Source organism: Cherax quadricarinatus, chromosome 95 (assembly GCF_038502225.1).
Source record: "Cherax quadricarinatus isolate ZL_2023a chromosome 95, ASM3850222v1, whole genome shotgun sequence".
In the NCBI taxonomy this organism is placed as follows: domain Eukaryota; kingdom Metazoa; phylum Arthropoda; class Malacostraca; order Decapoda; family Parastacidae; genus Cherax; species Cherax quadricarinatus.
Window position 1 is genome coordinate 3,562,881 of NC_091386.1, and position 288,358 is coordinate 3,851,238.

At 41.5% G+C, this 288,358-nt stretch overlaps 1 protein-coding gene across 1 annotated transcript; it reads right to left on the bottom strand.

Moving 5' to 3' along the window:
• Nucleotides 1-3,312: 3,312 nt before the first annotated feature.
• Nucleotides 3,313-240,458, bottom strand: LOC128703904 (protein jim lovell). Its single transcript, XM_070104890.1, has 8 exons — nucleotides 240,321-240,458; nucleotides 203,141-203,331; nucleotides 200,277-200,417; nucleotides 199,206-199,310; nucleotides 190,113-190,281; nucleotides 183,765-183,877; nucleotides 170,240-170,357; nucleotides 3,313-4,965 (listed from the first exon to the last, which is right to left on the bottom strand). The coding sequence occupies exons 2-8, from the start codon at nucleotides 203,303-203,305 to the stop codon at nucleotides 3,764-3,766; spliced, it is 2,013 nt and encodes a 670-aa protein (XP_069960991.1). The 5' UTR covers nucleotides 203,306-203,331; nucleotides 240,321-240,458; the 3' UTR covers nucleotides 3,313-3,763.
• Nucleotides 240,459-288,358: the final 47,900 nt, after the last annotated feature.

A 288,358-nucleotide genomic window follows, 5' to 3' on the forward strand; every position in this document is an offset into this window, starting at 1 on the left:
TAAAATAAAGTCATTACAAAAATGTTTTGTTGATATTCAGTAGTAAGGTTCGACTTACGTCCTTCTTCGCTGTATAGCCCTTGTGGCTTAGCACTTCTTTTTGACAATAATAATAATTACGTCCATCTTGACTTATGACCGGTTGGTCAGAACCAAGCTCAGTCATAAGTCGGATGGTACCTGTAATGGTTTACGAGAAGCACAGACAGGGCAGGTAGAGCAAACAAGTGGTTGGTTTGTTGGCTGACCAGTCAAGCAGCTGGCCAATCAATCAGTCAGCCAATTAGCCAGCCAGCTAGCCATCCAGCTAAGCAACCAGCTAGCCAGTCAGTCTGCCAGCCAGGGAGAGAAAGAGCAGGAGAGGGAGGAAGAAGGAGAGAAATATCAAAGAAATGCTACATTAGTTTCTTATTTGTATATCTAGTCATATTATCAATTCAGCAGACTAAGTCTGTTTTACTGAATGCTTGTCCACGTTCAGTAGTCGGCTGATTAAGCAGACTACATCCAATAAAATGTACTAATGGCTGCTTAATTGAAATGGTCAATATAACGGAATTTTCAGTAAACTGGACACTCCCTCCCCCATTAGTACACATTATTGGACTTTTACTGTACCTGTGACTCATCTGTATTTTTAATTTCCAGCTGTGTCCCTGAGTACAGTAAGTTTCTCACCTCTCAAACAGCCTGTCCCTGTCTGCCTTAGGAATTCTTCTGGGTAGTATCTTTTATGTTGTCATGTCTGCCCAGGTCCTGTCCTCCAGGGTCATTAAATCCATTCCTTTAGCCTTTCTTCGTAGCTCATACCCCTTAGCTATAGAACTAATCTCGATGCATACTTCTGCACTTTCTCTGATTTTTTGACATGCTTCCTCAGGTGTGGGTTCCATACTGGTGCTGTGTACTCCAAGAATGGGTTTGACATATATTGTACGAAGTGTAAAGAATGGCTGTTGAGATGCCTGAAGGCCACTCTCAGATTTGCCAGGTGAGTACTGGCTGTAGAAGTTATTGAGTTGATGTGAGCCACTGGTGATATGCTAGGCACTATGCATACTCCCAGGTCCTTCTTTCTGAATGAAATCTATAGCCACTGTTCCCTGGATCTATACTCTGACTCTGGTCTTCTGGCCCCACACTTCATAGCCTTGCATGTACTGGGGTTGAATTCAAGCAGCCACTCCCCTGACCAACCCTGCAGCCTTTCCCTGTCATCACTTGTTTGTGTTCCCGTCATTAGTTTTACATCAGCAGAAATACATCCAACTCATTACCATCTGGTAGGCTGTTTACATGAACCAGAACGGTGCTGGCCCTAATAACCCTCTGACTGCAAGAGAAATTATCCACACGAGCCACAGAACACTGGTAGAACAGGCAATAATCAGGTTTGAGCCATGGAAGATGAGTGCAGCTTAGTTTGACCAAAATCCTTTGCATACCAAGTTGGTTTCTTTCAAATATACAATTGTAACTGCATCGAACTGTATTGGTATCAAAAACTGTAAATAAACAAACTGCAAACTTATCTACTGCAGTTTCTATGTGTATATGAAAGGAAATAAAGATTTTTAATTCCAATTCTTCAGCTGAGGATCCCTTCAGGGATCTTAAATAATACAAGGTGTTTCAAAATGATGGATCCAATTTCAAAGCAAACTGCTTTGAACTGGGTCCATCTCTCTGAAACACCCTGTATAGGTCTAGTAATTTTTAAGCATTAGTATTAGTCTACACAAGATGCACAACATGATAATGGCTTTCTTATATGCCTGACAATATTTTACAAGTAAACTACATGACCTGTATACTGTAGAAAAAAAATTATTTGTACTGGTATTCAGTAGCGTCAAGGAAGATTTTCTCCCTTAACAAGTAGACTTGAGAAAACTGGCGCCAAAATATTGCTTGTTAGTGCAACTCAATGTCGTTCATAGTGTCTCAGTTGTATGTGTGGTACAGTAGAAATAAGTCACTTTATTTCACTTTGTAGATGAATGGTTCAGAGAACCGACATGTTGATAAATTAGACACATGTGCAACTCTTGGGTATCTTTATTGAGGGAACGTTTCGCCACACAGTGACTTCATCAGTCCATACGTAGGAGAAACTTGAAGAACAGGAGGAGAATGAGGTAATCAGTCCCTCAACCTTGAGTCGATGTGGTCAGTCCATCAATCTTGAGTAGAATACGGCATATGAGCGGAGAAGCAGCTTATAAACCGTATGGCAGGAGAGGTGCAGCAGTCATAGGTGGTGTCACATTTGTTCAATGTGGAAGTAGGTCGTGCCCAAGAATTAGGCAAGCGAAGAATTCCTAAGTATTAAGATCACTTTACTGAGTTATCCCAGGTTCACTTTACATAATTTATTATATAAAACCACTGTAAAAAGATTTAAATTATATATGAGGCCTAAAGAAGAACTTATAACTTGCAATAAACCATCAGTTTAATAGATTCAAGTAATACAGAACAGTATCTGCTGGATCAGTTGATTCAGAAACAACAGACTAAGTTTGATGGCTACAGAACTGTTATTGTTACCATGACAGCAAAACAAGTTGATCTTTACCACCATTACCAGCCGCCCGCTACCCACTCTTACTTCACTAAATCGAGAGTTTGCTGTTAGATCTACAGTGGACCCCCGGTTTACGATCACCTCCCAATGCGACCAATTATGTAAGTGTATTTATGCAAGTGAGTTTGTACGTGTATGTTTTGGGGTTTGAAATGGACTAATCTAATTCACAATATTCCTTATGGGAACAAATTCGTTCAGTACTGGCACCTGAACATACTTCTGGAATGAAATAATATCGTAAACCGGGGGTCCACTGTACTTACTGATTTATAATGTGTATTCTTTGAGTGTAATACTCAGCGATAATTTAATCAGAGATAAATCTCATCTTGAATTGAAATAATCATCATTTTACTATACCATTATTCTCTTCAAAGATGAGTACCTTGACACTGGTAAGGGCTTTTGATCTAAGGAATCAGAGCCACCCTTACCTTTCCCCGATCAATCTTGATTACCTCCCATTTCCCAGGTATTGTACAATTATACAAATTTACACTATGATACATGGTGCGACCAGCACTGTGTATCAGTCTTGGAGTCAATTCCACCCTCGACCTGGATAAATGGTTAGATCTTGGTTTAGATTTTGTTTTAGGTTTAAGAAAAGATCTTGGTTTAGATTTTGTTTTAGGTTTAAGAAAAGATCTTGGTTTAGATTTTGTTTTAGGTTTAAGAAAAGATCTTGGTTTAGATTTTGTTTTAGGTTTAAGAAAAGATAGTTTTGCAAGACATTTACTTTACCATAAAATAATTAACACAAACGTTCCAGCAGAGCATCATTAAATATCTTTTATAATACATAACTAAATATACATGTTTACCCATGGGAATAAAATTCTTTAGTCACTGGTGTTAAGTCAGATAAATCACAATATATATTTTGAAGATATTACAGTCAAAATTGGTAAAGAGACTTTTGTCTGACAGGTACAGTACTAATTTGCAGTTATTAGTGAAAGCACTAGACACCACAGTTTAATGTGTAAATCAAGTGACCTAGTGTTCCAAACTACTGTACATCAATAGGTGAGCACATAGATCGCTGCATGAAGCAGAAGTTGACACTGGTATCTACCACATTTCTTGGTCTAATTTACTACTCCGGCAATACACTTTTTTAAAAATCTTTTCTGCCATTTAGAGTTTCCTCAGTCCACTTTAATATTTAACCTACATAGATCCAGTTTTTGTAAGGATTTTGGTTATCTGTTTATCAGTGTCTTGTGCTCTCTCTATCTGTTTGTGGTACTCGTGAAAGCACGGTACAATACACAGGTTTGTTCGGCATTCTGGACAGTGATATTTTGTCTTGCGACGGAGTACTCTGCCTTGGGGGTCAGTAGAGTTCCAACAGAAGTTGCAGCCCAGAGCTGGGCCGCCACGAAGGACGGGACAGTGACCAGGAGAAGATGCCGATCTGTCTGGTGCAGGAGCTGTCACTGATAATGAAGGAGCACTTAACATTCGACTTCCCATACCAACATCCAAACCCGAATCTTGCGATACACTCTGCACTAGAACAGACGGCCCAGGCGAAAGTAGCTCAGGAGTGTGTGTCATTGACGGTCGTGTCATAGCTGGTTCCTCGCTTACTGCACGAGGGGGTAGTCGTGGGGGACCAGTGATGCCACAGCCGCTCATGCTATAACCACTACTGCTACTAAGATTAACACCGCCATCTTCCGAGGGTGTCAGACGGATTATAGGTACTTCTTTCTTAGGGGTGGAATCTGAAGTCGTTTGACCTTCACCGGTGGAGGGTTTAGGTTGGATCGGTCGAAGCTGTGATGGCTGTGATGTTATAGCAGTAGGTGAAGGTCGCTGTTTCATAAAGACTTGCATTGGAATTACCTGTAAATGCTGTTGAGCTCCTGTGGTGGTGGTAGTGGTGGTGAAGTTGGTGGTGCTTGCAATACGCTCTAAACTAGAATGTGGCGGAGTGTGTGTTAAAACGCTTGGGTGTGATCGTTGCTTTATTATGGGTTGAGGCCCTTGATGAGTGGAAGGACCCCGGCCCTCTGGATGAGACAGTTGCTTACTGATTGGCGTTGGTGCCAACAAAGGTGTAGGGTGTGAATGCTGCTTAGGCAATGGTCCTGGGCCCAGTGTATCTCTGGGCACCACCACCATAGTTGGCACTTGAAGAAGTGTTGGCTGGGTGTTAGTTAGTGTGACTGACCCACCACCCAACACCATCGTATCTGGCACAATCAGTTCGGTAATTTTTTCTCCGTCTCCGTCGAGGTGTATTTTGTGTTGAGACTGTATTTGTTGTTGGTGTGATGAGTCTCGGTTATCTTCTCTCCTCTCTTCTCCACCTGCATCACGAGTGATGCCATGCTGTCGCTGTAGCACTCCTCGCCTATTTCGACCTGAATAAGTAAATAAGATGTGATTTGCAATTAAAGAATGAAGTACATATCAGAGATAATGTTAATAAAAAAATTCCAGCAACCTTGTACCCCAGTATATGATGAAATTTAGGCATAAAAGAAAACTCCCAGAAGAGTATGTACGCCTGCTTACTTTTCTGGAAAATAATCCCCTTCTTTCCTACACACCCTAATTGGAGCCTCACTATCACCATAAAAACTCTTTACTCCATTCAGAAGTCCAGTGTTTACAACGTCTTTCATGTTCCTTGCATATCCATCCTATCAAATGCCTTATGTAAAACAATAAAAGCAGCAAAAATTCCTTACCTATACAGTGGACCCCCGGTTAACGATGTTTTTTCAGTAAAAGGACACAAGTGCAACTAATGTGACATTTATTGTGGCAACGTTTCGCTCTCCAGGAGCTTTATCAAGCCATTCGTAATGGCTTGATAAAGCTCCTGGAGAGCGAAACGTTGCCACAATAAATGTCACATTAGTTGCACTTGTGTCCTTTTACTTTACATATTGTCGGTAATTCTACCAACTTTATTATGATATTTTTTCACTCCAGAAGTATGTTCAGGTGCCAGTACTGACCGAATTTGTTCCCATAAGAAATATTGTGAAGTAGAATAGTCCATTTCAGACCCCCAAACATACATGTACAAATGCACTTACATAAATACACTTACATAATTGGTCGCATTCGGAGGTAATCGTTATGCGGGGGTCCACTGTATTTAAGTGAGAGAACAGAGACATCTGCTTCTGTTTTCTTACCCCTAAATCATGTTGATGCAGTTATGAGGGTTGCCCAAAATGCACCAAATGCTAGTTGCCTTTTTAATGCTTAACAATATTTTATTGCAGGTACATCGATTTTCCAGAACCTTTGGTTCCAAAGCCTTTCCGGATTACTGTTTTTCCACCATTAGAGAGTGCAGTATTCCTTAGTCTTGGGGTTGGATAAGTGACATACAATTTGGCGGTAAATACACTGCTGCGGGAATTTCAAGTTCCTGCTCATAAATTTGTGTGGATCTGGACCATCAGTTTCCAGAAAATCAATGTTGTATCTGTACATGTAAACTACATTTAGTATACTGCAGAAAAAAATAAAGGTGTTTTTGTTTTTAATACAGTACACGTGCGCCTTGGAGGCCATAACACTGACAAGGCGTACGTTTTTTCACGCATTTTTTTCATTTTACTCTAGGTAGAGCCTGTCAATGAAAATTAAACAGACTGGAGTAAAACTTGTCCACATATATCAAGAGTTCTTAACTGTATTTTGGGTCAAAGATTTCTTTGAGAGTCTGATGGAAGCTTTGGATTCTATCCCTAGAAAATGCAGATAAATAAGTATATAAATCTAATGCAATAAGTTCACAGTAAACAAGTGATATCACAATATGCAGAAACAACCACTGTGAAAAAATAGTGAATTCCACGCACTTTCATGAGAAATCACAAAAGCAATTGGTTGTTCTGTATATAAATATAAACAAACACAAAAACACACACACACACACAAATCAAAATACATGGAAGGAACTCGAAGAAAAGAGCAATTTTTCCGCAAGGTTCGTAAAGCCTTATTCTGAAGGATAAATGAGGGTGTGAAGCCTTGTTCTGAAGGTTAACTGAAGGTGTGAAGCCTTGTTCTGAAGGTTAACTGAAGGTGTGAAGCCTTGTTCTGAAGGTTAACTGAAGGTGTGAAGCCTTGTTCTGAAGGTTAACTGAAGGTGTGAAGCCTTGTTCTGAAGGTTAACTGAAGGTGTGAAGCCTTGTTCTGAAGGTTAACTGAAGGTGTGAAGCCTTGTTCTGAAGGTTAACTGAAGGTGTGAAGCCTTGTTCTGAAGGTTAACTGAAGGTGTGAAGCCTTGTTCTGAAGGTTAACTGAAGGTGTGAAGCCTTGTTCTGAAGGTTAACTGAAGGTGTGAAGCCTTGTTCTGAAGGTTAACTGAAGGTGTGAAGCCTTGTTCTGAAGGTTAACTGAAGGTGTGAAGCCTTTCCGTGGATCCCTTACCAGTCCACGAACTACTGGTTAAGAACTCACGATATAAAGGCTTATTCTTTATACTGTGTCTTTGTCCACAATACATGTGCTCAATAATTCATACACAATATATGTAATACTGAAAAAGTTCCCACCTTAAGAAATACACAGATAAAGGGAAAATGTCCAAATATATGCAACAAAACTGATACCAGAGCCATGAAAATGAAAGACTGACTGTACTGAATACATCCTCACTGGAGGTAGGGCCAGATAAAGGCATGGGTTTTAGAGGCTGCAGCCAAGGGTCCTCTACCAGCTGGAGGGCCTCCAGGGGCTGTAGCCCAGGGGAATCCAGGGGCTGTAACCCAGAGGCCTCTACCAGCTGGTGGGCCTCCAGGGGTTGTAGTCCAGGGGCCTCTGCCAGCTGGTGGGCCACCAGGGGCTGTAACCCAGAGGCCTCTACCAGCTGGAGGGCCTCCAGGGGCTGTAGTCCAGGGGCCTCTGCCAGCTGGTGGGCCACCAGGGGCTGTAACCAAGAAGCCTCTACCAGCTGGAGGGCCTCCAGGGGCTGTAGTCCAGGGGCCTCTGCCAGCTGGTGGGCCTCCAGGGGTTGTAGTCCAGGGGGCGTCCAGAGATTAAGTGACAAGTGTTCGCAGTTACTGCTGTAAGTTTATAATTATGTTATTACATCACACATGATGAACTGTTGACAACTGTGATTAATTTTTTCCTCTTGAAAATATCACTGGGGGGCCTCACAGTACCTGTAGCCCAGGGGCCTCACAGTACCTGTAGCCCAGGGGCCTCACAGTACCTGTAGCCCAGGGGCCTCACAGTACCTGTAGCCCAGGGGCCTCACAGTACCTGTAGCCCAGGGGCCTCACAGTACCTGTAGCCCAGGGGCCTCACAGTACCTGTAGCCCAGGGGCCTCACAGTACCTGTAGCACAGGGGCCTCACAGTACCTGTAGCCCAGGGGCCTCACAGTACCTGTAGCCCAGGGGCCTCACAGTACCTATAGCCCAGGGGCCTCACAGTACCTGTAGCCCAGGGGCCTCACAGTACCTGTAGCCCAGGGGCCTCACAGTACCTGTAGCCCAGGGGCCTCACAGTGCCTGTAGCCCAGGAGCCTCACAGTACCTGTAGCCCAGGGGCCTCACAGTACCTGTAGCCCAGGGGCCTCACAGTACCTGTAACCCAGGGACCACACAGTACCTGTAGCCCAGGGGCCTCACAGTACCTGTAGCCCAGGGACCACACAGTACCTGTAGCCAAGGGGCTTCACAGTACCTGTAGCCCAGGGATCACACAGTACCTGTAGCCCAGGGGCCTCACAGTACCTGTAGCCCAGGGGCCTCACAGTACCTGCAGCCCAGGGGCCTCACAGTACCTGTAGCCCAGGGACCACACAGTACCTGTAGCCCAGGGGCCTCACAGTACCTGTAGCCCAGGGGCCACACAGTACCTGTAGCCCAGGGACAACACAGTACCTGTAGTCCAGGGGCCTCACAGTACCTGTAGCCCAGGGACCACACAGTACCTGTAGCCCAGGGGCCTCACAGTACCTGTAGCCCAGGGACCACACAGTACCTGTAGCCCAGGGGCCTCACAGTACCTGTAGCCCAGGGGCCTCACAGTACCTGCAGCCCAGGGGCCTCACAGTAACTGTAGCCCAGGGGCCTCACAGTACCTGTAGTCCAGGGGCCTCACAGTACCTGTAGCCCAGGGGCCTCACAGTACCTGCAGCCCAGGGGCCTCACAGTAACTGTAGCCCAGGGGCCTCACAGTACATGTAGTCCAGGGGCCTCACAGTAACTGTAGCCCAGGGGCCTCACAGTACCTGTAGCCCAGGGGCCTCACAGTACCTGCAGCCCAGGGGCCTCACAGTACCTGTAGCCCAGGGGCCTCACAGTACCTGCAGCCCAGGGGCCTCACAGTAACTGTAGCCCAGGGGCCTCACAGTACCTGCAGGCCAGGGGCCTCACAGTACCTGTAGCCCAGGGACCACACAGTACCTGTAGCCCAGGGGACTCACAGTACCTGTAGCCCAGGGACCACACAGTACCTGTAGCCCAGGGGCCTCACAGTACCTGTAGCCCAGGGGCCTCACAGTACCTGCAGCCCAGGGGCCTCACAGTAACTGTAGCCCAGGGGCCTCACAGTACCTGTAGTCCAGGGGCCTCACAGCACCTGCAGCCCAGGGGCCTCACAGTACCTGTAGCCCAGGGGCCTCACAGTACCTGTAGCCCAGGGGCCTCACAGTACCTGCAGCCCAGGAGCCTCACAGTACCTGCAGCCCAGGGGCCACAGAGTACCTGTAGCCCAGGGGCCTCACAGTACCTGCAGCCCAGGAGCCTCACAGTACCTGCAGCCCAGAGGCCTCAGAGTACCTGCAGCCCAGGGGCCTCACAGTACCCGCAGCCGAAGAACCTCACAGTACCTGCAGCCCAGGAGCCTCACAGTACCTGCACCCCAGGGGTCTCACAGTACCTGCAGCCCAGGAGCCTCACAGTACCTGTAGCCCAGGGGCCTTACAGTACCTGTAGCCCAGGAGCCTTACAGTACCAGTAGCCTAGAGGCTTTACAGTACCTGTAGCCCAGGACGTGTACAGTACCTGTAGCCCAGGGGCCTCACAGTACCTGCAGCCCAGGGGCCTCACAGCACCTGTAGCCCAGGGGCCTCACAGTACCTGTAGCCCAGGAGCCTCACAGTACCTGTAGCCCAGGAGCCTTACAGTACCTGTAGCCCAGGAGCCTTACAGTACCTGTAGCCCAGGAGCCTTACAGTACCTTTAGCCCAGAAGCCTCACAGTACCTGTAGCCCAGGAGCCTTAAAGTACCTGTAGCCTAGAGGCCTTATAGTACCTGTAGCCCAGGAGCCTTACAGTACGTGTAGCCTAGAAACCTCACAGTACCTGTAGCCCAGGAGCCTTACAGCACCTGTAGCCCAGGAGCTTCACAGTACCTGTAGCCCAGGAGCCTTACAGCACCTGTAGCCCAGGAGCCTCACAGTACCTGTAGCCCAGGAGCCTTACAGTACCTGTAGCCTAGAGGCCTTACAGTACCTGTAGCCCAGGAGCCTTACAGTACCTGTAGCCTAGAGGCCTCACAGTAGCTGTAGCCCAGGAGCCTCACAGTACCTGTAGCCTAGAGGCCTTACAGTACCTGTAGCCTAGAGGTCTTAGAGTACCTGTAGCCCAGGAGCCTCACAGTACCTGTAGCCCAGGAGCCTTACAGTACCTGTAGCCTAGAGGTCTTAGAGTACCTGTAGCCCAGGAGCCTTACAGTACCTGTATCCCAGGAGCCTTACAGTACCTGTAGCCTAGAGGCCTCGCAGTACCTGTAGCCCAGGAGCCTTACAGTACCTGAAGCCTAGAGGCCTTACAGTACCTGTAGCCCAGGAGCCTTACAGTACCTGTAGCCTAGAGGTCTTAGAGTACCTGTAGCCCAGGAGCCTTACAGTACCTGTAGCCCAGGAGCCTTACAGTACCTGTAGCCTAGAGGCCTCGCAGTACCTGTAGCCCAGGAGCCTTACAGTACCTGTAGCCTAGAGGCCTCACAGTACCTGTAGCCCAGGAGCCTTACAGTACCTGTAGCCTAGAGGCCTCGCAGTACCTGTAGCCCAGGAGCCTTATAGTACCTGTAGCCTAGAGGCCTCACAGTACCTGTAGCCCAGGAGCCTTACAGTACCTGTAGCCTAGAGGCCTTACAGTACCTGTAGCCCAGGGGCCTTACAGTACCTGTAGCCTAGAGGCCTTACAGTACCTGTAGCCCAGGAGCCTTACAGTACCTGTAGCCTAGAGGCCTTACAGTACCTGTAGCCCAGAGGCCTCACAGTGCCTGTAGCCCCGGAGCCTCACAGTACCTGTAGCCCAGGGGCCTTACAGTACCTGTAGCCCAGGGGCCTCACAGTACCTGTAGCCCAGGAGCCTTATAGTACCTGTAGCCCAGGGGCCTCACAGTACCTGTAGCCCAGGAGCCTTATAGTACCTGTAGCCCAGGGGCCTCACAGTACCTGTAGCCCAGGAGCCTTATAGTACCTGTAGCCCAGGGGCCTCACAGTACCTGTAGCCCATGGACCTCACAGTACCTGTAGCCCAGGGGCCTCACAGTGCCTGTAGCCCAGGAGCCTTATAGTACCTGTAGCCCAGGAGCCTTATAGTACCTGTAGCCCAGGTGCCTCACAGTGCCTGTAGCCCAGGGGCCTCACAGTACCTGTAGCCCAGGAGCCTTATAGTACCTGTAGCCCAGGGGCCTCACAGTACCTGTAGCCCAGGGACCTCACAGTACCTGTAGCCCAGGGACCTCACAGTACCTGTAGCCAAGGAGCCTTACAGTACCTGTAGTGCAGGAGCCTAACAGTACCTGTAGCCCAGGGGCCTTACAGTGCCTGTAGCCCAGGAACCTCACAGTACCTGTAGCCCAGGAGCCTTACAGTATCTGTAGCCCAGGGGCCTCACAGTGCCTGTAGCCCAGGAGCCTTATAGTACCTGTAGCCCAGGGGCCTCACAGTACGTGTAGCCCAAGGACCTCACAGTACCTGTAGCCCAGGGGCCTCACAGTGCCTGTAGCCCAGGAGCCTTACAGTACCTGTAGCCCAGGGGCCTCACAGTGCCTGTAGCCCAGGAGCCTTACAGTACCTGTAGCCCAGGGGCCTCACAGTACCTGTAGCCCAGGGGCCTCACAGTGCCTGTAGCCCAGGGGCCTCACAGTGCCTGTAGCCCAGGAGCCTTACAGTACCTGTAGCCCAGGGGCCTCACAGTGCATGTAGCCCAGGGGCCTTACAGTACCTGTAGCCCAGGGGCCTCACAGAACCTGTAGCCCAGGGGCCTTACAGTACCTGTAGCCCAGGGGCCTCACAGTGCCTGTAGCCCAGGAGCCTTACAGTACCTGTAGCCCATTAGCCTCACAGTGCCTGTAGCCCAGGGGCCTCACAGTGCCTGTAGCCCAGGGGCCTCACAGTGCCTGTAACCCAGGGGCCTCACAGTGCCTGTAGCCCAGGAGCCTTACAGTACCTGTAGCCCAGGGGCCTCACAGTGCATGTAGCCCAGGGGCCTTACAGTACCTGTAGCATAGAGGCCTCACAGTACCTGTAGCCCAGGGGCCTTACAGTACCTGTAGCCCAGGGGCCTCACAGTGCCTTTAGCCCAGGAGCCTTACAGTACCTGTAGCCCATTAGCCTCACAGTGCCTGTAGCCCAGGGGCCTCACAGTGCCTGTAGCCCAGGGGCCTCACAGTGCCTGTAACCCAGGGGCCTCACAGTGCCTGTAGCACAGGGGCGTCACAGTGCCTGTAGCCCAGGGGCCTCACAGTACCTGTAGCCCAGGGGCGTCACAGTACCTGTAGCCCAGGAGCCTCACAGTACCTGTAGCCCAGGAGCCTTACAGTACCTGTAGCCCAGGGGCCTCACAGTACCTGTAGCCCAGGGGCCTCACAGTGCCTGAAGCCCAGGGGCCTCACAGTGCCTGTAGCCCAGGGGCCTCACAGTACCTGTAGCCCAGGGGCCTCACAGTACCTGTAGCCCAGGGGCCTCACAGTACCTGTAGCCCAGGGTCCTCACAGTGCCTGTAGCCCAGGGGCCTCACAGTACCTGTAGCCCAGGGGCCTCACAGTACCTGTAGCCCAGGGGCCTCACAGTACCTGTAGCCCAGGGGCCTCACAGTATCTGTAGCCCACCTCACAGTGCCTGTAGCCCAGGGGCCTCACAGTGCCTGTAGCCCAAGGGCCTCACAGTGCCTGTAGCCCAGGGGCCTCACAGTGCCTGTAGCCCAGGGGCCTCACAGTGCCTGTAGCCCAGGGGCCTCACAGTGCCTGTAGCCCAGGGGCCTCACAGTGCCTGTAGCCCAGGGGCCTCACAGTGCCTGTAGCCCAGGGGCCTCACAGTGCCTGTACCCCAGGAGCCTCACAGTACCTGTAGCCCAGGAGCCTCACAGTACCTGTAGCCCAGGAGCCTTACAGTACCTGTAGCCCAGGGGCCTCACAGTGCCTGTAGCCCAGGAGCCTTACAGTACCTGTAGCCCAGGAGCCTCACAGTACCTGTAGCCCAGGGGCCTCACAGTGCCTGTAGCCCAGGAGCCTTACAGCACCTGTAGCCCAGGAGCCTTACAGTACCTGTTGCCCAGGAGCCTTACAGTACCTGTAGCCCAGGGGCCTTACAGTATACCTGTAACCCAGAGGCTTCACAGTACCTGTAGCCCAGGGGCCTTACAGTATACCTGTAGCCCAGGGGCCTTACAGTACCTGTAGCCCAGGAGCCTTACAGTACCTGTAGCCCAGGGGCCTTACAGTATACCTGTAACCCAGAGGCTTCACAGTACCTGTAGCCCAGGGGCCTTACAGTATACCTGTAACCCAGAGGCTTCACAGTACCTGTAGCCCAGGAGCCTTACAGTATACCTGTAGCCCAGGGGCCTTACAGTACCTGTAGCCCAGGAGCCTTACAGTACCTGTAGCCCAGGGGCCTTACAGTATACCTGTAACCCAGAGGCTTCACAGTACCTGTAGCCCAGGGGCCTTACAGTACCTGTAGCCCATGGGCCTTACAGTACCTGTAGCCCAGGGGCCTTACAGTACCTGTAACCCAGGGGCCTTACAGTACCTGTAGCCCAGGAGCTTCACAGTACCTGTAGCCCAGGGGTCTTACAGTACTTGTAGCCCAGGGGCCTTACAGTACCTGTAGCCCAGGGGCCTTACAGTACCTGTAGCCCAGGGGCCTCACAGTACCTGTAGCCAAGGGGCCTTACAGTACCTGTAGCCCAGGGGCCTCACAGTACCTGTAGCTCAGGGGCCTTACAGTACCTGTAGCCCAGGAGCTTCACAGTACCTGTAGCCCAGGGGCCTTACAGTACTTGTAGCCCAGGGGCCTTACAGTACCTGTAGCCCAGGAGCTTCACAGTACCTGTAGCCCAGGGGCCTTACAGTACTTGTAGCCCAGGGGCCTTACAGTACCTGTAGCCCAGGGGCCTTACAGTACCTGTAGCCCAGGGGCCTCACATTACCTGTAGCCAAGGGGCCTTACAGTACTTGTAGCCCAGGGGCCTTACAGTACTTGTAGCCCAGGGGCCTCACAGTACCTGTAGCCCAGGGGCCTTACAGTACCTGTAGCCCAGGGGCCTCACAGTACCTGTAGCCCAGGGGCCTTACAGTACCTGTAGCCCAGGGGCCTCACAGTGCCTGTAGCCCAGGAGCCTTACAGTACCTGTAGCCCAGGGGCCTCACAGTGCATGTAGCCCAGGGGCCTTACAGTACCTGTAGCCCAGGGGCCTCACAGAACCTGTAGCCCAGGGGCCTTACAGTACCTGTAGCCCAGGGGCCTCACAGTGCCTGTAGCCCAGGAGCCTTACAGTACCTGTAGCCCATTAGCCTCACAGTGCCTGTAGCCCAGGGGCCTCACAGTGCCTGTAGCCCAGGGGCCTCACAGTGCCTGTAACCCAGGGGCCTCACAGTGCCTGTAGCCCAGGAGCCTTACAGTACCTGTAGCCCAGGGGCCTCACAGTGCATGTAGCCCAGGGGCCTTACAGTACCTGTAGCATAGAGGCCTCACAGTACCTGTAGCCCAGGGGCCTTACAGTACCTGTAGCCCAGGGGCCTCACAGTGCCTGTAGCCCAGGAGCCTTACAGTACCTGTAGCCCATTAGCCTCACAGTGCCTGTAGCCCAGGGGCCTCACAGTGCCTGTAGCCCAGGGGCCTCACAGTGCCTGTAGCACAGGGGCGTCACAGTGCCTGTAGCCCAGGGGCCTCACAGTACCTGTAGCCCAGGGGCGTCACAGTACCTGTAGCCCAGGAGCCTGACAGTACCTGTAGCCCAGGAGCCTTACAGTACCTGTAGCCCAGGGGCCTCACAGTACCTGTAGCCCAGGGGCCTCACAGTGCCTGAAGCCCAGGGGCCTCACAGTGCCTGTAGCCCAGGGGCCTCACAGTACCTGTAGCCCAGGGGCCTCACAGTACCTGTAGCCCAGGGGCCTCACAGTACCTGTAGCCCAGGGTCCTCACAGTGCCTGTAGCCCAGGGGCCTCACAGTACCTGTAGCCCAGGGGCCTCACAGTACCTGTAGCCCAGGGGCCTCACAGTACCTGTAGCCCAGGGGCCTCACAGTATCTGTAGCCCACCTCACAGTGCCTGTAGCCCAGGGGCCTCACAGTGCCTGTAGCCCAAGGGCCTCACAGTGCCTGTAGCCCAGGGGCCTCACAGTGCCTGTAGCCCAGGGGCCTCACAGTGCCTGTAGCCCAGGAGCCTCACAGTGCCTGTAGCCCAGGGGCCTCACAGTGCCTGTAGCCCAGGGGCCTCACAGTGCCTGTAGCCCAGGGGCCTCACAGTGCCTGTACCCCAGGAGCCTCACAGTACCTGTAGCCCAGGAGCCTCACAGTACCTGTAGCCCAGGAGCCTTACAGTACCTGTAGCCCAGGGGCCTCACAGTGCCTGTAGCCCAGGAGCCTTACAGTACCTGTAGCCCAGGAGCCTCACAGTACCTGTAGCCCAGGGGCCTCACAGTGCCTGTAGCCCAGGAGCCTTACAGCACCTGTAGCCCAGGAGCCTTACAGTACCTGTTGCCCAGGAGCCTTACAGTACCTGTAGCCCAGGGGCCTTACAGTATACCTGTAACCCAGAGGCTTCACAGTACCTGTAGCCCAGGGGCCTTACAGTATACCTGTAGCCCAGGGGCCTTACAGTACCTGTAGCCCAGGAGCCTTACAGTACCTGTAGCCCAGGGGCCTTACAGTATACCTGTAACCCAGAGGCTTCACAGTACCTGTAGCCCAGGGGCCTTACAGTATACCTGTAACCCAGAGGCTTCACAGTACCTGTAGCCCAGGAGCCTTACAGTATACCTGTAGCCCAGGGGCCTTACAGTACCTGTAGCCCAGGAGCCTTACAGTACCTGTAGCCCAGGGGCCTTACAGTATACTTGTAACCCAGAGGCTTCACAGTACCTGTAGCCCAGGGGCCTTACAGTACCTGTAGCCCATGGGCCTTACAGTACCTGTAGCCCAGGGGCCTTACAGTACCTGTAACCCAGGGGCCTTACAGTACCTGTAGCCCAGGGGCTTCACAGTACCTGTAGCCCAGGGGCCTTACAGTACTTGTAGCCCAGGGGCCTTACAGTACCTGTAGCCCAGGGGCCTTACAGTACCTGTAGCCCAGGGGCCTCACAGTACCTGTAGCCAAGGGGCCTTACAGTACCTGTAGCCCAGGGGCCTCACAGTACCTGTAGCTCAGGGGCCTTACAGTACCTGTAGCCCAGGAGCTTCACAGTACCTGTAGCCCAGGGGCCTTACAGTACTTGTAGCCCAGGGGCCTTACAGTACCTGTAGCCCAGGAGCTTCACAGTACCTGTAGCCCAGGGGCCTTACAGTACTTGTAGCCCAGGGGCCTTACAGTACCTGTAGCCCAGGGGCCTTACAGTACCTGTAGCCCAGGGGCCTCACATTACCTGTAGCCAAGGGGCCTTACAGTACTTGTAGCCCAGGGGCCTTACAGTACTTGTAGCCCAGGGGCCTCACAGTACCTGTAGCCCAGGGGCCTTACAGTACCTGTAGCCCAGGGGCCTCACAGTACCTGTAGCCCAGGGGCCTTACAGTACTTGTAGCCCAGGGGCCTCACAGTACCTGTAGCCCAGGGGCCTTACAGTACCTGTAGCCCAGGGGCCTCACAGTACCTGTAGCCCAGGGGCCTTACAGTACTTGTAGCCCAGGGGCTTCACAGTACCTGTAGCCCAGGGGCCTTACAGTACTTGTAGCCCAGGGGCTTCACAGTACCTGTAGCCCAGAGGCCTTACAGTACTTGTAGCCCAGGGGCTTCACAGTACCTGTAGCCCAGAGGCCTTACAGTACCTGTAGCCCAGAGGCCTTACAGTACTTGTAGCCCAGGGGCTTCACAGTACCTGTAGCCCAGAGGCCTTACAGTACCTGTAGCCCAGAGGCTTTACAGTACTTGTAGCCCAGGGGCTTCACAGTAACTGTAGCCCAGAGGCCTTACAGTGCTTGTAGCCCAGGGTCCTCACAGTAACTGTAGCCCAGGGGCCTCACAGTAACTGTAGCCCAGGGGCTTCACAATACCTGTAGCCCAGAGGCCTTACAGTGCTTGTAGCCCAGGGGCTTCACAGTAACTGTAGCCCAGAGGCCTTACAGTACTTGTAGCCCAGGGCTTCACAATACCTGTAGCCCAGAGGCCTTACAGTACTTGTAGCCCAGGGGCTTCACAATACCTGTAGCCTAGAGGCCTTACAGTACTTGTAGCCCAGGGGCTTCACAATACCTGTAGCCCAGAGGCCTTACAGTACTTGTAGCCCAGGGGCTTCACAATACCTGTAGCCCAGAGGCCTTACAGTGCTTGTAGCCCAGGGGCTTCACAATACCTGTAGCCCAGAGGCCTTACAGTACTTGTAGCCCAGGGGCTTCACAATACCTGTAGCCCAGAGGCCTTACAGTACTCGTAGCCCAGGGGCTTCACAATACCTGTAGCCCAGAGGCCTTACAGTGCTTGTAGCCCAGGGGCTTCACAGTACCTGTAGCCCAGAGGCCTTACAGTGCTTGTAGCCCAGGGGCTTCACAATACCTGTAGCCTAGAGGCCTTACAGTACTTGTAGCCCAGGGGCTTCACAATACCTGTAGCCCAGAGGCCTTACAGTACTTGTAGCCCAGGGGCTTCACAATACCTGTAGCCCAGAGGCCTTACAGTACTTGTAGCCCAGGGGCTTCACAATACCTGTAGCCCAGGGGCCTACAAAATCTTAATCTGGCTCTGATTGGAGAAATGTAAAAAAAAAAAAAAAAAAAAAAAAAAAAAAAAAAAAAAAAAAAACCATACATATGAGGTGTTGAACTAGCGAACAAATAGCACTCCCGGTGTTTCAACTTGCAAACAGGTTGCTAGTATAGATAAAAATGCATAGTTGTTTCACACAAGTTTCTAATTAGGTTTATAAGACGTCGACTTTCTGTATGTATTGGCTCATAAAGAATGTGTAAAACAAATATGGAAATTTCTTGGAACTGGCCTTTAAGAGAGGACGTGAGGCCAAATTTTCAAACTTTGAAAAAAAGTAATACAGAAAGGAAAATGCATTAGTCATTTGTTCATCGAGAAGCGTTAAATCCGCGAGTCGTACACTGAAAGGAATGGTGGACTTTCTATCCTCCATCCACTGCTATTTACAAAATAGACACACTATACTACCTTAAATAATGAGATTTTACTAGAACCCCAATGGAAATAAGTCACGTTGTCTGATTTCTTTTGTATCCTAGGCAATTTACACTATGTAACCTAACTGTACTTATGTGTACCTGTACCTAAATAAACTTACTGGATTGTATTCCTAACTCATCAACAATACACAGAAAAGACAATAGGAATCACTGTACTTTAATTCCTAACAAGTACAAGCAAGACCTACTTCACGGCGCTTCGCTTTACTGCGTCTTCATAATCAAGTATTTTTCAATTATAGCCATTCTTCACTTATTCTTCACTTATTCAGTCTTCCTACAACAAATACAGTGGACCCCCGCATAACGATCACCTCCGAATGCGACCAATTATGTAAGTGTATTTATGTAAGTGCGTTTGTACGTGTATGTTTGGGGGTCTGAAATGGACTAATCTACTTCACAATATTTCTTATGGGAACAAATTCGGTCAGTACTGGCACCTGAACATACTTCTGGAGTGAAAAAATATCGTTAACCGGGGGTCCACTGTATATTCATTGCTCACTATAAGAAATTTTTTTTTAAAGGTAAGTAATGTGTGTACTGCATATACATTTTTTAGGCCTAGCTCTATTGCTCACTTAATACAGTGGATCCCCGACTTACGAGCAGCTCCCAACTCAAACAATTATGTAAGTGTATTTTTGTTAGTGCTTCTGTAAGTGTAATTTTGGGGGTCTGAAATGGACTAATCTAATTCACAGTATTCCTTATGGGAGCAAATTCGTTCGGTAACGGCACCCGAACAGCCTTCTGGAACGAATTAATATTGTAAGTCGGGGGTCCACTGTATATGATAGTGTAAGCACGTTATTGCTTTTATATGCAGTTGAAGGTGAAAAAAAGCCCAGAACCCAACCTGATGTATAAGCAGGGCCCTCCTGTACAGCAGTAGTCCAGAACCCAACATGATGTATAAGCAGGGCCCTCCTGTACAGCAGTAGCCCAGAACCCAACCTGATGTATAAGCAGGGCCCTCCTGTACAGCAGTAGCCCAGAACCCAACCTAATGTATAAGCAGGGCCCTCCTGTACAGCAGTAGCCCAGAACCCAACCTGATGTATAAGCAGGGCCCTCCTGTACAGCAGTAGCCCAGAACCCAACCTGATGTATAAGCAGGACCCTCCTGTACAGCAGTAGCCCAGAACCCAACCTGATGTATAAGCAGGGCCCTCCTGTACAGCAGTAGCCCAGAACCCAACCTGATGTATAAGCAGGGCCCTCCTGTACAGCAGTAGCCCAGAACCCAACCTGATGTATAAGCAGGGCCCTCCTGTACAGCAGTAGCCCAGAACCCAACCTGATGTATAAGCAGGGCCCTCCTGTACAGCAGTAGCCCAGAACCCAAAATGATGTATAAGCAGGGCCCTCCTGTACAGCAGTAGCCCAGAACCCAACCTGATGTATAAGCAGGGCCCTCCTGTACAGCAGTAGCCCAGAACCCAAAATGATGCATAAGCAGGGCCCTCCTGTACAGCAGTAGCCCAGAACCCAAAATGATGCATAAGCAGGGCCCTCCTGTACAGCAGTAGCCCAGAACCCAAAATGATGTATAAGCAGGGCCCTCCTGTACAGCAGTAGCCCAGAACCCAAAATGATGCATAAGCAGGGCCCTCCTGTACAGCAGTAGCCCAGAACCCAAAATGATGCATAAGCAGGGCCCTCCTGTACAGCAGTAGCCCAGAACCCAAAATGATGTATAAGCAGGGCCCTCCTGTACAGCAGTAGCCCAGAACCCAAAATGATGTATAAGCAGGGCCCTCCTGTACAGCAGTAGCCCAGAACCCAAAATGATGTATAAGCAGGGCCCTCCTGTACAGCAGTAGCCCAGAACCCAAAATGATGCATAAGCAGGGCCCTCCTGTACAGCAGTAGCCCAGAACCCAAAATGATGCATAAGCAGGGCCCTCCTGTACAGCAGTAGCCCAGAACCCAAAATGATGTATAAGCAGGGCCCTCCTGTACAGCAGTAGCCCAGAACCCAAAATGATGCATAAGCAGGGCCCTCCTGTACAGCAGTAGCCCAGAACCCAAAATGATGCATAAGCAGGGCCCTCCTGTACAGCAGTAGCCCAGAACCCAACATGATGCATAAGCAGGGCCCTCCTGTACAGCAGTAGCCCAGAACCCAACATGATGTATAAGCAGGGCCCTCCTGTACAGCTGTAGCCCAGAACCCAACATGATGTATAAGCAGGGCCCTCCTGTACAGCAGTAGCCCAGAACCCAACCTGATGTATAAGCAGGGCCCTCCTGTACAGCAGTAGCCCAGAACCCAACATGATGTATAAGCAGTGCCCTCCTGTACAGCAGTAGCCCAGAACCCAACATGATGTATAAGCAGTGCCCTCCTGTACAGCAGTAGCCCAGAACCCAACATGATGTATAAGCAGTGCCCTCCTGTACAGCAGTAGCCCAGAACCCAACCTGATGTATAAGCAGGGCCCTCCTGTACAGCAGTAGCCCAGAACCCAACCTGATATATAAGCAGGGCCCTCCTGTACAGCAGTAGCCCACAACCCAACCTGATGTATAAGCAGGGCCCTCCTGTACAGCAGTAGCCCACAACCCAACCTGATGTATAAGCAGGGCCCTCCTGTACAGCAGTAGCCCACAACCCAACCTGATGTATAAGCAGGGCCCTCCTGCACAGCAGTAGCCAACAACCCAACCTGATGTATAAGCAGGGCCCTCCTGCACAGCAGTAGCCAACAACCCAACCTGATGTATAAGCAGGGCCCTCCTGTACAGCAGTAGCCCACAACCCAACCTGATGTATAAGCAGGGCCCTCCTGTACAGCAGTAGCCCACAACCCAACCTGATGTATAAGCAGGGCCCTCCTGTACAGCAGTAGCCCAGAACCCAACATGATGTATAAGCAGTGCCCTCCTGTACAGCAGTAGCCCAGAACCCAACCTGATATATAAGCAGGGCCCTCCTGTACAGCAGTAGCCCACAACCCAACCTGATGTATAAGCAGGGCCCTCCTGTACAGCAGTAGCCCACAACCCAACCTGATGTATAAGCAGGGCCCTCCTGTACAGCAGTAGCCCACAACCCAACCTGATGTATAAGCAGGGCCCTCCTGCACAGCAGTAGCCAACAACCCAACCTGATGTATAAGCAGGGCCCTCCTGCACAGCAGTAGCCAACAACCCAACCTGATGTATAAGCAGGGCCCTCCTATACAGCAGTAGCCCACAACCCAACCTGATGTATAAGCAGGGCCCTCCTGTACAGCAGTAGCCCACAACCCAACCTGATGTATAAGCAGGGCCCTCCTATACAGCAGTAGCCCACAACCCAACCTGATGTATAAGCAGGGCCCTCCTGTACAGCAGTAGCCCACAACCCAACCTGATGTATAAGCAGGGCCCTCCTGTACAGCAGTAGCCCACAACCCAACCTGATATATAAGCAGGGCCCTCCTGTACAGCAGTAGCCCACAACCCAACCTGATGCATAAGCAGGGCCCTCCTGTACAGCAGTAGCCCACAACCCAACCTGATGTATAAGCAGGGCTCTTCTGTACAGCAGTAGCCCACAACCCAACCTGATGTATAAGCAGGGCCCTCCTGTACAGCAGTAGCCCACAACCCAACCTGATGTGCAAGCAGGGCCCTCCTGTACAGCAGTAGCCCAGAACCCAACCTGATGTATAAGCAGGGCTCTTCTGTACAGCAGTAGCCCACAACCCAACCTGATGTATAAGCAGGGCCCTCCTGTACAGCAGTAGCCCACAACCCAACCTGATGTATAAGCAGGGCTCTTCTGTACAGCAGTAGCCCACAACCCAACCTGATGTATAAGCAGGGCCCTCCTGTACAGCAGTAGCCCAGAACCCAACCCGATGTATAAGCAGGGCCCTCCTGTACAGCAGTAGTCCAGAACCCAACCTGATGTATAAGCAGGGCCCTCCTGTACAGCAGTAGCCCAGAACCCAACCTGATGTATAAGCAGGGCCCTCCTGTACAGCAGTAGTCCAGAACCCAACCTGATGTATAAGCAGGGCCCTCCTGTACAGCAGTAGTCCAGAACCCAACCTGATGTATAAGCAGGGCCCTCCTGTACAGCAGTAGTCCAGAACCCAACCTGATGTATAAGCAGGGCCCTCCTGTACAGCAGTAGCCCAGAACCCAACATGATGTATAAGCAGGGCCCTCCTGTACAGCAGTAGCCCAGAACCCAAAATGATGTATAAGCAGGGCCCTCCTGTACAGCAGTAGCCCAGAACCCAACATGATGTATAAGCAGGGCCCTCCTGTACAGCAGTAGTCCAGAACCCAACCTGATGTATAAGCAGGGCCCTCCTGTACAGCAGTAGTCCAGAACCCAACCTGATGTATAAGCAGGGCCCTCCTGTACAGCAGTAGTCCAGAACCCAACCTGATGTATAAGCAGGGCCCTCCTGTACAGCAGTAGTCCAGAACACAACCTGATGTATAAGCAGGGCCCTCCTGTACAGCAGTAGTCAAGAACCCAACCTGATGCACAAGCATGGCCCTCCTGTACAGCAGTAGCCCGGAACCCAACCTGATGCATAAGCAGGGCCCTCCTGTACAGCAGTAACCTGGAACCTAACCTGATGCATAAGCAGGGCCCTCCTGTACAGCAGTAGCCCAGAACCCAACCTGATGCACAAGCATAGCCCTCCTGTACAGCAGTAGCCCGGAACCCAACCTGATACATAAGCAGGGCCCTCCTGTACAGCAGTAGCCCGGAACCCAACCTGATGCACAAGCATGGCCCTCCTGTACAGCAGTAACCTGGAACCTAACCTGATGCATAAGCAGGGCCCTCCTGTACAGTAGTAGCCTGGACCCCAACCTGATGCATAAGAAGGGCCCTCCTATACAGCAGTAGCCTGGAACCTAACCTGATGCATAAGAAGGGCCCTCCAGCAGTAGCCTGGAACCTAAGCTGATGTATAACCAGGCCCCATGTACTTATAGATAGCTGAAATAAGAGGGTCATTTTAATCGTGATATCTGAACACGTCTGACAAGACGTCCCTAGAAGAAATTTTGGTAGGCATTTCCTTCACTGGGTCACCCTGCTTGGAAAACGTGCAACATTTTCACATTTTGTGAGTTTTATGTAGCATTTTTATGAAATTTCAATTGTAAATTAATTAAAATTTGGATATAAACATTAATGTAAGAGTGAAACTGCCTATTATTTAAAAATGGTTGTGATATAAAATGAGAATAAGCCCGAAAGGAAAGTCTGTGTCACAACCACTGTTTACTTATAAAATACATAAGACTAGTTATATTCCATTACATCTTTGCCCAAAATGCTCTGCATAACCAGGGGCAATAACAAAATAAGGCACAATATCGTGACTGGAGCGATACACAAATAACCCACACATAGAAGAGAGGAGCTTACGACGACGTAAATGGTCCAAGTCGGACCGAAACGTCGTCGTAAGCTCCTCTCTTCTATGTGCGGGTTATTTGTGTAACCAGGGGCTTCCACATGTGCAGATTAGATGTCATTCAATTTTGTAAAGACTCTGTATCAAATGGAAATTGATTTATGAGCTTATCTCTACTCCTGCAACTACAAATAGTTGATTACACACCGGGTGCTGAGCAAGCTGGAGGTGTCAAGAACGAGGGGCAGCAAGAGGACAGCAGCATTTATGGCCTATCTTGATGGTAACAGGTGGTAGAGCATGTGTGAGTCATGTCCAGTGCCTAAAAGGAAAAGCTAGAAGGAATATCTCGAGAAAAAAGAAAATGCTGGAAGTCCTTAAATTACAAACGACTTGTGTTTTTTGTGCTTCAGCTTACAAACTACACTGCTGGTATTGCAACTTAAAAATGAGTAATTTGCAATTCTTAGCCCACTATCTTACAGGAAGTAATACAAAAGATAATATCATGCATTTCTGTAGCTGTATGACCATAGGGGGTTACACAACAGCTGGAAATGCAAGGTAATTAGGTTTAATGCGAGAAAAGGGAGGATGAGTCAAAGCCCTTGACCTATGAGTCCTTCACCAACATTTTCTTTAGAGCAGAATGGCATTCAAAAAAATACTTATTTTCTCAATATTATATCTTTGTACCCTAGACACTGTTCGTAAGTGTGAATCATCGTAACTCTGCCAGTCACCTATCAGAAACCTTTGCTACAGTTCCTCCAGTTTTCATAAATGAGTGTGACCTGTTTCTGGGGTTAATACAACAAGTTTTGCACATCTACAAAGAGTCATTTATGAACTAAATAAATGTTAGAGAACAGGCAGCATTTATGATCTGACTTGTTGATGGAGTGTGAGCAAGGTAATATCTGTGTAGGGATTCAGGGAAACCAGTTAGATAGGTTTGAGTCCTGGAGGTGGGAAGTAGAGTGCCTGCACTCTGAAGGATGGGTGGGGATGTTACAGTACTGGAGGTGGGCAGTACTGTATCTGCACTATGAAGGATGGGTGGGGATGTTACAGTCTTGGAAGTGGGCAGTACAGTGCTTGCATTATGAAGGATGGGTGGGGATGTTACAGTCCTGGAGGTGGGAAGTACAGTGCTTGCATTATGAAGGGTGGGTGAGGATGTTACAGTCTTGGAGGTGGGCAGTACTGTACCTGCACTATGAAGGATGGGTGGGGATGTTACAGTCTTGGAAGTGGGCAGTACAGTGCTTGCATTATGAAGGATGGGTGAGGATGTTACAGTACTGGAGGTGGGCAGTACTGTGCTTGCATTATGAAGGGTGGGTGAGGATGTTACAGTACTGGAGGTGGGAAGTACAGTGCTTGCATTATGAAGGATGGGTGAGGATGTTACAGTCCTGGAGGTGGGAAGTACAGTGCTTGCATTATGAAGGGTGGGTGAGGATGTTACAGTCCTGGAGGTGGGCAGTACAGTGCTTGCATTATGAAGGATGGGTGGGGATGTTACAGTCCTGGAGGTGGGAAGTACAGTGCTTGCATTATGAAGGATGGGTGAGGATGTTACAGTACTGGAGGTGGGCAGTACTGTGCTTGCATTATGAAGGATGGGTGGGGATGTTACAGTTCTGGAGGTGGGAAGTACAGTACTTGCATTATGAAGGGTGGGTGAGGATGTTACAGTCCTGGAGGTGGGAAGTACAGTACTTGCATTATGAAGGGTGGGTGAGGATGTTACAGTCCTGGAGGTGGGAAGTACAGTACTTGCATTATGAAGGGTGGGTGAGGATGTTACAGTCCTGGAGGTGGGAAGTACAGTACTTGCATTATGAAGGATGGGTGAGGATGTTACAGTTCTGGAGGTGGGCAGTACAGTACTTGCATTATGAAGGATGGGTGAGGATGTTACAGTTCTGGAGGTGGGAAGTACAGTACTTGCATTATGAAGGATGGGTGGGGATGTTACAGTTCTGGAGGTGGGAAGTACAGTACTTGCATTATGAAGGATGGGTGAGGATGTTACAGTTCTGGAGGTGGGAAGTACAGTACTTGCATTATGAAGGATGGGTGGGGATGTTACAGTTCTGGAGGTGGGAAGTACAGTACTTGCATTATGAAGGATGGGTGGGGATGTTACAGTTCTGGAGGTGGGAAGTACAGTACTTGCATTATGAAGGATGGGTGGGGATGTTACAGTTCTGGAGGTGGGAAGTACAGTACTTGCATTATGAAGGATGGGTGGGGATGTTACAGTTCTGGAGGTGGGAAGTACAGTACTTGCATTATGAAGGATGGGTGGGGATGTTACAGTTCTGGAGGTGGGAAGTACAGTACTTGCATTATGAAGGATGGGTGGGGATGTTACAGTTCTGGAGGTGGGAAGTACAGTACTTGCATTATGAAGGATGGGTGGGGATGTTACAGTTCTGGAGGTGGGAAGTACAGTACTTGCATTATGAAGGATGGGTGGGGATGTTACAGTTCTGGAGGTGGGAAGTACAGTACTTGCATTATGAAGGGTGGGTGAGGATGTTACAGTCCTGGAGGTGGGAAGTACAGTACTTGCATTATGAAGGATGGGTGAGGATGTTACAGTCCTGGAGGTGGGAAGTACAGTGCTTGCATTATAAAGGATGGGTGAGGATGTTACAGTCCTGGAGGTGGGCAGTACTGTACCTGCACTATGAAGGATGGGTGGGGATACGGCAATTCAAAGGATCATCTGAACTGTGATGTTAGCATGTTTTTGACCTGATAGCAATTGAGTGAATAATGGTGAATGTGTTCCCTCTGTTATTTTTTTTTTTTTGGGGGGGGGGGGAGGGTGCAGGGGCACCCTACCTCAGTGGTAAAGTTAGGCAAGATTTGTCAGGAAACAGGACAAGTGTTTCGTGATGCAGGTCTTAGTCATATGATGACCCACATCTGGTCACTTGACCGAGACCTTCCCCTAGCTTACCACTCCAACCCTTTAAAAATCAGTTCTGATTATAACCATTTCATACAGTGGGCAAGAGTCAGTGCTCTCACTACTGGTCCATACATCCACACAACATTTATACGATTCCTTCAACTAGGTACGGTACATTTCCATACGCTAGAGAGGTTAGCATAGGACGCAATGTGAACTCTTCTTTAAGTTTTTATGGAGCAATCTAACACCCACATGGCCATATTTTTTGCAAACTGAACAGTCTAACAACTACCAAGCAGTAGAACAAATGTGAAGCATAACTATCCTTAGTACTGCTGTTTGCCCTACACACTCGTTTGTAAGTTGAAACACCAGGAGCGTAACACATTCGTATGCTATGGACATCCTATAAAATACAGTAGTACCCCCATATCATGAATATCTGAAATCATGAATAGTAGCAAACTCTATACATATATGTTTCTTTTCATTTACATACAAACTTATGATAAAGTTTAACTCATAAATTACGCACAGTAAGTGGAGACTTAGCGTTTTTTCACTGATAAGCAGCCCTTTATGGCTTTTCTTAGGCGTTGAGAAACTACTACCACCACTTTTGTAGTGCCATTATTTAGCACTATTAAGGGTTATTTATGAACCACGGTAAACCATGGATAACTGTGGAAACCAGATCCGTAGATATGGGGGTTCTACTGTATTGACCATGATAAATAGTGTTTCAAGTAACTAATGCATCAGATGAGAGTGAGTACCAGGATCACACAGGGTGAGAGAGAGGTTGAAATTTCCCAGGTTTCTGGCGATGATGGTAATATGGACGATGAACAGTGAAAATGACAAAGCTGCAGTTACATCATGTGACAGATAAACATTACATGTATTTATGTTAAAAAACTTACAAGAGAACCAGGGCAAGTTACATCAAACAAAAAAAAAAAAAGCGATTCTATAGAGTGGCTCTTTAGAGTGATTATGGAGTAATTCTAGTGGTTACAGTGTGATTCTGTAGAATGGTTACAGAGTGATTCTATGAAGTGCACAAACTTCTAAGGACGGAGGCCACTTTGATACTTGTAACAAACTACAGATCCAAGACCTGGTACAGTGACCTGTGACCTGGTAGACAACGCTCTCCCCTCACATACACTGTGTCTATGGTTTAACCCTGGCAAGAGTGGAAACAATGGGTGTGTTCCCTTACACCTGTTGTCCCATTCACCTACCAAGTAGGTACCTGGGTGTTAGTGGACTGGTGTGGGTGGCATCCTGGGTGTTAGTGGACTGGTGTGGGTGGCATCCTGGGTGTTAGTGGACTGGTGTGGGTGGCATCCTGGGTGTTAGTGGACTGGTGTGGGTGGCATCCTGGGTGTTAGTGGACTGATGTGGGTGGCATCCTGGGGGACAAGATTGAAGGACTACAATGGAAATAAAACAGAAAGTCCCTCACTGATGCACTGACTTTCTTGAGTTATTCTGGGTGGCTAACCCTTCGAGGTTAAATTATTATTATAATCAAAAAGAAGCGCTAAGCCACAAGGGCTATACAGCTTCCAGGTTAAAAATTCCAACAAAATCTTATGGGTAAAAACTCAAGAGACTTTATTAAGAAAATGTTACAGTCCTGGGACCTGGTTATTATAGGCTAGTCCTAGTTATTATGGAGTGGCCCTAGTTATTATGGAGTTGTCCTAGTTATTATGGAGGTGTCCTAGTTATTATGGAGTTGTCCTAGTTATTATGGAGTTGTCCTAGTTATTATGGAGTTGTCCTAGTTATTATGGACTGGTCCTAGTTATTATGGAGTGGCCCTAGTTATTATGGAGTTGTCCTAGTTATTATGGAGGTGTCCTAGTTATTATGGAGTTGTCCTAGTTATTATGGAGTGGCCCTAGTTATTATGGAGTGGCCCTAGTTATGGAGTGGTCCTAGTTATTATGGAGTGGCCCTAGTTATTATGGAGTGGCCCTAGTTATTATGGAGTTGTCCTAGTTATTATGGAGTTGTCCTAGTTATTATGGAGTGGTCCTAGTTATTATGGGGTTGTCCTAGTTATTATGGAGTTGTCCTAGTTATTATGGAGTTGTCCTAGTTATTATGGAGTTGTCCTAGTTATGGAGTGGCCCTAGTTATTATGGAGTTGTCCTAGTTATTATGGAGTTGTCCTAGTTATGGAGTGGCCCTAGTTATTATGGAGTTGTCCTAGTTATTATGGAGTTGTCCTAGTTATTATGGAGTTGTCCTAGTTATTATGGAGTTGTCCTAGTTATGGAGTGGCCCTAGTTATTATGGAGTTGTCCTAGTTATTATGGAGTGGCCCTAGTTATTATGGAGTTGTCCTAGTTATTATGGAGTTGTCCTAGTTATTATGGAGTGGTCCTAGTTATTATGGAGTGGTCCTAGTTATTATGGAGTTGTCCTAGTTATTATGGAGTGGCCCTAGTTATTATGGAGTTGTCCTAGTTATTATGGAGTGGTCCTAGTTATTATGGACTAGTCCTAATTATGGAGTGGTCCTAGTTATTATGGAGTGGTAATAGTTATTATGGAGTTGTCCTAGTTATTATGGAGTGGCCTTAGTTATGGAGTGGCCCTAGTTATTATGGAGTGGTCCTAATCATTATGAAGTTGTTCTAGTTATTATGGAGTTGTCCTAGTTATTATGGAGTTGTCCTGGTTATTATGGATTTCTCCTAGTTATTATGGAGTTGTCCTAGTTATGGAGTGGTCCTAGTTATTATGGAGTGGCCCTAGTTATTATGGAGTTGTCCTAGTTATTATGGAGTGACCCTAGTTATTATGGAGTTGTCCTAGTTATTATGGAGTGACCCTAGTTATTATGGAGTTGTCCTAGTTGTTATGGAGTGGCCCTAGTTATTATGGAGTTGTCCTAGTTATTATGGAGTGACCCTAGTTATTATGGAGTTGTCCTAGTTATTATGGAGTGACCCTAGTTATTATGGAGTTGTCCTAGTTATTATGGAGTGACCCTAGTTATTATGGAGTTGTCCTAGTTATTATGGAGTTGTCCTAGTTATTATGGAGTGGTCCTAGTTATTATGGAGTGGCCCTAGTTATTATGGAGTTGTCCTAGTTATTATGGAGTTGTCCAAGTTATTATGGAGTTGTCCTAGTTATGGAGTGGCCCTATTATTATGGAGTGGCCCAAGTTATTATGGAGTTGTCCTAGTTGTTATGGAATGGTCCTAGTTATTATGGAGTTGTCCAAGTTATTATGGAGTTGTCCTAGTTATGGAGTTGCCCTAGTTATTATGGAATTGCTCTAGTTATTATGGAGTGGTCATAGTTATTATGGAGTGGTCCTAGTTATTATGGAGTGACCCTAGTTATTATGGAGTGGTCCTAGATATTATGGAGTGGCCCTAGTTATTATGGAGTAGCCCTAGTTATTATGGAGTTGTCCTAGATATTATGGAGTGGCCCTAGTTATTATGGAGTAGCACTAGTTATTATGGAGTTGCCCTAGTTATTATGCCATAGTTATCATGGAGTTGTCCTAGTTGTTATGGAGTGGTCCTAGTTGTTATGGAGTGGTCCTAGTTGTTATGGAGTGGTCCTAGTTGTTATGGAGTGGTCCTAGTTGTTATGGAGTGGTCCTAGTTGTTATGGAGTGGTCCTAGTTGTTATGGAGTGGTCCTAGTTGTTATGGAGTGGTCCTAGTTGTTATGGAGTGGTCCTAGTTGTTATGGAGTGGTCCTAGTTGTTATGGAGTGGTCCTAGTTGTTATGGAGTGGTCCTAGTTGTTATGGAGTGGTCCTAGTTGTTATGGAGTGGTTCTAGTTATTATGGAGTGGTCCTAGTTATGGAAGTGTCCTAGTTATTATGGAGTGGTCCTAGTTATTATGGAGTGGTTCTAGTTATTATGGAGTGGTCCTAGTTATTATGGAGTGGTCCTAGTTGTTATGGAGTTGTCCTAGTTATTATGGAGTGGTCCTAGTTATTATGGAGTGGTCCTAGTTATTATGGAGTGGTCCTAGTTATTATGGAGGTGTCCTAGTTGTTATGGAGTTGTCCTAGTTGTTATGGAGTTGTCCTAGTTATTATGGAGGTGTCCTAGTTATTATGGAGTTGTCCTAGTTGTTATGGAGTTGTCCTAGTTATTATGGAGTTGTCCTAGTTATTATGGAGGTGTCCTAGTTATTATGGAGTTGTCCTAGTTATTATGGAGTTGTCCTAGTTATTATGGAGTTGTCCTAGTTATGGAGTTGTCCTAGTTATTATGGAGTTGTCCTAGTTGTTATGGAGTTGTCCTAGTTATTATGGAGTGGTCCTAGTTGTTATGGAGTTGTCCTAGTTGTTATGGAGTTGTCCTAGTTATTATGGAGGTGTCCTAGTTATTATGGAGTTGTCCTAGTTATTATGGAGTTGTCCTAGTTATTATGGAGGTGTCCTAGTTATTATGGAGTTGTCCTAGTTATTATGGAGTGGTCCTAGTTATTATGGAGTTGTCCTAGTTATTATGGAGGTGTCCTAGTCCTAGTTATTATGGAGTCTAGTTATTATGTCCTAGTTATTATGGAGTTGTCCTAGTTATTATGGAGTGGCCCTAGTTATTATGGAGTAGCCCTAGTTATTATGGAGTTGTCCTAGTTATTATGGAGTGGCCCTAGTTATTATGGAGTTGTCCTAGTTATTATGGAGTGGCCCTAGTTATTATGGAGTAGCCCTAGTTATTATGGAGGTGTCCTAGTTATTATGGAGTTGTCCTAGTTATTATGGACTGGTCCTAGTTATTATGGAGTGGCCCTAGTTATTATGGAGTTGTCCTAGTTATTATGGAGTGGTCCTAGTTATTATGGAGTTGTCCTAGTTATTATGGAGTTGTCCTAGTTATTATGGAGTTGTCCTAGTTATTATGGAGTTGTCCTAGTTATTATGGAGTTGTCCTAGTTATTATGGAGTGGTCCTAGTTATTATGGAGTGGTCCTAGTTATTATGGAGGTGTCCTAGTTATTATGGAGGTGTCCTAGTTATTATGGAGTTTTCCTAGTTGTTATGGAGTAGTCCTAGTTGTTATGGAGTTGTCCTAGTTATTATGGAGTTGTCCTAGTTGTTATGGAGTTGTCCTAGTTATTATGGAGTTGTCCTAGTTATTATGGAGTTGTCCTAGTTGTTATGGAGGTGTCCTAGTTATTATGGAGTTGTCCTAGTTGTTATGGAGGTGTCCTAGTTATTATGGAGTTGTCCTAGTTATTATGGAGTTGTCCTAGTTGTTATGGAGTTGTCCTAGTTGTTATGGAGGTGTCCTAGTTATTATGGAGTTGTCCTAGTTGTTATGGAGTTGTCCTAGTTATTATGGAGGTGTCCTAGTTATTATGGAGTTGTCCTAGTTATTATGGAGTTGTCCTAGTTATTATGGAGTTGTCCTAGTTATTATGGAGTTGTCCTAGTTATTATGGAGTTGTCCTAGTTATTATGGAGTTGTCCTAGTTATTATGGAGTTGTCCTAGTTATGGAGTAGTCCTAGTTATTATGGAGTTGTCCTAGTTATTATGGAGTTATCCTAGTTATGGAGTAGTCCTAGTTATTATGGAGTTGTCCTAGTTATGGAGTGGCCCTAGTTATTATGGAATTGCCCTAGTTATTATGGAGTTGTCCTAGTTATGGAGTAGTCCTAGTTATTATGGAGTTGTCCTAGTTATTATGGAGTTGTCCTAGTTATTATGGAGTTGTCCTAGTTATTATGGAGGTGTCCTAGTTATTATGGAGTTTTCCTAGTTGTTATGGAGTTGTCCTAGTTATTATGGAGTTGTCCTAGTTATGGAGTTGTCCTAGTTATTATGGAGTTGTCCTAGTTGTTATGGAGTTGTCCTAGTTATTATGGAGTTGTCCTAGTTGTTATGGAGTTGTCCTAGTTATTATGGAGTGGTCCTAGTTGTTATGGAGTTGTCCTAGTTATTATGGAGTTGTCCTAGTTATGGAGTTGTCCTAGTTATTATGGAGTTGTCCTAGTTGTTATGGAGTTGTCCTAGTTATTATGGAGTTTTCCTAGTTGTTATGGAGTTGTCCTAGTTATTATGGAGTTGTCCTAGTTATGGAGTTGTCCTAGTTATTATGGAGTTGTCCTAGTTGTTATGGAGTTGTCCTAGTTATTATGGAGTTGTCCTAGTTGTTATGGAGTTGTCCTAGTTATTATGGAGTGGTCCTAGTTGTTATGGAGTTGTCCTAGTTATTATGGAGTTGTCCTAGTTATTATGGAGTTGTCCTAGTTGTTATGGAGTTGTCCTAGTTATTATGGAGGTGTCCTAGTTATTATGGAGTTGTCCTAGTTATTATGGAGTTGTCCTAGTTGTTATGGAGTTGTCCTAGTTATTATGGAGGTGTCCTAGTTATTATGGAGGTGTCCTAGTTATTATGGAGGTGTCCTAGTTATTATGGAGTTTTCCTAGTTGTTATGAAGTTGTCCTAGTTATTATGGAGTTGTCCTAGTTATGGAGTTGTCCTAGTTATTATGGAGTTGTCCTAGTTGTTATGGAGTTGTCCTAGTTATTATGGAGTTGTCCTAGTTATTATGGAGTTGTCCTAGTTATTATGGAGTTGTCCTAGTTATTATGGAGTTGTCCTAGTTGTTATGGAGTTGTCCTAGTTATTATGGAGTTGTCCTAGTTATTATGGAGTTGTCCTAGTTGTTATGGAGTTGTCCTAGTTATTATGGAGTTGTCCTAGTTGTTATGGAGTTGTCCTAGTTATTATGGAGTTGTCCTAGTTATTATGGAGTTGTCCTAGTTGTTATGGAGTTGTCCTAGTTATTATGGAGTTGTCCTAGTTATTATGGAGTTGTCCTAGTTGTTATGGAGTGGTCCTAGTTGTTATGGAGTTGTCCTAGTTGTTATGGAGTGGTCCTAGTTATTATGGAGTTGTCCTAGTTGTTATGGAGTGGTCCTAGTTATTATGGAGTTGTCCTAGTTGTTATGGAGTGGTCCTAGTTGTTATGGAGTTTTCCTAGTTATTATGGAGTTGTCCTAGTTATTATGGAGTTGTCCTAGTTATTATGGAGTTGTCCTAGTTATTATGGAGTTGTCCTAGTTGTTATGGAGTGGTCCTAGTTATGGAGTGGTCCTAGTTGTTATGGAGTGGTCCTAGTTGTTATGGAGTGGTCCTAGTTGTTATGGAGTGGTCCTAGTTATTATGGAGTTGTCCTAGTTGTTATGGAGTGGTCCTAGTTATTATGGAGTTGTCCTAGTTGTTATGGAGTGATCCTAGTTATTATGGAGTTGTCCTAGTTGTTATGGAGTGGTCCTAGTTATGGAGTGGTCCTAGTTGTTATGGAGTGGTCCTAGTTATGGAGTGGTCCTAGTTGTTATGGAGTGGTCCTAGTTATGGAGTGGTCCTAGTTGTTATGGAGTGGTCCTAGTTGTTATGGAGTGGTCCTAGTTGTTATGGAGTGGTCCTAGTTGTTATGGAGTGGTCCTAGTTGCTATGGAGTGGTCCTAGTTATGGAGTTGTCCTAGTTATGGATTGGTCCTAGTTATGGAGTGGTCCTAGTTATGGAGTGGTCCTAGTTGTTATGGAGTGGTCCTAGTTGTTATGGAGTGGTCCTAGTTGTTATGGAGTGGTCCTAGTTGTTATGGAGTGGTCCTAGTTGTTATGGAGTTGTCCTAGTTGTTATGGAGTGGTCCTAGTTATGGAGTTGTCCTAGTTGTTATGGATTGGTCCTAGTTATGGAGTGGTCCTAGTTATGGAGTGGTCCTAGTTATGGAGTGGTCCTAGTTGTTATGGAGTGGTCCTAGTTGTTATGGAGTGGTCCTAGTTGTTATGGAGTGGTCCTAGTTGTTATGGAGTGGTCCTAGTTGTTATGGAGTGGTCCTAGTTGTTATGGAGTGGTCCTAGTTGTTATGGAGTGGTCCTAGTTATGGAGTGGTCCTAGTTGTTATGGAGTTGTCCTAGTTGTTATGGAGTGGTCCTAGTTGTTATGGAGTGGTCCTAGTTGTTATGGAGTGGTCCTAGTTGTTATGGAGTGGTCCTAGTTGTTATGGAGTGGTCCTAGTTGTTATGGAGTGGTCCTAGTTGTTATGGAGTGGTCCTAGTTGTTATGGAGTGGTCCTAGTTATGGAGTGGTCCTAGTTATGGAGTGGTCCTAATTGTTATGGAGTGGTCCTAGTTGTTATGGAGTGGTCCTAGTTGTTATGGAGTGGTCCTAGTTGTTATGGAGTGGTCTTAGTTGTTATGGAGTGGTCCTAGTTATGGAGTGGTCCTAGTTGTTATGGAGTGGTCCTAGTTATTATGGAGTGGTCCTAGTTGTTATGGAGTGGTCCTAGTTATTATGGAGTGGTCCTAGTTATGGAGTGGTCCTAGTTATGGAGTGGTCCTAGTTATGGAGTGGTCCTAGTTATTAAGGAACGAACATGGTCCCAGGACCTAAACGTTTCCACGGTCTTTGTTTATGTATATTTAACCACAATTTGTCATTATTATACGTATACCAGTTATTCACCAACAGCAGCTACCCTTCCCTTCCTTGGATCATGCCCAATTACTTCCCATTCCTTTGGTGTTATATGACCCCTATGGGTTTAGTGCCTCTTTATCAATACATTAATACATGATATAATACAGAACTCAAGTATAAAGAGGGATAAGAAACTCCAAACAATATCAAATTTTATTTTCAAAATGTACAAAATTTTTACAAAATTATGCAACATTTATTTTAGACATTCTGGAAAGTCCATGGTTATGCAGAGTATTTTGGAAAGATGAAAAAAAAAAATTCAAAACTACAGTGGACCCCCGGTTTACAATATTATTTCATTCCAGAAGTATGTTCAGGTGCCAGTACTGACCGAATTTGTTCCCATAAGGAATATTGTGAAGTAGATTAGTCCATTTCAGACCCCCAAACATACATGTACAAACGCACTTACATAAATACACTTACATAATTGGTCGCATTGGGAGCTGATCGTAAACCGGGGGTCCACTGTACAGTGGACCCCCGCATAACGATTACCTCCGAATGCGACCAATTATGTAAGTGTATTTATGTAAGTGCGTTTGTACGTGTATGTTTGGGGGTCTGAAATGGACTAATCTACTTCACAATATTTCTTATGGGAATAAATTCGGTCAGCACTGGCACCTGAACATACTTATGAAGTGAAAAAATATCGTTAACCGGGGGTCCACTGTACTTCAAATAATTATATTATTTGAATTATAAGCCGAATTTAAAATTTTTTCAACATACCAGCTGTTGCCCACTGAGGCAGGTGACCCAAAAAAGAAAACTATATACAGCCTCTCCTCACTTAACGATGGAGTTGCGTTCCTAAGACCACGTCATTAAACGAATTCGTCGCTCAGTGAGGAGCATACTATATTGGTTGTGGGTTTGTGTCGACCATTTTTAATATTGTTTTAATCTCACCTTTACACCATTTACAGTGGACCCACGACTTATGATGGCCTCAACCTACGATAAAACTGACTTACGACGCTTGTCAGCATAAAAATTTGACCCCGACCTAAGTTGAAAAATTCAACTTACATCACTCGTCCCGAACGTGGCTGTCTGGCCTGAGCGCCTCAGCTGAGCTAGTGTGACATTGTTTACAAGCCAGGGCAGACGGTTGCACACATACATTCGATAAATTTTGTATTATTCCAGTGTTTTTAGTGCTTGTAACTGCTAAATAAGCCACAATGGGCTTATCAAGAATACTGAGAAACAATTAACCCCAGAGGGTTAGCCACCCAGGATAACCCAAGAAAGTCGGTGTGTCATCGAGGACTAACTTATTTCCATTGTGGTCCTTAATCTCATCTCCCAGGATGCGACCCACACCAGTCGACTAATACCCAGGTGAACAGGAAAAAATGCCTGGAACTAGTGCTCATATTGGTGAATTTAAGGCCAGCAAAGGTTGATTTAAGAGATTTAAGAATTGTAGTGGCATATACAGTGTGATAAGGCCTGTTCTGGAAGAAAATGCCAAACAATACCTACAGTACTCGGGAGGAAAAGGCACTCCCAGGACACAAACAGTGTCTCATCACTCATCACCACATCCTCAATAAAGGTGCCATTTATTCATCATTTAGTACACTAGTACATGCACAATATATATTATGCATGTATCCTTCTTTTTGTGTGTAGGAAATGTTCATTTCATGTAGCAAAATTTTTTTTTCATACTTCTGGGTGTCTTGAACGGATTAATTTGATTTCCATTATTTCTTATAGGGAAAATTAATTCGACTTACGATAATTTCGTCTTACGATGTGTTCTCTGGAACGGATTAATATCCTAAGTCAGGGGTCCACTACATAACATTTCTGGTATATTTTTAAATGTTTATACAGTAGTGTACTGTATACTGAAATAAACATAATAGAGGAAATCTGATCTAATGCTCATTATTTAGGTATAAATACTGGTCAGAGCCTGTTGTAAGTCAGAGGCGTCGGTAAATGACTACGTCGCTAAGTGAGGAGCGGCTGTACAATTTTTCTTTTTTACATTTAGTAATTTAATTATACAAATTTATTATCATTAAATGTGACAATTATTTTAATCCTAGTGAGGTCTTCCCGAGTGTGAGTTGTAAAACAGAATTGTGACAAGTCTTGCATCACTGCGATGATTATTGCTTTATACAGTGCGGCCCCAGTAGCCATGAGCGCCTTATATGCAGTTTGCCGTGGCTCAAAAAAACTTTAATTTTACTTAATAATGGTCTAAAAATGCAAAAATAGAGGTGCTGGAAGTTATTCCGAGCCTAAGAGAAGCTGTGAAGTGCTTCCCATCAGTGAAAAAGTGATAATTTTCCACTTATTGTGCATAATTTATCAATTAAACTTTATAATAGGTATGTTTGTAGATGTAAAATGACTTATATATAAGGTTCGCTACTATCCGTGGTTTCGGTATCCACAGCAGGTCCTTGGAACATATCCCGATGATACGGGGGTCCTACTGTATATTCCTCAGTATCAACAATAAATTCTAATTGGAAGAATTCTCTTCTTTGTCTTTCAATGACCCAGCTGTATCCCACCAAGGCAGGGTGACCCAAAAAAAAAAAAAATAAAAAATGCAAGTTTCTCTTTTTAACATTTGTAATGTATACAGGAGAAGAGGTTACTAGCCCCTTGCTCCCAGCATTTTAGTCACCTCTTACAACATGCATGGCTTATGGAGGAAGAATTCTGTTTCACTTTTCCATGGAGATGAGGAAATAAACAAGAACAAGAATGAGTAAGAAAATAGAAGAAACCCAAGAGGGGTGTGTACACCTACAATCCGACTTATGACCTGCTCGACATACGACCACTCGGCTTATGACCTTGTTTTCTATGCCAGATTTCTGGGAAATAAACAACTGTTTGTGTTGTACACAGTGTTTATCCTAAACCTTACAGTATAAAATACAGTACTAACAGCATAAAAAGTAAAGTAAAACATGAAATACCAAAATAAAACAATAAAATAAAGTCATTACAAAAATGTGATGTTGATATTCAGTAGTAAAATTCGACTTACATCCATTTCGGGTTACGACCGGTTTCTCGGAACCGAACTCGGTCGTAAGTCGGATGGTACCTGTATATATATGCTTATACATGCATGTGTAGTGTGACCTAAGTATAAGTAGAAGTAGCAAAATGTATTTGTAATCTTGCAGGTTTATGAGACAGAAAAAAGACACCAGCAATCCTACCATCATGTAAAACAATTAAAGCCTCTCCTCACTTAACGACAGAGTTCTGTTCTCAAGACCGCATCAGTAAACAAATTCGTTGCTAAGCAAGGAGCTTCGTATAATGGTAGTGGGTTTGTGTCAACCATCTTCAATATTGTTTTAATGTCACCTTTGCACCTTTTATAACATTTTTAGAATATGTAAAGTAAAAGGACACAAGTGCAACTAATGTGACATTTATTGTGGCAACGTTTCGCTCTCCAGTAGTATACAGTAGTGTACTGTACAGCCTCTCCTCACTTAGTGACATATTCGTTTACCGTTGCCTCGGACTTACAACGGGCTCTCTGACCAGTATGCATACCTAAATAATGTATGTTAGAGTTATTTCCTCTATTCTTTTTATTACAATATATAGTACACTACTACTATATAAACATTTAAGAATATACCAGAAATGTTATAAATGGTGCAAAGGTGACATTAAAACAATATCAAAGATGGCTGACACAAATCCACCACCATTATAGTACGCTCCTCACATAGCGACAAATTCGTTTACCGACATTTTCTTAGGAATGGAACTCCGTCATTAAGTGAGGAGAGGCTGTATACTGTAATAAAGATAATAGAGGAAATCAGCTCTAATATACATTATTCGGGTATGCATACTGGTCAGAGAGCCTGTCATACGTCCAAGTCATTGGTAAACGAGGAGAGGAGAGGCTGTACAGGCTTCTGTTTCACACTCACTTGGCAAGATGGTAGTACCTCCCTGGGCAGTTGCTGTCTACCAAGCTACTACCTAGGATTGGAAGAATTTTGTTTCAATATTTGTCCTATTGGGCACAGCATACCCAGGTATAACGGACAAACAGAAGTGTGCTTCTCTAGGGTACACAAACAAAATTCCGTACTGTATATTTAAACAACACAGTTAATATGAGGAGTAATGCAAAACTGTAATGACAATATTATAATTTCTAGGGGCACAAATACTATACTAGTGACAATGAGTGCGTGAAAATGAACCTAGATAGGCAGACAACATTTCTCCCAATGTGTGGGCAAAACGTCATCAGTAAAGGATTAGATTACATTGTGTTTATCTCTTTTAAACTGTTGGTATTTTATACTACGTCTCTCAACAAGCAGATTAAGTAGACATACCTGACACATTCAATCTATGTTAATTTATGTACATGACATTCAGGCATTTTAAGCAATATTTTTGAAGCAGAGTTCATGTAGGAAACCTTTAGAAGCTTCTGATAGAGAATTCCATTTATCTGTGCCTTTATTTACCTGGAGGTTATTCCGGGGATCAACGCCCCCGCGGCCCGGTCCACGACCAGGCCTCCCGATGGATCAGGGCCTGATCAACTAGGCTGTTACTGCTGGCCGCACGCAGTCCGACGTACGAGCCACAGCCCGGCTGATCCGGCACTGACTTTAGGTATCTGTCCAGCTCTCTCTTGAAGGCAGCCAGGGGTTTATTGGCAATTCCCCTAATGCTTGATGGGAGGCTGTTGAACAGTTTTGGGCCCCGGACACTTATGGTGTTTTCTCTTAGTGTACCAATGGCGCCCCTACTTTTTATTGGCGGCATTTTGCATCGCCTGCCCAGTCTTTTACTTTCGTAGGGAGTGATTTCTGTGTGCAGATTTGGGACCATTCCTTCCAAGATTTTCCAAGTGTAGATTATGATATATCTCTCCCTCCTGCGTTCCAACGAGTACAAGTCAAGTGCTTTCAAGCGTTCCCAGTAGTTAAGGTGCTTGACAGAACTTATACGTGCAGTAAAGGATCTCTGTACACTCTCTAGATCTGCGATTTCACCTGCTTTGTATGGAGATGTTAATGTACAGCAGTATTCCAGCCTAGAGAGAACAAGTGATTTGAAAAGGATCATCATGGGCTTGGCATCTCTCGTTTTGAAAGTTCTCATTATCCATCCTATCATTTTCTTTGCACGTGCGATCGTGGCACTGTTGTGATCCTTGAAAGTGAGATCCTCAGACATTACTACTCCCAGGTCCCTTACATTATTTTTCCGCTCTATTGTATGGCCGGAGTCCGTAGTATACTCTGTTCTAGTTATTATCTCCTCCAGTTTTCCGTAACGGAGTAGTTGGAATTTGTCCTCATTGAACATCATATTGTTTACCGTTGCCCACTGGAAAACTTTGTTTATATCTTCTTGGAGGTTAACCGCGTCCTCAGCAGATGACAGCCTCATGCAGATCCTAGTATCATCCGCAAAGGATGATACGGTGCTGTGGTGTATATCTCTGTTTATGTCTGATATGAGGATAAGGAATAAGATGGGGGCGAGTACTGTGCCTTGTGGAACAGAGCTCTTCACTATGGCAGCCTCCGATTTAACTCTGTTGACCACTACTCTTTGTGTTCGATTTGTTAGGAAGTTGAAAATCCATCTCCCCACTTTCCCAGTTATTCCTTTAGCACGTATTTTATGGGCTATTACGCCATGATCGCATTTGTCAAATGCTTTTGCAAAGTCTGTGTATATTACATCTGCATTCTGATTTTCTTCCAGTGCATCCAAGGCCATGTCATAGTGATCCAGTAGTTGTGAGAGGCAGGAGCGACCTGCCCTGAACCCATGTTGCCCTGGATTGTGCAGATTTTGGGAATCCAGGTGATTTGCAATCCTGCTTCTTAGCACTCTTTCAAAGATTTTTATGATGTGGGACGTCAGAGCACGGAGTTTTCATTTAGGTTCAGTCAAACGAAATGGTTATAACTATGGCCATAATTTTTAAAGAGGTGGACCAGTAAGCCAGTGGAAGGCCTCAGTCAGATGACCACAAGCTCCAACGGCGGGTCATCATCTGACTAAGACCCGCGTCAGGAGACACTTGTCCTGTTTCTTGACGAACTTTACCTAACTTAACCAGTCAAACCTGTGAGATATCAGAGATACTGTACAGCCTCTCTTCACTTAATGGCAGAGTTCCGCTCCTAAGACCATGTCATTAACCCTTAAACTGTCCAAACATAGATTTACGTCCACGTGCGGGGGGCTCCGAACGTAGATCTACGTTTTTCTTACATGCTTTCATATGGGGAAAATCAAGGTTGGAGTGCTACGCACATGAACGTAGATCTATGTTTGGACAGTTTACGGGTTAAACGAGTTTGTCGTTAAGTGAGGAGTATACTATAATGGTAGAAAATTTGTGTCAACCATCTTTGATATTGTTTTAATGTCACCTTTGCACCATTCATAACATTTCTGGTATACTATTTTTAAATGTTTATACAGTATTTATTTATTTATTAACACATCAGCCATTTCCCACCAAGGCAGGGTGGCCTGAAAAAGAAAAACTTTCATCATCATTCACTCCATCACTGTCTGGCCAGAGGCATGCCTACACTACAGTTATAAAACTGCAACATTAACACCCCTCCTTCAGAGTGCAGGCAGTGTACTTCCCATCTCCAGGACTCAAGTCCGGCCTGCCGGTTTCCCTGAACCCCTTCATAAATGTTACCTTGCTTACACTCCAACAGCACGTAAAGTCCTAAAAACCATTTCTCTCCATTTGCTCCTATCTAACACGCTCACGCACGCTTGCTTGAAGTCCAAGCCCCTCGCACACAAAACCTCCTTTACCCCTTCCCCCCAACCTTTCCTAGGCCGACCACTACCCTGCCTTCCCTCTACTACAGAATTGTATACTCTCAAAGTCATTCTATTTCGTTCCATCCTCTCTACATGTCCAATAACCCCTCCTCAGCCCTCTGGATAATAGTTTTGGTAATCCCACACCTCCTCCTAATCTCCAAACTATGGATTCTCTGCATCATATTTACACCACACACTGCCCTCAGACATGACATCTCCACTGCCTCCAGCCTTCTCCTTGTAACATTCACAACTCATGCCTCACACCCATACAAGAATGTTGGTATAACTATACTCTCATACATTCCCCTCTTTGCTTTCATAGAGTTCTTTGTCTCCACAGATTCCTCAGTGCACCACTCACCTTTTTCCCCTCGTCAATTCTATGATTCGCCTCATTTTTCATAGACCCATCTGCTGACACGTCCACTCCTAAATATCTGAATACTTTCACCTCCATACTCTCTCTCTCCAATCTGATATCCAATCTTCCATTACTTAATTTTTTTTATCCTCATCACCTTACTCTTTCCTATATTCACTCTTAATTTTCTTCTTTTACATACCCTACCAAACTCATCAACCAACCTCTGCAACTTCTCTTCAGAATCTCCCAAAAGCACAGTGTCTTCAGCAAAGAGCAACTGTGACAACTCCCATTTTGTGTTAGATTCTTTATCTTATAACTCCACACCTCTAGTCAACACCCGAGCATTCACTTCTCTTACTACTCCATCTATAAATATATTGAACAACCATGGAGACATCACACATCCCTGTCTAAGGCCTACTTTTACTGGGAAATAATTCCCCTCTCACCTACATACTCTAACCTGAGCCTCACTATCCTCGTAAAAACTTTTCACCGCTTTCAATAACCTACCTCCTATTCCATACATCTGCAACATCTGCCACATTGCCCTCCTATCCACCCTGTCATATGCCTTTTCCAAATCCATAAATGCCACAAAAACCTCTTTACCCTTGTATAAATGCTGTTCACCTATGTGTTTCACTGCAAACATTTGGTCTACACACTCCCTACTCTTCCTAAAGCCTCCTTGTTCATCTGCTATCCTGCTCTCTGTCTTACTCACAATTCTATCAGTAATTACTATACACTTTACCAGGTATACTCAACAGACTTATGGGGAATATAAGTCTGTTGAGTATACCTGGTAAGTTTTATATTCTCTTTTGTCCCCTTTGCCTTTATACAAAGGAACTGTGCATGCTCTCTGCCAATCCCTAGGTACCTTTCCCTCCTCCATACATTTATTAAATAAAAACACTAACCACTCCAAAACTATATCCCCACCTGCTTTTAACATTTCTATCTCTATCCCATCAATCCCAGCTCCCTTACCCCCTTTCATTCTACTCAATGCTCCATGCACTTCCCCCCACACTCACAACTGGTTCTTCCTCACTATTGTAAGATGTTATTTCTCCTTGTCCTATACACGAAATCACAGCTTCCCTATCTTCATCAACATTTAACGATTCCTCAAAATATTCCCTGCATCTTCCCAATACCTCTAACTCCCCATTTAGCAACTCCCTCTCCTATTTTATACAGTAGTGTACTGTATACTGAAAAGAGAACAGAGGAAATCAGCTCTAACATGCATTATTTAGGCACAAATACTGGTCAGAGAGCCCGCTGTAAGTCCAAGGCATCTGTAAACGAGTACATCGCTAAGTGAGGAAAGGCTGTATCTGTTTCTTGTACTGTGCATATGCATTCTTTTGTAACTCTCCAAGAAAAGTTTTAGGACCTGGTTAACGTATATTGAGTGTCCTGTATATAGAGTATGCATAGTAGTATGTGCAACTGCTTTGTAGGTGAGTGAACTCAAATTTTTGACTAGCATGGGTGTGTGTTGCTTGGAATCAGATTTAGTCAGCATTCTAATGGCAGGTATTTGTGGAGCTACAATGGGCTTTAAGCAACCTGCTGTTGTAGATCCCCATGCACATATACCATGAATGAGGTAAAGATACATTATTATTAATCAAAACCAAGCACTAAACCCACTAGGGTCAAGGTAAAGATACAGCTAGGTCTCGATTAATGCGAATAATGAATCCCGTTAAGTGGTCACATTATTAAAATTTGCACTAATCAATTTGTGTGTAACTTTTGCAAATAATTTGAAGAAACTGGGAAAATAAACTAGCATTAATTAATTTCACACTAAATCAAAATTTGCACTAATTGAACTTACACTAATCAAGACCTGTCTGTACATTCGAAAATAATACAGGTGCAGTACAAAGCTTCCCTTCACAGTGCATTTTGTTTTTTTGTAAATACATATGATGTTCATCAAAAATTCAATAGTATGTACATGAAAAGGCCTTTATAGTAGGTGCTATTCAATTCTGAAAAAATCTCACTGTATAGAATAGATTCATAGGAGAGCTTACTATACATAGTACAAACTCTCCTCACTTAATGGCAGAGTTGCATTCCTAAGACCACATCGGTAAACAAATCCATCGCTAAGTGAGGAGATTACTATACTGGTCGTGGGTTTGTGTCAACCATCTTTGATATTTTTTTAATGTCATCTTTATACCATTTATAACATTTTAGTATATTTTTTAAATGTTTATACAGTAGTTTACTGTATATTGTAATAAACAGAATACAGGAAATCAACTCTAATATACATTATTTAAGCATGCATACTGATCAGAGAACCCTTCGTAAATCAGTCATCGGTAAACGAGTATGTCGCTAAGTAAGGAGGCTGTAATGCCTTTTATAAATTTTCTTAGCTATGTAAGCAAATAACCTGTGCGACTAGTTAATGGTCCAAGTCAGATCAAACGGTAGTCATAAGTTTCATTCTCCTGTGTGAGGGTTATTTATGTATTTTTCCAGCTATGGCAGTGTGCTCTTTCGTTCTTAGCTATGTACTAGATATGAGTATTGACTTTTAGTTTGCTGTCACTGTGTGCAATTCACCTTTATATTTGAGCATATATTTTTAGCATTATTCCCAAACACTGTGTAGGTCTTACTAACAAGTGTGAAAAATAACACGGGGTTGGCATCCATGGCCAGCGGGCCATAAAATTTACAGACCCAGGACTCACTTGCCAAGAATTCAAACCCCACTCATTCCGTGGTCTGTCTGCAATTGTGTTATTATAATTTTGTGAGTAAGTGAGAGTTTGTTGCGAGTCACATACAGTAGGTATCTTTACGAGCTTATCACTGACAGTATTGTTGAAAATGATATACACCTACCATCTGACTTACGACCGAGTTCGGTTCCGAGAAACCGGTCGTAAGTCTAAATGGTCGTAAGTCGAACTTTACTACTGAATATCAACAAAACATTTTTGTAATGACTTTATTTTATTGTTTTATTTTGGTATTTCATGCTTTACTTTTTATGTTTTTAGTACTGTATTTTATACTGTAAGGTTTAGGATAAACACTGTACAACACAAATAGTTGTTTATTTCCCAGAAATTTGGCATAAAAAACACGGTCGTAAGTCGAGTGGTCGTAAGTCGGATGGTAGGTGTACTTAAATATACCAGAATTTGTGTAGTATGAAAATTGCACAGGAAATTCAATTAAAAAATACGAAAAAAGTAAAGAATGATTCAAACAACAGTCGGTGGAACTTCAAAGTAAAGGAAGAAAAACTTGGACTGGGTACAGAGTCGAGATGTATGGACGAGTCTGGTTATAACAGCTGCACCTAACAGTAAACAACTACCTGCATGTTAAACCATGGAATGGGTGGGTTTTGAACCCATGGCAAGCGAGTCATAAAACTCTCAGCCCATCGTGTTATTATGGTTTCACGAGACCTGCATGTTTGTTAGTCAACTACAGTGGACCCCCGCATAACGATTACCTCCGAATGTGACCAATTATGTAAGTGTATTTATGTAAGTGCGTTTGTATGTGTATGTTTGGGGGTCTGAAATAGACTAATCTACTTCACAATATTTCTTATGGGAACAAATTCGGTCAGTACTGGCACCTGAACATACTTCTGGAGTGAAAAAATATCGTTAACCGGGGGTCCACTGTATTGTAGATAGAACCCTGGGGAGTGGCTATGCTTTTATATGAACTAACGTAGGGTAACCATCTTAGTCTGTAAATTCAGTCACATAAAAAATAGATCCAACCCAACGAAAGTTTCGCCTTTTTAAATTTAGTAATGTATACAGGAAAAGGGGTTACTAGCCCCTTGCTCCTGGCATTTTAGTCGCCTCTTACAACACGCATGGCTTAAGGAGGAAGAATTTTGTTCCACTTCCCCATGGAGATAACAGGAAATAAACAAGAACAAGAACTAGAAAGAAAATAGAAGAAAACCCAGAGGGGTGTGTATATATATGCTTGTACATGTATGTGTAGTGTGGCCTAAGTGTAAGTAGAAGTAGCAAGACGTACCTGAAATCTTGCATGTTTATGAGACAGAAAAAAGGACACCAGCAATCCTACCATCATGTAAAACAATTACAGGCTTTTGTTTTACACTCACTTGGCAGGATGGTAGTACCTCTCTGGACGGGACGGTAGTACCTCCCTGGGCAGGATGGTAGTACCTCCCTGGACAGGATGGTAGTACCTCCCTGGGCAGGACGGTAGTACCTCCCTGGGCAGGACGGTAGTACCTCTCTGGGCAGGACGGTAGTACCTCCCTGGGCAGGACGGTAGTACCTCCCTGGACAGGACGGTAGTACCTCCCTGGGCAGGATGGTAGTACCTCCCTGGGCAGGACGGTAGTACCTCCCTGGGCAGGACAGTAGTACCTCCCTGGGCAGGACGGTAGTACCTCCCTGGGCAGGACGGTAGTACCTCCCTGGGCAGGACGGTAGTACCTCCCTAGGCAGGACGGTAGTACCTCCCTGGGCAGGACGGTAGTACCTCCCTGGGCAGGACGGTAGTACCTCCCTGGGCAGGATGGTAGTACCTCCCTGGGCAGGACGGTAGTACCTCCCTAGGCAGGACAGTAGTACCTCCCTGAGCAGGATGGTAGTACCTCCCTGGGCAGGACGGTAGTACCTCCCTGGGCAGGACGGTAGTACCTCCCTGGGCGGTTGCTGTCTACCAACCTACTACCTAGAATTTACTTAATATATGTACATAAAATTCAATCATACTATTGTGCATACTACATATACAGGACATTCAATTTTAATACCAATCCTGCCCTTAAACTCGTTTTTGAAAGTTGCACCAGAACTCATAGACATTATACTAGGCACAAAAATCTCTACGATATGCCTAGTGTCCAACTCAAACAGTGTAAAAACTCTAAGTCTCTCCCTGAAGATTGCAGTCTCTCTCTTTCTCTCTCCCTGAAGATTGCAGTCTCTCTCTCTCTCTCTCCCTGAAGATTGCAGTCTCTCTCTTTCTCTCTCCCTGAAGATTGCAGTCTCTCTCTTTCTCTCTCCCTGAAGATTGCAGTCTCTATCTTTCTCTCTCCCTGAAGATTGCAGTCTCTCTCTTTCTCTCTCCCTGAAGATTGCAGTCTCTCTCTCTCTCTCTCTCCCTGAAGATTGCAGTCTCTCTCTTTCTCTCTCCCTGAAGATTGCAGTCTCTCTCTCTCCCTGAAGATTGCAGTCTCTCTCTCTCTCTCCCTGAAGATTGCAGTCTCTCTCTTTCTCTCTCCACCTGCCACCTACTTCATGTAATCCTAACAATTTATCATCCTGACAACAATCATGCTGAACAACGCCTGAGACCCTGAAATCTGTCTTTCATCCAGTAATGTCACTGTTCTTGTTCCATCAACCTTCAACTCATATACCCAGTTAGCTTCAGCCTTAATTATCACTAAATATAATTTTTCATCAATTACTGATTTTTTTCTTCAACACCGGCTGTCTCCCACCTAGGCAGGGTCACTTAAAAAAGAAAAAATTAAGTTTTTCTTTTTATATTTAGTAATGTATACATGACAAGGGGTTACTAGCTCCTTGCTCCCAGCATTTTAGTCGCCTCTTACAACATGGATGACTTATGGAGGAAGGATTCTTTTCCACTTCACCATAGATATGAATTACTAAATCCTTCCAATATATCATAAACTAAATACGCATTCTTATTCTCATATACTAGTAGTCATATTATTATTATTATTATTATAATAAAAAAAAAAACGCTAAGCCACAAGGGCTAACTAGTAATCATAATTTAGTTTAAAGGCTGCCCAAAATATCTTGCATAATAAGGGGCTTTCTAGAGTAATTTATATATGTTAATTACCCTAATTGTATAATATACTGTACTCGGCTTTATAAAAATAAAGTTTCTTTTGTTTTCTTTGTTTATTACATGTATGGTCGGAGGCACTTTATTACATGTATGGTCGGAGGCACTTTATTACATGTATGGTCAGAGGCACTTTATTACATGTATGGTCAGAGGCACTTTATTACATGTATGGTCGGAGTCACTTTATTACATGTATGGTCGGAGGCACTTTATTACATGTATGGTCGGAGTCACTTTATTACATGTATGGTCGGAGTCACTTTATTACATGTATGGTCGGAGGCACTTTATTACATGTATGGTCAGAGTCACTTTATTACATGTATGGTCGGAGGCACTTTATTACATGTATGGTCAGAGGCACTTTATTACATGTATGGTCGGAGGCACTTTATTACATGTATGGTCGGAGTCACTTTATTACATGTATGGTCAGAGTCACTTTATTACATGTATGGTCAGAGTCACTTTATTACATGTATGGTCAGAGTCACTTTATTACATGTATGGTCAGAGTCACTTTATTACATGTATGGTCGGAGGCACTTTATTACATGTATGGTCGGAGGCACTTTATTACATGTATGGTCAGAATCACTTTATTACATGTATGGTCAGAGTCACTTTATTACATGTATGGTCAGAGTCACTTTATTACATGTATGGTCGGAGGCACTTTATTACATGTATGGTCAGAGGCACTTTATTACATGTATGGTCAGAGTCACTTTATTACATGTATGGTCAGAGTCACTTTATTACATGTATGGTCGGAGGCACTTTATTACATGTATGGTCGGAGTCACTTTATTACATGTATGGTCGGAGGCACTTTATTACATGTATGGTCGGAGGCACTTTATTACATGTATGGTCGGAGTCACTTTATTACATGTATGGTCGGAGGCACTTTATTACATGTATGGTCGGAGTCACTTTATTACATGTATGGTCAGAGGCACTTTATTACATGTATGGTCGGAGACACTTTATTACATGTATGGTCAGAGTCACTTTATTACATGTATGGTCAGAGTCACTTCATTACATGTATGGTCGGAGGCACTTTATTACATGTATGGCCGGAGGCACTTTATTACATGTATGGTTGGAGGCACTTTATTACATGTATGGTCAGAGTCACTTTATTACATGTATGGTCCGAGTCACTTTATTACATGTATGGTCGGAGGCACTTTATTACATGTATGGTCGGAGGCACTTTATTACATGTATGGTCAGAGTCACTTTATTACATGTATGGTCGGAGGCACTTTATTACATGTATGGTCGGAGGCACTTTATTACATGTATGGTCGGAGGCACTTTATTACATGTATGGTCGGAGTCACTTTATTACATGTATGGTCGGAGGCACTTTATTACATGTATGGTCGGAGGCACTTTATTACATGTATGGTCAGAGTCACTTTATTACATGTATGGTTGGAGGCACTTTCAATATTTTATTTTGGGTCCACATCTTATTCTATCAGCCAGTCTTTTCATAGTCTAGCTTCCAACAGCCAGCTTAAGGAAAGAGGTGCCTTGATGCTAATGAAAAGCTCTTGATCCAAGGAATTAGAACTACCCTCTTATTCCATTGATCAAATCTAACTGCCTCCTATTCCAAAGATTTACAGGACACTTCCCCATTTGCTGTTTCCCCATGAATAATAATAATAATAATAATAATAATAATAGCAATTATAATACACTTAGTTATAGGTTAGGTTAGCTACTTACGTCTTGCAAATTATATAGGAGTGAGTAGGGGCAAGTGGTTTTTATGATTTAACATGCTGTTGGAGTGTAAGATGACATTTATGAAGGGATTCAGGGAAGGTGGTTAGCCAGACTCAAGTTCTGGAAATGCAAAGTACAGTATCTGCGCTCTGAAGGAGGGGCGGGCATGTTGCAGTTTGTAGGGTTATCTGAACTCTCATATATGTATACCCAGAGAGGGTTTCGGGGGTCAATACCCCCGCAGCCCGGTCTGAGACCAGGCCTTGTGATGGATCAGGATGTGATCAACCAGGCTGTTACTGCTGGGCAAGAGACAGCCAGAATATAATTTTTTTTATAAGGATGTATAGTACCTGGAGAACAGAAGACAATCAGGTTTGATCCAAGGAATAAGAGGATAGCTCCAACTCCTTAGCTCAAGAACTCTTCACCAGTTACATGGAAGTCATGGGTGCTTGCAAAACCACATCTAAATGCATAAATTTTTTACAGAGGCTTTAACTAAGTTTAGATAGGCAAGTGATATAACTATTGTATATTATTACAGACAAGTGCTATAACTGCATAATAGCTAAAGCTCAAAAAGCTCATGGGCTGCAACTACCCAAGAAGAGAAGCCTTGACTGGTGTCGAAGGATCAATTCAAGAGTCTCCATTGCTCAAATCTTAGTGGAAAGTGCTAAACCCATAGGAACCATACAGCACCTGGAGAATGAGGCGCAATCAGGTTTGAATCAAGGAGCTTGAATCAAGGAGCTTGAATCAAGAGCTTGAATCAAGAGCTCTTCATTACCAAGGCCCCTCTTTTGAATGGTACACTGATTAAATGAGCTAAAAATTGACTAGATTATCATCATAGAGGAGCACTAAACCTACAGGAGTAATACAGCAGCTGAGACATGTGAGATAATCTGGATTAATCTGAGGTAGAGGGCAGCTCTAATTCCTTGCATCAAGAGCCCTTCACCAGCATCAAGAGGAGTCCTTTAAGGGTTAACAGACAAAGTAAGCACAAGGACACAAACCCACAGAACACTTCCGAAATGTTGTAAGCCAATTTTTTTTTATTTTGTTGAAGTTTGGACACAAAAAGGTCAAATCAACATCTATCAAATATTTATTTGTAAAAAGAAAAAAAAAGAAAACAAAAAAAAGAAAGAAAAAAAAAGAGGTATTGGACAGTATGGGCATAATGTGTATAACATATTAGGAAAGTTCGTATTATTATTGGTACACTTATAAAGCTCTCCGTTGTGTGAGCTTTAGCAACTGCAATTGAAACAAGGCATTTAAAAATTGAACTGCATGTTCCATGAAGGCCTTTACATGTGCTATTCAATAATGAACTTGCATTTTCACTGACAAAAAAAAAAAAAAAAAAAAAAAAAAAAAAAAAAAAAAAAAAAAAAAAAAAAAAAAAAAAAAAAAAAAAAAAAAAAAAAACAGCCTCTCCTTAGCAATGTGCTCATTTACCAAAGCCTCGGACTTACGACAAGCTCTCTGACCAGTATTCATATCTAAATAATGTAGTATATTAAGAGCTGATTTCCTCTATTCTCTTTATTACATTATACAGTACACTACTGTATAAATAATTAAAAATATACCAGAAATATTATAAATGGTGCAAAGGTGACATTAAAACAATATCAAAGATGGTTGACACAAACCCACTACCATTATGGTATGCTCCTTGTTTAGCGACGAATTTGTTTACCGATGTGGTCTTAGGAATGGAACTCCGTAGTTAAGTGAGGAGATGCTGTATACTAGCAACAGGCCTGGTCACGGCCCAGGCTGCAGGGGCGTTGACCCCAAAACTCTTTCCAGGTACAAGAGCGCTGACTGTATTAAATATATAGGAGAAGATGGAGAAGAATACTAGGAAGATACAGTGGAACCTCAAAAATCGAAATGCTCCCAACTCAACCAATTATGTAAGTGTATTTTTGTAAGTGCTTTTATAAGTGTATTTTTGAGGGTCTGAAATGGACTAATCTAATTTACATTATTCCTGATGAGAATAAATTCGTTTGGTAGCGGCACTTGAACAGCCTTCTGGACCGAAGAAAGTTCGATATTTGAGGTTCCACTGTACATAAATCTGAAGGGAAAACTGGCTGGAGTCATCCCAGGAAGGCTAGGTAAGGTTTGTCAAGAAACAGAATGAGCGTTTCCTGACGTGGGTCTCAGTCATATGATGACCTACAGCTGGAGCTTTAGGTCATCTGATCAAGGCTTTCCACTGTTATGAGTGCAGTTAGTGCACAGGGAGAGTGGTTAGCCAGACTTGAATCCTCGAGTTGGGAAGTACAGAACCTGCATTTTAACCCTTTGAGGGTTTCGGACGTACTAGTACAGCATACGACCCAGGGTTTTTGACGTACTAGTATGCCTAAATTCTAACGCCCTCAAATCTAGTGGGAGAAAGCTGGTAGGCCTCCATATGAAAGAATGGGTCTATGTGGTCAGTGTGCATGGTATAAAAAAAATCCTGCAGCACACAGTGCATAATGAGAAAAAAAAAACTTTAACCGTTTTTTTGGAATAAAACAGCGACTTTGCACTGTATTTTCATATGGTATTTATTGTTGTATTCTAGTTTTCTTGGTCTCATTTTATAGAATGGAAGGCATATCATAGAAATTGAGATGATTTTGACTGGTTTTACAATGAAAAGTACCTTGAAATTGAGCTCAAAGTAGCAGAAATGTTCGATTTTTACCAAAGTTCAAAAGTAAACAAATCATGCCAAGCGTCCAATACACGTCAACTGGTGAGTCTAATATTCTTTCACAAATGCGCTGATATTATTTATACCATTTTTTACACTAATACAGTAGTCTGCATAACAGTAAATCTTCTATTTTTTGTGAGAATAAAAATTCAAAGTGGAAAGCAAAAGAATGTAAGTGGGGCCCTGAGACGTGACTAATGGAAATGTCATTTTAGTGCCAGGAATGCATTTCTTGTTTGTTCTGGACCCTATTCGGAAATTGGCATCTTTTGAAATTTGTGTGAAATTGGCAAAATTGCTAAATTCTGACCACTGTACTGGATAGTTGAAATTGGTAAATGGGTGGTTTCTTGCACTTATTCAATAGAAAAAATGGAGTTCTAGCGAAATATTTATGTTTTTTGTCGACTAGTACAGTGGAACTGGCCGAAAATAAGGCTCAAAGTGGGCAAAATCGCCGATCCGTACACATCGCCGAGACCGCTAACTTCGCGAGAGCATAATTCCGTAAGTTTTCCATCAAATTTCATATTTTTGGTGTCATTATGATCGGGAAAAGATTCTCTATCTTTTCATAAGAAAAAATTATTATTTTTTTTTTAAATTTGGCCGACCCTGAGAACGAGTCTCGGAGAGGGCCTGTCGACCCTCAAAGGGTTAAAAGACGGGTGATGTTAGTGTTTAGAGGTTTATGTGAACTGTGATATCAGCACACTTCTGACAACACAGTGATTGAATGAATGACAGTGAATGTGTTTCCTTTTTTGTTTTTTTTTGGCTAACCATACATCAACGCAGCAACTAAATTACTAGTGAATATTTCAACTTTTTTGGGTCACCCTACATCAATGGGAAATGGCTGGTACATTAAAAAAAAAATTACCTGGTGAAGTAGATGAGAGAAGAATTTGAAAAAATAAATAAACATACCTAAATAAATTTGTTTAAAGTCTAGTTCAGTATTCTCAAGTTAAAAAATAGTCAAAATAACTTTAAATTTGTGTGAGAGTATTAGTATCTTAAATATGGAAAAGCACTGGAAAGCACTAAACTCATAAGGGTCATACAACACCTAATCAGAAGAACAATAGGGTAGCTCTGATTCCATGAATCAAGAGCCCATCATCATTAAGGTACTTCAAAGGTCATTAAAATTGCACTGATATATATTTTATCACAAAACTGTTACTATTATACTTAGTGGGAAGTGCTAAACCTGAAGGGGTCATATGCCAGAGGGGTATGTGAGGCAGTCAGGTTCAACCCAAAGAAGAGAAGGTCAGGTATAATTCCTTGGATCAAGAGCCCTTCACCTACATCAAGGGTACAGTGAAGACAACAATGAAATATGAATTTTGAAATAAAGTAGGCCTAACAGTAATAAAATAGGCCTAACAGTAATAATATAGACCTAATAAAATAGGCCAAACAGTAATAATATAGACCTAATAAAATAGGCCTAACAGTAATAATATAGACCTAATAAAATAGGCCTAACAGTAATAAAATAGCCCTAACAGTAATAATACAGACCTAATAAAATAGGCCTAACAATAATAAAATAGGCCTAACAGTAATAAAATAGGCCTAACAGTAATAAAATAGGCCTAACAGTAATAAAATAGGCCTAACAGTAATAAAATAGGCCTAACAGTAATAAAATAGGCCTAACAGTAATAAAATAGGCCTAACAGTAATAAAGCCGACTTTAAACTTCATTATTTTTACTTATTTGAAATATTCACCTTTTTGTTCTGAATTTTAATTTAATGTTCAGTTTTTGTAACTACTGGAAAAATATTCCAATTATAGTCTTTTACTTGCAAAGTTTTTATATAAACCGACCAACACCAGGAATACAGTCAACCTTCCATAAATCGCACTTTTAAAATTAGGGAGAGAAAAAAAAAAAAAATCTAGCCAAATTGTACCTTTAATTCCTTTATGTTTATTCCAGTATACGTGTAAACTGTGTGTACACTCTTAGGTTTACAGTCGATTACTATTTTTACCATTATTCTAATTTGTTCGTTACATAATCGATACAGTAAACATTCAATATATGCACGTATGTACCGTATTTTGTGGCATATAAGACTTGTTTTAGTTTCAATAGCTTGGCATCAGACGTAACTGGGAGAGCTACAGCCCACCCCACACCCCAAACTTATAGCTCCCGTCACTGACCTTCAGTTTATAGGACGCAGGGTGGTTTTTGTATACATTTTATGGAAAAAAAAAGTGTCTAAAAAGTTGCGGAATACGGTACGTATATTCACTTTAACTCCTAAATTTATATTTACAACCAGCTAACAGACTGTATATAAAAACACTAAATTAGTCAATGCCTTATTAATCTTAAGTTATTCTTAAGTTTGCCCAAAATGCTCTGCATATTAACCCTTAAACTGTCCAAACATAGATCTACGCTCACATGCGAAGTGGCCCGACCTTTATTTTCCCTATTTGAAAGCATGTAAAAAAAAAAAAAAAAACGTAGATCTACGTTCGGAGCCCCTCGCACGTGAAAGCAGATCTACGTTTGGACAGTTTAAGAGTTAAGGGGTTTTCTGAATGTATATCTAAATGTCACTCACCCTTGTACAAACATCGTATCATGCTGAAATAAAGTATCTAATCTAATCTAATATATACATGTGTGTGTGTGTGTGTGTGTGTGTGTGTGTGTGTGTGTGTGTGTGTGTGTGTGTGTGATTGTGTGTGTTTGTATGTGTGTGTGTTTGAATGAATGTATGTATGTATGTATGTGTGTGCGTGTGTATATGTGTATGTGTGTTTGTATGTGTGCATGTGTGTGTGTGTGTGCACATGTGCTTCCTTGAGCATGCATGAGTACTTGTTCTGTTACAGCTCTCAGGGAAGTGTCAGGCAAAGCACTACCCTGCCTGAAATATTTTCCATAACAATGGACTTTTCTTAGAATCCTCAGTACAATATTTTCCTGAAACTGCGGACATACAAATTATAAAAACCATCCTGTGTAACCTCAATGTTTTCCAGTGAAACAAACATCTTCATCCTCTAGGTCAGCATCAGCATTAGAGTTAAGATGTAGTGAACAGCAGAATGTGTGAATGGCATTTATATTTAACCCTATCAGTAGAAGTCATACAGAACTGTCACTGAGGTCGGGATCCCTCGTGTGTAAATAACAGTCACAATACCATGACTGGAACAATATACAAATAACCCGCACATAGGAGAGAGGAGCTTATGACAACGTTTCAGTCCAAATTGGACCATTTACAAAGCCACTTTGTAAATGGCCCAAGTCGGACCGAAACCTCGTTGTAAGCTCCTTTCTCCTATGTGTATGTTATTTGTGTATTATCCCTCATGTGAGTCGTCAAGAGTCTTGCTCACTCAAATAAATTACAAGTGATAAATTTTAGCACAGATATGAGAGTGGGTCTGCTCAGTGAGTGTGCACAGTATAAAAACAAAATCCTGCCCTACACGGTAAACGATTATAAAAGTAAAACCAACAATGCGTTTGGTTTCAAATATCAACTTTGAGTTTTTTTTATGATGGGTTTTATGGTTTTATTGGTGTTTCTTGGTATTAATTGATAGAATGGAGGTCATACTGCTGTAACAGATAATTTTCATTAATTTCAGGACCAGAAGAAGCTTGAAATTGGGCTCAAAGTAGCGGAACTATTCGGTTTTTGCCAATTTTGCTGAGGATGGTAAGGTTTCCCCATACCCATCCAGTCTGTTTTATGGGTATGATTCAATTAGTGGGATGTTGTCAACCATGACCAATCATTCCTGGTTATTATTATCCTGGAAACAGGAGAGGCTTGGGGACATTATAAATGAATGGAAGAAATGCTTTAGTGTCAGGAATGTCTTAAAAATTTCGTTTTGCATTATTTTTAAACTGGAATTTTTTTTTACCAAATTACTGACTTCTGTACATTTTATTGCATATTTATAATAGTTGAATGGGCAGTTTCTCGTGCTCAGCTGATAGAATGGAAGGCATACTAGCAAAATAGTTAAGAATTTGGTCGAGTGGAGCAATGAAATTTACTTAACCTTTTCACTGTCGGTGCCGTAACATTACGGCTTGCAAGCCAGTGTTGGTGCTGTAATATTATGCCAAAATTCTAGCGGCTTCAAATCTAACAGGAGAAAGGTAGTTAGAGAATGGGTCTGTGTGCTTAGTGCGTGCAGCATAAAAAAAAATCTGGGAAGCCACAGTGCATTGTGGGAGTGCCAATTCAGTACGTCTTGTTCACCATGCCTAGAGGTAGGGAATACAAATTGGAATTGGAACTCTTCTCTTCCCAAGTGATAATTCTAACACAGATGGCAGCATGGGTGGTGGGGAAGACAGCGTGGATGGTGGGGATGATGATGTGGGTGGTGGGGGAAGATGGTGTGGGTGGTGGGGAAGACAGTGTGGGTGGTGGAGAGACAGCATGGGTGGTGCATAAGACGGCGTAGATGGTGGAGAAAATGGCGCGGGTGGTGGGGAAGACAGTGTGGGTGGTGGGGAAGATGGAGTAGGTGGTGGGGAAGATGGCATGGGTGGTAGGGAAGACAGAGTAGGTGGTGGGGAAGATGGCATGGGTGAAGACAGCATGGGGGAAGATGTGGGTGGTGGAGAAGACGGCGTGGGTGATGGGGAAGACGGCGTGGGTGATGAGGAAGACAGTGTGGGTGGTGGGGAAGATGGCGTGGGTGGTGGGGAAGATGACGTGGGTGTTGAAAATGGCGTGGGTGGTGGGGAAGATGGAGTAGGTGGTGGGGAAGATGGCATGGGTGGTAGGGAAGATGGTGTGGGTGGTAGGGAAGACGGCGTGGGTGGTGGGGACGATGGTGTGGGTCGTGGGGAAGATGGTGTGGGTGGTAGGGAAGATGGTGTGGGTGGTGGGGAAGACAGCATGGGTGGTGGTGAAGACAGCATGGGTGGTGCAAAAGACGGCATAGATGGTGGGGAAGATGGCATGGGTGGTGGGGAAGACGGTGTGGGTGGTGGGGAAGACAGCGTGGGTGGTGGAGAAGACAGCATGGGTGGTGCAAAAGACGGCATAGATGGTGGGGAAGATGGTGCTGGTGGTGGGGAAGATGGTGTGGGTGGTGGGGAAGATGGAGTAGGTGGTAGGGAAGATGGCGTGGGTGGTGGGGAAGACGGCGTGGGTGGTGAGGAAGACAGCATGGGTGGTGGGGAAGACAGTGTGGGTGGTGGGGAAGATGGCGTGGGTGATGGGGAAGATGGTGTGGGTGGTGGGGAAGATGGGGCGGGTAGTGGGGACGATGGTGTGGGTGGTAGGGAAGATAGTGTGGGTGGTGGGGAAGATAATATGGGTGGTGGGGAAGATGGTGTGGGTGGTGGGGAGGACAGCGTGGATGGTGGGGAAGATGGCATGGATGGTGGGGAAGATGGCATGGGTGGTGGGGAAGACTCAGAAAAATATTCTTAAGATTTTGGTAGGAAAAAAATCATTTTTTTTTTTTAATATTTTTCAACACTGAGAGCAAGTTTGTGATCATGGGTCTTGACAGTGAAAGAATTAACCCTTAAACTGTCCAAACATCGATCTATGTTTTTTTAACATAAGAAAGCATGTAAAATTGAACGTAGACCTACGTTCGGAGTGCTACGCATGAGAACACAGGTCTACGTTTGGACAGTTTAAGGGTTAAAATAGGACTCAAAGGCAGTGAAATAGCCGATGCATAAATTGCGCCCAGACCGCTAACTTTGTGCTTGAATAATTCCATAAATTCTGTACTTTTGGTGCTATTGCCTTCAGAAAAATATTCTCTACGATTTCAGAAAAAAATAATTAAAAAAAAAAAAAATCAGCTTACAGTGAGAGCAATATTAACTTTGGGGATCTGGACAATGAAGGGGGTTAATAATAATAACTTATTTTGTTATTCTTGAGTACCTGTTCTTTCAAGAAATTCACAGACCTGAATGAGGGCACTGAGTTTTCCCTATACGTATTTTTTTTAAGCACACCAGCCGTCTCGCACCAAGGCAGGACGATCTGAAATAAAAAGAGGAATCACATTCACTGTGTTAGGTAAAAGAACACAAGCGGAACTAATGTGACATTTTGGCAACGTTTCACTCTCTAGGAACTTTATCAAGCCATTAACAGCTTGACACAGCTCCTGGAGAGTGAAACGTTACCAAAATAAAATGTCGCATTAGTTGCACTCATGTCCTTTTACCTAACATATTGTCAGTAATTCTACTAACATTATTCCGCATTCACTGTCATTCATGCAATTGCTGTCCTGCCAGAAGCATGCTGACATCACAGTTAAGATGAGCCTCCACACTGCAACATCCTCAGCCATCCTTCAGAGTACAGGCACTGTACTTCCCACCTCCACCCATCCTCCAGAGTGCAGGTACTGTACTTCCCACATCCACCCATCCTCCAGAGTGCAGGTACTGTACTTCCCACCTCCACCCATCATTCAGAGTGCAGGTACTGTACTTCCCACCTCCACCCATCATTCAGAGTGCAGGTACTGTACTTCCCACCTCCACCCATCATTCAGAGTGCAGGTACTGTACTTCCCACCTCCACCCATCCTCCAGAGTACAGGTACTGTACTCCCCACCTCCACCCATCGTTCAGAGTGCTGGCACTGTACCTCCCACCACCCCCACCCCTCCTTCAGAGAGCAGGTACTGTACTTCCCATCTCCACTCTAAAGTGGCCTGAGTTCCATGGAGCAGTAATGCCTAAGTGCTATGCCCGAAGCAGAGGTGTACACCTACAAGAAGACCTGGATAGAGCAAACAGAATAAGAGATGGATGCTGGAATGTAATGTGAATAAATGCCATGTAATAGAGATTGAAATAATTGAAATCTGGCCACAGAGTACGTATAATAAAAAAACATGTACCTAACAGTATGGGTCATACAGACTGAGGAAAATAACTTGTCTAATAAATCACTAAAGGCACTGGTTCATTTTTATTTCGTGGGTAGCACTGATCTTACTGGGGTCACTGATTAGAAATAATGTATTACATTCATGAGGGAGCTCTGAACCCGGAGGGGTCATACAGCACCTTGGGAAAAGGGAGGCATTCAAGTTTCACTCACAGGAAAGAGAGTGAAGCTCTAAATTGTCAAAATCAAGAGCCCTCGATCAGCATCAAGGCACCTGCCTCGATACCTTGATGTCACAATAATATGTAAATAATATAATCTTATTCTTGATATCCACATATCCATCTCAATGTCACTAAAATATGTATACATTATAACCTAATTCTTAATATCTGTAATCTTCTCAACCTTTATTAAAACACTGTATATTTACAATCACCTAAGAGATTGTATATGTAAAAACCGCTAGTCACTGCCTTATTAATCTTAAGTTAGGCGTAAGTTTGCCCAAAATGCTCAGCATATTAAGGGTCTTTCTACATGCACACCTAAATGTTATTCACGTTTGCACAAACATCGTATCATGCTGAAATAAAGTACAGCCTCTTCTCACTTAGCGATGTACGTACTTGTTTACCATCGACTCGGACTTACGACAGGCTGTATATCAGAGCTGATTTCCTCTATTCTGTTTATTACAATATACAGTACACTACTGTATAAACATTTAAAAAAACATAACAGAAATGTTATAAATGGTGCAAAGGTGACATGAAAACAATATCAAAGATCGTTGCCACAAACCCACTACCATTATAGTATGCTCCTCACTTAGCGACGAATTTGTTTCCCAACGTGGTCTTAGGAACGGAACTCTGTCAATAAGTGGGGAGAGGTTGTGTTTATCTTGATCTTAAGAATACAGAACTATTACTGTATTGTAAACAGCTTAAAATACAGTGGACCCCCGCATAACGATCACCTCTGAATGCGACCAATTATGTAAGTGCGTTTGTACGTGTATGTTTGGGGGTCTGAAATGGACTAATCTACTTCACAATATTCCTTATGGGAACAAATTCGGTCAGTACTGGCACCTGAACATACTTCTGGAGAGAAAAAATATCGTTAACCGGGGGTCCACTGTATTGTCCTGCCACTTTCAACATGTCAATGTATTAAAAAAGAGTCAACTGATTGAAACAATTTAGTGTTTCTTTCTCCTCCTGTCTCAAATGTCATTCAATTTCTTTGTAATTAAAATTTATTAGAATTATTTTTTCTTGATACCATGAATGTATAATCAACTATTGAAGCAACTCCCCCAAATACAGTGGAACCTCGTTTTTCAGCTGCTGCGTTTATCGGCTGATTCATATTTAGGCTGTTTTTTTGCCAGAAACATTGCTCTGTATTTTGGCCGTTGCCTCGTATATCGGCTGTATTAGACACGTCAGCCCATAGGTGAGTCAGTCTCCCTTTGTCTGTCGGTGAGTGAGCATATACATGTACTCAACGCATTCATCCAAACATTTCCTTAAAATCCATTGTTTTTGGTGTTTTTTTATTAAGTGCGACTGTGAAATAAGTCACCATAGGCCTCAAGAAAGTTCCTACTAAAGTTTCTTTGATAAAGAAAGTGAGAAACACAATGGAATTTAAGAAGGACGTAATAGAAAAACATGAGAGTGGTGTTCGGGTGCTGGAACTTGCCAGGATGTACGGCAAAAACAAATCAACAATCACTTCTATCCTGGCAAAGAAAGAACAAATCAAGGAAGCTGATGTGGCTTGTTTATTAAGTGTGACTGTGAAATAAGCCACCATGGGCAGGGAGTGTAGCAGGCATGCAGAGAGTGTAGCATGGAGGGAGGGAGTGTAGCAGGCATGCAGAGAATGTAGCATGGAGGGAGGGAGTGTAGCAGACATGCAGAGAGTGTAGCATGGAGGGAGGGAGTGTAGCAGGCATGCAGAGAATGTAGCATGGAGGGAGGGAGTGTAGCAGACATGCAGAGAATGTAGCATGGAGGGAAGGAGTGTAACAGGCATGCAGAGAGTGTAGCATGGAGGGAGGGAGTGTAGCAGACATGCAGAGAGTGTAGCATGGAGGGAGGGAGTGTAGCAGGCATGCAGAGAGTGTAGCATGGAGGGAGGGAGTGTAGCAGGCATGCAGAGAGTGTAGCATGGAGGGAGGGAGTGTAGCAGGCATGCAGAGAGTGTAGCATGGAGGGAGGGAGTGTAGCAGACATGCAGAGTGTAGCAGACATGCAGAGAGTGTAATATGGAGGGAGGGAGTGTAGCAGACATGCAGAGAGTGTAGCATGGAGGGAGTGTAGCAGACATGCAGAGAGTGTAGCAGACATGCAGAGAGTGTAGCAGGCATGCAGGGAGTGTAGCATAGAGGGAGAGAGTATAGCAGGCATGCAGGGAGTGTAGCATGGAGGGAGGGAGTGTAGCAGACATGCAGAGTGTAGCAGACATGCAGGGAGTGTAGCATGGAGGGAGGGAGTGTAGCAGGCATGCAGAGAGTGTAGCATGGAGGGAGTGTAGCAGACATGCAGAGAGTGTAGCAGACATGCAGAGAGTGTAGCAGGCATGCAGGGAGTGTAGCATAGAGGGAGAGAGTATAGCAGGCATGCAGGGAGTGTAGCATGGAGGAAGGGAGTGTAGCATGGAGGGAGGGAGTGTAGCAGGCATGCAGGGAGTGTAGCATGGAGGGAAGGAGTGTAGCAGGCATGCAGGGAGTGTAGCATGGAGAGAGGGAGTGTAGCATGGAGGGAGGGAGTGTAGCATGGAGGGAAGGAGTGTAGCATGGAGGGAGGGAGTGTAGCAGGCATGCAGGGAGTGTAGCATGGAGGGAGGGAGAGTAGCATGGAGGGAGGGAGTGTAGCAGGGAAACAGGAAGTGTGGGAGGGAGGCAGGGAGTGTAGGAGGAAGGCAGGGAGTGTAGGAGGAAGGCAGGGAGCGTAGGAGAAAGGCAGGGAGTGTAGGAGGAAGGCAGGGAGTGTAGGAAGAAGGCAGGGAGTGTAGCAGGCATGGAGGGAGTGTAGCATGGAGGGTGTGTAGCTGGGAGTGTAGTAGGGAGGCAGGGTGTAGCAGGGAGTGTAGGAGGAAGGCAGGGAGTGTAGCAGGCAGGGAGTGTAGCAGGCAGGGAGTGTAGCAGGCAGGGAGGGAGTGTAGCAGGCATGGAGGGAGTGTAGCATGGAGGGTGTGTAGCTGGGAGGCAGGGAGTGTAGCTGGGAGTATAGTAGGGAGGCAGGGTGTAGCAGGGAGTGTTAGGAGGAATGCAGGGAGTGTTAGGAGGAATGCAGGGAGTGTAGCAGGCATGCACAGAGTGTAGCATGGAGAGAGTGTAGCTGGGAGGCAGGGAGTGTAGCTGGGAGTGTAGTAGGGAGGCAGGGTGTAGCAGGGAGTGTAGGAGGAAGGCAGGGAGTGTAGCAGGCAGGGAGAGAAGTAACCCCAGAGAGGACTTTGATACCTGAAGTCCTTATGGAGGGGGATTTCCCTTCCAGACAATAATCAGTCCTCCCTCTCTCCTTACTGTCTTCCATAAGCCAATAAATCTTCAATAAAGGTATTTAATAGTGATTTAAATGTTCATTTATTTATTTTATTTAATTCTCATTGTTTTGTGTATGGCTGGCTGGCCGGCGGCTGACTGGCCAGTTGGCTGGTTGATTGGCTGTCTCTATCTCTGCCTGTCTGTCTGTATCTGTCTCTATCTCACAGGTACACATAAATGCAATTATACATAGTGTAAATTACCTAGGATAACCCAAAAAATCCAGACAAAGTGCTATACTGTGCTTGTAGATATAATGCATAATAAGCATAACTGGTAAGTAATATACATATTCACTTGTTCAGGAATCAGACGTGACGACTCTGCATCTCTGCAGACAGAAAGACACACAAGCAGAGACAGAAAGACAGATAAGCAAAGACAGAGATAAACAGAGAACTAGACAGACAGACAGATAGATAGAAAGACAGACAGACATGTTTATGTGTAACAGTGAAAACAAACAAAGCCAAGGCAGTGCACGATCATCAAGTGTCGCTTCACTGCTGCACTGTCAGCAGTGGAGTGACACTCGTCGTACACCATGCTTCAAGGAGTTTCATATATACCCCTGTGTGTCCAAAACATTGCTGGGACCTATAAATACTATGTATATATTTCTAGACAATACAGACCCCCGGTTAACGATATTTTTTCACTCCAGAAGTATGTTCAGGTGCCAGTACTGACCGAATTTGTTCCCATAAGGAATATTGTGAAGTAGATTAGTCCATTTCAGACCCCCAAACATACACGTACAAACGCACTTACATAAATACACTTACATAATTGGTCGCATTCGGAGGTAATCGTTATGCGGGGGTCCACTGTAGTATGTGGCCGAGGCAGGTGAAAATGTTCACCTGTTACTGTGTTTGTGACTACTTGAGTGCTGCTTCAGCACCTAATATTAGTGTCAGAACAAAGATTGGCTATGAAATCACAAGAACTACAACAAATTGTAATTATCAGAACACAAAAATTATATAAATCGAAAAAGAAAAATTAAAAAAAGGTATAGCGACGACACTTCTGCAAACGTCAGCGCTTCGTGTTGCCATCAGGTGAGCGACAAGCGCAGACTTTGCGGCCTTATATCTTCGTAAGTACTGACTAAAATATTTTTTTATTATTACATGTAAAAAAATGTCCTCTTTATTAAAAAAAAAAAATAAAAATATTCGGAGTGCTGGGCGAGAGAATGTAGATCTACATTTGGACAGTTAAGGGGTTAAGTACATATGGTAAAGCTTTGATATAATGTGCAAATAAGGGGTATTGTCTAAATGTCTGTTATATCAATGTTAAAAATAAAAAAAAGCACTAGGTACTCTACTGTATACCTAATGTGACATTGTACACACAATTTACAGGCACACTGCAACACTATATATGAGTTCAAAGTACAATTTACTTAGTATATTGTGCCCATTATTTTAAATGGGCATTATATCAAGGGTTTACTGTATTTTAAAATTTAATAATCGTAAACGATTACAGTGGACCCCCGCATACCGTACGCATCGCATACCGTTCAATCCGCATACCGCTCGCTTTTATCGCAAAAATTTTGCCTCGCATACCGCCCAAAAACCCGCTCACCGCTCTTCGTCCGAGACGCGTCCAATGTGCGCCCTTAGCCAGCCTCACATGTGCCGCTGGTGGCATTGTTTACCAGCCAGCCTCCGCGGTAACATCCAAGCATACAATCGGAACATTTCGTATTATTACAGTGTTTTTGGTGATTTTATCTGCAAAATAAGTGACCATGGGCCCCAAGAAAGCTTCTAGTGCCAACCCTACAGCAATAAGGGTGAGAATTACTATAGAGATGAAGAAAAAGATCATTGATAAGTATGAAAGTGGAGTGCGTGTCTCCGAGCTGGCCAGGTTGTATAATAAACCCCAATCAACCATCGCTACTACTGCTGCTGCTGCTGCACTGTCAGCTGCTGCTGCTGCTGTAGCACTGTCAGCTGCTGCTGCTGCTGTACCACCGTCAGCTGCTGCTGCTGCTGTAGTACCATCTGCTGCTGCTGTAGCATCGTCTGCTGCTGCTGTAGCACTGTCAGCTGCTGCTGCTGTTGTACCACCGTCAGCTGCTGCTGCTGCTGTAGTACCGTCTGCTGCTGCTGTAGCATCGTCTGCTGCTGCTGTAGCATCGTCTGCTGCTGCTGTAGCACTGTCAGCTGCTGCTGCTGTTGTACCACCGTCAGCTGCTGCTGCTGTAGTACCGTCTGCTGCTGCTGTAGTACCGTCTGCTGCTGCTGTAGCATCGTCTGCTGCTGCTGTAGCACTGTCAGCTGCTGCTGCTGCTGCTGCTGTAGCACCGTTGTTGGTGTGGCTTATTGAGAATACCAAGAAACAATTAACCCCAGAAGATTTGCCACCCAGGATAACCCAAAAAAAGTCAGTGTCATCGAAGACTGTCTAACTTATTTCCATTGGGGTCCTTAATCTTGTCTCCCAGGATGCAACCCACACCAGTCGACTAACACCCAGGTGAACAGGGAAAAATGCCTGGAACTAGTACTCATATTGGTGAATTTAAAGCCAGCAAAGGTTGGTTTGAGAGATTTAAGAATTGTAGTGGCATACACAGTGTGATAAGGCCTGTTCTGGAAGAAAATGCCAAACAGGACCTACAGTACTCAGGAGGAAAAGGCACTCCCAGGACACAGTGTCTCATCAGTCATTGCTGCATCTTCAATAAAGGTAAGTGTCATTTATTCTTCATTTAGTAGAGTAGTACATGCACAATATATATTGTGCATGTACTACTCTACTATTGTGCATGTATCCTTCTCTTTGTGTGTAGGAAAATGTATATTTCATGTGGTAAAATTTTTTTTTTCATACTTTTGGGTGTCTTGCACGGATTAATTTGATTTCCATTATTTCTTATGGGGAAAATTCATTCGCATACCGATCATTTCGCATCATTTTGCACGGATTAAAGTCGCTATGTGGGGGTCCACTGTACTATGTCAATCATCTCTTGTACCACTTAAGTTTTTATTTAAATTTTGTATACATAACACACAAATATTTATAACAATGGTATTAGAAGCACACAGTACACAGAATTATCCTAGGATAACCCAGTTAAGTCAAACAAGGTTGCATTTAGTCTGCCCGAAATGCCTAGGCCTGCTAAAGGCCTTCATTGTAATCAATATTTTATAATATGTGAACCACACATTGTAAGCATTACAAGGAAATAAACATTTACATTTTCATTTCAAGTAGATGTCTCTAAGTTAACGACTATCCCTCCATTGTAATCAAAACAACTAACCGGTAATCATACACGATACAAAACAATTATTTCTTCTATTTATTAAGTAGTTTCTTAACCCTTTCAGGGTCCAGAGGCCAAATTTCAAAGTGTGCACCAGGGTCCAAGAATTTAAAAAAAAAAAAAAAAAAAATCTTATGAATCTTTTTCTGAAGGTAATAAAACAAAGAGTACGAAATTTGATGGAAAATTGACGAAATTATGCTCTCACGAATTTTGATGTGTCAGCGATATTTATGCATCAGTGATTTTACCGACTTTGACTCCCATTTTAGGCAGATTACATTATTCCAGTCGACCAAATTCTTAGCTATTTCACTAGTATTACTTCTATTCTATTGATTGAGCACAAGAAATCGCCAAGTCAACTGTTTCAACTACAAAATAAAGTGATCGGAAATTGGTAATTTGGTCAATTTAACGAAAAGTTCAAAATATTCCAATTTCAAAATAGGGTCCAGAATAAACAATGCAGACATTCCTGGCACTAAACTAACATTTCCTCTGTTCATTAGTTATGTTTTGAGGCTTTACAAATGAATTTCATTTTGATTTTTAATTCACATAATGAATTTTTATTCAAACCAAAAAATAGAAGATTTACTGTTATGCAATATTGTAATAATTGTATAAATAATATCACCACGTTTGTGAATGTATATCAGACCCACCAGCTGGCGTATATTAGACGTGTGAGGTCATTTGTTTACTTTTGAACATCAGCAAAAATTTAACATTTCTGCTACTTTGAGCTCAGTTTCAAGCCAGTTTTAGTACAAAAACCAATCAAAATCATCTCTGTTTCTGTAATATATCTTCCATTCTATCAAATGAGTGAATATTAAAATGGTATAAAATACCGACAGGTTGTTAGGTAAGACACATATGCAACAGTTAGGTATCTTTATTTCGAAACGTTTCGCCTACACAGTAGGCTTCTTCAGTGGAGTACAGAAAAGTTGATAGAAGCAGAAGATATTTAAAGACGATGTAATCAGTCCATCACCCTTGAAGTTTTGAGGTGGTCAGTTCCTCAGTCTGGAGAAGAGTATTGTTCCATAGTTTGAAACAATATGGAGTTGAAGTGACAGGATGGAGCCTTATATACCACCAGGAGGCTAGATGTAGGCCACAGGTAGAGGTAAGAATGTAGTCGTTGGGAGGTCACAGGTAGTCTTCACGTCTCTTCTATCAACTTTTCTGTACTCGACTGAAGAAGCCTACTTTGTAGGCGAAACATTTCAAAATAAAGATACCTAACTGTTGCATGTGTGTCTTACCTAACAACTATCAAATGAGACCAAGAAATCGCAGGATTTCTTTTATGTGGTGCACACATACCACATGGATATATTCTCTCATATCTAGGCCCAAATTTACCGCTCACAGCTTATCAGAGTGAGCTGAGCTTATGGTGTAGATCTACGGTTTGGACCTTCAACTCAAAGCCGTAGAACTATGGCACAGACCCTGAAAGGGCTAAATACCAGCCTCAGTCTGCCTGAAAAGTTTGCATAGCAGGAGCAGCTTGCTGAAGGAATTACAAAGTAATATAACTAGATATTACTGACTCACGAAATCATAACGATATGATTACAAACAAACCATACCATGGGCAGGGTTAGAACTTGCAATCAATCATAAAACTCCAGGATAATGCATCGATTTGGAGTTTTATGACTCTCTGATTGCGAGTTCTAACCCCACCCGTGGTATGGTTTATTACTATTACATTCAAGGGGAGGGGAGAGAGTGGCAAACCCACAGGGGTCATATTTTTTTCTTTTTCAACACATCAGCAGTCTCCCACCGACACACGGTGGCCCAAAAAAGAAACGCTTTCACCATCATTCACACAATTTTATTTTATGAGTTGTAACTTATCTATTTGCAAGTTTCTATTAATACAATGAATGAGACCCTTAACCCTATCAGGGTCGAGAGGCCCTCTCCTAAACTTGTTCTCAGGGTCGAAAATTTTTCGGAAAAAAAAAAAATTATTTTTTTCTAATGATATCAGAGAATCTTTTCCCGATCATAATGACACCGAAAGAATGAAATTTGATGGAAAACTTATGGAGTTATGTTCTTGCGAAGTTAGCAGTCTCGATGATGTTTACGCATTGGCAATTTCGCCCACTTTGAGCCTTATTTTCGGCTAATTCCAGTGTGCTAGTCGACAAAAATCATAACTATTTCGCAAGAATGCCATTTTTTATATCGAATGAGTACAGGAAACCACCCATTTACCAATTTCAATTATCCAATAAAGTGGTCAGAAATTGGCAATTTTGCCAATTTCACACAAATTTCAAAAGATGCCAGTTTCCAAATACGATCCAGAACAAACAAGACAGACATTCCTGGCACTAAAATACCATTTCCTCTGTTCATTAGTCACGTCTCAAGGCCCCTCTTACATTTCTTTTGCTTTCCACTTTGAATTTTTATTCTCACAAAAAAAGAATAGAAGATTTACTGTTATGCAGACTACTGCATTAGTGTAGAAATGGTATAAATAATATCAGCGCACCTGTGAAAGAATATTAGACTCACCAGTTGACATGTATTGGACGCGTGGCATGATTTGTTTACTTTTGAACTTTGGTAAAAATCAAACATTTCTGCTACTTTGAGCTCAATTTCAAGGTACTTTTCATTGTGAAACCAATCAAAATCATCTCAATTTCTGTAATATGTCTTCCATTCTATAAAATGAGACCAGGAAAACTAGAATACAACCATAAATACCATACAAAAATACGGTGAAAAGTTGCTGTTTTAAACCAAAAACACAGACAAAGTTTTTTTTCTCGTTACGCACTGTGTGCTGCAGGATATGTTTATACTGTGTACACTGACCACATAGAACCATTCTTTCATATGTAGGCCTACCAGCTTTCTCTCGCTAGATTTGAAGGCACTAGAATTTACGCGTACTAGTACGTCAATAACCCTGGTGCATAAGACGTACTAGTACGTCGGAAACCCTGAAAGGGTTAAAAACAAAAAATAAAACTGCAAATTTTATGTAGTACTTCATAGTTTAACTTGTCCCAGCATGCTATACATCCTCAGGACCTTCGGATTATTGTATGCTTTATACAGTAATTTTGAAACTAAGATCTGTACAAACAGGTCTCAATTAGTGTGAGTTTGAACAGTGCAAATTTTGATTTAATGCAAAATTAATTAATGCTAGTTTTCCCCTAAACTCTTCAAATCATGTGCAAAAATTGAATAGTGCAAATTTGAATAATGTGACCACTCCAAAGGAATCATTATTTGCACTAATCGAAACCTAGCTGTACACGATTTGTATCCCTCGTGTCAGTCTCACACTATGCTTTTAAAAATGCAATACATATAAAGGGCCCAAAGATCTGGAATTTTTTTTTTTAATACACTACCTGAACTGGTAAAGGATCCCCTGACTACTTATAAGTTTAGAACTTTGCTTAAAAATCATCTCAGCTCTCAATACTAAGAAATAAAATCTTTATTCTTTATTTTTTATATAGCACATAAAGGAATAGGAGGTAGTGAAGCTCCATGCAAGGAAGGATAGGCTCAATTCCTTGTATTTGGAGTTCCTCACCAAGCATCAAAACACTTGCCTTGAGGGTAATCACTTGTACGTTATAAAAGTTCCACTGTCTGTAGTACTTGCTACCTTTTCTTGTTAAACCATTCCATTGATCTGCTATTCTCTGAAAACTTTCTACCATCTATTCAATAGCTCTTCTACTTTACCGTAATTACAGTAAATCCAAAATTTAACGGCCAGTAACGGCAACTGTGGTTTATAGAAAAAATTATTTTGCCGTGACTAACAATCACTGTAGCCAGCTAGCTGAGTGGTTTATGCACTGGCCTAGAGTTTTAGGACTAGTTTACCATGGGTTTAAACCCCACCTGTTCAGTGGTTTATTTTTTTTTATTAACACATTGGCCATCTCCCACCAAGGCAGGGTGGCCCAAAAAAGAAAAACTTTCATCATCATTCACTCCATCACTGTCTTGCCAGAAGTGCACTTACACTAGTTATAAAACTGCAACATTAACACCCCTCCTTCAGAGTGCAGACATTGTACTTCCCATCTACAGGACTCAAGTCCGGCCTCCAGGTTTCCCTGAATCTCTTCATAAATGTTACCTTGCTTACACTCCGTGGTTTAATCACGAACAATTATGGACTTTGTCCACTACTTCCAAATCTATTGACCCAGCGGATTCTGTCCCATATTTTGGAAGTACATTAATCCTTCACTGTCCAGATCCCTGAAGTTAATATTGCTCTGGGTCAAATTACAAAAAAAATCTGAAAGGGCAAGAGAATTTTTTTTTTTTTTTTGAAGGTAACACCACCAAAAGCACGAAATCTGATGGAAAATTCATGGAATTATGCAGGTGTAAAGTTAGCAGTTTCTGTACAATTTATGCATCGGCAATTTTGCGTACTTTGAGTCATCTAAGTCAGTTCCATTGCTCCATTCAACCAGATTCATATATGTTGCTAGTAGTCCATTCATTCTATTGACTGAGCACAAGACACTGCCTTATAAAGTGCATAGAAGTTGGTAATTTGGTCAAATTTACACAAAATTAAAATAGGGTAAAAATGAACAACGTAGGTATTCATGGCACTGAAACAACATTTCCTTCATTCATTAACCCTTTGACTGTTTTCAACGTATAAATACGTCTTACGAGCCAATGTTTCTGACGTATATATACTCATTAATTCTAGCGGCTTCAAATCAAGCGGGAGAAAGCTGGTAGGCCCACATGTGAGAGAATGGGTCTGTGTGGTCACTGTGCACCACATAAAAAAAATCCTGCAGCACACATTGCATAATGATTATTATTATTATTATAATCAAAAAGACATTGCGTAATGAGACAAAAAAAAACAAAACTGATCGTTTTTTTGGAATAAACGCCGACTTTGAGGTGTATTTTCGTATAGTATTTATCGTTGTATTCGCGTTTTCATGGTCTTAAGTGATAAAATGGAAAGCATATTACAGAAATAGAGATGATTTTCATTACTTTGATTTTGAAAATGACCTTGAAACTGAGCTCAAAGTAGCGGAAATGTTCGATTTTTACCAATGTTCAGGAGTAAATAAATCACACCACACGTCCAATACACGTCAACTGGGGAGTCTAATATTCTTTCACTAGTGCACTGATATTATTTATACCATTTTTACAATAATGCAATAGTCTGCATAACAGTAACTTTTGTATTTTTTTGTATGAATAAAAAATCAAAACAGAAAGCAATAATAATATAAGAGGGGCCTAGAGATGTGACTAATGAACAGAGCATATGTTATTTTAGTGCCACGAATGTCTACCTTGTTTATTCTGGACCCTATTTTGAAATTGGCATCTTTTTTAGTTTACGTGAAATTGGCCAAATAGCCAATTTCTGACCACCATATTGGGTAGTCCGAATTAGTAAATGGGAGGTTTCTTGTACTCAGCTGATAGATAAAATGGAGTTCTAAAGAAATAGCTATGAGCTTGATCAACTGGAACAATGGAATTGGCTGAAAATAGGGCTCAAAGTCGGCGAAATCGTGGAGGCGCATATGTCGCCGAGACCGCTAACTTCGCGGGAGCATAATTCCATGAGTTTTCGACCAAATTTCGAACTTTTGGTGTCATTACCATCGGGAAAAGATTCTCTATCATTTCATAAGAAAAAATAATTTTTTTTTTTCAAAAATTGAGCGACATAGAATGACAGTTTCAGAAAGGGGCCTGAAACAGTCAAAGGGTTAATGACATTCCCAGGCCTCTCATACATTACACTTGCCTTCCATTTTGAATTATTAATCACACAAAAATAAAAGATTTCCTCTATTCTAGGATAATAAAATAGTATAACTAGTAATGATTGGTCATGGTTTATGGTGTCCCAATAACTGAATCAGACCTATTAAAAATCCTAGTGTGAGAGAGCTGAGGATGCAACAAACAAGCTATTAGCTCTGAGCCCATGGATGTGATACCAAATGAGTTTTGTAAGTCATATAGCACCTGGGGAATGGGGGGTTAATCATGCCTGACCAGACCAACAGAAGGGCTGCTCCAATTCTTTGGATAAATAATAATAATAATAATCTTTCTCCATGGGGAAGTGGAACAGAATTCTTCCTCTAAGCCATGCGTGTTGTAAGAGGCGACTAAAATGCCGGGAGCAAGGGGCTAGTAACCCCTTCTCCTGTATATATTACTAAATTTGAAAGGAGAAACTTTCCTTTTTCCTTTTGGGCCACCCCACCTCGGTGGGATACGGCTGGTACGTTGAAAGAAAGAAGAAGAATAATAATCTTTATTTCTGCAAGTACATGAAACAACATATACAGTCCTAGTTGACATGGATGACATACCACACAGAAAACCCCTTGTTATACAAAGCATTTTGGCCAAATTAGGTAAATTCTGTCCCCAGGATGCAACCCACACCAGTCGACTAACACCCAGGTACCTACTTACTGCTAGGTGAACATGGACAGCAAGTGTCTTAAGGAAACACACCTTAATATTTCCACCTGTAATGGGGACTGAACCATGTACTTCAGTGTGTGAGCTGAGTGCATTACCAACTGAGCTACAGGACACCAAAGGTGAAACGAAGGTGAAATAGACTCTGTCTTCTGGTTCCCCACAAAAAACAAGACAATTTAGTGACAATTCAATCTGCTAAATGCTGCTTTGTGAGTAGCAGCAGCTGTATCATTGACGGAGCACTCTGACTGAGGTCACTCAGAGCTCGCAGCCATAAAAAATGTAGAAATATACAAATAAAATTAACATATAACAGAAGCAGCACACAAACCTCAAACACAAATAAAACTATCACATCAATTAAAATAACCCTGCTAAATTATTAATGTCAAGAGAGGCTCATAAATTCAATTCCCCAAGGTCCTTTCAGCTCAATTTAAGAGACTTGCAAGTGTTATACTGCCATGCGAAACAGAAACTGACGAGAAGTCACAGTAATTTCTCTTTGCAACGTAACTTTGTGGATCTGTGTAGATATTGTCCTTATGCAAATGAATTAGATCTGCAAGGTTTATACAAAGATGCTATAGACACAACAAAGGCAAAGAAAACTTTTAATCCCAGTAGGAACAGACATTGTAAATTATTGTTATGATCTAGTATTATGCAACAGATCTATGTTCCTGAAAGAAAAGGCACACAAGAACTATAAAAGTTCAAGTTATTGTAATTATTATAGAATTATTTAGTTCTATGTCTAGTCTAGGTTTGCCCAAAATGTTGTGCTCATTATGGGCTTTTCATTTCTTTATACACAAACATTCCGCACAAAAGAGAGAAATTCACAATGACAGTACAGTCCGACCTGGACCACTGACTAGTCACACACTAACACACGAAGGTAAGGGAGCCAGTAAACATATACGAAAGGAGGGCAGGGATGGGAGAAATATAGGTAGAAAAAAGGAAGCAGAAGAGGTACTGGTTTCAAACACACAATTGCTGATATATAACCCAGAATTGGATTCAGAAAGAAAAAAATTACAATGGATAAACAAGATTTCAAAAATTCGTTTGAGGTCAAATTCTACAATCTGGTAAAAATGCAATGTCAGAATTCAGAAGCGCAGTCCACAACACAGAATTAAAAAGTTCGTTCAAGGCCAAAACCCAGAAAGTGGTCAAAAAAGAATAAGTCGTAATACCTTGGCTATGTAAGCAATCGCAGAGATTTAGGGGTACAGTAATAGGGGTAAAGCACAGCCCAGCCTACAATCCAAAATATATACAGTGGAACCTCAAATACTGAACTGCTCCCAACTCAACCAATTATGTAAGTGTATTTTTGTAAGTGCTTTTATAAGTGTATTTTTGAGGGTCTGAAATAACTAATCAAATTTACATTATTCCTGATGGGAATAAATTCGTTCGGTAACGGCACTCGAACAGCCATCTGGAATGAAGAAAGTTCGATATGTGAGGTTCCACTGTATGTCAAAAGTCTACAAAGCAGCAAAAATTACATACAGTGGACCCCCGGTTAACGATGTTTTTTCATTCCAGAAGTACGTTCAGGTGCGAGTACTGACCAAATTTGTTCCCATAAGGAATATTGTGAAGTAGATTAGTCCATTTCAGACTCCCAAACATACACGTACAAATGCACTTAAATAAATACACTTACATAATTGGTCACATTGGGAGGTGATCGTTAAGCGGGGGTCCACCGTATAGGAATAAAAACAATGAAACCCCACAAGGCACCATCTAGAACAGAGTTCAAAATTCTCTCTACATCAAAAGCCACAAGAACCACAGATCAGCTAAACTTGTCAGGGTAAAAGGCAGAACAAGGACCAAAAAAACGAAGTCCCTACAAATGGGTGAAGGCATTTGGGTTTGATGTGAGGAACAGGAAAGGCATGGATGGTAATGAGATTCAACAAAGAAAGAGATTGTATCTAATTCCTTGGATCAATGACTCTTCCCCAAAATTCAGTGTTTCGAATTATGTTCGTAATTTTCATGTTACTGAACATAAGGCAAAACGAAATTTATTACTGATTTCTTTTACAGCTTTTCTAACTTTTTCTTAATAGAATTATTACCAATTCTTAAAAATATCACATTTTTTTTTTAATCCTGCATGTTCTTATATTAAATGTGAATGATAAATCATGACATGAGGAGGCAATGTGTTCAAGGAAATGTACCGATACCTCTTACTTTCCAGGTACAGTGGACCCCCGGTTAACGAACTTTTTTCACTCCAGAAGTATGTTCAGGTGCCAGTACTGACCGAATTTGTTCCCATAAGGAATATTGTGAAGTAGATTAGTCCATTTCAGACCCCCAAACATACACGTACAAACGCACTTACATAAATACACTTACATAATTGGTCGCATTGGGAGGTGATCGTTAAGCGGGGGTCCACCGTACTATGAATGCCCTGCATATGTTTAACACTCCAAAAATGTAATAATCATCAATAATCCCGGGTTCGGGGAAGCCAGTTAGCCGGGCTTGTGTCCTGGAGATGGGAAGGACAGTGTCTGCAGCACTGTTTTATGGGGAGCAGTTCTGCGCAAGGTGACAGTAGATATAGTGGTGATGAATACTTGCCAACGGATGCACAATGCAGAGATGTCGATGATGAGGAAGAAAGGGAAGAAAGGCCAGCCAAAAAGCAGAAAGTTGAGGAAAAAGAAAACTTTTATTGAGGAATACTTTGAGAATGCTCTTCAGTGAGTGGACCGTAGATGACATTGATGATCAGTGAAAAGCCTTTGCACTCCATATGAGTATATGTTCGTTAAGCCATGATAGATAACATAGCATATCGTATACAATTAGTACTTTTTCAACAGATTCTGATCATGAGGTCATAGGTATTTTGTTGTTCATGGGTATTAATTCACTAATCCCTCGAATATTGCTTAAATGCAGAGAGCATGGCGTACTTAGAAGTCATATTCATTTCAATGAGATAATTACAAAGAAGGCAGAACTAACTAATGCTAAAATTCCAGTACACCCAAGCAATCTATTGATGAAGTCATGTTGGTTTCAAGGGTGTTAAGATACATCAAAACAAAACCAGATAAGTAGTCGTGCAAGTCAAGATGGACTCATACATGATGATGACAACAACTTTTGAGAACGATTGTTCTGGTACTTGCACAAACTATGAACAAGACAAACACATCAGCAATCTATGCTGACAATTTCTTTTCAAGTATGCCTTTGGTCAAGCTACTAAGAGATAAGTATAACTGCAGATACACTGGAACAGTGTGACAATAGATGTGGTAAGCCACATCTGGTGCCTATCAAACAAATGGAAAAAAACAGTGTGGCCAGGGGCAATTTTTGCTTCAACAACAATGATGGTGTCCTTGTTGTACGATGGAAGGACACCAAAGTTGTGACTCTGAGGATGTTACAGTCGGAGGGTCATCTGAAGTACGTAAAATGTCAGCAGTGGAAGTCTTCTACTTTCATGAGGTATTTATTTTGAGCTGCGCAGATGGAGAGAGAGAAAGAGAGAGAAAGAAGTACCGCTCCTGTCACACATTAGATAAATCAGTGTAGCCTTCATACACAAAAGGTTGGACTCGCTGCTGTACAACGTATGGGTGGTGGTGAGGAGGGTTTTATGTTAACTATGAATTAGCAACCTGTAACTGGTGAGCTGCATGCCACTAGGAGTAACTCTACTGAGTGAATGCTGCATAATACAGTGGACTCCCGGTTTACGATATTATTTCATTCCAGAAGTATGTTCAGGTGCCATTACTGAACGAATTTGTTCCCATAAGGAATATTGTGAATTAGATTAGTCCATTTCGGACCCCCAAACATACACGTACAAACGCACTTACATAAATACACTTACATAATTGGTCGCATTGGAAGCTGATCGTAAAGCGGGGGTCCACTGTACAGTGGACCCCCGGTTAACGATATTTTTTCACTCCATAAGTATGTTCAGGTGCCAGTACTGACCGAATTTATTCCCATAAGGAATATTGTGAAGTAGATTATTCCTTTCAGACCCCCAAACATACACGAACAAACGCACTTACATAAATACACTTACATAATTGGACGCATTTGGAGGTAATCGTTATGCGGGGGTCCACTGTATATGTAAAAACACAAATAATGATCTGTAAACACTGTGTTGACGTACTGTGCACCGTCTGACTTTTTTTTAACACACTGGCCGTTTCCCACTGAGGCAGAATGGCCCAGAAATGAGGAAACACTTTCACCATTGATGACTCCGTCACTGTCTTGCCAGAGGGGTGACAATAATCTAGTTCAAAATTGCAAATATCCCCATCCCTCCCTCAGAGTGCAGGCACTGTACTACCACCTCCAGGACTCTAGTCCGGCTAACCACAGAGTGAGGGGAAGAGAGGGGACAGAAGAAAAGACTTAACTAGTAGAGACAATCCAGTGACTAGGGAATGGGGGATCTAAAGAAAAAATCAAATGCATTTGTTTTAGATATAATACATTGCAGCACATGATACTGTGGTGCATTTGTGGTACTTGTAATGTTTGGATAAATATCAGTTGAGAATTTTTTTACATGGGCAATGAGAAGCAATTGTGTTCTTAACCCTTTCAGGGTCCGTCCCGTAGATCTACGGCTTTACTTTCAGGGTCCAAACCGTAGATCTACGCCATGAGCTCAGCTCACTCTGATAAACTGTGAGTGGTACATTTGGGCCTAGATATGAGAGAATACATCTATGTGGTATGTGTGCACCACATAAAACAGATCTTGCAGCACACTGTGTATAATGAGAGAAAAAAAATTAAATCATGATTTTTCGATTAAAACAGCAACTTTGCAGTGTTTTTTCGTATGTTTTTTATAGTTGTATTTGCAATTTCTTGGTCTCATTTGATAGAATGGAAGACATATTACAGAAATAGAGATGATTTTGATTGGTTTTAGCACTGGAAATGGCTTGAAACTGAGCTCAAAGTAGCGGAAATGTTAAATTTTTGCCGATAATCAAGAGTAAACAAACGACCTCACATGTCTAATACACGTCAGCTGGTGGGTCTAATATACATTCACAAATATGGTGATGATATTTATACAATTATTACAGTATTGCATAACAGTAAATCTTCTATTTTTTGGTGTGAATAAAAAATCAAAATGGAATTTATTTGTAAAGCCTCAAAACATAACTAATGAACAGAGGAAACGTTAGTTTAGTGCCAGGAATGCCTACATTGTTTATTCTGGACCCTATTTTGAAATTGGAATATTTTGAACTTTGTGTTAAATTGGCCAAATTAACAATTTCCGATCAATTTATTTTGTTGTTGAAACAGTTGACTTGGCGATTTCTTGTGCTCAATCGATAGAATAGAAGTAATACTAGTGAAATAGCTAAGAATTTGGTTGATTGGAATAATGTAATTGGCCTAAAATGGGAGTCAAAGTCGGCAAAATCGCCGATTCGTAAATGTCACGGACACATCAAAATTCGCGAGAGCATAATTTCGTCAATTTTCCACCAAATTTCGTACTTTTTGTATTATTACCTTCACAAAAAGATTCTCTACGATTTCATAAGAAAAAATAACAAATTTTTTTTTTGAAAATTCTTGGACACTGGTGCGTGACTCCAGATTTGGGCCTTGGACCCTGAAAGGGTTAAGAGAGGTAGTCTGTTAGGGAAAAATTGTGTTAATGGACTGGTGTGGGTGGCACCCTGGGGACAAGCTTAACCTAGGTTGCCTGGAATGCTCTACATAACCAGGGACTTTTTATATAGTATGTCAATGATGTCAGCTATGTGCTTAACCCTTTGAGGGTTTCGGCCGTACTAGTACGCCTAAATTCTAGCGCCCTCAAATCTAGTGGGAGAAAGCTGGTAGGCATACATATGAAAGAATGGGTCTATGTGGTCAGTGTGTGCAGTATAAAAAAAAAATCCTGCAGCACACAGTGCATAATGAGAAAAAAAAACTTTGACCGTGTTTTTGGAATAAAACAGCGACTTTGCACTGTATTTTTGTATGGTATTTATTGTTGTATTCTAGTTTTCTTGGTCTCACTTTATAGAATGGAAGACATATTACAAAAATTGAGATGATTTTGACTGGTTTTACAATGAAAAGTACCTTGAAATTGAGCTCAAAATAGCAGAAATGTTCGATTTTTACCAAAGTTCAAAAAGTAAACAAATCATGCCACGCGTCCAATACATGTCAACTGGCGAGTCTAATATTCTTTCACAAGTGCGCTGATAGTATTTATACCATTTCTACACTAATGCAGCAGTCTGCGTAACAGTAGATCTTCTGTTTTTTCTATGAATAAAAATTGAAAGTGGAAAGCCAAAGAAATATAAAAGAGGCCTGGGGATGTGACTATCGAACAGAGGAAATGTTATTTTAGTGCCAGGAATGTCTTTCTTGTTTATTCTGGATCCTATTTGGAAATTGGCATCTTTTGAAATTTGTGTGAAATTGGCAAAGTTGCTAAATTCTGACCACTGTATTGGATAGTTGAAATCAGTAAATGGGTGGTTTCTTGTACTCATTCAATAGAAAAAATGTAGTTCTAGAGAAATAGTCATGATTTTTGTCGACTAGTACACTGGAATTGGCCGAAAATAGGGCTCAAAGTGGGCAAAATCGCCGATGCGTAAACATCGTTGAGACCGCTAACTTCACGAGAGCATAATTCCTTAAGTTTTCCATCAAATTTCATACTTTTGGTGTCATTATGATTGGGAAAAGATTCTCTATCTTTTCATAAGAAAAAATTATTTTTTTTTTTAAATTTGGAGGACCCTGAGAACAAGTCTCGGAGAGGGCCTAAGTCATTTTGATTTCTTAATCCTTAAACTGTCCAAAAGTAGATCTACGTTCACGTGCATAGCACTCCGACCTTTATTTTCTCCATTTGAAAGCATGTAAAAAAAAAAAAGTAAATCTACGTCTGGAGCACTATGCACATGAACGTAGATCTACGTTTGGACAGTTTAAGGGTTAATTTGCACAACTACACACACACAAAATTATTGCACTGGCTGCTTCCAATTAAGATTGAATGACCCAAAAAAGAAAACTCATTCACCATCACTCATTCAATAGCTATACATGTGTATTGCCAAAACTGCAGACAAAACACTTCAGCAGCCAAGAAATTCATATCCCTTCAAATCTGAGGGCTTCCTTATTTGTGGTTTTTGATTATTTGAAGTTTAAAATGAGTGCAGCAGCTCACAAAGTGTTTGAAACAATTATCCAACAGTTTTCTCCCGGTACCCATTTTTGTATGTCTGAAGCACAACTTCTAACTTAAAACCTAATTGAAAGCTCTCACTTAAGTGTTGTATTTGGAGTCTTCTAGCAATTTGTGACAACTGAAATTCTCTATCATTCAGTTTACACAAATTATAAACATTAGGAGGGTAGGTACTGCTTCGTGGGAGACCCCATGGTAAATTTTTCCACGAGGACATAACATATTACCTCTGGCATTATGATGCTTATGGGGAAGCAATTAGCTCTTAGGGGTAATATAGTACCTAGTAGAAAATGTGGCAATCAGTTTTGATCTGGGAAAGGAGAGCGCCAATGCCTTGGATTAAAAACCATTCACCAGTTACATGCCCTTACATTTCTTGAAGGTTTGTACAGCAGTTAAAGTTGTGCTCGTAGTATCCAGCTCACCTAAAACCCGAAATCAAGACAGCAACTTTATGATGATGTTTTGGCCCATCCTGGACCAGTGTCAAGTAAGGACTTGACTTGTCAATTGCCCAGGGCGAACCAAAAGGTCATCACAAAGTTCCTCTCCTAAGTGTGGGATTTTGTTCCATCTATGGTATATCAACTTTTTGTTCTTTATGGCATCCAGTTTGTATGTATGTATGTACGTATGTATGTATGTATGTACAGAGGAAGCACGGTTATAGGCAGTCGCGGAAATCGGCCAATTCGGAAATCAAGCATTTTCATCAGCAAAATTTTGCTCCAGATATCAGCCATGCTCTCGGATATAGTACACCGTATGAGACGTGTCACCACCGACCGGCGATGCTCTTCCTCATGTGTATCACACTCAGCCTGCACGTCTCTCTTGTTGGATTAGGAATACTTCCCGGCTTCATCCATTGTTTCTGAAGTTTTTTGTAGATTACAACTGCGAAATAAGCACCCGTTGGGCCCAAAGAAAGTTCCTAGTAAAGTTCCTTTGGTAAAGAAAGTGAGAAACACGATGGAATTTAAGAAAGAAGTTGTTGAAAAGTATGAGAGTGGTGCTCGAGTGCTAAAACTTGCCAGGATGTACGGGAAATCCAAATCAACAATCACTTCCATCCTGGGAAAGGCAGTAGAAATCAAGGAAGCTAATGTTGCAAAACGGAGTTTAGCAGGGAGGCAGGGAGTGTAATATGGAGGGAGGGAGTGTAGCAGGCAGGGAGGGAGTGTAAAATGGAGGGAGTGTAGCAGGCAGGCAGGGAGTGTAATATCGAGGGAGGGAGTGTAGCAGGCAGGCAGGGAGTGTAGCTGGAAGGCAAGGAGTGTAATAGGAAGGCAGGGTGTAGCAGGGAGTGTAGAAAGGAGGCAGGGTGTAGAAGGGAGTGTAGTAAGGAGGCAGGGTGTAGCAGGGAGTGTAGTAAGGAGGCAGGGTGTAGCAGGGAGTGTAGTAAGGAGGCAGGGTGTAGCAGGGTGTAGGAGGAAGGCTGAGAGTGTAGGAGGAAGGCAGGGAGTGTAGGAGGAAGGCAGGGAGTGTAGCAGGCATGCAGGGAGTGTAGCAGGCATGCAGGGAGTGCAGGATGGAGGGAAGGAGTGTAGCAGGGAGTGTAGCAGGCAGGCAGGGAGTGTAGTAGAGAGGCAGGGTGAAGCAGGGAGTGTTAGGAGGAAGGCAGTGAGTGTAGCAGGCATGGAGGGAGTGTAGAAGGGAGGCAGGGTGTAGCAGGGAGTGTAGGAGGAAGGCAGGGAGTGTAGCAGGCATGGAGGGAGTGTGGCATGGAGGGAGTGTGGCATGGAGGGAGTGTGGCATGGAGGGAGTGTAGCATGGAGGGAGTGTAGCTGGGAGTGTAGTAAGGAGGCAGGGTATAGCAGGGAGTGTAGGAGGAAGGCAGGGAGTGTAGCAGGCATGGAGGGTATGTAGCTGGAAGTATAGTAGGGAGGCAGGGAGTGTAGCTGGGAGTATAGTAGGGAGGCAGGGAGTGTAGCTAAGATAAGATAAGATTTCATTCGGATTTTTAACCCCGGAGGGTTAGCCACCCAGGATAACCCAAGAAAGTCAGTGCGTCATCGAGGACTATCTAACTTATTTCCATTGGGGTCCTCAATCTTGTCCCCCAGGATGCGACCCACACCAGTCGGCTAACACCCAGGTACCTATTTGCTGCTAGGTGAACAGGACAACAGGTGTAAGGAAACGTGTCGAAATGTTTCCACCCGCCGGGAATCGAACCCGGGGCCCTCCGTGTGTGAAGCGGGAGCTTTAGCCACCAGGCCACCGGACCACCAGTGGGAGTATAGTAGGGAGGCAGGGTGTAGCAGGGAGTGTTAGGAGGAATGCAGGGAGTGTAGCATGGAGGGAGTGTAGCTGGGAGGCAGGGAGTGTAGTAGGGAGGCAGGGTGTAGCAGGGAGTGTAGGAGGAAGGCAGGGAGAGAAGTAACCCCAGAGAGGACTTTGATACCTGAAGTCCTTATGGAGGGGGATTCCCCTTCCAAACAATAATCAGTCCTCCCTCTCTCCTTACTGTCTTCCATAAGCCAATAAATCTTCAATAAAGGTATTTAATAGTGATTTAAATGTTCATTTATTTATTTTATTTAGTTCTCACTGTTGTGTATGTAAAACTATGGTATATCGACTATTTATTCTTTATGGCATCCAGTTTGTATGTATGTATGTATATACAGTGGAACCCTGGTTATAGGCTGTCGCGGAAATCAGCCAATTCGGAAATCGAGCATTTTTATCGGCAAAATTTTGCTCCAGATATCGGCCATTTAGTTCTCACTGTTTTGTGTATGTAAAACTATAGCTAATCTTTAACCCTTAACCCTTTGACTGTTTTCGACGTATAAATACGTCTTACGAGCCAATGTTTCTGACGTATATATACTCAATAATTCTAGCGGCTTCAAATCAAGTGGGAGAAAGCTGGTAGGCCCACATGTGAGAGAATGGGTCTGTGTGGTCACTGTGCACCACATAAAAAAAATCCTGCAGCACACATTGCGTAATTGAGAAAAAAAAAACTGATCGTTTTTTTGGAATAAAACGCCGACTTTGAGGTGTATTTTCGTATAGTATTTATCGTTGTATTCGCGTTTTCATGGTCTTAGGTGATAAAATGGAAAACATATTACAGAAATAGAGATGATTTTCATTACTTTTACGATGAAAACGACCTTGAAACTGAGCTCAAAGTAGCGGAAATGTTCGATTTTTACCAATGTTCAAGAGTAAATAAATCACACCACACGTCCAATACACGTCAACTGGGGAGTCTAATATTCTTTCACTAGTGCACTGATATTATTTATACAATTTTTACAATAATGCAGTCGTCTGCATAACAGTAAATTTTGTATTTTTTTGTATGAATAAAAAATCAAAATAGAAAGCAATAATAATATAAGAGGGGCCTAGAGATGTGACTAATGAACAGAGCATATGTTATTTTAGTGCCACGAATGTCTACCTTGTTTATTCTGGACCCTATTTTGAAATTGGCATCTTTTTTATTTTGCGTGAAATTGGCCAAATTGCCAATTTCTGACCACCATATTGGGTAGTCCAAATTAGTAAATGGGAGGTTTCTTGTACTCAGCTGATAGATAAAATGGAGTTCTAAAGAAATAGCTATGAGTTTGGTCAACTGGAACAATTGAATTGGCTGAAAATAGGGCTCAAAGTCGGCGAAATCGCCGATTCGCATATGTCGCCGAGACCGCTAACTTCGCGGGAGCATAATTCCACGAGTTTTCGACCAAATTTCGAACTTTTGGTGTCATTACCATCGGGAAAAGATTCTCTATCATTTCATAAGAAAAAATAATTTTTTTTTTTTTCAAAAATTGAGCGACATAGAATGACAGTTTCAGAGAGGGGCCTGAAACAGTCAAAGGGTTAAACTGTCCAAACGTAGATCTATGTTTGCGTGCGTAGTGCTCTGACCTTGATTTTCTCCATAAGAAACAATGTAAAAAAAAACGTAGATCTACGTTCGGAGAACTACGCGTGCAAATGTAGACCTACATTTAGACAGCTTAAGGGTTAAAAAATGTAATTTTTGTTAATATTTTTGGGTGCCTGGAATGGATTAATTGCATTTACATGTACATGATTTCTTATGGGAAATATTGATTCAGTTTTAGGCTATTTTAGATTTAAGTCGACCTTCTGGAACGGATTATGACCTATAACCAGGGTTCCACTGTACAGTGGTCCCTCTATAATTGTCGGGCTCGATAGTTGTCCTTTTCGGAAATCGTTACGTTATTTTCGTCCAAACATTTGCTCGCAAATGGTCGGTTGACTCGCTAATCGTCGTTCGTCCTGGACGCGTACTCACAGCTCTGAGCCGCCTCGGCCCCCCTTCCCAGCCAGTGTGCCATTCTTTACCAGTGAGCGACGGTCCCCTCACTTGTTCATTCAAAATATTTCATAATATTCCATTTATTTTAGTGCTTGCAAGTGCTAAATAAGCTACCATGGCTCCAAAGAAAGCTCCTAGTGCTAAGCCTTTGGTAAAGAAGGTGAGAAATACGATTGAATTTAAGAAAAACATCATTGAACAATATGAAAGTGGCGTACGTGTGGCTGAACTGGCCAGGATGTATAACAAACCCCATACAACCATATCTTCCATCGTGGCAAAGAAAAAGGAAGTCAAGGAAGCTGTTGTTGCTTGGAGAAAATTGTGGCCAGATTGTGTCCACAAGAGGGATTTTGAAGGGTTTGTGGCTGACCCTGATGAGCCTATGTCAGTTGTGAAATCTATTGTGGCATTGGGGAGTTCCATGGGGTTGGATGTGTTTGGAGGATGTGGAAGAGTTGGTGGAGGACCACAACGAAGAGCTAACCACTGAGGAGCTGCAAGAGCTTCAGCAGGAACAGCAACAGATCGCAGCTCAGAATCTTGCTGCAGAAGAGGAGGAAGAGAGATGGAAGAAGGTGCCTTCTTCAGAAATTAAGGAGACTTTTGAAATGTGGGGTAGGATGGAAAGATTTATGGAGAAACATCACCCTGAGAAGGATGTTGCAAGCCATATCGGCAACTTGTACAGCGACGGTCTTGGCCCATTTTAGGGAAGTTTTAAAGAGATGCCAGAAACAGAGCTCTCTGGACACTTTTTTTGCGAGACAGAACTCCAGTGACTCTCAAGCTGGTCCTAGTGGCATTAAGAAACAGAGAAGAGAAGTAACCCCAGAAAAGGACTTGGTACCTGAGGTGTTGATGGAAGGGGATTCCCCTTTCAAACAGTAACTAATCCAATCTCTCTCCTCCTCCAGTCTCCCATACACTAAGAAGAATCTCCAATAAAGGTAAGTGTTATGCTGTTAATGTTTCATTCATCATGTGCCATTGTATTGTTTATGTACTACATCTATATTTCATATAAAAAATTTTTTTGTTTTAATACTTCTGGGTGTCAGGAACGGATTAATTGTATTTACATTATTTCTTATGGGGAAAATTGATTCGAAAATCGTCTATTTCGATAATCGTCGCACTTCCAGGAACGGATTAATGACAATAAATGAGGGACCACTGTATATTATTTGTATACATGTTAAAATAAATTTCTAAATAGACATGTGTATACAACTAATATACAGTGGTCCCTCGTTTATCGTTGTTACTCCGTTCCTGGAAGTGCGACGATTATCGAATCAATTTTCCCCATAAGAAATAATGTAAATACAATTAATCCGTTCCTGACACCCAGAAGTATTAAAACAAAAATTTTTTTTCATTTATTCTTTATGGCATCCAGTTTGTATGTATATATATTATTTGTATACACATGTCCATTCAGAAATATATTTTAATATCAACATTTTATTCAGTGACATCTTGCTGACAAAAGGTAATAATTTACAATCAGGAGACAATCATTACATTCTTTAATTCAACTCACAGAATACAAAAGAAATATTCTTACCATTACCCTACCATGGAGGGTAATATACCTAACTTATTTGGCTTACAAAATGCAAGTGCTCAATTTCCCAGCTACATATTCATGTTTGTAATGTACAGTACTGGTATACTACTAGGATATATATATGAAGATATATGTTTATCTCATCATGTATATGCTGAGTTACAATCCCATTTTTAGGGATTAAAATTTCTTTTAAGAGTGTTGTTGTACAGGTGACAGTCTTAATGACCCTTGTGTAGTAGATAGACTTTAAATCAAACCAGTCGAAACAACTAGTACATTATACTTATATTAGCATATTACAAAGTACATTCAATCAGATCAGTAGAGGAATTATATCCTGTCCTTACAGGTGCTACTGTAATAATATCAAACACAAGGGATCTCAAAGAGTTACATCCCTGGTATTCCAACCTACACACATTATTCATTACTTAGAAAGTTAATCAGAATGATTTTCTTATAGAAAAAACAGTACAAAGGAAAGGTATGTGTCATACATGTTTGTAATCGAAGTTGGACAGCAGGAAAATTATACAGTATTTGTAAATCTCGTTACTTACGACCTTGTTTGTACCTGCAGATGATTGTAACTCCAGCATCTGTAAGCTTGGGACTCGCTATATATTCTGTGGACTCCATAGTCTCAATGACCAATATACACCACAATCAGCTCAGCAGGTTCCTGAACAACTTGCTTCTTAATAATAATAAATATGGCATCCCTACATATGCTATACATATACATGGCTTAGTGGACACACAACTGTACACAACTTAACCTAGTATGTTGTCAATCTAGAGGCACTAGACACACTTTAGGTGGCAGAAGATCTCTTGAAATGATACATTTCACTCAATGTATACACAGAAACTGCATATCATAAAACAATCATCTAACTTTCATTGTAGAAATGAAAAGATGTGTTGATCCAGCTATTTAACAAAAATATTAATGCTGTTTTTAAAACTAATTCTTTGCAAAAATGTCAACTTGAATGTATAAATAAAAAAAAATTACATATACACTAACGCTTCGTTTAAAAGTGTTTCTCGTCATTCAGTTAAATCTGTTTAAGAACGTACATTCCCAATAAATCAAGATTCATTCCTCAATAGGGTATTTGTGTTTATTTTTGCAGTTGGCAGATTCGACCTTCTTTGTGCATGATGTGATTTACCGAGGACATTATTACTGGCATTCATGGAGAGAGCTAAAACCACATGGGTGTCACAGCCCTGAACAGCATGGGGGGCAGGGGGAAGGGAAGAGACAGAGGTATTTGAGAGAATGACATCAACTGAGAGGATGTCACCAAGATGAATTATAGGAAAGACCTAAAACCACAGGGGGTCATACAGCACATGGGGAATGGGAGGCAATCTGGTTCAATCCAAGGAAGTGGAAGATATATCCACCTCTTTGGATCAAGAGCCCTTCATCAGAATCAAGGCACATTCCTTGAGGGGTTCGAAATACTGGCAAGAACAAATCACAAGTAACCCACAATACCATGGCTGGAACAATTCACAATTAACCCACAACACCGTGCTGGAATAATTCACAAGCAACCTACAACATATTGGCTGGAACAATTCACAAGCAACTATGTTGTGGTGGAACAATTCACAAGCAACCCACAATACTGCACTGGAACAATTCACAAATGACTTAATACCATAACTGGAACAACTCACAAGCAACCCACAATACTGTTTTGAAACAACAAACGAGCCACCCACAATTTTGGATTGGAAATTGTTAGACCAAATTTCAGTCAGGTCTAGGCACCAGTCAAGAGTGACCTTAAAAATGTCCCAAGACGATCTTAGTCTACATTTTCCACCCTAAATTGTGTAAGCTGACCCAAGGTGCATCAAGAATGCTCACTGTACAACTTGAATAATAATAATAATAATAATAATAATAATAATAATAATAATAATAATAAAAACAACTTGGAGATATGTAATTCTTCAGTGCTCTTTCTATTTCAGAATTTCTCAATTATTAGTCACAAAAAAGCACTAAACTCATATGGGTTATTCAATGCTTCTCTTATTAATGTTACCGTATGCAGTACCACTGGTAACCTTGAACTATAGAATGGGGAAGTGCTAAACTCTCAGGGGTCAGAGAGAACCTGTGAATAGGGTAAACCTTTGATGAGTTTTGAGAGTCCTCCTACTCCCAGAGTCCAGCCAGTTTTGAGAGTCCTTCTACTCCCAGAGTCCAGCCAGTTTTGAGAGTCCTACTCCCAGAGTCCAGCCAGTTTTGAGAGTCCTACTCCCAGAGTCCAGCCAGTTTGATCAAAGAACAATTTGAACCCCTGAAGAACCTTACAATAACATTAATGGCTCGGTTAAGAATTTAACAAAATAATTGAAAACGGCTTTAGATATTTTTTAACTTTTCATCTTTGTGGGGAGCCGTCAAACCTGTAGGGGTCAACCAGGCCATGCTGGACGTGTGGGCAGCGAGCCACCAGCAACAACAGCCTGGATGATCACTTTTCATCTTTGTGGGCAGTCATCATACCTGTAGTGGTCAACCAGGCTGTGCTGGATGTGTGGGCAGCGAGCAACCAGCAACAAACTCCTGGGTGACCAGGCTAGCATTAAGACAAGCCTGGCCTAAGCTCCAGGAGAAGGAAAAGTCTCGAGACTCATCGAAGGTATAACAAGACTGGTCCAGGAAAAGTGTATGCCAAGTCTCTGGCCTAAAACCTCTTCACCAGCATCAAGGCACCACCTTGAAGGGTCACATATCAAGGCACCACCTTGAAGGGTCACATATCAAGGCACCACCTTGAAGGGTTACATATCAAGGCACCACCTTGAAGGGTCACATATCAAGACACCACCTTGAAGGGTCACATCAAGGCACCACCTTGAAGGGTCACATATCAAGGCACCACCTTGAAGGGTCACATATCAAGGCACCACCTTGAAGGGTCATATCTCTGTACACTGAGTCAGTCTTCACCATCTAAGGCAACATTTCCCAATAGTTTATCACATTTAAATTTAACAATCCTTTAAATAGATATGTAAATTAAAAATAAATCGTCAATCTGATGGACTAAGATACTAAGTGATCCCAGGCACCTCTGACCAGAGGCGCCTGGGATCACTTATGCACTAGCCTGAAGTTTTACGACTCACTTGCCATGGGTTCTAACCCCACCCGTACCGTGGTTTATTTGGAATTATCATGATTTCATGAGTCACTAACCCTTAACTGTCCAAACGTAGATCTATGCCAACGTGTGTGTGTGTGTGTGGGGGGGGGGGGGGGGGGGTTCCAAACATAGATCTTTTTTTTTTTACATGCTTTCAAACGGGGAAGATAAAGGTCGGAGCGCTACGCACATGAACGTAGATCTATGTTTGGACAGTTTAAGGGTTAAAAAAATTTAGTGGAAAACAAATTACATCCAGGTTTCGATTAGTGTGATTATTTAGTGCAAAATTAGTGTTAGTTTTCTCCCCAAACTTTTCAATTCATGCACAATAATTGCATTGAAATGTGAATTTGAATAATGTGACCACTTTACAGGGATTCATCATTCTCACTAATCAAGACCTAGATGTATTATTATTAATATGGGCGAGCAGAAGGCTGGTAATAGCAACTGTGGTGGACACAGATCATGTTAATTGGCCATCATTGTAAACATTCTCCAACCAAAGGATTTTATTTCTGAATCAACTGAACTAGCTTCAAATGTCTGCCAAACCAATGATGTTAAACTACTGAAGAACAAAAAATCAATATAGAAGACACAGAGTACAACATTTGTACTTACAGCAGTAGCCCGGAACCTAACCTGCTGTATAAGTGAGGCCCTCCTGTACAGCAGTAGCCCGGAACCTAACCTGCTGTATAAGTGAGGCCCTCCTGTACAGCAGTAGCCCGGAACCTAACCTGCTGTATAAGTGAGGCCCTCCTGTACAGCAGTAGCCCAGAACCTAACCTGCTGTATAAGTAAGGCCCTCCTGTACAGCAGTAGCCCGGAGCCTAACCTGCTGTATAAGTGGGGCCCTCCTGTACAGCAGTAGCCCGGAACCTAACCTGCTGTATAAGTGGGGCCCTCCTGTACAGTAGTAGCCCAGAACCTAACCTGCTGTATAAGTGGGGCCCTCCTGTACAGCAGTAGCCCAGAACCTAACCTGCTGTATAAGTGGGGCCCTCCTGTACAGTAGTAGCCCAGAACCTAGCCTGCTGTATAAGTGGGGGCCTCCTATACAGCAGTAGCCCAAAACCTAACCTACTGTGTAAGTGGGGACCTCCAGTACAGCAGCAGCCCGGAACCTAACCAGCAGTATAAGTGGGGACCTCCAGTACAGCAGTAGCCCAAAACCTAACCTACTGTATAAGTGGGGACCTCCAGTACAGCAGTAGCCCGGAACCTAACCAGCCGTATAAGTGGGGACCTCCTATACAGCAGTAGCCCAAAACCTAACCTACTGTATAAGTGGGGACCTCCAGTACAGCAGTAGCCCGGAACCTAACCAGCCGTATAAGTGGGGACCTCCAGTACAGCAGTAGCCCAGAGCCTAACCAGCCGTATAAGTGGGGACCTCCAGTACAGCAATAGCCCGGAGCCTAACCAGCCGTATAAGTGGGGACCTCCAGTACAGCAGTAGCCTGGAACCTAACCTGCCGTATAAGTGGGGACCTCCAGTACAGCAGTAGCCCGGAACCAAACCAGCCGTATAAGTGGGGACCTCCAGTACAGCAGTAGCCCGGAGCCTAACCAGCCGTATAAGTGGGGACCTCCAGTACAGCAGTAGCCCGGAGTCTAACCAGCCGTATAAGTGGGGACCTCCAGTACAGCAGTAGCCTGGAACCTAACCTGCCGTATAAGTGGGGACCTCCAGTACAGCAGTAGCCTGGAACCTAACCTGCCGTATAAGTGGGGACCTCCAGTACAGCAGTAGCCTGGAACCTAACCTGCCGTATAAGTGGGGACCTCCAGTACAGCAGTAGCCTGGAACCTAACCTGCCGTATAAGTGGGGACCTCCAGTACAGCAGTAGCCCGGAACCTAACTTGCCGTATAAGTGGGAACCTCCAGTACAGCAGTAGCCCAGAACCTAACCTGCCGCATAAGTGGGAACCTCCAGTACAGCAGTAGCCCAGAACCTAACCTGCTGTGTAAGTGGGGACCTCCTGTACAGCAGTAGCCCAAAACCTAACCTGCTGTATAAGTGGGAACCTCCAGTACAGCAGTAGCCCGGAACCTAACTTGCCGTATAAGTGGGGACCTCCAGTACAGCAGTAGCCCGGAACCTAACCTGCCGTATAAGTGGGAACCTCCAGTACAGCAGTAGCCCAGAACCTAACCTGCTGTATAAGTGGGGACCTGTACAGCAGGTTAGGTTCTGGGCTATTACTGTAAAGTGAATCAGTCTTTTTCACTTTCAAATGCATATAAAAGCCTGGTAACACATTTACACTGTCATATATTAAGTGAACAATAGAGCTAGGCTTAAAAAATGTGTATACAGTACACACATTACTTAAGATATTTTCATCCTTAGCTTAGAGTGGTAAATATATTTATTGTAGGAAGTCTGAATAAATAAATGGGTATACAGTGGACCTCCGGTTAACGATATTTTTTCACTCCATAATTATGTTCAGGTGCCAGTACTGACCGAATTTATTCCCATAAGGAATATTGTGAAGTAGATTAGTCCATTTCAGACCCCCAAACATACACGTACAAACGCACTTACATAAATACACTTACATAATTGGTCGCATTCGGAGGTAATCGTTATGCGGGGGTCCACTGTAACTGAAAAACCCTTTTAGTGAAGTACTGTAAAGCGAGGCGCGCCTGTATACCTCTGTTTACTAAATAACTAAATTCGTTATGGCTGCCACTGGGCAGGTATATTTCACATGTTTGTACTGTGGTTCAGTGAGTGTCAACAATCTGTGTCTAGTTCTTAAGTAGTCCTGAAGCATTAAGATTAGTTTGCTCAAAATACACTGCATACTAGTGGCTTTCTTTTGCACCTAACAATATTTTATTAAACTATGTGTACTGCATAAAACAAATAAAAATCTGAATCTGAATAATCAAGGTAAGTGCTAAACATGAAAGGGCCACACAGTAGTGGTTGTAAAACATTAACTGAAGTGAGGTATTCACGAGTGTGGATGCTGAAACAGAATTGTGATAAGCCTCACATTCACCTCCTCGACTGTTACTTACAACAATAAATTCTGGTAATAATGATTATATTTTTATATCTATCCTCGCTGGGCACAATACAACATTCTCAGGTATAGCAGATGATAGCTATTTCTAAAAGTATACCTCTCTGGCTCACAAGTATACCTTCTAAAAGTATACCTTTCTTTTTCACAAATATACCTTCTAAAAGTACAGCGATACCTCACATAACCGGCCTGCCATTATCTGAACCTCGCCAACATCTGACCAGGCCCTGGAAAAGGGCAAAATACTAAAATTATTGCCGAAACATCTGAACAGCCGTTCGGATATGGCAGAAGGCTGAATCAAACTTGGCATGCACTTTAGTGTACTGGGTGGCCACTAAGAGTCATGCTCTTAGCCACCCTCTGTGATATCAAGAAGGCTCGTGATAAGATTATAACCTACACAAGTGAGTTTTCTGCCGCCTCAAAAACAGGAAAAAGTGCTGAAACAAAAGTGATGGCAAAGCCACAGAGCTTGGAACTCTATCACTGTGTGATGAAGTGGTACCTACAACAACGTGGTAGTGGTATGATGGTTCGTGGTGCTGATGTGCAGAATTGGCTAGTGAGTGACGAAAATGATCCTGGTGTGCAATACGATGGATGCAGAGATTGTAAAATCAGCGTTTCACCTGAAACATTCCAAAAGTGACAACGGCGAAGACGACCCAATGTCTCCAAGATCAAAAACTTCAGCAGCAAGGGCAGGTGTCAAAACACTTTTGGAGTATTTGGAGCATCCACTGTCCACAGCCCATTTGAAAAGTTATGGTCATGTGCTCCATGAAATCCAGTGTCTGGGACTACCACCAGATGACACTGGACTCCTTTTTTAAACTTACAATGCCATTGCTGATGGCGATATAACAGGGTATGGATGGCGATATGATGGAATGGATGTGCATTTTTCCCCCCTCACGTATCTGGAAACTTCGAGTTTCCAAACCGGTCTCGGCACATATAATTCGGATATGAGAGCTATCACTGTATACCTCTCTGGTTCACAAGTGCCCTGCTTATAAATGCAGATGTTTGGATGTTTGTAAGCTGGAGACAGCATAAAAAATGAATAGTACAACTGGCCATTACCCAATGTTTCTCAAAACTTAATACAGTGGACCCCCGGTTAACGATTTTAATCCGTGCAAGAGGGATAATCGTTATGCGAAATAATCGTTATGCGAATGAATTTTCCCCATAAGAAATAATGGAAATAAAATTAATCCGTGCAAGACGCCCAAAAGTATGAAAAAAATTTTTTTTTACCACATGAAATGTTAATTTTAATACACACAAACTGAAAAAGGCATGCACAATTAAATGACACTTACTTTTATTGAAGATCTGGTGATGATTGATGGGATGGGAGGAGGGGAGAGCATTATCTTCTTACTGTTTAGAAGGGGAATCCCCTTCCATTAGGACTTGAGGTAGTAAGTCCTTTTCTGGGGTTACTTCCCTTCTTTTTTTAATGCCACTAGGGCCAGCTTCAGAGTCACTGGACTTCTTTCGCACAAGATATCTGTCCATAGTGGCCTGTACCTCTCGTTCCTTTATGACTTGCCTAAAGTGTTTCACAACATTGTCAGTGTAATAGTCACCAGCACGGCTTGCAATAGCTGTGTGAGGGTGATTTTCATCCATGAAGGTTTGCACTTCAAGCCACTTAGCACAGATTTCCTTTATCTTTGTAGTAGGCAACTTCTTCAATTTCTCTCTCCCCTCCTCTGAACCAGTTTCCCCAGGTCTGGCCTCTTGCTCTTGAAGTTGATCTATCAGCTCATCAGTGGTTAGTTCTTCATTGTCCTCCTCCACCAACTCTTCCACATCCTCCCCACTAACCTCCAACCCCAAGGACTTTCCCAATGCCACAATGGATTCCTCAACTGGCACAGGATTCTCAGGGTTAGCCTCAAACCCTTCAAAATCCCTTTTGTCTACACATTCTGGCCACAGTTTCTTCCAAGCAGAGTTCAAGGTCCTCTTAGTCACTTCCTCCCAAGCCTTACCTATAAGGTTTACACAATTGAGGATATTAAAGTGATCTCTCCAAAACTCTCTTAGAGTCAGTTGAGTTTCTGAGGTCATTACAAAGCACCTTTCAAACAGAGCTTTTGTGTACAGTTTCTTGAAGTTTGCAATAACCTGCTGGTCCATGGGCTGCAGGAGAGGAGTGGTATTAGGAGGCAAAAACTTCACCTTAATGAAGCTCATGTCCCCATAAAGTCGCTCTGCCACGTCTGTAGGATGACCAGGGGCATTGTCTAACACCAGGAGGCACTTAAGTTCTAATTTCTTTTCAGTTAGGTAATTTTTCACATTGGGGGCAAATGCATGGTGTAACCAGTTATAGAAAAATTCCCTAGTGACCCATGCCTTACTGTTTGCCCTCCACAGCACACACAAATTATCCTTGAGGACATTCTTTTGCCTGAACGCTCTGGGAGTTTCAGAGTGATACACTAATAAAGGCTTCACTTTGCAATCACCAGTAGCATTGGCACACATCAACAAAGTAAGCCTGTCTTTCATAGGCTTATGTCCTGGGAGTGCCTTTTCCTCCTGAGTAATGTAGGTCCTGCTTGGCATTTTCTTCCAGAACAGGCCTGTTTCATCACAATTAAACACTTGTTCAGGTTTCAGTCCTTCAGTTTCTATGTACTCCTTGAATTCCTGCACATATTTTTCAGCCGCTTTGTGGTCCGAACTGGCAGCCTCACCATGCCTTATCACACTATGGATGCCACTACGCTTCTTAAATCTCTCAAACCAACCTTTGCTGGCCTTAAATTCACTCACATCATCACTAGTTGCAGGCATTTTTTTAATTAAATCCTCATGCAACTTCCTAGCCTTTTCACATATGATCGCTTGAGAGATGCTATCTCCTGCTAGCTGTTTTTCATTTATCCACACCAATAAGAGTCTCTCAACATCTTCCATCACTTGCGATCTTTGTTTCGAAAACACAGTTGAACCTTTGGCAAGAACAGCTTCCTTGATTGTCTTTCTGGTGCCCACAATAGTAGCGATGGTTGATTGGGGTTTCTTGTACAGCTTGACTAGGTCGGCTATACGCACTCCACTTTCATACTTATCAATTATCTCTTTCTTCATTTCTATAGTAATTCTTACCCTTTGAGGTGTAGGGTTGGCACTAGAAGCTTTCTTGGGGCCCATGGTCACTTATTTTCCAGAAACAGCACCGAAAATACTGTAATAATACGAAATATTCCGAGTGTATGCTTGGATGTTACCGCGGAGGCTGGCTGGTAAACAATGGGACGGCCGGCACATGTGAGGCTGGCTGAGGGCACATTGGACGCGTCTCGGACGAAAATCGGTAAGCGGGTTTTTAATCGGTATGCGCGGCAAAAATTTTGCGATAAAAGTAATCGGTATGCGGAAAAATCGCTATGTGATGCCATCGTTATGCGGGGGTCCACTGTATTTCAAAAATTTCACTTGACACCAAAAAATTTAAGATTCCATGATGATGCATCAACTGACAACTTTATCGATTTGACTCATGAAATCGTAATGGCACGATTGTAAACAAACCATACCACGGGCGGGGATAGAACCCGCAATCAAAGAGTCTCAAAACTCCAGACCGTCGCGTTAGTATCAACTATATTTGGTGACTAGTCTACCACTGTGCATCTTGCAGACATACAAATGGTAAAGAAATCACTGAATGGGTGGGGTTTGACCCAATGGTAAATGGCGAGTCTTAAACTTGCAGGCAAGGGAGTTTTACAACTCAATTGCCATGGATTCAACCCTTCCCCCCACCCAATTTGTCTGCAATTGTGTTATTATGATTTTGTGGGTAAAAATGGCTAAGAATTAAAAAAAATCACAATACTGTGGCTGGAACAATTTACCAAAAAGCATCACTTAGAAGAGGCACCTTACGATGATGTTACAGTCCGTCCTGGACTGGACAATGGTCTCGGACAGACTGAAACATTGTCATAAGGTTCCTAAGTGTGGGGGGTTTGGGAACAAACAGTTAGTTTTTGTTGACACACTAGATGAATATTTTCACAAAACGTAAGCTATGCAAAGCACTTAAACCCCCCCCCCCCAAAAAAAATGCACAAATTGACATTTCAGAGTATGTTTATGTCGAGTACAGATGATGTGAATGTATGAGGTTGTTAAGGCTAATGTGAAATTATTACTTTAATTAAGGTGTTGCCGTGTAAAAGGATGGTAGACAGCAACCAAACTTTAAGTTTCACACAAAAACGTCCTTATTGCATACAACTTTTCACGTAAGTGCTTCATCAATGTTTGACCCACTCTGCAGGTGAAACTTTGCACCAGTAATGGCTCTCTTCCATTTACGTATTATCTTCTTAATAGTGTGTCTGCAAAATACATGCCTCACTAGTCATCAGCTTTTGCTGTTTCTGTATTTCACCACAATTAAAATCTCCATGTCAATGACTGCATGTATTAAATTCAATACTGTGTGTTGGTACGACATGCATGAAGAACAGTGGCCCCTTGGTTATTGGCCGTTCTGCTTATCGGCGAACTCGGTTATAGGTTGGTTTTTCGGCTTCCGGTTATCGGCTGTTATTTCGCTCATCGGCCGTATGGGATGCGTCAACCTGCCTGCCCGCCAGCTGCTCGCGCATTCTTGAGTCAGTCTGGCTGTCTCTCTGAGCGAGTGAGGACACTTCTGCTCATTCATCCAAACATCAAGGAAGCTAATGTTGCAAAAGGGAGTGTAGCAGGCAGGCAGGGAGTGTAGCATGGACAGAGGGAGTGTAGCAGAGAAACAGGGAGTCTGGAAGAGAGGCAGGGAATTTAGATCGACCTTCTGGAACAGATTACGGCCGATAACCGAGGGTCCACTGTATGATAACTTCTGATGTGTATGAACACAATGGCCATCTTCAACAAAGGCAGGGTGACCCCCCCAAAGAAAAACACTTTCACCATCATTTATACAATCAATGTCTTGCCAGAGTCATGCAGATAGGACAGTTCAGATGATTCTCCAAATAGCAAATATCTCCACCCCTCCTGTAGAGTTCAGGCACTGTACTTCTCACAAAGCTAGTGACTGAAGAGTCCCAGATGTTATCCAAGAGTAACGCATACTTCAGTAAATATACACCTAGTGAAAATCACAATACTAGATGCAAAGTAAACTAGTTAATCCTTGGTCCACTAAGTACAGTGGACCCCCACTTAACGATCACCTCCCAATGCGGCCAATTATGTAAGTGTATTTATGTAAGTGCGTTTGTACGTGTATGTTTGGGGGTCTGAAATGGACTAATCTACGTCACAATATTCCTTATGGGAACAAATTCGGTCAGTACTGGCACCTGAACATACTTCTGGAATGAAAAAATATCGTTAACCGGGGGTCCACTGTATGATGGTTAGAAGCATAGCAGAAAATTTGGGCCTTAAGAAATGTACTTAAAATTTAACATAATTACAGATGTCCCTTGTTTTTCATGGATTCATTTTATTCTAATTCACTATTATGTGTTGCTCCATTTCTTTCGGTGATTCTGTATTTACAGTCACCTCACATGATCAGCACTGTTCGTAAAGTGCACTAAGCTTCTTAAAATACCCAAGTGTTCATGGCCTGACTGTACTTAGTACAAATGCCAGACACATGAAACACATCAACAACATGAGACATCTGTACTAATTTATATTCCACTCTGGGTAGACAGTTGCTTACACACTCTACTACTCTTTGCTAATACTTTTTGTCCCTTTATTTTTCTAGGTATTTGACCGTCAGAAAATATTTGACGGGATACCCTTATCATAAGATTAAATCTGAAAGTATTTCTGCCAAGATGTTTGTACCTAAGAACATAATTTATCTGACTGGAATTAAACTCAATCAAGTTATCTTAGTATAATGATCGTTCAATACTTTTAATATATGTACTTTGATGCATGTATGCTTGTTATAATTAAAAGGATTACTTTTATTTTATCCATCTTTAATGTCTTTGTATACATGTATGGTTATGCTCTGCATAATCATACATACATATGGTTATACTCTGCATAACCAGAACTTTCCATGTGTACTATTAAAAGTTATCCAATGTTGTGAAAGCCATGTATATATTATGTAGAAATAAAGCTTTACGTATTTATAAAACACTTGAATGTTGGAAAATGTCCCACTATAGTACCTTGGCTGGAACACTTAACAAATGTCCCACTAGAGTACCTTGGCTGGAACACTTAACAAATGTCCCACTACAGTACCTTGGCTGGAACACTTAACTAATGTCCCACTACAGTACCTTGGCTGGAACACTTAACAAATGTCCCACTAGAGTACCTTGGCTGGAACACTTAACTAATGTCCCACTATAGTACCTTGGCTGGAACACTTAACTAATGTCCCACTACAGTACCTTGGCTGGAACACTTAACTAATGTCCCACTAGAGTACCTTGGCTGGAACACTTAACTAATGTCCCACTACAGTACCTTGGCTGGAACACTTTACAAATGTCCCACTAGAGTACCTTGGCTGGAACACTTTACAAATGTCCCACTACAGTACCTTCGCTGGAACACTTAAAGTATCAGACTGAGGAAAAACACACGTTGTTTCAATACAAATTTGTGGGCAAGTGATGACAAGTAGCTTCCCACAAAGTGACTTGACCGAAAAATAATAAAGAACAGATAAAATGTGTGAAAAATTCTCTTGTAGTGTGAATACATTTACTTAATGTACCATACCACAGGCGGGATTGAACCAGTGGTCAGAGAGTCTCAATCCCGCCCGTGGTATGGTTTGTTTGCAATCGTGTCATTACGATTTCGTGAGTCATACTTAATGTACCTTTAGTACTGTATTACATATTCTATATTATATAATACAGTGGACCCCCGGTTAACGATATTTTTTCACTCCATAAGTATGTTCAGGTGCCAGTACTGACCGAATTTATCCCCATAAGGAATATTGTGAAGTAGATTAGTCCATTTCAGACCCCCAAACATACAGGTACAAACGCACTTACATAAATACACTTACATAATTGGTCGCATTCGGAGGTAATCGTTATGCGGGGGTCCACTGTAATTATTGCCATTATAGTCTAAAGTTAGGCTTAAGCTTGCCTGAAATGCTTTCCATAAATATGGGTTTTGTGCACATACAACTATTACCCATCACTGTACAAATATTGAATCTTGTGGAAATAAATCTTTGATCCTGACTTGACTATGTATCCCTTGTACTGAATCACTCTTTCCATGTGCCCCACATATTGTATTATGCACCCTTCAAGTTGTATCATACAGTACTTTCTGTATACATCATACTGTATCTTATTTAACAATGAGAACATGGAACATTTTGCAATTAAGTGCAGTATTTACATTTCATAAAGTAAGTTTTATGTATACGACTCTTGTCATCTGCTCATTGTCGATATTCATGTTATTTTTTTTCTCAAAGTCCCGTGAAAAATCTTTATAGTTCATCACTCACATCTGCAGCACCATAAAGCAAAATATACATATTATGGATTTTTCTTCATTTAATGTATGTTAATGATAAAAATAAAAAAAAAAAAAATCACAAATACTGAATATCAAAACACCCTCCACATGAATATTGTAATGAAGATAGTTTGGAAATGGAACCGATTGCTGGAGCTCAACCCAACAAATTCCTAAGACAATTACAAATAAATAATTACAGTATATGACTTACTTCTAGCAAAAAAAAAAAAAGGCTTTTCTATGTGAGGACTTAACAAACCTCCCAGAACACATTTGGCTGCCTGATCACACACAAAGCCCTAACAACTACAAGACCTATTTTCCACTCAATAACCAGGGTTAATTCTGCCAGCCGAGCTCAATGCATGCGACAGTCACCAGCCTACGTCACTGCATGCGAGTCACCAGCCTACATCACTGCACGTGAGTCACCAGCCTAGGTCACTGCATGTGACAGTCACCAACGAGGCAGCCTCAACGACCTCACCCACACAACACACACACACACGTACCCACTAGTTTAGTCTTACGTGCATGGTGTAATACTGTTTTACATAATTTATGTAGCCCTCATACTGTATCATGCATCTCTCAAGCCATATTACCATACATGCTCTCTGTATCCATCTTGCTGTATTTTGCTTAATAACAACAAATATCTTGTGGAAAAAGACATTTATGAATGGTTTAAGCCATTAACCCTTAAACTGTCCAAACGTAGATCTACATTTGCGTGCGTAGTGCTCCGACCTTGATTTTCTCCATAAGAAAGAATGTAAAAAAACGTAAATCTACATTCGGAGCACTACGCGAACAAACACAGATTTATGTTTGGACAGTTTAAGGGTTAATTAAAAGAAACACATCACCAAGTGTGGGTTGTCCAGTCCTTCAGGACTGAAGAAGCCACTCAATGACAAAACATTTTCTCTATGCATCTTTTTCTACATTTTGCTAGTATCACCATACTATTTTTCAAGAAATATCTCGTTGTTAAATACGTACCGTATTTACATTTCTCCACTTACGAATCTTGTGATGTAAATGTCCGAATGTAGATCTACGTTTTATTTTACATGCTTTCAAATGAAAAAAAAAAAAAAAAAAAAGAAAAGTAAATCTATGTCCGGAGCGCTACGCACGTGAACTTAAATCGACGTTTGGACAATTTAAGGGTTAATGGTTTTTGGTATGCAAGCTGACAAGTGAGTAATCTGTCATGGCTCCAGATGAAAGAAAGCTACTTAACATGCTCTTGCTTACCCAATACAGTGGACCCCCGCATAACGATCACCTCCGAATGCGACCAATTATGTAAGTGTATTTATGTAAGTGCGTTTGTACATGTATGTTTGGGGGTCTGAAATGGACTAATCTACTTCACAATATTCCTTATGGGAACAAATTCGGTCAGTACTGGCACCTGAACATACTTCTGGAGTGAAAAAATATCGTTAACCGGGGGTCCACTGTATTATACTAACCATCTTTACACTGAACCACCACCATCACACTATGCCACCTATCAGTCAATATGGTTATATAAAAATAATGAACCCTGGCAGAGGATGAATGGTGAATTTTATCACAGGAATAGAATTGATATGAATGAAAATAAGACTTCTTGTACTTTAAGAAACAGTAATTGTTGGATACGAAATGCACTACTAGCCTACAATTCTTTTTGTGGCAAAAAGTCACTAATCGAACATGGTTTGTGGGAGATAAACCTCAGGTCGAGAGAATGAAACTGGACATGGTTTGTGGGAGATAAACCTCAGGTAGAGAATGAAACTGGACATGGTTTGTGGGAGATAAACCTCAGGTAGAGAGAATGAAACTGAATATGGTTTGTGGGAGATACACCTCAGGTAGAAAGAATGAAACTGAATATGGTTTGTGGGAGATAAACCTCAGGTAGAGAGAATGAAACTGGACATGGTTTGTGGGAGATACACCTCAGGTAGAGAATGAAACTGGACATGGTTTGTGGGAGATAAACCTCAGGTAGAGAGAATGAAACTGGACATGGTTTGTGGGAGATACACCTCAGGTAGAGAATGAAACTGGACATGGTTTGTGGGAGATACACCTCAGGTAGAGAATGAAACTGGACATGGTTTGTGGGAGATACACCTCAGGTAGAGAATGAAACTGGACATGGTTTGTGAGAGATACACCCCAAGTAGAGAATGAAACTGAATACAGAAACTAATGATTATGGTGAGGAGTAGGTCAAGAAGTATTATATGCAACAGTGTTCTTGATTGCCGTAGTCAGGGTGCTGAGGAATCTTTAATAATGCTCAGAAATCAATAATAATTAAAACATCAGATCCCCATTTATCCCAACCTCCTTGGGGGCTAATAGAGAGGTATACACGAGTACTCTCTGATGCTCGCTGAGCCCTAGCCTGATAAACCATACCCCGGCCGGGATTGAACCCGCGGTCAGAGAGTCTCAAAGCTCCAGCCCGTCGCTGGACTGCCTGATACACTGCCCCTCTAGACTGTGGAGTTGATGCAAGACCAGCCAAGTGATTCAGTGGGTCAGTAGTGAACCTTCTGCTTGACCTCTATTTTCCACCTTAGGCTTGAGCTCCACAGACGAACTCCACTTTCAGGAAAGTGAAAACAATTTGCATGCAAGTCACCATGCATGATAAATTCACAGGGCAGTGCTGAATTTATCCTTCACAAGTCATGGCAAAGTAACATTTATGAAGGGACTCAGTGAAACTGGTTAGCCAGACTTGAGTCCTGGAGGTGGAAAGCACAGTGCCTGCACTCTGAAGGAGGGGTGGGGATATGTTGCAGTTTTTAAACTGTAGTATCAGCACACCTCTAGCAAGACACTGATGGAGTCAGTAATGATGAAAGTGTTTCTTCTTTTTATGGGTCACCCCGCCTCGGTGGGAAACAGCCGGTGTTAAAAACATACAAACCCCCCCCAACGCAACCCCCCCAAAAGCCATGGTAACTCTGGAAGAGGTGAAGCTCACCCAGCACAGCCACAATAACAAATACCATTACCCCCCACAAACTACATAATGCAACTGCTAACTGGGGGTTTCACTGAAATACCATTTTGCTCTCTGTCAATAAGAGTTGCAATGGTAAATGTTATGGGAATATTGACACATGATAAAGACATATAAGCAGCAGTTTGAGTTTTCTTCTTTGAGTCACACTGCCTAGGCAAAAGATGCCTGATTAAAAAAAAAAAATAGTAGTTGGAAATTCAGGACAATATTTCAGCTGCACAACACAGCAGGAAGCCATTTTAAACATGAAAACATTTGCTGAGAAACATTATCTTAATAAAGTTTCCAAGTACTGCCTGTGCGTGTATTAATTTCAATAACAGCTTGTTTAGTGTCTTGTATCTTTTTGTTCATAATTGTCAGCATTGTTCCATATCTTCCATCTCAATTGTGGCTTCATAATAGTTCACGATGGACCAAAATGTCATCTAAGTTACTTTCTCCAAAGTGAAAGTTACTGGTGAATTTTTTGAGTCACATCATTGACTTTTTATTTAATTCAATCAAAATGCTTGGGAAACTTTAAAAATAAGTTAGAATATACAAGTGAGAAGGGTTGGATTCAAGTAGGACCTGCACAGCATGGGTTATAAGGGCTACCGAAGGTAATTCTTGGGTAGGCTTAAGAATGAGTTAGATCTGAGAAAGTCCTGACAAGTGAAGGCCAGCAAGCCTTCATTCTTATAATTACACTGTTATGCGAGTATGTTAAGGCTTGTACTTATTTTTTCCTGTTTAAAAATAATAAACACAGAAAAGCTTCAACCGTTGTAACATCAAGTGATCAGTTATACCTGTAGCAATAAAACACACGCCTCGCCTGCCATTTTCTGCAGTCGTTTAACTTAGAGGATAAACAATACTTGTGCAACATTTGGGTATCTATTCTGGAAATGTTTCAGCAGCCATTGGCTTCTTCAGGCCAATACACAGAAAGGTGGACAACGAGAAGTTTCAGGTAATCAGCCCCTCAGTCTGGAGTTCAGTCCATCAAGACTGACTTATGGACTGAACACACTGACTCCAGGCTGAGGGACTGATTATCTCAAACTCCTCCCCATCATCCACCTTTCTTTCTCTGCACTGAACTGAAGCCACTGGCTGATGAAACACTAAGATCTGGAGTTCGAATCTCCGGTACGGCTGGAAAACATTAGGGACATGTTTCCATAAGATACCTGCTGTCCCTGTTTACCCATCAGTAATAATGGGTACCTGAGGGTTAGTGGACTGGTGTGGGTCACATCCTGGAACAAAACTGACCTAATTTGCAGGAAATGCTGTACATAACCAGAGACTTTCTATATAGTAGTATGTCATTGATGTCAGCTATGGTCTGTATACCTTGTACATGTACTGGTAGAAATAAAGATATTACAAATGTTGCACAAATGTCTCACTGATCAACTTGTGGGTTCTCTAAACCACTTATCTGAACTAAGAGAAATGACAAGAACTACGACATACGAGAAGCCAGAACACAACCACCATCACTCACACTTCTTCTCATTAATAAACATCTCTGCACTATATGCACCAGAAATACTAATGATTTAATGTTCTGTTGGAAATAGTATAAAATGCCGACAAGTTGAAGATTAAGACACATGTACAACAGCTGGGTGTCTTTATTGATGAAATGTTTCACCTACATGTATTCCTTGATGTTAGTGAGGGGCTCTTGATTTAGGGAATTGGATCTGTGCTCCAGTTCCCCGAATTAAGCCTGAATGCCTTCCACATCCCCCCCCCAGGCGCTGTATAATCCTCCGGGTTTAGCGCTTCCCCTTTGAATATTATAATAATAATAATTCACCTACATGGTCAACTTCTTCAGTCAGATACAGCAGGCAGCAGGTATGGTAGTGAAATAATGATGATGTAATCAGTCCATCAACCTTGGAGAAAGTATTTGTGGTGGTCAGTCCCTCAATCTCATGCTTCAGCTTCATATCATTCCAGACCATGGAAATGAACTCTTCTCAGGCTGAGGGACTGATCACCTCAAATACTTTTTCTCCAAGGTTGGTGGACTGATTACATCATCTTCATTTCACTACTACACCTGCTGCCTCTGTATCTGACTGAGGAAGCCAACTGTGTAGGTAAAACATTTCATCAATAAAGACACCCAGCTGTTGTACGTGAGTCATAATCTTCTAATAGTCATTATAATAAGGATAATAAAGGTGGAGCACTTGGGGAATGGAGAATAATCAAGTATGATCCAAGGAAGGGGAGGGTAGCCCCAATTGCTGAGATCAAGAGCATTTCATGCAGCATCAATCACCCTCCCTGAAGGGTCAAGTTTTTTTTTTTTAATATGCTGGCCGTCTCCCACCGAGGCAGGGTGACCCAAACAAGAAAACACTTTCACCATCATTCACGCTATCACTGTCTTTGCAGACGTGCACATATACAACAGTTTATATCTCTCTCTCAACAGCCAATATCCCAAACCTTCTCCTTTAAAGTGCAGGCATTCTACCTCTCACCTCCAGGACTCAAGTCCGGCTACCTGGTTTCCCTGAATCCCCTCACAAAATATTACCCTAAGAGTTCCAGGACATCAAAATTTAATTTATAAAAAATGCTTGTATAATGATACACACATTAAACTGGTTAGCTGGACTTGAGTCCTGGAGGTTGGAAGTATGGTACCTGCACTCTAAAAGAAGAAATTTGGGATATTTGCTGTTTAGAGACATCTGAACTGTCGTATCAGCAACCTCTGGCAAGACAGCGATAGTGTGAATAATGGTGGAAGTGTTTCTTTTTTTGGGGTCACCCTGTCTCGGTGGGAGAGGGTCAAAAGATTAAAAAAAAAAAAAAAAAAGCCTGTATAAATGTTACATACACGTTAAACCTAAGTGTTCAGAGACCTTTTTAAAATTAGAATTTGCTCATAATTCACCACACGCAAAATATCTAAGTACACAGTAAACTCTTGTAAAGCTCTGCTATAGTGCAATTTTTTTTTTTTGTAGATACGACTGAGAAAGGACATCCAACACAGAATAATGTGCAAAAGCCTTCATATTCCTTAACAAAAAAAAAAAAAAAATCTACATAGAGGAACTTGTTAAAAAAGCTTACTGCATCATTCATTTATATATAAAATAAAGTTAGGTTTGTGAAGCCAGAGTTGAACTCTGGTGAGCTTCAAGTGTCACTCTGAACCAGCACAAGACAATGTATACAGATTTCCCAAAGTCTCCTTCTTTCAATATGAAAGACCATCCTTCAGAGTATCTTTGCCTTTCAAATTATAGTGGATAATTGTCTTCTGTGAAACCATAATCTACAGACATGCGTAAAAATTCACTTGTATAAAAATTATGCACTGCACATTATTAATTTTAATAATTTAGGATTTTCCTTTCAAATTGAGGTTAATACGCCACGTACGTACTCCCAAAATATACTCAGCAGACGGGTAAAAACTAATGTGTATATTTATGTTATAATACACACTGAGTAAACCATACGCTAACTTTACGTATAATAAATATGGATAACATATTCAACACTACAGAAAAAAGTGAATATTTCTGGTCTACATAAGACTGTCTTCTGGCACTAAAGGGGTCAAGAGCAGACTAAAACATTGACATTTTTCTATACTGCTGAATGTTGGCTACTTGTATTATTTACAATATATTAGTAACTTTCATAGTTCAGGAATGCAAAAATGTTAAATATATGAAAGTTCATTTAATACATACATTCCACGTATGTGGCCATGAATAAAAAAATGAGACCACTGCATAAAAAAGTCAAATGAACTGTGAACTAGGAACAAGTTCCGTGATATACTAAAAATCTCAAAATATTCTCGTAGAGAGATATGTTACACATTTTATTTTTTAATGTGAAAGCTTTTGTATTTAATATTACTCATCCTACCTATATCACTACACTTAACCCTTAAACTGTCCAAACGTAGAACAATGTTCACTCACGTAGCACTCCGAACGTAGATCTATGTTTGGACAGTTTAAGGGTTAAAGAAACACAAAGAGAAGTTACAGCCTTGGTAATAAGATGAGTAACTTTAAGACGAGACCACGAGCATCGAGGGCCAAACAAGTCACAAAAAGTTCCTTAATAGGTCAGAGAAATAAGTCCTCGACTTACAAACACATCAGGAATCATCGACATTGTGTATAATATTATTATATACAGTACAGAAGGTCTCCAACGTGTTCGTAAGTTGAAGACTTCTGTATTACGAATATTATACACAGTACAGAAGGCCCCCAACATGTTCGTAAGTTGAAGACTTCTGTATTATGAATATTATACACAGTACAGAAGGTCCCCAACATGTTCGTAAGTTGAAGACTTCTGTATTACGAATATTATACACAGTACAGAAGGCCCCCAACATGTTCGTAAGTTGAAGACTTCTGTATTATGAATATTATACACAGTACAGAAGGTCATCAACGTGTTCATGAGTTGAAGACTTCTGTATTATGAATATTATACACAGTTCAGGAGATCCCCAGCGTGTAAGTCGAGGACTTACTGTACTGGGTGTAGCACAAGTCACTTCACAGTGAATAATAAAATCATTCTTCCTCACAAGATGATTTCATTACTGGCAGCACAGTGACTTCTGCTGCATCCTGTACAACGACATCATAAATACCAAATGTTCATAGCTTGTTTGTGGTTTTTGGTACACAACGGCTCAAAACAGTGTGTAGTCTTTGTCCATCTTATTTATCGTCTCCTTCAACATCAAAGCAATTTCTTAGATAATAAATATCAAAGGGGACTATGCTTTAAATCTATAGATTATAAAATGCATGAAGTGCAGGGGAAATATGATGCACAAAACACAATGACAATTAAGTACAGTGGACCTCCGGTTAACGATATTTTTTCACTCCAGAAGTATGTTCAGGTGCCAGTACTGACCGAATTTGTTCCCATAAGGAATATTGTGGAGTAGATTAGTCCATTTCAGACCCCCAAACATACACGTACAAACGCACTTACATAAATACACTTACATAATTGGTCGCATTGGGAGCTGATCGTTAAGCGGGGGTCCACTGTATACACAAATTCATGTGACCTTCGTGGAGAAAAGTAAAACGCACATTGTCTGAGATACAAAATATTTTAAGGAACTGAAATAATTTTATGAAAATATAAATGTATAAAATCTTGATAAATAAATATTACTGATTACCTGATTAGTAAAAATCATATATAAATATACAATAAATACATATAAATTACCAATTGTGAATACTGTTATTTGGCAATGGTGTAAAATTATATTTCAAATATTCTTACAGGAAGAAGAGCATTACAAAAAAAAGTGATTCACAAATGCAATATGCATTCAAAATTTCCACATGCTGAATATTAAATAAGTTGGTTCAGACACAAAGATTCCAATCTGAGGAAATAAATATGCTCTAAATAACAACAACTTATAAACACTTTTGTGTTATCTTAATTTACAAAATTGAGAAATGACAACTAAGTTTACAGATCGCCTTATAAACTTGTCGTTTCTCTTGTCATAATCTATCATTATTCTTTTACCTAACAAACCAAAACAATGTTTTTACATGGAGCAAACTATATATACAGGTGTATATATATATATATATATGGCAGAAGAGATGTGATCATGAACTAGCAGACAACTGAGAAACATGACTCTACCGCAGGCTAATATGACTGCTGCAATCATGTCATGTCGTCACGCCTCTGAAACGCACATTCAAGTTTACAATACATAAAACTTTTCATTTGTCATGATGGAGGACGTTACCATGGCAAGAGTGAGTTAGACCAGGTTAAGTTGATGTTACCATGGCAAGAGTGAGTTAGACCAGGTTAAGTTGATGTTACCATGGCAAGAGTGAGTTAGACCAGGTTAAGTTATAAGGGTTGGTAAAGCATTTTTCAGCACGTTCCTGGGGCTAAAACTATTAAAATTTTTTGACAAACTGCACTGATAAGATTGTTATCTAGCAAGCATATTAACAAACAGCCCACACTTAAGAGAGGAAACTTTAGATAACATTCTGACTAGCAAAATCTTAATAAAATGATTGCCAACACTGGCCTGGTGTTTTATGATTCACTTGCCATGAGTTCAAACCCCACCCGTTCCATGGTTTGACAATATTCTGGTTTATCCTGGACCATCATCAAGTCACAGATATTAAGATTCAATAATGGTCAAGGAGGTTTTCTGAGTGCTTGGGGCTTGAACATACAACAAATTTGTGAGTGCATTAGACTGTACACAAATAACCCGCACATAAAAGAGAGAAGCTTACGACGACGTTTTGGTCCGACTTGGACCATTTACAAAGTCACACTCCAGTCATGGTATTGTGCCTTTTTTTTGTTATTTATGCATTAGACTGGACTGGAGGCAAGTGTCTATGATGACTTGATGTGGTGTTGGTGTGTGACCAAGGTAATACAGCTTCTCTTCACTTAACGATGGAGTTCCATTCCTAGGACCGTTTTGGTAAATGAATTTGTTGCTAACTGAAGAGCATACTACGTATAATGGTAGTGGGTTTGTGTCAACCATCTTTGATATTGTTTTAGTGTCACCTTTGCGCTAGTTATAACATTTTTAGTATATTTTTAAATGTTTATAAATCAGTGTACTGTATACAGCCTTGACTCACTTAACAACAGTTCTGTTCCTAACGTCGGCAAACGAATTCGTCACTAAACGAGAAGCATACCGTAATGGTAGTGGGTTTATGTCAACCATCTCTGATATTGTTTTAAATAACAAAAAACGGCACAATACCGTGACTGGAACGATACACAAATAATCCACACATAAAAGAGAGAAGCTTACGACGACGTTTTGGTCCAAGTCGGACTGAAACGTCGTCGTAAGCTTCTCTCTTTTATGTGCGGGTTATTTGTGTATATTGTTTTAATGTCACCTTTGCACCATTTACAATATTTTTAGTATAATGTTTATACAGTAGTGTACTGTATACTGTAATAAACAGAATATAGGACAACAGTTCTAATATACATTATTTAGGTATAAATACTGGTCAGAGAGCCTGTCGTAAGTCTGAGGCGTCGGTAAACGAGTACATCACCAAGTGAGGAGAAGCTGTATTTTAAGGGCTTTAGGGAAACCAGTTAGCCAGACTTGAATCCTGGAGGTAGAGATGCTGCAGTTCAGAGGGTCAACTGAACCATGATGTCAGTACACATTTCGCGGGATAGCAATTGAACGAGTGGTGGTAATGCATTTTACCCTTTTCAGGGGTCACCCTACCCAGGTGGGAGATGGCCAGTGTGTTACAATAAAAAAAAAAAAAAAAAAAAAAAAAAAAAATGATTAAGGGAGAGTCAAAAGACCTAAAGTTGTATCTCCAGAGAGTGAATTATTTGTTAACTGATCCAGTCATATTAGTGATTTAGTCTTAGAAAGCACCGTGCTTGCTCATGATGATTCCATCATCTCAACAAGATCACCATTTTCCAATAAACATCAATGTTTTGTTTACCTGGAGAGTTTACCTGGAGAGAGTTCCGGGGGTCAACGCCCCCGCGGCCCGGTCTGTGACCAGGCCTCCTGGTGACGTGCACTTGTCAAATTGAATTACATAATCACAATACTAAAAAATGAGGACACTAACAGAAAAAATGAGAACAGAAAAAATGAGCACTAACATAAAAAATGAGTCACTAACAGAAAAAATGAGGCACTAACAGAATAAATGAGGCACTAATAGAATAAATGAAGCACTAACAGAAAAAATGAGGCACTAACAGAATAAATGAGGCACTAACAGGAAAAAATGAGAGCACTAAAAGGAAAAATGAGAGCACTAAGAGGAAAAATGAGAGCACTAACAGGAAAAATGAGGCCCTAACAGGAAAAATGTGAGAGCAGGAAAAATGAGGCACTAACAGGAAAAATGAGGCCCTAACAAGAAAAATGAGAGAACTGGAAAAATGAGAGCAGTAACAGGAAAAATGAGAGCACTAACAGGAAAAAATGAGGCATCAAGAGGAAAAAATATTTCTCAGTTTTCTCTTAGTTTTTGACAAAATATCAACTTCATATATAAATGCGATGCCTTGATTACTATTTATGTCAAAGCACAAGAAAAAGCACCAGAGACACTGGTCACTGCTACGCAATACCTTCATGGGGTCTGCTGGTCACCGCTACGCAATACCTTCATGGGGTCTGCTGGTCACTGCTACGCAATACCTTCATGGGGTCTGCTGGTCACAGCTACGCAATACCTTCATGGGGTCTGCTGGTCACAGCTACGCAATACCTTCATGGGGTCTGCTGGTCACAGCTACGCAATACCTTCATGGGGTCTGCTGGTCACCGCTACGCAATACCTTCATGGGGTCTGCTGGTCACCGCTACGCAATACCTTCATGGGGTCTGCTGGTCACAGCTACGCAATACCTTCATGGGGTCTGCTGGTCACTGCTACGCAATACCTTCATGGGGTCTGCTGGTCACCGCTACGCAATACCTTCATGGGGTCTGCTGGTCACTGCTACGCAATACCTTCATGGGGGTCTGCTGGTCACTGCTACGCAATACCTTCATGGGGGTCTGCTGGTCACCACTACGCAATACCTTCATGAGGTCTGCTGGTCACTGCTACGCAATACCTTCATGGGGTCTGCTGGTCACTGCTATGCAATACCTTCATGGGGGTCTGCTGGTCACCACTACACAATACCTTCATGGGGGTCTGCTGGTCACCACTACACAATACCTTCATGGGGTCTGCTGGTCACTGCTATGCAATACCTTCATGGGGTCTGCTGGTCACTAAGCAATAACTTCATGGGGTCTGCTGGTCACTAAGCAATACCTTCATGGGGTCTGCTGGTCACTAAGCAATACCTTCATGGGGTCTACTGGTCACTAAGCAATACCTTCATGGGGTCTGCTGGTCACTAAGCAATACCTTCATGGGGTCTGCTGGTCACTAAGCAATACCTTCATGGGGTCTGCTGGTCACTAAGCAATACCTTCATGGGGTCTGTCAGCCTATGTCCCATAATGACCAAATTATCACTATTACATTTGTGGGGAAGCACTAAACCCACAAGGGTCATACAGCACCTGGGAAATGGGCATCAATCAGGTCTGATCTGAGTAAAGGAAGGGTAGCTCCAGTTCCTCAGATCAAAGCCCTATACCAGCACCAACACACCCCCTTTAAGGGATAACTATGCAAAAAAAAAAAAAAAATTCATTCATACCTACAAAACCAGTTCACACACTTCTAGGAACTTGGGATGTGGTGGGGTTAAAATATAGGAACAGTTGTTATTTGAGACTATAATGGAACTTCGCACATTATTAGTTTACGTGTCTTTTGGCTGTAAATTGCAGTTCACAAATCTATATTAACCCTTAAACCATCCAAATGTAAATCTACATTGACGTGCGCAGTGCTCTGAACGTAGATCTACGTCCAATTTTACATGCTTTCAAATGGAGAAAATAAAGGTCGGAGTGCTACGCACATCAACGTAGATCTACGTTTGGACAGTTTAAGGATTAACCTAAATAGAAAAAAGTTGGTTTCCTAAATACAGTGGCAGATATATATAAATGCTACATAACATACTACAGTACCTTCATAATCCTTGACCTAGTCTACAGGATTCCTTCTACTAAAGGTTTGCTGTGATTAAAAACTTAAATCAACCTGTTTATATATACATATATAGAAAAAATGTCCAAATACAGGTGTAATTTTTATATGATTTGAATTTTTAAATGGTCAAGTTTGAAATTTATTTCATAGTCTCAGGGCATCATTTTATGCATTAAACTAGTACAGTATAATACACATTACAGGAACAATAGGCAGCATATTCTTTATGCAGGATTATCAAGACAGTACGATGCTTCTCGATACAACCTCCTCCAGGTTAACAGTACATACTTTTTGGAAATTACTTGAATTGAGTGCATAAAACATATCACAAAATTTCCACTAAATGGCCTGTGTGCGCCATGATATGTCAACAAGAGATTTCTTGGCAACTGCACCTCCCTGCGGGACACTTCAAAAATACAATTTTTATAACCTCTTAACCTGTCCTCTACACAGTACATGGGGTCCCCAACTTACAAATCAGTTGCATTGTGGGTGTTTCAAGTTACCAAAGAGTTGTTCACAACTCTGTACATATCCTATAGAAAATAATAGTGCAGAAGATAATCACACCTTCATATATGTTAATAACTGCAGATCAATATTGTGGAAATGCTTATTAAAAAATAGTAAGGTGAATTTTTAACAGTGGACCATTGTAACTCAACTGTTCATAAATCAGTGACCCCTTGTATGCACAAAACCACGAAAATACAAATACGTATGATCATACAAATAACATTTCAAAAGATGCCTCTTATAATGACAGCAGTCGTAGACAAAACAAACTGACGAGTACGATAAAAATAACACACTTTTAGTATCTAGGAAAGATTAACTAAAAACGCCAAGATTAGTCAGACAAACTCCGGAGAGTGAGACTGTTACGTACACAGAGGTACGCTCACCGCTCTGAATTTTGTGATCCATAGCTCTAGCCTATCTTATCCACTATAAAAATTAAAGTTATGCATAAAAACAGGTGGACAATGTTAATATCATGAAGACAAAATAATTAAAATGTAAAAAACAATAACTTAAATTACTTATCAGTCACACAAATATAATAAAAAAAATTCAATATGGTTATCACTTTAATGCTATTTATTTTTACAATGTTTTGAGATCAAATATTTGGCCATGTCAGTTTTTCAGCATTCAATAACTGGCATACAAGTTTAGAAATGAATACATAATTTACCGAGTAATGTATTCTCAAACAAATATGTAAATTTTCACCCCGACCCCCATCGGTTAAACTGCAGCTACACAATGTCATCATTCTCTTTTCAAGACAGAGCAGATGGTGGCAACCGTGGCAAGGATAAACAGTGCTCCGAGTATTTAACAACACCCTGGCCTGGTCTCAAACCAGACCGTGGAGGCGTTGACTCCTGAAATCCTCTCCAGGTAAACCCCCCAGGCACAGCGCCAAAGATCGTCATCAATTGGTGCTAAGAAACACCTTAAAATGTTTTAGTGTGGCCTAAGTATAAGTAAAAGTATTAAGATGTACCTGGTAAGACACCAGCTATCCTACCATTGTGTAAAATAATTACAGGTTTCTGTTTGACACTCATTTGGCAGCATGGTAGTACCTGTCACTTGACCAAGTCTACAGAGCACATTCCATCTAGACAAATAATAAATCTGCATCAATACTCAAGAAGAATACAGATATTGTTGTAAGATTCATTAGAATCACCTTCACCAAGACCATCTTTGTACAGAATTATGTATGATATTTCTTATGTTCCATTAGTCTTATATTAGCTTTAAAGCTTACTCAAAATGCTCCGCATAACCAGGGGCTTTCCAGGTGTACTATTAAATGTCATCCATTGTTATTATTATTATTATTATTACTTACAAAAGTTGCATCGTTGGTGTTTCAACTTACAAGCCGCTGCTTGTTATAGAAAACAGCACAATGATTCACACATTTGTACTCTGAATAAGCAGTTGCACAAATTTCATTGTAACTGTGGAGGTTCGTAACGTAAGTTATTTGAAAGCTAACACCAACCTCTACAACAAACCTATGCCTCTGAATGAAATTTCAATGTTTAAATAATCAGAATGCCTATAATGAAAATTTCCAACATTAATGCACGAAGACTGCAAAAAAGTTATAGACTGCTAAACCTGGCTGAGTGTGCTAGCTGTCACATTCAAGTTTGCCAGATGGAGGACTGAGCCTCCACTACTTCTTTCAGAAACGACCCACACAGGTTGAGCACTTTATATACACCAAAAATTGAGAGGATTGTTGCCAGAATGAAAGAACTTCACTTGTCACACTTCCTCAGTGCTCTGTGATATAGCAGAAGTCTACGGTCACACTGTTTAGACCTACTGTGATACAGCAGAAGTCTATGGTCACACTGTGTAGACCTACTGTGATATAGCAGAAGTCTACGGTCACACTGTGTAGACCTACTGTGATATAGCAGAAGTCTACGGTCACACTGTGTAGACCTACTGTGATATAGCAGAAGTCTACGGTCACACTGTGTAGACCTACTGTGATATAGCAGAAGTCTACGGTCACACTGTGTAGACCTACTGTGATAAAGCAGAAGTCTACAGTCACACTGTGTAGACCTACTGTGATATAGCAGAAGTCTATGGTCACACTGTGTAGACCTACTGTGATATAGCAGAAGTCTATGGTCACACTGTGTAGACCTACTGTGATATAGCAGAAGTCTATGGTCACACTGTGTAGACCTACTGTGATATAGCAGAAGTCTATGGTCACACTGTGTAGACCTACTGTGTAGACCTACTGTGATATAGCAGAAGTCTATGGTCACACTGTGTAGACCTACTGTGATATAGCAGAAGTCTACGGTCACACTGTGTAGACCTACTGTGATATAGCAGAAGTCTACAGTCACACTGTGTAGACCTACTGTGATATAGCAGAAGTCTACAGTCACACTGTGTAGACCTACTGTGATATAGCAGAAGTCTATGGTCACACTGTGTAGACCTACTGTGATATAGCAGAAGTCTACGGTCACACTGTGTAGACCTACTGTGATACAGCAGAAGTCTACAGTCACACTGTGTAGACCTACTGTGATATAGCAGAAGTCTACAGTCACACTGTGTAGACCTACTGTGATATAGCAGAAGTCTATGGTCACACTGTGTAGACCTACTGTGATATAGCATAAGTCTATGGTCACACTGTGTAGACCTACTGTGATAAAGCAGAAATCTATGGTCACACTATGTAGACCTACTGTGATACAGCAGAAGTCTACGGTCACACTGTGTAGACCTACTGTGATACAGCAGAAGTCTATGGTCACACTGTGTAGACCTACCGTGATACAGCAGAAGTCTACAGTCACACTGTGTAGACCTACTGTGATATAGCAGAAGTCTATGGTCACACTGTGTAGACCTACTGTGATATAGCAGAAGTCTATGGTCACACTGTGTAGACCTACTGTGATATAGCAGAAGTCTATGGTCACACTGTGTAGACCTACTGTGATAAAGCAGAAATCTATGGTCACACTGTGTAGACCTACTGTGATATAGCAGAAGTCTATGGTCACACTGTGTAGACCTACTGTGATATAGCAGAAATCTATGGTCACACTATGTAGACCTACTGTGATATAGCAGAAGTCTATGGTCACACTGTGTAGACCTACTGTGATATAGCAGAAATCTATGGTCACACTGTGTAGACCTACTGTGATATAGCAGAAGTCTATGGTCACACTGTGTAGACCTACTGTGATAAAGCAGAAATCTATGGTCACAGCATGAAGACCTATTGTAGTAGAAGTCTACGGTCACACTATGTAGACTTACTGTGAATATTTAACGTCACACTGACCCAGCAACTGACCAACACATGCAGGAAGCGAGAAGATGATAAGGGAAGGGGGGCAGAGGACGGCAAAGATCAGTAGCCAAGGAATGAAAAGAAGAAGATAGTGAAAGAAGATGTCCATATCAGTAAGGAATGAAAGTAAAGAAGATAAAGAAAGAAGATGTCCATATGTGAGTGAGTGATGTCTGTCTCCACAAGATTGAGAAAGATGACAAGTGGAAGATGGGAAAAATGTGTGTGTGTGTGTGTGTGTGTGTGTGTGTGTGTGTGTGTGTGTGTGTGAGAGAGAGAGAGAGAGAGAGAGAGAGAGAGAGAGAGAGAGAGAGAGAGAGACAGAGAGAGAGAGAGACAGAGAGAGAGACAGAGAGAGAGACAGAGAGAGAGAGAGACAGAGAGAGAGACAGAGAGAGAGACAGAGAGAGAGAGAGACAGAGAGAGAGAGAGACAGAGAGAGAGACAGAGAGAGAGAGAGAGACAGAGAGAGAGACAGAGAGAGAGAGAGACAGAGAGAGAGAGAGACAGAGAGAGAGAGAGACAGAGAGAGAGAGAGAGAGAGAGACAGAGAGAGAGAGAGACAGAGAGAGAGAGAGACAGAGAGAGAGAGAGACAGAGAGAGAGAGAGACAGAGAGAGAGAGAGACAGAGAGAGAGAGAGAGGGTGGGGGTGGGGGGGGGGAATAGTACAATGTTACAGTGACGGGAAGACGTGTTGGAAAATGTTAGAAGACTTAAGGATAAAAGTTTAAGGGAGAGAAAAAGATGTGAGGGTGAGGAAGGGGGCCAGATGTGAGGGTGAGGAAGGGAGAGAGGTGTGAGGGTGAGGGGTGATACATTAATAACCACCATAATTTATACCAGTACACACCACTGGTTGCTTGTTTTCCTCCTCTTCCTGTCTGTCTGTCTGTCTGTCTGTCTGTCTCTCTCTCTCTCTCTCACACAGTCATAGTCAGAAAGTGGAATAGCCTAGCAAGTGAGGTAGTGGAGGCAGGAACCATACATAGCTTTAAGATGAGGTATGATAAAGCTCATGGAGCAGGGCGAGAGAGGACCTAGTAGCACTCAGTGAAAAGGCGGGGACAGGAGTTGAGTCTCGACCCCTGCAACCACAATTAGGCAAATACAATTAGGCGAGTACACACACACACATGCACGAAAGGCCCCTTGGAGCTAGTGATCACATATTTCTGAGCTTTGAATACATAGTTGAGCTACAAGTAAAGAGGGTAGCAGAAATAGGACGGGAGAAGCCAAACTACACAAGGGGTGACTACACAGGCATGAGGAACTTCCTGCAAGATGTTCAGTGGGAAAGAGAATTGGCAGTAAAAGAACTGATGGACTATGTGGCAATAAAATGCAAGGAGGCAGTGGAGAGGTTTGTTCACAAGGGTAACAGAAATAATGGGAAGACCAGAATGTGTCCTTGGTTCATCCAAAAGTGTAGGGAGGCAAAAACTAAGTGCACTAGTGAATGGAAAAAGTACAGAAGACAAAGGACCCAAGAAAACAGAGATATTAACCAAGGAGCCAGAAACAAATATGCACAGATAAGAAGAGAGGCTCAGCGACAATATGAAAATGACATAGCACTGAAAGTCAAGTCTGACCCAAAGCTGTTGTATAGCCACATCAGGAGGAAAACAACAATCAAGGACAAGGTAATCAGGCTGAGGAAGGAAGGTGAGGAGTTCACAAGAAACGACCAAAAAGTATGTGAGGAGCTCAATGTGAGATTTAAAGAAGTATTTACAGTGGAGACAGGAAGGACTCCAGGAAGTCAGAATAGGGAGTTGCACCAACAAGGGATACGCCAACAAGTGCTGGATGAAATACACACAACCGAGGAGGAGGCCAAGAAGCTGCCATGTGAACTTGATACCTTAAAGGCAGTGGGACTGGACATCTCTCTGTGGGTCCTTAGAGAGGGAGCAGGGATTTTGTATGTGCCACTAACAAAAATCTTCAACACATCCACTGAAACTGGGTATCTACCTGAGGTTGGGAAGGTGGTAAATGTAATCCCAGTTTTTAAAAAATGAGACAGACACGAGGCATTAAACTACAGACCTGTGTCACTGACGTGTATAGTACGCAAAGTCATGGAGAAGATTATCAGGAGGAGAGTGGTGGAGCACCTAAAAAGAAACGAGCTCATAAACGACAACCAGCACGGTTTCAGAGAAGGAGAATCCTGTGTCACAAACCTACTGGAGGTTTATTACAAGGTAAAAGAGGTAAGATACAAGAGAGGGGGGTGGATAGACTGCATTTTCATGGACTGCAAGAAGGCCTTCGACACCCTTCCTAACAAGAGGTTAATGCAAAAACTAGAGGATCAGGCATACTTAACAGGAAAGGCACTGCAGTGGATCAGAGGAATACCTGATAGGGAGGGAACGATTCATGGTACGTGATGAGGGAGCCTGTGATGAGCGGGGTTTCACAGGGATCAGTCCTAGGACCTGTGTTGTTTTTGGTATATGTGAATGACACAACAGAAGGGATAGACTCAGAAGTGTCCCTGTTTGCATATGATGTGAAGTTAATGAGGAGAATTAAATCGGTCGAGGATCAGGCAGGACTACAGAGAGACCTGGACAAGCTACAAGCCTGGTCCAGCAACTAGCTCCTTGAATTTAACCCTGCCAAATGCAGAGTCACGAAGATTGGGGAAGGGCAAAGAAGACTGCAGATAGAGTATAGTCTAGGTGGCCAAAGACTGCAAATCTCACTAAAGGAAAAAGATCTTGGGGTGAGTATATTACTGAGAACAACTGAGGTGCACATCAACCAGATAACTGCTGCAGCATACAGGCATCTGGCAAACCTAAGAATAGTATTCTGATACCTCAGTAAGGAATCGTTCAAAACTCTGTACACCACATACTTCAGGCCTATATTGGAGTATGCAGCACCAGTTAGGAATCCACACCTGGTCAAGCATGTCAATAAATTAGAGAAAGTGAAAAGGTTTGCAACGTAACTAGTCCCAGAGTTAAGGGGATTGTCCTACAAAGAAAGGTTAAGGGAAATCGGCCTGACGACACTGGAGGACAGAAGGGGTCAGGGGAAGACATAATAATGACATGTAAAATACTGCGAGAAATTGACAAGGTGGACAAAGACAGGATGTTCCAGAGATGGGACACAGAAACAAGGGGTCACAACTGGAAGTTGAAGACCCAGATGAGTCAAAGGGATGTTAGGAAGTATTTCTTCAATCAGTTGTCAGGAAGTGGAATAGCCTAGAAAGTTACATAGTGGAGAGGAACCATACATAGTTTTAAGACAAGGTTTGATAAAGCTCATGTGGAACAGGGAGAGGACCTAGAAGCAATCAGTGAAAAGGTGGGGCCAGGAGCTATGACTCAACCCCTGCAACCACAAATAGGCGAGTACACACACGCACACATACATGCACGCACGCACGCACCCACCCACGCACGCACGCACGCACGCACGCACGCACGCACGCACGCACGCACACACACACACACCTACCCACCCACCCACCTACACCTGGTCAAGCACATCAAGAAATTAGAGAAAGTGCAAAGGTTTGCAACAAGACTAGTCCTGGAGCTAAGGGGCATGTCCTATGAGGAGAGGTTAAGAGAAATAGACCTGACGACACTAGAGGACAGGAGAGACAGGAACATGATAACGGCATATAAAATACTGAGAGGGATTGACAAGATGGACAGAGACAGGATGTTCCAGGGATGGGACACAGCAACAATGGGTCACAAGTGCAAGTTGAAGACTCAGAAGAGTCAGAGGGATGTTAGGAAGCATTTCTTCAGTCATAAACTTGTCAGGAAGTGGAACAGTCTGGAGTGTGATGTGGTGGAGGTAGTATCCATACATAGCTTTAAGAAGAGGTATGATAAAGCTCATGGAGCAGGAAGAGTGACCTAGTAGAGATCAGTGAAGAGGCAGGGCCAGGAGCTATGACCTGACCCTAGGAACACAAACAGGTTAGTACATACATGTATATGTACATATGTACACACACAAAACAAACACACACACACACACACAATCGTACAGAACAGGTAGCCACATGATAAATACTTCCATACCCCCGGCCGGGATTGAACCCGCGGTCATAGAGTCTCAAAACTCCAGCCCGTCGCGTTAGCCACTAGACCAGCTAGCCACAATAAGATTCATCCAACTAGGTATATTTCTACACCATAGGAAAGTTAGCACAGGCACCTCTGTGACCACAAATGCAAGTTTTTACAGACGAATCTCCAGCTAGCGTGGCTGTGACAAACTCTAGCTCAAGTCCCTTCACTGCCGTCAACATGACTCAAGAAATCGTAATGACACGATTGCAAATAAACCATACCCCCGGCCGGGATTGAACCCGCGGTCATAGAGTCTCAAAACTCCAGCCCGTCGCGTTAGCCACTAGACCAGCTAGCCACAATAAGATTCATCCAACTAGGTATATTTCTACACCATAGGAAAGTTAGCACAGGCACCTCTGTGACCACAAATGCAAGTTTTTACAGACGAATCTCCAGCTAGCGTGGCCGTGACAAACTCTAGCTCAAGTCCCTTCACTGCCGTCAACATGACTCAAGAAATCGTAATGACACGATTGCAAATAAACCATACCCCCGGCCGGGATTGAACCCGCGGTCATAGAGTCTCAAAACTCCAGCCCGTCGTGTTAGCCACTAGACCAGCTAGCCACAATAAGATTCATCCAACTAGGTATATTTCTACACCATAGGTTCAATCCCGGCCGTGGGTATGGTTTATTTGCAATCGTGTCATTACGATTTCTTGAGTCATGATAAATACTTGTTTGGGTGATTTCCCTCAATGAATGCAACACCAAAAATGGGAATAAGATAGAAATGAAGATGTGCAAGGAACAATAAAGTAACAAATCACAAAACAGGTGGAGGTTTAAACCCATGGCTAGTGAGTCCTGAAACTCACAGGGTAGTGTGCTAACCACTGGACCACTGGTTTCCAATAAGAGTCATCCAACTAGGTATATCACTATACACCATAGGGAGGTTAGCATGGGCCACCACTGTCACCACATGATAGCTTTTACAGGTGAATCTCACAACAATGTGGCTGTGTCATGCTCTAGCTCTGGTCCCTCAAAAGCTGCCATCATTGCCTTATCACAATTTCATAAGCAAAGAACAAACAATGTCAAGATAATAAAAAAAAGAACAAAGAAAGAGAAAGGAAAGGAAAAAAAGCTTAACTTGAAAACAGAAGTGAGGAAAGTAGAGGAGAAAATAGGGAGTTTGGGGAAGAAACAGCAGCATTTTCCCAGTTTGGTGGAAGAGTATGAGTGTGCAAAGAAGCCTTAGATTACACGGCAAGGCTACAACAACCCTTGAAACCATTCACAGGTGCATCACTGTGTGTTGACAGTAAACCCTCCATATAACAAACCAACAGGAGCCCCCATCAGTGTCCATTTAATCACAATAACGTAAAAAAGGCCCCCACAAAAACAAAGCACTCGAGTCCTGTATACCTAACACAGTAATGCATACACAATTAACAGTTACATGTATAATATAATAAATAGTGAAAATAAATGAGATTAAAGCACAATTTATCCATTATTAAAACAGTGTATTATTTCAAGGTCCATTATATTGAATTTTATTGTACTGGTATCCCCTTATCCTCAGTGAGGGAATGTACAGCTGAGCACTTAAGGGGCACATCAGTTCCCCCGTCTTCTAATAATGCTATTTTTCCCCTATAATCTACCTCGTCCATAATTACTATCGTATTTCCTTTGTCTGTTTCCATAAAGTGAAGTCCAGGATCTTTACTTAATTCATGGTATAACTTAGGACAACTGTGTTGTACAGGATAATTGTGTTGCAGAAGTCTGAGCAAAGATTTGTTAAGTTAGACCATGAATTAAGGAAAAATCTTAGATTTCACCTTACGAAAGCAGACAAAAACAAATGCAATAGTAATTATGGACACGGTAGATTATAGTGGAAAAATAAACATGATATTAGGAGACAGGGAAACTCATGTGCCTCTTAAATCTGTGGGATTACATTCCTGGAGGTGATGCAAGACTTTTCCAGTCCTGAATCTGGGACAGAAGAAGATTAATCATATCTAAATTACTAAATTTGTTTAATCCTGAATCCACAGATACAAGGAAATTTAGTTTCTCTTGGGAATTTTTTGGCTTGATCTTGTTCAATGTTGCTCTAATCTACTTTATTATTTGTTAGAAAGAATGAGCACTTCTAAGTGAAATTCTATGGTCAGGTTTCAATTAGGGGTTGCATGAAAGCATCAAGATAATGAACACCAATTACATGTTAGACATGAATGGTGCGCAATACCGACAAGATGAAGAATTATACATCTAGGTACAGGAGGGCCCTCCACATATACACCTTCTTTTCGGTGTTCCAAGTTTTCATTGGCTTTTGACTGAGCCATTGTTCATTATGTTCCACCTGCTGGCGATATCCACCAGTGGGTGGAACGATGGCTCAACTGAAAGCCAACGAAAACGTGGAACACCGAAAAGAGGTGCTGTATGTGCTGGGCCCTCCTGTATATTTATTAGTAAATGTTTTGCCATCCAGTGGCTTTATTAATACAAGGACATAATATCAAGACAGTAGAACTCTATACAAAAGACAAGGTAATCTGTCCCTCAGACTGATTATCTCATCTTTTGTACGTACGTACAGTGGGATCCCTGTATCCGCGGGTCCTGTACAAACTTTATATACAGTTTCAGTTATCTGCAGTTTGCCGTGGCCCAAAAACAACCCTTAATTTTGTTAATAATAGCCTCAAAGAGCAAAAGTAGTGATGCTCGAAGTTATTCCGAGCCTAAGAGAGGCCAAGAAGTGCTTCCCATCAGTGAAAAAGTGATAATTCTCCACTTATTGTGCATAATTTATCAATTAAAACTTTATAATCGGTATGTAAATGAAAATGACATATGTATATAGGATTCACCACTATCCGTGGCAAGTCCTTGGAACGTATCCCTGGGGATATGGGGGTCCTACTGTAGTTACACAGTCTTCACATTAAGGCCTTGTATTGTACTAATAAGGCCAATAGATGGCAAAATATCTAAAGATACCCAGATGTAGCACATGTGTCTTATTCCTCACCATTTACAGGAATAACTGAAGCAATAAAAACAACACATAACTGAATCACATGGATTATGGAGTAACTGAATTTAGCTGTGAGCTTAGTATAGCTGCCATGGTCCAGGAACACATCAACTGTACTTAGTATAGCTGCCATGGTCCAGGAACACATCAACTGTACTTAGTATAGCTGCCATGGTCCAGGAGCATATCAACTGCATTGAGCTTAGTATAGCTGCCATGGTCCAGGAACACATCAACTGTACTTAGTATAGCTGCCATGGTCCAGGAGCATATCAACTGCATTGAGCTTAATATAGCTGCCATGGTCCAGGAACACACCAACTGCATTGAGCTTAGTATAGCTGCCATGGTCCAGGAACACATCAACTGAATTGAGCTTAGTATAGCTGCCATGGTCCAGGAACACATCAACTGCATTGAGCTTAATATAGCTACCATGGTCCAGGAACACATCAACTGCATTGAGCTTAATATAGCTACCATGGTCCAGGAACACATCAACTGCAGTGAGCTTAATACAGCTGCCATGGTCCAGGAACACATCAACTGCACTGAGCTTAGTATAGCTGCCATGGTCCAGGAACACATCAACTGCATTGAGCTTAATATAGCTGCCATGGTCCAAGAACACATCAACTGCAATGAGCTTAGTATAGCTGCCATGGTCCAGGAACACATCAACTGCATTGAGCTTAATATAGCTGCCATGGTCCAGGAACACATCAACTGCATTGAGCTTAGTATAGCTGCCATGATCCAGGAACACATCAACTGCATTGAGCTTAATATAGCTGCCATGGTCCAGGAACACATCAACTGCATTGAGCTTAATATAGCTGCCATGGTCCAGGAACACATCAACTGCATTGAGCTTAATATAGCTGCCATGGTCCAGGAACACATCAACTGCACTGAGCTTAGTATAGCTGCCATGGTCCAGGAACACATCAACTGCATTGAGCTTAATATAGCTGCCATGGTCCAAGAACACATCAACTGCACTGAACTTAGTATAGCTGCCATGGTCCAGGAGCACATCAACTGCACTGAGCTTAGTATAGCTGCCATGGTCCAGGAGCACATCAACTGCACTGAGCTTAGTATAGCTGCCATGGTCCAGGAGCACATCAACTGCACTGAGCTTAGTATAGCTGCCATGGTCCAGGAGCACATCAACTGCACTGAGCTTAGTATAGCTGCCATGGTCCAGGAGCACACCAACTGCACTGAGCTTAGTATAGCTGCCATGGTCCAGGAGCACATCAACTGCACTGAGCTTAGTATAGCTGCCATGGTCCAGGAGCACATCAACTGCACTGAGCTTAGTATAGCTGCCATGGTCCAGGAGCACATCATTAATATAGCTGCCATGGTCCAGGAGCACATCAACTGCACTGAGCTTAGTATAGCTGCCATGGTCCAGGAGCACATTAACTGCACTGAGCTTAGTATAGCTGCCTTGGTCGAGGAGCACATCAACTGCACTGAGCTTTGTATAGCTGCCATGGTCCAGGAGCACATCAACTGCACTGAGCTTATTATAGCTGCCATGGTCCAGGAGCACATCAACTGCACTGAGCTTAGTATAGCTGCCATGGTCCAGGAGCACATCAACTGCACTGAGCTTAGTATAGCTGCCATGGTCCAGGAGCACATCAACTGCACTGAGCTTAGTATAGCTGCCATGATCCAGGAGCACATCAACTGCACTGAGCTTACTATAGCTGCCATGGTCCAGGAGCACATCAACTGCACTGAGCTTAGTATAGTTGACATGGTCCAGGAGCACACCAACTGCACTGAGCTTAGTATAGCTGCCATGGTCCAGGAGCACATCAACTGCACTGAGCTTAGTATAGTTGCCATGGTCCAGGAGCACATCAACTGCACTGAGCTTAGTATAGCTGCCATGGTCCAGGAGCACATCAACTGCACTGAGCTTAGTATAGCTGCCATGGTCCAGGAGCACATCAACTGCACTGAGCTTAGTATAGCTGCCATGGTCCAGGAGCACATCAACTGCACTGAGCTTACTATAGCTGCCATGGTCCAGGAGCACATCAACTGCACTGAGCTTACTATAGCTGCCATGGTCCAGGAGCACATCAACTGCACTGAGCTTAGTATAGATGCCATGGTCCAGGAGCACATCAACTGCACTGAGCTTAGTATAGATGCCATGGTCCAGGAGCACATCAACTGCACTGAGCTTAGTATAGCTGCCATGGTCCAGGAGCACATCAACTGCACTGAGCTTAGTATAGCTGCCATGGTCCAGGAGCACATCATTAATATAGCTGCCATGGTCCAGGAGCACATCAACTGCACTGAGCTTAGTATAGCTGACATGGTCCAGGAGCACACCAACTGCACTGAGCTTAGTACAGCTGACATGGTCCAGGAACACATCAACTACATAAAGTCAGACATACCTGAACCTCTATTTTGTCCAAGGATCACACTGCAGTGCTTATATTAAACACAACAATGTGACTTATTCTTTGCTAGTAATCACCATTGTTTTCTCTTAACCCTCCCACCCTCCTTATTCATTACAGGTTAACACATCAACTACAAACATCCTTGGAACTTTCAACCACAACCCAACTCTTCATCTTTCACATGACAAGGCGAGTCCAAGATTGCCGAGAAGATAAACTGACCAGTGAGCACCACTTCTAACTCGCATATACAGTAAGTCCTCAACTTACAAACACATTGGGGACCTCCTGAATTGTGTATGATATTCATAATACAAAATTCTTCAACTTACAAACATGCTGTTGACCTTCTGTATTGTATATAATAATGATACAATATTGATATTATACACAATACAGAAAATTCTTAACGTGTTTTTAAGTCAAGGACTTCCTGTATCAACTCTGCTTAGCACAGAAGTAAATGCCCTGTTGATGGTATCTGTGACCGTGGGCAGTGTCTCTGACCCATGACTAGGTGGCTCAGCACCAAGTTAACTTATCTTGTGTGGGGAAAATCCATAAATAAATAAATACAGTAAGTCGGCTAAGAAATTTTTTATGGTATTTCTCAAAAATTATTTTATCTAAAATATCTAAATCATACTCTAAGCTATGAAAAAAATTAGTCTAAGGCTTTCCACTAATAACCAAGTGGTTGTTTTAAAGGCTTTAAATAAATGCAATTCTTATTCAGAATTGTTTTTATACTATGTAGTTATATAAATAAATTTAGTATTAAAATACAAATAATTTATTATGCAAGCAACCAAAAATCATTTCATCTTTTCCTTCAGTGAAACTAATTAACACTTTGCAATGGTTCCTTCTAACTGCATTAATGTGTTTACGAATGAAGCGGGAGCTTAAGATATATTCACGGCTTGGCAACAGTAGGGTATGGGGAGGAGGAGCAAGGACTCTGGAAAGTCTGACCACCAGAAGCTGCTGACTGCTGAGTCTGTGGTTGAAATATAGTGAGGTGTTGTTCAGCAGCAGGGTCACGAGATGTCTCTCCAGTCTCGTGGTGCTGCTCTCTTAAATGACCTACTGACTTTGGTTGTATTCCTATGAATGTGCCATCTTGCTCTTGACTTTGGGAGTTGCTGCTTTGGTTCATCATGATGTGAGGAAAGAATAAAGGATTTGCTACCGAGTATGAGTTGTCAGCTTGAGCAGTTGGGACTGAACAGTATCGCCGTCGAGGCTCCAGAGGAACACCGTCAGGACGTTTTCTAAAGTTAGGATTGTGCGTCTGGTTACGCAGACTATATCCCATTGCTTTATAATACTTTTGTAGAGATGCATGGCTTACCCCATAGAGGCGACCAGCCTTACAGAATCCCATTCTGCCCTCCCGCACCTCATCTATGGCACGCAAGAAACTCTGGGGGGTACCGTTGCGGATAGTTATGGTAGAGCCATTAGCTGCCTGAAGTTTTGGATATGCTGAGTTAGGATACATATAGAGTTGTTGGCTGGCAGAAGATTGGGGGGGAAGGAGGCCCACGACACCCACGACCCCTGCAGTGGAGAAAACTCTCGTCAGTGGTACATCCCGGTGGCTTACAAACACAGAGCAATCATTCCATGCCAAAGGATTGCTTTACAACTCAAAAGAGATTTTGCAACAATAATAACTAATCAATGTCATAAGATATTTCCCTGTTATAGTCTCCAAAGCTCAGAACAAATTGCACCAAAGTACAAAAAGAGGATTACTTACTTAAAACTGAATATAACATATATCATAATGAAATTCAGTCTTTAAAGAGGCTACAGATCTAATTAAAAATGGTTAAGTTTTCTTCAACTCATCAGGAATTGAAAACTTATAAAAATTTATGAACTGAGGACAGAAAACCCCTACACAATGTGACACTCAAACACAAGCCACTGTACCACTGACGAGTCAAAAACATGCACAAAACAGAAATACCTGCTGCTACTCAAGAAGGCAAGACAATTCTCCCTCCAAGTCTAGTTTAAAAAGTACACTCATTACTTGTGCAGAAAACACACTGCAGAACAAGCTTTGTTGGGGACAACAACTTTATCTATTAAGATCTTTAGCCAGTTAACTCAGCTTGAGTCCTGGGAGGTACAGTGTCTGCACTCTGGAGGATTAGGAATGTTATAGTCCTATAGTCCTGAAGGTGGGAAATAGTGTCTGCACTCTGATGATGAGGTGAGAATGTTATAATCCTGGAGGTGGGACATACAGTGCTTGCACTCTGAAGCAGTTTGGAAGGTCATCTGAACTGTGATGCCAGCACACTTCAGGCAAGACAGTGATTGAATGAATGACGATGAATGTGTTTCCTCTTTTTTCGTGTGGGGAAGGGGAGGAGGGGTAACCCTACTTATGTAGATGACCAGCGTAAAAAAAAAAAAATCCTTTATCATGTCATGAGATAATAACAGAGTAAAAAATTGTCCCAATAAAAGCTTGCTCCACAAGTTTTATTTTGCTATTGTTGGCAGCCTTTCAGATCCTACAAAGCTTACCTATCTGCCAATTAATATTTTTAAAAATAAATGCATTTTAAAATATCTAATCATAGGGAGAGTCTGGTGAAAAAAACCAACTAGGATTACATCACAGATTAACACCAACTTTTTTAAATGGAACAAACATGCTAGTAGTAAGTAGTTAGTGCTGTGAGATCACGTCATCACATCAATGTACTGAGATTCTTTTACATCTCAAGGGCTAAAATGAAGAGATTCTTTGTATCACAGATTTCCAATGGGAAATAGAGTTAAAAGAAGATGAATATCAAGTCAAATTCTTATTGGGAATGTATAGAAGTCCACTTGAAACTTAAATTATTCCCTTATTACAAAAATAAACCCTAAATATGAATAAAAAATCATAAGGAAATAATGAGTAGACTAAGCGATCCATGGCCTGTGCAAAGCTCTTTAAATTATCCGAAATATTTAAGTCGGGTTTGTCCAGATATTTCGCAAATTATAAGATTCCAATAATGACTGAAGGGCTCTAGATGCATCATCTGCTTGCATGTCATCATTGGGGATCTCAGATGTTGGCTGGTGAGAACCATATATACAAGATTGTTCCATTGGGGGTACAGATTCACTCATTGGAGCTCCGGCTATCTGATCATTAGTAGCTGCCAGAGACATATCTTCTTGTTCTGGAACTAATGTATCAGATATAATTTGTTGATGTGAAGACCCTGCACAATTAATATTTTGCATGTCAGTTGGGGCTTCAATGGTGGTGTTAATGGAGCCTTTCTGCCTTCTCCCTCGGAAAGTGTTGTGGACTTCGTAACCCAATTTACGGTAGTACACCCACAGTGTGCGACCGTTGACACTAAACGCTTTTCCAGCTTGCGTGAAACCCATTTTTCCCGACCGCACAGCCTCTATAGCCATAAGCATGTTTGGAGACATCCTGCGGAACTGAGGAGGCCATCCCTTATGGGCAAGATAGGCTGGGGGCGGGGGATGCATAGGATACGGGAGGATAGATGAGGGTGAGAGGGGGGATGCTGGAAGGACAGGGTGTGGAGGGGAGGAAGCAGGAGTGGGGGGGCCTGGAGGGGTGTAAGGCCCTGCCAGGAGCGACTCCAACGAGGGGGGGTCTCCTGCGCCCCACCGACACACCGACCCTGCGGGCAAGAAAACAGCAGAGGTCAGCCTCCTGCCCACACCTCACACATTCCCCCCTCTCCCCAGCCTCATCCTATTTTCAGAAAACTACTGTGTCCTCACCTACTTAGACTAGCAAATTTTCCATTATTTTTTCTTAAAACTTTTAAATCTATATAGTATTATACTTGAACTTCAAAATGTCCAACTAATGAGGACTTTTTATAAAAAAAATATTTTCTTTTGATCTCTAGTAATGCTCCAAATCTTATTTAGAGGAAAAAACAAACACAAATTACCTGCAAAACCTTATTTATTCACCTGTCAAAGCTATAAACGGATATATGATATTGTAAGTGAGCAAACTGTGGAGTATATTGGATGAGTCATTGCTTAAGTGTACATACAGGATACATGCAGACATTGAGCTGGGCCAAGTGGCCCTCCTGTCATTTGTGAGCAGTTAAAAGTATGGGGAATCTCCCCAAGATACGTGAGCAAAAAGGCTAATCAGTGAGCATATGAGCGGGGGGAAATGTGGCCTCAAGCCCCTCCCAATCATTTGCAGGAGGGGTCTGACAGTCCAAGCTTTTTGGAGTACCGCCAGAGCGTGGTCACAGAGACTGCATACAGCTTGGCCGCCGAGGAGAAGCTCTCACGTCGTGCAGCAACAGCTTGTAATGCCTGCACCATCTGTGGAGACACTTCCTTCCCGAGGGCTGCAACCAGCGTCATCTGGTCTAGTGGAAGTTGAAGAGGAAGCCGAGGACTGGCGCTTCCTCCCACCCTTCCACCTACACCATCTACTCCCTTCCCTGGCGACGAGTTACCCAGAGGACGTCCAGCGCCTGACCCACCGGTGCCGGAACCCGCTATGCCACTGCCCGAAGACAGCGAAGACCGCACAGAGGGCAGATGGGCCATGGATGGTTGGAGGGCAGGTGGGCGAAAGGCCGGAGGGCGATGATGATGTTGGTAGCGTGAGAGGGCTGGTAACACTGATGCCCACCATGGGCTGAGCTGCTGCAGGGTCCAGTCTGAGCCTGTGGTGGAGAGCTGACCATTACTAATTCCCCGTCCAACCTCATCTTGCCAGTCAGCATGGAGTGCCAAGTTTTGATTGTTAGCCTTAAGCAGCATGTAAGTGCCTCCAAGAAGCTGGTTGTGCCATGTGCCCTGAAGGTGGCAGCAGCAGCAGCAGCAGCAGCAGCAGAAGTAGCAGCCCAGTCAACAGCCCAGCAGCAGTAGTGTCAGTCAGCCCATGCCCCGTTGTGCATGCCCGGTGTAAGCCGTTGCAGTCGCTGCTGCCCATACTGGGCCATCCAGAAAGTGCCTGCCTCAGGCAGCCTTGTGTGAAGCCTTGAGGTGAGGTTAGCCAAGCCTGGTGGTGAGGTGAGTGACCCACATGCCAGTTTAATGCCCACCATTAGTGCCCAGTTGGTGGCCTTACCCGACAGCTCCAGCACCGTCACCAGGTCACCAGTAGCACAGCAGCATGTGACCAGCAGCAGCAGTACCAGGCACAGCAACAGGACAGCAGGTGCTCCCGCCGCCCGGCAGTGCCCGTGCCCTGTGCTCCGCTGTCCAAGCATGCCAGCAGCAGCCTCGTGGGTGGTGGTGATGGTGGTAGTGGTGGATTGGTTTGTTGACTGGGTGGGTGGGTGCAGGAAGGTTGGTTGGTTGGTTGAAAGGTTGAGTGGCAGTGATTTTCACATTCATTCCCTTGCAAACTGTCAAGGGTTTGGATTGGATCCCAAAACACCAGTGACGTATGAGTTTCGTTCAATCCCATCCCCCATATCAAGTCAGCGTGTAATGACGAACAAGTCACATGTGCCCATGAGGCCCGTGGCATGAGCCCTGATATGAAGAGGATGTGCATAAAAGTTACAAGAACAGAAGCAACAAGACCATAGTTAATGCCGAGTAGAAGCAAAGACCGCACACGACGAGCGCCAGACACCACAAAGCAGACAAGTCAGCCCAGAGATCATTCCCATCACAGATTATTATTAATGTGCTTCTCAAACTTTCAAAGCATCAACAAATTGGGCAAAACTCTAATCAATATTTACAACAAATTCTCTTTATCCATATTTCCAATAAAATTATAATTAGTGTAATACTAACTGAACTAGTTCATTCAAATTTAAACTGATTCAATCTGCTCATATTAAAACCTAAAGAGCCATTGATAGAGAGTCATTACATTCCCCATCAGGTGATTTCCCCTGACAATGAGAAAAGCATTAAACACATGACAATAATTTGAGTAGCACATTTAGGATATAAACATGTAAATGCAAAACTGATAAGTTTTTTAGAATTATAGCCCAATTAATAACCCGTCAGCAAGCACTGTACAACTGCTTTCAGTGATATTCAAACTGAAAATTAGCCAATAGCATTCTCATTACAGGATCACCACTTCCCACATAAAATCATATACATACAAAGAAAAAATAAATAATTATTGAAATTATTTTTGAGGTTATGGACATGTGGTGCTTTCAATATTAAAGAAAATTATTTATCATACTATATAATTAATTAAAAACCTCAAAATAATTTAGAGACAATCTTAAGTAATACTGTTATGTGACATTATATAAAATTCATGATATAAGAAAATACTCAGTGATGCAAAGTGACCAATACCTCGATTATCACGGACAACTGTAACTAAATGTATAACTATGCCTAGTAACATCTACTTTGTGTAACAAGTGCTGAGCACTAAATTAGTGACCTCACATTTGTGACTTCAAGGCCATACCCACTGGGACACAGGGCCGGTATAGCACGACTCTCAAACACGAAGCCACTGGTTTGGTCCCCGGTACTCTTTACACAATGTTACTTTCACGATATAGTGAAAGTCTCATTGGAACATCTACTTTAGCTGCATTGCAATGCGACAGAGCACAGCGTCATGCACCATACAAGACACGAATAAGGACTATACAATCCCACCGACAAGGGTATTACTATGTCCTTAAAATTTCAGGCCTTTAACTAGTCTTTCAGTTAGAACAGATGTAACATCATTACTTTTAAGACTATGAGCTGCAGAAGGTCTGATACAAGCATCTCAGAAGTTTGTTAATCAGTGACATCTCTGTCGAGGGCTATTTTATCATTACAAGTGCACGTACATTAAACACACAATTAAAATTAGGGCGGTCACCAACTTACAAACATCTGCACTTATGAACAAGACACACGGGAACCAGTTAATTTTTAGTCATCGCCAATTTGCAATACAAATGTGTGAAACGTGCCACCCTCTGTACTACTGTATTTTATAAAAATATCTTGTTTGTAAGGTGAAACATCGGGAATGCAACTTGTTTGTATGTTGGGTACCTCAAGCATCACCTTGCGCTATGTCACTAATCAACTAACTTCCTCGAAAACTGCTTCCCAACATAACTTAGCCAAATCCAATCAGCTATCCCCTACACATACAAGCTCTCACCCATTATGGAAAACCATTTGGTTCAAAGCTCCCTCATATTCTTTATAGTAGGCAATATATCAGACCAGTGGGCCACAGCCTCCATGGTAAGCCATGAGATGGCAAATCTGCTGATGAGTTGTCTAGTAAATTTGGCTGAGAAACACTCTTAGTGTGTTTCTTTGCATGAAAATGGCATAAACAGGTAATTTTAAGATGGAGCCTTTCCAAAAGTGAAATTTAACAATTCTAGTCATGGCTCTAGATACCCTAAGAAAACTATGCATTAAAGCTTAAAGCAAGAGGCTAAATATCTACAGAATGCACACCATAAACTTCAAAATGCCAAAGAATCTGGTAGGGAGCGAGAAGTTGCCTCTTTCTGAGCCTGCGAGTAAGAGGTACATTTCAGCAAGATGACAAGAAATATTTAGCCACCTTTACTAACACCCATAGATGAACTAAGCTGTCTCTTTAACAAATATAACCACATGCCCCCTTCTCGACTACTGCATTACAGCCACACCATTTGATAACAAGATTATGTTATGGCATGATGTCTCAATATGAAGGGTACTGTACATGCACAAGCCACTTTAATGTTGAGAGGGCCCACAACTTACGAACGACAAGGTTAAGAAAATCTGCAATTATGATTGAGATCTATGAAAATGCTACCGACATTTAAAATTATTTTACAAAAACAAATCTGCAGTTACGAACAAGACTGACAAACATTCTATGTACTAATGGTTTCTACAGGAAATGTGTCACAAGTAACCAACAAATGGTTGATAAATTAGACACATGTGCAACACTTCGGTATCTTTATTGAGGAAACATTTTGCCAATCAGTGGCTTCATCAGTCCCTCAGCCTGGAGTCAATGTAATCAGTCCCTTAATCTTCAAGACTGATGGACTGATTTCCTCAAACTCCTGATCTTCACCATTCTCCTTTGAACCGGACTGACGAAGCCACTGGTTGGCAAAACGTTTCCTCACTAAAGATACACAAGTGTTGCACATGTGTCTAATTTACCAACTTGTTGATTCTCTGAGCCATTTACCAACAAGCTGGGACACCAGGAATGCAACTCATTCGTTTGTTGGGGACCCCCTGTATAATTCAGGGTCTTATGGGCACATGTGTGTACATAAAATACCATTTATACCACCCACAAATTGTTGCACTTCCTATTAACTCAATAAAATTTAATTTTTCCAGATAACTCAAACCCCATCAATTGTAGTACAATGACCATACATTTACCTCCACTGCCAACTGATCACTCATATTCAAATGTTCTTTTGAATTTTCGATTGTTCTAAAATATCTTACTGACAAAATTTTTTACACATTTCAGTTAAACAATTATTGGAACTAGAGTTCGAGTTACATAGTGAATAAAAAAATTAACTATCGGCCATTAGCCTCACCCCACCGTATAATCAAATGATTATTATATTCATGGGAGAGAACGCTAAACCCATAGGGGTTCTACAATGCCTGGGAGAATGGAGGACAATCATGCTCGATCCAAGGAAGGTCAGATCCAATTCCATGGATCAAGAGCCCCTCACCAGCATCAATGAACCTCCCTAGAGAGGCACATGCTCAAAGGAAACGAACATGTGAGCAACCCTTGTAAAAATCCCATCACTGTATTCACAACCCACATGTTGGAGAAATATTAAATGACACTGAGTCTCACTGGAACATTATCAAGTCAGGATTATGATTCAAGATGGACTGAAACATCTGCAAATTTAACTCTAATTTCTGGGTTAGTTGTAAACTGTTCCAGCCATAGCAATATGACATTATTCATCCAGTGTGTTAAAAGTCTCTGTTAAGTCCCAGCTGAGAGAATCTCTCTTCTCCAGAATTTACAATCCTGGTGATTATATTATCACTCTTAAACATAAACCTTTGTATTCACTTTTACCGTAGTTTTTGTTTTTGGTTAGATGCGCGACTGCTTCTGCATTTATAAAAACAACAGGCACTCAAGAATTATAAAATCCCAAATTATTTATTATACAGCCTCTCCTAACTTAACGAGAGAGTTCCGTTCCTAAGACCACGTCGGTAGACAAATTCAATGCTAAGTGAAGAGCATACTACAATGGTTGTGGGTTTGTGTCAACCATCTTTGATATTGTTTTAATGTCACTTTTGCACCATTTATAACATTTCTGGTATATTTTTACAAGTCTCCCTCGACATTTGCGTTTCCCACTTTCACGGGCTTCGAACATTTGTGAATTCCCAACCTCCCAATCATATTAAAATATGTCATTACATATGTTAGGAATTGTGGCAGTGGCAGAGTTTGTTTGGAGATAGGACAAGATAGTCCTTCAATATGACACTATATCAACTCTACGGCTTACTTAACTATCACAATTCATCTAATATGACATAATAAACAATATTAATAACATAGAAACATGACAGATACTCTAGAATGAAAAAAATACATCATTAAGTATGTCACAAGTGTTGCTTTGTTGTTGTTGTTGGGTGTATAAGGGCCACTGAGAGCATAAGCTGTACATCGTGGTGGTAAAGGCGACAGAAGAGGCAGTAGAGACTAGAGGCGGTGGTGCTCTCAGTCGCCCTACATAACTCCAACAACATTGGAGGAATTAGGTTCGTGCTGTCCTTTTTCTATCGATTCACTGCTTAACTTACTTGCTACTTTGTTAATGCTACACTTTATCGCTGGCTGGCATTATAGCCTTTATCGACTCCTGCTGCTTTAGTATCATACATATCGTAGAATCACTGAAGAAGGCACATTCTCCCCTCTCTCTTCCTCCTCCACTTGGGTTCTCTGCTACAAGTTCTTTCTTGAATTCTATATTTTTTCTCACCTTCTTTACCAAAGGGCTGGCACTAGTACAGTGGAACCTCAAATATCGAACTTTCTTCATTCCAGACAGCTGTTCGAGTGCCATTACCGTACAAATTTATTCCCATCAGGATTAGTGTAAATTAGATTAGTTCATTTCAGACCCTCAAAAATGCACTTATAAAAGCACATACAAAAATACACTTACGCAATTGGTCAAGTTGGGAGCAGATCGATATTTGAGGTTCCACTGTACAATATTTTACAATGATTTCATGTGTTTTATGATTGTTCATGGTTCAATAGATTAGGAAGCAGCATTGTTAGGCTAAGTAAATGCTATTATTATATTTCCCTACAATATATCTGTGCACCAAACATTCACGATTTTTCAACATTCGTGAGGTTCTTGATCCCCTAACCCTCGCAAATGTGGAGGGAGACCTGTAAATGTTTATACAGTAGTGAACTGCATATTGAAATAAACAGAATAGAGGAAATCAGCTCTAATATACATTATTTAAGTAAGAATACTGGTCAGCGAGCCCGTCGTAAGTCCAAGGCATCGGTAAACGAGTATACATCGCTAAGTGAGGAGAGGCTGTATGCACAAATAACCCGCACATAGGAGAAGGCTTATGATGATATTTCAGGCCGATTTGGAACAAACTAGTTACACACTATTAATTACATCCTTTTATAAATCTTGGTAAATGAATGAACACTGACACAAAGCTAACAAGTGGCAAACAAAACACAAGTGAAGAAGAGAGCAACTTTACTGAGTCGTATCACCTATAGAACAAGCTTCTGAAGAAGCTTGTTCTATAAGCAAAATCTCTTGGTATAGTTCTTCTCTGTGGTTGTCCCATTTTGTCCGAGAATCAAAGTGAATCAATGTTTCCACATTGATCTGATGATTAATATTCACTATTATCACATTGTCAATTAATAATTGGTGACATTGTAGCCTTTTATAAGCAATCTAAATCCTTATCTCCCAATGTAAACTAAGCTATCATAACTAAGAAACTATTCTTGTAAGCAGTGAGTACTGCATATTATATTGGATAACTGCTAGTGTGGCCTGGTCTCAGACCAGTCTTCCTAAATTAGAAAGAAATATTAGAGAAAACACATAAATGTAAACGTAAGAATATGTTGAATCTAATTTAGAGCTTGTCAATCCAAGTATTCATGAGACAAAAAGAAATACCAGCAATCTTGCTAGAGTATAGCTTGTTATACACTGACAATCTTGCCAGAGTATAGCTTGTTATACACTGACAATCTTGCCAGAGTATAGCTTGTTATACACTGACAATCTTGCTAGAGTATAGCTTGTTATACACTGACAATCTTGCTAGAGTATAGCTTGTTATACACTGACAATCTTGCTAGAGTATAGCTTGTTATACACTGACAATCTTGCTAGAGTATAGCTTGTTATACACTGACAATCTTGCTAGAGTATAGCTTGTTATACACTGACAATCTTGCTAGAGTATAGCTTGTTATACACTGACAATCTTGCTAGAGTATAGCTTGTTATACACTGACAATCTTGCTAGAGTATAGCTTGTTATACACTGACAATCTTGCTAGAGTATAGCTTGTTATACACTGACAATCTTGCTAGAGTATAGCTTGTTATACACTGACAATCTTGCTAGAGTATAGCTTGTTATACACTGACAATCTTGCTAGAGTATAGCTTGTTATACACTGACAATCTTGCTAGAGTATAGCTTGTTATACACTGACAATCTTGCTAGAGTATAGCTTGTTATACACTGACAATCTTGCTAGAGTATAGCTTGTTATACACTGACAATCTTGCTAGAGTATAGCTTGTTATACACTGACAATCTTGCTAGAGTATAGCTTGTTATACACTGACAATCTTGCTAGAGTATAGCTTGTTATACACTGACAATCTTGCTAGAGTATAGCTTGTTATACACTGACAATCTTGCTAGAGTATAGCTTGTTATACACTGACAATCTTGCTAGAGTATAGCTTGTTATACACTGACAATCTTGCTAGAGTATAGCCTGTTATACACTGACAATCTTGCTAGAGTATAGCTTGTTATACACTGACAATCTTGCTAGAGTATAGCTTGTTATACACTGACAATCTTGCTAGAGTATAGCTTGTTATACACTGACAATCTTGCTAGAGTATAGCTTGTTATACACTGACAATCTTGCTAGAGTATAGCCTGTTATACACTGACAATCTTGCTAGAGTATAGCCTGTTATACACTGACAATCTTGCTAGAGTATAGCCTGTTATACACTGACAATCTTGCTAGAGTATAGCCTGTTATACACTGACAATCTTGCTAGAGTATAGCTTGTTATACACTGACAATCTTGCTAGAGTATAGCTTGTTATACACTGACAATCTTGCTAGAGTATAGCCTGTTATACACTGACAATCTTGCTAGAGTATAGCTTGTTATACACTGACAATCTTGCTAGAGTATAGCCTGTTATACACTGACAATCTTGCTAGAGTATAGCTTGTTATACACTGACAATCTTGCTAGAGTATAGCTTGTTATACACTGACAATCTTGCTAGAGTATAGCTTGTTATACACTGACAATCTTGCTAGAGTATAGCTTGTTATACACTGACAATCTTGCTAGAGTATAGCTTGTTATACACTGACAATCTTGCTAGAGTATAGCTTGTTATACACTGACAATCTTGCTAGAGTATAGCTTGTTATACACTGACAATCTTGCTAGAGTATAGCTTGTTATACACTGACAATCTTGCTAGAGTATAGCTTGTTATACACTGACAATCTTGCTAGAGTATAGCTTGTTATACACTGACAATCTTGCTAGAGTATAGCTTGTTATACACTGACAATCTTGCTAGAGTATAGCTTGTTATACACTGACAATCTTGCTAGAGTATAGCTTGTTATACACTGACAATCTTGCTAGAGTATAGCTTGTTATACACTGACAATCTTGCTAGAGTATAGCTTGTTATACACTGACAATCTTGCTAGAGTATAGCTTGTTATACACTGACAATCTTGCTAGAGTATAGCTTGTTATACACTGACAATCTTGCTAGAGTATAGCTTGTTATACACTGACAATCTTGCTAGAGTATAGCTTGTTATACACTGACAATCTTGCTAGAGTATAGCTTGTTATACACTGACAATCTTGCTAGAGTATAGCTTGTTATACACTGACAATCTTGCTAGAGTATAGCTTGTTATACACTGACAATCTTGCTAGAGTATAGCTTGTTATACACTGACAATCTTGCTAGAGTATAGCTTGTTATACACTGACAATCTTGCTAGAGTATAGCTTGTTATACACTGACAATCTTGCTAGAGTATAGCTTGTTATACACTGACAATCTTGCTAGAGTATAGCTTGTTATACACTGACAATCTTGCTAGAGTATAGCTTGTTATACACTGACAATCTTGCTAGAGTATAGCTTGTTATACACTGACAATCTTGCTAGAGTATAGCTTGTTATACACTGACAATCTTGCTAGAGTATAGCTTGTTATACACTGACAATCTTGCTAGAGTATAGCTTGTTATACACTGACAATCTTGCTAGAGTATAGCTTGTTATACACTGACAATCTTGCTAGAGTATAGCTTGTTATACACTGACAATCTTGCTAGAGTATAGCTTGTTATACACTGACAATCTTGCTAGAGTATAGCTTGTTATACACTGACAATCTTGCTAGAGTATAGCTTGTTATACACTGACAATCTTGCTAGAGTATAGCTTGTTATACACTGACAATCTTGCTAGAGTATAGCTTGTTATACACTGACAATCTTGCTAGAGTATAGCTTGTTATACACTGACAATCTTGCTAGAGTATAGCTTGTTATACACTGACAATCTTGCTAGAGTATAGCTTGTTATACACTGACAATCTTGCTAGAGTATAGCTTGTTATACACTGACAATCTTGCTAGAGTATAGCTTGTTATACACTGACAATCTTGCTAGAGTATAGCTTGTTATACACTGACAATCTTGCTAGAGTATAGCTTGTTATACACTGACAATCTTGCTAGAGTATAGCTTGTTATACACTGACAATCTTGCTAGAGTATAGCTTGTTATACACTGACAATCTTGCTAGAGTATAGCTTGTTATACACTGACAATCTTGCTAGAGTATAGCTTGTTATACACTGACAATCTTGCTAGAGTATAGCTTGTTATACACTGACAATCTTGCTAGAGTATAGCTTGTTATACACTGACAATCTTGCTAGAGTATAGCTTGTTATACACTGACAATCTTGCTAGAGTATAGCTTGTTATACACTGACAATCTTGCTAGAGTATAGCTTGTTATACACTGACAATCTTGCTAGAGTATAGCTTGTTATACACTGACAATCTTGCTAGAGTATAGCTTGTTATACACTGACAATCTTGCTAGAGTATAGCTTGTTATACACTGACAATCTTGCTAGAGTATAGCTTGTTATACACTGACAATCTTGCTAGAGTATAGCTTGTTATACACTGACAATCTTGCTAGAGTATAGCTTGTTATACACTGACAATCTTGCTAGAGTATAGCTTGTTATACACTGACAATCTTGCTAGAGTATAGCTTGTTATACACTGACAATCTTGCTAGAGTATAGCTTGTTATACACTGACAATCTTGCTAGAGTATAGCTTGTTATACACTGACAATCTTGCTAGAGTATAGCTTGTTATACACTGACAATCTTGCTAGAGTATAGCTTGTTATACACTGACAATCTTGCTAGAGTATAGCTTGTTATACACTGACAATCTTGCTAGAGTATAGCTTGTTATACACTGACAATCTTGCTAGAGTATAGCTTGTTATACACTGACAATCTTGCTAGAGTATAGCTTGTTATACACTGACAATCTTGCTAGAGTATAGCTTGTTATACACTGACAATCTTGCTAGAGTATAGCTTGTTATACACTGACAATCTTGCTAGAGTATAGCTTGTTATACACTGACAATCTTGCTAGAGTATAGCTTGTTATACACTGACAATCTTGCTAGAGTATAGCTTGTTATACACTGACAATCTTGCTAGAGTATAGCTTGTTATACACTGACAATCTTGCTAGAGTATAGCTTGTTATACACTGACAATCTTGCTAGAGTATAGCTTGTTATACACTGACAATCTTGCTAGAGTATAGCTTGTTATACACTGACAATCTTGCTAGAGTATAGCTTGTTATACACTGACAATCTTGCTAGAGTATAGCTTGTTATACACTGACAATCTTGCTAGAGTATAGCTTGTTATACACTGACAATCTTGCTAGAGTATAGCTTGTTATACACTGACAATCTTGCTAGAGTATAGCTTGTTATACACTGACAATCTTGCTAGAGTATAGCTTGTTATACACTGACAATCTTGCTAGAGTATAGCTTGTTATACACTGACAATCTTGCTAGAGTATAGCTTGTTATACACTGACAATCTTGCTAGAGTATAGCTTGTTATACACTGACAATCTTGCTAGAGTATAGCTTGTTATACACTGACAATCTTGCTAGAGTATAGCTTGTTATACACTGACAATCTTGCTAGAGTATAGCTTGTTATACACTGACAATCTTGCTAGAGTATAGCTTGTTATACACTGACAATCTTGCTAGAGTATAGCTTGTTATACACTGACAATCTTGCTAGAGTATAGCTTGTTATACACTGACAATCTTGCTAGAGTATAGACAATCTTGCTAGAGTATAGCTTGTTATACACTGACAATCTTGCTAGAGTATAGCTTGTTATACACTGACAATCTTGCTAGAGTATAGCTTGTTATACACTGACAATCTTGCTAGAGTATAGCTTGTTATACACTGACAATCTTGCTAGAGTATAGCTTGTTATACACTGACAATCTTGCTAGAGTATAGCTTGTTATACACTGACAATCTTGCTAGAGTATAGCTTGTTATACACTGACAATCTTGCTAGAGTATAGCTTGTTATACACTGACAATCTTGCTAGAGTATAGCTTGTTATACACTGACAATCTTGCTAGAGTATAGCTTGTTATACACTGACAATCTTGCTAGAGTATAGCTTGTTATACACTGACAATCTTGCTAGAGTATAGCTTGTTATACACTGACAATCTTGCTAGAGTATAGCTTGTTATACACTGACAATCTTGCTAGAGTATAGCTTGTTATACACTGACAATCTTGCTAGAGTATAGCTTGTTATACACTGACAATCTTGCTAGAGTATAGCTTGTTATACACTGACAATCTTGCTAGAGTATAGCTTGTTATACACTGACAATCTTGCTAGAGTATAGCTTGTTATACACTGACAATCTTGCTAGAGTATAGCTTGTTATACACTGACAATCTTGCTAGAGTATAGCTTGTTATACACTGACAATCTTGCTAGAGTATAGCTTGTTATACACTGACAATCTTGCTAGAGTATAGCTTGTTATACACTGACAATCTTGCTAGAGTATAGCTTGTTATACACTGACAATCTTGCTAGAGTATAGCTTGTTATACACTGACAATCTTGCTAGAGTATAGCTTGTTATACACTGACAATCTTGCTAGAGTATAGCTTGTTATACACTGACAATCTTGCTAGAGTATAGCTTGTTATACACTGACAATCTTGCTAGAGTATAGCTTGTTATACACTGACAATCTTGCTAGAGTATAGCTTGTTATACACTGACAATCTTGCTAGAGTATAGCTTGTTATACACTGACAATCTTGCTAGAGTATAGCTTGTTATACACTGACAATCTTGCTAGAGTATAGCTTGTTATACACTGACAATCTTGCTAGAGTATAGCTTGTTATACACTGACAATCTTGCTAGAGTATAGCTTGTTATACACTGACAATCTTGCTAGAGTATAGCTTGTTATACACTGACAATCTTGCTAGAGTATAGCTTGTTATACACTGACAATCTTGCTAGAGTATAGCTTGTTATACACTGACAATCTTGCTAGAGTATAGCTTGTTATACACTGACAATCTTGCTAGAGTATAGCTTGTTATACACTGACAATCTTGCTAGAGTATAGCTTGTTATACACTGACAATCTTGCTAGAGTATAGCTTGTTATACACTGACAATCTTGCTAGAGTATAGCTTGTTATACACTGACAATCTTGCTAGAGTATAGCTTGTTATACACTGACAATCTTGCTAGAGTATAGCTTGTTATACACTGACAATCTTGCTAGAGTATAGCTTGTTATACACTGACAATCTTGCTAGAGTATAGCTTGTTATACACTGACAATCTTGCTAGAGTATAGCTTGTTATACACTGACAATCTTGCTAGAGTATAGCTTGTTATACACTGACAATCTTGCTAGAGTATAGCTTGTTATACACTGACAATCTTGCTAGAGTATAGCTTGTTATACACTGACAATCTTGCTAGAGTATAGCTTGTTATACACTGACAATCTTGCTAGAGTATAGCTTGTTATACACTGACAATCTTGCTAGAGTATAGCTTGTTATACACTGACAATCTTGCTAGAGTATAGCTTGTTATACACTGACAATCTTGCTAGAGTATAGCTTGTTATACACTGACAATCTTGCTAGAGTATAGCTTGTTATACACTGACAATCTTGCTAGAGTATAGCTTGTTATACACTGACAATCTTGCTAGAGTATAGCTTGTTATACACTGACAATCTTGCTAGAGTATAGCTTGTTATACACTGACAATCTTGCTAGAGTATAGCTTGTTATACACTGACAATCTTGCTAGAGTATAGCTTGTTATACACTGACAATCTTGCTAGAGTATAGCTTGTTATACACTGACAATCTTGCTAGAGTATAGCTTGTTATACACTGACAATCTTGCTAGAGTATAGCTTGTTATACACTGACAATCTTGCTAGAGTATAGCTTGTTATACACTGACAATCTTGCTAGAGTATAGCTTGTTATACACTGACAATCTTGCTAGAGTATAGCTTGTTATACACTGACAATCTTGCTAGAGTATAGCTTGTTATACACTGACAATCTTGCTAGAGTATAGCTTGTTATACACTGACAATCTTGCTAGAGTATAGCTTGTTATACACTGACAATCTTGCTAGAGTATAGCTTGTTATACACTGACAATCTTGCTAGAGTATAGCTTGTTATACACTGACAATCTTGCTAGAGTATAGCTTGTTATACACTGACAATCTTGCTAGAGTATAGCTTGTTATACACTGACAATCTTGCTAGAGTATAGCTTGTTATACACTGACAATCTTGCTAGAGTATAGCTTGTTATACACTGACAATCTTGCTAGAGTATAGCTTGTTATACACTGACAATCTTGCTAGAGTATAGCTTGTTATACACTGACAATCTTGCTAGAGTATAGCTTGTTATACACTGACAATCTTGCTAGAGTATAGCTTGTTATACACTGACAATCTTGCTAGAGTATAGCTTGTTATACACTGACAATCTTGCTAGAGTATAGCTTGTTATACACTGACAATCTTGCTAGAGTATAGCTTGTTATACACTGACAATCTTGCTAGAGTATAGCTTGTTATACACTGACAATCTTGCTAGAGTATAGCTTGTTATACACTGACAATCTTGCTAGAGTATAGCTTGTTATACACTGACAATCTTGCTAGAGTATAGCTTGTTATACACTGACAATCTTGCTAGAGTATAGCTTGTTATACACTGACAATCTTGCTAGAGTATAGCTTGTTATACACTGACAATCTTGCTAGAGTATAGCTTGTTATACACTGACAATCTTGCTAGAGTATAGCTTGTTATACACTGACAATCTTGCTAGAGTATAGCTTGTTATACACTGACAATCTTGCTAGAGTATAGCTTGTTATACACTGACAATCTTGCTAGAGTATAGCTTGTTATACACTGACAATCTTGCTAGAGTATAGCTTGTTATACACTGACAATCTTGCTAGAGTATAGCTTGTTATACACTGACAATCTTGCTAGAGTATAGCTTGTTATACACTGACAATCTTGCTAGAGTATAGCTTGTTATACACTGACAATCTTGCTAGAGTATAGCTTGTTATACACTGACAATCTTGCTAGAGTATAGCTTGTTATACACTGACAATCTTGCTAGAGTATAGCTTGTTATACACTGACAATCTTGCTAGAGTATAGCTTGTTATACACTGACAATCTTGCTAGAGTATAGCTTGTTATACACTGACAATCTTGCTAGAGTATAGCTTGTTATACACTGACAATCTTGCTAGAGTATAGCTTGTTATACACTGACAATCTTGCTAGAGTATAGCTTGTTATACACTGACAATGTAGTGTATAATGTATAACACTATGACAAGACATGTCCATATTATTTATGCTTTTATAAAGATATTAACATCCTGCATATTATCCACATAAATGTGCTATATCCTCTTTTTTTTTTTAAGTAAAAGAGCCATTATTTTCCCCGGCCATATTTGCCTTATTCGTGTGAAGGTGACTGTAGAGGTAGTACAGCTGGATCAAAGTAAATATTGTGCTGAAAATATATTTGTAAATACTCTCTCTCACTAATTTAACAAAAAGCACAATACCATGACTGGAACAACACACTAATAACCTGCACATAGGAGAGAGAGACTTAAGTGCGTGACTAGTTAATGGTCCAAGTCACATCGGAACATTGTCCTAGGTTTCTTTCTCCTAGGAGTAGGTTGTGTATTAACGAGCTAAGAAATAATAACAAGCCTGCTAATGCTGTCCTATGACTATCTCTTGAAAGTTGAGGTATTCTGTAGCTCAGAAAAGCTTCAATTAATTTTTTGAAAAAAATTACAAATGCCCTTTTGCTTTGCATAAAATACAGAGTACAGTACTAGTAGTCTCTCTAATGATGCTGAGTTTTAAGGTTTGTGTTTAACATTCAGAGAATGTAGATATAGCTGAATTACCATATCAGGCCAAGAATCTCTGTGAATCACTAATTCTTAGTTTTTCTGCCAGCTTTCCATTTTCTAGTGTTGAGTTCATTCTGCCCTTTATCCATGCTCTTCTCTTCTTGGCTTTTGTCTCTATGTTAGTGGAAGAATTATGGATTATCCCTCTCACTCTTATCTACTCTCTACAGGAAAATATAAATCTTTACTCTTTCTCTGTCTTTCAGTTAAAAATATTTATAATTTTGTAGTTGGACTCTCCTGACAGTCCAGTTTACTACTGTACTCATGTCAGAAAACATAGTATTCCTTCATAATTACACTTCCTGTACAGCAGACCTCAACTGCTCATCTTGCATATTCCTTAGTTTCATCTCCAGGTGGTAGCAGCATGTCAACAGTGACCACTTGCTTCCAGGGACATTCCATATTCACTTTCCACTACTTCCATCTTGCTGAGGGTAAAAGCGCGATCTAGTCTTGCTGGTGCTTCATTTCCTTTTATTCTTGTTGACTCTCTTAACATATCTCAGGAAGGTCAACACAGGTGGTAAACACACACTTGTAATAATGTTGGTAGAGTTATACCAATATGTTAGGTAAAAGGACACAAGGGCAAATAATGTGACAAATCTCCACGAGTTTTGTTGCATTGGTGCTCTGTCAAGCCATAACAGCTTGACAAAGCTCCTGGAGAGCAAAACATTGCCACAATGAGAGACTGAAAATTCATGTACAGTTCAAGAAAATTAATGAAAAAAAGATGGAAATATGCAATCAGTGTTGCTGGAGAGGCATTAAATTCTGTTGCTGAATTTCAATGTGTAGTACAATATATAACTGAATAAGTAGAATTTAAAAAAGTGAAAAAAAAAAAAAAAATAACAAAATTTTTGGGACAGTCCCCCATTAATTTCAAACTGTTAAGTAACCAGGCCTTTCTAAAGGTCCATTCTACAGCTGGGTGGTTCCATCTCTCTTCCCCACTTGGTCTCAAGAATTCTATATGTACAATTTCAATGGCAGAATATACCAACAAGTGTGTAGACACAATATGGGGATTTATGGAATTTTATTAAGAAAACATTTCATCGCTCAGACTATCAATTCTTTCTTTATTGAGAAAACATTTTATCCCTCAGGGACTATCAATTCTCTTGAGTCCCTGATGAACAAAACACTTTCTCAATCAAATGCCATAAACCAGATATTTTCTTATTTACAGATAGTTTGCATCTCTTTGTTACATTCACTAGGTACCTGCTCTTCCAACCTCCTCTCACCACTCACACTTACCGTATTTTGCGGCTTATTACACACACTTTTTTTTCCCCATAAAATGTTTCCAAAAACCACCCTGCAACTTATATAAACTGAAGCTCAGTGAGTGGAGCTATAAGCTTGGGGTGTGGGGTGGGCAGTAGCTCTCCCAGTTATGTACGATGCCCGAACCATCGAAACTAAAACAAGTCTTATAAGCCATGTCTTATAACCCGCGAAATATGGTACTTTCTCTAGTCATCTTTTTTCCACTCTCTGTTTAACAAGAAACTGTTTGACTAAGTTGTCTACCTAGATTAATCAGCATTATAAAATATCTTCAACTATGCAGGATGTAAGTTATTTAAAAAGCTCTAGGTAAGTGGCATCCAAATTTTTTCCAGTCGTGGATCACATAGCCATAAATCTGTCTCTGTAGGCTGTATGAGTATTTTGATGATGGCAGTGTATGCTGTACACCTTTACTTACTAAAAATAAGGATTTTTAATAACAATAGTAGTAGCGAGGAGTTAGTTAGGACTAGTAATAGATGTAGTCTAGCTAATTAGGTGAAAGAGATCGCTAAAAGTTTCAGATGGAGCACATTTAGTCTGGAATTCACATGATGGATGGCCCTACTCAAGACAACACTATTTTATATAAATCATTAAAAAAAAAAAAAAAGTCCCAGAAATTATTTTTTTACTTAATTCATTTAGGTTTGCGTATATCATAATTTCCATATTCTTTTACATGAATTGTAAAAAACTTTTAAGTACTAATAACAAAGAGCATTAAATGTTTCAATGCTGTACGATGGAGTTAAGTTCCTAAGACCATGTCGGTAAATGAATTCGTCACTAAGCAAGAAGCATTCTATAATGGTAATGGGTTTGTGTCAACCACTTTGATATTATTTAAATGTCGCTTTTGCACAAATTATAACATTTTTAATATATTTTTAAATGCTTATACATTACTGTACTGTATAGAGCCTCTCCTCACTTAGCGACATACTTGTTTACTGACAACTCAGACACGGGCTTTTTGACCAGTATTCATACCTAAATAATGTATGTTAAAGCTGATTTCCTCTATTCCGTTTATCACAATATACAGTACACTATATAAACATTTAAAGTTCGAGTCGTCAGTAAACGAGTACTACATCGTTAAGTGAGGAGAGGCTGTATTACTGACCACACAGGAAAATGTCCTGAGGCTAGTGAAGGACTCTTTATCTAAGGAATTTGAGCTACCCTTCTTTTCCTTGGATCAAACATGATCTCCCATTTCCCAGGCACTGTGTAACCCCTACAGGTTTAGTGCTTTCAAAGGAAAAAAAATCGTGAACATGGTGAGCGGTGCCAGTGTCACACCAAACAATACGGCATATCCAGTCTACCTGTGACCTGGAAACAGGTCACAGGTAGGCCCAACCTCAAACTTGCTTACTGGCAGCCTGATGAACCAGGCTGTTGCTACTAGCAACTTGCAGGCCTACATAGCAGACAAGTCACCTCATCAACTTGTGCTTTACACTCTTGACTTGTGTTTCTTCAAGTAACTAGAACCTGATGCCATCCACAAGCACTGTACACCAAGTTTACAAATGACAAGTTATGGTGTTGTACAGAATGTTAATTTAAATTTCTTACTTAAAAATCTGTCGTAGAAAAATAAAAGCTATGTATCTTGTTTTTCACAACTTATCCAACTCGACAAGCGTCCTAAAATTCCTAAACTTTTTCTTCCCTAAAAATGCCGTTTATTTTATATGCTGCAAGTTCAGACTCTGATACCACAGAGAATTAAAAAAAAAAATGTTCCTACTGATCTTTTTTTTTTTTTGAACCGTCTTGGCAATTACCAATTGAAAAACAAGTGGACTTATTGATTTTTTTCTGTGTATTTTTTACTGTCTTGGCCATTACTCACTGAAAGTTTTCCTTAGAATTGTGCAGTGAGTTAGCCAGGATAAATCATATGCTCAGAACTCCTCCAAACCTGATCCAGCTGAACTTTTGGAGCCCAAAAAAGTTATCCCAGATTTAATATTTATCCCAAACAATGAAGGTTAATGACTTTACATTTATCCCACCTCTGACTTTGTTATACAGTATACACTCACATATTTCAAATTACTCAATACTAATTTCATTCACTCTCCTGTACTATTTTGTTATGAAACAATATTCATTAGTTCTACGCATGAAATTAAAATACAGCGGTACCTCGGGATACGAACTTTTTTCATTCCAGAAGGCTGTTCAAGTGCCGATACCGAACGAATTTGTTCTAATAAAAAATAATGTAAATTATATTTGTCTGCTTCAAACCCCCAAAAATACACTTACAAAAGCACCTACATAAATACACTTACATAATTGTTCAAGTTTTGAGCTGTTCGTAACATGAGGTACCACTGTAAACTAAGAATAATTTGTCATGTTAAAATTTGTAACCCAAGGTACCACTGTAAACTAAGAATGATTTGTTAGGTTAAAAATCTAAGGGGTAAAGTACACTGAGGGATACACACCTCTCAGTGTATATACCATGATGCTAAATGCAAAACACCCACAGATAATGTTCTTTTACACTTGCCACATAGTTCTTGTTTTTCAAAACATACTCCCCAACTCAAGTGTAAACACTGTAGATCAACGTTTTCCTACCGTATGTTCCCCCAGTAATACACTACTGCTGTGTCGCTGATGACAGGGTCTCTCGCACAGTTCTACATCATGAGCTCAAATAAGCTGTGAGAGGTAAATTTTGGCTGAGATATGAGAGAATGGGTCTGCACAGTGAGAGTACACAGTATAAAAAGAAGTATCCTGCCCCATGCAGTGCATAATGGGAAAAGCCAAATGTTGAACATGTGTTTGGTTTAAAATAGTGACTGCGTTGTTTTATAGGATGATTTTCATGGGGTCGAAGAGGAATGGGGTAGGTTTAAAAATGTAGTGTTAGAGTGTTCAGCAGAAGTTTGTGGTTACAGGAAAGTGGGTGCGGGAGGGAAGAGGAGCGATTGGTGGAATGATGATGTAAAGAGAGTAGTAAGGGAGAAAAAGTTAGCATATGAGAAGTTTTTACAAAGTAGAAGTGATGCAAGGAGGGAAGAGTATATGGAGAAAAAGAGAGAGGTTAAGAGAGTGGTGAAGCAATGTAAAAAGAGCAAATGAGAGAGTGGGTGAGATGTTATCAACAAATTTTGTTGAAAATAAGAAAAAGTTTTAGAGTGAGATTAACAAGTTAAGGAAGCCTAGAGAACAAATGGATTTGTCAGTTAAAAATAGGAGAGGAGAGTTATTAAATGGAGAGTTAGAGGTATTGGGAAGATGGAGGGAATATTTTGAGGAATTGTTAAATGTTGATGAAGATAGGGAAGCTGTGATTTCGTGTATAGGGCAAGGAGGAATAACATCTTGTAGGAGTGAGGAAGAGCCAGTTGTGAGTGTGGGGGAAGTTCGTGAGGCAGTAGGTAAAATGAAAGGGGGTAAGGCAGCCGGGATTGATGGGATAAAGATAGAAATGTTAAAAGCAGGTGGGGATATAGTTTTGGAGTGGTTGGTGCAATTATTTAATAAATGTATGGAAGAGGGTAAGGTACCTAGGGATTGGCAGAGAGCATGCATAGTTCCTTTGTATAAAGGCAAAGGGGACAAAAGAGAGTGTAAAAATTATAGGGGGATAAGTCTGTTGAGTATACCTGGTAAAGTGTATGGTAGAGTTATTATTGAAAGAATTAAAAGTAAGACTGAGAATAGGATAGCAGATGAACAAGGAGGCTTTAGGAAAGGTAGGGGGTGTGTGGACCAGGTGTTTACAGTGAAACATATAAGTGAACAGTATTTAGATAAGGCTAAAGAGGTCTTTGTGGCATTTATGGATTTGGAAAAGGCGTATGACAGGGTGGATAGGGGGGCAATGTGGCAGATGTTGCAGGTGTATGGTGTAGGAGGTAGGTTACTGAAAGCAGTGAAGAGTTTTTACGAGGATAGTGAGGCTCAAGTTAGAGTACATAGGAAAGAGGGAAATTATTTCCCAGTAAAAGTAGGCCTTAGACAAGGATGTGTGATGTCACCGTGGTTGTTTAATATATTTATAGATGGGGTTGTAAGAGACGTAAATGCGAGGGTCTTGACAAGAGGCGTGGAGTTAAAAGATAAAGAATCACACAAAGTGGGAGTTGTCACAGTTGCTCTTTGCTGATGACACTGTGCTCTTGGGAGATTCTGAAGAGAAGTTGCAGAGATTGGTGGATGAATTTGGTAGGGTGTGCAAAAGAAGAAAATTAAAAGTGAATACAGGAAAGAGTAAGGTTATGAGGATAACAAAAATATTAGGTGATGAAAGATTGGATATCAGATTGGAGGGAGAGAGTATGGAGGAGGTGAATGTATTCAGATATTTGGGAGTGGACGTGTCAGCGGATGGGTCTATGAAGGATGAGGTGAATCATAGAATTGATGAGGGGAAAAGGGTGAGTGGTGCACTTAGGAGTCTGTGGAGACAAAGAACTTTGTCCTTGGAGGCAAAGAGGGGAATGTATGAGAGTATAGTTTTACCAACACTCTTATATGGGTGTGAAGCATGGGTGATGAATGTTGCAGCGAGGAGAAGGCTGGAGGCAGTGGAGATGTCATGTCTGAGGGCAATGTGTGGTGTGAATATAATGCAGAGAATTCGTAGTTTGGAAGTTAGGAGGAGGTGCGGGATTACCAAAACTGTTGTCCAGAGGGCTGAGGAAGGGTTGTTGAGGTGGTTCGGACATGTAGAGAGAATGGAGCGAAACAGAATGACTTCAAGTGTATCAGTCTGTAGTGGAAGGAAGGCGGGGTAGGGGTCGGCCTAGGAAAGGTTGGAGGGAGGGGGTAAAGGAGGTTTTGTGTGCGAGGGGCTTGGACTTCCAGCAGGCGTGCGTGAGCGTGTTTGATAGGAGTGAATGGAGACGAATGGTTTTTAATACTTGACGTGCTGTTGGAGTGTGAGCAAAGTAACATTTATGAAGGGGTTCAGGTAAACCGGCAGGCCGGACTTGAGTCCTGGAGATGGGAAGTACAGTGCCTGCACTCTGAAGGAGGGGTGTTAATGTTGCAGTTTAAAAACTGTAGTGTAAAGCACCCTTCTGGCAAGACAATGATGGAGTGAATGATGGTGAAAGTTTTTCTTTTTCGGGCCACCCTGCCTTGGTGGGAATCGGCCAGTGTGATAAAAAAAAAAAAAAATCATGGTTTTCATGGCTGTTGCTTGGGCTCAAAGTAGCAGAAATATTCGATTTTTAGTGATTTTCCTGAGGACAGGTAAGGTCACCCTACACCCCAAGTCTCTTTTGTGGGTTTTAAAACGTGAAATTCAATTATTGGGATGCCGTAAATAACGACCAATCATTCTGGGTTATATTTTATTATCCGGAAATTGAGTAAATCTTTTATTTTTATGATCATGATTTCAAAATGGAGGGAATGTGTGATGAAGAAGACTTGGGGATGTGATTAATAAATAGAGAAAAGGTTATTTTAGTGCCTGGAATGTCTACATTATTTTATGTTCACAGGAGTGTGAGTAAAGTAACATTTATGAAGGATTCAGAGAAACCAGATGGCCAAACTTTTGAGTCCTGAAGGTAGGAAGTACAGTGTCTGTACTCTGTTTTAAGCTGTAGTACTTCCATACCTCTGACAAGATAGTGACAGAGTGATGGTAAAAGTATTTCTTCTTTCCTGGGTCACCTTACCTTGGTGGGAGACGACCAGTGTTCAAAAAACTGAATTATTTTTGAACTGTGTGAAATTGGCCAAATTATCAACTTCTATGCACTTTATAGGGTAGTTTTAGTAACTGAATAGGTGGTTTCTTGTGTTCAATGAATACAACAGAAAGCATACTAGTGAAATAGCTAAGAATATGACAAAGGAGCAATGTAAATTGCTAACATATAAATTGCACCTAGACTGATAACTTTACACCTGCGTAATTCCCTTAGTTTTAGATCAAATTTTGTGGTTTTGGTGTTAATACTTTCAGAGAAAGATTCTCTGCCATTTCAGAAGAAAGAAAAAAAAAAAGTGAACACTTGGAGTAATATTAGTTTGAAGGATCTGGACAGTGAAAGGGTTAACAGACAAATAGGGAGCAGGTGGTCAGTAGTGGTGACTGGGGTGGACAGAGATGAGATAGTCTTGCTGTGACTGTAACAACAATGGGCAATGAGCCTTGGCATTTTCAAATCAACCCACATGGTGGATTTTGTGTAGGAAAACCGGCAAGGCGGACTTGAGTCCTGGAGATGGGAAGTACGGTGTCTGCACTCTGAAGGAGGGGTGTTAATGTTGCAGTTTTATAACTGTAGTGTAAAGCACCCCTCTGGCAAGACATTGATCTAGTGAATGATGTGAAAGTTTTTCTTTTTTTGGGTCACCCTCCCTTGGTGGGAAATGGCCAATGTGTTAATAAAAAAAAAAAAATTCAAAGTGCATTACACTGAGGTCTGTTAAACTGAGGGTTTACAGGCAGGCTCCACTTTACAATGCTTCATAAGTGGGGCCCTCCTGTACAGCAGTAGCCCGGAGCCTAACCTACTGTATAAGCGAGGACGTCCTGTACATCAGTAACCTCGAACCTGACCTGTTGTATAAGTGGGGCCCTCCAGTATTGTAATAGGCTACATTAAGCTTTATCATTCCTCTTAAACTCTAACAGGCTTTTTGTAATAAAACTAGAGGCTTACAGATTTCATGGAATTCAATATAAACTCAGTTAAACAATGTACCCACCACACCCCATAGCTAATATCCTACTTTACCTCTAATACTAACCATTCTGCGTAAGTCTTTCTGAGCAAAGTTTGGTAGGTCAGCGGAAAAGTTTACAAGGGGTAGTTAGTGCTACAAACCTGCAAACTTAAAAAAAAAAAAAAATTCTGAAAGCCTATATGTTGTAGCTTCTGTAGCTACGAGTAACTAATAAGTTTTCCATGTTTTAAAATAATAATGGTTGGTTCATCAGTTTAGACGGCACTTCTCAATGTTCGCTGGGGCATTTTTCCTAAATACTTTTATGGCCTTGAACTACTTTCTATGCACTGTATATCTTTTCAAAACTTCTATGTTCACATAGAGCTATTTTCACCCTTTGACTGTTTCAGTTGTATATATACGTCTTAAGGGCCAATGTGTTAGACGTATGTATACTCAAAAATTCTAGCGGCTTCAAATCAAGTGGGAGAAAGCTGGTACTCAGACATGCGAGAGAATGGGTCTGTGTGGTCAGTGAGCACGGTATAAAAAAAAATCCTGCAGCAGGCAGTGCATGAGAAAAAAAAAAAAACTCCGACCGTATTTTTGAATTAAAATGCTGACTCTGAGGTGTATTTTCGTACAGTATTTATTTTTGTATTCTCGTTTTCTTAGTCTCATTTGATAGAATGGAAGACATATTATAGAGTTGATTTTGATTGGTTTCAGTATGAAAAGGACCTTGAAATGGAGCTCAAAGTAGTGGACATGTTCGATTTTTGCCAATGTTCAAGAGTAAACAAATAATAAATGTCCCACTAGCCATTCTGATACAGTGGACCCCCGCTTTACGATCAGCTCCCAATGCGACCAATTATGTAAGTGTATTTATGTAAGTGCGTTTGTACGTGTATGTTTGGGGGTCTGAAATGGACTAATCTAATTCACAATATTCCTTATGGGAACAAATTTCTTCAGTACTGGCACCTGAACATACTTCTGGAATGAAATAATATCGTAAACCGGGGGTCCACTGTATACAGTCACAAATGGGTTGACATTATTTACACAATTATTATAATAATGCAGTAGCCTGCATAACAGTAAATCTTCTATTTTTTGTGCGAATAAAAATTGGAAATGATAAGCAAGAGTAATATGAGAGGGACCTGTAGATGTGACAAATGAATAAAGAAAATGTTATTTTAGTGCCAGGAATGTCTCCAGTGTTCATTCTGGACCCTATTTTGAATTTGGCATATTTTCTAATTTGCGTGAAATTGGCCAAATTGCCAATTTCTGACCACTTTATTGGGTAGCTGAAATTGGTTAATGGGCAGTTTCTTGTGCTCAATCGACAGAACAAGTGGAGTTCTCAAGAAATAGCTACGAGTTTGGTCAACTGGAACAATGGAATTGGTGGAAAATAGGGCTCAAAATGGGCGAAATCACCGATGCGTAAATATCACCGAGATCGCTAGCTTTGCAAGAGTGTAATTCCATAAGTTTTCCATCAAATTTCGTACTTTTGGTGTCATTAGCATTGGGAAAAGATTCTCCATCATTTCATAAGAAAAATAGCTTCTTTTTTTTCAAATATTTTGCGACACAGAGACACACTAGGATTGGGGGTTGCGACAATCAAAGGGTTAATAATCCACTCTTAATGGAACATCATATTTCAGCATCTTCATTCTTCATTATTTATACTAATATCTAGTGCCTGCACTCTGAAGGAGGGCCATAGATGATCCAGTTTAGAGGCAAGACAGTCATTGAGTGAGTGATGGAGAAGGGGTTTCCTCAAAGTGCCTCAACCAAAGTGGGCAATGGCCGGTGTAGTTAAGAAAAATATCTATGCATTATGTATCTTATTTCACCAAGGCTTTTATTCTCCTGGCTTTATCATATATTTTTAACTAACCCCCAAATTGAAGATAAAACCAGAATTTTGAAAAACAAATGATTTGTTTGCAATCGTAATATTACAATTTTGCGAGTCAAACAATTTGACCCGTCCATTACCAAGCAGATGTAATACAAGTCGTAAATGGATAGAAATGGTTTACTTCCAACTTATAGGGTGGATGTGTATTGCTCCAGCTATGGTAATGTAAACTTTAAATATAAATGGTAAATAATGACTTAAAGTCTAGCCAGTGTAAACATACCTCTTTCAAACCATACCCCGGCCGGGATTGAACCTGCGGTCAGAGAGTCTCAAACCTCCAGCCCGTCGCGTTAGCCACTAGTGGCTAACGCGACGGGCTGGAGTTTTGAGACTCTCTGACCGCAGGTTCAATCCCGGCCGGGGTATGGTTTGTTTGCAATCGTGTCATTACGATTTCGTGAGTCATACCTCTTTCAATATCCCTTTCATAGTAGATCTGTCCCTGGTTAGTTCCAGGGACAGATCTACTATGAAAGTGATGAAGCTTAAGCTTCAGGGCCCCTAATTCCTGAGTAGCCCCAGAAGCCACTTTAGTCCACATTGTTTATAAAAAATTAAAAATTTTGGACCTACTGTATGAGAAGTTGCAAAAGTGCTACCATAACAGTTCAAGCTCCAGGGCCCCAGAAGTATAGGTCTGCCACTGGTTAATTTGGTAATACAAAACTAGGAAATACATCACTGCAGCAGGCAATGTGCACTTTACCACCTTAAAACAAATACAGTGGACCCCCGTTTAACGATCACCTCCCAATGCGACCTATTATGTAAGTGTATTTATGTAAGTGTGTTTGTACATGTATGTTTGGGGGTCTGAAATGGACTAATCTAATTCACAATATTCCTTATGGGAACAAATTCGGTCAGTACTGGCACCTGAACATACTTCTGGAATGAAAAAATATCGTTAACCAGGGGTCCACTGTACTAGTTTAAAAACCCTTGAGTATGCCTACAATGTCCAGACTCCATCTTGTTATAGTTTTTATGTCAATTATAACATAACGTGCTTCTGGAGAAATTATAAATACATTTTTATCTGACAGCCACTGAAGCCATGCCAGTACCCATGGCTACACTATATTTTTCAAGTATGTACATGTATATCTAAAACCCAAAGTCTGTTGCCCTGACTAGTAAATATGCATGTTATATTTTCCAATAAATTTAAAGATTTTTCTTTTGAGGTATTCCCAGGTTTCACCCATTATCAAATGCTTCAAAATAATCACGACTACAAAAATTATTTTTAGGTCTGAGGGATAGTTTTTGTGTGTAAAACAATTCACAAGTTTCGTAACATCTGTATATTTAGCCTTCAAGTAAACACAATCGTACAGCACGACCCACAACATTATCAAGTAATGATATTCACCATATACCTAATATTAAGTGGGAAAATTATATGCGGTATAATTATATGTTCACTCCCCAGGATGAGAATGAATTATCTAAATTAACATTCTGTATAAATCTTTTTACTTACAGTTTTTTATTTTCAACAAATAGGCTGTCTCCCACCAAGGCAGGGTGACCCAAAAAGAAAGAAAATCCCCAAAAACAAAATACTTTCATCATCATTCAACACTTTCAACTCACTTGTATATAGTCACTGTTTTTGCAGAGGCACCCAAATACAACAGTTTAGAAGCATATATAAAGATACATAACATATCCCTCAAAACTGCCAATATCTCGAACCCCTCCTTTAAAGTGCAGGCATTGTACTTCCCATTTCCAGGACTCAAGTGCGGCTATATAAAAATAACCGGTTTCCCTGAAACCCTTCACTAAATATTACCCTCACATTCCAACAGCTCATTAGGTCCCAAAAACCATTCGCTTCCATTCACTCCTATCTAACACGCTCATGCATGCTTGCTGGAAGTCCAAGCCCCTCACCCACAAAACCCCTTTTACCCCCTCCCTCCAACCTTTTCAAGAACAACCCCTACCCCGTCTTCCTTTCCATACAGATTTATATGCTCTCCATGTCATTCTACTTTCATCCATTCTCTCTAAATGACCAAACCACCTCAACAATCCCTCTTCAGCCCTCTGACTAATACTTTTATTAACTCCACATCTTCTCCTAATTTCCACACTACGAATTTTCTGCATAATATTTACACCACACATTGCCCAAAGACAAGACATCTCCACCGCCTCCTCGCTGCAGCATTTACAACCTAAGCTTCACATTCATATAAGAGAGTTTGTACCACTATACTTTCATGCATTCCCTTCTTTGCCTCCATAGATAAGGTTTTTTATATCTCCACATATACCTCAACACACCACTCACCCTTTTTTCCTTCAATTCTATCGTTAACCTCAATTCTATGGTTAACCTCATCCTTCATAAACCCATCCGCTCACACGTCAACTCCCAAATATCTGAAAACATTCACTTCTTCCACACTACCTCTCCAATGGGATACTCAATTTTTCTTTATCTAAATCATTTGATACCCTCATCACCTTACTCTTATCTATATTCACTTTCAACTTTCTACCTTTACACACCCTCTCAAACTCGTCCACTAACCTTTGCAACTTTTCTTTAGAATCTCCCATATGCACAGTATCATCAGCAAAAAGCAACTGTGTCAACTCCCATTTTGTATTTGATTCCTCATAATTTAATCCCACCCCTCTCCCCAACGCACTAGCATTTACTTCCTTTACAACCCCATCTATAAATATATTAAACAACCATGGTGACATTACACATCCCTGTCTAAGACCTACTTTTACCGGGAAGTAGTCTCCCTCTCTTCTACACACCCTAACCTGAGCCTCACTATCCTCATAAAAACTCTTTACAGCATTTAGTAACTTACCACCTATTCCATATACTTGCAACATCTGCCACATTGCTCCTCTATCCACTCTATCATATGCCTTTTCTAAATCCATAAATGCAATAAGAACTTCCCTACCTTTATCTAAATACTGTTCACATATATGCTTCAATGTAAACACTCGATCTACACATCCCCTACCCACTCTGAAACCTCCTTGCTCATCCGCAATCCTACATTCTGTCTTACCTCTAGTTCTTTCAATAATAACCCTACCGTACACTTTTCCTAGTATACTCAGTAAACTTATTCCTCTATAATTTTTACAATCTCTTTTGTCCCCCTTCCCTTTATATAAAGGAACATGCTCTCTGCCAATCCATAGGTACCTTCCCCTCTTTCATATATATTTTTTTTTTCAACAAACCGGCCGTATCCCACCTAGGCGGGGTGGCCCAAAAAGAAAAACAAAAGTTTTTCTTTTCAAATTTAGTAACTTATACAGGAGAAGAGGTTACTAGCCCCTTGCTCCCGACATTTTAGTCGCCTCTTACAACACGCATGGCTTACGGAGGAAGAATTCTGTTCCACTTCCCCATGGAGATAAGAGGAAATAAACAAGAACAAGAACTAGAAAGAAAATAGCAGAAAACCCAGAGGGGTATGTATATATATGCTTGTACATGTATGTGTAGTGTGACCTAAGTGTAAGTAGAAGTAGCAAGACATACCTGAAATCTTGCATGTTTATGAGACAGAAAAAAGGACACCAGCAATCCTACCATCATGTAAAACAATTACAGGCTTTTGTTTTACACTTACTTGGCAGGACGGTAGTACCTCCCTGGGCGGTTGCTGTCTACCAACCCTTCATTGACATTTAAAAGTTCCTCAAAATATTCTCGCCATCTACCCAATACCTCCATCTCCCCATCTACTAACTCCCCTACTCTGTTTTTAACTGACAAATCCATTCATTCCCTAGGCTTTCTTAACTTGTTTATCTCATAAGCCCTTCATCAAAATTTCTTGACAGTACCTCTCCCACTCTATCATCCGCTCTCCTTTTGCACTCTCTCACCACCTTTCTTTTACTCTCCAAATACTCTACTCTTATTATAACACTTCTTTGTAAAAACCTCTCATAAACTACCTTTTTATCTTTTATCACACTCTTTACTTCATCATTCCACCAATCACTCCTCTTTCCTCCTGCCCCCACCCTCCTATAACCACAAACTTCTGCCCCACATTCTAATACTGCATTTTTAAAACTATTCCAACCCTCTTCAACCCCCCCACTACTCATCTTTGCACTAGCCCACCTTTCTGCCAATAGTCGCTTATATCTCGCCCGAACTTCCTCCTCTCTTTGTTTATACACTTTCACCTCTCTCTTACTTGTTGCCATTTTCCTTTTGTCCCATCTCCTACAACTAAATAATAATCCGAAATATCAGTTACCCCTCTATAAACACTGAAGCCTACCCATCGACCTTTTATCCACCAATACATAATATAACAAACTACTTTCATTACATGCTATATCATACCTCGTATACTTATTTATCCTCTTTTTCATAAAATATGTATTACTTATTACCAAACCTCTTTCTACACATAGCTCAATTAAAGGCTCCCCATTTACATTTACCCCTGGCACCCCAAATTTACCTACTACTCCCTCCACAACATTTTTACCCACTTTAGCATTGAAATCCCCAACTACAAGTACTCTCACACTTGGTTCAAAACTCCCCATACACTCACTCAACATTTCCCAAAACATCTCTCTCCTCTACACTTCTCTCTTCTCTAGGTGCATAAATGCTTAGCATAGCCAACTTTTCACATCCAACCCTTATTTTACTCCACATAATCCTTGAATTTATACATTTATATTCCCTCTTTTCCTGCCAAGACTTATCCTTCAACATTATTGTTACTCCTTCTTTAACTCTAACTCTATTTGAAATCCCTGACCTAATCCCATTTATTTCTCCCCACTGAAACTCTCCCACCCCCTTCAGCTTTGCTTCACTTAAAGCCAGGACATCCAGCTTCTTCTCATTCAAAACATCCACAATCATGTATTTATCATTCGCACAACATCCACGCACATTCAAACATCCCACTTTGACGGTTTTCTTCTTATTCTTTTTAGTAGGCTATACAGGAAAAGGGGTTACTAGCCCATTGTTCCCGGGATTTTAGTTGACTTTTACAACACGCATGGCTTACGGTGGAAAGATTCTTATTCCACTTCCCCATGGATATAAAAGATATAATGAAAGGAAACTTAGATGAGTGTGTATACATAAATGTGTGCATGTATGTGTAGTGCCACCAAAGTGTAAGTAGAAGTAGCAAGACATACCTGAAATCTTGCATGTTTATGAGACAGAAAAAAGACACCAGCAATCCTACCATCATGTAAAACAATTACAGGCTTTTGTTTTACACTCACTTGGCAGAACGGTAGTACCTCCCTGGATGGTTACTGTCTAATAACTTACTGCTTACATATCTTCAGAAATAATCATAAATAAAATGACACTTAAAAAACATTTTCCATTTTTTTAGAGCCAAAAGTTATTTATTTTCTATAGACATTACCAAAATAAGAATGAAAGTCACTCCAACAGAAGATGCAAGAAAATTACTGATATTAATGAAGTCTTCTAGTGAGCAAAGAAAGAAAACAATGCCAAATTTCAACTGTTTTGATATGGAAAGAATAAAGAACTCACAGCAGGTACAGGATACAAAATGTAGACAGACCATCTTTTACAATGAAAAAGAAAGGGTAAAATGACTTAGGAGTAATAAAGTCTGATGAGCTTTCATTTAATTAACAAAAGAAATGCATCAAAGGCGGGGAATATGAAGAAGTTGGATTATGAAAGCTTTTAAAAGTAAGACAAAGTTACACAAATGATAGTATTTAAATCAGGTGCACTCTTAAATAAAAAATATAGTGGTCCCTTGAGTTATAATAAGTTTGAGTTACTTTTACCCTTGTAAGAAATTTAACTTCAAGTTGCAATAAAAACTCTGAGATGCAATACATGTACGGTATGATGGCCAGCGCACATGGATGGGCCTCGGCCAACCAGCGACCTGATAGCTTGCTGCTTGGACAGCGTCTGAGCCTATAGAAACATCAGTGTGAGTATCTGTGGGTGACTTAGCAACCAATCAACGATGGGAACAACAGTGTTGGTAGTAGCATCTCGATCAACATCATTTGTACTAGAGTTTGTTTCCTCTCCAGTCTGAAGCTACCACGTGGGTTGTCCGCACCAACTCTACATTATTAACCCTTCATACATACACTGGCCTGGTCACAGACCAGGCTGTGGGGGTGTTGATCTCCGAAACCCTCTCCAGTAACCTCCTTTCCACCCTCTCTCTTTCCCCCCCTCCACTTCTTCCAACCAGTAATCACTCCACCCTCTTCCCCACCACCACACCATCCCTTCCAACCAGTAATCTCCACACCCTCTACCTCACCAACTCTTCAAGTCCAAAATACAGCGAAAGTTGCACTTCCGGGGTCTTGGAATGAATTACCACAAACCAACGTGTTTTGGGACTTGAGTTACTATAGTTTTGACGCATGACGCATCTTCTGGAACGGACTTGAGTCACGATAGTTTTGACGCACGACGCATCTTGTGGAACAGATTGTCGTAACTCAATGGACCACTGTAGTATTATATTTTGCTCACAGACCTTTTAAGGCAGGAAAAATATCAGATCTAGAAAATAGATATCATTTACTGTTTGCATAGAGTCAGTAAAACATCTAAACAACTGGGAATGACCCAAAGCAACTGCATTGTACAATACTCTCTAAAACAGTGAAACCTGAAGGAAAGGCAGACACTACAAAACCTTGGATACTTTTCGAACAGATACACTTGGAACGATTGTTATCCCAAAAATGTTTGTCAATAAATTTAGTTTCTGCTAGCTCTAACTTATCCTAGGACAAGCTTGAAGTCTTCTTTAGAAGAGAGCAAATACTAATAGTCTGGAAGGGTTGAAAGCAGCTGGATAGAGTATCATCCAATGCTTCACTATTCACAAAAGATGTCGCATTTCACTTCTAAAAATGTGTTTCAGGTTAGGAGATTTCACTGCTGGGGGTGTCAGACTGCAGGAAGCCATTAAAACAAGATTCATATTTGAAAACCTAACTTGTGTGGGTATGACAGTTTTTCCTAACCCCAGGAAATTCCAGAATCCATAATTTTTAAGTCTCTAAAATAAAATTATAAAGGTGGGAAAAGTTTTTCATCTGGGGTTAATCTTCGTAGCTCCTTCACAAGTAATGAGTCTTGGCTCTTGAAGAGCCACAAACAAGAATGCAAAACTTTCAAGTTCTTTTTCTGGCCACTATTTTAACTCAGCTGTGGCTGGAGTGGCCAGTGAAACCTCTCTGCTAACTCAACGGGAAAAAAAAAAAAAAAAAAAAAAAAAAAAAGAACAAGTCAGAATACCCAAGATGGTCATGAGAGAACACTATACAGTGGACCCCCGGTTAACGATATTATTTCATTCCAGACGTATGTTCAGGTGCCAGTACTGACCGAATTTGTTCCCATAAGGAATATTGTGAAGTAGATTAGTCCATTTCAGACCCCCAAACATACACGTACAAACGCATTTACATGAATACACTTACATAATTGGTTGCATTGGGAGGTGATCGTTAAGCGGGGGTCCACTGTACTATGGGAGTGGTTTGAGGAGGCATGGGTTGAGCAAATAACTGGGACTTATGACACTGATGTCGAAGACCAATTATGGAAGCTCTGCCCTGGTGATGTCTCCACAGTGCAGGTTATCAAATGATTAAGTCAGTAGAAATTTTTATACTTCCCAACAAGTAAAATACCCATTAGATCAAAAGTATACAATATCAACAAGTTGATGGATAAGACATGTGTGACACCTGCTGAAGATATAATCTCTCTCTCAAGATACTCTGAAGAAATAATGTCTCTCTCACTGGAGAGACATTATATCTTCAGAGTATCGAACATGGCAACACCACGAAGTCTTGCTATAGAGGATATCTTCTAAAGTTCTATTTCTAATCTCTGGACCACTCTCTTTGGACCACCTAATGGACATGATGCAGGTGGGCCCCACCCACCTACGAAAATGCTTATAACTGCTGCAACTTGTAACCTTTTTTAATGGTTAAAGTCTCTATCATCATGGCCCTGTATTAGAATGAAAAAACTTGCTATGCAGGTGAAACAGCTCATCAATGAAGACACCAGTGTTGCCCATGTGTCCTATTCATCTAATAAAACACTGAAGTACCAATAATAATAAATGAAGGTAGAAAAGAGGAATAGTAATTACGTAGTCTTCTTGAGCAACAGAGCTAAGTTCAACTTCCATATAGTTTTATCAGGACACAAAAGAGAGATATCAGAAAGACTAAAATTGACCTAAACCAAACAAGAAGCAGGAAAACAAAGGAGAAACTAACAAATTTATAAAAACATAATAGACAGACTGGGTAACCTAAAAGAAACTTCAACTATGGGACATTATAAACTAGGAAAAAACAAATACACACAGTAACTTAAAGAAAAGTAAGAGTAACCCAATCAAAATGAGGCAGTGTTAAGGGGAAACTACTGTAAGAAAAATAAAAGTAACCCATTTATAATGAGGAACTATTAAGGGGAAACTGCTGTAAGAAAAATAAAATAACCCATTCAAAGTGAGGCAGTATTAAGGAGAAACTACTGTAACTAAGAATGGAGAATAACGATGAAAATAAATGGTATAAAATACCGACACAATGGAAACAAACATATATGCAGTTTAATGTGATCCTTTATTGACAACGTACCTTCCACCCCAGGTAGATCTGTTTGTGACTTGAAAAATCCCACTGTGTGGGTGAAACGTCAATAAAGGATCACATTAAACTGCATATGTGTTTATGTTTCCAATGGAGAATAACAGAAGAAAAAAAGCAGCAGATCAACAATTTAAAACATTAAATACTTCAAACTATAAAAATTAAAATCAAAATCACAAATACTAAAATTTCCGGCAGAAATCTACAACTTATGGTTAAATAACACAAAGACAATACAAGAGTTTGGCAAGATAAATAAGGCAGCATATAAGGGTCATACAGAACCTGAGAAATGGAAAGAAATCAGATTTGATCCAAGGAAGGGGAGAGTAACTCCAATTAAAAAAAAAAGCGATACGAGAACAGACAGAATAGACAGGTGGAGACAAGTTGCACAAAGTTGACTAGTGGTGAAAAAGACAGTTGCATAGAGGGACTTTACCCAGACGTTTCATCCGTGAACAGTTCGAAGAAGCCTATCCTCTTTGCAACTGTCTTTTACCACAGAATACAAAGAATGCAGATAAATGATTCAGGGAGCCGACAGGATGATAAATTTGATACTTGTGCAACGCTTGGGCGTCTTTACTGTGCAAGTGTTTTGCTAACTACTGACTTCTTCAGTCCAATACAGAGAAGAATGGTTGAAGATCAGAAGGTATTTAAAGTAATCAGTCCTTCAGCCTGGAGTCAATGTGACTGACTGATCACATCACGTTAGTCCATCAATCCTGGTTGATTGATGGACTCATCATATGACTCCAGGCTCAAGGAGTCCATCAATCGACCAGGATTGATGGACTAATGTGATGTGATTCGTCAGTCACACTGACTCCAGGCTGAAGGACTGATTACCTCAAACTCCTCCTGATCTTCAACCTTTCTTCTCCATATGAGACTGAGGAAGCCACTGGTTGGCAAAACACTTCCACAATAAAAATACAAAAGTGTTGCACAAATGTCTAATTCATTAGAATACAAAGAATAAAAAACAGTGATAATGTGCGAGTGTGGTGAAAGTGTTGAATGATGATGAGAGTGTTTTCTTTTTGGGGATTTTCTTTTTTTTTTTGGGTCACCCTGCCTTGGTGGGAGACGGCCGACTTGTTTAAAAAAAAAAAAAAAAAAAATACAAAGAATAAAAACATAGGAACAATCAGCAAGGTGTTCTAACATCATCATCTAAGCTACAATAAGCACATAAATTACAGTGGACCCCCGCTTTACTATCAGCTCCCAATGCGACCAATTATGTAAGTGTATTTATGTAAGTGCGTTTGTACGTGTATGTTTGGGGGTCTGAAATGGACTAATCTAATTCACAATATTCCTTATGGGAACAAATTCGCTCAGTAATGGCACCTGAACATACTTCTGGAATGAAATAATATCGTAAACCGGGGGTCCACTGTACTCAGGATAAGCAGATTACACTCCTTTAATTTCTTAAAAAAACAAAAAAAAAAAAAAAAAAAAAAAAAAAAAAAAAAAGAAAAGTTCTCCACGAAAGACTCGTCTGGATACTATAAAACAAACGTGGCATTAAGGACAAACTAATGTATTATAATAATTGAGAGATTTTCTAGCTTTTTAATAAAAGAAATAATGAACAGTAAGGAAAGGAAAACAATGTGCCCAAGTAAAATGTCACCATAAGGTGCCACAAGAATTTGTACATGCCTTGATGTTTCTAGTCTATAAAAATGGCTTTCATGGATGAATAAAGAACCAAATGAACTGGAGGGTATTGTGTACTGTGGTGTCAGCACACTTCTGGCATGAAAATGATTGAATGAATGACGGTGACTGTTTCCTTCTTTGGGTCACAATGCCTTGGCAGATGATGGCCAGTAAAAAAAAAAAAAAAAAATGCTAATGATGCAAAAAATCATGTGCAAGATAAGCCCGTATAGTAGTAAAATTGACTGAAAACTCCCCCTTACAAGAGTGACAAGATAAGCACGTATAGTAGTAAAATTGACTGAAAACTCCCCCTTACAAGAGTGACAAGATAAGCACGTATAGTAGTAAAATTGACTGAAAACTCCCCCTTACAAGAGTGACAAGATAAGCCCGTATAGTAGTAAAATTGACTGAAAACTCCCCCTTACAAGAGTGACAAGATAAGCACGTATAGTAGTAAAATTGACTGAAAACTCCCCCTTACAAGAGTGACAAGATAAGCACGTATAGTAGTAAAATTGACTGAAAACTCCCCCTTACAAGAGTGACAAGATAAGCACGTATAGTAGTAAAATTGACTGAAAACTCCCCCTTACAAGAGTGACAAGATAAGCAAGTATAGTAGTAAAATTGACTGAAAACTCCCCCTTACAAGAGTGACAAGATAAGCAAGTATAGTAGTAAAATTGACTGAAAACTCCCCCTTACAAGAGTGACTAGATAAGCACGTATAGTAGTAAAATTGACTGAAAACTCCCCCTTACAAGAGTGACAAGATAAGCACGTATAGTAGTAAAATTGACTGAAAACTCCCCCTTACAAGAGTGACAAGATAAGCATGTATAGTAGTAAAATTGACTGAAAACTCCCCCTTACAAGAGTGACAAGATAAGCTAGTAGTAAAATTGACTGAAAACTCCTCCTTACAAGAGTGACAGAAGAATGACAGAATTTAACGTATATAAAAACCATGGAATAAAATTGGGGGACAGCAGTAACAGGCCACATAAAGAGATTATGTGATAAATATTAGAAGTCCCCATAAGATGACATTAATGAAGTAGTGAGAAACGTATACGCTAACATGGCAAATTTCAAAATATGCTTCAAATACTTTCAGATTGTAGTTTAGATCAAAATGGGAATGTGCAGCTGTAGTGTTGTGTCTGCGCTTGAATGTGCAGCTGTAGTGTTGTGTCTGCACTTGAATGTGCAGCTGTAGTGTTGTGTCTGCGCTTGAATGTGCAGCTGTAGTGTTGTGTCTGCGCTTGAATGTGCAGCTGTAGTGTTGTGTCTGCGCTTGAATGTGCAGCTGTAGTGTTGTGTCTGCACTTGAATGTGCAGCTGTAGTGTTGTGTCTGCGCTTGAATGTGCAGCTGTAGTGTTGTGTCTGCGCTTGAATGTGCAGCTGTAGTGTTGTGTCTGCGCTTGAATGTGCAGCTGTAGTGTTGTGTCTGCGCTTGAATGTGCAGCTGTAGTGTTGTGTCTGCACTTGAATGTGCAGCTGTAGTGTTGTGTCTGCGCTTGAATGTGCAGCTGTAGTGTTGTGTCTGCACTTGAATGTGCGGCTATAGTGTTGTGTCTGCACTTGAATGTGCAGCTGTAGTGTTGTGTCTGCACTTGAATGTGCAGCTGTAGTGTTGTGTCTGCACTTGAATGTGCGGCTGTAGTGTTGTGTCTGCACTTGAATGTGCAGCTGTAGTGTTGTGTCTGCACTTGAATGTGCAGCTGTAGTGTTGTGTCTGCACTTGAATGTGCGGCTGTAGTGTTGTGTCTGCACTTGAATGTGTGGCTGTAGTGTTGTGTCTGCGCTTGAATGTGCAGCTGTAGTGTTGTGTCTGCACTTGAATGTGCAGCTGTAGTGTTGTGTCTGCACTTGAATGTGCGGCTATAGTGTTGTGTCTGCACTTGAATGTGTGGCTGTAGTGTTGTGTCTGCACTTGAATGTGCAGCTGTAGTGTTGTGTCTGCACTTGAATGTGTGGCTGTAGTGTTGTGTCTGCACTTGAATGTGCAGCTGTAGTGTTGTGTCTGCACTTGAATGTGCAGCTGTAGTGTTGTGTCTGCACTTGAATGTGCAGCTGTAGTGTTGTGTCTGCACTTGAATGTGCGGCTATAGTGTTGTGTCTGCACTTGAATGTGTGGCTGTAGTGTTGTGTCTGCACTTGAATGTGTGGCTGTAGTGTTGTGTCTGCACTTGAATGTGCAGCTGTAGTGTTGTGTCTGCACTTGAATGTGCAGCTGTAGTGTTGTGTCTGCACTTGAATGTGCAGCTGTAGTGTTGTGTCTGCACTTGAATGTGCGGCTATAGTGTTGTGTCTGCACTTGAATGTGTGGCTGTAGTGTTGTGTCTGCACTTGAATGTGTGGCTGTAGTGTTGTGTCTGCACTTGAATGTGCAGCTGTAGTGTTGTGTCTGCACTTGAATGTGCAGCTGTAGTGTTGTGTCTGCACTTGAATGTGCAGCTGTAGTGTTGTGTCTGCACTTGAATGTGCAGCTGTAGTGTTGTGTCTGCACTTGAATGTGCGGCTATAGTGTTGTGTTTGCACTTGAATGTGCGGCTATAGTGTTGTGTCTGCACTTAAAAAATATGTGCATAAATGCTAAAAAGTCCTAACATGCTACAAAGTTGGCTCCTTGTGGTAATAAAAAGTTATGATAAAATGAAAGCACTAAAAATATCCTTATTCGTCCACAGGAAGAAAACTAGACATGATAATAACATACATGTCCAAGATAATAAAAGGATCTGGGAGAATAAGTTACCTTAGCACCACCAAGAGAAAAAAAAAAAGGATAAAATTGGCAGACTGAGAAAAAAGCAGCTGTGAAACTATACTGGGAAGTTTTTCTGTTTTTCTTCACAAGCGGAACACTAAACCAAGATCCAAAAGGTACTATTGAAAATCAGTGAAAACTTTACCAGATAAAGTACCGATGCTGGGATACTACGCGCACAGCTCTGCTTCTATAACTACAAAATGGTCAACACACCAGTTAAACTACATACCACTGCTAAAAATAGCAGGAGCATGAAATATTTAAAGACAAAAGGATATAAAACCAATACTAATTCTAAGGGCAATTTTGAGGTGAAAATAACTGAGTAAACCAGAACTAGTGTAGGCATACCCAATATAAAGGAACATAATGTAAATATGGATATCCTCTCTAATCCCCATGGCAGTGCCTCCATGAGCAATCAAAGTCAATCGTAAATACTTTTATATACGCTAATGAAATAAAATAAACAAAAACTTCGAGACAAATGCTAGTTACTATTTTTGGGTGAATAACTGCAAAATCACTTTTTTATCTAAAAAAAATCTTTATTAAAAAAAGTGTTATGATTTATGCACGTAGAGCCATGCGAGGCAGGTTACAATATCCGACTACATTTTATCACGAAGGTGATAGTGAACATGGTGGGAAGGGTTTTGTCTATGTGGATCCCCTCACGATATGTTCTTTGAGTATATAATGGCATGTAAGTATCTTGTCAATTGTTTAACAACAAATATTATACCTGTATACAAGTACTTAAAAGTCACGAACACAAAACTACACTATGTAACTCAACCATTCAGTTTTGAGTCTGGTTCACTGATTATAATAAACTCAACTTTTTCCTTCTTGGCTTGAGCCATAACCATATGCTAAAAATTCTATAATTGATTATCTGACAGCTTTAATAACTACCCTTGCCTAATTCAAAGAATCTATTAATGCCTATTCTCAACAAGCTTCCTCCTGAACAGTAATGAAAAACTTTTCTGTCTTTGTATGAGCATAAATTGGAAGTCAAATACATACACGGTCAAATGTGTGACAACACTGCTGACCCAGCATGTGTTTTATCCAATTTTGAAGATATTTTTATTTATCTGCTTTTAATTCCAATTCTGGAACATCCTGATAATCAAGGTATTGGTATATGTGTTTGGCTTTATTCCTATAGATATTCCTATACAAAACTCTTCCAAAGGCAACTCATTAAGGGTTACATACCTTGTGAATGCGAGGACGTTAAGGGAGAATCACTGCTGGTCCCTGGAGTCATATTCGACTCGTCACCCGTGTCTTGACTCGCACCCTGGAGCATCAGCATTGCATCAGCTACACGATTCTATAAGCAACATATCCAATTATTACACCCACACACACACACACACACACACTTGTCATTCTCTAAGCTACTCATGTTTTAGAGAGAAGTGGTTAGAATATCTAATGGCTACACCGAGGCACACACTACACTCATACCAACAACTACACAGCTCTTCATACACTATCAATTCCCTAGATCACTGAACACAAATAAATAAAACAGGTAATACTATAGAAACTCCTCCTCTTGTATAAGTTACTTAATGTAAAAAGAAGAAAATCTTTAGCTTTCTTCTTTTTCTGGTCACCTGCCTTGGCGGGAGACAGCCGGCGTGTTGGAAAAAAATATAAACAAATAAATTAACAACACTTCAATTTAAAAAAAAATACTACAAACAAATTAATAACACCTCAATTTTATCAGGTCTTTACAAAATATTTTCAACTGCACATCTGCCTATCACCACCTATAATATATAATCACAAAAACGGATCACTTACATGTCTCTCAAGTCGCACTTATATCTACATGCTTTCCATGTGTCTGGCAAAACATCAGAAAGCTTGTTAAACTTATTCCACAAACACACTGGACTGTTGACATGGTACTTATTACTTTTCTCTACAATCCCCTTGTATTAACGTTTTCATCAAGTAGGCTTCAAATAGCTATACTCCATTTTTTTTTATCAATTTACATCAAATTTTTAAAAGTACAGCGAATACACACACTACACACTCTGTAGATGTTAACATGTTAACTTTAAAATAATTAATTTTAAATAATTCCATTACTGCAGAGTTCAGTGTAGATCATTTCAACACTATCAAATAAACTGATCTATACAAATTCTAATCCTGTATAACAATACACTACTAAAGTCATCTCTACAAACTTGAGGTCTTCTGTATTTGCAGGTCAATTAACCGTTGTTTTTAGAGGGGGACAACTAGCAAATAGATTAAATTATCTGTTTCTGTGGCTCAATGGCATTCTCACACCCAAATTTTCCATTTCCATCATTATTTTTTTTATTTATGTCAATATTAACCAGACTACAGTAATGAACCCAGCTTTGCTATGTAGATATGTATAATTTTGTATTATTCACGGCTTTTATTTTTGTGGACCTCTAGGAACATAACTCCAAGTGAATATTAAGACAACTGTACATTTTTCCAACATATTTTGTTGTGCATCTAGCGTGTACACCTGCTCGACGCACTTTATTTAACCTTAACAACAGCTGTTCCACCTAATCCTGTGGAATGCCTGTGGTATCTCACCCAATACATGAGCTGAAAGAAAAAATTTTATTACATTTATAAAATCTCCATGGGGAAGTGGAGAAGAATCCTTCCTCTGTAAGTCATGCATGTCGTAAGAGGCAACTAAACTGCTGGGAGCAAGGGGCTAGTAACGTCTCTTCCTGTATACTTTACTAAATATAAAAAGAAGACAACTTTTTTTTTCTTTGGGGGGGGGGGGGGGTCACCCTGCCTCGGTACAAGGCGGCTGTAAAAAAAATATATACAGTGGACCCCTGACTTACGATATTAATTCGTTCCAGAAGGCTGTTCGGGTGCCGTTACCAAACGAATTTACTCCCATAAAGAATATTGTAAATTAGATTAGTCTGTTTCAGACCCCCAAAAATACTTACAAAAGCACTTATAAAAATACACTTACATAATTGTTCGAGTTGGGAGCTGTTCGTAAGTCGGGGGTCCACTGTATATATATAAAAATAAAATATCAGTTCTGAAGAAAAGTAATGGCATTTACAACAGACAGTATATTTAATTACGGTAAACCCTCAATTTAACCGAATAATAGAAGGAAGCAAATGGCCGGTAATGGAGATAGTGGTCTCCATTATTATTACTATCATAGTAACAATAATATACAATTTCCTAACTAGCGGACTTTCTCCCTTCTTTCCAAATCAACTGGCCCAGTAGATTACATCTTGTATTTCAGAAGTCCGTTAAAATGAGGTCGTTAAATCAAGAGTATGCAGTAGACACATTCCATCTGACAACACGATGGAACCATCTCTTTCTTTAAGTTTGTACCCTGCAATACTATAAAAAAAGCACAGTGCCATATGTATCAACTTGTGTGAAAACATTAGCATAAACCAACTATCCCAATTAATAACGCTTGCCAACAGAGACTTCAGCTCACATCTAAAAACACATTACTGACTAATTTTGGGATGCTTAACTCAAATCTGCTCCAACATGTATTTTCTTGGAAACAGGACCCCATAGTGAAGAAATTCAAGATGTTAGGTGATGTGACATGCAAGCATGCACACACACACTACACAAAAGTGCGTTCACACACACACAACGCACAAAATTTAGTTTTTGCCTTTGCATGCACTACAAACTTATACCATTAAATAACACATTATGAGATTCTTCCACATACAACGCCCAAAATTACTGATCGTAAGATTTCAATAAATCCTCATAGAGACTAAAGCTCACATTTGTAAACATTGTATTTGTTTCTGAACTGAGAATGAAGTGTAGATAGTGTAGATAATGTAACTTAATGTACTGTAATGTGAACCATGAAGTATATGACTGACAGTACTGACCTTGTTTTTTATCTTAACAGCTGTGTCCTGCCAAGGTAGGGTGACCCAAAGAAACCACACTCACCAGAATTCAATCACTCTCTTTCCAGAAATGTGTGACACTGCAATCAATTACCCTCCAAATGCAGCATCCCCTCACTCTCTAGAGCAGGGGTTCCCAACCAGGGGTGCTCGCACACCCTGGGGGTGCGAGACATCATTCCAGGAGGTGCAAGAAGCGTCCGGCTTAATAACAGGAAATTGATTCATTTATTACTTATTATTATTATCTTTATTTTCATCTCTTTATTTCAGATTATCATCATAACCCTTCATGTCGAAGAAAAAGGAAATGGAATGATGACTGCGTTCGTTTTGGTTTCACTTGCAACGATAAGACTAAGGATCTGCAAAAGCCTCAGTGCATAATCTGGGGAATTGTTTTCTCCAACGCTGATTTGAAGCCATCTAAGCTGCAAGAACACTTCAACAACCAACATGGTGGGGTCAATGTTGCAGGCCATGATCTTAAGTCGTTGCAAGCTAAAAGAGCCCGTTTTGATTCTCGAGCAACCCTTAGTATAAAGCACCCTTCTGGCAAGACAGTGATGGAGTGAATGATGGTGAAAGTTTTTCTTTTTCAGGCCACCCTGCCCTGGTGGGAACCGGCCAGTGATAATAAAAAAATAAAAAAATCTGTTGACAAACCACTGCTGATGGCTTCATACCAAGTGGCATACAAAGTAGCAAAGTCTAAGAAACCTCATACTATTGCAGAAGAGCTTATCAAACCACGTGCATTAGAAATGGCTACAACTATTCTCGGAAACGAAGCAAGAAAGAAGCTTGAATTAGTGCCACTGTCAAATAATGTTATTCGAAGCCGAATTGACGATTTGAGTTTAGATATTTTGGAACAAGTTATCTCACATATGAAGGCTAGTCCCTTGAAAATCTCCCTTCAGTTGGACGAAACTACTGATGTTTCTAATTGCAGTCAACTTATTGCACTGGTGAGGTATGTTCATGATGGTGCTAAAAAGGAGAACTTTCTTTTCTGTGAAGAACTGAAAACAACTGCCAAAGCAAAAGATGTGTTTCAGTTTGTGAAAGACTTCTTTGCAAAATATGAATTGGATATCCAAATTATTGGATCTGTGTGTACTGATGGCGCTCCTGCTATGCTGGGAAATAAATCTGGGTTTTTTGCACTGATGAAACAGGAGATTCCATACTTGCAAGGTACTCACTGTTTCCTTCATCGTCATGCTTTGGCATCAAAAACCTTTCCTCTAAAATTAAAGAAAGTCCTTGATACTTCAGTAAAGACCATCAGCTGGATTAGGGGTCGTGCTCAAAATCACCGCCTTTTTAAGTCACTTTGTGAAGATCTTGGAAGTGAACATACAGTTTTACTTTTCCACACAGAAGTCCGATGGCTCTCCCGTGGGAGAGTTTTAACCCGCTTCTTCGAACTGTGAGAAGAAATCAAAGTATTTCTGAAGGAACGTCGCTGTGATCTGCTTGAAGAGTTGGAATTGCAAGAATTCAATCAAATCTTAGCGTATTTGAGTGACATATTCAGGTTTTGTGGGCTAGGGGCTTGGACTTCCAGCAAGCATGCATGAGCGTGTTAGATAGGAGTGAATGGAGACGAATGATACTTGGGACCTGACGATCTGTTGGAGTGTGAGCAGGGTAATATTTAGTGAAGGGATTCAGGGAAACCGGTTATTTTCATATAGTCGGACTTGAGTCCTGGAAATGGGAAGTACAATGCCTGCACTTTAAAGGAGGGGTTTGGGATATTGGCAGTTTGGAGGGATATGTTGTGTATCTTTATACGTATATGCTTCTAAGCTGTTGTATTTTGAGCACCTCTGCAAAAGCAGTGATAATGTGTGAGTGTGGTGAAAGTGTTGAATGATGATGAAAGTATTTTCTTTTGGGGGATTTTCTTTCTTTTTTGGGTCACCCTGCCTCGGTGGGAGACGGCCGACTTGTTGAAAAAAAAAAAAAATTCACTTGTATGAATGATCCGAGTTTATCACTTCAAGGTAAAAATATAAACATGCTGAATTGCTAAGAAAAGCTAAATGCATTCAAAGATAAGTTATATCTGTGGTGTCAACGAGTGAAAAGAGGAAATCTTTCAAATTTTCCATCACTTGAAGAAATAGCTGATGGCAATGATCTTCAAGTTTGATTCCTAGCGTTTGTGGAGAAATTGTGACTCATTTGGAAGTGTTGTCGGCATCACTTGATAGATATTTTGATGTAGGGAAGCTGGAATCATCTGAAGAATGGATTATGAATCCTTACTCCTTCAATTTGGATAAAATGTCAGATGATGGAGAGCTGAAAGAAGATCTTATAGATCTGCATTCAAATTGTGCTCTTGAAATGCAATTTGAGAGTAAAACTTTGGAAGAGTATTGGTGCTCGGCTCTGGTTCTGTTTCCAAGACTTTGTCAAACTGCACTAACTCTGCGACAACTTATGTGAATCAGGATTTAGTACTCTTTTGTCAATTAAGACAAAATCTAGAAATCGTTTGAATGCACAGGCAGACGTGTGTTGCTATCACCAACAGTTCCCCGTTTTGAAAACCTCTCAAGCAAGAAACAGGAACAAAAGTCATTGAATTAAAATGGATTTGCAAACTTTTTGGAAGTCAGTCTTTTGATTTTATTATCTTGTACATATTTAAAGAAAGTAACTATTTTTTGTATGGTATATTCAAATGCTAATCTGAAACATCCTTTCTTGTCCATATGTTTGATTTTTTACATATTAAAAAATAAAATTCCTTTCTAAAGGTTTGAAAGGTAGTTCTTGATTTGACTTTTTTGTATATATTTCAAGCAAGAGTTATTATTTTTGTAAGGTGTATTTAAATATCATTCTGTGATATGTTCCTTTTCTGTAAGTCTCATTTTTGTTCACATATTATATTGGAAAGTGAAATAAATATCTTCTTTTGATAAAATTTAGTATGATTCCACATCCTTTATCCTTGAACAAAGTTTAAGTTGTAGGGGGTGCGAGGTTAGAGCAAAAATTTTATAGGGGTGCGGGAGTAAGAAAAGGTTGGGAACCACTGCTCTAGAGCATAGGCACTACCCTTTCCACTTCCAGAGTGCAGGCACTGCCCTTTCCATCTCCAGAGTGCAGGCACTGCCCTTTCCACCTCCAGTGTGAAGGCACTGCCCTTTCCACCTCCAGTGTGAAGGCACTGCCCTTTCCACCTCCAGTGTGAAGGCACTGCCCTTTCCACCTCCAGTGTGAAGGCACTGCCCTTTCCACCTCCAGTGTGAAGGCACTGCCCTTTCCACCTCCAGTGTGAAGGCACTGCCCTTTCCACCTCCAGTGTGAAGGCACTGCCCTTTCCACCTCCAGTGTGAAGGCACTGCCCTTTCCACCTCCAGTGTGAAGGCACTGCCCTTTCCACCTCCAGTGTGAAGGCACTGCCCTTTCCACCTCCAGTGTGAAGGCACTGCCCTTTCCACCTCCAGTGTGAAGGCACTGCCCTTTCCACCTCCAGTGTGAAGGCACTGCCCATCCATGTCCAGAGAACAGGCACTGCCCTTTCTACCTCCAAAGTACAGGCACTTCCCTTTCTGCCTCCAGAGTACAGGCACTTCCCTTTCTACCACCAGAGTACAGGCACTGCCATTTCCACCTCCAGAATACAGGCACTGCCCTTTACACTTAATAAAAGCCATATAGCATGAACTAATTGAATATTCAATTCTCTTGGATTATTGTAACTCCTAGATTTATATTTACACTCACGTATGAGACTGTGCGTCACTGCCTTTTCAATCTTAAGTTTGCCCAAAATGCTCTGCATACACAAATAACCCGCACATAAAAGAGAAGCTTACGATGACGTTTCGGTCCGACTTGGACCATTTACAAAGTCACATCAAGGTCCAAGTCGGACCGAAACGTCGTCGTAAGCTTCTCTCTTTCATGTGCGGGTTATTTGTGTATCGTTCCAGTCACGTTATTGTGCTTTTTTTTGTTAGTTATGCTCTGCATATTAAGGGGCTTTCTACATGCACACCAAAATGTCATTCACCTTTGTACAGTATTGTATCATGCTGAAATAAAGTATCTTATCTTATGAACTAGTGATAAAGAAAACCAAAACCAAGATTCAATATCATAATCTTAAGACCTAAATCCAAAAGGAAAGTTTGTGGTACAAGCTGAAGAAGGTAGTCGAAAAGCAAGAGAAAGCCTTACTATACTCTCTGATTTACCTATTATGATGATGTTTCTAATTTACCTATGATGATGATGTTTCAGTCCATGCTGAACCAAAATAAACACTGACAATCAGTCCTTTTTAGGCCAACATGCCTCAACACAGTAAGTTAAGAAGCTATACTTCCCACATCTGGCTGGACTAAAGACTCGTTTACTTAAAAAGCTACAGAGAGTACTGTTTGCATGGTTATCAAGGCCAAGGGTGGTCTCACAAAGTACCAACAGTCAGGTCATAATTAGAAACACCCTTTACTTGGTAATGCACAGCATTACACTGAATGCAAATGCATCAATGCATAATATGTGAAAATTTTCAATAACGTTCTCTAGTGAACTAGCTAAAAACAACCAATCCAAATTTCTGATGTTCCTAAATTAAAATGTGATTATGTAAACATTACACCAACTTGGTGATGTATGATCAAACATCCACCATGTACTATCCATGTAACCACTGCAAATAAGTTTTTTTTTTTTTTTACATTGTGTCCCAAATTACGAGTGACAAAAAAGATGAAAACTCATTTACCATCATTCATTCAATATCTGTCTTGCCAGAAATATGTGGCATAACAATTCTATTACCCTTTGAATCCCAACATTCCACCCCTCCTTCAGAGTGTAGGCACTATACTTTCCACCTCTGGGACTCAAGTCTACCTAGCCGTATTGCTACTTTTAAAGGAAAAAATTAATTTGGGATTGATTTTTTTTATCAACCGATTTTTGACTAAAGGCATTTTTGTTTTGTATACTGAATAACAATTTGGTTTCACAAGTACAGTGGACCCCCGGTTTATGATATTATTTCATTCCAGAAGTATGTTCAGGTGCCATTACTGAACGAATTTGTTCCCATAAGGAATATTGTGAATTAGATTAGTCCATTTCAGACCCCCAAACATAGACGTACAAACTTTTTTTTTTTTTTTTTTTCAACAAGTCGGCCGTCTCCCACCGAGGCAGGGTGACCCAAAAAAAAAGAAAGAAAATCCCCAAAAAGAAAATACTTTCATCATCATTCAACACTTTCACCACACTCGCACATTATCACTGTTTTTGCAGAGGTGCTCAGAATACAACAGTCTAGAAGCATACACATATAAAGATACACAACATATCCCTCCAAACTGCCAATATCCCAAACCCCTCCACTTACATAATTGGTCGCATTGGGAGGCGATCGTAAAGTGGGGGTCCACTGTAGTTACAAGAATAAATACTCAACCTGGTAACACTGATAACTCTTACGTAGTAAGTGTGAGAGTGGAGGCAAGTGGTTATTTTGTGCTTTACAAGCTGTTGAAGTGTGAGCTAGTTAACATTTATGAAGAAATTCAAGGAAACCGGTTAGCCAGACCGAGTCCTGGAGGCAAGAAGTACAGTGTCTGCACAATGAAGGAGGGGCGGGAATACAGTGGACCCCCGCATAACGATTACCTCCGAATGCGACCAATTATGTAAGTGTATTTATGTAAGTGCGTTTGTACGTGTATGTTTGGGGGTCTGAAATGGACTAATCTACTTCACAATATTCCTTATGGGAAAAAATTCGGTCAGTACTGGCACCTGAACATACTTCTGGAATGAAAAAAGTTCGTTGACCAGGGGTCCACTGTACTGTAGTTTGGAGTCACCTGAACCGTTGTATCAGTGCACCTCTGGCAAGACAGTGATGGAGTGAGCAATGGTGAAATTGTTTCTTCTTTTTAATGTTACCTTACCTCAGTGAGAGACAGACGGTGTGTCAAAAAAAAAAAAAAAGATGCTAAACCTGTGTAGGTCAGTGTTTCATAAGGGGATTATTATATGAAAAATCCCATTACAACAAAAATCCACCAAATTAATAGCCTAGCATGCAACTGTAGAACAAACTGTTATAAACAAGATTTTTAAGAAACTTACAAGACAAAGGTAACTTGTAAATAAAACTTATATTTCTAAACCAACACCACCACCACTAGAGAACAATATAAACTTTAAACCACGCAAGGATACAGATCCTTGACACATTAAACCTCAACTGTATCAGTCAAATATTTACCTGTAAACAAGGCAAAAAAAAAAAAAAAAAATCATAAACATTAATATACAGGACGATACACAAATGTTACACCAAATGGGTAAATTTTACAATTAAGAAAACAAGTGTTAGCTAAATGAATATATACCATAAACCCGGTGTAAAAAATAATACTTTGGAAAAAAATTATACAGGCATGAAACAAAAAATTATAATTTATTTGTAATGCAAATTGACTTCCCAAAGTCAAGCCAGCCTGCACCTCCACCTAGCCATCCAACACTTCAAAAGACAGTAAATACAGAATCAATAAATATGAAAAATGCTATACCAAATGCATATTTCTTACCATTCTTATTTGTATGATCCTCATACTGGCAATGTCTTCTTCTCTAATTATCTTCAACTATCACCATTTCTATTTTTATCACCTAGTCTTTTACCTGCCTGCACTCTTAACCCTTCGAGGGTCCGTCCCACAGTTCTATGACTGAAGCCAGGGTCCAAGCCGTAGTTCTACGTCACGAGCTCGGCTCACTTAGATAAGCTGTGAGTGGTAAATTTGGGCCTAGATATGAGAGAATGCATCTATGGGGTAAGTGTGCACCATATAAAACAAATCCTGCAACACACAGTGCATAATGAGAAAAAACTACGACTGTTTTTGGATTAAAACAACGGCTTTGCGGTGTATATTCATGTAGTTTTTACAGTTATATTCATGGTTTTTTGGTCTCATTTGATAGGAAGGAATATATATTAGAGAAAGAGAGATGATTTTGATCAGTTTTAGTACTGAAAATAGCTTGAAACTGAGTTCAAAGTAGCGGAAATGTTTGATTTTTGCTTAGGTTCAAGAGTAAACAAATGATGTCATGCGTCCAATACACGTCAACCGCTGGGTCTAATACACATTTGCAATTGCTCTGATATTATTTATACAATTATTGCAACATTGCACAACAGTAAATCTTCTATTTTTTTGTGTGAATAAATATTTTTTGTGAATAAAAAATCAAAATGGAAGTCATGTGTAAAGCCTGAAAAAGTAACTAATGAACAGAGGAAATGTTAGTTTAGTGCCAGTAATGTCTGCACTGTTTATTCTGGACCCTATTTTGAAATGGGAATATTTTGAATTTTGTGTGAAATTGGCCAAATTACCAAATTCTGATCACTTTATTGGGTAGTTGAAATAGTTAATTGGGAAGTTTCTTGTGCTCAGTCAATAAAATACAAGTAATACTAGTGAAATAGCTAAGAATCTGGTCGACTGGAATAATGTAATTGGCCTAAAATAGTAGTCAAAGTGGGCAAAATCGCCGGTGTAAATATCACTGATATGGCAAAATTTGCAATAATGTAATTTCGTCAATTTTCCAACAAATTTCGTATTTTTTGTTTTATTACCTTCAGAAAAAGATTCCCTACCATATCACAAGAAATTTTTTTTTTTTTTTAAATTCTTGGGCCCTGTGGACAAGTCTCAGATCGGGGGTCTGGACCCTGAAAGGGTTAAGGTGGGTGTGACTTCATGATGAAAAGTTCTTGGTCCAAAGAATTGGAGTAACCCTCCCTATTTTTTTTACTAAGCCTGATTACCCCCCACATCCCACTGCTCTTCTCCAAGTGCTATATGATCCTTACAGGTACAGTGGAACCTTGGTATGCAACCTTAATTCATTCTAGAAGGCCGTTCGAGTGCCACTCTGAGTATTGAACAAGTTCTTCCCAACCAATTTTCTGTTTGGTTGGCTGTTATCACTAATTGTCGTAGGCCCCATGGTGACTTATTTATACAAATACAAAAAAAAAAAAAAAAAAAAAAAAAAATGCGAAGAAACACGAAATAGTTTACAGCGAAATTCTGGCAGGTTGTATTTGTTTGGTCGCGTGCTGAGCTTTGTTCGAGTAGGGAGCTGGTCGTATACCGAGGTTCCACCGTACTTGACATGCTGTTTGAGTGTGAGCAAGGTAACATTTATGAAGGGATTCAGGGAAACTGGTTAGCTGGACTTGAATCCTGGAGGTGGAAGGTGCAATGGGGGCATTACAATTGAGAGGGTCATCTGAGTTGTGATGCCAGCACCCATCTGACAAAAGTCAGCAAATGAATGAATGATTGTGTGAACTCTTTTATGGGCATGTTAAAAAACTGGCAAAACAGGTGGGACCCACTTTGCAGTGCTTCACTTTACAGCATTTTGCTAATACGGCAGTTTTTGATTATAGCCATTCTTCATTTATTCAGATTTCCTACAATAAATATATTCACCACTCGCTGTAAGTTAAGGACAAAAATAATTTTAAAATAAGTAATGTGTCCTTGGTGGGATACGGCCGGTATGCTAAAAAAAAAAAATAGTGTCTGTACCGTATATGCATTTTTTAATTTTTTAGGCCTAGTTCTATTGCTGACTTAATACACGATAGTGTAAACACGTTATCAGGCTTTTATATGCATCTGAAAGTGAAAAAAAAAGGCTGTTTCACTTTAGAGTGACTGTTTGCTTTAAAGAAGTAACCAGGAAGCTAACCTGCTTGTAAGTGGGGCCCTCCTGTAGCTGTTTCTCATTTTATGCTGTGGATGCATTCCAGGGTCATGGCAGCTGTACTAGGCCTGGTCGGCTCATAAACACTTAATTCTTCATAGCAATTTTCAACACGCTTTTTGATCTGTACCAATCATATACAATGAATGTCTTCTGCATATACGAATTACCAATATCGTGGGTTAAGTGTTAAACCCACAGGGGTCATACATGTGGAAAATGGAAGATAATCAGGAATAATCCAAGAAAGGGGAAGACAGCTCTAGTTTCTTGGATAAAAAGTTCTTTGCCATCAAGACATCCTTCCCTTTTAAAGGGGCACTGAAGACAAATGACCCTTTGTTACTGAGCTTATTACTACACAGGCTGGTTTGACCCTACACACATTCCAGTTTAAGATTCTCTAGTTGGCGAGCTTCAAACACTTCGACAGTTTAATTAGTTTGAACCTGTTCTTAATGCATAGGAACAGATAGTTAGGTTAATAATAAACAACCCTTAATTAAATCTCTCCAGTCCCTCCTAACTGCAACATGAGCACAATATAATTATGTAATTCAAATTACAATTTTTTTAAACACTTTCACCATTATTCATTCAATCACTGTTTTGCCAGAAGCACGCTGACCCCAAAGTTCTGACGACCCTCTGACCTACAACATCCCCACCCGTCCTTCAGAGTGCCAGCACCGTACTTCCCACCTCCAGCATTGCAGTCTGGCTAACCAGTTTGCCTGAATCTTTCCTATATATTTTTTATTTATTTATTAACACATCGGCCATCTCCCACCAAGGCAGGGTGGCCCAAAAAAGAAAAACTTCATCATTCACTCCATCACTGTCTTGCCAGAGGCATGCTTACACTACAGTTATAAAACTGCAACATTAACACCCTTCCTTCAGAGTACAGACACTGTACTTCCCATCTCCAGGACTCAAGTTCTGCCTGCCGATTTCACTGAACCCTTCATAAATGTTACCTTGCTCACACTCCAACAGCACATCAAGTCCTAAAAACCATTTGTCTACATTCGCTCCTATCTAACACGCTCACACATGCTTGTTGGAAGTCCAAGCATGCACAAAATGAATACTGGAAGACTTAAATATGCCGCCAACATTATACAAATTAACCTTCGGCAGAGACTCTTCGCAACTCATATGACTAATATCACAATCTTGCTGAAAATAAACCAAGCAAAACCAAAATCATCAAATCAAACATAAAATATAATCTGCAATTATGATCTATAATAAGACAACTTTAAGAAAATAAAACTTACTAATCAGGTTTTCTTGAAAAATAGAATCCTGAGAGACTAATTATAAAGCTATTTCACCACTGATATTTTTATCAATTATACTTAACTCCCATGTATACAGTGAGAGAAAAAACATCCAGCCAGATCAACCAGGCTGTGACGGACATGTGGGACAGCTGGCCACCAGCAGCAACAGCCTGGTTAACCAGGCAAGCACCAGGTGACCAAGAGTAGAAAAACTCTCGGAACTCATCAGAGGTAAAAGCAAGCCTAAACATACATTAAGATGAAAATAAAGCCAAATAAAACATTTCATTCTGAAGTCAGATAATAATTATTTAAATTACTACCAATATTTATGATCGAGTATCAAAAAACTTTCTCAATCTGTAGTACACAAAAAATGTAATAAAGTTGGTAGAATTACCGACAATATGTAAAGTAAAAGGACACAAGTGCAACTAATGTGACATTTATTGTGGCAACGTTTCGCTCTCCAGGAGCTTTATCAAGCCATGGCTTGATAAAGCTCCTGGAGAGCGAAACGTTACCACAATAAATGTCACATTAGTTGCACTTGTGTCCTTTTACTTTACACAAAAAATGCATATTACTACACAAGTGCACAGAATAACATTACCGATACCAACAAAAAACAAAACTACGGGGTAAATACAACAGCAATTAAGAGCGACTTTGTGCACTTACTTAGCAACCTCTACTTACCACATTAGAATCCTGTTCTACATCCCTGGATTGTGGTTTCTCATTCTCGTGTTCATCAAGAGGTTCGTCTTTGACTTCATACGCTCGTCCCTTCTCCTCATTTTCTGCCTCTTCTGCAACACAGGATAATAAACACCAACTAGTACACATTAACTGTCTATGGTCATTGTTTATAAGACCCGAGGACTGTGGTTCAAAAATGGGTGTGGGACTGGGTAAGATGGTGTGGGATTGGGCAAGGTGGTGTGGGACTAGACAAGGCAGTGTGGGACTAGACAAGGCAGTGTGGGACTGTACAAGGTGGTGTGGGACTGTACAAGGTAGTGTGGGACTGTACAAGGTGGTGTGGGACTGTACAAGGTAGTGTGGGACTGTACAAGGTAGTGTGGGACTGTACAAGGTAGTGTGGAACTGTACAAGGTAGTGTGGAACTGTACAAGGTAGTGTGGAACTGTACAAGGTAGTGTGGACCTGTACAAGGTAGTGTGGGACTGAACAAGGTAGTGTGGGACTGGACAAGGTAGTGTGGGACTGTACAAGGTAGTGTGGGACTGTACAAGGTAGTGTGGGACTGTACAAGGTAGTGTGGGACTGAACAAGGTAGTGTGGGACTGAACAAGGTAGTGTGGGACTGAACAAGGTAGTGTGGGACTGGACAAGGTAGTGTGGGACTGTACAAGGTAGTGTGGAACTGTACAAGGTAGTGTGGAACTGTACAAGGTAGTGTGGACCTGTACAAGGTAGTGTGGGACTGTACAAGGTAGTGTGGGACTGAACAAGGTAGTGTGGGACTGGACAAGGTAGTGTGGGACTGTACAAGGTGGTATGGGACTGGACAAGGTAGTATAAAAACATAAGAACATAAGAAAGGAGGATCACTGCAGCAGGCCTGTTGGCCCATACTAGGCAGGTCCTTTATAATCCATCCCACTAACAAAACATTTGCCCAACCCAATTTTCAATGCTACCCAAGAAATAAGCTCTGATAATTCTAACCACTCATTTGCAAGTCCCACTCAAATCCAACCCCTCTCACTCATATATTTATCCAACCTAAATTTGAAGCTACCCAAAGTCCTAGCCTTAATAACCCAACTAGGTAGACTGCTCCACTCATCAACTACCCTATTTCCAAACCAAAACTTTCCTATGTCCTTTCTAAATCTAAACTTGTCTAATTTAAATCCATTACTGCAGGTTCTCTCTTGGAGAGAGATCCTCAAAACCTTATTCATATCCCCTTTATTAATACCCATCTTCCACTTATACATTTCGATCATGTCTCCCCTCATTCTTCGTCTAACAAGTGAATGTAATTTAAGTCTTCAATCTTTCTTCATAAGGAAGATTTCTAATGCTATGTATTAATTTAGTCATTCTACGCTGAATGTTTTCTAATGAATTTATTTCCATTCTGTAATATGGAGACCAGAATTGAGCTGCATAATCTAGGTGAGGCCTTACTAATGACGTATAAAGCTGCAGTATAACTTCTGGACTTCTGTTGCTTACACTTCTTGATATAAATACCAATAATCTATTTGCCTTATTACGTACGCTTAGGCACTGCTGTCTTGGTTTAAGGTTGCTGCTCACCATAACCCCCAAGTCCTTTTCTCAATCTGTATGGCTAAGTTCTACATTATTTAACTTATAAGTGCTAGGGTTATGGACACTCCCGAGCTTCAGAACCTTGCATTTATCTACATTGAACTGCATCTGCCACTTTTCTGACCAAGAATAAAGACTGTCTAAATCCTCCTGAAGTTCCCTAACATCTACGTTTGAATCAATTATCCTACCTATCTGTGTCATCGGCGAATCTGCTCATATCACTAGTAATACCCTCATTAAGGTCATTGATATATATTATAAACAACAACGGGCCTAAGACTGATCCCTGTGGAACGCCACTTGTTACAGATCCCCACTCGGCTTTAACCCCATTTATGGACACTCTCTGCTTCCTGTCTGTGAGCCATGACTCGATCCACGAGAGCACTTTTCCCCCAATGCCATGAGCTGCCACTTTCTTTAATAGTCTTTGGTGCGGAAGTCTATCAAAAGCCTTACTAAAATCTAAGTAAATAATATCAAATTCTTTATCGTGATCAACAGCCTCAAAAGCTTTACTGAAGAAAGTTAATAAATTAGTTAGACAAGAACAGCCTCTCGTGAATCCATGCTGAGTATCATTAATCAAGCTATGCTTATCGAGATGGCTTGTTGTAATCTCAGCTATAATCGACTCAAGCAATTTGCCTACAATCGAGGTCAGGCTTATTGGGCGGTAATTTGACGGTAACGACTTGTTCCCTGCTTTAAAAATAGGAATTACCATAGCCATCTTCCACATATCCGACACTACACCTGTTTGAAGAGATAAATTAAAAATATTAGTTAATGGTTCACAGAGTTCTATTTTGCATTCCTAAAGAACCCTTGAAAAAACCTCATCAGGACCCGGCGACTTATTTTGCTTCAGTCGGTCTATTTGTTTCATAACCATTTCACTAGTGACTGTGATGTTACATAATTTATCTTCTTCAGGCCCACTATAAATATTAATTACTGGAATATTGTTAGTGTCTTCCTGTGTAAAAACTGAGAGAAAATAATTATTTAAAATCGAGCACATTTCATTCTCTTTGTCAGTAAGATGCCCGTAGTTATTTTTAAGGGGACCTATCTTATCTCTAACTTTTGTTCTATAGACCTGGAAAAAACTTTTTGGGTTAGTTTTCGAATCCCTGGCAACTTTAATTTCACAGTCCCTTTTAGCTTTTCTTATCCCCTTTTTTAACGTCCCTCTTAATGCCAATATAATGATTCATAAGATGACCCTCACCTCTTTTGATACGCCTATAAATTCCTATCTTATGCCCTAGTAGATATTTCAGCCTATTATTCATCCATTTTGGGTCATTTCTATTTGATCTATGGGACTGGACAAGGTAGTATGGGACTGGACAAGGCAGTGTGGGACTGGACAAGGTAGTGTGGGACTGGACAAGGTAGTGTGGGACTGGACAAGGTAGTGTGGGACTGGACAAGGTAGTGTGGGACTGGACAAGGTAGTGTGGGACTGGACAAGGTAGTGTGGGACTGGACAAGGTAGTATGGGACTGGACAAGGTAGTATGGGACTGGACAAGGTAGTGTGGGTCTGGACAAGGTAGTGTGGGACTGGACAAGGTAGTGTGGGACTGTACAAGGTAGTGTGGGACTGTACAAGGTAGTATGGGACTGTACAAGGTAATGTGGGACTGAACAAGGTAGTGTGGGACTGTACAAGGTAGTGTGGGACTGTACAAGGTAGTGTGGGACTGTACAAGGTAGTATGGGACTGTACAAGGTAGTGTGGGACTGTACAAGGTAGTGTGGGACTGTACAAGGTAGTGTGGGACTGTACAAGGTAGTGTGGGACTGTACAAGGTAGTGTGGGACTGTACAAGGTAGTGTGGGACTGTACAAGGTAGTGTGGGACTGTACAAGGTAGTGTGGGACTGTACAAGGTAGTGTGGGACTGAACAGGTCACATGAACCCAACACTAATTGGTAAAATGCCGCAACAAATATACATAAAACCCAATATACAGTTTATTGCATTTTACTGGAAAGACATTTCATCCACCAGAGACTTCATCAAGTTTCCTGTCGATGAAGAACTAAAAATCTTTTCAATAAAATGCCATAAAGTGCATAATGCGCCTTTTTTACAGAGCCTGACACAACATGTACTGAAAGGATGACATGTTTACCAAGCACAGTTGATATATTAGACACACGTGCAACTCTTGGGTACCTTTATTGAGGAAACGTTTCGCCACTGTGTGGCGAAACGTTTCCTCAGTAAAGGTACCCAAGAGTTGCACATGTGTCTAATATATCAACATGTCGGTTCTCTGAACCATTCATCTACAAACACCAAGTACAGTACTCAGGAATTACTTTTTTTTTTTTTTCATTTTTGAATGTACAGTCTTAAGACCTGCAAACTTATTTCATAATTTCAAAGTACAGTCTTATCTAAGGTATACTAATGTCCCAAGGATGAGATTTACAATACCCAACTCACACCTAGATACCTATTTACTGTTAGGGAACAATGTTTCAACATTTGTGGCCCCAGACTATTCAACAGCTACCAGATATTAGAACCACTGCTGGGACAAGTGCAAAAGTCTTCAAGAGGAAACTGAACAAGTATTTTTACTAGGTGCAAGATCAACCAGGCTATGATGGATGTGGGACAGTGGGCCACTAGCAGCAACAGCCTAGTTAGGCAAATACCAGACGAGCCTGCCAATGGTCGGGCTCCGAGAGTAGTAGCTATTAATTTACTTGAACCATGCAAATAATGAAGAAAAATGTATCATGCCTAGGTAGTAAGTTGGTAGACAGCAACCACCCAGGGAGGTACAGTAGTATCTCGGGATACGAACTTAATTCGTCCCAGACGGCTGTTCAAGTGCTGATACCAAACGAATTTGTTCCCATAAGAAATTATGTAAATTAGATTAATCCGTTTCAGACCCCCAAAAATACACTTACATAATTGTTCGCGTTTTTATTATTATTATTTTTATAATAAAAAAGAAGCACTAAACCACAAGGGCTATACAGCATTGATTCGTGTTTTGAGCTGTTCATATCCCAAGTTACAACTGTACTACCGTCCTGCCAAATGAGTGTAAAACGGAAGCCTGTAATTGTTTTACATGATGGTAGGATTGCTGGTGTCCTTTTTTCTGTCTCATAAACATGCAAGATTTCAGGTACGTCTTGCTACTTCTACTTACACTTAGGTCACACTACACATACATGCACAAGCATATACAGTGGACCCCCGGTTAACGATATTTTTTCACTCCAGAAGTATGTTCAGGTGCCAGTACTGACCGAATTTGTTCCCATAAGAAATATTGTGAAGTAGATTAGTCTATTTCAGACCCCGAAACATACACGTACAAATGCACTTACATAAATACACTTACATAATTGGTCACATTTGGAGGTAATCGTTATGCGGGGGTCCACTGTATATACACACATCCCTCTGGGCTTTCTGCTATTTTCTTTCTAGTTCTTATTCTTGTTTTTTTCCTGTTATCTCCATGGGGAAGTGGAACAGAATTTTTCCTCCGTAAGCCATGAGTGTTGTAAGAGGCGACTAAAATGCTGGGAGCAAGGGGCTAGTAACCCCTTCTCCTGTATAAATTACTAAATTTAAAAAGAGAAACTTTTGTTTTTCTTTTTGGGCCACCCTGCCTCAGTGGGATATGGCCGGTTTGTTGAAAGAAAGAAAGAAATATGCAAGGCTTCAGGTACGTCTTGCTACTTCTACTAACACTTAGGTCACACTACACATGCATGTAGCAGCATATATATACACACCCCTCTGGGTTTTCTTCTATTTTTCTTACTGATTCATTTTTTTTTTTTAACACACTGGCCATTCCCCACCAAGGTAGGGTGGCCCAAAAAAAGAAAAACTAATTCTTGTCCTTGTTTATTTCTTCTCATCTTCATGGGAAAGTGGAACAGAATTCTTCCTCCATAAACCATGTGTGCCGTAAGAGGCGACTAAAATGCCAGGAGCAAGAGGCTAGTAATCCCTTCTCCTGTATAAATTACTAAATTTAAAAAGAGAAACTTTCAGTTGTCCTTATAGGCCTCAGTGGGATATGGCCAGTTTAGTTGAAAAAAGAAATGCATCAGGCAACAGTAAGCAGAGAAGAAAGCCACTAGTTATGCAATGCATTTCGGGCAACTGGTTATTCCTTTCATGTAAACTACTTAAAATGAATTTCACATTAATATACACACTTCTGAGTCATCTAGGTCTTTAATTTCCTATGTCTTTTATATCAACTTGTAGTTATATATCAATCCAGATATGAATAAACCTGGAAAGCTATTATATGTATATTCACATTATCAGGTCCTCGATGTACAAACATGCCTAAGTGACATACCTTTTGCATCTTAAAACATATTAAGTTTGTCAAGTGCCAAGCTGCAGTACAAACGTATGTGAAGCATAACAATCCCTTACGCAATTGTTTATATAAAAAGAATTGTTTTTTTTTTTTGTAAATCGTTCATATGTTGGAGACTTGCTGCATATTATCTTTTTCTCCATTACTGGGATCCTTTGCTTCGGGAATAATGCATCTAACAGTAATGTTACAAGGAACTGTACAAGAATGACTAATTAAAAAATGCAAGCTTTATTAATCAGAAAAACAAAGGCAAAAATACACATACCACATGTCACCTGCCACAGGGAGCCATAGGAAGTGTCATTGCTTAAAAAAATATATCAGGTATGATATATACTACTCACTAATAGCACACGCACCATGTTCACCGTGCAGGCTTTCTGAACTGTCGTGAGAGGCTGTGATTTTACGTTTCTTGGAGGATGGTGGCGTACCCGGATCACCTTCCTCATCCCCCTCTAAACTAAGTGACTGCTCTCTGGAATCTGTCAGGGAAGATCTCTGTCGTGTGACCTAGGGAATACAATTAACAAGGTTACCATCAAATAAATTAAATGTTAATTCATGCATCAAATCAAAATGTCATCAGTTAGAGATGCAATGTCAAATAAATGAAAAGGAAATGTTGTCGTGTAAATGTTAGCAGCAATACAAAAGGAGAAAAATTCAAATGTATAAGCATGTTAGATAGGAGTGAGTGGAGGTGAATGATTTTTTGGGACCTGATGAGCTGTATTAGTGTGAGCAAGGTAACATTTTGTGAAGGGATTCAGTAAACCAGTTAGCCAGACTTAGAGTCCTGAAGGTGGGAAGTACAGTGTCTGCACTTTAAAGGAGGGCTGGGGACATCTGCTGTTCGGAGGATCACCTGAACTGTCGTATCCACAAGCCTCTGGCAAGACAATAACAGTGTGAATGATGGTGAAAGCGAGACTTTTTTTGTGTCACCCTGCCTCTGTGGGAGACAGTGTGTTAACCCGTAAACGGTCCAAGCAGATCTACGTTCACATGTGTAGTGCTACAAAAGTAGATCTACGTTTTTTACATATTTTCAAATATAACAAAAAAAAAAAAAGTAGATCAAAGTTTTTACATATTTTCAAATATAACAAAAAAAAAAAAAAGTAGATCAAAGTTTTTACATATTTTAAAATATAACAAAAAAAAAAAAAGTAGATCTAAGTTTTTTACATATTTTAAAATATAACAAAAAAAAAAAAAGTAGATCAAAGTTTTTTACATATTTTAAAATATAACAAAAAAAAAAAAAGTAGATCAAAGTTTTTTACATATTTTAAAATATAACAAAAAAAAAAAAAAGTAGATCAAAGTTTTTTACATATTTTCAAATATAACAAAAAAAAAAAAAGTAGATCAAAGTTTTTTACATATTTTCAAATATAACAAAAAAAAAAAAAAGTAGATCAAAGTTTTTTACATATTTTCAAATATAACAAAAAAAAAAAAGTAGATCAAAGTTTTTTACATATTTTCAAATATAACAAAAAAAAAAAAAGTAGATCAAAGTTTTTTACACATTTTCAAATGTAAAAAAAGTGATCAACTTTTTTACATACTTTCAAATGTTGAAAAAACGTATATATATGTTTGGACCGTTTACGGGTTAAAAAAAACTTACATGTGCAAATTATGTTGACATTAATAAAATGAAAAATTTAAAAGCAATCTGTAGAAAAGAGCAACTCAATAACAAGGTAAACCTGATGATGCACTATTGCAAACTGGTTATTTTAGCACAGAGTTCCTAAAACCTTGGACTGGAGGAAGGTCAGACAGAAAAAACAAAATTAATGTTCAATTTGACTTTCATTTTGCCAAAGGTTATACAGTACAAGGATAGTGAGACAGACAGATAGAATGGAATTTAGTGTTCAGTACCACAGAGATGGCACTTTCAGAATATTTGCCCAACCCAATTTTCAATACTGCCCAAGCAATGAGCTTTGATAATTCTAAATGATGAGGGAAAAAAGGTGAGTGGTGTGTTGAGGTATATGTGGAGTCAAAAAACGTTATCTATGGAGGCAAAGAAGGGAATGTATGAAAGTATAGTAGTACCAACACTCTTATATGGATGTGAAGCTTGGGTGGTAAATGCAGCAGCGAGGAGACGGTTGGAGGCAGTGGAGATGTCCTGTTTAAGGGCAATGTGTGGTGTAAATATTATGCAGAAAATTTGGAGTGTGGAAATTAGGAGAAGGTGTGGAGTTAATAAAAGTATTAGCCAGAGGGCTGAAAAGGGTTTGTTGAGGTGGTTGGTCATTTAGAGAGAATGGATCAAAGTAGAATGATATGGAGAGCATTTAAATCTGTAGGAGAAGGAAGGCGGGGCAGGGGTCGTCCTCGAAAAGGTTGGAAGGAAGGGGTGAGGGAGGTTTTGTGGGCAAGGGGCTTGGACTTCCAGCAGGCGTGCATGAGCGTGTTCAATAGGAGTGAATGGAGATGAATGGTATTTGAGACCTGACGATCTGTTGGAGTGTGAGCAAGGTAATATTTGGTGAAGGGATTCAGGGAAACCGGTTATTTTTATATAGCCGGACTTGAGTCCTGGAAATGAGAAGTACAATGCCTGCACTCTAAAGGAGGGGTTTTGGGATATTAGCAGTTTGGAAGGATATGTTGTGTATCTTTATACGTATATGCTTCTAAATTGTTGTGTTCTGGGCACCTCTGTAAAAACAGTGATTATGTGTGAGTGAGGTGAAAGTGTTGAATGATGATGAAAGTATTTTCTTCTTGGGGATTTTCTTTCTTTTTGGGTCACCCTGCCTCGGTGGGAGACGGCCGACTTGTTGGAAAAAAAAAAAATTCTATTTACTCCTAGGTAGTAGCTGGTAAACAGCAACCGCCCAGAGAGGTACTACCGTCCTGCGAAGTGAGTAAAACAAAAGCCTGTAATTGTTGTACATGATGGTAGGATTGCTGGTGTCTTTTCTCTGTCTCATAAACATGCAAGATTTCAGGTACGTCTTGCTACTTCTACTTTCACTTAGGTCACACTACACATACATGTACAAGCATATATATATACAACCCCCCACTCTGGGTTTTCTTCTATTTTCTTACTAGTTCTTGTTTATTTCCTCTTATCTCCATGGGGAAGTGGAACAGAATTCTTCCTCCGTAACCCATGCATGTAGTAAGAGGCAACTAAAATGCCAGAAGCAAGGGGCTAGTAACCTCTTCTCCTGTATAAATTACTAAATTTAAAAAGAGAAACTTTCGTTTTTCTTTTTGGGCCACCCTGCCTTGGTGGGATATGGCCGGTTTGTTGAAAGAAAGAATAATAATTCTATTTACTCAAATAAACGCTGTTCAGATCATGAAGAACTATAAATTCAAACACCTGACTGACTCAAGAACTATGGACACAGCCTTGTCGAGGACTAATGTGGAGGTTTGAGATGAACCTCCAGAACTTTACCCAGCCATGTAGACTCCAGTAGGTACTCACACCCCAACTAGAAATAATATACAAGTGTTCACACCTAATCTAGAAAAGGTATATGATAAAAAGTGCACCGAAAATTATATTTTGCCAATCTGTATGAGTTAGAGAGTACAAGAGCCATTAAATTAGTTGGTACTTTATAAGTAACCAGGTGCCAATGTGATTATAGCAAAGAATGAGAGGAGGCTAATTAGGAATTCTATAATGTGTTAACTGTACTGTACAGTGGAATACTGTTTTTTTTTTTTAACAAGTTGGCCGTCTCCCACCGAGGCAGGGTGACCCAAAAAGAAAGAAAATCCCCAAAAAGAAAACACTTTCATCATCATTCAACACTTTCACCACACTCACACATTATCACTGTTTTTGCAAAGGTGCTCAGAATACAACAGTTTAGAAACATATACGTATAAAGATATACGTACATGTATAAAGTTACACCAGAAAAAGTTACATAAAGAATCCTGAAAGGCTAAAATTCATTGCACAGCTCCACATCTTTTGAAATAAACATTAAAACTGAATTTCTCATTGAAAAATACTAATACTAGTAAAAATACTAGTAAAATATAAAACACTTTAAATATTATATCGAAAAGTGGAAAAGAATTCTTCCTCTGTAAGCCATGCGTGTGGTAAGAAGAGACTAAAATGCTGGGAGCAAGAGGCTAGTAACCCCTTCTGTATAATTTACTAAATTTAAAAAGAAAAACTTTTGTTTTTCTTTTGGGTCACCTTGACTTGGTGGGATATGGCTGGTTTGTTGAAAAAAAAAAATCAATTGTGTATGACTCACGAAATCGTAATGACACGATTGTAAACAAACCATACCACGGGCGTGATTGAACCCGCGGTCAGAGAGTCTCAAAACTCCAGACCGTCGCGTTAGAGTGGTTAATAAAAAGAAAACATAAATAATAGAAACGTGCACAAAAATGCTCAACATGTGCAAGACAATTTGATTTCTTAAACAGTGTCTTAACAAATGCATTACAAATACTAGAGAACAAATATTTCAAAATAGTGTATTACAAATATTTAACACATTACAGTTGTTAGAGAAAAAATTTAACACATTACAGTTGTTAGAGAAAAAATTTAACACATTACAGTTGTTAGAGAAAAAATTTAACACATTACAGTTGTTAGAGAAAAAATTAATTAAAAAAGTGTTTAAAATAAAGGCAAACAGAAGATAAATGATACAAAAAAGGTAAATGATACAAACAGAAGGTAAATGACACAAAGTAAATGATACAAACAGAAGGTAAATGGCACAAAGTAAATGATACAAACAGGAGGTAAATGGCACAAAGTAAATGATACAAACAGGAGGTAAATGGCACAAAGTAAATGATACAAACAGGAGGTAAATGGCACAAAGTAAATGATACAAACAGGAGGTAAATGGCACAAAAAGAAGGCAAATGAAACAAGCAGAAGATAAATGACACAAACAGGAGGCAAATGATACAAAAAAGAAGGTAAATGATACACACAGAAGATAAATGATGCAAACAGCAGGTAAATGATACAAACAGAAGATAAATGATGACACAGCAGATCAACAATCATCCAACACTCAGATATTTAGCATCCAACATTAACCAGTGGTCCAGTTCTACTTTATACCCAAGAAATAACAAAAAAAAGGCACAATACCGTGACTGGAACGATACACAAATAACCCGCACATAAAAGACATGCCCGGGTGTTGCGCATGTGTCTTAATTTCATCTTGTCGGTATTATATACTATTCTTGTACAACTACTACTACTACTACTACCACCACCTCTTCCTGCCTATATATAGCCGTCCTGCTCCACTTCTGGTTAGTGCGACTTTGTAAATGGTCCAAGTCGGACCGAAACGTCGTCGTAAGCTTCACTCTTATGTGCGGGTTATTTGTGTATACCCAAGAAAAAAAAAAAAGAGGAGGGGAGACAGATGGTATAAAACAAGACCATAAAAAAGTGACCATATAATGCTGATAATTGAGATGCTTGTACAACATTTGGGTATCTTCATTCCAGAAATGTTTTTCCAGCCAGTGGTTTCCTCACTTTCCAGAATCAAGATACCCAAATGTTGCACATTTCCTCACTTTCAAGATCAAGATACCCAAATGTTGCACATTTCCTCACTTTCAAGATCAAGATACCCAAAAGTTGCACATTTCCTCAGTCTCCAGAATCAAGATACCCAAAATGTTGCACATCTCCTCAGTCTCCAGAATCAAGATACCCAAAATGTTGCACATCTCCTCAGTCTCCAGAATCAAGATACCCAAATGTTAAATAATTATCTCATTTATGAACCAGTGGGTTTTCTAACCCACTTATTCAAATCATATAATGTTGCTGAGAATCTGGTGCAACCTTTCCCCAAATGGGCTGGATATTTGATATTTGACGATACACAGCGCGGTGCATTCAACACTGTACTACGTACACGTGTCAACACTAATCCTTCACTGCAGTATAAATGAGGTACACTAAACGTTAAAATCAGGCTGTTGGGAAACCACAACCGACCAACAACACACAATATTAGCAATTCTTTTTCTGCTTTAAGGTGTAATACAGGACGGCCCTGCATATACAGCAGGTTAGGTTCTGGGCTACTGCTGTACAGCAGGGTCCCACTTATACAGCAGGTTAGGTTCTGGGCTACTGCTGTACAGCAGGGTCCCACTTATACAGCAGGTTAGGTTCTGGGCTACTGCTGTACAGCAGGGTCCCACTTATACAGCAGGTTAGGTTCTGGACTACTGCTGTACAGGAGGGTCCCACTTATACAGCAGGTTAGGTTCTGGGCTACTGCTGTACAGGAGGGTCCAACTTATACAGCAAGTTAGGTTCTGGACTACTGCTGTACAGCAGGGTCCCACTTATACAGCAGGTTAGGTTCTGGACTACTGCTGTACAGGAGGGCCCCACTTATACAGCAGGTTAGGTTCTGGGCTACTGCTGTACAGCAGGGCCCCACTTATACAGCAGGTTAGGTTCTGGGCTACTGCTGTACAGCAGGGCCCCACTTATACAGCAGGTTAGGTTCTGGGCTACTGCTGTACAGCAGGGCCCCACTTATACAGCAGGTTAGGTTCTGGGCTACTGCTGTACAGCAGGGCCCCACTTATACAGCAGGTTAGGTTCTGGGCTACTGCTGTACAGCAGGGTCCCACTTATACAGCAGGTTAGGTTCTGGGCTACTGCTGTACAGGAGGGTCCCACTTATACAGCAGGTTAGGTTCTGGACTACTGCTGTACAGGAGGGTCCCACTTATACAGCAGGTTAGGTTCTGGGCTACTGCTGTACAGCAGGGTCCCACTTATACAGCAGGTTAGGTTCTGGACTACTGCTGTACAGGAGGGTCCCACTTATACAGCAGGTTAGGTTCTGGACTACTGCTGTAAAGGAGGGTCCCACTTATACAGCAGGTTAGATTCTGGACTACTGCTGTACAGGAGGGTTCCACTTATACAGCAGATTAGGTTCTGGACTACTGCTGTATAGGAGGGCCCCACTTATACAGCAGGTTAGGTTCTGGACTACTGCTGTACAGGAGGGTTCCACTTATACAGCAGATTAGGTTCTGGACTACTGCTGTACAGGAGGGTCCCACTTATACAGCAGGTTAGATTCTGGGCTACTGCTGTATAGGAGGGCCCCACTTATACAGCAGGTTAGCTTCTGGGCTACTGCTGTATAGGAGGGTCCCACTTATACAGCAGATTAGGTTCTGGGCTACTGCTGTACAGCAGGGTCCCACTTATACAGCAGGTTAGGTTCTGGGCTACTGCTGTACAGCAGGGTCCCACTTATACAGCAGGTTAGGTTCTGGGCTACTGCTGTACAGCAGGGTCCCACTTATACAGCACGTTAGGTTCTGGGCTACTGCTGTATAGCAGGGTCCCACTTATACAGCAGGTTAGGTTCTGGGCTACTGCTGTACAGCAGGGTCCCACTTATATAGCAGGTTAGGTTCTGGGCTACTGCTGTATAGGAGGGTCCCACTTATACAACAGGTTAGGTTCTGGACTACTGCTGTACAGGAGGGTCCCACTTATACAGCAGGTTAGGTTCTGGGCTACTGCTGTACAGCAGGGTCCCACTTATACAGCAGGTTAGGTTCTGGGCTACTGCTGTACAGCAGGGTCCCACTTATACAGCAGGTTAGGTTCTGGGCTACTGCTGTACAGCAGGGTCCCACTTACAGCAGGTTAGTTTCTGGACTACTGCTGTATAGGAGGGCCCCACTTATACAGCAGGTTAGGTTCTGGGCTACTGCTGTATAGGAGGGCCCCACTTATACAGCAGGTTAGGTTCTGGGCTACTGCTGTATAGGAGGGTCCCACTTATACAGCATATAAAAGCCTGACATGTTTACACTCTCATATACATTATAGTAATTTCTTTAATGATCACTGATCTTATAAAGTAAAAACTTATCAATGGTTTAAATTTTACAATGACAAATCTGACTCAAGTTTTAAATCTTCTCAAACAAGAAATATCACAACACAACAAGTGATGTACTCAACAATCAAGAAATACCACAACACAACAAGTGATGTACTCAACAATCAAGAAATACCACAACACAGCAAGTGATGTACTCAACAATCAAGAAATACCACATCACAACAAGTGATGTACTCAACAATCAAGAAATACCACAACACAACAAGTGATGTACTCAACAATCAAGAAATACCACAACACAACAAGTGATGTACTCAACAATCAAGAAATACCACAACACAGCAAGTGATGTACTCAACAATCAAGAAATACCACAACACAACAAGTGATGTACTCATCAAGAAATACCACAACACAAGTGATGTACTCAACAATCAAGAAATACCACAACAAGTGATGTACTCAACAATCAAGAAATACCACAATGCAACAAGTGATGTACTCAACAATCAAGAAATACCACAAGTGATATACTCAACAATCAAGAAATACCACAACAAGTGATGTACTCAACAATCAAGAAATACCACAAGTGATGTACTCAACAATCAAGAAATACCACAAGTGATGTACTCAACAATCAAGAAATACCACAACACAACAAGTGATGTACTCAACACTCAAGAAATACAACAACACAACAAGTGATGTACTCAACAATCAAGAAATACCACCACAAGTGATGTACTCTACGATCAAGACAACATGCTCATCTGCCATACCATGGTACTTTTACCTAGTTCTCTCAAAGACAATTACAAAATTTTTAAATCCACCACCTACAATATTAGCATTACATAAATGATACTAAACCATTAATCACATACTTGAAACCTATCATAATACATCACTTATATAATTACCACAAAGAAAATGTGGAATTTAAAACATTTAAATGTAGATGAGAAACTCAAAGGAGAGCAAGCAACTGGGAAGTAAGAATGATCAACAGATTGGTGGATTTAATTCACCAGAATAAGAATTTGAGGAAAAAAAAAAAGCCAGCAAGTATTTGAATGTGAAACAGCACAAAATAATTCTGCATGGATTTACTCATGTATACATATACAGAGAGAGAGAGAGAGAGGGTAAGGAGTGTTAAAACTGAGGTATGTATTATGTATGTATATGAGAGCACCAGACATTAAGATGTGCAAATTTGCAGTAACTGCAGTGAGGCTTGGTCACTTAAGAATCATCAATGGTGCAACACACGAGTACATATGATCATACCCAGAATTGATTATGTTGGTCAATAAGAATTAAGAGGCAGGACCAAATGATATGACTTAGCCAGAGCAAACAAAACAAGAAGACTATAATTTTCCCATCAAATATAGAAAATGGCAAAAAAATAGTTACATGCAACAATTCATAATCATAAAAGTGTTTTAAACTCAATATTCCGGTAACGTATACACACAGAGGTTCACCCAACTTTAATGATCATACTCGAAGCTGCAACTTGCAGACACTAACCTGTGAACCAAGTGATGATGATGAGAAGCGGGCGCCATGACTAGACATATCATCGTAGCTACGGGGGTTTTCTGCCAGTCCTTTAATCCTTAGTGACTCTGCAGTCTGATTGAAAATACAACACAACTGATAACTTTCACCAAAGAATAAAAATCATAATACAGTACTACTGCTGCTGGAACAATTCACAGCTAACCTACAACTGGGAGGGAAAACTTTATATGATACTTGAGTCTGTCCTGGACCACTATCAAGTCACAACAGTTGCAACTGAGAGGAAAGGGAGGGGTGAACACTAAATCTGTTGGGGTTACACAACACCTAGGGAAATGTAAGGCATTCAGGCTCAATTAAAAGACTGGATCTCGGATCCAATTCCTTAAGTGAAGAGCCTCTCGCCCCTTGAGGGACCTTGGATCAAGAGCCTCTCACCAGCATCAAGGAACCTCCCTTGAGGGACCTTGGATCAAGAGCCTCTCACCAGCATCAAGGAACCTCCCTTGAGGGACCTTGGATCAAGAGCCTCTCACCAGCATCAAGGAACCTCCTTTGAGGGGCCTAAAATTGTACAGGTCCAGGATGAAGATACAGTGGAACCTCAAAAATCAAACTGCTCCCAACACAACCAATTATGTAAGTGTATTTTTGTAAGTGCTTTTATAAGTGTATTTTTGAGGGTCTGAAATGGACTAATCTAATTTACATTGTTCCTGATGGGAATAAATTCATTCGGTAAAGGCACTCGAACAGCCTTCTGGACCGAAGAAAGTTCGATATTTGAGGTTCCACTGTATAAGTCATCTAGTTTCCTCTCCAATTTATTGATTAGTTACAAATATCTTTGGAGACAATGGGCACAAAGACAACTGGAGAGAAAAAAGATAACTGCTGAGAGGAACAACACCGAGACGTTGACTGAAGAAGTCTGTTCCACAGCAGAAAAGTTTTAATAAAGTTCCTTCTGCAAGTGTCTTTTTCCTGTGAATATTTTTCATTATGATAGCCAAGTAAAACAACACATTTCTTATATAACCAGTTGAAGGAAGTTTGTACAAAGTCCAAACTACTGACCCTGAGCACATCTTGTAACCTGTCCTGGGACACATTGACTTCCCCTCGGTAAATGAAGTCAATCACAGTTTTCAGGTCATCAATACGAATATCCTTGAGGATCACAATGGGATGTTTGCAGGGGTTTGCACCAAACAAGTCCTGCAAAAACATGGCCACATAATCAAGAGCCAACCTTAAAAAAAAATCATTTATATATTATTATACACAAATAACCCGCACACACGAGATTGAAACTTATGATGTCGTTTTGGTCCAACTTGGACCATTAACCATTTAACCCTTAAACTGTCCAAAAGTAGATCTACGTTCATGGGTGTAGCACTCCGACCTTTATTTTCCCCATTTGAAAGCATGTAAAAAAAAAAAAAGTAGGTCTACGTTTGGAGCCCCCCATTCACTCCTATCGAACGCGCTCATGCACGCCTGCTGGAAGTCCAAGCCCTCTCACCCACAAAACCTCCATTGCCCCTTCCTTCCAACCTTTTCAAGGATGACCATTACCCCGCCTCCCTACCCTACAGATTTATACGTTCTCCATGTCATTCTACTTTGATCCATTCTCTCTAAATGACCAAACCACCTCAACAACCCCTCTGACTAATACTTTTATTAGCTCCACACCTTCTCCTAATTTCCACACTCCAAATTTTCTGCATAATATTTACACCACACATTGCCCTTAGATAGGACATCTGCACTGCCTCCAACTGCCTCCTCACTGCTGCATTCACAACCCAAGCTTCACACCCATATAAGTGTTGATACTACTATACTTTCATACATTCCCTTCTTTGCCCCCATAGATAACGTTTTTTGTCTCCACATATACCTCAACGCACCGCTCACCTTTTTTCCCCTATCAATTCCATGATTAACCTCATCCTTCATAAATCCATCCGCTCACACATCAACTCCCAAGTATCTGAAAACATTCACTTCTTCCATACTACTCCTCCCCAATTTGATATCCAATTTTTCTTTATCTAAATCATTTGATACCCTCATCACCTTACTTTTTTCTATGTTCACTTTCAACTTTCTACCTTTACACACACTTTGCAATTTTTCTTTAGAATCTCCCATAATACACAAATAACCCGCACATAAAAGAGAGAAGCTTACGACGACGTTTCGGTCCAACTTGGACCATTGACAAAGTCACACTAACAGAGGTGGAGCAGAACGGCTATATATAGGCAGGAAGAGGTGGAGGTAGTAGTAGTAGTAGTAGTAGTACAAGAATTGTATATAATACCGACAAGATGAAATTAAGACACATGCACAACACCCGGGCATCCCCATCGTAGACGTTTCGCCATCCAGCCAGCCACTGGATGGCGAAACGTCCACAACAAAGACAACCAGACGCCGCACATATGTCTTAATTTCATCAGTAGTTGTAGTAGTAGTAGTAGTAGAAGAAGAGGTAGTAGTAGTGGTAGAAGTGGGAAATAAGGATGACGAGCCAGTCAAAAACAAAGGAAGGGGAGCACTGCAAGAGAGCTAGATACCCACAGAGGGAGAGCAAGCGCACAGAGGTGCGTGAAAGGGGAAGTGGTGAAATAAAATAAATGAAGAAGGAACAGAAACACGAGACAGGAGAGAGAAAGACAACCCAGAGGAGAAAGGAAACCACTTCCCCTTTCACGCACCTCTGTGCGGTTGCTCTCCCTCTGTGGGCATCTAGCTCTCTTGCAGTGCTCCCCTTCCTTTGTTTTTGACTGGCTCGTCATCCTTATTTCCCACTTCTACCACTACCACTACTACTACCTCTTCTTCTTCTACTACTACTACAACTACTGATGAAATTAAGACACATGTGCGGCGTCTGGTTGTCTTTGTTGTGGACGTTTCGCCATCCAGTGGCTGGCTGGATGGCGAAACGTCTACGATGGGGATGCCCGGGTGTTGTGCATGTGTCTTAATTTCATCTTGTCGGTATATACAATTCTTGTACTACTACTACTAATACTACCTCCACCTCTTCCTGCCTATATATAGCCATTCTGCTCCACCTCTGTTAGTGTGACTTTGTCAATGGTCCAAGTTGGACCGAAACTTGGTCATAAGCTTCTCTCTTTCATGTGCGGGTTATTTGTGTATCGTTCCAGTCACGGTATTGTGCCTTTTTGTTATTTATTAATCTCCCATAAGCACAGTATCATCAGCAAAAAGCAACTGTGTCAATTCCCATTTTGTATTTGATTCCCCATAATTTAATCCCACCCCTCTCCCGAACACCCTAGCATTTACTTCTTTTACAACCCCATCTATAAATATATTAAACAACCATGGTGACATTACACATCCCTGTCTAAGACCTACTTTTACCGGGAAGTATTCTCCCTCTTTTCTACACACCCTAACCTGAGCCTCACTATCCTCATAAAAGCTCTTTACAGCATTTAGTAACTTACCACCTATTCCATATACTTGCAACATCTGCCACATTATTGTATTAAAAGTAAGAGCCAAACTCTTAGTCGCTACATAGAAAAATTAGATCGGAATGAAAGAATGTCTGGTAATCAGGTTTGAAGTGTCCAGGTGTTTGTTCCATGCAAAAATTTACTTTCATAAAAAAAACGATACTGAAGCAAGGTAAAGAATAGTCCAACTACTACATAATTACTTCAAGCTAGCACAGTCATTATATGAAAATAATGATAATTAATTAATAACATTAGCAATAAAAACTAGGTTAAATGATTATTTGCAACCCACTTAATGTCAGTATTAATTCTGCCTTCCTATTAACACTACAGAAACTCACAAAATGTAATACAGCATTAATAAAGTTAAATAAATTTGTAAAATGTTTTCTAGTCAAAACTACGATATTCAGAGCATCAACGACTTACTTTAAAGTAAACGCTGCATGCTGAGAGTACCAGTTTGTGAGCGTGTATGTAGTGACCATCGGTGGCCAGAGTGACATCTACCAGGGCCTCAGACGTGAGCAGCTCGGAGAATACCGTCACCAGGTTGGGCCGGTGGTTGTTCCAGCGTAGGCAGTATTCTGACATCTTGTCTTCTAACTCTACATTACTTTCTGTAAGTGCAGCTATAATTACTACCTTTGAAATAAATTCTCAATTAATATTATAACACTAAAATTTATTAAGTGTATGAAGAAACAAAATTGTAATTTTTACTTAGTGTTTTGGCCTTTTAGCACTAAAAAAATAAATGCAAACAAAGAAAATCACCCAAAATAAAACTCTTTCACAGAAACAAGTACACAAAAATATTACAGTACAGGGGGATTAAAATCTGGGACAGAAGCAGATTTAAGTTACACAAAGGAAAATAACCAGTACAAATGCGTGCAAAGCCTAACTATTTGAACTACCGTAGTTTTGCTACAAAAAACTCGATTGTAAGGCAAGATGGTAGAAAATGTAGAGGAGCCTTAATCGGTACAGTACAGTTTCATTAACTGGGAGAGCTCTATCAAATACACAAGTGAACCGTTGTGCCAGTGAAGACTCCTCTGCAAGTAGTCAGCATCTTTACCTTAATTCACCAAATTCCCTGAAAACTGTAACACCAGGAACTCAACACATTGTTTGCTGGAAACCTCCTGTACTGACAACAGTATAATAAAAGCAAGCAATAATTTATGAAGGTCAGTGAATATAATGCACAATGAAACAAACTTCAGGACATTACAAAATTTTTGAAAAAAAAAAAAAAAAAAAAAAAAAAAAAAAAAAAAAAAATATATATATATATATATATATATATATATATATATATATATATATATATATATATATATATATATATATATATATATATATTAAAAATGTAAAACTGATGTCTATATGCAATTGAGAATACTCATAATACAATAGTGTACATACAATATAAACAAATAACTGATGTAGTAAACAATTTCAGGGAACGACCAACATTTACCTGAGTGAAAAGCACAAAATTATCAATAATAACCAGATTCCTCATTCCATGGGAACTCACATTACTGGAATGAATCACAAGAAGTTGAAATAAATGCTTCAACTACTGGAAAAAAAAAAAGGCATGACAAACAAATTATTGAAGATGGGGACACCAGGAGCACAACTCTGTTCTAGTAACTAGAACTAGTTACTTGTCCTAGTTACTTGTACTAGTTACTTGTCCTAGTTACTTGTACTAGTTACTTGTCCTAGTTACTTGTCCTAGTTACTTGTACTAGTTACTTGTCCTAGTTACTTGTCCTAGTTACTTGCCCTAGTTACTTGCCCTAGTTACTTGTACTAGTTACTTGTCCTAGTTACTTGTCCTAGTTACTTGTCCTAGTTACTTGTACTAGTTACTTGTCCTAGTTACTTGTCCTAGTTACTTGCCCTAGTTACTTGCCCTAGTTACTTGTCCTAGTTACTTGTCCTAGTTACGTGTCCTAGTTACTTGTCCTAGTTACTTGCCCTAGTTACTTGCCCTAGTTACTTGTCCTAGTTACTTGTCCTAGTTACTTGTCCTAGTTACTTGTCTAGCATGAAAAACACAGCACTGTAACTGCATCATAACTGTTAACAGTCCCTTCATTTAAACAGCTGAGTGAACATCAAGTCAGTTCAACTGCCTACCACATACATATTTATGGAGAAGTGTTAAACTCATACGGATCATACAGTACCCGAGGAATAAATAAGTACCGTAATTAGGCGTGATCCAAAGGATTAAAAAAACTTCACCACCACCAAGACAGTTTGCTTCAGTATTCACTTTTTGCCCTAAATTCATCACATTACAATTTACAAAAACAAATTAAAACGACTTACATTTACTTGAAGGTAAATAACTGAGGACCATGAAGATAACACAACACTAGCTTTCTAGTAGCTATGTAACAAATGTCTAGTATGTTCACATATTAAATAAATGTTGCAGTTCCTACATCACATACCACTGTCAAGACAGTTTTAACCTGTGTGACATCACTTGATAAATGAAAGGCTTAACTGAGGCATTGCACAGCAGAAAAGAGCAAGAACCACTACTGCCAAAGTCCAGGTTGGTGAACGAATCAAGTCCATAATGTTTTGTCTATGTGTGAGAATGTGTAGTCATCGTCTGCATCTGTAAGTTAGGATCAGAGTCCCATAACTAAGTATTGCATCTTGAGCTTCACAGATCTGATCTCCCCCCACACCTGCTGTGCAACACCTCAAATCTTGATGAGGTAGTCTCTTTTTTTCTTGTGATATGAAGGAGTGGTAAGGATATTTGCAATTTTCAACTGTACTATTGGCATGCCTCTGGCAAGAGAGTAATGGAATGAGTGATGATGAAAGTGTTTCTTCTTTTCTGGATCACCCTACCTTGGTGGGAGACGGCCAGTGTATTAAAAAAAGAAAATGTATATAAATTAGTGTAATACTGCATAAAAAACTTCCTGTACTCAGCATCTCACTAGGAAAACAAACAGATTTTGACAAGTGGCGCATTGTAAGAATGAACTATTTAAATTCAGAGATGGTGATAAGGAAGATGGCAAAGGAAGCTGGAGCCCCCAGATTCCTTCAGTCCCCCAAAGCCTTCCATATAATAATAACAATACAGTTCCACACTGCAAATATCCCCACCCCTCCTTCTAAGTACAGGAACTGTACTTCCCACATAAAAGACTCAAGTCTGGCTAACCGGTTTCCCCGAATCCCTTCATAAATGTTACTTCGCTCACACTCCAACAGCTGGTCAAGTAATAAAAGCCACTTACATATAATAATAAAAATAACAATATAATAATAACTGCTTCAAGACAGTCAAGCTAGCCCTCTCTTCCAACCAGAGTGCCAACCCTAAACCCTTCTTAAATAAACATCTGAAACTGCCTCTGATTTAATTTGTTTAATTATCTGTTTATATTATTTAGTGAGGATGATAGTCAGGAGGAAGAGTCTGGAACTTAAGCTTTCATTTACTAAACTATGCTACTTTTCAACAGATCACTATGAACAATCATTTCTAGGAACATTTTCCATGTACTCTAAAGTAACAAGGTAATGAATATTTTCAAGAGAATAGAGTAGGTACTCTTAACCCTTTCAGGGTCCAGAGGCTTTATTTCAAAGTGTCCAAGAATTTTCAAAAAATAATTTTGTTATTTTTTCTTATTAAAAGGTAGAGAATCATTTTCTGAAAGTAATAAAACAAAAAGTACAAAATTTGATGGAAAACTGACGAAATTATGTTCTCGTGAATTTTGATGTGTCAGTGATGCTTATGCATTGGCGATTTTGCCGACTTTGACTCCCATTTTAGGCCAATTACCATATTCCAGTTGACCAAATTCTTAGCTATTCCACTAGTATTACTTCTATTCTATTGATTGAGCACAAGAAATTGCCAATTAAACTGTTTCAACTACAAAATAAAGTGATCGGAAATTGGTAATTTGGCCAATTTAACACAAAGTTCAAAATATTCCAGTTTCAAAATAGGGTCCAGAATAAACAATGTAGGTATTCCTGGCACTAAACTAACATTTCCTCTGTCCATTAGTTACGTTTTGAGACTTTACAAATGAATTCCATTTTTGTTTTTTATTCACATAATAAATTTTTATTCAAACCAAAAAATAGAAGATTTACTGTTATGCAATATTGTAATAATTGTATAAATATCATCACCACATTTGTGAATGTATATTAGACCCACCAGCTGGCGTGTATTAGACGTGTGAGGTCGTTTGTTTACTCTTGAACATCGGCAAAAATTTAACATTTCCCCTACTTTGAGCTCAGTTTCAAGCCATTTCCAGAACTAAAACCAATCAAAATCATCTCTATTTCTCTAATATATATTCCATTCTATCAACTGAGACCAAGAAATTGCAAATACAACTGTAAAAAACATACGAAAAAACACTGCAAAGTTGCCGTTTTAATTGAAAATTACAATCTCAGTTTTCTTTCTCTCATTATGCACTGTGTGCTGCAGGATTTATTTTATGTGGTACACACATACCACATAGATGTATTCTCTCATATCTAGGCCCAAATTTACCACTCATAGCTTATCAGTGAGCTGAGCTCATGGCGTAGATCTACGGTTTGGACCCTCAATGTAAAGCTGTAGATCTACGGCACGGACCCTGAAAGGGTTAAAGCAGAGGCTGCGAACTTGCTTTATAAAGCAAAGACTGTTTTGCCAAATATGCCAAAGTCATTGTTGCAGTAATTTATGAAATATCAGTCTAAACATCATACATAGAATTACAGTGGACCCCCGGCTAACGATGAACTCCCAACTCGACCAGTTATGTAAGTGTATTTTTGTAATTGCTTTTGTAGGTGTATTTCTGGGGGTCTGAAACAGACTAATCTAATTCACAATATTCCTTATGGGAACAAATTTGGTCTATAACAGCACCTGAACAGATTTCTGGATTGAAATAATATCGTTAGTCGGGGGTCCACTGTATACAGTGGACCCCCGCTTTACGATCACCTTCCAATGCGACCAATTATGTAAGTGTATTTATGTAAGTGCGTTTGTACGTGTATGTTTGGGGGTCTGAAATGGACTAATCTAATTCACAATATTCCTTATGGAAACAAATTCGTTCAGTACTGGCACCTGAACATACTTCTGGAATGAAATAATATCGTAAACCAGGGATCCACTGTATTAAAGTTAAGTCATACATAGTATTAACAATAACAAGCTTATTTTAGCATGATACATGTTTGCATAGAGGAGTGTAATAACTGGGTGAACATGCAAAAAGCACCTTTGTATGCAGAGCATTTTGGGCAAACTTAAGACTAACTAAAGATTAACAAGGCAAGAAGACTGCTGGATTTTTACATATGGTCATTAGGCGAGTTACAATGAATAAATGCAAAAGTTTAGTCATACACAGTATTACATTAAGTTTAGTCATACACAGTATTACATTAAGTTTAGTCATACACAGTATTACATTAAGTTTAGTCATACACAGTATTACATTAAGTTTAGTCATACACAGTATTACATTAAGTTTAGTCATACACAGTATTACATTAAGTTTAGTCATACACAGTATTACATTAAGTTTAGTCATACACAGTATTACATTAAGTTTAGTCATACACAGTATTACATTAAGTTTAGTCATACACAGTATTACATTAAGTTTAGTCATACACAGTATTACATTAAGTTTAGTCATACACAGTATTACATTAAGTTTAGTCATACACAGTATTACATTAAGTTTAGTCATACACAGTATTACATTAAGTTTAGTCATACACAGTATTACATTAAGTTTAGTCATACACAGTATTACATTAAGTTTAGTCATACACAATATTACATTAAAGTTTAGTCATACACAATATTACATTAAAGTTTAGTCATACACAGTATTACATTAAGTTTAGTCATACACAATATTACATTAAAGTTTAGTCATACACAATATTACATTAAAGTTTAGTCATACACAATATTACATTAAGTTTAGTCATACACAATATTACATTAAGTTTAGTCATACACAATATTACATTAAGTTTAGTCATACACAATAGTATTACATTTAGTTATACACAGTATTACATTAATTTAGTCATACACAATAGTATTACATTTAGTCATACACAGTATTACATTAATTTAGTCATACACAGTATTACATTATAGCTTAGTCATACACAATATTACATTAAAGTTTAGTCATACACAATAGTATTACATTTAGTCATACACAGTATTACATTAAGTTTAGTCATACACAATATTACATTAAAGTTTAGTCATACACAGAATTACATTAATTTAGTCATACACAATAGTATTACATTTAGTCATACACAGTATTACATTAAGTTTTGTCATACACAGTATTACATTATAGCTTAGTCATACACAATATTACATTAAAGTTTAGTCATACACAATAGTATTACATTAAGTTTAGTCATACATACTAACTGTATTTTGCCAACTTAAGAAACACTTAGAAGAAACAAGCTCAACTACATTATATTATATTAGTTAATATGAGGTCTATTAAGGTTACTAGCCTAGTTTTGGTGCAAAACTAACAATCTGTATACAGTGGAACCTCAGTACTCGACCAATTAGGTAGTCAAACACTTTGTTCAGTAAACAAATCACTCAGTAGTCGACTGTTAGCTTGGCACTACCAAACAAACATGAACTTCGCTGTAAACTATTTTGTGTTTATTCGCATTTTTTTTTATATTATCTGTACAGTGGAACCTCGCCTAACGAACGCATCGCATAATATTAAATCCGCCTAGCGATACATTTTAACGCAAAAATTTTGCCTCAGCTAGCGCTAAAAAACTCGCTCAACGCGGTTTGTTCGAGATGCGTCCACGTGCGGCCTGAGCCCGCCTCACTTGTTCCTTGGGAGTCAGTGTTTACAAGCCAGCCACCACGGTCGCTTCCAAGCATACAATCGGAACATTTCATATTATCACTCCCTTTTTAGTGGTTGCACCTGCAAAATAAGTCACCATGGGCCCCAAGAAAGCTTCTAGTGCCAACCCTACAGCAAAAAGATTGAGAATTACTATGGATATGAAGAAAGAGATCATTGCTAAGTATGAAAGTGGAGTGCATGTCTCCGAGCTGGCCAGATTGTACACAAAACCCCAATCAACCATCACTACTATTGTGGCCAAGAAAATGGCAATCAAGGAAGCTGTTCTTGCCAAAGGTGCAACTTTGTTTTCGAAACAGAGATCGCAAGTGATAGAAGATGTTGAGAGACTGTTATTGGTGTGGATAAACGAAAAACAGATAGCAGGAGATAGCATCTCTCAAGCGATCACATGTGAAAAGGTTAGGAAGTTGCATGACGATTTAATTAGAAAAATGCCTGCAACTAGCGATGATGTGAGTGAATTTAAGGCCAGCAAAGGTTGGTTTGAGAGATTTAAGAATCATAGTGGCATACATAGTGTGATAAGGCATGGTGAGGCTGCCAGTTTGGACCACAAAGCGGCTGAAAAATACAGTGGACCCCCGGTTAACGATATTTTTTCACTCCAGAAGTGTGTCCAGGTGCCAGTACTGACCGAATTTCTTCCCATAAGGAATATTGTGAAGTAGATTAGTCCATTTCAGACCCCCAAACATACACGTACAAACGCACTTATGTAAATACACTTACATAATTGGTAGCATTCGGAGGTGATCGTTATGCGGGGGTCCATTGTATGTGCAGGAATTCAAGGAGTACATAGACAGTGAAGGACTGAAACCTGAGCAAGTGTTTAATTGTGACAAAACAGGCCTGTTTTGGAAGAAAATGCCAAACAGGACGTACATTACTCAGGAGGAAAAGGCACTCCCAGGACATAAGCCTATGAAAGACAGGCTTACTCTGTTGATGTGTGGCAATGCTAGTGGTGATTGCAAAGTGAAGCCTTTATTGGTGTATCACTCTGAAACCCCCAGTGTTCAGGAAAAACAATGTCCTCAAGGCTAATTTGTGTGTGCTGTGGAGGGCAAACAGTAAGGCATGGGTCACTAGGGACTTTTTCTATGACTGGTTACACCATGCATTTGCATCCACTGTGAAAAATTACCTAATTGAAAAGAAATTAGACCTTAAGTGCCTTGGGGTTGGAGGTTAGTGGGGAGGATGTGGAAGAGTTGGTGGAGGAGGACAATGAAGAACTAACCACTGATGAGCTGCTAGATCATCTTCAACAGCAAGAGGCCACACCTGAGGAAACTGCTTCGGAGGAGGGGATAGAGAAATTGAGGAAGTTGCCTACTTCAAAGATTAAGGAAATGTGTGCAATGTGGCTTAAAGTGCAAACCTTTTTTGATGAAAATCACCCTCACACAGCTATTGCAAGCCGTGTTGGCAACCTATACACTGACAATGTTGTGAAACACTTTGGGAATGTCATAAAGGAACGGGAGGTACAGGCCTCTATGGACAGATATGTTGTGTGACAGAGGTCCAGTGACTCTCAAGCTGGTCCTAGTGGCATTAAAAGAAGGGAAGTAACCCCGGAAAAGGACTTGCCACCTCAAGTCCTAATGGAAGGGGATTCCCCTTCTAAACACTAACACCATCAACACTCCCCTCCTCCCATCCCATCAATCATCACCAGATCTTCAATAAAGGTAAGTGTCATGTAACTGTGCATGTCTTCTTCAGTTTGTGTGCATTAAAATTAATATTTCATGTGGTAAAAAAATTTTTTTGTTCATACTTTGGGGTGCCAGGAACGGATTAATTTGATTTCCATTATTTCTTATGGGGAAAATTAATTCACCTAAATTTTGCCTAACATTGAGCTCTCAGGAACGGATTAATAGAGTTAGGCGAGGGTCCACTGTATAAATAAGTCACCATGGAGCCAAAGAAGATTAGTGATAACAGCCAACCAAAAGGAAAATTGGTTGGGAAAAATTCATTCTGTACTCGAACAGATCAGCACTTGAACAGCCTTCTGGAACAAATTAAGTTCGACTGCCAAGGTTCCACCGTACCTATGTTAATTTACGATACTACACTATATACTTCTACCCTCCATATCAATGTGTATATATGTTAATTACAGTAGACCCTTGATATAACAGACTAATAGGAGAGGGGTATTATCTGAGTATCTATTAAATCAGAATAATGTTAAAAACAAAGCAATAGTATGTAATATAGTAGTACTTTACAGTATTATTATGGGGGAGCGCTAAACCCATGGGGATTATACAGCACCTGTGGGGAAAGGATGGAAGGTATTCAAGCTCAATTCAGGAAACTGAAGCACAGATCCAATTCCCTAGATCAAGAGCCCGTCACCAACATCAAGGAACCTCCCTTGAGAGAGTCTGACCCTTGTATCCAAGGATTTGGTTCCCACATTTTCAGTTATCTATGGTTCACCATGGCCCAAAAAAAAACCTTAATTTTACTTAATAATAACACCAGAGTGTAAAAGTAGCGATACTGGACGGTTTTAAAAACCTAAGAAAAGCTGTGAAATGCTTCCCATCAGTGAAAAAATGTTAACTCTCCACTTATTGTGCATAATTTAACAAGCATTATTATAGGTATGTATGTAAATGAAAAATGACTTACATATGGCATCTCACTTAAGGACATTCCTAAGACCACGTCAGTAAACGAATTCGTTGCTAACCAAGGAGCATGCTATAATAGTAGAGGGTTTGTGTCAACCATCTTCGATATTGTTTTAATGTCACTTATGCACCATTTATAACATGCTTAGCATATTTTTAAATGTTTATACAGTAGTGTACTGAATACTGTAATAAACAGAATAGAGGAAATCAGCTCTAATATACATTATTTAGATATGTATAATGGTCAGAGAGCCCGTTGCAAGTCCGAGTCATTGGTAAATGAGTACATCACTAAGTGAGAAAAGGCTGTATAGGGTTTGCTACTATACATAGTTTCAGGTATCCACGGTAGGGCTTGGAACGTATCACGGGAATACGGGGGGACTACTGTATATTCATCATAGTACTGTGTACACAATTTACAGTTGTACTGCAATAAACATGGAAAATAGAAGTACAATTTAACCAGTGGATTTTCCCATAATTTTTAAATTTTGTTATATTAGGGGGAAGCTGTTATATCAAGGGTTTACTGTACTTAACACTAAATAAAGAATAAAAGAAGGCCCTTTAAATTTACTTAAACATCTGCTAAAAATAGTCAGAACTTAAAAACAATAACCCAAAATATACCAAAATACAAATTAGTAATACATTAAAATGCTTTAAAATTACTAAGAATTCATATGTTGCACAAACATTGGGTTTTCCTAGCAATTAATTATATGAAAATAAAAATCCAGAAAAAGTTTGTCATTTTATTTTTAATTTCTGCAAACCTTTAAAACCAAAAATTTCCTAATTTGTAACACCTTATGTTATTCACTGCTTGAGGAGCAACAGTCACTATTACACAATGACTGTATATCACAGAATGGGAAGGTTCACACTCAAGGCAGAACCCTAACGTTATTCACTGCTTGAGGAGCAACAGTCACTATTACACAATGACTGTATATCACAGAATGGGAAGGTTCACACTCAAGGCAGAACCCTAAAGCTTACAGGCCAGTGTTCTAACTACTGGGTCAGCTGGCTGTAATAGGATTCAACCACTGGGTCAGCTGGCTCTAATAGGATTCAACCACTGGGTCAGCTGGCTGTAATAGGATTCAACCATTGGGTCAGCTGGCTGTAATAGGATTCAACCACTGGGTCAGCTGGCTGTAATAGGATTCAACCATTGGGTCAGCTGGCTCTAATAGGATTCAACCATTGGGTCAGCTGGCTCTAATAGGATTCAACCATTGGGTCAGCTGGCTGTAATAGGATTCAACCATTGGGTCAGCTGGCTCTAATAGGATTCAACCATTGGGTCAGCTGGCTCTAATAGGATTCAACCATTGGGTCAGCTGGCTCTAATAGGATTCAACCACTGGGTCAGCTGGCTCTAATAGGATTCAACCACTGGGTCAGCTGGCTCTAATAGGATTCAACCATTGGGTCAGCTGGCTCTAATAGGATTCAACCACTGGGTCAGCTGGCTCTAATAGGATTCAACCACTGGGTCAGCTGGCTCTAATAGGATTCAACCATTGGGTCAGCTGGCTCTAATAGGATTCAACCATTGGGTCAGCTGGCTCTAATAGGATTCAACCACTGGGTCAGCTGGCTCTAATAGGATTCAACCATTGGGTCAGCTGGCTCTAATAGGATTCAACCATTGGGTCAGCTGGCTCTAATAGGATTCAACCACTGGGTCAGCTGGCTGTAATAGGATTCAACCATTGGGTCAGCTGGCTCTAATAGGATTCAACCATTGGGTCAGCTGGCTGTAATAGGATTCAACCATTGGGTCAGCTGGCTCTAATAGGATTCAACCATTGGGTCAGCTGGCTCTAATAGGATTCAACCATTGGGTCAGCTGGCTCTAATAGGATTCAACCATTGGGTCAGCTGGCTCTAATAGGATTCAACCACTGGGTCAGCTGGCTCTAATAGGATTCAACCATTGGGTCAGCTGGCTCTAATAGGATTCAACCATTGGGTCAGCTGGCTCTAATAGGATTCAACCATTGGGTCAGCTGGCTCTAATAGGATTCAACCATTGGGTCAGCTGGTCTAATAGGATTCAACCATTGGCAGCTGGCTCTAATAGGATTCAACCACTGGGTCAGCTGGCTCTAATAGGATTCAACCATTGGGTCAGCTGGCTCTAATAGGATTCAACCACTGGGTCAGCTGGCTCTAATAGGATTCAACCATTGGGTCAGCTGGCTCTAATAGGATTCAACCACTGGGTCAGCTGGCTCTAATAGGATTCAACCATTGGGTCAGCTGGCTCTAATAGGATTCAACCATTGGGTCAGCTAGCTCTAATAGGATTCAACCATTGGGTCAGCTGGCTCTAATAGGATTCAACCATTGGGTCGGCTGGCTCTAATAGGATTCAACCATTGGGTCAGCTGGCTCTAATAGGATTCAACCACTGGGTCAGCTGGCTCTAATAGGATTCAACCATTGGAGCTGGCTCTAATAGGATTCAACCACTGGGTCAGCTGGCTCTAATAGGATTCAACCATTGGCAGCTGGCTCTAATAGGATTCAACCACTGGGTCAGCTGGTCTAATAGGATTCAACCATTGGCAGCTGGCTCTAATAGGATTCAACCATTGGGTCAGCTGGGGATTCAACCACTGGGTCAGCTGGCTCTAATAGGATTCAACCATTGGGTCAGCTGGCTCTAATAGGATTCAACCATTGGGTCAGCTGGCTCTAATAGGATTCAACCATTGGGTCAGCTGGCTGTAATAGGATTCAACCAATGGGTCAGCTCACTCTAATAGGATTCAACCATTGGGTCAGCTGGCTCTAATAGGATTCAACCATTGGGTCAGCTGGCTCTAATAGGATTCAACCAATGGGTCAGCTCGCTCTAACAGGATTCAACCATTGGGTCAGCTGGCTCTAATAGGATTCAACCATTGGGTCAGCTGGCTCTAATAGGATTCAACCAACTAGGCATACATTCTTCATTTATTCAGAATTCCTGCAATAAATATATTCACCACTCACTACAAGCTAAGGACAAAAATATTTTAAGTAATGTGTGTACTGTATATATATTTTTTAGGCCTAACTATTGCTCACTTACTATATGATAATGTAGACATTATCTGAAAGCGATAAAAGGCAATGTTTCACTTTGCAGCAGTAACCTGTAACCTAACCTGCTGTATACAGCAGGTTAGGTTCCAGGTTACCTGCATTTCTACTCACCAAAGGGAGGCTAGAATGGGCCCCATGCCACAGTCTTGCTGGTGTGAGATTCAGCTGTAAAAATTGGCATTTGTGATCACAGCGGGGCCCACCCTAACCTCCCTAAAGTATATAAAAATACAGTGGACCCCCGGTTTACGATCAGCTCCCAATGCGACCAATTATGTAAGTGTATTTATGTAAGTGCGTTTGTATGTGTATGTTTGGGGGTCTGAAATGGGCTAATCTAATTCACAATATTCCTTATGGGAACAAATTCGGTCAGTACTAGCCCCTGAACATACTTCTGGAATGAAATAATATCGTAAACCGGGGGTCCACTGTATACGTATCTAGCTAGATGAATCCTAAGAGAGCCAGCTGAACGAATGATTAGCACACTGGCCTGATAGTTTTAGGGCACCCCCTGCCATGGATTCAAACTCCTACCCAATTTGTGATTTATTTGCAGTCATGTTATGATCTCATGAGTCACAATGAGTATCTTATGAAATCCATGTACATTCTTCATCACTCGAGAGCTGTCTTGCTAGAATTACATGGTCATTTGAACTGTGATGTCTTTGCATATCTTGCAAGCAGCTATTGAATGAGTGATAACAAATGTATTTCCCTTTTTTTCTGATCTACTTGCTGTGGTGGAAGATAACCAATGACAAAACAGTGGAATACCCGCAGAGTTGCATATATACATTAGGTTAGTGTATAATGCTTGAAATGTCACCTGACAGACTTATCACCTCAAAGCCCAAAAAACACCAATATACAGTGCACTGTTGATTGTGCAGTTCACACTGAGTGCATATTTCCTGCCTAAATAGTTAAGAATTATGAAGACAATGTAACAGTAAACATATGAAAAAGTACGTCTCCTAAATGATTGCTTTAACTGGCTAATTCAGAATCTATGGACAACAGGCAATAATGTACACCCTCTCACCCCATTAGCCCATTAATTAATGGGATCACAGTAAGTTTAGTATCTTTATTATGCACCCAATACCCATTCTGTGGGCAGAAGTCAAAAGATTAGAGGTACGTACATAACGGGTCCAGGGCCTGGGCCCGAGAGTTTTGATAGCTGAACAAGTTACAAAGGTAATGAACTCCAGGTAGATTTGGTCACAATCATGACCAAGTTACAAAGGTACGGGATCACAGTATACCTATACGTACAAGCAAACCACAACTGCGAACTCAAGACAATATGCTGAATTATTCAACGCCTCTATTCTATGTGCAGCAAACTCTTTAGTATGGTTATTCAGCTCCTCAAAAAAAGTATGAAAAGTTCCCTACAATTTCTCAAAGCTTTATCATGCATAATTCTGACCTAAATTTGGCGAGGATTACAGTATTATCAAATGTATTAGTAGCTCTGTGTAAATATTTAACCTTTCACTGTCCATCACATAGCTTTAAATTACTGACACCAGGCATCTCTCACATAGTTACACTATTGACACCAAGCATCTTGTCGTATAGAGCTACATTATTGATACCTGGGTCCATCATGTAGATCAACGTCATTAACTTAGCTCCTAGGATGAGATGCGAGTGGTAAATTTTGGCTTAGATATGAGATAATGGGTCTGTGTGACGAGTGTGAACGGTATAAAAAAAAATCGTACCTCACGCGGTGTACGATGGGAAACACAAAACTCCAACCTTGTCTTTGGTTTAAAATATCGACTAAGGTGCTTTCTAGGGTGGTTTTTATAGTTTCACTGGTATTTTTTGGTATTACTTGATAGAATGGAAGACATACTGCTGAAATAGAGATCACTTTAGTTAGTTCCAGGTCTGGAACTAGCTTGAAATTTATTTTGAATAGTGGAAATATGAGTTTTTTTTGCCAATTTTCTCAAGTTGGAATAAGGCCCCCCTCCCCCTACACACCACAATCTGTTTTACATTTTTTCACTTGGGCTAATTCAATTAATGGGAAGCTGTAAACCATGGCCAATCATTCCTAGTTATATTTTATGCAAGAAATAGGGTAAATCTTAGATTTTTCATTTACTGAATTCAGAATGTAGGGCAAGTGCAATGTAGGATTCCTAGGGACACGTTTAATGAGCAGAGGAAATATTGTTTTAGTGACTGGACTGTCTACACTGTTTATTTTGAGCTCTGTTTATAAATTGGCCAAATTACCAGCTCTGTTTATAAATTGGCCAAATTACCAACTCTGTTTATTAACTGGCCAAATTACCTACTTCTGTGTACTTTATAGAGTTGTTTTGATAGTTGAATGGGCAGTTTCTTATGCTACATTGATGAAATAGGAGGAATACTAACAAAACAGCTAATATGAACTAATTGAGCAATTAACTGGCTTACAATAGGACTCAAATTGGGTGAAATTGTCAATACATAAATTGCGCCCAGATCAATAAATTTGCATCTGCGTAATTCTTAAGTTTTTCCATCAAATTTTGTATTTTTGGCATTACTACTTTAAGAAAATGATTCTCTACCATTTCAGAAAAACTTTTTTTTTTTTTAAATATGGATATCGAGAACACATTTAATTTCAGAGGTTTCAACAGCAAAAGGGTTAATATACGCTTCTTAATAAGTATTTCTCACTTGGAGCCTTGAACAAGTTTAAAGATATCCCTTTAAATACAAATATACAGTGGACCCCCGGTTTACGATCAGCTCCCAATGCGACCAATTATGTAAGTGTATTTATGTAAGTGCGTTTGTACGTGTATGTTTGGGGGTCTGAAATGGACTAATCTACTTCACAATATTCCTTATGGGAACAAATTTGGTCAGTACTGGCACCTGAACATACTTCTGGAATGAAATAATATTGTAAACCGGGGGTCCACTGTAATTTGATACAACAGAAAGCTCAGGAGCCACATATTATGCAATGCATTTTGGACAAACTAATCATAAAGTTGACATACTTAACCCGTAAACGGTCCAAATGTATATATACATTTTTTCAACATTTGAAAGTATGTAAAAAAAGTAGATCTTTTTGTTTTTTTACATTTGAAAATGTGTAAAAAAAAAAAAACTTTGATCTCCTTTTTTTTTGTTATATTTGAAAATATGTAAAAAAAAACGTAATCTACTTTTGTAGCACTACACGTGTGAACGTAGATCTGCTTGGACAGTTTACGGGTTAAATCAAGACCTAGATACATAATTTTAGCCACTGTGTATTAGCACTATTAGAGTATTTCATTACAATCATAAGTAGAGAAAGCCAAGTTGCAAATGATAATTTGGACAATTACACTACACAGAAAATATTAAATTTATTGACTGGAGAAGAACAAGAATTAGTAAATAAAAATAATATAAATACACTTGCGGAAGAAAGATCACAAACTAGCAGTAACATACTGTATACTACACTATGTTGCAAGGTATGTTACTAGTAGTAACATACTGTATACTACACTATGTTGCAAGGTATGTTACTAGTAGTAACATACTGTATACTACACTATGTTGCAAGGTATGTTACTAGTAGTAACATACTGTATACTACACTATGTTGCAAGGTATGTTACTAGTAGTAACATACTGTATACTACACTATGTTGCATGTTACTAGTAGTAACATACTGTATACTACACTATGTTGCAAGGTATGTTACTAGTAGTAACATACTGTATACTACACTATGTTGCAAGGTATGTTACTAGTAGTAACATACTGTATACTACACTATGTTGCAAGGTATGTTACTAGTAGTAATATACTGTATACTACACTATGTTGCACGGTATGTTACTAGTAGTAACATACTGTATACTACACTATGTTGCACAGTATGTTACTAGTAGTAACATACTGTATACTACACTATGTTGCATGTTACTAGTAGTAACATACTGTATACTACACTATGTTGCAAGGTATGTTACTAGTAGTAACATACTGTATACTACACTTATGTTGCAAGGTATGTTACTAGTAGTAATATACTGTATACTACACTATGTTGCACGGTATCTTACTAGTAGTAACATACTGTATACTACACTATGTTGCATGTTACTAGTAGTAACATACTGTATACTACACTATGTTGCAAGGTATGTTACTAGTAGTAACATACTGTATACTACACTTATGTTGCAAGGTATGTTACTAGTAGTAACATACTGTATACTACACTATGTTGCATGTTACTAGTAGTAACATACTGTATACTACACTATGTTGCAAGGTATGTTACTAGTAGTAACATACTGTATACTACACTATGTTGCAATGTATGTTACTAGTAGTAACATACTGTATACTACACTATGTTGCATGTTACTAGTAGTAACATACTGTATACTACACTATGTTGCAAGGTATGTTACTAGTGGTAACATACTGTATACTACACTATGTTGCAAGGTATGTTACTAGTAGTAACATACTGTATACTACACTATGTTGCAAGGTATGTTACTAGTAGTAACATACTGTATACTACACTACACTGCATGTTACTAGTAGTAACATACTGTATACTACACTATGTTGCACGGTATGTTACTAGTAGTAACATACTGTATACACTTTTACGTTGCAAGGTACATCTTACTGCACACAATTATACGTCGCAACTGCAAGGCATGTCTTAAGGAAAGAAAAAGATGAACCCAATAAGATCAAACAGGTTACAGGAATAATAAGAACATAAGAAAGGAGAAACACTGCAGCAGGCCTGTTGGCCCATACTAGGCAGGTCCTTTACAATTCATCCCACTAACAAAACATTTCAACAACCCAATTTTCAATTTTCAATGACGACCTTCATAACCTAAGGCAGCATTTCAGAGAAACAAAATGATTAAAATTCTATGAAGAGCTCTGAAAAAAATATGTATAAGAATCAAACAGTTAATTCTAACCCAAAATAAAATGCAAAACAAAGATTTGCTTAATAGAAGATGCTAGACTAATAAAAATGGTATACTAAAAAAAGCTAGATATGAGTAATGCGCATATCCATAAACAAGGCAAGAAAGAAAATTTGAAAAGAAAATACAATAGTAAACATGAGAAAACAATCTTATTTAAATTTGTGTGCAGCATATAAAAAAGCAAATCAAATGTAAAAAGAAAATTCAGTAAAGAGAAATGGACAGATCATTTCTTCTATTGACATTAAATCAAGTTCTTTTGTTGATACTGATGCCTCAGTTGAGCAAGATACACAAGCGAACCCCGTGACAAGGCCTACAACCTCCGACACACACATCTGCAGGTACGTCAACACGTGCAACAGTCATGGCTGCGCCATCTAGTGGAAAGCCCAAGCTGAAGTGTTTCATTATTAATTCAATGAAAATAAAAACTTGTTCACAAAAAAAAATTATCATTTATTATACACACACGTGTGCTACACTATCTAGGCTGGAATATTGCTGCACACTAACAGCACCTTTCAAGGCAGGTGAAATTGCTGACCTAGAAAATGTACAGAGAACCTTCACGGCGCACATAACGGAGATAAAACACCTCAATTACTGGGAGCGCTTGAGGTTCCTAAACCTGTATTCCCTGGAACGCAGGCGGGAGAGATACATGATTATATACACCTGGAAAATCCTAGAGGGACTAGTACCGAACTTGCACACGAAAATCACTCACTATGAAAGCAAAAGACTTGGCAGACGATGCACCATCCCCCCAATGAAAAGCAGGGGTGTCACTAGCACGTTAAGAGACCATACAATAAGTGTCAGGGGCCCGAGACTGTTCAACTGCCTCCCAGCATACATAAGGGGGATTACCAAAAGACCCCTGGCAGTCTTCAAGCTGGCACTGGACAAGCACCTAAAGTCGGTTCCTGACCAGCCGGGCTGTGGCTCGTACGTTGGTTTGTGTGCAGCCAGCAGCAGCAGCCTGGTTGATCAGGCTCTGATCCACCAGGAGGCCTGGTCACAGACCGGGCCGCGGGGGCGTTGACCCCCGGAACTCTCTCCAGGTAAACTCCAGGTAAACACCTGTGTCAGACAGCACTGCAGAGGTGGTGGGGGAAAGTTGGACATACACAAGTGTGCTACACCTGTGTCAGACAGCACTGCAGAGGTGGTGGGGGAAAGTTGGACATACACAAGTGTGCTACACCTGTGTCAGACAGCACTGCAGAGGTGGTGGGGGATAGTTGGACATACACATGTGTGCTACACCTGTGTCAGACAGCACTGCAGAGGTGGTGGGGGAAAGTTGGACATACACATGTGTGCTACACCTGTGTCAGACAGCACTGCAGAGGTGGTGGGGGAAAGTTGGACATATACATGTGTGCTACACCTGTGTCAGACAGCACTGCAGAAGTGGTGGGGGAAAGTTGGACATATACATGTGTGCTACACCTGTGTCAGACACCACTGCAGAGGTGGTGGGGGAAAGTTGGACATATACATGTGTGCTACACCTGTGTCAGACAGCACTGCAGAGGTGGTGGGGGAAAGTTGGACATATACATGTGTGCTACACCTGTGTCAGACAGCACTGCAGAGGTGGTGGGGGAAAGTTGGACATATACATGTGTGCTACACCTGTGTCAGACAGCACTGCAGAAGTGGTGGGGAAAAGTTGGACATATACACGTGTGCTACACCTGTGTCAGACAACACTGCAGAGGTGGTGGGGGTAAGTTGGACATATACATGTGTGCTACACCTGTGTCAGACAACACTGCAGAGGTGGTGGGGGTAAGTTGGACATACACATGTGTGCTACACCTGTGTCAGACAACACTGCAGAGGTGGTGGGGGAAAGTTGGACATACACACGTGTGCTACACCTGTGTCAGACAGCACTGCAGAGGTGGTGGGGGAAAGTTGGACATACACATGTGTGATAAACCTGTGTCAAACAGCACTAGAGAGCTGGTGGGGTAAAGTTGGACGTTTTGAGGGACCAACATCAGATGAAAGAATGAGGGTTACATTTGATAAAGCATGTCAGCGTCAGTTAGAAACAGAGAGAGAGAGTGCAAAAAAATGGGACCATAAGTAATGAGGGTAGATAAAGCAAACACATCAGAGCATTAGATAAGGAAAATTAAAGAAACCTGGCCCCCCCATGAAATTGTAGAAAGAGTAAATATTAATATGGGTAGGGCAAATAATATTACAATGCTTCAAGAACTATATACTGTACTGTATGTATGATTTAACCAGAAACAAAAATGAAATCTCCGTTACATCAAAGAAGCATCTATCTGAGAGCCACATATAGTAAAACAGACATTTCGAGGCTAAAAGCCAAGAATTTGAGACTGCAGGTTAACAATGATACCAGCTGACAAGTGAAAATAATGATACTGATAGCTTGGTGTCCCTGTAATCAGTAGCTTTATTTCCAGTATAAATTATTTATCCAGATGTGCCATGGAAATGGGTCTCTTAAAGGTGGGAGAAATCCAATGAAGACAGCAAAGCAATTCTATAAACATATCAAGGCTGAATATATATCTGATTGGTTGAGTAAATTCAAGAAACATTATAAATATTTGTCCGATTAACCCTTTGACTGTTTTCGACGTATAAATACGTCTTACGAGCCAATGTTTCTGACATATATATACTCAATAATTCTAGCGGCTTCAAATCAAGCGGGAGAAAGCTGGTAGGCCCACATGTGAGAGAATGGGTCTGTGTGGTCACTGTGCACCACATAAAAAAATCCTGCAGCACACATTGCGTAATGAGAAAAAAAAAAACTCTGATCGTTTTTTGGAATAAAACGCCGACTTTGAGGTGTATTTTCGTACAGTATTTATCGTTGTATTCGTATTTTCATGGTCTTAGGTGATAAAATGGAAAACATATTACAGAAATAGATATGATTTTAATTACTTTGACGATGAAAACGACCTTGAAACTAAGCTCAAAGTAGCGGAAATGTTTGATTTTTACCAATGTTCGGGAGTAAATAAATCACACCACACGTCCAATACACGTCAACTGGGGAGTCTAATATTCTTTCACTAGTGCACTGATATTATTTATACCATTTTTACAATAATGCAGTAGTCTGCATAACAGTAAATTTTGTATTTTTTTGTATGAATAAAAAATCAAAATAGAAAGCAATAATAATATAAGAGGGGCCTAAAGATGTGACTAATGAACAGAGCATATGTTATTTTAGTGCCACGAATGTCTACCTTGTTTATTCTAGACCCTATTTTGAAATTGGCATCTTTTTTAGTTTGCGTGAAATTGGCCAAATTGCCAATTTCTGACCACCATATTGGGTAGTCCAAATTAGTAAATGGGAGGTTTCTTGTACTCAGCTGATAGATAAAATGGAGTTCTAAAGAAATAGCTATGAGTTTGGTCAACTGGAACAATGGAACTGGCTGAAAATAGGGCTCAAAGTCGGCGAAATCGCCGAAACGCATATGTCGCCGAGACCGCTAACTTCACGGGAGCATAATTCCATGAGTTTTCGACCAAATTTCGAACTTTTGGTGTCATTACCATCGGGAAAAGATTCTCTATCATTTCATAAGAAAAAATAATTTTTTTTTTTTTAAAAATTGAGCGACATAGAATGACAGTTTCAGAAAGGGGCCTGAAACAGTCAAAGGGTTAAGCCATCTGGAGACTTGACAGCTGCAGTAAATCTTGTGACAACTGAATACTTGAAGGAATTTATTGATTTGATAAATGAACATAATTTATACACTGAACACATACCCATACTTAGTACAATGATCAGTCAGACCATACCACGGGCAGGGATAGAACCCGTGGTCAGCGAGTCATAAAACTCCAGACCAACATGTTAACCACTGGGCCAGCTGGCTACAGTAAGATTCATCCAAATATACCTAGCTGGATGAAACTTACTGTAGCCAGCTGATCCAGTGGCTAACACATTGGTTTTATGGCTCTCTGACTGCAAGTTCAAACCCCACCCGTGGTATGGTTTGTTTGCAATCGTGTCAGTACAGTCCTGTGAGTCACGATCAATCAGGTTTGTACTGGTGAGGAAATGCTAAAAAATACTCTAGTTTCTAGCTGTGAAAAGTACTTGGACTGCCCAAACAAACTAAGGAAGAAAATTACTGTTGGTCTGCGAAAATACAACAGACTGCATGAGTGCCAACTACAGTACAGTGGACCCTCGAATTTAGTCGTGCCTTTTCTGTATGCAAAACTATTTTTATTATCTATAAAATGTATTGTTTGTTAATATTTTTGGGTGTCTGTAATGGTTTAATTGGATTTACATTACTTCCTATAGGAAATATTAACAAAAAATACATTTTATAGATAATAATAGTTTTGCATACAGAAAAAGCACTACTAAATTCGAGGGTCCACTGCACTGTAGTTGGCACTCGTGCAGTCTGATGTATTTTCACAGACCAACAGTAATTTGTAATTGACAAATGAAAAATGCTATGACCAAGTTTAAAAATTTTCCTATTACTTAGAAACCAAACCCAAATGCCTGGATTACACAAGAACTTGCTGCAAAGTTTTACATTCACTTTGTGAGAGGCCAGATGTAACTGTAATAAAGGTAGTGTAAAATACAGTAATATTAATATTACTGACAACTGCTGCCCTAACCCATTAGAGAAAGAACTGGTTTCACCATAAAGAAATATTGTTAAGCAAATTCCTCCCACCTAACTGTTTGTCTTCTACTCTGAGCACGGATCAAAACATAATTAACATAATGAGTTGCAAATACATATTTCAATCAAGAAAATTATGATTTTCTGGCATCTCATGAAACTTGCATGTATGAAGTTTAAAAAAAAAATACAGCCCCTCCTCACTTAGCGACACACTCATTTACCGACACCTCGGACTTACGACGGGCTCTCTGACCAGTATTCATACCTAAATAATGTATATTAGAGCTGAATTCCGCTATTCTGTTTATTTCAACACACAGTACACTACTGTATAAACATTTAAAAATATACCAGAAATGTTATAAATGGTGCAAATGTGATATTAAAACAATATCCTAGATGGATGACACAAACTCACTACCATTATAGTATGCTCATCACTTAGCGACGAATTTGTTTAACCCTTTGAGGGTTCGACAGACCCTCTCAGAGACTCGTTCTCAGGGTCAGCCAAATTTAAAAAAAAAAAAAATAATTTTTTCTCATGAAAAGATAGAGAATCTTTTCCCAATCATAATGAAACCAAAGGTATGAAATTTGATGGAAAACTTACGGAATTATGCTCTCGCAAAGTTAGTGGTCTCGGCGATGTTTACGCATCGGCGATTTTGCCCACTTTGAGCCCCATTTTCGGCCAATTCCACTGTACTAGTTGACAAAAAACATGAATATTTCGCTAGAACTCCATTTTTTCTATTGAATGAGTGCAAGAACCCACCCATTTACCAATTTCAACTATCCAGTACAGTGGTCAGAATTTAGCAATTTTGCCAATTTCACACAAATTTCAAAAGTTGCCAATTTCCGAATAGCGTCCAGAATAAACAAGAAAGACATTCCTGGCACTAAAATAACATTTCCTCTGTTCATTAGTCACGTCTCAAGGCCCCTCTTACATTCTTTTGCTTTCCACTTTGAATTTTTATTCTCACAAAAAATAGAAGATTTACTGTTATGCAGACTACTGTATTAGTGTAAAAAATGGTATAAATAATATCAGCACACTTGTGAAAGAATATTAGACTCACCAGTTGACATGTATTGGACACTTGGCATGATTTATTTACTTTTGAACTTTAGTAAAAATCGAACATTTCTGCTACTTTGAGCTCAATTTCAAGGTACTTTTCATTGTAAAACCAGTCAAAATCATCTCAATTTCTGTAATATGTCTTCCATTCTATAAAATGAGACCAAGAAAACTAGAATACAACAATAAATACCATACGAAAATACAGTGCAAAGTCGCTGTTTTATTAAAAAAAAAACGTTCAGTTTTTATTCTCATTATGCAAGTGTGCTGCAGGATTTTTTTTTATACTGTGCACACTGACCACATAGACCCATTCTTTTATATGTAGGCCTACCAGCTTTCTCCCACTAGATTTGAGGGCGCTAGAATTTAGGCGTACTAGTACGTCAAAAACCCTGGGTCATAAGCCGTACTAGTACGGCCGAAATCCTCAAAGGGTTAACAATGTGGTCTTAGGAACAGAACTCCGCCATTAAGTGAGGAGAGGCTGTACCATAAAATTCCTCTCATTTACACTGCAAAATCTTGGGATATTTACTACTACAATTCTCCTGAACGCGTGACAATATCTGACGTGCTAGCAAGAGCTGCAAAATTTAGAATTCAAGTGCGGGCTGGAGTTTTGAGACTCTATGACCGCGGGTTCAATCCCGGCCGGGGGTATGGTGGATCAGTAAAACTTGCAATAGAAAAAGAAGTGATCCCTAGCACTATCAAGTACTGAAATAAATGTCATAAATATCCTCCTGATTAGAAGATTTTATTTGGGTTATTAACCCACAGCATTGATAACCCAGGATAACTCAATAAATCCACATATACATCAGACTAACTTATTTCCTTGAATTCTTTTATTTCTTCCCCAGGATGTGACCCACAACAGTTGGCTAATGCCCAGGTAGCTACTTTCTGCTAGGTGAACAAGGGTAAGAAGTACATGCCTAAAGTTGCCACTCATCCAGGGGACTGATCCCAGTCACTCAGCTTGTTAGATTTAAATTAAAATTCACAAACACTCAAATGCAAAGATCAATCATTACAGTACGTCACAAATGAAAATGTTACTTTTATACACACACACACACACACACACACACACGTGCACATGTGCATGCACATGCGCACACAGGCATGCATACATACACACAGGCAAGTGTTGAGGATGCAAGCACAGCAGTTCCTGATGTAACACCAGATAAGATTCTTTCCAACTGTGGGGACAATGATAACCCTGAAAGAAAAAACATGTGTATCTAATGAGCAAAGGTACAGGTGATTATTTACCGAGGAATATCTTCCCTATGGTGCAATCTCAGACCAGGTTTTCTAAGTTGGAAAGGAAATATTACAGCATTAATAATTACTAAGAAGAATTTAGGAAAGTAAAATGTATATGTATACCGAATGTAAACGGCAATTTGTAAGATTTATCTGTCATCTTACTGTTCATTAGACAGAATGGAAAAAATCAGCAATTCTGGCAGACTGGAAAAATTAACAGATTTCCATTTAACACCCATTTAACAGGACAGTCGTAACTCCCAAGATGGTTGCTGCCTACTAACCTACTACCTGTAGGTTGGTAAGACATGTGCAAATTAAGTATCTATTTCAAAATGTTTTGCCTACACAGTATGCTTCTTCAGTCAGGTACAGAAGAGTTAGCAGAAGCAGCAGAGATGTAAAGACGACGTCATCAGTCCATCACCCTTGAAGACAGTTTTGAGGCACTCAGTCCCTACTTCTTCAAGGGTAATGTACTAATGACACTGTCTTCACATCTCTACTGCTTCTGCTCACTCTTCTGTATGTGACGGAAGAAGCCTACCGTCTACGTGAAATGTTTCAAAATAAAGATACCTAACTGTTGCACACATGTCTTACCAACCTGTTGGTATTGTATACCATTTTAATATTTACCTGTAAGTTAAAAAGGCACTAAAGACCCCATGATACAAATATATGTACTAAATTAAGAAGAAACAATACAGGCACCTATCCTGCTGTGAGTGAAGCCTCAACAGGTATGTCACAGATAGTACATACAATAAGATGTACGAGACTAAGTACATGACAAAGTTCCTGTCTTTACAGAGCATAAGAAAGGAGCACTGCAGCAGGCCTACTAGCCCATGCTAGGCAAGTCTAAGTTGCATCCACCCACACCCACTCAAGTATTTGTCTAGCCTATTTTTAAAGCAACACAAGGTTTTTGCTCCAGTGATGCTACTCAGGAGTTTGTTCCACTCATCCATAACTTTATTACCGAACCAGTGTTGTCCTGTACCTTTTCCAAATCTATTTTTTTCCAACTGGAACCCACTGCTGTGAATCCTGTCTTCATTAGATATTTTTAGCACGTTATTTACATCCCCTTTACTTTATACTTGTTTTCCATTTATACACGTCATCAGATTTCTGATACCTGCGATCAACTTTGTCATCAATCTCTTTACATTTTCCAGCACATTCATGTCTATTCTGTAATACGATGACCAGAACTGCACAGCATAATCTAAATGAGGTGTAACCAACAATATTGAGAACTAAAGTATAATCTGACATCTTTGTTATTTGTACTTCTTGATATAAAGCCAAGAATTTTATTTGCTTTATTGTGAATATCTGCACAGTATTGTCTTGGGTTTAGGTTACTTCTAACCAGAACTTCTAAATCTTTTTTACTCTCAGAGTGATTTAAATCTACATTATTTAGTGTCTAAGTGCCATAGTTATTTTCTTTTCCAAGGCTTAGAACTTTGCATTTGTATACATTAAACTGCATCTGCCACTTCTCCAACCACTTCATCATTCTATTCAGATTATCCTGTAGCGCTCTAGTGTCCTCATCAGAATTACTAATCTGACGGCCTATTTTGGTGTCATCGGCAAACTTGCTTATGTTGCTATTTATTCCCTCATCTATGTCTTTTATGTATACTGAGGACAACAAAGAGTCCAACACTAACCTCTGCAGCACACCGCTTGTGACGCATCCCACTCTGATTTCTCCCCATTTATGCAAACTCTTTGCTGCTTATCTGTCAATCACACCTCTATTTAGGGGAAAAAAATTCCTTTTATTCAGTGTGCCCCTACTTTCCTCAACAATATCTGGTGTATAACTACCAAAAGCCTTACTTTAGTCCATTATATACAATATTATATTCATTACCATGGTGTACCTTCTCAAATACCTTAGTGAAAAAGTTAGTAAATTTCTATGGTAGGAACGCCCCTTTGTAAAACCGTGCTGAGATTCACTGATCAATTTACATCTTTCAAGGTGGATTTGAATAGTCTCGGCAATTACTGATTCCATCAATTTTCCCACAATGGAAGTTAGGCAAATTGGTCTATAATTCAAAAGTAAGGACCTGTTGTCTTCTTAGTGGACAGGTATCCCAGTTGCCATTTTCCACTTGTCTGGCACTATGCCAATTTGTATGATATGTTGAAAAGACTAGCAAATGGTTTGCTAAGTTCCTCATTACATTCATTTATAACCCGTGAAAACAGTTCATCAGGACCTGGGGATTTGTTTGGTTTTAACCTATCTATTCATCTGAGAACCATGTCACTAGTGACTTTGAGTGTGCCTAAATTATTTTCGTCCTGACCTATATAATATTTTATTTCTGGAATTGACAGAAGAAGACATCTTACATGTTGTGGGTTTAACCCCAAAAAGACAAGTGAAATATCCAAAGAAGGAAGATAAGAGTTTTCCACTGGATGTTAACAAGGAATATGCAACAGGATCAGACGAGACAAAACCAAGGATTTTCAAAACAATATGAAGAACTAAGCAATCTAGCCTCAAAAAAGTATTTGGGATTTCATTCCAAGAAGGTAAATTGGACTAATGTAAAAATGGCATAGAGTGCACTTCACTGATAAAGAAATAATGGAAAATTTCATTACAGAAAAAGTAGAGAAAACACCTTGTAGAAAAAACTACAAAGATTTCAATTAATTGAGAAAATGGAGTGACATATGGATGAAATAAGGAAATGTAGATAAGAAGCTGTAATGAAAATGGAAAAAACAATAACAGGCCGTATGAATAATACAGATAATGCAATAATATAGTAAAAGTATATGAGAGAGAGTGAGTTAGTGAGTTACAGTTACAGAGAGTTAGAGAGAGAGGTAAAGAGAGAGGTAGAGAGAGACAAGAGAGGTAGAGAGAGACAAGAGAGGTAGAGACAGAGAGGTAGAGACAGAGAGGTAGAGACAGAGAGGTAGAGACAGAGGTAGAGACAGAGAGGTAGAGACAGAGAGGTAGAGACAGAGAGGTAGAGACAGACAGAGATGTAGAGACAGACAGAGATGTAGAGACAGACAGAGATGTAGAGACAGACAGAGATGTAGAGACAGACAGAGAGGTAGAGACAGACAGAGAGGTAGAGACAGACAGAGAGGTAGAGACAGAGAGGTAGAGACAGACAGAGAGGTAGAGACAGACAGAGAGGTAGAGACAGACAGAGAGGTAGAGACAGACAGAGAGGTAGAGACAGACAGAGGTAGAGACAGACAGAGAGGTAGAGACAGAATAAATCTGAGAGTCATCAGTAACACAAGATTGTGACCAGACCATAAACTACACAAAACCATGAGATACTTGTATACTACACTGGTAAACTGTAAAATAGACCTCAGATATGTAAATGAGAATATGTTAAAAATTATTATTTGCTAAGCATGTTAGGCCAAAACTGGAACATGGAGCAGTGGTAAGCTAGAAAAAGTGCCTAAAAAGAAAAGTGTTAGCTAATGATAGAAAAAGTCCAGAATAGACTTCTGGCTCTTGAAGTTACAAAATAATACAGAGTACAAAGGCAGGAAATCCTGTTGCACGACAGGAGGTAGAATACGAGTGAAATTTTGAAAGACCAGTATGGATCAATGAGAATACAGATCATTTTTCATTACCTCTGCCCACTCTTCAAGTTATATATATCTGACAAGCATAGATCCTCCAGAATTTGAAAAGGAAACGGACAACATGCCACACATGCAGCACCAGGGACCGAGTCACAGACCCCCCTTAAGTACATAGGTACTGGTAAAGAAATGAAAAATACCGCTAGCACGAACACTTTATATACTCGGCAAATGATCTTTGATCTAGTTGAAATACTTTTACCCTTGAAATACCTCTGAAGGTTTGCAAAAGTTTTCCCACTCTCACAGCCTGCCTTGGACCAGCCTTGACCAGGCTGTTACTGCTAGCAGTCCGCTGGCCCATAGAGGCCTTATAAAGTATTGGCGAATATTCAGTAGCTATTGCACATAAAGAAGGCAGTATAGCTCTGGCAAAAAATGTTTAGGCCAGCAGCACTAACATCACACATCGTAAGTCTTCAAAAGGGTTACCAGTTGCCAAATTACAAATTTAATGTAAATGTATGACCTACACAACCTAAGTCAACATGACTGTAGAACAGAAAGATTGTTTGTTAAAGATACTAAATTATAGTGGCAATTACAGATGCTTTAATAATATCTTTATTTACTACAAGTACATGTACAAATTATAAAGACCATAGCCGACATCAGTGACATACTACTATACAGAAAGCCGCTTGTTATGCTTAGTATTTCAGGCAAATTAGGTCAGTTTTGTCTCAGGATGTGACCCACACCAGTCCACTAACACCCAGGATGTGACCCACACCAGTCCACTAACACCCAGGATGTGACCCACACCAGTCCACTAACACCTAGGATGTGACCCACACCAGTCCACTAACACCTAGGATGTGACCCACACCAGTCCACTAACACCCAGGATGTGACCCACACCAGTCCACTAACACCTAGGATGTGACCCACACCAGTCCACTAACACCCAGGATGTGACCCACACCAGTCCACTAACACCCAGGATGTGACCCACACCAGTCCACTAACACCCAGGATGTGACCCACACCAGTCCACTAACACCCAGGATGTGACCCACACCAGTCCACTAACACCCAGGATGTGACCCACACCAGTCCACTAACACCCAGGATGTGACCCACACCAGTCCACTAACACCCAGGATGTGACCCACACCAGTCCACTAACACCCAGGATGTGACCCACACCAGTCCACTAACACCCAGGATGTGACCCACACCAGTCCACTAACACCCAGGATGTGACCCACACCAGTCCACTAACACCCAGGATGTGACCCACACCAGTCCACTAACACCCAGGATGTGACCCACACCAGTCCACCAACACCCAGGATGCGACCCACGCCAGTCCACTAACTCCCAGGTACCCATTTTACTGATGGGTGAGTATAGACAACTGGTGCAAAGAAACACACCCAATGTTTTTACCCCCACTGGGAATCGAACTCAGACCCTCACTGTATGAAGTGACAGCAAATAGAACAAAATACCAGCCACAGCTTCTAGGAATGAGCCACAAAGGCACTGACCCCTGGAGCACTCACCAGGTAGGTAGATCCTTAAAGGACAATACCGATACAATGGGTGGGTGTGAGCTGGACCTGACTGGCCTGTGCTAGTGGATCTGATGTGGGGTTCCATCCTTCTTAAGTGGATGTGACTTGAGCCTGACTGGCTTCAGCCAGTAGCTTGAGCCAGTAGGTGACTTGGATCTGCCTACTATAGGCCAGAAGGCCTTCTGCAGTGCTCCTTTCTCATGTTCTTATATATCAACAAACTCTTCCAATGGGCAATAAAAATTAACATGATGTTCAATGGTGACAAATTCCAACTCCTCAAAAAATGGAAGTTAAGAGCTCAAAAGAATCATAACATACAAAACACAGAATAACAGGAATATGTAAAACAATCGGATATAATAATGTCAGACGGCCTATTATTTAAAGAGAACAGTAAGTCAAATGTAGTAAAAGTCTAGCTGGGCGTGTACAATGATCACAAAAACCAGCATTGGCGATAAGTACATATTTTTACCTGTCATCTGGGTAATGTCTGACGTCCTTTTTTATTGAGTTAATGTTAACCCAGTGTTATTGTACGTCTTCGGGTCATCAGTTATGAGACTGGAGTTTACCTGGAGAGAGTTCCGGGGGTCAACGCCCCCGCGGCCCGGTCTGTGACCAGGCCTCCTGGTGGATCAGAGCCTGATCAACCAGGCTGTTACTGCTGGCTGCACGCAAACCAACGTACGAGCCACAGCCCGGCTGGTCAGGTATCAGCACTTTTGGCATGCTGACGAAGGCATCTCCCCTAACATTACAGGCCTCTGATGATGGGACCTTTACTAGGCAAACCATATAAGACTGGATGAGGGGAGGGTAAGGATGGGGTCTTATGCTGTTGAAGAGATTTTGATGTAAGGAACTGAATCTGATCTCTTTCCTTGGATCGAACCTGATTACCTACCATTCCCACATAATTAATGTTCTTGTGTTTAGCACAATAATAATAAAAATTATAACAATAATTTACTATGACAATTTAATATAGATTCTTTATATTTATTTTTTAAGCCAGAGCATCTGTGGGGGGAGGTGGAAGGTATTCAGGTTTAATTCAGGGACCTGGAGAACAGATCCAATTTCCGAGGTCAAGAGCCCCTCACCAGCATCATGGTACCTTCCTTGAGAGGTCCTTTAAGAACAAAAGGCTTTGCAGACAGCGAAAAGAAAAAATGAAATGCAGAGGTGCTACGAGTGCACTATAAGATAACTCAGCACATTTCCAAAAAAATTTCCAAGACCGTAGGCATACTATCGAAGATACGGTACTATGTTCCAGAGTCAGCCCTCCTGGCCCTATATCACTCTCTTATTTACCCCTATCTCACCTATGGAATTTGTACATGGGGCTCAACAACAATAAACCATCTCAGACCATTAATTACCCAACAAAAGGCTGCAGTCAGAATGATAACAAATTCCCACTACAGGCAGCACACTCCACCAACATTCAAAACTCTAAACCTACTCACAATACAAAACATCCATACTTATTACTGCACCTATTACATACATAGAACACTTTACACTGATATAAACGCTCCCCCTCAAACATCTTACCAACCTCAACAGAACACATGACCATAACACAAGACACAGATCACTCTTTGATGTTCCTCGTGTCCATCTCACACTATGCAAAAACTCAATGCACATAAAAGGCCCTAAAATCTGGAATTCATTACCTGTGAATATAAAAGAAACACTGTCTCTTTATAAATTCAAGTCTCTTCTCAAAAATCACTTACTCACCCACAACCAAATAAATACTGAATAATTGTATCTTATAAATTGTATCTCATAAATTGTATCTCATATATGTATCTCATTATTGTATCTCATAAATGTCAGCCTGCGACCCAATCAAACTTTGTTACTATTTAACTTCATTACCTAACATAATACTCCATTCTACTGATTACACAGCAACACAGTAATAACCATATGACCTGTCTTTGTAATACTCATTTGTACTAAATTGTTATCTGTTTTACAATAATTTTTGTACCACTGAATATATTATTGCTTAGTTAATCTTAAGTTAATTTTAAGCTGCCCATAATGCTCTGCATACAAGTGGCTTTGGCATGTTGCACTTTAAAAACTGTATTCCTTGTACTTCTCTGTATCATGCTCAAAATAAATAAATAAATAAATAAATAAATAAATACTGATTGTACAGCAATGCAAGCAACCATATGACCTGTTTTTGTAATACTCATTTGTGCTTAATTGTTATCTGTTTACATTAATGTTTTACCACTGAATACTTCATTGCTTAGTTAATCTTAAGTTAATTTTAAGCCTGCCAGTAATGCTCTGCATTCAAGTGGCTTTGGCATGCTGCATTTAACTGTATTCTTTTGTACTTCTCTGTATCATGTTCAAATAAATAAATAAATAAATACATGTAAACGCTTTTCAACATCCCTCCCATCATACCTAAGAGAAATTCCCAACAGACCCTAAGTTGTCTTCAAAATGTTCTGCACAACCAGAAGCTTTCTCTAAACTATGTCAATAATATCACATTTTCTGTACAAATATAAACCATTCTCTACAGAAACAAAATTGACTATTTTACATACACATACAGTGGACCCCCGGTTTACAATCAGCTCCCAATGCGACCAATTATATAAGTGTATTTATGTAAGTGCGTTTGTATGTGTATGTTTGGGGGTCTGAAATGGACTAATCTATACACTAATCTAATTCACAATATTCCTTATGGGAACAAATTCGGTCAGTACTGGCACCTGAACATACTTCTGGAATGAAATAATATCGTAAACCGGGGTTCCACTGTACTACCTTAACACCACACTTGTCCAAGAGATATGGAAGAAAGAGTAAAAGAGACCCATTGAAAAGCAGGGGTACTCCTGGCAAAATATCAGGGCATTGTATAAACACAGAAACAGAAAGAAATGCAGTATAGTGCAATTTATTACTGACAATGTTTTGTAAATGCAGTGGACTTTATCAGGGCAAAAACAGATATGTTTTATTTCAAATCTGTTCATGACTTTATAAATTATTTTATTTTATTAACACACTGGCTGATTCCCACCAAGGCAGGGTGGCCCGAAAAAGAAAAACTTTCACCATCATTCACTCCATCACTGTCTTGCCAGAAGGGTGCTTTACACTACAGTTTTTAAACTGCAACATTAACACCCCTCCTTCAGAGTGCAGGCACTGTACTTCCCATCTCCAGGACTCAAGTCCGGCCTGCCGGTTTCCCTGAACCCCTTCATAAATGTTACTTTGCTCACACTCCAACAGCACGTCAAGTATTAAAAACCATTTGTCTCCTTTCACTCCTATCAAACACGCTCACGCATGCCTGCTGGAAGTCCAAGCCCCTCGCACACATAACCTCCTTTACCCCCTCCCTCCAACCTTTCCTAGGCCGACTCCTACCCCGCCTTCCTTCCACTACAGACTAATACACTCTTGAAGTCACTCTGTTTCGCTCCATTCTCTCTACATATCCAAACCACCTCAACAACCCTTCCTCAGCCCTCTGGACAACAGTTTTGGTAATCCCGCACCTCCTCCTAACTTCCAAACTACAAATTCTCTGCATTATATTCATGCCACACATTGCCCTCAGACATGACATCTCCACTGCCTCCAGCCTTCTTCTCGCTGCAACATTCATCACCCATGCTTCACACCCATATAAGAGTGTTGGTAAAACTATACTCTCAAACATTCCCCTCGTTGCCTCCAAGGACAAAGTTCTTTGTCTCCACAAACTCCTAAGTGCACCGCTCACCCTTTTCCCTTCATCAATTCTATGATTCACCTCATCTTTCATAGACACGTCCACTCCCAAATATCTGAATACATTCACCTCCTCCATACTCTCTCCCTCCAATCTGATATCCAATCTTTCATCACCTAATCTTTTTGTTATCCTCATAACCTTACTTACTTATGTAACAGCATAAACGAAACATTGTCAATAAAGGATAGCATTACACTTCATTTGTGGCTCTTATTCTTGAAACTGATCACAGGTATGCTATGTCGGTTCACTTATGCTCTGACGCATAAAAAATACTGTAGTACACTGAGGAACTCTGATGAGCATTTATTTAGAATTCCAGCCTCATAGGCTGCTCAATTTCTTCTTTATAGATGAAATCTCCAATTATACTAACACGAACGTTTGGGTATGAGTAGCTGCTGCCTAGCATGGGCTGATAGGCCTACTGCAATCCTCTATTCCTATGTTCTTATATTAAAATATAAATTTTATATGCAGTATCTGTCAAGATAGATAGAATTTTCTTACAAGTACTCTAATTATATACTTATTCATACTCTGTAATTTAACTGAATACCAAAGCATAGCCACTAACTCGACGCTTCAATTGCAAATTGATTTCTAGATAATTTAAAGGCTTATGCAAATGAAAATCTATGTAATTCCTTCCACAGATACCTCAAAGCACCACCCATCTTTTTCTCCTCTTCTGTTCTATGGTTAACTTTGTCTTTTCATAGGCCCGCCTGCTGACATGTCTACTCCCAAATGTGCAAATATATCCGCTGAAACACTGTCGGAAAACTGCGAACATTTCTTAAAGTTCCAGCAAAACTTCATATAATCATATACTATATGCAATTTCATAATTAAAAAAATATGAGGCATCCACTATGAGAGGTTCTGTAACCCCCAACATTACCAGTACCCGACTACTGCAATCAACAGCTGAAACTCATTAAAAAAAAAGAAATTTGAGAGGCAAACTTACAAAATAAGAATTTTACCTCTATACAAAGATTTTATAAAGAAAATCTAAAAAAGGTTTGAAACCACAAATACAAAATCCAAACCCACTCAACACTCAATAAAAATCTCTGTGTACGTCACACTTGCCGTGTGTATCTTCCAATTTACACCACAGAATGCTGGCTAAAGTAAATCTGGCAAAGTCTCACTATAATTTACACTTCACTATGTAGGACAGAACACGTCTGTATCTGCACGAATATTGTTTCACAACATTCTTGACGGTTGACCTTGCTTGGTCTACAACGTTCACGACTTCATCACTAGAATTCTTCAGGAATATTTTTCAATATGTAAGAACACACTGAAGCCGTCACCTCACTGATCGCACGTCACAGGTAAGAGAAATGACGATAAATTTATCATTCACTTAAACCTTATTTCTCTTAAATATAATGAACTTGTAAAGTAGGACGCACAATCTACGGTGAGCCACAATTAGTCCACTCCAAGTTTTGTATTAAAAAAAAAGAAAAAAATTACCACTGACTTCTCACGCTTCACTTCTCAAAAGGAAACTATAAATGAGGTATTTATTAGTCCCGGACACGTATATTTTCCATGTCAGTGTTGTTTGTGAGTTGTTCCAGGCGCAGTGTAACGACTGATTCTGCAACACTGAAGAATTTTCAATGTCTTCCCTCTACGATGTGCATTTATTTTTCTGGCATATTCTTCCAATTAATCCCTGGAAGTGGAAACTTGATGCATCGCAGCTCTAGGGTTATACAATGTACAACACTTGACTTTCACATTTCACTTCCAGTACGACTATTATCCAAATCCTCGAATGCACCACATCACTTAAAATTTTTTTACAGCACGTTTTGCAACACATTCACGGATTTCACCAATATTTCCGAAGAACTTCCGTATAAACACTACCGTACATTGTGCCACATTATTATTATTATCATTATTGTTGTCATTTAGAGTACTATATATATTCAAGAACAAGCACTAAACACCTTTGGGCCACACTGTAAAAACTGTGCCGTAGACGTCAGCACACGGAACACTCGCACAAATCAATCACTAGTCGAAGGCATGTATTTTTTCTTTGCCTTTAATTTCAATAAGGCAAAAATTCCATCTCATAACATTTCACGACACTCGAAGCATTAAAAAAAAGCTACGTTTTGGTGCGACATTAGAGACCACGAAGGAAATAGCAAGACTGAGGGTGACCAGGAGACTATATAGACGGAGTACGAGGTGAGTAAATGGAAGGTAACATCATAATATGAGGGAGGACAAGTGTTGGAGAAAGATCAAGAGAGAGGGATTGAGGGAGAATGAGAAGGAATGAGGGAGAATGATGGTTGGGGCAACTATCAGTGAGTGTTGGAGGTATAACGAGTAATGGAGTAAGTGATGAGAGGAAGAGAGAATGATGGAGAGTGAGTGCTGGAGAGTGCTGGAGAGAGAATGATGGAGAGTGAGTGCTGGAGAGAGAATGATGGGGAGTGAGTGCTGGAGACAGAATAATGGAGAGAGTGCTGGAGACAGAATGATGGAGAGTGAGTGCTGGAGACAGAATGATGGAGAGTGAGTGCTGGAGACAGAATGGAGAGTGAGTGCTGGAGACAGAATGATGGAGAGTGAGTGCTGGAGTGAGAGGTAGAGAGAAATGATGGAGAGTGCTGGAGAGATGGAGAGAATGATGGAGAGGGAGCAGTAGAACAAATGATGGAGAATCAGTGTTTTAGAGGCAGAGAGAATGATAGAGATAGATAGGAAGAATGATGGAGTGAGTGCTGGAGAGGAGGAGATAGAAAGAATGATGGAGAGTGCTGGAGAGGTAGAGATAGGAAGAATGATGGAGAGTGTAAGAGAGTGTTGGAGAGGATGAGATAGAAAGAATGATGGAGAGGATGAGATAGGAAGAATGATGGAGAGTGCTGGAGAGGTAGAGATAGGAAGAATGATGGAGAGTGTAAGGGAGAGTGTTGGAGAGGATGAGATAGAAAGAATGATGGAGAGTGCTGGAGAGGATGAGACAGAATGATGGAGAGGATGAGATAGGAAGAATGATGGAGAGTGCTGGAGAGGTAGAGATAGGAAGAATGATGGAGAGTGTAAGAGAGGATGAGATAGAAAGAATGATGGAGAGTGCTGGAGAGGATGAGACAGAATGATGGAGAGGATGAGATAGGAAGAATGATGGAGAGTGCTGGAGAGGTAGAGATAGGAAGAATGATGGAGAGTGTAAGGGAGAGTGTTGGAGAGGATGAGATAGAAAGAATGATGGAGAGTGCTGGAGAGGATGAGACAGAATGATGGAGAGGATGAGATAGAAAGATGGAGAGGATGAGATAGAAAGATGGAGAGGATGAGATAGGAAGAATGATGGAGAGGATGAGATAGAAAGAATGATGGAGAGTGCTGGAGAGGATAAGACAGAATGATGGAGAGGATGAGATAGAAAGAATGATGGAGAGTGCTGGAGAGGATAAGACAGAATGATGGAGAGGTAGAGATGGGAAGAATGATGGAGAGTGAGTGTAAGGGAGAGTGTTGGAGAGGATGAGATAGAAAGAATGATGAAGAGTGCTGGAGAGGATGAGGCAGAATGGTGGAGAGGATGATGTTGGAGAGAGTGTTGGAGGACCCACTAAGAGAGGCAGCAGCAGCAGACTGGAGGACCCCCGGCTACCACACTTTACCCTCACACTTGCACATACCCACCGCTGTGGTACCAGTCAAGGCCATTCCACCGCCACCCCCCCTAACCCACCCACCCCCCACCACGCCGCCCACCACGCCGCCCACCACACGCCGCCCTCCCCGCCCACCAACCTGTGAAAGAATGATCCTGGCGGTGAAGAGACGAGGCTGGAAGGAGAGTGTGGCGCTGCAATGAGTCATTCACCGTCTGGGTTATGCACCATTGACCACCACCATCACCACCACCACCACCACCATCATCACCACCACCATCACCACCATCCTCTACCACCCCTCACACTAATTAAACACCTTAATTGACCACTTCTGAGGCTACCCAGGTGCCCTACCTGTGCCCCACCGCCCACACCACTCACACACACACTCTACAACCCGCCATCAACCTTACCTGAGTGAAAATTGTGATAATCCTAAGAAATAAGAGACCTTACAAACAAAACATCGGTCACAGCCTTGACGATCACATCAAGATCTATACTCTTACTATACTATATATTCTTTTAAAATGTAAATATATGTTTAATTGACTCTAAATGTTACTGGAAATCTTTTAATAATGTGTAGAAAGTTATGTAGTATCAAAAATAAATTTATTATTGTAAAATTAGGCTTAAATAGTGTTTGTTTTCATTTGACTTTAAGGTTTGGTGACGTCAGAGAAGCTAGTGACGTCATGTGTACGCCATCATGACGTAATGACAGGCTGCTCATCTTACCACTGTCATAAAACTATCAAATATTCAACATTACTCCATTACATTCATGTCTAAAACTATAATTTAACATAAACATTCATCAACTTTAAATATAATACATTGACTGCCACTAGGAAACTAAAACAACAACGTTACTAATACTTTTACACATTGGAAAGGTTGGTGTTTCTTATCTTCAACGCAATTTAAAAGTTTATGTATTTAAAGAAATATATTACCATTACCATACTACCATAACATCACCACCACCATAATATACACAATAATTATGGTAGTTTGTATATCCAGGGAAAAATGTGCACAAAATGGCGGATCCAATGTGAGAAGTGGAGACCCACTCCCTGGTGATTGCTTTCATCTTGTGACTTCTCTGGATGCTGGGGAGGAGCTCTTCATCCTAGGAGCCGGAGCTGTCTCTCTCCCTTCCCTAGGATCAAACCTGATTGCTTCTCATTTCATAATGCCTCTGTTATACCATAGATGCTTTTCCACCCCAATAATGTTAATAAAACCCAGGGTAGACCAGGTTGTTGAACTATAATACCCGGCTGACTATATTTATCTTCTTAACCTAACTTAACCTAACTTAACCTAACTTAACCTACCTTAACCTAACTTAACCTAACTTACCTTAACCTACCTTAACCTAACTTAACCTACCCTACCTTAACCTACTTTAACCTACCTTAATCTAACTTAACCTACCCTAACAACTTAACCTACCTTAACCTAACTTAACCTACCTTAACCTAACTTAACCTACCCTACCTTAACCTACTTTAACCTACCTTAACCTAACTTAACCTACCCTAACCTAACTTAACCTACCCTAACTTAACCTACCTTAACCTAACTTAACGTACCCTAACTTAACCTACCTTAACCTAACTTAACCTACCCTAACTTAACCTACCTTAACCTAACTTAACCTACCTTAACCTAACTTAACCTAACTTAACCTACCCTAACTTAACCTACCCTAACTTAACCTACCCTAACTTAACCTACCTTAACCTAGCTTAACCTAACTTAACCTACCTTAACCTAACTTAACCTAACAACCTACCTTAACCTAACAACCTACCTTAACCTAACTTAACCTAACTTAACCTACCTTAACCTAACTTAACCTACCTTAACCTAACTTAACCTACCCTAACTTAACCTACCTTAACCTAGCTTAACCTACCTTAACCTAGCTTAACCTAACTTAACCTAACAACCTACCTTAACCTAACAACCTACCTTAACCTAACTTAACCTACCTTAACCTAACTTAACCTACCTTAACCTAACTTAACCTACCTTAACCTGCCTTAACCTACCTTAACCTACCTTAACCTACCTTAACCTACCTTAACCTAACCTACCCTAACTTAACCTACCTTAACCTAGCTTAACCTAACTTAACCTACCTTAACCTAGCTTAACCTAACTTAACCTAACAACCTACCTTAACCTACCTTAACCTACCCTAACTTAACCTACCTTAACCTAGCTTAACCTAACTTAACCTACCTTAACCTAGCTTAACCTAACTTAACCTAACAACCTACCTTAACCTAACAACCTACCTTAACCTAACTTAACCTATCTTAACCTAACTTAACCTAACTTAACCTAACAACCTACCTTAACCTAACTAAACCTAACTTAACCTACCTTAACCTACCTTAACGTAACTTAACCTACCTTAACCTAACTTAACCTACCTTAACCTAACTTAACCTACCTTAACCTAACTTAACCTACCTTAACCTAGCTTAACCTAACTTAACCTACCTTAACCTGCCTTAACCTAACTTAACCTAACGTAACCTAACTTAACCTAACTTAACCTAACTTAACCTAACAACCTACCTTAAGAACATAAGAACATAAAAAAGGAGGAACACTGCAGGAGGCCTGCTGGCCCATACTAGGCAGGTCCTTTACAATTCATCCCACTAACAAACATTTGACCTACCCAATTTTCAATGCCACCCAAGAAATAAGCTCTGATGTGAAAGTCCCACTCAAATCCAATCCCTCCCACTCATTTACTTATCTAACCTAAATTTGAAACTACCCAAAGTCCTAGCCTCAATAACCCAACTAGGTAGACTGTTCCACTCATCAACTACCCTATTTCCAAACAAATACTTTCCTATGTCCTTTCTAAATCTAAACTTATCAAATTTAAATCCATTACTGCGGGTTCTCTCTTGGAGAGACATCCTCAAGACCTTATTAATATCCCCTTTATTAATACCTATCTTCCACTTATACACTTCGATCAGGTCTCCCCTCATTCTTCGTCTAACCTAACTTAACATACCTTAACCTAACTTAACCTACCTTAACCTACCTTAACCTACCTTAACCTAACTTAACCTACCTTAACCTAACCTACCCTAACTTAACCTACCCTAACTTAACCTACCCTAACTTAACCTACCCTAACTTAACCTACCCTAACTTAACCTACCCTAACTTAACCTACCCTAACTTAACCTACCTTAACCTACCCTAACTTAACCTACCCTAACTTAACCTACCTTAACCTAACCTACCTTAATCTAACTTAACCTACCTTAACCTACCTTAACCTAACTCAACCTACCTTAACCTAATCTACCCTAACTTAACCTACCTTAACCTACCCTAACTTAACCTACCCTAACTTAACCTACCTTAACCTAACCTACCTTAATCTAACTTAACCTACCCTAACTTAACCTAACTTAACCTACCTTAACCTAACTTAACCTACTTTAACCTACCTTAACCTACCTTACCCTAACTTAACCTAACTTAACCTACCTTAACCTAACTTAACCTACCCTAACTTAATCTACCCAAACTTTACCTACCTTAACCTACCCTAACTTAACCTAACTTAACCTAACCTAACCCACCTTAACCTAACCTACCCTAACTTAACCTACCTTAACCTAACCTACCCTAACTTAACCTACCTTAACCTATCCTACCCTAACAACCTACCTTAACCTAACATAACCTAACTTAACCCAACTTAACCTACCTTAACCTAACCAAACCCACCTTAACTTAACCTACCCTAACTTAACCTACCCTACCTTAACCTACCCTAACCTAACCTACCCTAACTTAACCTACCTTAACCTAACCTACCCTAACTTAACCTACCCTAACTTAACCTACCTTACCCTAACCTATCCTAACTTAACCTACCCTAACTTAACCTACCTTAACCTACCCTAACTTAACCTACCCTAACTTAACCTACCTTAACCTAACCTAACTTAACCTACATTAACTTAATCTACCTTAACCTAACCTACCTTAATTTAACTTAACCTACCTTAACCTACCCTAACTTAACCTACCCTAACTTAACCTACCTTAGCCTACCCTACCTTAACCTACCCTACCTTAACCTACCCTACCTTAATCTAATTTAACCTAACTTAACCTAACCTACCATAACCTAATCTAACGTACCTTAGCCTAACTTAACCTAACATAACTTAACCTAACCTAACCTACCTTAACCTAACTTACCCCAACTTAACCCACCCTAACTTAACTTACCTTAACCTAACTTAACCTACCATAACCTAACCTACCCTAACTTAGCCTACCTTAAAGCCTATGTCGGATTAGCCGGGTTGTGGTTCGTACATTGGACTACGTGCGGCCAGCAGTAACAGCCTGGTTGATCATGCCCTGATCCACCGGGAGGCCTGGTCGTGGACCGGGCCGCGGGGGCGTTGTTCCCCAGACTACCCTCCAGGTAGACTCCAGGTACCGGGTATCGAACCCCGGACCTCAATGTGTGTGGCCATGTATGGACGTGTAGATAATTCATTACCTTTGTAATGTTGAGGTACAGTCCCTGGACCCATTATGTACCTCTGTAATGTTGAGGTACAGTCCCTGGACCCATTATGTACCTCTGTAATGTTGAGATACAGTCCCTGGACCCATTATGTACCTCTGTAATGTTGAGATACAGTCCCTGGACCCATTATGTACCTCTGTAATGTTGAGGTACAGTCCCTGGACCCATTATGTACATCTGTAATGTTGAGGTACAGTCCCTGGACCCATTATGTACCTCTGTAATGTTGAGGTACAGTCCCTGGACCCATTATGTACCTCTGTAATGTTGAGGTACAGTCCCTGGACCCATTATGTACCTCTGTAATGTTGAGGTACAGTCCCTGGACCCATTATGTACCTCTGTAATGTTGAGGTACAGTCCCTGGACCCATTATGTACCTCTGTAATGTTGAGGTACAGTCCCTGGACCCATTATGTACCTCTGTAATGTTGAGGTACAGTCCCTGGACCCATTATGTACCTCTGTAATGTTGAGGTACAGTCCCTGGACCCATTATGTACCTCTGTAATGTTGAGGTACAGTCCCTGGACCCATTATGTACCTCTGTAATGTTGAGGTACAGTCCCTGGACCCATTATGTACCTCTGTAATGTTGAGGTACAGTCCCTGGACCCATTATGTACCTCTGTAATGTTGAGGTACAGTCCCTGGACCCATTATGTACCTCTGTAATGTTGAGGTACAGTCCCTGGACCCATTATGTACCTCTGTAATGTTGAGGTACAGTCCCTGGACCCATTATGTACCTCTGTAATGTTGAGGTACAGTCCCTGGACCCATTATGTACCTCTGTAATGTTGAGGTACAGTCCCTGGACCCATTATGTACCTCTGTAATGTTGAGGTACAGTCCCTGGACCCATTATGTACCTCTGTAATGTTGAGGTACAGTCCCTGGACCCATTATGTACCTCTGTAATGTTGAGGTACAGTCCCTGGACCCATTATGTACCTCTGTAATGTTGAGGTACAGTCCCTGGACCCATTATGTACCTCTGTAATGTTGAGGTACAGTCCCTGGACCCATTATGTACCTCTGTAATGTTGAGGTACAGTCCCTGGACCCATTATGTACCTCTGTAATGTTGAGGTACAGTCCCTGGACCCATTATGTACCTCTGTAATGTTGAGGTACAGTCCCTGGACCCATTATGTACCTCTGTAATGTTGAGGTACAGTCCCTGGACCCATTATGTACCTCTGTAATGTTGAGGTACAGTCCCTGGACCCATTATGTACCTCTGTAATGTTGAGGTACAGTCCCTGGACCCATTATGTACCTCTGTAATGTTGAGGTACAGTCCCTGGACCCATTATGTACCTCTGTAATGTTGAGGTACAGTCCCTGGACCCATTATGTACCTCTGTAATGTTGAGGTACAGTCCCTGGACCCATTATGTACCTCTGTAATGTTGAGGTACAGTCCCTGGACCCATTATGTACCTCTGTAATGTTGAGGTACAGTCCCTGGACCCATTATGTACATCTGTAATGTTTAGGTACACTCCCTGGACCCATTATGTACCTCTGTAATGTTGAGGTACAGTCCCTGGACCCATTATGTACCTCTGTAATTTTGAGGTACAGTCCCTGGACCCATTATGTACCTCTGTAATGTTGAGGTACAGTCCCTGGACCCATTATGTACCTCTGTAATGTTGAGGTACAGTCCCTGGACCCATTATGTACCTCTGTAATGTTGAGGTACAGTCCCTGGACCCATTATGTACCTCTGTAATGTTGAGGTACAGTCCCTGGACCCATGGACCCATTATGTACCTCTGTAATGTTGAGGTACAGTCCCTGGACCCATTATGTACCTCTGTAATGTTGAGGTACAGTCCCTGTAATGTTGAGGTACAGTCCCTGGACCCATTATGTACCTCTGTAATTTTGAGGTACAGTCCCTGGACCCATTATGTACCTCTGTAATGTTGAGGTACAGTCCCTGGACCCATTATGTACCTCTGTAATGTTGAGGTACAGTCCCTGGACCCATTATGTACCTCTGTAATGTTGAGGTACAGTCCCTGGACCCATTATGTACCTCTGTAATGTTGAGGTACAGTCCCTGGACCCATTATGTACCTCTGTAATGTTGAGGTACAGTCCCTGGACCCATTATGTACCTCTGTAATGTTGAGGTACAGTCCCTGGACCCATTATGTACCTCTGTAATGTTGAGGTACAGTCCCTGGACCCATTATGTACCTCTGTAATGTTGAGGTACAGTCCCTGGACCCATTATGTACCTCTGTAATGTTGAGGTACAGTCCCTGGACCCATTATGTACCTCTGTAATGTTGAGGTACAGTCCCTGGACCCATTATGTACCTCTGTAATGTTGAGGTACAGTCCCTGGACCCATTATGTACCTCTGTAATGTTGAGGTACAGTCCCTGGACCCATTATGTACCTCTGTAATGTTGAGGTACAGTCCCTGGACCATAATAGACCACATATGGACCAATATACTAGCCCCCCTTAAATCAGGGATAATCACAGATAGCACTACAGACCACTACCCTACCTTCCTCCTGACAAACATTAGTAAACCACCACTTGAATACAACAAAGTCTCATTTAGACTCCATGACGAGGCCTCAGTAAGGAAGTTCACAGCTGACCTAGAGACTGTTGATTGCCCTACAGAATTCTCCAAGGCCAATGGTATTGATGACTGGACAGACATTTTTCTTAACAAATTACTTAGACTATACAACAAACATTGTCCTATAAAAACGAAACAGATCACAAACAAACGGCTTGGTTGCCCATGGCTAACCAGCACCATTCTGAAATCCATTGACAAGAAACACCAATATGAAAAGCAATATAGACAGGGCTTAATACACAAAGATATTCTTAAACACTATTCATCAGCTCTCACCAAAGTAACAAAGAAAGCCAAACAACTATACTACTCCAGTAGATTCACAGACACTAGAGGAGATATAAAAAAGACCTGGAAAACACTCTCTCAGATTCTAGGGACCCACAAAAAAAAAAAAACAAGAATATTGTCCTAACTAAACCTAATGAAACACCACTACATCCCACTGACACAGCTAACAAGATAAACGACTTCTTCTCAACCATAGGATCTAATCTCGCCAGTAAAATCCCACATACCAATGCCCATGCCGGGGACTACCTAGATGGGAATTTCCCTAATTCCTTCTATCTTGCACCAACTGAGCCCTCGGAAGTCACCGAGATTATAAAGTCACTTAAAAATAACTCGGGGAATCTGTCTCATGTCCCACCATTACTGTACAAGCGAGCGGCCCATGTCCTTTCGCATGCTATTTCATTACTTTTTAACAAGTCACTAGAGACTAGCACCTTCCCGAAACTACTCAAGATGGCAAGGGTTACACCAATACATAAAGGTGGTGACCCTACAGACTTAAACAACTATAGGCCAATATCTAACTTACCATTGCTATCCAAAATCTTTGAGAAACTCGTGCACAGGAGACTGTATTCATTTATAACAGCTCAAAACATACTCAACCCCTGCCAATTTGGATTCAGGAAAAATAAAAGCACTAATGATGCAATCATAAAAATGCTAGATCTGCTTTACACAGCATTGGAAAATAAGGAATATCCACTAGGAATTTTTATTGACCTAAGAAAAGCTTTTGACACAGTAAACCACGAAATCCTACTCCACAAACTTGACCACTACGGTATAAGAGGCCATGCGCTTGCTTATTTCAAATCTTACATTACTAATAGGTATCAGTATGTCACCATTAAAGACACAGCATCAGCAACACGGCCACTTGATACTGGAGTTCCGCAGGGAAGTGTCCTTGGACCCCTGCTCTTCCTCATATACATCAATGACCTTCCAAACATATCCCAACACCTGAAACCCTTTCTCTTTGCTGACGACACGACTTATGTCATCTCTCACCCTAATCTTGCCACCCTCAACACCATTGTGAATGAGGAGCTGATTAAAATATCGACTTGGATGACAGCCAACAAACTTATGCTTAACACTGACAAAACCTACTATATTATGTTTGGTAACAGAGCAGGAGATGCACAAATTAACATTAAGATTGACAACACTCTAATTACCAGAAATAATGGGGGCAAATTCCTAGGCTTATACCTTGACAACAACCTGAATTTCAGCACCCATATCCAGCATATAACCAAAAAAGTATCCAAAACGGTTGGGATCCTCTCCAAGATACGATACTACGTGCCGCAAAATGCCCTTCTCACACTATACCACTCACTTATTTATCCATACCTCACCTATGCTATTTGTGCTTGGGGATCAACTGCAGCAACACACCTAAAGCCAATAATAACCCAACAAAAAGCCGCAGTAAGAATAATCACTAAATCCCATCCCTGGCAACACCCCCCCCACTCTTCATAGACCTAAACTTACTCCCTGTTCAGTACATCCACACTTACTACTGTGCAATCTACATCTACAGGACCTTAAACTCAAATATCAACCTTGACCTAAAACGCTTTCTTGATAGTTGTGACAGAACCCACAGGCATAACACCAGACACAAACATCTCTACGACATTCCCCGTGTCCGACTAAACCTTTACAAAAATTCAATGTATGTCAAAGGCCCTAAAATCTGGAACACCCTACCTGAGAACTCTAGAACTGCAGACACATTCATCACCTTCAAAACTACCATCAGAAAACATCTTATCTCCCTGATACACCCCGTCAACTAGCTACACGAATACCACCTGGTGGTTCACACTTACACTCACTCACCCATTTGACCATAAACAAAAATATTAATCTCAATCTTAAAATAATGAATCCTATGATACTCCAATACTGAAACTATATACTGTGCCAAAACAAAAGCATTCACATTGCTAAACTCACAAACTAGTATTTAGTCACTTAGCCATAATACCAACTTACCTCATAATTTGTAATATTTTACAATTAAGAATAAAACTAAGTCTGCCCGAAATGCCTAGCCATGCTAAGTGTTCTAGTGGTACACTCTGTAATACCTAGCCATGCTAAGCGTTCTAGTGGTACACTCTGTAATACCTAGCCATGCTAGGTGTTCTAGTGGTACACTCTGTAATGCCTAGCCATGCTAGGTGTTCTAGTGGTACACTCTGTAATACCTAGCCATGCTAGGTGTTCCAGTGGTACACTCTGTAATGCCTAGCCATGCTAGGTGTTCTAGTGGTACACACTGTAATACCTAGCCATGCTAGGTGTTCTAGTGGTACACTCTGTAATCACTATTTTACAACATGTAAACCACACAATAACCAAATTTCTGTAAAATCAACATTGTAATCCTTATAGAGAATAAACTTTGAGTGTACCAATAGAACACCTAGCATGGCTAGGCATTACAGAGTGTACCAATAGAACACCTAGCATGGCTAGGTATTACAGAGTGTACCACTAGAACACCTAGCATGGCTAGGCATTACAGAGTGTACCACTAGAACACCTAGCATGGCTAGGCATTACAGAGTGTACCACTAGAACACCTAGCATGGCTAGGCATTACAGAGTGTACCAATAGAACACCTAGCATGGCTAGGCATTACAGAGTGTACCACTAGAACACCTAGCATGGCTAGGCATTACAGAGTGTACCACTAGAACACCTAGCATGGCTAGGCATTACAGAGTGTACCACTAGAACATCTAGCATGGCTAGGCATTACAGAGTGTACCACTAGAACACCTAGCATGGCTAGGTATTACAGAGTGTACCACTAGAACACCTAGCATGGCTAGGTATTACAGAGTGTACCACTAGAACACCTAGCATGGCTAGGCATTACAGAGTGTACCACTAGAACACCTAGCATGGCTAGGTATTACAGAGTGTACCACTAGAACACCTAGCATGGCTAGGTATTACAGAGTGTACCACTAGAACACCTAGCATGGCTAGGCATTACAGAGTGTACCACTAGAACACCTAGCATGGCTAGGCATTACAGAGTGTACCACTAGAACACCTAGCATGGCTAGGTATTACAGAGTGTACCACTAGAACACCTAGCATGGCTAGGTATTACAGAGTGTACCACTAGAACACCTAGCATGGCTAGGCATTACAGAGTGTACCACTATAACACCTAGCATGGCTAGGCATTACAGAGTGTACCACTAGAACACCTAGCATGGCTAGGCATTACAGAGTGTACCAATAGAACACCTAGCATGGCTAGGCATTACAGAGTGTACCACTAGAACACCTAGCATGGCTCGGTATTACAGAGTGTACCACTAGAACACCTAGCATGGCTAGGCATTACAGAGTGTACCACTAGAACACCTAGCATGGCTAGGCATTACAGAGTGTACCACTAGAACACCTAGCATGGCTAGGTATTACAGAGTGTACCACTAGAACACTTAGCATGGCTAGGCATTACAGAGTGTACCACTAGAACACCTAGCATGGCTAGGCATTACAGAGTGTACCACTAGAACACCTAGCATGGCTAGGTATTACAGAGTTTACCACTAAAACACCTAGCATGGCTAGGTATTACAGAGTGTACCACTAGAACACCTAGCATGGCTAGGTATTACAGAGTGTACCACTAGAACACCTAGCATGGCTAGGCATTACAGAGTGTACCACTAGAACACCTAACATGGCTAGGCATTACAGAGTGTACCACTAGAACACCTAGCATGGCTAGGTATTACAGAGTGTACCACTAGAACACCTAGCATGGCTAGGTATTACAAAGTGTACCACTAGAACACCTAGCATGGCTAGGTATTACAGAGTGTACCACTAGAACACCTATCATGGCTAGGTATTACAGTGTACCACTAGAACACCTAGCATGGCTAGGTATTACAGAGTGTACCACTAGAACACCTAGCATGGCTAGGCATCACAGAGTGTACCACTAGAACACCTAGCATGGCTAGGTATTACAGAGTGTATCACTAGAACACCTAGCATGGCTAGGTATTACAGAGTGTACCACTAGAACACCTAGCATGGCTAGGCATTACAGAGTGTACCACTAGAACACCTAGCATGGCTAGGCATTACAGAGTGTACCACTAGAACACCTAGCATGGCTAGGTATTACAGAGTTTACCACTAGAACACCTAGCATGGCTAGGTATTACAGAGTGTACCACTAGAACACCTAGCATGGCTAGGTATTACAAAGTGTACCACTAGAACACCTAGCATGGCTAGGCATTACAGAGTGTACCACTAGAACACCTAACATGGCTAGGCATTACAGAGTGTACCACTAGAACACCTAGCATGGCTAGGTATTACAGAGTGTACCACTAGAACACCTAGCATGGCTAGGTATTACAGAGTGTACCACTAGAACAACTAGCATGGCTAGGCATTACACAGTGTACCACTAGAACACCTAGCATGGCTAGGCATTACAGAGTGTACCACTAGAACACCTAGCATGGCTAGGCATTACAGAGTGTACCACTAGAACACCTAGCATGGCTAGGCATTACAGAGTGTACAACTAGAACACCTAGCATGGCTAGGTATTACAGAGTGTACCACTAGAACACCTAGCATGGCTAGGTATTACAGAGTGTACCACTAGAACACCTAGCATGGCTAGGCATTACAAAGTGTACCACTAGAACACCTAGCATGGCTAGGTATTACAGAGTGTACCACTAGAACACCTAGCATGGCTAGGTATTACAGAGTGTACCACTAGAACACCTAGCATGGCTAGGTATTACAGAGTCTACCACTATAACACCTAGCATGGCTAGATATTACAGAGTGTACCACTAGAACACCTAGCATGGCTAGGTATTACAGAGTGTACCACTAGAACACCTAGCATGGCTAGGTATTACAGAGTGTACTACTAGAACACCTAGCATGGCTAGGCATTACAGAGTGTACCACTAGAACACCTAGCATGGCTAGGCATTACAGAGTGTACCACTAGAACACCTAGCATGGCTAGGTATTACAGAGTGTACCACTAGAACACCTAGCATGGCTATGTATTACAGAGTGTACCACTAGAACACCTAGCATGGCTAGGCATTACAAAGTGGACCACTAGAACACCTAGCATGGCTAGGTATTACAGAGTGTACCACTAGAACACCTAGCATGGCTAGGTATTACAGAGTGTACCACTAGAACACCTAGCATGGCTATATATTACAGAGTGTGCCACTAGAACACCTAGCATGGCTAGGTATTACAGAGTGTACCACTAGAACACCTAGCATGGCTAGGTATTACAGAGTGTACCACTAGAACACCTAGCATGGCTAGGCATTACAGAGTGTACCACTAGAACACCTAGCATGGCTAGGCATTACAAAGTGTACCACTAGAACACCTAGCATGGCTAGGCATTACAGAGTGTACCACTAGAACACCTAGCATGGCTTGGTATTACAGAGTGTACCACTAGAACACCTAGCATGGCTAGGTATTACAGAGTGTACCACTAGAACACCTAGCATGGCTAGGTATTACAGTGTAGCACTAGAACACCTAGCATGGCTAGGTATTACAGAGTGTACCACTAGAACACCTAGCATGGCTAGGTATTACAGTGTGTACCACTAGAACACCTAGCATGGCTAGGTATTACAGAATGTACCACTAGAACACCTAGCATGGCTAGGTATTACGGAGTGTACCACTAGAACACCTAGCATGGCTAGGCATTACAGAGTGTACCACTAGAACACCTAGCATGGCTAGGCATTACAGAGTGTACCACTAGAACACCTAGCATGGCTAGGTATTACAGAGTGTACCACTAGAACACCTAGCATGGCTAGGTATTACAGAGTGTACCACTAGAACACCTAGCATGGCTAGGTATTACAGTGTACCACTAGAACACCTAGCATGGCTAGGTATTACAGAGTGTACCACTAGAACACCTAGCATGGCTAGGCATTACAGAGTGTACCACTAGAACACCTAGCATGGCTAGGCATTACAGAGTGTACCACAAGAACACCTAGCATATAGCTAGGCATTACAGAGTGTACCACTAGAACACCTAGCATGGCTAGGCATTACAGAGTGTACCACTAGAACACCTAGCATGGCTAGGCATTACAGAGTGTACCACTAGAACACCTAGCATGGCTAGGCATTACAGAGTGTACCACTAGAACACCTAGCATGGCTAGGCATTACAGAGTGTACCACTAGAACACCTAGCATGGCTAGGCATTACAGAGTGTACCACTAGAACACCTAGCATGGCTAGGCATTACAGAGTGTACCACTAGAACACCTTGCATGGCTAGGCATTACAGAGTGTACCACTAGAACGCCTAGCATGGCTAGGTATTACAGAGTGTACCACTAGAACACCTAGCATGGCTAGGCATTACAGAGTGTACCACTAGAACACCTAGCATGGCTAGGCATTACAGAGTGTACCACTAGAACACCTAGCATGGCTAGGCATTACAGAGTGTACCACTAGAACACCTAGCATGGCTAGGCATTACAGAGTGTACCACTAGAACACCTAGCATGGCTAGGCATTACAGAGTGTACCACTAGAACACCTAGCATGGCTAGGCATTACAGAGTGTACCACTAGAACGCCTAGCATGGCTAGGCATTACAGAGTGTACCACTAGAACACCTAGCATGGCTAGGCATTTCGGGCAGACTTAGTTTAATTCTTTATTTTAAAATATTACAAATTATGAGGTAAGTTGGTATTATGGCTAAGTGACTAAATACTAGTTTGTGAGTTTAGCAATGTGAATGCTTTTGTTTTGGCACAGTACATAGTTTCAGTATTGGAGTATCATAGGATTCATTATTTTAAGATTGAGATTAATATTTCTGTTTATGGTCAAATGGGTGAGTGAGTGTAAGTGTGTAAGTGTAGTTAGTTGACGGGGTGTATCAGGGAGATAAGATGTTTTCTAATGGTAGTTTTGAAGGTGATGAATGTGTCTGAAGTTCTAGAGTTCTCAGGTAGGGTGTTCCAGATTTTAGGGCCTTTGACATACATTGAATTTTTGTAAAGGTTTAGTCGGACACGGGGAATATCGTAGAGATGTTTGTGTCTGGTGTTATGCCTGTGGGTTCTGTCACAACTATCAAGAAAGCGTTTTAGGTCAAGGTTAATATTGGAGTTTAAGGTCCTGTAGATGTAGATTGCACAGTAGTAAGTGTGGATGTACTGAACTGGGAGCAAGTTTAGATCTATGAAGAGTGGGGGGGTGTGTTGCCAGGGATGGGATTTAGTGATTATTCTTACTGCGGCTTTTTGTTGGGTTATTATTGGCTTTAGGTGTGTTGCTGCAGTTGATCCCCAAGCACAAATAGCATAGGTGAGGTATGGATAAATAAACGAGTGGTATAGTGTGAGAAGGGCATTTTGCGGCACGTAGTATCGTATCTTGGAGAGGATCCCAACTGTTTTGGATACTTTTTTGGTTGTGTTGGATATGGGTGCTGAAGTTCAGGTTGTTGTCAAGGTATAGGCCTAGGAATTTGCCCTCATTATGTCTGGTAATTAGAGTGTTGTCAATCTTAATGTTAATTTGTGCATCTCCTGCTCTGTTACCAAACATAATATAGTAAGTTTTGTCAGTGTTAAGCGTAAGTTTGTTGGCTGTCATCCAAGTCGATATTTTAATCAGCTCCTCATTCACAATGGTGTTGAGGGTGGCAAGATTTGGGTGAGAGATGACATAAGTCGTGTCATCAGCAAAGAGAATGGGTTTCAGGTGTTGGGATACGTTGCAAGCTCCTGATGACCTGATTGCAACACGAAAGGCCTAGAGCTATTATTCAACTACCCCTGTGGTTATTTTCCATGTTAAACTACGTATGGTAATTGTACTTATGTGTACCTGTACCTAAATAAACTTACCCCAATTATGGTCCTGACCTGACCTGACCTGACCTGACCTGCTCCTTCCCACCAGACTAAATATCTGATATTATTAAGCCACTTGAGTCTAGAAAATAATTTCCTCTTTTCAGATCACTACCTGAGAAAGTTATCAACCCAGGATAACCCAATAAAGCCACCCTGTCTGTCTTATTTCCATTAGGGTCCTGTGACCCTCTTCCCAGGATGCAACCCACACCAACGCTGACCAACACTGAGAAATATCTAATACAAAGTACACTGTATGGAATGTGTGTCTTATCCAGAGTCTAACAATACATGTTACAAATTTGTTGGAAATCTTGTCTAAGCTAATTTATACCTAACCCAATTAATATCTAACCTAAATAACTTATACGAAGTTAACTACAACTCCATAACTTGACTCACGAAATTGTGGCTAGCTGGTCCAGTGGTTAACGCGACGGTCTGGAGTTTTGAGACTCTGAACGCGGGTTCAAATCCCGCCCGTGGTATGGTTCATAACTTGACACTGTTCAACATTAGCTAATCCATAACTTAACCTGGTCTGGCTGAAGCCAAAGTTATATATCTAGCAAGAAGATGGAATAAGAAAGACATACTGTGAATATCTGTGTTACCAACAATGTTTGCACACTGTGGACGACACTGCTTGATAATGATACCCTTTGCAAGTGACATTTTCTGCAGCCTCCCTTGACCCTTAATGTCTGATGGTGGCTTTGTTGGTGAGTATCTGTGTGAGATGATGGTGGCTTTGTTGGTGAGTATGTGTGAGATGATGGTGGCTTTGTTGGTGAGTATGTGTGTGAGATGATGGTGGCTTTGTTGGTGAGTATGTGTGTGAGATGATGGTGGCTTTGTTGGTGAGTATGTGTGTGAGATGATGGTGGCTTTGTTGGTGAGTATGTGTGAGATGATGGTGGCTTTGTTGGTGAGTATGTGTGTGAGATGATGGTGGCTTTGTTGGTGAGTATGTGTGTGAGATGATGGTGGCTTTGTTGGTGAGTATGTGTGTGAGATGATGGTGGCTTTGTTGGTGAGTATCTGTGTGAGATGATGGTGGCTTTGTTGGTGAGTATGTGTGTGAGATGATGGTGGCTTTGTTGGTGAGTATGTGTGTGAGATGCTGCTGGCTTTGTTGGTGAGTATCTGTGTGAGATGTTGCTGGCTTTGTTGGTGGGTATCTGTGTGAGATGTTGCTGGCTTTGTTGGTGGGTATCTGTGTGAGATGTTGCTGGCTTTGTTGGTGAGTATGTGAGTGAGATGATGCTGGCTTTGTTGGTGGGTATCTGTGTGAGATGTTGCTGGCTTTGTTGGTGAGTATCTGTGCGAGATGATGGTGGCTTTGTTGGTGAGTATCTGTGTGAGATGCTGCTGGCTTTGTTGGTGAGTATCTGTGTGAGATGATGGTGGCTTTGTTGGTGAGTATCTGTGTGAGATGCTGCTGGCTTTGTTGGTGAGTATCTGTGTGAGATGTTGCTGGCTTTGTTGGTGAGTATCTGTGTGAGATGTTGCTGGCTTTGTTGGTGGGTATCTGTGTGAGATGATGGTGGCTTTGTTGGTGAGTATCTGTGTGAGATGATGGTGGCTTTGTTGGTGAGTATGTGTGTGAGATGATGGTGGCTTTGTTGGTGAGTATCTGTGTGAGATGATGGTGGCTTTGTTGGTGAGTATCTGTGTGAGATGATGGTGGCTTTGTTGGTGAGTATCTGTGTGAGATGATGGTGGCTTTGTTGGTGAGTATGTGTGTGAGATGTTGCTGGCTTTGTTGGTGAGTATCTGTGTGAGATGTTGCTGGCTTTGTTGGTGAGTATGTGTGTGAGATGTTGCTGGCTTTGTTGGTGAGTATGTGTGTGAGATGTTGCTGGCTTTGTTGGTGAGTATCTGTGTGAGATGATGGTGGCTTTGTTGGTGAGTATGTGTGTGAGATGATGGTGGCTTTGTTGGTATGTGTGAGAGATGATGGTGGCTTTGTTGGTGAGTATCTGTGTGAGATGCTGCTGGCTTTGTTGGTATGTGTGTGAGATGTTGCTGGCTTTGTTGGTGAGTATCTGTGTGAGATGTTGCTGGCTTTGTTGGTGAGTACCTGTGTGAGATGCTGCTGGCTTTGTTGGTGAGTATCTGTGTGAGATGTTGCTGGCTTTGTTGGTGAGTATCTGTGTGTGATGTTGCTGGCTTTGTTGGTGAGTATCTGTGTGAGATGTTGCTGGCTTTGTTGGTGAGTATCTGTGTGAGATGTTGCTGGCTTTGTTGGTGAGTATCTGTGTGAGATGTTGCTGGCTTTGTTGGTGAGTATCTGTGTGAGATGATGGTGGCTTTGTTGGTGAGTGTGTGTGTGAGATGATGCTACGCTGGTGGTTGAGGAACATGAAGCTGCTGGTTGAGGAACATGAAGCTGGTGGTTGAGGAACATGAAGCTGGTGGTTGAGGAACATGAAGCTTGTGGTTGAGGAACATGAAGCTGGTGGTTGAGGAACATGAAGCTGGTGGTTGAGGAACATGAAGCTGGTGGTTGAGGAACATGAAGCTGGTGGTTGAGGAACATGAAGCTTGTGGTTGAGGAACATGAAGCTGGTGGTTGAGGAACATGAAGCTGGTGGTTGAGGAACATGAAGCTGGTGGTTGAGGAACATGAAGCTGGTGGTTGAGGAACATGAAGCTGGTGGTTGAGGAACATGAAGCTGGTGGTTGAGGAACATGAAGCTGGTGGTTGAGGAACATGAAGCTGGTGGTTGAGGAACATGAAGCTGGTGGTTGAGGAACATGAAGCTGGTGGTTGAGGAACATGAAGCTGAGGAACATGAAGCTGGTGGTTGAGGAACATGAAGCTGGTGGTTGAGGAACATGAAGCTGGTGGTTGAGGAACATGAAGCTGGTGGTTGAGGAACATGAAGCTGGTGGTTGAGGAACATGAAGCTGGTGGTTGATGAACATGAAGCTGGTGGTTGAGGAACATGAAGCTGGTGGTTGAGGAACATGAAGCTGGTGGTTGAGGAACATGAAGCTGGTGGTTGAGGAACATGAAGCTTGTGGTTGAGGAACATGAAGCTGGTGGTTGAGGAACATGAAGCTGGTGGTTGAGGAACATGAAGCTGGTGGTTGAGGAACATGAAGCTGGTGGTTGAGGAACATGAAGCTGGTGGTTGAGGAACATAAAGCTGGTGGTTGAGGAACATGAAGCTGGTGGTTGAGGAACATGAAGCTGGTGGTTGAGGAACATGAAGCTGGTGGTTGAGGAACATGAAGCTGGTGGTTGAGGAACATGAAGCTGGTGGTTGAGAGGAACATGAAGCTGGTGGTTGAGGAACATGAAGCTGGTGGTTGAGGAACATGAAGCTGGTGGTTGAGGAACATGAAGCTGGTGGTTGAGGAACATGAAGCTGGTGGTTGAGGAACATGAAGCTGGTGGTTGAGGAACATGAAGCTGGTGGTTGAGGAACATGAAGCTGGTGGTTGAGGAACATGAAGCTGGTGGTTGAGGAACATGAAGCTGGTGGTTGAGGAACATGAAGCTGGTGGTTGAGGAACATGAAGCTGGTGGTTGAGGAACATGAAGCTGGTGGTTGAGGAACATGAAGCTGGTGGTTGAGGAACATGAAGCTGGTGGTTGAGGAACATGAAGCTGGTGGTTGAGGAACATGAAGCTGGTGGTTGAGGAACATGAAGCTGGTGGTTGAGGAACATGAAGCTGGTGGTTGAGGAACATGAAGCTGGTGGTTGAGGAACATGAAGCTGGTGGTTGAGGAACATGAAGCTGGTGGTTGAGGAACATGAAGCTGGTGGTTGAGGAACATGAAGCTGGTGGTTGAGGAACATGAAGCTGGTGGTTGAGGAACATGAAGCTGGTGGTTGAGGAACATGAAGCTGAGGAACATGAAGCTGGTGGTTGAGTGAAGCTGGTGGTTGAGGAACATGAAGCTGGTGGTTGAGGAACATGAAGCTGGTGGTTGAGGAACATGAAGCTGGTGGTTGAGGAACATGAAGCTGGTGGTTGAGGAACATGAAGCTGGTGGTTGAGGAACATGAAGCTACGCTGGGTATCTGGAGTATAAAGAAGGGACACGACACAGACTTACCTTGTGGTTGAGGAACATGAAGCTGGTGGTTGAGGAACATGAAGCTGGTGGTTGAGGAACATGAAGCTGGTGGTTGAGGAACATGAAGCTGGTGGTTGAGGAACATGAAGCTGGTGGTTGAGGAACATGAAGCTACGCTGGGTATCTGGAGTATAAAGAAGGGACACGACACAGACTTACCTGGCCTGCTAGGTAGGACCAATTCCCACTCACTCATGTACCTATCCAACCCATATGTTAAGGTACCCATAGTTCTTCCCTTAATGGAGCTACCTGGGAGTTTGTTCCATTCATTTACAACTTTATTACCAAACCAGTACTTCCAAATATCTTTAATAAATCTATATTTCTCCAAGTTGAATCCACTGCTGAGAGTTCTGTCTTGGTCACATAATTTCAACATGCTATGTATATCGTCCTTCATTCCTGTCTTTCCATTTATACACTTAAATCATATCTTCTCTAGCGGGTCATTATCTAAGACCCGCGTCAGGAAACACTTGTCCTGTTTCCTGACGAACCTAACCTAACCTTCTCTAACTCGATGCCTTTCCAGAGAGTGCAAGTCCAATGCCTTCAGCCTATTTACGTTGGAAAGTTTTCCAATTCGTGGAATCAATTTCGCCATCCTTCTCTGTATATATTCGAGCGCATATATGTCCATCCAGAAGCAAGCAGCATGATCTTTATGAAGTCAAACCAAAGATATGTAAAGTCGAAGTATAACCTTAAGACGCCTTGTGTTTGAACCTCTTGATATGTACCCAAGAATTATATTATGTTTACTGTGAGCGCTTATGTACTGCTGTCTTGGTGTTTCCCAGTATTACGACCTGACACTTGTTTTATCTGACTGAATGTCTGACTCTACCACTTCTGCAGAATGTCTGACTCTACCACTTCTCCAAAATGTCTGAATCTACCACTTCTCTAGAATGTCTGAATCTACCACTTCTCTGGAATGTCTGAATCTACCACTTCTCCGGAATGTCTGACTCTACCACTTCTCCAGAATGTCTGAATCTACCACTTCTCTGGAATGTCTGACTCTACCACTTCTCTGGAATGTCTGAATCTACCACTTCTCTGGAATGTCTGAATCTACCACTTCTCCGGAATGTCTGACTCTACCACTTCTCCGGAATGTCTGAATCTACCACTTCTCTGGAATGTCTGACTCTACCACTTCTCTGGAATGTCTGAATCTACCACTTCTCTGGAATGTCTGAATCTACCACTTCTCCGGAATGTCTGAATCTACCACTTCTCCGGAATGTCTGACTCTACCACTTCTCCGGAATGTCTGACTCTACCACTTCTCTGGAATGTCTGAATCTACCACTTCTCCGGAATGTCTGACTCTACCACTTCTCCGGAATGTCTGACTCTACCACTTCTCCGGAATGTCTGACTCTACCACTTCTCCGGAATGTCTGACTCTACCACTTCTCCGGAATGTCTGACTCTACCACTTCTCCGGAATGTCTGAATCTACCACTTCTCCGGAATGTCTGACTCTACCACTTCTCCAGGACTCTACCACTTCTCCGGAATGTCTGAATCTACCACTTCTCCGGAATGTCTGAATCTACCACTTCTCCAGAATGTCTGACTCTACCACTTCTCCAGAATGTCTGACTCTACCACTTCTCCAGAATGTCTGACTCTACCACTTCTCCAGAATGTCTGACTCTACCACTTCTCCAGAATGTCTGACTCTACCACTTCTCCAGAATGTCTGACTCTACCACTTCTCCAGAATGTCTGACTCTACCACTTCTCCAGAATGTCTGACTCTACCACTTCTCCAGAATGTCTGACTCTACCACTTCTCCAGAATGTCTGACTCTACCACTTCTCCAGAATGTCTGACTCTACCACTTCTCCAGAATGTCTGACTCTACCACTTCTCCAGAATGTCTGACTCTACCACTTCTCCAGAATGTCTGACTCTACCACTTCTCCAGAATGTCTGACTCTACCACTTCTCCAGAATGTCTGACTCTACCACTTCCCCAGAATGTCTGACTCTACCACTTCCCCAGAATGTCTGACTCTACCACTTCCCCAGAATGTCTGACTCTACCACTTCCCCAGAATGTCTGACTCTACCACTTCCCCAGAATGTCTGACTCTACCACTTCCCCAGAATGTCTGACTCTACCACTTCCCCAGAATGTCTGACTCTACCACTTCCCCAGAATGTCTGACTCTACCACTTCCCCAGAATGTCTGACTCTACCACTTCCCCAGAATGTCTGACTCTACCACTTCCCCAGAATGTCTGACTCTACCACTTCCCCAGAATGTCTGACTCTACCACTTCCCCAGAATGTCTGACTCTACCACTTCCCCAGAATGTCTGACTCTACCACTTCCCCAGAATGTCTGACTCTACCACTTCCCCAGAATGTCTGACTCTACCACTTCCCCAGAATGTCTGACTCTACCACTTCCCCAGAATGTCTGACTCTACCACTTCCCCAGAATGTCTGACTCTACCACTTCCCCAGAATGTCTGACTCTACCACTTCCCCAGAATGTCTGACTCTACCACTTCCCCAGAATGTCTGACTCTACCACTTCCCCAGAATGTCTGACTCTACCACTTCCCCAGAATGTCTGACTCTACCACTTCCCCAGAATGTCTGACTCTACCACTTCCCCAGAATGTCTGACTCTACCACTTCCCCAGAATGTCTGACTCTACCACTTCCCCAGAATGTCTGACTCTACCACTTCCCCAGAATGTCTGACTCTACCACTTCCCCAGAATGTCTGACTCTACCACTTCCCCAGAATGTCTGACTCTACCACTTCCCCAGAATGTCTGACTCTACCACTTCCCCAGAATGTCTGACTCTACCACTTCCCCAGAATGTCTGACTCTACCACTTCCCCAGAATGTCTGACTCTACCACTTCCCCAGAATGTCTGACTCTACCACTTCCCCAGAATGTCTGACTCTACCACTTCCCCAGAATGTCTGACTCTACCACTTCCCCAGAATGTCTGACTCTACCACTTCCCCAGAATGTCTGACTCTACCACTTCCCCAGAATGTCTGACTCTACCACTTCCCCAGAATGTCTGACTCTACCACTTCCCCAGAATGTCTGACTCTACCACTTCCCCAGAATGTCTGACTCTACCACTTCCCAAGAATGTCTGACTCTACCACTTCCCCAGAATGTCTGACTCTACCACTTCTCCAGAATGTCTGACTCTACCACTTCTCCAGAATGTCTGACTCTACCACTTCTCCAGAATGTCTGACTCTACCACTTCTCCAGAATGTCTGACTCTACCACTTCTCCAGAATGTCTGACTCTACCACTTCTCCAGAATGTCTGACTCTACCACTTCCCCAGAATGTCTGACTCTACCACTTCCCCAGAATGTCTGACTCTACCACTTCCCCAGAATGTCTGACTCTACCACTTCCCCAGAATGTCTGACTCTACCACTTCCCCAGAATGTCTGACTCTACCACTTCCCCAGAATGTCTGACTCTACCACTTCCCCAGAATGTCTGACTCTACCACTTCCCCAGAATGTCTGACTCTACCACTTCCCCAGAATGTCTGACTCTACCACTTCCCCAGAATGTCTGACTCTACCACTTCCCCAGAATGTCTGACTCTACCACTTCCCCAGAATGTCTGACTCTACCACTTCCCCAGAATGTCTGACTCTACCACTTCCCCAGAATGTCTGACTCTACCACTTCCCCAGAATGTCTGACTCTACCACTTCCCCAGAATGTCTGACTCTACCACTTCCCCAGAATGTCTGACTCTACCACTTCCCCAGAATGTCTGACTCTACCACTTCCCCAGAATGTCTGACTCTACCACTTCCCCAGAATGTCTGACTCTACCACTTCCCCAGAATGTCTGACTCTACCACTTCCCCAGAATGTCTGACTCTACCACTTCCCCAGAATGTCTGACTCTACCACTTCCCCAGAATGTCTGACTCTACCACTTCCCCAGAATGTCTGACTCTACCACTTCCCCAGAATGTCTGACTCTACCACTTCCCCAGAATGTCTGACTCTACCACTTCCCCAGAATGTCTGACTCTACCACTTCCCCAGAATGTCTGACTCTACCACTTCCCCAGAATGTCTGACTCTACCACTTCCCCAGAATGTCTGACTCTACCACTTCCCCAGAATGTCTGACTCTACCACTTCCCCAGAATGTCTGACTCTACCACTTCCCCAGAATGTCTGACTCTACCACTTCCCCAGAATGTCTGACTCTACCACTTCCCCAGAATGTCTGACTCTACCACTTCCCCAGAATGTCTGACTCTACCACTTCCCCAGAATGTCTGACTCTACCACTTCCCCAGAATGTCTGACTCTACCACTTCCCCAGAATGTCTGACTCTACCACTTCCCCAGAATGTCTGACTCTACCACTTCCCCAGAATGTCTGACTCTACCACTTCCCCAGAATGTCTGACTCTACCACTTCCCCAGAATGTCTGACTCTACCACTTCCCAAGAATGTCTGACTCTACCACTTCCCCAGAATGTCTGACTCTACCACTTCCCCAGAATGTCTGACTCTACCACTTCCCCAGAATGTCTGACTCTACCACTTCCCCAGAATGTCTGACTCTACCACTTCCCCAGAATGTCTGACTCTACCACTTCCCCAGAATGTCTGACTCTACCACTTCCCCAGAATGTCTGACTCTACCACTTCCCCAGAATGTCTGACTCTACCACTTCCCCAGAATGTCTGACTCTACCACTTCCCCAGAATGTCTGACTCTACCACTTCCCCAGAATGTCTGACTCTACCACTTCCCCAGAATGTCTGACTCTACCACTTCCCCAGAATGTCTGACTCTACCACTTCCCCAGAATGTCTGACTCTACCACTTCCCCAGAATGTCTGACTCTACCACTTCCCCAGAATGTCTGACTCTACCACTTCCCCAGAATGTCTGACTCTACCACTTCCCCAGAATGTCTGACTCTACCTGTTATTGCTGTTCTTGCTGCTGAACAGCGGTTTAGTGCCGATGAAGGTAGCGTAGGTAGCAATGATACGGCCGTGGACTAGATTGGCTTTAATCGGGTAGGAGTGAGTACACAACGGGCAGTGTGAGGAAGTGACCGCAAGCCAGTCCGTGGAGGGGGGAGAACTTGTGTACGGCAGGTCGGTCCAGGCGGGAGTGAGAGAGGGTGGACTGTGTGTCCCACCGACCTAGGTAGGCCTACAGAGGGCAGCACTGAATGCCGCGAAATATGAACTAGTCAGAGCAGACGGCTAGGCTGTGTGCTCTGCCAGTACAGGCTGTCTACATTTGCTCGGCCACGCACCTCGCGTCGTCCCGACGCGACAATACTGGTGGGCCCATAGGTATAAAGGAATTACACTAGCTACCCCAGAGAGGGACTGGCTTTCGCTCACTAGTAAATAAAAAATGGACAAAAAAATGCAACAGGCAAAAAAAAACTCTCCCATCCAGGGGAAGAGAAAACTGGTTTGCCCGCGCTGTTTCATCGAGTAGAGAGCCGGGAGACGTCAGCACTGGAACTAAAATCTTCTATATACAGGTTGTCCGCAGGGCTGAACATCAGTTGACCACTCGTCTACTAACGTTGTTGCACGCTCACATCTGCAAACAATGACTGACAGTAGCATTTCCTAAGGTGTGACATGTAACTCAGAGGGCAGCACTGCCCTGACCGTAATACAGGCTTTTTCCTTTAGTTAAAAAAAACACTGGTGCACATACATACAATAATACTATATCCATGGAATTCATTACACTCTGGGTACCCTTCTAAAAGTATTTACATAATTACATGATGTTGTCCACCCTGACTCTATTATCGACTAGCTATACAATGTGTGTGCATTTATACCCATTTCTGCAAGCAAACAATTAGCATAACTAGCGTAGGAGTCGGACAAGTCAGTAGGTACGTCAATGTCACAGAAATGTACTGTTGTCCTGGGTCGCAGGCCATAAGTATGGAGCCTTACTGGGCCGTCTTCCGTACCAGCAGTAGTGGGAGAAGGGGTAGACGGTTTGTCCCTAACATTAGTCTGATCGTGGCGTTGCAACGCACGCGCCTCCAGCTCTACTTCGGCCTGCATATGGTCCACATACTTCATGTGATCAAGGTGGGCTTCCTTGATAATTCCCGTAGCAATCTCCCTCACCTCGAACTTATTGCCACGGAGCTGTCGTAGGACACGGTAAGGACCCACAAACTTTGGGACAAGTTTGTGCATACCTGGGGTCTGCACTGGGTTGAGCAACATAACTTTGCAACCTGGTTCCACTTTGCTTTCCTTGGCGCGGGCATTGCGCTCTGACGTGAACCTATCAGTAGCTTTCATAAGGTTCTCTCGTACCCGCTGGAAGACAAGCTGCGTTGTCCTCATCTTTACTACACTGGGGTTATCAGTATCGTAAGTAGGTCTAGGTGGAGTAAACAGAATTTCATATGGTAAGCGCTTGTCATAGCCATACAAAGCAAAATGAGGTGTCTCACCGATCGAGCTGTTGAGGGAGGAATTTAATGTACACTGAACATCTGGGATAGCCTCATCCCATGTAGTACAACTTGGGTTAACGGTTACTCTGAGCACCTCCAGGACTTTGCGATTTGTACGTTCAGCAAGACCATTACTCGCAGGGTGGCGTGGAGCTACTGGCGCTTGATGAATGTTGAATCTGGAGCAAAGATCCTGCATTATGCCATTTATAAACTCAGACCCATTGTCTGACAGAAGGACACGTGGGCAAGTATGACGAAGAACAACATGCTCACGGAAAGCACTAGCGACCGTTTCAGCGGTTTTATCAGGAATGGGTACTAATTCACTGTACCGCGTCAAGTTATCTACCATTACAAGCAGGTGCTTATTTCCCTTCTCCGAGGTCGAGAAGTTCGTCAACAGGTCGACAGAAGTTCTCTCCCAGGGCTCCTTTGTAATGGGATACTTTAGAATGGGGTTAGGACCTGTAATGGTACCCTTGTGCTGTAGGCAGACAACACACTGGTGTACATGCTTGGCAATGTCCGATGCCATCTTAGGCCAGAAATATTTCATTCGTGCCTGTTTGATACTGCGGTCCTTCCCGGGGTGCGCTACACCTGGGACATTGTGGATCAACCTAAGAGTAGCTGGTATCATGGACTCTGGTATCACCAGTTGGTATACGGTTCTGCCGGGGTCCACCAGCTGTGCAACACGGCACAGTACTCCTTGGTTGACCACTAAATCCTTCAGTGGAACGGGAGACTTGACCTGTAAGTCAACGTCCTCCTTGGTAAGGAAACGAAGGACTGGAGACCACACAGGGTCCTGTCGTTGGGCTCTCTCGAGATCCTCAACAGAGAACGAATTGCCGACACTCACGAATGCTATATGTCTCGACAGGGCGTCAGCTACAACATTTTGCTTACCTGGGACATAGCAAATTTCAGGGTTGTAGTCATTGAACGTGAGCGACCACCGAGCATGCTTTCCCGAGAGGTTCTTATTTGCAAAAAGGGCCAATAAGGGTAAATGATCTGTATAAATCTTGATAGGATAATGATAGATGATATCCCGAAAATGACTCAGGGCCCATACAATGGCTAAAGCTTCTAGCTCTGTCACTGAATAATTGACTTCCGCTTTAGTAAGAACACGGCTAGCATAGGCAATAGGCTGTTGCTTCCCATTAGATTCTTGTGACAAGACTGCACCGATGCCAACTTTGCTGGCATCAGTCGTCAAGGTAAATGCCTTGGTGAAATCAGGGAATCTAAGGGTTGGGGCTGATGTTAACTTGTTCTTAAGAATGACAAAAGCTCGTTCCTGATCGCACGTCCACTCAAAAGGGGCATCCTTCTTGAGTAAGCGTGTCAGGGGTGCCGCAATGGTGGAGAAACCTGCGATAAAGGTGCGGTAGAAACCCGCCAGGCCTATGAAGGACCGGACTGCATCCGCCGTCATGGGTCTGGGGAATTTCTGCACGGCCGAGATTTTAGACTCGTCCGTCTTTATGCCATTCTGAGTTACTACGTGACCCAGAAATTTTATTTCCTTCCGGAGGAAATGACATTTGGAGAGCTTTACCTTAAGATTTGCCTGAGCTAGCCTGTCCAATACCCTGTCAAGTTTCTCAAGATGTGACGGGACATCTTGCGACATGACTATGAGATCATCCAGGTAGACCATGAGCGTGCCACCTAGGAGGGTACGGAAAATTGTCGTCATCAAACGACTAAACGTGATTGGGCTTCCGCGCAAGCCGAAGGGCATCCTCCTGAACTGGTAATGACCAGTTGGAGTAGAGAAAGCTGTCAACTCTCTACTCTCATCATCGAGGGGGATCTGCCAGAACCCTTGAAGAAGATCAAGAGTTGAAAAGACCTTATTATCGCCGATGTTCTGCAACAGGTCGTTCAGAACTGGCAATGGAAAACGGTCTGGGATGGTACATGCATTCAGTTTCCTGTAATCGATAACAGGGCGCCAGGTTCCGTCTTTCTTGGGGACCAGAATAAGGGGAGCATTCCACGGGGAAGTGGACTCCTCAATAACTCCATCACGGAGCATCCGTGTAATGAGTTCTTCGGCGAAGACTCTTTGCGCATGTGGCAGGCGATACGCAGGTACATAAATGGGTTTAGTACCTTTGTCAAGTGGAATACGGTGAGAGATCAGTGGGGTCAAACCCATTGACTCACCATCTAGTGCAACTGCAGAACGTGCACGATTGAGAACCTGGAGAAGTTTTGGAACCTCTTCAGGATAGTCTGTCAAAGCTAGATCATCTTCCTGCACTGGCCGGGTGTTGGAAGAGTCAGCAGCAGACTCGCCTGGGAGAACTGCACTCACAAGGAAGTCAGCTGGGGCTTCACCCTCCACTCTCACCGGGAGAGGGAATCTGACAAGGTCAACAAGTGAGGTATTCTTCCGCAGGGGAAATTCTCGACTATGCATGTTGACAACAAGGACTTGCAACTTACCACGTTGCACTGTGTGCAAGGATGGTTCAAGGGAGAGGCCCTTGACTCGGCATGTGTCGTTGTCAACCAGCACATGGTCTCCTTCAAAAGCTCTGCTCACGTACACCGTAACAGGAGTGAGCGAGTTAGCTGACAAAGTGACGTCATACTTTGTACAAGCAGTAACTCTGCTCGCTGATGCCATGACACGAGTCAGACAGTCGCCTGCCGACAGGGATACTGCGGCTTGACAACTGCTGGTCTCTACAACAGCGTCAGAGTTAGAGTGAAGGTTAGACTGGGCGTCCCCAGACTGGGTTTCACTGGTAACTATGCGCTGATGGCCAGGAGGTGATGGGCAACGAGCTCTACTACGAGGTCGATCAGGACGAGAGACCGACCCCGGGGAGAATGTGCTATGGAAACCACCAGTTTCCAACGATTCTAGGCACTGTGCGTACTCTGAGACGGAGTAGCACGTAGTGGATCCTAAGCGCACGCCCCAGAAGGGCACATCCACTCCGTTGAATTCCGCTTTCCACTCAGCTGGATCTAAACGGATCCTAAGATCTGCCATGGTTTTGAACCCTATGAGCAGGTCACCATGGAAAACAATACCATCCACGACTAAGAATTTTGCGGACAGCTTGTGACCCTGGACCACAAATTCTAGCGTTGTGCGACCGCGAACCGTCAGCGGTTTACCTGAGACTCCTCTCAAGGTCTGAATGGCAGATGGCTCTGTCAACATGGCCGCGTGAAGGCCAATGTCTCGGAAAAAGGTGGAGCGGACAATGTTAACCACCGAACCTGTGTCTAGGAAAAGCTGAACAGGCTTATTGTGGACAGTGGACTCGATGAGCGGTCCACATGGGTTGTCATACCGAACATGAAGGCATGACAGGCCGACGAGATCCCCGGAGTCACAGCTGCTCGAGGCTCGACACTTGTTGACGAGGCTCGACCTGGAAGGTACGGTAAGAGTCTCAGCAACAACGTCAAGACACTCGGTTTCCTCACTGTCGGCAAGCGTATCACTGCCCAGGGCGGCGAATGCATTGTGGACAGGGACGGAATACAGCGACTCCGACAGGGTTACTACGTCTTTCGCTGGTTTTGCGGACGCGCCTCTTCCCCCGAACTAGTGGAAGGGCTTCTACGAGCATGTGCATTGCGCGACGACTGCTTGCTCCACTCAGCTGTCAGCATACTTCGCAGCTTGTTACACTCATGGGAGGTATGACTGGAAGTATTGTGGTAAACACAGATTCCCTCGCGAGACTGGGCATGGGGACGGTGACGGTTACCTTGATACTGAGCGTGGGGACTGTGACGGTTACTTTGCGGGGACTTAAGTTTGTAACACTCAGATCGGTAGTGCCCTCGTTTGCCACAGTTAAAACAAGTCACTACACGCTTAGCGGGTGAGGTTGGGGGTGGTGTCTGCTGGCGACGTTTCGCCCTGGTCCAGGAAGTCGATGACTGCCTTTTTGTATAAGACCGACTGTTGTTACTGTGGTCGCTATTTTTACTTAGGCGCGTATTAGTGGGACTGGGGTTAGAACCTTTGTGAGCTGGCTGTCTGACAGCAGCAGCAAAAGTGACTTCCGGCTGCGACCGCGGGGTCACTGCGGACGGCGCTGCAAGGATGGGTAGGGGATCATCCGCAAAGCGGCAAACCTTGCCTTGCTCGGAAGGCGGCTTGAGCGAGTCGATGGCGTCATATGCACCCAGGACGTCGTGCTGAGGGCCGAGTCCTAGCGCATCAATGGCAGCCCAGAGGTTAGGGGCGGAATCCCTCCGCATGATGCCGACAGCCAGCATGGGGATGATGTCTTTAATAGCAATACGGCCATCACCATCCGCCCACTTAGTGGAGTTGACGGCATCAGTAAAGTCCGTGGCGGCTTGCTCGAAACGGCAAACGCAAGCCAGGGGGCTTTCGTGCCGGTATTGACATTCGGCCAAGACGCTGGTAACGATGTCAATGTAATGGCGTTGGCGACTACGCCGAAAATAACGCCTAAATTCCTCCTTAAGTTCACCCCAAGACTGAATCTTACAGACGCGCTTGAGCTGCACAAAGGCACCTATATCACCCTGGGTGAGATCCACTGCTGCAACAGCAGCACGAATGTACTGTGTATCTGTTGGGCTATCAAATAGAGCCTGAACAGTCGCCTCGACTGACTGCAGCCATGGCTCTAAACTATTTGCACGACCGTCGAAAATAAGGGTCAGGTGTGGACGACGAGCCGGCCCACTGGTGTTCGAGGCGTGAGCCACAAGTTGACCAACTGTCGCTGGGGCTTCGATGCCCTGCCGCGTGCTCACGCTGGCTGAGGCACCATTGCTGGCACCAGCAGAATCTGGGGTATCGGCATGGCCACTGCGTGTCCTAGTCATGACGTCGATTGTTGAAATGCAAGTAGGTCACGAAGATGGTAAACAGGTCAGAGCAAGAAATGGTATGCACTGGCTACAATTCAAAACAGAGTCAAAGAGAACTCAGCACCACAGTACTAGGTAAACTGCTTAGTGATAGAAATAATTTGAGCAAAACAACAATAAAAAGGGAAATAGTGATACACTCTGAACACAAAATAAGAGATGTATGCAAGTGAATGTACTACAGGGAAGTGCACAAAATGAAGCTAAGGTTAGTCAATAATTTCACCAGGAATCTGGCAACAAAATTTATGAAAAGGAGTTGAACTGTAAACACTGGTAGCAAAAATTGCACAAAATTAAAATAAATCAGGTACTACACAACACTAAACTGTGCTGCAATCACAGTTTAAAAAGATTGCGGGTGCTAACAGTTGCAAATTGAAATGCAAAAAAAAAGGGGTAATTCACTAGCACAAGGGAAGTTGGCACAAAAAGATATCAGAGTATGGAATAGTGCCAAAAATCACACAAAAAAAAAAAATACACTGACCAGAATTGCTATATTGCACACAAAATAAAATTAATAAAAATGCAAATTATTAAATTCAAGAATATGGCAAAGGTTAACTGGTGTTAGCAGGGTGTACACTGGCAAAAAGAAAAAAAAAATTTGCACAATCTCAAGGTCAAAATTAATTAACTTCACAAGGAATTTTGGTAATTAATGGTAAAAAAGCAGGTTCCCAAAAATACACTCAATGACTTGGGTATATAAAATAGCAAAAAGCAATGCACATAGGTGAATATTCACTGATAAAACATAGAATATATGTAGAGCAAAATAAATGGGGGAACAGAAAAAAAAATTTAATGGGCTAGGCACAGATTGTATGACTGCAGGTAGAATATACTAATACTTAAGTACTTGAAGATTACACTTATAAAAAAAAAACTAACAAACAAAACAGTGCAGGGGTGTCAACAATCTGTGGCTAACTTGCAGGTGCAACTAAAAAAAAATAACAGCACACAGGAATTACATGAAAACTGTGTGTGAGAGGTAAATTGTATAAATGGTTAACACTGAACAATTTAAATCAATAACTGAGGTGCAAGAAGCAGAATAAAAAAACTGGAATTTAAAATGTAGGAGTGCAAAAATAAATTCCCAAAATTTAAGCTGTAGGTAAATGGCAAAATGTGCACTGATGACACTGAACAATTTACTGAAGTATGGCTTCAGTAACTAACTGTATTGGTGCAGGACAGTTAAATAATGTCACAAAATATTAGGAAATGCTAGGTAAGTCACTGTTTACTTAACTTTGAGTGCAGGTGGACGAAGGTACGGCAGGTGCTGGAACTTTCAGTGATGTTCTAGTGACACTACACGCCTCGTAGCATTTGTATACTGCTATGGGGCTTCAATGTCGTAGAAAAAAAAATATCAGAAAGGACTTGGGAAGAACAGGAAAGACCGGAGTAACTCTGTGGAGGTATAAGAAGTTAAGAGACGTGGATACCCGGCGTGAACCAGAGCTGGTGTATGGTTGTTTACACTGGCAAGCGTGTCTGGGCGCGCTGACTGACTGCGGCTTCAGCACACGGAGAACAAAACATTTACTGCACTACTCGAACGTGCTAAAAACAAGCTTAAGTGAAACTTTGAACTGGGACGAGTAAGTTTTACTGTAACAAATCACTGGGGAAAACAGAACTGGTGATGAACTGGGAATAAAACAACAAGGGAAAGGGAAAAAAAAAAAATTTTTTAAACTGGGCAACACAAAAAAAAAACTGCACTGGCTGGAGATACGTAGGCGCTGAGTAGTAGTAGACACTATGATGAGTCACGAGCTGCCGTAGACGCTGAACTTTGCTGGCTTAGGGGCTAAGCCAACTGGGTTCCCACGTGGTTAAGCCCGGTAGAACTTCTTGGAGGAACTCTACTTCTTGTAGCTGAGAAGGGCGTAGGGACGCTGTAGGAGGCAGGAGAATGGTGCTGGAGAGTGTTGAAGGGCTGTAGAGAGGGTGATGAGGTGAACACGTGACTGCTAAGGCTGGAGATGACGCCGTGATGCCTATGTCCAGATTTTGTGGGAAAAATCTAGGACGAAGATCTATCTCGGGTCCCGTCAAGACGCTGGGAGTAGCAGATAACTCTTTAGGCTAGCAGGTGCGTTGGATGACGACGGATGATGTTGACTGGTGTCGACCGATCCCCTCCACCCTGAAAAGGCTCACAATGCCGCTGACTCCGCTGTCACCACTGTTATTGCTGTTCTTGCTGCTGAACAGCGGTTTAGTGCCGATGAAGGTAGCGTAGGTAGCAATGATACGGCCGTGGACTAGATTGGCTTTAATCGGGTAGGAGTGAGTACACAACGGGCAGTGTGAGGAAGTGACCGCAAGCCAGTCCGTGGAGGGGGGAGAACTTGTGTACGGCAGGTCGGTCCAGGCGGGAGTGAGAGAGGGTGGACTGTGTGTCCCACCGACCTAGGTAGGCCTACAGAGGGCAGCACTGAATGCCGCGAAATATGAACTAGTCAGAGCAGACGGCTAGGCTGTGTGCTCTGCCAGTACAGGCTGTCTACATACCACTTCCCCAGAATGTCTGACTCTACCACTTCTCCAGAATGTCTGACTCTACCACTTCCCCAGAATGTCTGACTCTACCACTTCTCCAGAATGTCTGACTCTACCACTTCTCCAGAATGTCTGACTCTACCACTTCCCCAGAATGTCTGACTCTACCACTTCCCCAGAATGTCTGACTCTACCACTTCCCCGACCACAACATCAACCAAGTCCTTCTCTAGCCTTGTAAACTCCAAATCGGAAAGTATTTAAGGGCTTATTTTAGCGTCGACCACAAACTTGCTTATTTTACTGTCTATTCCTTCGTCAATATCGTTAATACAGATCGTGAACAAAGGTTCCAATGGCACGCCATTCCTAACTGATCCCCATCCCGATCTCTCCCCATTAATGCTTAATCACTGTTGCTAACAGACGGCCATACTTCGACCCAGGAGATTTCTCCTATTTCATGTCCGGCTATTTTCACAAGTCTCCTATGTTGGAGTTTATCAAAGACTCTACTGAGGTTCATAAGCACGCATCGTAAGCTTTATCTTGGCCTACCGCTTCAAATTATTTAATTCAGATAAAATTAAGCTGGATGTTGACCTTCAAGCTGAAGGTACCCTGGGTGGTTGACAGGCAAGCTAAAGCTACGCTGGGGGGATTGACAAGCAAGACGAAGCTATGCTGGGGTTGACAGGCAAGACGAAGCTATACAGGGGATGACAGGCAAGACGAAGCTATACAGGGGTTGACAGGCAAGACGAAGCTATACTGGGGTTGACAGGCAAGACGAAGCTATGCTGAGGTTGACAGGCAAGACGAAGCTATACTGGGGTTGACAGGCAAGACGAAGCTATACTGGGGTTGACAGGCAAGACGAAGCTATACAGGGGTTGACAGGCAAGACGAAGCTATGCTGGGGTTGACAGGCAAGACGAAGCTATACTGGGGTTGACAGGCAAGACGAAGCTATACTGGGGTTGACAGGCAAGACGAAGCTATGCTGGGGTTGACAGGCAAGACGAAGCTATACAGGGGTTGACAGGCAAGACGAAGCTATACTGGGGTTGACAGGCAAGACGAAGCTATACTGGGGTTGACACGCAAGACGAAGCTATACTGGGGTTGACAGGCAAGACGAAGCTATACAGGGGTTGACAGGCAAGACGAAGCTATACTGGGGTTGACAGGCAAGACGAAGCTATACTGGGGTTGACACGCAAGACGAAGCTATACTGGGGTTGACAGGCAAGACGAAGCTATACAGGGGTTGACAGGCAAGACGAAGCTATACTGGGGTTGACGGGCAAGACGAAGCTATGCTAGGGTTGACAGGCAAGACGAAGCTATACAGGGGTTGACAGGCAAGACGAAGCTATACTGGGGTTGACAGGCAAGACGAAGCTATACTGGGGTTGACAGGCAAGACGAAGCTATACTGGGGTTGACAGAGAAGACGAAGCTATACTGGGGTTGACAGGCAAGACGAAGCTATGCTGAGGTTGACAGGCAAGACGAAGCTATACTGGGGTTGACAGGCAAGACGAAGCTATACTGGGGTTGACAGGCAAGACGAAGCTATACAGGGGTTGACAGGCAAGACGAAGCTATGCTGGGGTTGACAGGCAAGACGAAGCTATGCTGAGGTTGACAGGCAAGACGAAGCTATACTGGGGTTGACAGGCAAGACGAAGCTATGCTGGGGTTGACAGGCAAGACGAAGCTATACAGGGGTTGACAGGCAAGACGAAGCTATACTGGGGTTGACAGGCAAGACGAAGCTATACTGGGGTTGACACGCAAGACGAAGCTATACTGGGGTTGACAGGCAAGACGAAGCTATACAGGGGTTGACAGGCAAGACGAAGCTATACTGGGGTTGACAGGCAAGACGAAGCTATACTGGGGTTGACAGGCAAGACGAAGCTATACTGGGGTTGACAGGCAAGACGAAGCTATAGAGGGGTTGACAGGCAAGACGAAGCTATGCTGGGGTTGACAGGCAAGACGAAGTTATGCTAGGGTTGACAGGCAAGACGAAGCTATACAGGGGTTGACAGGCAAGACGAAGCTATACTGGGGTTGACAGGCAAGACGAAGCTATACTGGGGTTGACAGGCAAGACGAAGCTATACTGGGGTTGACAGGCAAGACGAAGCTATACTGGGGTTGACAGGCAAGACGAAGCTATACAGGGGTTGACAGGCAAGACGAAGCTATACTGGGGTTGACAGGCAAGACGAAGCTATACTGGGGTTGACAGGCAAGACGAAGCTATACTGGGGTTGACACGCAAGACGAAGCTATACTGGGGTTGACAGGCAAGACGAAGCTATACAGGGGTTGACAGGCAAGACGAAGCTATACTGGGGTTGACAGGCAAGACGAAGCTATACTGGGGTTGACAGGCAAGACGAAGCTATGCTGGGGTTGACAGGCAAGACGAAGCTATGCTGGGGTTGACAGGCAAGACGAAGCTATTATGGGGTTGACAGGCAAGACGAAGCTATACTGGGGTTGACAGGCAAGACGAAGCTATACTGGGGTTGACAGGCAAGACAAAGCTATACTTGGGTTGACAGGCAAGACGAAGCTATAGTGGGGTTGACAGGCAAGACGAAGCTATACTGGGGTTGACAGGCAAGACGAAGCTATACTGGGTTTGACAGGCAAGACGAAGCTATACTGGGTTTGACAGGCAAGACGAAGCTATACTGGGGTTGACAGGCAAGACGAAGCTATACTGGGGTTGACAGGCAAGACGAAGCTATACTGGAGTTGACAGGCAAGACGAAGCTATACTGGGGTTGACAGGCAAGACGAAGCTATACTGGGGTTGACAGGCAAGACGAAGCTAGACTGGGGTTGACAGGCAAGACGAAGCTAGACTGGGGTTGACAGGCAAGACGAAGCTATACTGGGGTTGACAGGCAAGACGAAGCTAGACTGGGGTTGACAGGCAAGACGAAGCTATACTGGGGTTGACAGGCAAGACGAAGCTATACTGGGGTTGACAGGCAAGACGAAGCTATACTGGGGTTGACAGGCAAGACGAAGCTATACTGGGGTTGACAGGCAAGACGAAGCTATACTGGGGTTGACAGGCAAGACGAAGCTATACTGGGGTTGACAGGCAAGACGAAGCTATACTGGGGTTGACAGGCAAGACGAAGCTATACTGGGGTTGACAGGCAAGACGAAGCTATACTGGGGTTGACAGGCAAGACGAAGCTATACAGGGGTTGACAGGCAAGACGAAGCTATACTGGGGTTGACAGGCAAGACGAAGCTATACTGGGGTTGACAGGCAAGACGAAGCTATACTGGGGTTGACACGCAAGACGAAGCTATACTGGGGTTGACAGGCAAGACGAAGCTATACAGGGGTTGACAGGCAAGACGAAGCTATACTGGGGTTGACAGGCAAGACGAAGCTATACTGGGGTTGACAGGCAAGACGAAGCTATGCTGGGGTTGACAGGCAAGACGAAGCTATGCTGGGGTTGACAGGCAAGACGAAGCTATTATGGGGTTGACAGGCAAGACGAAGCTATACTGGGGTTGACAGGCAAGACGAAGCTATACTGGGGTTGACAGGCAAGACGAAGCTATACTGGGGTTGACAGGCAAGACGAAGCTATACTGGGGTTGACAGGCAAGACGGAGCTATACTGGGGTTGACAGGCAAGACGAAGCTATACTGGGGTTGACAGGCAAGACGGAGCTATACTGGGGCTGACAGGCAAGACGGAGCAACAGGAACACCGAATAATAAACCGAACCTTAGACCAGCGTCCCTTGTGTGAGGTTTCCACTGAATGAACCTGACCAGCGTCCCTTGTGTGAGGTTTCCACTGAATGAACCTGACCAGCGTCCCTTGTGTGAGGTTTCCACTGAATGAACCTGACCAGCGTCCCTTGTGTGAGGTTTCGACTGAATGAACCTGACCAGCGTCCCTTGTGTGAGGTTTCCACTGAATGAACCTGACCAGCGTCCCTTGTGTGAGGTTTCCACTGAATGAACCTGACCAGCGTCCCTTGTGTGAGGTTTCCACTGAATGAACCTGACCAGCGTCCCTTGTGTGAGGTTTCCACTGAATGAACCTGACCAGCGTCCCTTGTGTGAGGTTTACACTGAATGAACCTGACCAGCGTCCCTTGTGTGAGGTTTCCACTGAATGAAGCTGACCAGCGTCCTTTGTGCGAGGTTTCCACTGAATGAAGCTGACCAGCGTCCTTTGTGCGAGGTTTCCACTGAATGAAGCTGACCAGCGTCCCTTGTGTGAGGTTTCCACTGAATGAAGCTGACCAGCGTCCCTTGTGTGAGGTTTACACTGAATGAAGCTGACCAGCGTCTCTTGTGGGTTTACACTGAATGAAGCTGACCAGCGTCCCTTGTGTGAGGTTTACACTGAATGAAGCTGACCAGCGTCCCTTGTGTGAGGTTTACACTGAATGAAGCTGACCAGCGTCCCTTGTGCCAGGTTTACACTGAATGAAGCTGACCAGCGTCCCTTGTGTGAGGTTTGCACTGAATGAAGCTGACCAGCGTCCCTTGTGTGAGGTTTACACTGAATGAAGCTGACCAGCGTCCCTTTTGCGAGGTTTACACTGAATGAACCTGACCAGCGTCCCTTGTGTGTAATTTACTCTGTAAAGCTCCCACCAGATCTACATGATGCTTACACTATGTAAATAATAATAATAATAATAATAATAAGAATAATAATCAATACACCTGCAGTGGGTATTCACTTAGACAGTGGTTCCCAAACTGGGGGTAAATTACCCCCATGGGGGTAATTTAACCATTTTTGGGGGGTAATGGAGGGGTGACAGAAAAAAAGTTATGAATTCTGAATATCCAGAAAACAATGCGGTACCCGGTATGAGGATTATTGTTAACTTTGTCTTAGTATATAAAGTTGTAAAGTAAACCTATTATAAGTAAGTAATAAAGTTAAACCAAATAACAATAAACATCAAAAACTAATATGCAGTATTAGAAAAGAAGAAATATATAGCTAAGTGTGTGGAAACCCAAAAGTATTTTGACAAGTATGCTTCAGGACAAAAGTCACTCAGTAGCCCAGATCGACCTGTCCAGTACGCGTCACTCACTTCCTGAGGCTGCCTCTATTTCACACTGTCAGTTTATCTGTGAGCATCAGCCGAGGTAGACATAAGCTGGTATGTATGTGTACTGCCCTGTGCAGTATATAGTTAGTATTTACCCACTGTTACTGTGAATTTGTAGCTATTATTAATTTTATATATAATGTATGTGTGGTTCTTACGTTTTCAATGGTTTTGCTAGGATTAGCAGAGTATGCGAGGCTGTATACGTTCACGTTTAGCCATATATATCAATAATAACAACATTTTGTGAAAGGGGTAACATGCTTTATGTGGCATGTTAAATTGGGTAACAAGCTGAAAAAGTTTGGGAACCACTGGTTTAGCAGTAAACAAATGTCTGGTGTTACTTTACTGTTGAGGAAGACATTCTTAATTCAGAGTCATCCAAATGCCTAGACTGGATCCAGTGTTTGAAGAGGTACTAAGAGCCTAGACTGGATCCAGTGTTTGAAGAGGTACCAAGAGCCTAGACTGGATCCAGTGTTTGAAGAGGTACTAAGAGCCTAGACTGGATCCAGTGTTTGAAGAGGTACCAAGAGCCTAGACTGGATCCAGTGTTTGAAGAGGTACTAAGAGCCTAGACTGGATCCAGTGTTTGAAGAGGTACCAAGAGCCTAGACTGGATCCAGTGTTTGAAGAGGTACTAAGAGCCTAGACTGGATCCAGTGTTTGAAGAGGTACCAAGAGCCTAGACTGGATCCAGTGTTTGAAGAGGTACTAAGAGCCTAGACTGGATCCAGTGTTTGAAGAGGTACCAAGAGCCTAGACTGGATCCAGTGTATGAAGAGGTACTAAGAGCCTAGACTGGATCCAGTGTTTGAAGAGGTACTAAGAGCGTAGACTGGATCCAGTGTTTGAAGAGGTACTAAGAGCCTAGACTGGATCCAGTGTTTGAAGAGGTACCAAGAGCCTAGACTGGATCCAGTGTTTGAAGAGGTACTAAGAGCCTAGACTGGATCCAGTGTTTGAAGAGGTACTAAGAGCCTAGACTGGATCCAGTGTTTGAAGAGGTACTAAGAGCCTAGACTGGATCCAGTGTTTGAAGAGGTACTAAGAGCCTAGACTTGATCCAGTGTTTGAAGAGGTACTAAGAGCCTAGACTGGATCCAGTGTTTGAAGAGGTACCAAGAGCCTAGACTGGATCCAGTGTTTGAAGAGGTACTAAGAGCCTAGACTGGATCCAGTGTTTGAAGAGGTACCAAGAGCCTAGACTGGATCCAGTGTTTGCAGAGGTACTAAGAGCCTAGACTGGATCCAGTGTTTGAAGAGGTACTAAGAGCCTAGACTGGATCCAGTGTTTGAAGAGGTACTAAGAGCCTAGACTGGATCCAGTGTTTGAAGAGGTACCAAGAGCCTAGACTGGATCCAGTGTTTGAAGAGGTACCAAGAGCCTAGACTGGATCCAGTGTTTGAAGAGGTACTAAGAGCCTAGACTGGATCCAGTGTTTGAAGAGGTACCAAGAGCCTAGACTGGATCCAGTGTTTGAAGAGGTACTAAGAGCCTAGACTGGATCCAGTGTTTGAAGAGGTACTAAGAGCCTAGACTGGATCCAGTGTTTGAAGAGGTACTAAGAGCCTAGACTGGATCCAGTGTTTGAAGAGGTACCAAGAGCCTAGACTGGATCCAGTGTTTGAAGAGGTACTAAGAGCCTAGACTGGATCCAGTGTTTGAAGAGGTACCAAGAGCCTAGACTGGATCCAGTGTTTGAAGAGGTACTAAGAGCCTAGACTGGATCCAGTGTTTGAAGAGGTACTAAGAGCCTAGACTGGATCCAGTGTTTGAAGAGGTACCAAGAGCCTAGACTGGATCCAGTGTTTGAAGAGGTACTAAAAGCCTAGACTGGATCCAGTGTTTGAAGAGGTACTAAGAGCCTAGACTGGATCCAGTGTTTGAAGAGGTACTAAGAGCCTAGACTGGATCCAGTGTTTGAAGAGGTACCAAGAGCCTAGACTGGATCCAGTGTTTGAAGAGGTACTAAGAGCCTAGACTGGATCCAGTTTTTGAAGAGGTACTAAGAGCTTAGACTGGATCCAGTGTTTGAAGAGGTACTAAGAGCCTAGACTGGATCCAGTGTTTGAAGAGGTACCAAGAGCCTAGACTGGATCCAGTGTTTGAAGAGGTACTAAGAGCCTAGACTGGATCCAGTGTATGAAGAGGTACTAAGAGCCTAGACTGGATCCAGTGTTTGAAGAGGTACTAAGAGCCTAGACTGGATCCAGTGTTTGAAGAGGTACTAAGAGATTAGACTGGATCCAGTGTTTGAAGAGGTACCAAGAGCCTAGACTGGATCCAGTGTTTGAAGAGGTACTAAGAGCCTAGACTGGATCCAGTGTTTGAAGAGGTACTAAGAGCCTAGACTGGATCCAGTGTTTGAAGAGGTACTAAGAGCCTAGACTGGATCCAGTGTTTGAAGAGGTACCAAGAGCCTAGACTGGATCCAGTGTTTGAAGAGGTACTAAGAGCCTAGACTGCATCCAGTGTTTGAAGAGGTACTAAGAGCTTAGACTGGATCCAGTGTTTGAAGAGGTACTAAGAGCCTAGACTGGATCCAGTGTTTGAAGAGGTACTAAGAGCTTAGACTGGATCCAGTGTTTGAAGAGGTACCAAGAGCCTAGACTGGATCCAGTGTTTGAAGAGGTACCAAGAGCCTAGACTGGATCCAGTGTTTGAAGAGGTACCAAGAGCCTAGACTGGATCCAGTGTTTGAAGACGTACTAAGAGCCTAGACTGGATCCAGTGTTTGAAGAGGTACTAAGAGCCTAGACTGGATCCAGTGTTTGAAGAGGTACTAAGAGCCTAGACTGGATCCAGTGTTTGAAGAGGTACTAAGAGCCTAGACTGGATCCAGTGTTTGAAGAGGTACTAAGAGCCTAGACTGGATCCAGTGTTTGAAGAGGTACTAAGAGCCTAGACTGGATCTAGTGTTTGAAGAGGTACTAAGAGCCTAGACTGGATCCAGTGTTTGAAGAGGTACTAAGAGCCTAGACTGGATCCAGTGTTTGAAGAGGTACCAAGAGCCTAGACTGGATCCAGTGTTTGAAGAGGTACCAAGAGCCTAGACTGGATCCAGTGTTTGAAGAGGTACTAAGAGCCTAGACTGGATCCAGTGTTTGAAGAGGTACCAAGAGCCTAGACTGGATCCAGTGTTTGAAGAGGTACCAAGAGCCTAGACTGGATCCAGTGTTTGAAGAGGTACTAAGAGCATAGACTGGATCCAGTGTTTGAAGAGGTACTAAGCGCCTAGACTGGATCCAGTGTTTGAAGAGGTACTAAGAGCCTAGACTGGATCCAGTGTTTGAAGAGGTACTAAGAGCCTAGACTGGATCCAGTGTTTGAAGAAGTACCAAGAGCCTAGACTGGATCCAGTGTTTGAAGAGGTACTAAGAGCCTAGACTGGATCCAGTGTTTGAAGAGGTACTAAGAGCCTAGACTGGATCCAGTGTTTGAAGAGGTACTAAGAGCCTAGACTGGATCCAGTGTTTGAAGAGGTACCAAGAGCCTAGACTGGATCCAGGGTTTGAAGAGGTACTAAGAGCCTAGACTGGATCCAGTGTTTGAAGAGGTACTAAGAGCCTAGACTGGATCCAGTGTTTGAAGAGGTACTAAGAGCCTAGACTGGATCCAGTGTTTGAAGAGGTACTAAGAGCGTAGACTGGATCCAGTGTTTGAAGAGGTACTAAGAGCCTAGACTGGATCCAGTGTTTGAAGAGGTACTAAGAGCCTAGACTCGATCCAGTGTTTGAAGAGGTACTAAGAGCCTAGACTCGATCCAGTGTTTGAAGAGGTACTAAGAGCCTAGACTGAATCCAGTGTTTGAAGAGGTACTAAGAGCCTAGACTGGATCCAGTGTTTGAAGAGGTACTAAGAGCCTAGACTGGATCCAGTGTTTGAAGAGGTACTAAGAGCCTAGACTGGATCCAGTGTTTGAAGAGGTACTAAGAGCCTAGACTGGATCCAGTGTTTGAAGAGGTACTAAGAGCCTAGACTGGATCCAGTGTTTGAAGAGGTACCAAGAGCCTAGACTGGATCCAGTGTTTGAAGAGGTACTAAGAGCCTAGACTGGATCCAGTGTTTGAAGAGGTACCAAGAGCCTAGACTGGATCCAGTGTTTGAAGAGGTACTAAGAGCCTAGACTGGATCCAGTGTTTGAAGAGGTACTAAGAGCCTAGACTGGATCCAGTGTTTGAAGAGGTACTAAGAGCCTAGACTGGATCCAGTGTTTGAAGAGGTACCAAGAGCCTAGACTGGATCCAGTGTTTGAAGAGGTACTAAGAGCCTAGACTGGATCCAGTGTTTGAAGAGGTACTAAGAGGCTAGACTGGATCCAGTGTTTGAAGAGGTACTAAGAGCCTAGACTGGATCCAGTGTTTGAAGAGGTACTAAGAGCCTAGACTGGATCCAGTGTTTGAAGAGGTACTAAGAGCCTAGACTGGATCCAGTGTTTGAAGAGGTACTAAGAGCCTAGACTGGATCCAGTGTTTGAAGAGGTACCAAGAGCCTAGACTGGATCCAGTGTTTGAAGAGGTACCAAGAGCCTAGACTGGATCCAGTGTTTGAAGAGGTACCAAGAGCCTATGCTGGATCCAGTGTTTGAAGAGGTACTAAGAGCCTAGACTGGATCCAGTGTTTGAAGAGGTACTAAGAGCCTAGACTGGATCCAGTGTTTGAAGAGGTACCAAGAGCCTAGACTGGATCCAGTGTTTGAAGAGGTACCAAGAGCCTAGACTGGATCCAGTGTTTGAAGAGGTACCAAGAGCCTAGACTGGATCCAGTGTTTGAAGAGGTAGCAAGAGCCTAGACTCGATCCAGTGTTTGAAGAGGTACCAAGAGCCTAGACTCGATCCAGTGTTTGAAGAGGTACCAAGAGCCTAGACTAGATCCAATTTTTGAAGAGGTACCAAGAGCCTAGACTCGATCCAGTGTTTGAAGAGGTACCAAGAGCCTAGACTCGATCCAGTTTTTGAAGAGGTACCAAGAGCCTAGACTCGATCCAGTTTTTGAAGCGGTACCAAGAGCCTAGACTCGATCCAGTGCTTGAAGAGGTACCAAGAGCCTAGACAAGATCCAATTTTTGAAGAGGTGCCAAGAGCCTAGACTCGATCCAGTTTTTGAAGAGGTACCAAGAGCCAAGACTCGATCCAGTTTTTGAAGCGGTACCAAGAGCCTAGACTCGATCCAGTGCTTGAAGAGGTACCAAGAGCCTAGACAAGATCCAATTTTTGAAGAGGTGCCAAGAGCCTAGACTCGATCCAGTTTTTGAAGAGGTACCAAGAGCCAAGACTCGATCCAGTTTTTGAAGAGGTACCAAGAGCCTAGACTTGATCCAGTGTTTGAAGAGGTACCAAGAGCCTAGACTCGATCCAGTTTTTGAAGCGGTACCAAGAGCCTAGACTCGATCCAGTGTTTGAAGAGTTACCAAGAGCCTAGACAAGATCCAATTTTTGAAGAGGTGTTAAGAGCCTAGACTCGATCCAGTGTTTGAAGAGGTACCAAGAGCCTAGACTCGATCCAGTTTTTGAAGAGGTACCAAGAACCTAGACTTGATCCAGTGTTTGAAGAGGTACCAAGAGCCTAGACTCGATCCAGTGTTTGAAGAGGTACCAAGAGCCTAGACTCGATCCAGTGTTTGAAGAGGTACCAAGAGCCTAGACTAGATCCAATTTTTGAAGAGGTACCAAGAGCCTAGACTCGATCCAGTGTTAGAAGAGGTACCAAGAGCCTAGACTCGATCCAGTGTGTGAAGAGGTACCAAGAGCATAGACTCGATCCAATGTTTGAAGAAGTACCAAGAGCCTAGACTCGATCCAGTGTTTTAAGAGGTACCAAAAGCCTAGACTCGATCCAGTGTTTGAAGAGGTACCAAAAGCCTAGACTGGATCCAGTGTTTGAAGAGGTACCAAGAGCCTAGACTGGATCCAGTGTTTGAAGAGGTACCGAGAGCCTAGACTGGATCCAGTGTTTGAAGAGGTACCAAGAGCCGAGACTGGATCCAGTGTTTGAAGAGGTACCAAGAGCCTAGACTGGATCCAGTGTTTGAAGAGGTACCAAGAGCCGAGACTGGAACCAGTGTTTGAAGAGGTACCAAGAGCCTAGACTGGATCCAGTGTTTGAAGAGGTAACAAGAGCCTAGACTGGATCCAGTGTTTGAAGAGGTACCAAGAGCCGAGACTGGAACCAGTGTTTGAAGAGGTACCAAGAGCCTAGACTGGATCCAGTGTTTGAAGAGGTACCAAGAGCCTATACTGGATCCAGTGTTTGAAGAGGTACCAAGAGCCGAGACTGGAACCAGTGTTTGAAGAGGTACCAAGAGCCTAGACTGGATCCAGTGTTTGAAGAGGTAACAAGAGCCTAGACTGGATCCAGTGTTTGAAGAGGTAACAAGAGCCGAGACTGGAACCAGTGTTTGAAGATACGGAGGTAGGATGGTAGACTAGTTAGTTGTTTAGTGTGGCATGCAAAGAGTACGTAACCTTTATTCGGCGCATGGACACACCCTCATTTACAGGCTATCTCCCCCAACCAGCGAACTAGGTTGCTAAGAGTTGGTGATGGGGCCCCATCGTTCAACTAGTGACCAGGTTCTAGCCAATAAGAAGGTGGGATTGGCAATCGCAGAGGTTATGTGGATACCGCTCTCCTGTCTGCCCTTGTCATTCCCATTCTAGAGCTGGTTGAGCACGGTCTGCTATCTTGTGGCTTCTATTTCTGCCTTGCTTACCGTGACGTGCACTATACTTATTACTGTACATAGTGTACATATTGCTGTTCTAAATTGGTGAAGGATAATATAAGTCTAAACTTTTTCTGCTGTGTTTCTTTTGCTCCCATTACACCTGGGATAACAGGCCTTTGAAATCCTAGGGTGTAATATGGGGGCCTGTCCGGGATCTGGAGCTGGACTTAGAGAAACGGTTGAGCTTAGGGTGAAGCTTGTAGCAGGAACATTGTGTAGCTTGCTGTCTCGCTTCGCTTTACAAATTTTGCGTGTCAGTTGCTTATGATCAGCCTTGCTATTGTGTGATCGTTCAACAGCTCGCTACTAGCTTGTTCAGTGTGCTTGCTTCGCTACGGTCAATCTTGTGTGCAGTCGGCTTTGCTTGTATGCGTATTCTGGAATCATACTGTGCATAGCTAAGCGTGTTCTGCAAATTAACGTGTTACGTTGGGGTATTCGTACTGTGCATAGCGAATAACTTATGCCACCTAGGCGAGTCAGACGCCTGGTGTCGGCATATACTTTGCATAACCTACCTAAATTGTCCCTACAGCGTTGTTGGCAAATTGCTCGTTCCATTGGCATTCCCTATAAACGCACTCTTACAGCTGCGCAACTGCGTTCACTTATTGCTGACAAACTTATTGAAGAAGAGATGGCACATCAAACTCCTCCCTCTACGGGAGCTAGGGAAAAAACTCCTATGTTCTCGCATGAGGAAGATGATACACCTACGGAGCAAGATGGTCAGTATAGTGCAGCTGGGTTGTCTCGAGGTGAATCAGCGTCCTTGGCACTTGAGCTGGCAAAAATCACGCTGGAGCAAACTAGGGAACAGAGAGCATTCGCAAGGGAAGAATTTGATAGGGAAAGAGAAAGGAGGCAGTTTTCGCATTCTGTAAACGATTTCAGTTTACAAAAAGCAGTACAGCTTGTTCCCCGCTTCAATGAGGCCGAACCAGAGCAATTTTTCGAAAGCTTCGAAAATCAGGCTCGAGCCTTGAGCTGGCCGGAACAGCACTGGGCAGCGTTGGTTCATACAGCATTATTGGGTAAGGCACAGGAATTTACGTCGGTATTAACTGACGCTGAATTCTCTGATTATCAAATAATGGGACCGCCTATCCTCTCCACCATCCAACTCTTAGATAGAGCTCAGCTTTCCTAGTGACCAAAAGCCAAACCCTAAACTTAGAGTGAGACAGCAGTCAGACAGGCTAGCATAGGTCCAAGATACAGGCGGACGGTAGCCCTCATCCCCTCACTAGGTACCTGATAGTAACCTTTAAGGAGATCTAATTTGGACACAAAAGTAGCCTTACCCACAAAGTCAATTACGTCATCCAGACGAGGAAGAGGGTAAGCATCTGTAATTGTGACCTCGTTCACTTTACGGTAGTCTGTGCACATACGAAACCCTCCATCAGCCTTTTTTACTAGGATGCACGGTGAGTCTGGGGTTGGGGCGGTACTATTACAAATCGGGAACAAGGAGCTGCAGCCAATCGCATACTTTTCAGCCAAGTTCCAGCCACATCAGAGAGCTTACTCTACCATTGAAAAAGAAGCCCTCACGCTGGTACTGGCTTTGGAGCATTTCGATGTTTATGTGGGCCAGACATCGCAGGTGGTCACAGTCTACAGTGATCACAACCCCTTAGTCTATCTCCAAGCCATGAAGAATCACAACACAAGGCTTATGCGTTGGACGCTCAGGCTGCAGCACTACAACATAAAAATTAAATATATTGCCGGCAAAGAAAATGTGTTGGCAGACTCTTTGTCAAGAGTCTAGTTTAATATTTTATTTAGGTTAGGATGTATTTGTGGTAACCCCCTTTCAAGCTCTTTTTTTTATCCCCTGATGTGGGGTTTTTTTTTAGTGAGGGGATATGGGCTACCGTCCGCCTGTATCTTGGACCTATGCTAGCCTGTCTGACTGCTGTCTCACTCTAAGTTTAGGGTTTGGCTTTTGGTCACTAGGAAAGCTGAGCTCTATCTAAGAGTTGGATGGTGGAGAGGATAGGCGGTCCCATTATTTTGTGCCATGGCGGCACGGTTACCACTGGGAGGTGGCAGCCTAATCCTGAGCCTTCTCGGGGGTGGGGGTGTGGCATGCAAAGAGTACGTAACCTTTATTCGGCGCATGGACACACCCTCATTTACAGGCTATCTCCCCCAACCAGCGAACCAGGTTGCTAAGAGTTGGTGATGGGGCCCCATCGTTCAACTAGTGACCAGGTTCTAGCCAATAAGAAGGTGGGATTGGCAATCGCAGAGGTTATGTGGATACCGCTCTCCTGTCTGCCCTTGTCATTCCCATTCTAGAGCTGGTTGAGCACGGTCTGCTATCTTGTGGCTTCTAATTCTGCCTTGCTTACCGTGACGTGCACTATACTTATTACTGTACATAGTGTACATATTGCTGTTCTAAATTGGTGAAGGATAATATAAGTCTAAACTTTTTCTGCTGTGTTTCTTTTGCTCCCATTACACCTGGGATAACAGGCCTTTGAAATCCTAGGGTGTAATATTTAGTATGTTTATTATGCACCCTATACCCATCCTGTGGGTGGTAGTCAAAAGATTACAGAGGTACATAATTGGTCCAGGGACTGGACTCCAAAGTTTTGATAACTGAGCAAGTTACAGAGGCAATGAACTCATAATTTACAAAGGTAATGAACTCACAATTTACAAAGGTAATGAACTCACAATTGACAAAGGTAATGAACCCCAGGTAAGTCTGGTCACAATTATGACAAGTTTCAAAGGTATTTACAGATTACAGAGGTA

Bases quoted from the DNA above. Each gene is read 5' to 3' on its own strand.
- LOC128703904 (XM_070104890.1), bottom strand. From the start codon at position 203,305: ATGTCAGAATACTGCCTACGCTGGAACAACCACCGGCCCAACCTGGTG. The intron at 190,282-199,205 runs GTTAGTGTCTGC...TGTATTCCCTAG, and splicing joins CATCATCACTTGGTTCACAG to GTCACACGACAGAGATCTTC. The intron at 183,878-190,112 runs GTGAGTAGTATA...CCTGTGTTGCAG, and splicing joins ACATGGTGCGTGTGCTATTA to AAGAGGCAGAAAATGAGGAG.